The sequence below is a fragment of the Emys orbicularis genome, chromosome 24, assembly GCF_028017835.1.
Source record: "Emys orbicularis isolate rEmyOrb1 chromosome 24, rEmyOrb1.hap1, whole genome shotgun sequence".
Taxonomy (NCBI): domain Eukaryota; kingdom Metazoa; phylum Chordata; order Testudines; family Emydidae; genus Emys; species Emys orbicularis.
Window position 1 is genome coordinate 16568598 of NC_088706.1, and position 281524 is coordinate 16850121.

The 281524-nt window shown below is 43.1% G+C and overlaps 8 protein-coding genes across 10 annotated transcripts; 6 read left to right on the forward strand and 2 right to left on the reverse strand.

The window, feature by feature from the left end:
- Positions 1 to 12932: 12932 nt before the first annotated feature.
- On the forward strand, positions 12933 to 16818 carry SMIM7 (small integral membrane protein 7). Its single transcript, XM_065422421.1, has 5 exons — positions 12933 to 13015; positions 13131 to 13172; positions 13558 to 13610; positions 14421 to 14511; positions 15156 to 16818. The coding sequence occupies exons 1-5, from the start codon at positions 12990 to 12992 to the stop codon at positions 15169 to 15171; spliced, it is 228 nt and encodes a 75-aa protein (XP_065278493.1). The 5' UTR covers positions 12933 to 12989; the 3' UTR covers positions 15172 to 16818.
- A 5082-nt stretch (positions 16819 to 21900) lies between these two features.
- MED26 (mediator complex subunit 26) lies at positions 21901 to 73915 on the forward strand. Its single transcript, XM_065422404.1, has 3 exons — positions 21901 to 21975; positions 69907 to 69981; positions 71219 to 73915. The coding sequence occupies exons 1-3, from the start codon at positions 21901 to 21903 to the stop codon at positions 72908 to 72910; spliced, it is 1842 nt and encodes a 613-aa protein (XP_065278476.1). The 3' UTR covers positions 72911 to 73915.
- A 5418-nt stretch (positions 73916 to 79333) lies between these two features.
- SLC35E1 (solute carrier family 35 member E1) lies at positions 79334 to 84632 on the forward strand. Its single transcript, XM_065422406.1, has 6 exons — positions 79334 to 79718; positions 80565 to 80635; positions 81029 to 81166; positions 81914 to 82039; positions 82800 to 83045; positions 84230 to 84632. Exons 1-6 carry the CDS (start codon positions 79334 to 79336, stop codon positions 84461 to 84463), a joined length of 1200 nt encoding a protein of 399 aa, XP_065278478.1. The 3' UTR covers positions 84464 to 84632.
- Positions 84633 to 94415: 9783 nt separating this feature from the next.
- CHERP (calcium homeostasis endoplasmic reticulum protein) lies at positions 94416 to 113827 on the forward strand. Of its 3 annotated transcripts, none has more exons than XM_065422401.1 (18): positions 94416 to 94523; positions 94787 to 94960; positions 95755 to 95936; positions 96672 to 96809; positions 97602 to 97753; positions 98365 to 98476; positions 98643 to 98732; positions 99405 to 99639; positions 101347 to 101525; positions 102076 to 102472; positions 104018 to 104256; positions 105073 to 105206; positions 105472 to 105558; positions 105876 to 106025; positions 106654 to 106764; positions 107314 to 107408; positions 110751 to 110936; positions 112709 to 113827. In XM_065422401.1, exons 1-18 carry the CDS (start codon positions 94499 to 94501, stop codon positions 112744 to 112746), a joined length of 2724 nt encoding a protein of 907 aa, XP_065278473.1. In that variant the 5' UTR covers positions 94416 to 94498; the 3' UTR covers positions 112747 to 113827. The 3 variants fall into 3 exon arrangements, with proteins under 3 accessions (XP_065278473.1, XP_065278475.1, XP_065278474.1); XM_065422403.1 differs by having other exon boundaries at positions 113137 to 113827; XM_065422402.1 differs by lacking the exon at positions 112709 to 113827 and having other exon boundaries at positions 110751 to 110944.
- Positions 113828 to 114098: 271 nt separating this feature from the next.
- On the reverse strand, positions 114099 to 123606 carry C24H19orf44 (chromosome 24 C19orf44 homolog). The gene is made up of 9 exons (XM_065422367.1): positions 123600 to 123606; positions 123264 to 123460; positions 122210 to 122866; positions 121547 to 121910; positions 119477 to 119553; positions 118582 to 119074; positions 116866 to 116961; positions 116575 to 116741; positions 114099 to 114546 (listed from the first exon to the last, which is right to left on the reverse strand). The coding sequence occupies exons 1-9, from the start codon at positions 123604 to 123606 to the stop codon at positions 114469 to 114471; spliced, it is 2136 nt and encodes a 711-aa protein (XP_065278439.1). The 3' UTR covers positions 114099 to 114468.
- Positions 123607 to 123784: 178 nt separating this feature from the next.
- On the forward strand, positions 123785 to 138007 carry CALR3 (calreticulin 3). Its single transcript, XM_065422368.1, has 10 exons — positions 123785 to 123859; positions 123906 to 124122; positions 125991 to 126092; positions 129434 to 129637; positions 130425 to 130519; positions 133265 to 133474; positions 134472 to 134585; positions 134670 to 134813; positions 136528 to 136620; positions 137840 to 138007. Exons 1-10 carry the CDS (start codon positions 123785 to 123787, stop codon positions 138005 to 138007), a joined length of 1422 nt encoding a protein of 473 aa, XP_065278440.1.
- A 3646-nt stretch (positions 138008 to 141653) lies between these two features.
- EPS15L1 (epidermal growth factor receptor pathway substrate 15 like 1) lies at positions 141654 to 214741 on the forward strand. The gene is made up of 25 exons (XM_065422400.1): positions 141654 to 141699; positions 152199 to 152240; positions 152434 to 152523; positions 153905 to 153952; positions 155814 to 155909; positions 156293 to 156355; positions 157333 to 157458; positions 158850 to 158909; positions 159308 to 159544; positions 160183 to 160340; positions 162287 to 162443; positions 166524 to 166586; positions 170128 to 170213; positions 170994 to 171066; positions 171692 to 171853; positions 179441 to 179638; positions 180050 to 180214; positions 183168 to 183294; positions 183663 to 183713; positions 184143 to 184279; positions 186836 to 186896; positions 188713 to 188795; positions 192476 to 192608; positions 207852 to 208057; positions 214257 to 214741. Exons 1-25 carry the CDS (start codon positions 141670 to 141672, stop codon positions 214401 to 214403), a joined length of 2799 nt encoding a protein of 932 aa, XP_065278472.1. The 5' UTR covers positions 141654 to 141669; the 3' UTR covers positions 214404 to 214741.
- Positions 214742 to 229785: 15044 nt separating this feature from the next.
- KLF2 (KLF transcription factor 2) lies at positions 229786 to 232720 on the reverse strand. Its single transcript, XM_065422407.1, has 3 exons — positions 232598 to 232720; positions 231257 to 232175; positions 229786 to 230684 (listed from the first exon to the last, which is right to left on the reverse strand). The coding sequence occupies exons 1-3, from the start codon at positions 232670 to 232672 to the stop codon at positions 230509 to 230511; spliced, it is 1170 nt and encodes a 389-aa protein (XP_065278479.1). The 5' UTR covers positions 232673 to 232720; the 3' UTR covers positions 229786 to 230508.
- Between the last annotated feature and the right edge of the window lie 48804 nt (positions 232721 to 281524).

Consider the following 281524-nt stretch of genomic DNA (forward strand, 5'->3'; position numbering starts at 1 on the left):
CCCAGCTGCTCCGGTCCCCCCGTCCCCGGGCACAGACCCTGTGCACAGAACCCGCCCAGCTGCCCCTGTCCCCGGGCACAGACCCTGTGCACAGAACCCGCCCAGCTCCCCCCGTCCCCGCCACAGACCCTGTGCACAGAACCCGCCCAGCTGCTCCGGTCCCCCCGTCCCCGGCCACAGACCCTGTGCACAGAACCCGCCCAGCTCCCCCTGTCCCCGGGCACAGACCCTGTGCACAAAACCCGCCCAGCTCCCCCCGTCCCCGGCACAGACCCTGTGCACAGAACCCGCCCAGCTCCCCCCGTCCCCGGCACAGACCCTGTGCACAGAACCCGCCCAGCTCCCCCCGTCCCCGGGCACAGACCCTGTGCACGGAACCCGCCCAGCTCCCCCCGTCCCCGGGCACAGACCCTGTGCACAGAACCCGCCCAGCTCCCCCCGTCCCCAGCCACAGACCCTGTGCACAGAACCCGCCCAGCTGCTCCGGTCCCCCCGTCCCCGGGCACAGACCCTGTGCACAGAACCCGCCCAGCTGCCCCTGTCCCCGGGCACAGACCCTGTGCACAGAACCCGCCCAGCTCCCCCCGTCCCCGCCACAGACCCTGTGCACAGAACCCGCCCAGCTGCTCCGGTCCCCCCGTCCCCGGCCACAGACCCTGTGCACAGAACCCGCCCAGCTGCCCCTGTCCCCGGGCACAGACCCTGTGCACAAAACCCGCCCAGCTCCCCCTGTCCCCGGGCACAGACCCTGTGCACAGAACCCGCCCAGCTCCCCCTGTCCCCGGGCACAGACCCTGTGCACAGAACCCGCCCAGCTCCCCCCGTCCCCGGGCACAGACCCTGTGCACGGAACCCGCCCAGCTGCTCCGGTCCCCCCGTCCCCGGGCACAGACCCTGTGCACAGAACCCGCCCAGCTGCCCCTGTCCCCGGGCACAGACCCTGTGCACAGAACCCGCCCAGCTGCTCCGGTCCCCCCCGTCCCCGGGCACAGACCCTGTGCACAGAACCCGCCCAGCTGCCCCTGTCCCCGGGCACAGACCCTGTGCACAGAACCCGCCCAGCTCCCCCCGTCCCCGCCACAGACCCTGTGCACAGAACCCGCCCAGCTGCTCCGGTCCCCCCGTCCCCGGCCACAGACCCTGTGCACAGAACCCGCCCAGCTCCCCCTGTCCCCGGGCACAGACCCTGTGCACAAAACCCGCCCAGCTCCCCCCGTCCCCGGGCACAGACCCTGTGCACAGAACCCGCCCAGCTCCCCCCGTCCCCGGGCACAGACCCTGTGCACAGAACCCGCCCAGCTCCCCCCGTCCCCGGGCACAGACCCTGTGCACGGAACCCGCCCAGCTCCCCCCGTCCCCGGGCACAGACCCTGTGCATGGAACCCGCCCAGCTCCCCCCGTCCCCGGGCACAGACCCTGTGCACGGAACCCGCCCAGCTCCCCCCGTCCCCGGCCACAGACCCTGTGCACAGAACCCGCCCAGCTGCTCCGGTCCCCCCGTCCCCGGGCACAGACCCTGTGCACAGAACCCGCCCAGCTGCCCCTGTCCCCGGGCACAGACCCTGTGCACGGAACCCGCCCAGCTCCCCCCGTCCCCGGGCACAGACCCTGTGCACAGAACCCGCCCAGCTCCCCCTGTCCCCGGGCACAGACCCTGTGCACAGAACCCGCCCAGCTCCCCCCGTCCCCGGGCACAGACCCTGTGCACGGAACCCGCCCAGCTGCTCCGGTCCCCCCGTCCCCGGGCACAGACCCTGTGCACAGAACCCGCCCAGCTGCCCCTGTCCCCGGGCACAGACCCTGTGCACAGAACCCGCCCAGCTGCTCCGGTCCCCCCGTCCCCGGGCACAGACCCTGTGCACAGAACCCGCCCAGCTGCCCCTGTCCCCGGGCACAGACCCTGTGCACAGAACCCGCCCAGCTCCCCCCGTCCCCGCCACAGACCCTGTGCACAGAACCCGCCCAGCTGCTCCGGTCCCCCCGTCCCCGGCCACAGACCCTGTGCACAGAACCCGCCCAGCTCCCCCTGTCCCCGGGCACAGACCCTGTGCACAAAACCCGCCCAGCTCCCCCTGTCCCCGGGCACAGACCCTGTGCACAGAACCCGCCCAGCTCCCCCCGTCCCCGGGCACAGACCCTGTGCACAGAACCCGCCCAGCTCCCCCCGTCCCCGGGCACAGACCCTGTGCACGGAACCCGCCCAGCTCCCCCCGTCCCCGGGCACAGACCCTGTGCATGGAACCCGCCCAGCTCCCCCCGTCCCCGGGCACAGACCCTGTGCACGGAACCCGCCCAGCTCCCCCCGTCCCCGGCCACAGACCCTGTGCACAGAACCCGCCCAGCTGCTCCGGTCCCCCCGTCCCCGGGCACAGACCCTGTGCACAGAACCCGCCCAGCTGCCCCTGTCCCCGGGCACAGACCCTGTGCACGGAACCCGCCCAGCTCCCCCCGTCCCCGGGCACAGACCCTGTGCACAGAACCCGCCCAGCTCCCCCCGTCCCCAGCCACAGACCCTGTGCACAGAACCCGCCCAGCTGCTCCGGTCCCCCCGTCCCCGGGCACAGACCCTGTGCACAGAACCCGCCCAGCTGCCCCTGTCCCCGGGCACAGACCCTGTGCACAGAACCCGCCCAGCTCCCCCCGTCCCCGCCACAGACCCTGTGCACAGAACCCGCCCAGCTGCTCCGGTCCCCCCGTCCCCGGCCACAGACCCTGTGCACAGAACCCGCCCAGCTGCCCCTGTCCCCGGGCACAGACCCTGTGCACAAAACCCGCCCAGCTCCCCCTGTCCCCGGGCACAGACCCTGTGCACAGAACCCGCCCAGCTCCCCCTGTCCCCGGGCACAGACCCTGTGCACAGAACCCGCCCAGCTCCCCCCGTCCCCGGGCACAGACCCTGTGCACGGAACCCGCCCAGCTGCTCCGGTCCCCCCGTCCCCGGGCACAGACCCTGTGCACAGAACCCGCCCAGCTGCCCCTGTCCCCGGGCACAGACCCTGTGCACAGAACCCGCCCAGCTGCTCCGGTCCCCCCGTCCCCGGGCACAGACCCTGTGCACAGAACCCGCCCAGCTGCCCCTGTCCCCGGGCACAGACCCTGTGCACAGAACCCGCCCAGCTCCCCCCGTCCCCGCCACAGACCCTGTGCACAGAACCCGCCCAGCTGCTCCGGTCCCCCCGTCCCCGGCCACAGACCCTGTGCACAGAACCCGCCCAGCTCCCCCTGTCCCCGGGCACAGACCCTGTGCACAAAACCCGCCCAGCTCCCCCTGTCCCCGGGCACAGACCCTGTGCACAGAACCCGCCCAGCTCCCCCCGTCCCCGGGCACAGACCCTGTGCACAGAACCCGCCCAGCTCCCCCCGTCCCCGGGCACAGACCCTGTGCACGGAACCCGCCCAGCTCCCCCCGTCCCCGGGCACAGACCCTGTGCATGGAACCCGCCCAGCTCCCCCCGTCCCCGGGCACAGACCCTGTGCACGGAACCCGCCCAGCTCCCCCCGTCCCCGGCCACAGACCCTGTGCACAGAACCCGCCCAGCTGCTCCGGTCCCCCCGTCCCCGGGCACAGACCCTGTGCACAGAACCCGCCCAGCTGCCCCTGTCCCCGGGCACAGACCCTGTGCACAGAACCCGCCCAGCTCCCCCCGTCCCCGCCACAGACCCTGTGCACAGAACCCGCCCAGCTGCTCCGGTCCCCCCGTCCCCGGCCACAGACCCTGTGCACAGAACCCGCCCAGCTCCCCCTGTCCCCGGGCACAGACCCTGTGCACAAAACCCGCCCAGCTCCCCCTGTCCCCGGGCACAGACCCTGTGCACAGAACCCGCCCAGCTCCCCCTGTCCCCGGGCACAGACCCTGTGCACAGAACCCGCCCAGCTCCCCCCGTCCCCGGGCACAGACCCTGTGCACAAAACCCGCCCAGCTGCTCCGGTCCCCCCGTCTCCGGGCACAGACCCTGTGCACAAAACCCGCCCAGCTCCCCCCGTCCCCGGCCACAGACCCTGTGCACAGAACCCGCCCAACTCCCCCTGTCCCCGGGCACAGACCCTGTGCACAGAACCCGCCCAGCTCCCCCTGTCCCCGGGCACAGACCCTGTGCACAGAACCCGCCCAGCTCCCCCCGTCCCCGGGCACAGACCCTGTGCACAAAACCCGCCCAGCTGCTCCAGTCCCCCTGTCCCCGGCACAGACCCTGTGCACAGAACCCGCCCAGCTCCCCCCGTCCCCGGGCACAGACCCTGTGCACAGAACCCGCCCAGCTCCCCCCGTCCCCGGGCACAGACCCTGTGCACAGAACCCGCCCAGCTCCCCCCGTCCCCGGGCACAGACCCTGTGCACAGAACCCGCCCAGCTCCCCCCGTCCCCGGGCACAGACCCTGTGCACAGAACCCGCCCAGCTCCCCCTGTCCCCGGGCACAGACCCTGTGCACAGAACCCGCCCAGCTCCCCCCGTCCCCAGCCACAGACCCTGTGCACAGAACCCGCCCAGCTGCTCCGGTCCCCCCGTCCCCGGGCACAGACCCTGTGCACAGAACCCGCCCAGCTGCCCCTGTCCCCGGGCACAGACCCTGTGCACAGAACCCGCCCAGCTCCCCCCGTCCCCGGCCACAGACCCTGTGCACAGAACCCGCCCAGCTGCTCCGGTCCCCCCGTCCCCGGGCACAGACCCTGTGCACAGAACCCGCCCAGCTCCCCCCGTCCCCGGCCACAGACCCTGTGCACAGAACCCGCCCAGCTGCTCCGGTCCCCCCGTCCCCGGCCACAGACCCTGTGCACAGAACCCGCCCAGCTCCCCCTGTCCCCGGGCACAGACCCTGTGCACAAAACCCGCCCAGCTCCCCCTGTCCCCGGGCACAGACCCTGTGCACAGAACCCGCCCAGCTCCCCCTGTCCCCGGGCACAGACCCTGTGCACAGAACCCGCCCAGCTCCCCCCGTCCCCGGGCACAGACCCTGTGCACAAAACCCGCCCAGCTGCTCCGGTCCCCCCGTCTCCGGGCACAGACCCTGTGCACAAAACCCGCCCAGCTCCCCCCGTCCCCGGCCACAGACCCTGTGCACAGAACCCGCCCAACTCCCCCTGTCTCCGGGCACAGACCCTGTGCACAGAACCCGCCCAACTCCCCCTGTCCCCGGGCACAGACCCTGTGCACAGAACCCGCCCAGCTGCTCCGGTCCCCCCGTCCCCGGGCACAGACCCTGTGCACAGAACCCGCCCAGCTCCCCCTGTCCCCGGGCACAGACCCTGTGCACAAAACCCACCCAGCTCCTCCGGTCCCCCCCGTCCCTGGGCACAGACCCTGTGCACAGAACCCGCCCAGCTCCCCCCGTCCCCGGGCACAGACCCTGTGCACAGAACCCGCCCAGCTCCCCCCGTCCCCGGGCACAGACCCTGTGCACAGAACCCGCCCAACTCCCCCTGTCCCCGGCCACAGACCCTGTGCACAGAACCCGCCCAACTCCCCCTGTCCCCGGGCACAGACCCTGTGCACAGAACCCGCCCAGCTGCTCCGGTCCCCCCGTCCCTGGGCGCAGACCCTGTGCATAGAACCCGCCCAACTCCCCCTGTCCCCGGCCACAGACCCTGTGCACAGAACCCGCCCAACTCCCCCTGTCCCCGGCCACAGACCCTGTGCACAGAACCCGCCCAACTCCCCCCGTCCCCGGCCACAGACCCTGTGCACAGAACCCGCCCAGCTCCCCCCGTCCCCAGCCACAGACCCTGTGCACAGAACCCGCCCAGCTGCTCCGGTCCCCCCGTCCCCGGGCACAGACCCTGTGCACAGAACCCGCCCAACTCCCCCTGTCTCCGGGCACAGACCCTGTGCACAGAACCCGCCCAACTCCCCCTGTCCCCGGCCACAGACCCTGTGCACAGAACCCGCCCAGCTGCTCCGGTCCCCCCGTCCCCGGGCACAGACCCTGTGCACAGAACCCGCCCAGCTCCCCCTGTCCCCGGGCACAGACCCTGTGCACAAAACCCACCCAGCTCCTCCGGTCCCCCCCGTCCCTGGGCACAGACCCTGTGCACAGAACCCGCCCAGCTCCCCCCGTCCCCGGGCACAGACCCTGTGCACAGAACCCGCCCAGCTCCCCCCATCCCCGGGCACAGACCCTGTGCACAGAACCCGCCCAGCTCCCCCCGTCCCCGGGCACAGACCCTGTGCACAGAACCCGCCCAACTCCCCCTGTCCCCGGCCACAGACCCTGTGCACAGAACCCGCCCAACTCCTCCTGTCCCCGGGCACAGACCCTGTGCACAGAACCCGCCCAGCTGCTCCGGTCCCCCCATCCCTGGGCACAGACCCTGTGCACAGAACCCGCCCAACTCCCCCTGTCCCCGGCCACAGACCCTGTGCACAGAACCCGCCCAACTCCCCCTGTCCCCGGCCACAGACCCTGTGCACAGAACCCGCCCAACTCCCCCCGTCCCCGGGCACAAACCCTGGGCACAGAACCCGCCCAGCTCCCCCCGTCTCCGGGCACAGACCCTGTGCACAGAACCCGCCCAACTCCCCCTGTCCCCGGGCACAGACCCTGTGCACAGAACCCGCCCAGCTCCTCTGGTCCCCCCGTCTCCGGGCACAGACCCTGTGCACAAAACCCGCCCAACTCCCCCCGTCCCCGGGCACAAACCCTGTGCACAAAACCCGCCCAGCTCCCCCCGTCCCCGGGCACAGACCCTGTGCACAGAACCCGCCCAACTCCCCCTGTCCCCGGGCACAGACCCTGTGCACAGAACCCGCCCAGCTCCTCTGGTCCCCCCGTCTCCGGGCACAGACCCTGTGCACAGAACCCACCCAGCTCCCCCCGTCCCCGGGCACAGACCCTGTGCACAAAACCCGCCCAGTTTCCCCCGTCCCCGGGCACAGACCCTGTGCACAGAACCCGCCCAGCTCCTCTTGTCCTCCCAGCCCCAGGCACAGACCCTTCCCAGTGTACCCTCCCCCCCCCCACAGAACCGCCTCCCCCATCTCCAGGCACAGACCCTCTCGACCAGCTCCTCTTGTACCTCGGGCACAGACACACACACCCCGACTGCCTTCCCATCTACGGGCACAGATCCCCATTCTCAGGCACAGACACTCCCCCGGCCAGCTCCTCTCATCCCCTGGCACAGACACCCGTCCCCGGGCACAGAGCCCCCCCGGGCACAGAACCTGCCACCCAGCTCCTCTTGTCTCCCCGGACACACACCCTCCTCAGGGTAGACACACACACCAACCGCCTCCCCCATCTCCAGGCACAGACCCGCTCGACCAGCTCCATGTCCCCCAGGCACAGACTGCCCCCCAGGTATTGACATTCCCCCGACTGCCCTCCCATCTCTGGGCACAGACAACCCCATCCCTAGGCACAGACACCTCCCCGGCCAGCTCCTCTCGTACCTCTGGCACAGACCCCCATCCCTGTGCACAGAGCCCTGCCCTGTCTCTGGGCGCAGAACCTGCCGCCCAGCTCCTCTCTTCCCCCGGGCACAGACCCTCCCTAGGGTATACACACACATACACACCAACCGCCTCCCCCATCTCCGGGCACAGACCCTCTCGACCAGCTCCACGTCCCTCAGGCACAGACATCTCCATCCCTGGGCACAGACCCCCCTGGCCAACTCCTCTTGTACCCCAGGCACAGACCACCCCCAAGGTACAGTCTCAGACACTCCCCCCCCCCCCGACTGCCCTCCTGTCTCCAGGCACAGACCCCCCTTCCCCCCCTGCCCTCGGCTAGCGCCTCATCACCCCAGCACTGATCCCTCTCCTGGCCAAATTCTCCACCTCCAGGGATCAGACACTCCCCCCCGCCCCCCCGGCTGACTTCCCTGCCCCTGGGGCACAGAACCCTCCACCCTGCCTTCCGTTCACCTGTCCGGACAGCCCCACTCTTCTGCCCTCCCAACTGTGTGTCAGGAACCCATATAGACGAATCCCTGTCTCTGCGGGTGGAGACAGATGGTGCTCATTTAGCTGCTGGGTAACATCTCCCACCGCATCGAGCACTACCAATTACATAAGAACATAAAAACAGCCATACTGGGTAAGACCAAAGGTCCATCTAGCCCAGTATCCTGTCTTCCAACAGTGGCCAATGCCAGGTGCTTCAGAGGGAATGAACAGAACAGGTAATCATCAAGTGATCCATCCCCTGTCGCTCATTCCTAGCTTCTGGAAAACAGAGGCTAGGGACACCATCTCTGCCCATCCTGGTTAATAGCCATTGATGGACCAATCTATCCTCCATTAATTTATCTAGTTCTTTGTTGAACCCTGTTTTAGTCTTGGCCTTCACAACATCCTCTGGCAAAGAGTTCCACAGGTTGACTGTGCATTGTGTGACGAAATACTCCATCCCATCACACACTCCTGATCTCATCCCAAGGCTACTGTTCCCCTTCCCACTGGGCCCTGTCCACTGTATCCTAGGCCTCCTGCTCCCATCTGATCAGACACTCCCATCTCATCCTACCAGGCTCTTCCCCATTCTATTCCAGTGCTGCTACTCCCCATGCCAAACCATCCCTGATGCTGCCCCTAAGTGTGACCTATGCAAATGATGTTTCTGCTGCTGCTGAATTATGCAAAGTGGCAACCGTGGGTCTAGCTCCTTTCACTGCAGGATTTGCCTTTGAATGTGTATCACAAGCCTCAATGTGTGTCTAAAAGGGGAAGTGCTCTGCTGGTGTCTGCAACAGCAGAGTGAAGTCTGTATTGGGCTATTGGGAAAAGGTTTCTTAGGGACAGCAGATTCTGAAAGAACCACAAATAGGGAGGTCTAGCCCCACCTGTAATAACTGTGATAGGCCCTGCATCCAGCTACTTCCCTAAGAGTGGTGGGAAGAGGATTAAAAATAAGGGGGACTTTAGAAGACCATCCACCTCATCCCAAAATAAACAATTAAAAATGAATGGCTAAAATCAGTAAAGTACTGAAGCCAGGCTCCGTGGTTTCCCAGCCTAAGCTGTTGTGTATTATACATGTACTCAGTGTGAGAAGAGACCAGTGCTTGGCACAGAACCCACATTCCTGATCAACAAGCTGTTCTCTCATTAAAGCTCCTAGTTACATAATTCAGTAGGTTGCTGCACTTTCTCCTGACAGAAAGAGCCTTCCTCACACTTACTGACACACAAGGTCAAATGGAGGTATCCTAAGTAGGGTAAATCTACTGTCAACATTCATATTTAACATTTGAATATAGCACCCTATATGCATAGGGCACTGTATATTTAACATGTATATCTAAAACCTTAGGTATATATAGTCCTGCATATTTTAAACCTACTTATATAGCTCTCTTCCTGTGAAGGTGCTTAGGCACAAGCTTAATTTTAAATAGTCCTATTAATGTAATTTTGAGTAGTCCCATTAAACTTAATAGGACTATACATTTAAGCAGGTGGGTAAGTCTTTGCTGGATAGGGACTATGACATTTAGCTAAGGTTACAAGACAGAAATATTTTCATGTACTTATTCAACGTAAAAGAAAAAGCATCTTTCTCTTTGAGAACATCAGCATTTTACTGTAACATCAAGAATCATCAAAGGACACATAAACATAAGGAAGAAAATGAGCTTTAATTTAAAATAAGAGTCCAGAGTCGGGTCTATCTACATTTTGTATAGTATAAATGACTTGGTGAAAAAGTTTGTTTCTAAATCCTCCAGTTTCTAAGAGAATTAAAATGTTATCTGCTCTGTTGCTGAGGGGTTCTGTGATACTATTAACTATATTGTCTGTGTCTATAGCACTTTCCACCTGAGCAGATTACAGTGAATTAAGACTCTCAACCCCTGGCAAATAAATATTAACTAGGGCTGTCGATTAATCGCAGTTAACTCACATGATTAACTACAAAAATTAATTGCAATTAAACAATAGAATACTAATTGAAATGTATTAAATATTTTTGGATGTTTTTCTACATTTTCAAATATATTGATTTCAATTACAACACAGAATACAAAGTGTACAGTCCTCACTTTATATTATTATTTTTATTAGAAATATTTGCACTGTAAAAATTATAAACAAAAGAAGGAGTATTTTTCAGTTCACATACAAGTACTGTAGTGCAATCTCTTTATCATGAAAGTTGAACTTACAAATGTAGAATTATGTACAAAAAATAACTGCATTCAAAAATAAAACAATGTAAAACTTTAGAGCCTACAAGTCCACTCAGTCCTACTTCTTGTTCAGCTGATTGCTAAGACAAACAAGTTTGTTTACATTTATGTGAGATAATGCTGCCCGCTTCTTATTTACAATGTCACCAGAAAGTGAGAACCGGCGTTCCCATAGGACTTTTGTAGCCAGCATTGCCATGCCAGATATGCTAAACGTTTGTATGTCCCTTCATGCTTCGGCCACCATTCCAGAGGACATGCTTCCATGCTAATGATGCTTGTTAAAAAAATAATGCGTTAATTACATTTTGACTGAACTCCTTGGGGGAGAATTGTAAGTCTCCTGCTCTGTTTTACCCGCATTCTGGCATTTATTTCATGTTATAGTAGTCTCAGATGATGACCCAGCACGCTGTTAATTTTAAGAACACTGTCGCTGCAGATTTGACAAAACGCAAAGAAGGTACCAATGTGAGATTTCTAAAGATAGCTACAGCACTCGACCCAAGGTTTAAGAATCTGAAGTCCCTTCCAAAATCTGAGAGGCATGAGGTGTGGAGCATCCTTTCAGATGTCTTAAAAGAACAACACTCCAATGCAGATACTACAGAACCCGAACCACCGAAAAAGAAAATCAACCTTCTGCTGGTGGCATCTGACTGCCAGTGGGCCATGGAGCCGGACCCATGCTCAGAAGGGGCCCCGTCCTGCTCTGTTTGCACTGTGCCCTGAGATCCCGCAAGCCCACTGGCTCCCCCGCCCACCACTTGCTCCTCTCTGGCTACCCGCCAGCGGGCCAAGGGCTCCTCTCCACCTCCTGGCCCCACCCACTGGCTTCTCTCTGCCTCCTGGTGGGATCCCAGTGCACCGCTGGCTCCAGGCAGTCTCTGCTTCCCATCACCTGTGGGGCCCCACTTGTCTCCCTGGAGCTGATCCACCTGGGACTGGTGCAGAAGCCTGGCCAGTCTTGGCCAGTTGATGGGGACAGTGTGGGGGGGCTTGGCTGGGCCTCTCCAGGCAAGTGGGTCCTGAGGGAGCCCGCCTGGGGCAGGCCCTGGCCTGGCTAATCATGCCACTCCCAAGGGGCCAGAGCGATTCCCTGTCTCAGGACTAGCCCTGGCTGCACTGACGGTGCAGCCCAGCAGACATAGTCACCTCCCGGCAGGGAGGCAGGGTGTGGGAGAGTGGGTCTCTGGAGGGCCTGGGTGGGAGTAGTCGGCTGTGAGGGGGCAGAGAAGATCTCTGTGTGTTGGGGCACTAGTGAGTGGGGGTTCTGTGTGGGATACTGGGCAGTTGTGGGGTGCTGGGCAGGGGGCTCTGGGAAGAGGGGGTGGTGTGCAGGGCGCTGTGCATTTGTGGCAGGGTCTGGGGGGGACACTGGGCATAGCAGATCCGGGGGCGCTCTGGCCATAGAGAATGGGGGTGGTGGTGTTCTGGTATTGGGTGGGGAGGATGTGTGGTGCAGCATGGACCCACCTCCCAGGAGAAGGGGCACGCTGGCAGCACAAGGCTGGGCAGGCCATTGTGTGTCTGATAACTGCTGGTTTGTAAATAGTACCCTCGCACTGGGCTGGGCAGAGTGGGGCCGCCCCTGCCATGCCATGCCCCTGCCGGCCCGACCCCCACATGCCATGCTCCATTGCCCCCATGGGGGCCCACATATATGTTTGGTGCCGGGCCCACAAAAAGTTAATCTGGCCCTGCTCAGATGATGAAAATTAACATGCATTGGTCTGCACTGCTTTGGACTGTTATCAAGCAGAACCTGTCGTCAGCATGGACACATGGCCTCTGGAATGATGGATGAAGCATGAAGGGACATATGAATCTTTAGTGCATCTGGTATTTAATATCTTGCAACGCTGGCTGCAACCGTGCGAATGCTTGTTCTCACTTTCAGGTGACATTGTAGACAAGAAGCAGGCAGCATTATTTCCTGCAAATGTAAACAAACTTGTTTGTTTGAGCGATTAGCTGAACAAGAAGTAGGACTGAGTGGACTTGTAGGCTCTAAAGTTTTACATTGTTTTATTTTTGAATGCAGTTATTTTTTGTGCATAATTCTACACCTGTAAGTTCAACTTTAATGATAAAAAGATTATTACAGTACTTGTATTAAGTGAATTGAAAAATACTATTTCTTTTGTTTTTACAGTACAAATATTTGTAATAAAAATAAAGTGAACAGTGCTCACTTTATATTCTGTGTTGTAATTGAAATCAATATATTTGAAAATGTGGAAAACATCCAAAAAATTATATAAATGGTATTTTATTATTCAGTGTGATTAATTGTTTTAATTGCTTGACAGCCCTAATATTAACATTTGATAATCGATTAGGGGAAACTGAAATACAGAGGGGGAAGTGAGATACTAAAGGCATGTTCCTAGCAGAGCTAGGAATAGAACATGAGTCCTAATTCCCACTCCTGAGCTTTAACCATTAGGCCATGTTTCCCTCTGTAATTAACCCAAGTTATCCAACATGGGATAAAGATTTAATTCCTCACATTCAACACATGCATCTTCCTTCCTCTAATTCTATGCCCAGCCGGAGGGAAGGCAGTGGGACCAGGACTCCTGGGTTCTATCCCCAGGGACGGGAGGGGGGAGGGGGTAGGAGGACGCTGGGCTCTATGCCCAGCCCGAGGGAAGGCCGTGGCACCGACTCCCCCCTAGGGGTACCCTACCGGGAGTCCCCGCACGAGCAGACAGGCCCCGCCCCCTGTAACGCCCCCTGGCGGCCAAGCGAGGCGGTCGCGGCGCAGCCTGGACGCCGGGCGCGCGGAGCCGCAAAAGCAGTGAACTGCCGCCGGCACTTTCCGGTTCCGGTCCGGAAGCCGCCGCCGCCGCCGCCGCCATGATCGGGGACCTGCTGCTCTGCGGGTACCGGGCGGGACGAGGGGGAAGGCTCGGGCTCGGGGCCGGGGGGCAGCGGGCGGGAGTCCCCGGAGCAGGCCCGGCTCGCACGCGCTCTAACCCGCTCTCTGTCTCCCCTTAGGACGCTGCTGATGAACGCCGGCGCCGTGTTAAACTTCAGGCTGTGAGTGCGGGGGGAGGGGCGGGCCCCCGAAACCAGCCGCTGAACGGGGCGCCGCTGGGTCCTCATGGGTACCCGCGTCTCCCCCGCTCGCCGGGCCGCTGCTGCCCGCCCTCCGTCCGTCCCGGGTGCCCGTGGCTGTCCCTACTGCAGATGGGAAGTAATGTGCTCCCTGTCTTGTAGCTGACCCCCCCACCCCCCGGGTTTCCACCCTCCCAGTCACTCCTGGCAGACTGCTGTCCCCCAGGGCTCTGTGGTTTTGCACCACGTTCAAACTCCTGCTACATCAATTGTCTGGTCCCAAATCCTATGGCCTCCCGCCTAGGGTTGGTACTGATAATGCATGTCTGCTCAGAGCAATGTGGAAATAACTCCTGTGTCTCTGCAGGAAGAAGAAAGACACCCAGGGCTTCGGTGAAGAGTCTAGGGAGCCAACTACAGGTAATAAGCTCAATGAGTGAACACCTCATCTGTGACTCTTAGTGTGTGTAGTTTCCCTCAGCATGGGCACTACACAGATAGCTGTGAATGCAGCACTTTGTTCATATAGGTGGCTTCCCTCTGATTAATCAAATCTATATGGGAAACCTCTAAGACAAAAGTGCTTAACATGAACCCATTTCTGAGACACCCAAATACGAGTTCACTGATCCATCTATAGCTAGAGTAACTGGCTCACCAATCTCTGCTTACAACTTGACTGAACAACATTTACCTAGGGGCTTTGCAGGCACTGCTCTTCCTCTTAGAACTGTGACTTGGAGAAGGAGTCCTAAGAGTTAGAGTGTACATTCCCTCCTGCATTTTTGGACACTGGCATCTATGCTGCAGAAGAACTCGGAGCCTTTATGTGTTGATTTCCTCATTAATGTTTGTGCCTTTAAGTTGCCCCTATGCATTTATCCTCCATTATGATGAGTGATTGAGGTGGGAAGACCACATACTATAATATGTGGCCATGACAGCTGTCCTTTTCCTTTTTTTGCAATGAGACGTGACCTATCTGCTGGTTTCTTTTCCTTGTTTTCACTGTTCATTCTAGACCTATGTAGGTGTTCATGTTAGTGACAGACTGAACTAGGTGGTGGCCATCCCCTCCAAAATCTCCATTTCTCTTTTGTTTTGTCCTTTGTAACATTCAATTTTTATTTTAAACTAACAGCTGATGACATGCTTCAGTTAATATTGAAAATGTAAAGTGTAAATGTGTGTGTCTGTATTTGCTAAAGGGTTTTTCCTTTGATTTTCTAGGTGACAATATCAGGGAGTTCTTGTTGAGTCTCAGGTACTTTCGAATCTTCATTGCCTTGTGGAACATCTTCATGATGTTTTGCATGATTGTGTAAGTAGAACCAGATTGGATCTCATTGCTATAATTTTTTTCTGAAGTTAGGCATCTTGGTTTTGGTCCTAACTCCTCTTCTTCGGATCCCTATGTCTTCCTTTGTTTTGGGCTGCTGTTGAGCCTCATTTGTTTCAACTTTGATCTGCAAGGAGATGTTCACTGACCTTGTCACTTAATGATAATGGAACTCATAATGCATGATGAATTTAGTTTCTCTGTTCATCAATAAGAGATCCAAACTTGAATCTAGTGCTTCTTACCATGTGTTGCTTAAACATGTCAGTTATATTGGAAGACCGAGGCAAATGACGTTAGTAGTGTCTTGAATGTAAAAAAAACAAACTCTCACACAGAAAAGCCAATCCCTTGAGCTAGGCCAGCTTCATGGCCTTGCAGATGCCTTCATGCTGCCTCTCAAAACCCTGGATTTGAGCCTCATGCTCAGTCTCAATAGACAGGCTGGCAAAATATCTTTTAGCTTTTCATCTGTGTAGCTATATGGTCCAATGAATGGGAAAGCAGAATTTCTACCCAGATATGTATTAATGTCTCTTCTGGCTGTAGTGACATTTAATTGGATGACTAGTATACAATTATACCCAATTCTCAACTACTTTTGTATTTTCTATTATATCTGCTAGGTTATTTGGATCTTGAAAGTCATCCAGAAACCTGTTTGGAGAGCAGTCTTTATCTGGTAACTTGGAGGAGGCTTTCGGCTGGAAACATGACCTTTCCATAAAGTAAAAGACTGCAATGTTTTCAAAATACCAACAAAGAATTTTGGTCTGTTCTTTTATACAAGGTCCTAAATGTTAAAGGGATAGGACGCATTCATATGCTTGGGCAGATTGTAAAATGGTGTGATTATTACATAAATGAAAGTAGCTTCTTGTTAAATGGTGGGGAGCACTTTCACAGTTGTTAGACACACAAACTGACCCTCCTGGACCATAGTTACCAAAAGTGTGGGCTGACTCTTGGGACCTTTTTTCATATCTTTTTTTCAACAGACCCCAATAAATATTGGACTAACAGCAAACACGTTGACCCATGTGTACACCCTCCTCTAGCTTGCCTCTATGGGAGTGTCAGCTTTTAGACCTACCAACCTTGATGCTCAAAGCAAAATTGTTCAAGTTTTCTAGCATATATAAATAACTTCTAAATGATGTTGCCTGCCCAGCAACATGATACTTGGTGTACTGTAGAACTACAACAACATCTGATGGTCACAAGAATCTCTGCTTTCAGTCACTCCTTGCTCTTAGTCTGTTATAGCATAGTATAGGCTATTTGAGGAGCCACTGCTCTTTTGTCTGAGACCAATTTTGCCATTTGTAAGGCATTTTGATAAAGTTAAGCAAAACAATGTTATATTGCTGTAATTTTAATGATTGCCAGTTTTGTATCTGACTAGAGAGAGCTGCGTAGCACTCTAAATATCTAGATGTAAGGGGCTGCGCAATAAAGGAATAACTTATGGGGAGAGGAAAAGAATGTTGTTCACTATATCAAAGATAGTATTTGCCTGCAAACTGCTCTAGAGAATCTACCTATTGAGACAGGTAGATTTTGTGGCTATGGAGTTAGTAGAGTAGAGGCCACCAGAATTAAGCCTTTCCCAAGTTGGTTATAAATGTCCTTGAAGTTGAAATAACTGAGAATGAGTATACAGACACTGTTACTTATACAATTAAATTCCAATAAAGAAAGTCCAGCAGCTCAGGAACAAGCTCCAAAGAATCTGTGGGTTAAAAAAACACAAATTCATCATCAAAAGAAGTAACAGGTCTTGAGATCTTAAACTAACTTCCAAGTATTATGAGAATCTACACATCAGAACAGGCTGAAAAGAAAATTTTAAGAATAATTAATTCTTCAGTCTTTTTTTTCTTTCTCTTCAGGTTTTCCAAGTTTTTAAGTAAACATTTAATTTAGGCCTAAGGGAGTTACTGTATGTCAGCATATTTTAGTACTTGCATATTTTAGTACTTGCTATTAGTGCACTATCTTGTTAATAGCAGTTACAATATTCACGTTTCTTTCATGCAAAAGTGCTAAATGTAATTAAGGTTTTTATAGCTTCTGTAATTTAAATATCAATTAAATGATAAGCTGTTTCTATCAGTTGATATGTAATATGCCATATGCATGTTCTAGATTCATAGCACACATCTAAGATAGTTACCAAATTTATTGTAATCAGACTTCTTAAATCAGTGTTGGTGATTGTGTTTATGTAAATTGTTCATCTCCCAAACCAGTACTGGAGGTTTCAATAAAAATGGCTCAGATTATACATCCCTGTTGAGCTCTGGTGGGTAATATGTAAATGGATTTGAAGAGAGTAGTTTTATTTTTAGAGGGTTGAAGCTGCTTGGTACTCTGTTAGCTCCTAGTAGAGTCAACTAGCAAGAGTCAGTTTCATTGTAGAACTGCTGAGAAGGTCTAAGAGTTAATTGGTTTGTCCTGTAATTGTGACTCTTTTTTTCTCCAGCATTTATTTATTTTTATTTATGAATTGATATTGGCCTCCTTTGGTAAGTAGCTTTGGTGTCCTATATAACTAAAATAATTAAGGGATAAAGAAATAGCTGTTTATTATAAAAAGCCCAGCAGTGGAACCCTCGCAGTCCTAGTTCCTATTAACCAGTCAAATCAGGAAGCTTGCCTAAGAAAGCAAATTTTACACTGTGCCCAGAAACTCCCTAAACTTCATCTCTGGAATGATCAGGTCCCACAGGCATAGGCTCTCCTCTGTGAAGAGCCTGATACCAGCCATATAATTTAACTCCTAGAATGGAGAGGAATCCAGGGGGTTGTAACTTCAGAGAAGGAGAGAGAAGACTCTGATAAGTGGGTCCTAGTCTATAGACTGTAACTAATACCTTGCACTGTATAATAGGTAGTACATAGGTAATGTATTATGTGCTCCAGAAGGTGCTCAGTGAAGAGGAGCAGCTTTATTCCACTCTACCTGAAGTTTTTGTGCCTTTGTTGGGAGTAGCCCCAACCAGAATGAATTACAGCAATCTACCTAGATTGATAAATTGGGAAGGATTTCTGCTGAGAGGTCTGTACCACACAGGAATGCTTGCAGCCCCAGGCTAACTCTAAATGAACCAGACCCTATTTTAATGCTCTTTTGTAACTCTTTTCCAATTGTATATAGCCCCATGCCCTACTGCCTTTTTTTTTTTTTTTACTTATGTTTGTACTTAAACTTTTCCTAGAAAATATGGGAAAAGTAAAGTTTTTATACAGCGCTGGAGATGTTTGATAAAGCACTGCACATAAAAATAGAATTCCTGAAGAATTTTGTTTCAGGCCCTGAACCTGCAAACATTTATGCATGGGTTTAACAGCATGCACATTAGTCCCATTGAGTTCAATGGGACTTCTTATGAGTACAATGTTTTTAAGCAAATTGGGGCCTAAATTAAGATAAGGACAAGAGCAGATGACAACTACAGGAAAGGTTTGAGGGGTGGTGAGAGAAGGCGAGATCATGCTTTGTCATCTGGTTGAATAATTCAGGTATTTTGAGAGTAATTCTATGTCTGTTATAGTCCTGTCTGAAACCAAACCATGGGATGAAGATGTGGCTACTCCCAACATTGCTTTCGCCTACAAAACCAAGTCATAAAAAAATGCCTTTACAGAGGCTGTGGGCACCTTGACAATTAACTATTATAACATCATATTACTGCCAACTTTCTAACCTATGTTGCATTCTTGAGAATGGGTCTCTCTAATGCCTGTCTAAGGGCAGCTGGCCTTTGCCTTTACTAAGAGACACATTAAAATCTCCCTCCTGCTCTTCCCTAGCCATGATTGGCAAGGATCTTGAGATATTTCAGTTTGCAAAGAATAACCTGCAGGATGGGGTTATATTTGAAAGTTCAGTTGTCCCATGCACATCTGTTGAAAAGGGGAGAGATGCTGTCCTTTCCATGATATGCAGGGGATAGCATCCAATTAAAATCTACTGTTTTTAGAATCCATGACTCTTAAAGTATTTCCACACTAATTTTTATCTAACTCTTCCTCAGTGAATACTTAACCAGTGTATTGAAGAGGATGGTCCTACAGTTTATGAATAAGCCACTAGAGGTCCCCTTAATCATCAGAGTAGCGCTCATCTCTATTTTGTGTCCACCATTCTCTTGATTTTTATCAGTTATTCAGAGCAATGTTTTGTAGGTGTAACTAAAGTTCTTGTCAATTCCATGTAGAACAAGTTGCATTCTCTTCTCGAAGTAACACTTTTCAATATGTTCTAATTTAGGAGGTAGAAAATGTTCGAGCTATACGAACACTACAAATATGCCAAACTATATTATAGAGACAAGGTAGGTGAGGTAATATTTTTCATTAGACCAACTTCTGTTGGTGGAAGGTACAAGCTTTCAAGTTACACAGAGCTCTTCTATACTAACTATAATATGTATAATAAACCATATTATGGCTAAATGGATAATATGCAATGAAGCATTGATAGTAGTCACTTTAGCGGATGCTATAAGTGTAATAATGAAATGTTTACACACATTACCATTGCAGTTATACACTGTTGCACTGAAACTGATTAAAATTGTTTGCTTTGAACTACTTATTCTTACAGTGCACCCAAGAGTTTAGATCCTTGATTAGTGTGGCAGACCACTTAGTGACCACTTTGATTTTCAGAGTGTGAGATTTATGGCACAGCTTTACTTTTTGTGTGGAATGAAATTTTAGATTGTGAGTTTCTTAGGGCAGGGCCTGTTTTCTTATTTGTGCCTTATACAGAGCTGAGCACATAGTGCAAGTATGACTGTTAGATGTTTGGCTGCATGTATGTTTTCTCTGTGTGCTGTCCCAGCTCTGCGCAGATAGTTGGCACAGCAGACCTCAGTCAAACTGTCCAATGACCACAGGATCCGTTAAGGTACGAAGGCGCCCGGCCAGGTTTATTGTCGACGAAGCATGGTAATAGCACCTGGCAGACTCTATGAGGATACTAAGACATATGCCTGTGACAATGGACGCAGCTCAATAAATGGCGGGACTTTCCATTCCCCCCTAGGTTGGCCAAAGACACTCCCTCTGAGATACCTTTTTATACACTGTTACAAACAAGTTACATATTGCCCGATGTATCTGGGTGCCACCCATTGCCTTGTACCTGTTGGTTCAATCAAAACATCTCTATCCATCATGCTATCATCCTGACCTAATCTTTAACATGGGTCAGCATGTTCCTATTATCTTTGGAGGATATGTTGGTATTGGGGGGTTGTAGTACCACCCTTCTGGAATGTGTTTGCATGTATATTCTTGTACCTAACACTACTTAGGAATGTTTCTGCAATATCAGCCCTGTTGCCAAATTCTGTGAGCAGGGCCTAGTTCACAGCCTGACTTTGCTTTATGTTAGCAAAACTTTGACTACTACTTTAGCTCAGGCCTCACATGAGGCCTCTGATAGAAGGCCTTATGTCTCAGGCTCTCTTTCTACTACAATGACAAATCAGTTAATTATATCGTTAGAGAACAGTTCTTTCTTCATATTTTGTAAACTCAATCCTTTCCATGAGGCTTAAACTATGCAGCCTCTAGCAGTTGCTTCATTGATCATTTTAACCCCTACAATGAAAATCAGTGGAAATTCTCATTAAGTAAGAGGTATAAAAATCACCATTTGCCCAGTAGTATATGCTTATCTCTCAGCTGTGAGAGATCAAATGTGACCACACAAAAGGCAGCCAAAAAGCAAATTAATAGGGGCAAGGTGTGATAGTGATTATATGCCAAATATAATTCCTTCATGAACATTCCAGAACTATCTAGCATCTATAGATTTCCTTTTTCTAGTAGAGGCCACCAGAACATAAATGGACTCTTAGGAGGTTTTAAACAAGTGCATCTGCTGCTGAGAGAAGAAAATAGGTTTTCTCCTCCCATATCCAGAACTTTGGCTCTTTGGCAACATCACTATAGCTTGACTTGTTGGAGATGCCTAGCTTTTAGTTTTATGTATTTAGATTCAATCTATTGGTAGGGCTTAGTTTTGTCAGATGTTTAAAAAATGTTAAGTTAGGGAGATTTAATGTAGACAATGTCTCATATAAAATTGATGCAAAGAGAATAGGGACCTTTAGGAATGTAGCTGTGGGCACTAAAGCCCTTGAAAGTAACCTGATTCAAATTATTCTGGGTGTATGTTTTATCTTACTAACTGTAATGAGGTCCAATCTGTTTGAGAATTTTTGCACTGCTTCAGATTGCACTGACATGCAATGGAGACACTATGACCATCACCATTGCTCTCTTGAGGCTACTGCCAGCAGGAAGATTATGGAAATGTGTGTGTTTTTAGTAATGGCCATTTTCTTCAAATAGTGTTTATTATATAATCTGCTTTTCAGCTAGAAAGACTCACTGTTGTCACTCTCTTTACTGAGAGCATCTTGCATTAGCTGTCGGGATTTGCAGAGGCTATTTTTTCCCTAGTTATTCCCAGGACAAGTGCACATCTCTAAGCCAGAGCTGGAGATTGGCCTTCTGGGAATACTTTGTTTAATCTTGACCTGTCACATTACCCTTGCTGGGTTCAGCGTGGGTTTACTGTAGCCATACATCTTTGCCATTACCCCTTGACCTACAGCCCCCTATTATTCCAGCCCTATCCATCCCCTGCTGCTGCCCCTGAATCCCACGCTGCAGTGCCGCTGCCCAGCTCTGGGGCTGCCCCTCAGTCCTGGGCTGTGCCGCTGCTACTCCAGCCCAGGACGCTCCAGGGGAGCAATGCGGGGCCTGGAGCAGCTGCTAGGGCTAAGGGGAGGGCCTAGCTGAGTCCGTCGCTGTCGCTCCGGTGCAGCCCAGCAGACGCTGGAGTCGCCTCCCCCACTGGCTCCGTATTTCCCGCTCCCCCTGGCCGGTAACGTGGGGTGGAAGGGCGCAGGCTTTGCGTAGGCGCTATGTTCTGCCTCGCCTGCCTTTGGCGCATGCGTATTGCGAACAGGTCGCCTTGGCGTCTACCGAGCATGAGCACTCACTCAACGTGCCTGTGCGTGCGTTTGTACGTCACAGACGCGCCGTGCGTGACGGCGTCGGGTGTGTCCCATGGTCCCTTGCGCGGGGCTGGCTCTGCGAGTCCTGCCCACAGTTGAGTTCGGCCCTGAGCTGAGCAGACGGGTCCGGCCTAGTCCTGCCGCCTCGACCCTCCCCTCGCGGTCGCGTCTGGCTCCGAGCGCCGCTCCCCCCGCCGCGCGGGGAGCGAACATGCGGCTGCGGCTCCCTGAGGAGGCTGCCGCTGGCGAGTGAGGAGCCGCCGCCCCGGCCCGGCCCGGCCCCGCCGCCTGCCCGCCCCGGCCGCAGCCGCCCCGCTTCGCCCAGGCAATGACAGCGGCTCCGGCCCCGTCCCCGCAGCAGATCAGGGACCGGCTGCTGCAGGCCATCGACCCGCAGAGTAATGTGAGTACAGACCACGCCGCCCGCCTGGGGGGGGGGCTGCCCCCTGCCCCGGCCGAGCGCCCCACTCCCTCCCCCCCCGAGGGGGGGTTGCCCCCTGCCCCGGCCGAGCGCCCCACTCCCTCCCCCCGGGGGGGCCTGCCCCCTGCCCCGGCCGAGCGCCCCACTCCCTCCCCCCCGAGGGGGGGTTGCCCCCTGCCCCGGCCGAGCGCCCCACTCCCTCCCCCCCGAGGGGGGGTTGCCCCCTGCCCCGGCCGAGCGCCCCACTCCCTCCCCCCCGAGGGGGGGCTGCCCCCTGCCCCGGCCGAGCGCCCCACTCCCTCCCCCCCGAGGGGGGGTTGCCCCCTGCCCCGGCCGAGCGCCCCACTCCCTCCCCCCGGGGGGGCCTGCCCCCTGCCCCGGCCGAGCGCCCCACTCCCTCCCCCCCGAGGGGGGGTTGCCCCCTGCCCCGGCCGAGCGCCCCACTCCCTCCCCCCCGAGGGGGGGTTGCCCCCTGCCCCGGCCGAGCGCCCCACTCCCTCCCCCCCGAGGGGGGGTTGCCCCGGCCGAGCGCCCCACTCCCTCCCCCCCGAGGGGGGCCTGCCCCCTGTCCCGGCCGAGCGCCCCACTCCCTCCCCCCCGAGGGGGGCCTGCCCCCTGTCCCGGCCGAGCGCCCCACTCCCTCCCCCCCGAGGGGGGCCTGCCCCGGCCGAGCGCCCCACTCCCTCCCCCCCGGGGGGGGGCTGCCCCCTGCCCCGGCCGAGCGCCCCACTCCCTCCCCCCCTGGGGGGGGGCTGCCCCCCTGCCCCGGCCGAGCGCCCCACTCCCTCCCCCCCGGGGGGGGGCTGCCCCCTGCCCCGGCCGAGCGCCCCACTCCCTCCCCCCGGGGGGGGGCTGCCCCCTGCCCCGGCCGAGCGCCCCACTCCCTCCCCCCCGGGGGGGGCTGCCCCGGCCGAGCGCCCCACTCCCTCCCCCCCGAGGGGGGCCTGCCCCGGCCGAGCGCCCCACTCCCTCCCCCCCGGGGGGGGCCTGCCCCGGCCGAGCGCCCCACTCCCTCCCCCCCCGGGGGGGGGCTGCCCCCTGGGGTGCCTGTAGACCGTGCCGTCCGAGAACCGGTGACCCTTGTGGGTTTGTTGCGAGCTCCTGTTTTCTTGTCTCCCGGGAGGCGCCTGTCCCGTAGGGGTCCCTAGCTACCCCGGGGTCCCCTCGACCGGAAGCTCCTGCCGCGGGTGGTGCAAGGGGAGCCTGGTTTCTTGGCTCCCTTTTCGGGATGCTCCGGAGTCCGAGGTGTTTCGTCTCCCTGTGCGAGGGCCCGGGATTCCCGCGCCGCCAGGACCGGGGGTTTCCCCGAGGGCTGATCCCTTTGCCACAGGGCCCGGGCTTGCCCAGTGAGTGCCTGGCTGTGGGGTGAGGGGACCGGGGGCAGATGGTAACCGGCCATGTGGTGCGCTGCCGGACTGCGCTCCGTACTCGAGACCGAGGCTCTGGCGCGGCCTGCAGGGGGCTCTGGGCTGTCTGTAATGGGTTTTCCTATTCTGGCTCCTTTGGGAAAGCGGCGGGACACGGACCTTTCCGGCCAGGAGCGGCCAGGACACGACGGCCTCCGCGCGGAAGGAGGCGCCGGCAGAGCAACCAGTGTCCGTCCCGAGGCTGCTCTGAGCGCTCGATTGCACTCCCGAGGGGGCATCCCAACAGTTCTCCCTCCTGGGGGAGGGAGGGGGATTTAGCGTGACCAGAGGTCCCGATTTTATAGGGACAGTCCCGATTTTTGGGTCTTTTTCTTATATAGGCTCCTATTACCCCCCACCCCGTCTCGATTTTTCACATTTGCTGTCTGGTCACCCTAGGGGTATTCTCCAGCGGTTTCGGCACCCTTGCCCTGACTGGACTCTTTGGAGGTATCCCACCTTTTCCTTATCCCGTGTTCCACCCTCTTTCTTCCCCCACATCTACACATGGGGTGGGGGGGCGGAAACTCCCAGCAGATCCCTCTGCTCTCTACTGCACCATAGCACACCCTGGAAGGGGCTCCTTGTCATTTCTCCTATTACTTGACCCACAAGCTCCCATGCTTAGGGACTTCATTTGATACAAGTTAGTGTCTCAAATAAGATCCTGATCTGGAATTACAGGACAGTGGAGCCCTTGAAACTTTTGGGGTCATCTCTGGGGTTACGGCAGAAGCAGGCTGTGGGTTCCTGAATTCTTTACAGTTGGGGGTAAAACATGCTTGGCCTTTGCTTTGGCTTTATCCTTTTCTACAGGATAAGCTTATTAGCTAGTTTGAGGATGCAGCATAGGCACAGAGAAGCTGGTGTACATTTTACCTGTTACTGTAAATAATTAAACTTACAATTTGTACTTAATTTTCTGTTTCAAATTAGTGGTGTGTAGGGGCTGTAGGGCTAGTTTGGATCAGCAGCAGATCAGAGTCTGTAAGTTGCAAAGTAGAGTTCAGCTCATATAACATCTGAGGTTGGCTATGATGGAGCCTGTGTGCGCAAAGTCTAATGCTAAACAGCAATACATCATGCCAACCTCAGGGTGGGCAGGTCTCTTTTCCACTTGCCATAGGGTAGATTGAATTTGATATTTCAGTTCAGCCCAAACTACACATTACCCATCTCTTAGAGAAGCTCTCTTTTTATTAGGAGTAGATGTATGTATCACAGTAATAAAGTGGGATAATGAAGTGAAGGCACTCTGAGGATGCTGCAGAAAGTGATGCATGTAATCTGAAAACCAAAGAAAAATCACCCAATCACTTCATGTCTCAAGTAGTTTATTGTCCTGTACATCGGATCTTGGACTAAAAGATCCTCTAATAAAATAAATAATGTTACTTATTGAGACATTTTAAATTTTAAAGATAGAGCTGTCCAAGAATGCAGTACTTGACCCTAGTTGTCACCCAATGCAGTTATTACGGCATTATTTTAAATGAGGTCTGGATTACTGTGCTCTCTACAAACTCATGAGATCTGGATCTTTCAGTTTGACAGGCCATAGGAGTAGCACATACTATTTTAAAGTAATTTAGCTTCTTTAATCTTCTGTTCCTATGCAGCCTTTATAAGCTGTGGTAACAGTGTTAAAATGTACTGTACACTGACCCTCAGCAGTGCTGGAGATTGACAGTTAATGATTCCAAAATATGGAAGTTAAGTAGAATTGTAAAACTTCATGTAATTGATTTTACATAGTAAATTAATCTATAGGCATTTGTTAGAGTTTAAATAGAGAACATCTAGGCAAAGCATGCTGCAAGTGCTGTAGAGTATTGGGGGAGGAAGTGCCCCTAAATAGTAAATTTTCTTTTACCTCCATCTCAGTTATTGATGAAGAACTCTGAAGGGGTGTTTCAGAGAGAGCAGTTTTCAGGGGACTGGCGGGAGCGATGATGCCAGGCTATAATCTTATTGCCTGGCCGTTGAGAAAACAAACGAAAAAGCCATATGAAGTGAAATATGGTTCCTGACTGCTTGCTGGACAGCCTGCCAATCCATATATCAGAATTTTGGATTTGCTGACTGAGTCAGTATATTGGTCATGAGGTTAAACTGTACAGTTCTGACCTCAGTTTCTACGTAAAATTCTTCAAGCAGATGGAAGATGGATAGATTTCTTGTCCTGTATTTACTCATTAACTTGTTTCATACTGAATTTTTGGATGGCTGAAATGTGTGGACTTGCTTGTTTATAAGGAAACTGAGTCAAGAGGCTAATTCTTACTTTTGCCATCAGGTCAGATACATCAGTCAATCAATGTACGTAGAACTTTGAAGTATTAAACGGATCAAAACCTTGACCTTGTAGGAAGGCGATACCAACCTAAAATACAGCTTCTGTTTTTTAGAAAATCACATTTGATTGTCAGCAATGTGTTAAATTCAAGTCGTCCCTGGATTAGTCGCCTCAACTCTTTCCTGGCCTGAATAATACAATGTTAGTGCAACTTTCAAGGTTTTAACAGGTGCAAAAATAACCATTTAGTGGGGAAACTGTCAGTCAAAATAAAATATTTATGTACCAATGGCTTTCTTCTGGCAGTAGTGTTACTTGTTTCTAGCTCTGCTGAACCTTCTTTGTTCTAGAGCTCTGTCTAATGTTTTGGAATTCAGAATTATTTAACTTGTATTTGAGCAAGTGTCATCTAATTAGTTTCCCATTTAAAAGAATTCATTTGTCTTTTTAAACTGTAAACTTAGCACAGTTTGTCAGACCTGTTGAATTAGTGCTTTCTGTAACATAATATAACAATTTGCAATTGGAGGTAAATATTCTGTGAATTTTTTTTACCCTCCTATATTTTAGTCACAGGTATTTTTAGTAAAAGTCATGGACTGGTCATGGGCAGTAAACAAAAATTCATGGCCTGTGATCTGTTCATGGCTTCTACTATATACTCCTAACTAAAACTGGGGCTGGGGGTTGGCCCGGGGACCCCCGCTGGTGCTGGGGGATGGTTGGGTTGGCGGGGCTGGCAGGCTCCCTACCCGGCTCCGACCAGCATGTTCCTGCAGCTCCTAGGGGGAGAGGTGGCCAGGGGGGCTCCACGCGCTGCTCCCGCCACAAGCACCGCCTCCGCAGCTCCCATTGGCCGGGAACCGCAGGCAGTGTGCGGAGCCCATGGCCCCTCCATCTAGGAGCTGTAGGGACATGCTGGTGGGAGGCCCCCCCTCCCCCCCCCCCCCCGGTAAACGCCATGCCACCCCGCACTGCAACCCCTGGCTCTGAGACCCCTCCCACACACCTAAACTGCTGCTGGCCACTGCAGAACTCACAGAATCCATGACCTCCGTGACAGACATGCAGCCTTATGTATAAGTAACCAGACAGATATTTTCAGAGAGGATTAGATTAGCAGTTAACAGCATTGATGCTGAGCTTGTGACAGGTTAGTTACCCACATAATTTAATGTACATTAATAATAAGCTTCTTATTCTGCATATTTTGATAGACTTTTCCTGGCCAATAATATTGGAAGAATAAGCCCAGTGTTTAAAAGTGCCTATAGGAAGGGGGTGTCTTCCATCTTAGTCTTTTCAACCAAGAGCAAAGGTAGTGTACTCAAGAGATCAACTCAATAAACTGTTAATAGACCTTGGAGGTTCTAGACTCCAAAGCCTGTAAGACAGGCAACAAATGCTTCATGAATACTGTGCAGGTAGATATTTTAATTAAGCAGAAAACTTCAGTGGCCTGTAGCTGATGCGACTGCTAGCAGCAAATATATCTAGTGGCTGTTGATGGGCACTAGATGAGGAGGCTCTGAGTTACTACAAGGAATTCTTTCCCGGGTGTCTGGCTGGTGAGTCTTGCCCACACGCTCAGGGTCTAACTGATTGCCATATTTGGATTTGGGAAGGAATTTCCCCCCAGATCAGATTGGCAGAGACTTGGAGTTTTTCACCTTCTTTTGCAGCATGAGGCATGGGTCACTTGCAGGTTTAAACTAGTGTAAATAGTGGTGTCTCTGTAACTTCTCTTTAAATCATGATTTGAGGACTTCTGTAATAGACCCATAAGCTCTGTCTTAGTTACTGAAGTGGATGGATGAGGTTCTGTGGCATGCTGTAGTAGGTCAGACTACATGATCATGATGGTCCCTTTTGGCCTTAAAGTCTGAGGGTATGTCTACACTACAGGATTAATTCGAATTTATATAATTCGAATTTAGGAAACCGATTTTGTAAATTCGAATGTATTCGGCCACACTAGGCACCATTAATTCGGTGGTTTGCGTCCAAGCTACCATAGTAGCATCGATTTCCAGAGCGTTGCATTGTGGGTAGCTTTTACATAGCTATCCCATAGTTCCCGCAGTCTCCACCCCCCTTGGAATTCTGGGTTGAGACCCCAGTGCATGATGGGGCAAAAAACATTGTCGCAGGTAGTTCTGGGTACAGCCTCCCCCTCCCTCCCTGAAAGCAACGGCAGACAACCATTTCGCGCCTTTTTTCCTGAGTGAACTCTGCAGACTCCATTCTGCATCAAGCATGGATCCCGTTGTGCTCCAGAACGCAGTCTTGAACATTATAAACACCTCGCGCTTTCTCGTGGAGTTTATGCTTACACAGGACCAGAAACAAGAGGCGAGGAGGAGGAGGAGGCGGCGATTGCAGCGCAGCGACCAGCGTGATGAGGACATGGACACGGACACAGAATTCTCTGAGACCGCGGGCCCCGGTGCTTTGGAGATTATGATGTTAATGGGCCAGGTTATAGGCTTTGAACGCCGATTCTGGGCCCGGGAAACAAGCACAGACTGGTGGGACCGCATAGTGTTGCAGGTGTGGGACGATTCCCAGTGGCTGAGAAACTTTCGCATGCGTAAGGGCACTTTCATGGAACTTTGTGACTTGCTTTCCCCTGCCCTGAAGCGCCAGAATACCAAGATGAGAGCAGCCCTCACAGTTGAGAAGCGAGTGGCGATAGCCCTGTGGAAGCTTGCAACGCCAGACAGCTACCGGTCAGTCGGGAATCAATTTGGAGTGGGCAAATCTACTGTGGGGGCTGCTGTGATGCAAGTAGCCAAAGCAATCACGGAGGTGCTGCTACGAAAGGTAGTGACTCTGGGAAATGTGCAGGTCATAGTGGATGGCTTTGCTGCAATGGGATTCCCTAACTGTGGTGGGGCAATAGATGGAACCCATATTCCTATCTTGGCACCGGAGCACCAGGGTACCCAGTACATAAACCGCAAGGGGTACTTCTCAATGGTGCTGCAAGCACTTGTGGATCACAAGGGACGTTTCACCAACATCCATGTGGGCTGGCCGGGAAGGGTTCATGACGCTCGCGTCTTCAGGAACACCAATCTGTTTAAACGGCTGCAGCAAGGGACTTACTTTCCGGACCAGAAAATAACCGTGGGGGATGTTGAAATGCCAATTGTTATTCTTGGGGACCCAGCCTACCCCTTAATGCCATGGCTCATGAAGCCATACACAGGCAGCCTGGACAGGAGTCAGGAGTTGTTCAACTACAGGCTGAGCAAGTGCAGAATGGTGGTAGAATGTGCATTTGGCCGTTTAAAAGGTCGCTGGCGATCCTTATTGACTCGCTCAGACCTCAGCCAAACCAATATCCCCATTGTTATTACTGCTTGCTGTGTGCTTCACAATCTCTGTGAGAGCAAGGGGGAGACCTTTATGGCAGGGTGGGAGGCTGAGGCAAATCGCCTGGCTGCTGATTACTCGCAGCCAGACACCAGGGCGATTAGAAGAGCACACGATGAAGCGCTGCGCATTAGGGAAGCTTTGAAAACCAGTTTCATGACTGGCCAGGCTACAGTGTGAAATTTATGTTTGTTTATCCTTCCTGAAAACCCGCCCCCTTTATTGACTCATTCTCTGTAAGGAACCCACCCTCCCCCTTCCCCCAGCTTGCTTTCAAAGGAAATAAAGTCACCATTGTTTAAAAATCATTTATTCTTTATGAATTGATTATAAAAAGAGGGAGAGAACCTGAGTGGGGTTTGGGAGGAGGATCAGCGGGAAGGAAAAGCCCAGTAAAAAAAGGTTAAGAAAATGGCAGCCTTTTGCTTGGGCTGTCCACTGGGGTGGAATGGGAGGGTGTACGGAGCCTCCCCCCCCCCGTGTTCTTACACATCTGGGTGTGGAGGCTATGGAAAATGGTGAGGAGGTAGGGGGGTTATACAGGGGCTGTAGCGGCACAGAACCTGAGTGGGGTTTGGGAGGAGGATCTGCGGGAAGGAAAAGCCCAGTAAAAAAAGGTTAAAAAAATGGCAGCCTTTTGCTTGGGCTGTCCACTGGGGTGGAATGGGAGGGTGTACGGAGCCTCCCCCCCCGTGTTCTTACACGTCTGGGTGTGGAGGCTATGGAACATGGTGAGGAGGTAGGGGGGTTATACAGGGGCTGTAGCGGCACTCGGTTCTCCAGCAGCCGTTCCTGAAGCTCCACCAGACGCCGGAGCATGTCTGTTTGCTCACGCAGCAGCCCCAGCGTTGCTTCCCGACTCCTCTGATCTTCCTGCCGCCACCTCTCATCTCGAGCGTCTCTCCTCTCCTCACGTTGGTCCCTCCTGTCCTCACGTTGGTCCCTCATGTCCTCACGTTGGTCCCTCCTGTCCTCACGGTCACTGGCTTCTTTCCTATACTTGCAAACCGTCTCCTTCCACTCATTCAGATGAGCTCTTTCATTCCTGGTGGATTGCATGATTTCGGAAAACATCTCTTCTCTCGTTTTTTTTTTACGACGCCTTATCTGGGATAGCCTTCGGGAAGGAGGAGGGAGGCTTGAAACATTTGCACCTGCTGGAGGGAGTGAAAAAAGGAGAGAATTTTTTTAAAAGATACATTTTTCAGAACAATGCTTATACTCTTTCACGGTGTATACTATTCACATTACATAGCACATGTGATTTCTGTGCAAGGTCGCATTTTGCCTCTTAATATTGAGTGCCTGTGGCTTTGCTGCTAGAGATCACAGACGCAGGTCGGGGAAACAGAATTCACCTTGCATGCTGCCATGGTAAGCCACTGTCTTTAGGCTTCTGCGCCCTGCTTTCCCACATACCAAGCAAAGCCCGTTGTGCTGCAGTTTTCCTGTTAGCTTGTTTTCTGCTGCTGAAGGTTAACACCCCCCCCCCATCCAATTCTCTGGGATGAGTGCTTTATCCCTCCCCCCACCGCGTGGCTGGTATCAGGGAAGATCCCTGCAGGAACCAAACTAACACCCCCCCCCCACCCGCCATGAATTCTCTGGGATGAGTGCTTTATCCCTCCCCCCACCGCGTGGCTGGTATCAGGGAAGATCCCTGCAGGAACCAAACTAACACCACCACCCCACCCGCCATGAATTCTCTGGGATGAGTGCTTTATCCCTCCCCCCACCGCGTGGCTGGTATCAGGGAAGATCCCTGCAGGAACCAAACTAACACCCCCCCCCCACCCGCCATGAATTCTCTGGGATGAGTGCTTTATCCCTCCCCCCACCGCGTGGCTGGTATCAGGGAAGATCCCTGCAGGAACCAAACTAACACCACCACCCCACCCGCCATGAATTCTCTGGGATGAGTGCTTTATCCCTCCCCCCACCGCGTGGCTGGTATCAGGGAAGATCCCTGCAGGAACCAAACTAACACCCCCCCCCCACCCGCCATGAATTCTCTGGGATGAGTGCTTTATCCCTCCCCCCACCGCGTGGCTGGTATCAGGGAAGATCCCTGCAGGAACCAAACTAACACCACCACCCCACCCGCCATGAATTCTCTGGGATGAGTGCTTTATCCCTCCCCCCACCGCGTGGCTGGTATCAGGGAAGATCCCTGCAGGAACCAAACTAACACCCCCCCCCCCCACCCGCCATGAATTCTCTGGGATGAGTGCTTTATCCCTCCCCCCACCGCCTGGCTGGTATCAGGGAAGATCCCTGCTAGCAAAACGCGAAAAGCTCTGGGCCAATCCTCCCCCCCCCCTTGCACTTGGCTAAATGCAGGGAAGGATTTCTTTTCAGCCACAGGCAAACAGCCCAGTAGGAACGGCCACCTCAGTCCCCTTAATTAAATTCCCTTATTTCAACCAGGTTACCCTAAGCGATATCACTCTCCTGAGGATTACACAGCAAGATAAAGAACGGATGTTGCTTGAATGCCAGCAAACACCGGGACCATACGCTGCCAGGCTCTGTCAGGCAATGATACCAGATTACTTGCTACTAGCATGGCGTGGTCAAGTGTCCTACCATGGAGGACGGAATAAGGCTGCACTGCCCAGAAACCTTGTGGCAAGGCTTTTGGAGTACCTCCAGGAGAGCTTCATGGAGATGTCCCTGGAGGATTTCCGCTCCATCCCCAGACATGTTAACAGACTTTTCCAGTAGCTGTACTGGCTGCGAATGCATCCCAAGTGCTCAGGGCAAATTAATCATTAAAAATGCTTGCTTTTAAACCATGTTTTATATTTTAAAAGGTAAACTCACCTGAGGTCCCTTCCATGGGGTCATGGTCTTGGGTGCTGGCTTGGGAGGCTTGGGAGGGTACTTCAGTCAGGGTGAGAAACAGTTCCTGGCTGTTGGGGAGAACGGAGAGCTGGGTGCTCTCTGCCAGCTCGTCCTCCTCCTCCTCCTCCTCTTCCCCTTCCGCGGAATCATCAGGTGTCCCTGATGAGATTATCCCCAGCTCGGAATCCACAGTCAGAGGTGGGGTAGTGGTGGCGGCCCCCCCTAGAAATGCATTTAGCTCAGCGTAGAAGCGGCATGTCCGCGGCTCTGACCCGGAGCGACCGTTTGCCTCCTTTGCTTTTTGATAGGCTTGTCTGAGCTCCTTGACTTTCACGCGGCACTGATCTGTGTCCCTATTGTGGCCTCTCTCCATCATGCCCTTGGAAATTTTTTCATAAGTTTTGGCATTTCGTCTTTTCGAACGCAGTTCAGCTAGCACTGAATCCTCTCCCCATATAGAGATCAAATCCAGTACCTCCTGTACGGTCCATGCTGGTGCTCTTTTTCGATTATCAGCCTGCATGGTTACCTGTGCTGATGAGCTCTCTGTGGTCACCTGTGCTCTCCACGCTGTGCAAACAGGAAATGAAATTCAAATGTTCCCGGGGCTTTTCCTGTCCACCTGGCCAGTGCATGCGAGTTCAGATTGCTGGCCAGAGCGGTCACAATGGTGCACTGTGGGATAGCTCCTGGAGGCCAATAACATCGAATTGCGGCCACACTAACGCTAATTCGAATTGACAAATTCGATTTTGGCGCTACTCCGCTCGTCGGGGTGGAGTACAGAAATCGAATTAAAGGGTCCTTTAATTCGAATTAAATGGCTTCGTTGTGTGGACGGTTCCAGAGTTAATTCGAATTAAAGCCACTAAATCCGAATTAAAGGTGTAGTGTAGACCAGGCCTGAGTTTTGAAAACATTCTCCTCTCCTCCCCCCCCCCCCCCCCGGAAAAAACAACACCCCTGGATGTTGTCTCTGGTAGATCTGAGTCCTGGTGTATGTTATAAACAATTGCTTAGAGTCACATAGGGAAATTGCTTTGGAAGCTGTGAGCTGCAGCACTATCTCCACCATTGGAATCGATACTCATAATTTAAAAAAAAAACCTTGGTTGCTTTCTTTCAGAGCCCAGGCTATGGCCCTGTTAGAATAATTTGATACGAGGGTTTCATTAATCACATACTGAATAAGTTGTTCAGCAAGAAAGTCTGAGTAAGGCCAGGCTTATACTTAATTCTAACTGGCATAGCTATGCCAGGCAGTCTTATGTAAAAATTACACCCCTAACTCATGTAGCTATGATGGCAAAAGCCCTAGTTTAAATGCAGTTATGCTAGCAAAAAAGTCAGTTTGCCGATATAATGTTTTTGTTCAGGCAACTGGTATAAACTGCATCTCCACTAGGAGGGTTTGCTGGTATTGCTAAACCAGCAAACTCTTTCTAGTGTAGACAAGGCCTGAGTTGTCTTTGAGGTCCTTCTTTAAAACAAACAAAAAAACTTGTCCTAGGTGGATTGAGTGTGAATGGCCAAATAAGTGATCTCCCCCACATGGTCAGTTAATATCATGAACAAGTTGCTCATCTAGAATTAGCGTAGGAAACTTTCAACTCTTAAATCTTTGCTTTAACCACTAGATCACATTGACTCAGGAACAGAAGCTGTTAAATTTACATAGATGTTTACTCTTGTAAAACTGAAACCTTTTCTGCCAATCCCAGGGGAATACACTGATATTTAAAGTGCTACTAAGTGTGCAGAGTATTCCATAAATTCCCTTATTTTTCAAAGGATGTATATAAAAATTAATAGGTTGTGTAAACAACTTTGGTATAGACCCTTCAGGAGACATCCAATGTCTGTAAGTGATGCTGCTCAAGCACTGGTCCTCAACATTCATTTTCCTCAAATGTTTGTAGATTTTAACAGCCATGCAGTGTGAGACTCAGGGTATGTCTACACTACCCACCGGATCGGTGGGCAGCGATCGATCCGAGCGCTCTCCCGTCAACTCCTGTACTCCAGCGCCGCGAGAGGCGCAGGCGGAGTCGACAGGGGAGCGGCAGCAGTCGACTCACTGTGGTGAAGACACCCCGGTAAGTCGATCTAAGTACGTCGACTTCAGCTACGACCAGGCCTCAGACTCAGCGGGGGTAGGGTGTGGGGCTTTATCAATTCAGGTGATAACATGATGTAGGAATTCCTGTCCCTGGGAGAAGAATTGCATAGAAACAGTGGCCAAAGAGGAATGTCTGTCACTTTATTGTAACAGTTGTGTGAAGTGTTATGGAGAGGAGGTCTATCACATCCTGCATTGTATTTAAAGTAACAGTATTTTCCTTTTGCGCTCAGTACATTGAGAAGCCAGATAACACCCTGCCCTCCCGAGCCCCAAACATAAACTGTGTTTCACTAATGCTACTATTTTAAACTTTTCAGGAGTGGTGTTATCCCACTGCAGTAATGATGAGATTTATTAATCCTGTTTTACACACTCTATCAAATAAAATCGACAGGTATATCTACACTGGCAGAGTTACATCGCCGCTCAGAGAGCGCTGAAGGGAAACCACTGTTGTGTGTTCACACTATCAGCTGCCTGCGCAATAGCATGTTCACACTTGCGGCACTTGCAGTGGTATTCAGAGCAGTGCACTCTGGGCAGCTATCCCACAGAGCATCTCTTCCTCTTCTGCCGCTAAGAGTTGTGGGAAGGCGGAGGGAGTTGCAGGGCATCCAGGCATTCGCATCCCAGCAATCCCTGTGCTTTCATCTGCATTTGGCGCCATCTTTCAATGGTTTGTGTACTGCGCGTCCTGCCTCTTTGGTCTGCAGAAATGGATCCTGCACTGTTGACCAATATGCTGCTCGCTCTCACAAACACGTCAAGAGTGGCAGTGGAGTTATTCCGTAAACTACAAAGGCAAGAGGAGTTTGACATTGATCTCGCCACGCGTAGTAGCTATGACATGAGATTGCTTGTGGCATTCACGGAGGTGCTGACCACAGTGGAACGCCGCTTTTGGGCTCGGGAAACAAGCACTGAGTGATGGGATCACATCGTCATGCACATCTGGGATGACTAGCAGTGGTTGCAGAACTTTTGGATGAGGAAAGCCACATTCATGGGACTGTGTGATGAGCTCGCCCCAGACCTGCAGCACAAGGACATGAGAATGAGAGCTGTCCTGTCGTTGGAGAAGCACATGGCGATTGCACTGTGGAAGCTGGCTACTCCAGACTGCTACCGATCGGTCGCTAACCGGTTCGGAGTGGGAAAGTCGACCGCTGGACTTGTGTTGACGGAAGTGTGCAGGGCCATTAATCGCATCCTGCTCTGAAAGACTGTGACTCTGGGCAACGTGTGTGACATTGTGGATGGTTTTGCACAAATGGGCTTCCCTAACTGCGGAGGGGTGATAGATGGCACGCATATTCCAATTCTGGCACCAGACGACCTAGCCACTGAGTACATTAATTGGAAGGGATATTTCTCTATGCTTCTCCAGGCGCTTGAGAATCGCTGTGGGCGTTTCACAGACATTAACACAGGATGGTCCGGAAAGGTGCATGATGCACGCATCTTTCGGAACACTGGCCTGTTCAGGAAGCTGCAAGTGGACTTTCTTTCTGGACCAGAAGCTCACCATAGGGGAAGTCGAAATGCCCATTGTGATCCTGGGAGACCCTGCCTACCCCTTGATGCTGTGGCTTATGAAGCCATACATGAGGCACCTTGACAGCAGCAAGGAGCGGTTCAACAACAGGCCGAGCAAGTCCAGAATGACTGTTGTGTGCTTTTGGCCTTTTAAAGGCCCGCAGGCGTTGCTTGTATGGGAGACTGGACCTGGCCAATGACAATATTCCTATGCTTATAGCCACGTGCTGTATGCTCCATAATATTTGTGAAGGGAAGGGTGAAAGCTTCACTCAGGGCTGGACCGCTGAGGCTCAGTGCCTGGAGGTTGAGTTTGAACAGCCAGAGACCAGGGCTATTAGAGGGGCACAGCGCGGGGCCATAAAGATCAGGGATGCCTTGAGGCAGCAATTTGAAGCTGAAAGCCACTAATATATGTTGCTATGCTCGGGAGTGCAGTGCTTGTAATTTTTGTTTTGTTTTGACTAATGTATTTATTTATAGCTGTAGGAATAAAGGTGTATTTCATAGATCACTCATGTGACTGTTTTCCTCCAGTTTGTTAGAAACAGATTTGCAGATAACATAAATACACAAGTTTCCAGGTTCCCAAGAAGTCCTATCTTCAAGTGTTCATACAGAATGACAGCAGTTATTTGATAGTGTTTTCAAGAGAAGCAAAAAAGCTACAAACACTACATAGGTTTATATATCAAAGCATTAGCCAAATGAGCTTGTAATGCTAGGAGGTGATTGTGATTGGTGCAGATGATTGCCTGTTGCTTTGCAGGGCTCTGTTTGCTTTCAATTAATGGAATAAAGATTGCTTTCAAACCAAAACAATTCTTTTATTAAAAAAACAACAACTGGAGGGGAGAGACAAACAAAAAAAACACACCAGCACTGTGGAGGATGGGGAAGGGAGGAGGAGTTGGGGTCCCGGGACGGTTAAAAATTTGTGTATGTCCAGGTATTATATGCAACCTTGTCCTTTGGAGTACAGTGCAGCGGGTACTGTACTTCAGCAGGGCTAAACTGCAGAGGGACGGGTGTTGATTGCAGTGGGTACTGAGAGTCCTCAGGACTAGACTGTGATGGAGCAGGAGTGGAATGAAGTGGGTACAGACTGGAGCCAGGAGGTTGATAAAAGTGTGTTGGTGGTGTCTGGGGGGGGTGCATGGGAAAGAGTTTTGCGACAGCGGCTGCAGAGGAGGGCGGGCACGAAGCTGCTTGGTTTGCAGTGCTAGTAGCGCCTGGAGCGTGTCCACTTGGCGCTTCGTAACATTTAAGAGCCGCTCCGTGGATTCATTCTGGTGCCTCTTCTCGCTATCCCACCACTCCTTCAATTCTTGTTTTTCGGCAGCGGAGTGCATTATGACATCACACAGAAGTTCTTTGTGGTTGCTTTCTAATTCTGCGCAGCCGTTCAGACAGCGATAACAAAGAGGGAGGCTGGGCTCCCATGGTCATATCTGTGAAGCTAAAATGCAACATTTTACAGAAGCAATATTGTTTGCAACACAGAGACCACTGATTCAGTGATTTAAAACACAGCCCCTATTCCCATACCTGTCGCTAACTGGCTGACCCCAGGCAAGCACACACGAGCCACAAGACTCCCAAAATGGTGAGTAACCGCAGGGGAAATCAGTGTTCCAGGACTGTACTGTACACTGGGCACGTGGCTCTTGGGGAGAGCCAACACTGTAGGGGGGGCTTTATAATGTGCCCACATTTTCCCCAGGCTGTGTTCATTATAGAAGATATCTCGCTTCTGAGGGTGAGCAGGGAATCAAGGGAGGGTCTTTTCCAAGTCTGCGGCTTCCGCCCTGACCCTTATGCAGCTCGCCTTTGTGCAGCAATGGTGCGCCGCCCCCCCATCCCCCTCCCAGTGACGGCAGAGTGGCGTGGGAAAGTAGTTACCCTTAATGGGGCAAGAAACAAAGCAACTCTGCCAAAGAACCTGTGGCAGCGGATTGCCCACATCTCCATGAGTTTCATGGAGATCTGAGGCAGATTCCCGTGAAGTGAGGGAGTCAATCAACACCCTGTTCCTCCGCTCAGACTAGGCATGTGGTGGTACCTGCGTCATACAGACACAAGCCTGCTTTCTGCAACTCTCCTGCCCCCAACAACTCACTTCAGCGATTCCCCAAATCAAAGCCACTTACCAGGGGCCTCCTCTCCTGTTTGCGCTTTGCCAAGCTCCGACAGCTGTGACTGGCTAGCCTCCTCTGGGGTAGAGAAGAGCTCCTGGCTGCATGCATCTCTGCGTCTGGGTCCCCCTCCACATCCTCGTCCAAGATTTCCTCCTCCTGGCTCAGTCCACTCTCGACTGGCATGCGAGCCACTGAAGTATCCACAGTGGTCTTCACAGTGGACGTGGGGTCGCCACCAAGTATCGTGTCCAGCTCTTTGTAGAACTGGCAGCTTGTGGGCGCAGCACCTGAGCGGTGGTTTGCCTCCCGCGTCTTGTGATAGGCGTTCCGTATTTCCTTCACTTTGACCCTGCACTGCCGTGTGTCCCGGTCATGGCCCCTTTCTGTCCTGCATCATGAAATCTGTCTGTAGGTATCATAACTCCTACGGCTGAAGTGCAGCTGGGACTGGACAGCCTCCTCAACCCAAATGCTGATGAGGTCCAGCAGCTTGGCATTACTCCAAGCGGGGGATCGCCTGGTGTGTGGAGCAGGCATGGTCACCTGGAAAGATACGCTGAGACCACTGAACGCATCACCAAGCAAACAGGAAGGGGACTTTCAAAATTCCCAGGGAATTTAAGAGGTGGGGCTCACGGTTGGTCACCTGCAGGCAGGGCAGTAGAGTTCAAGCCGATGACCAGAGAGGTGAGAACAGGCATTGTGGGACACCTCCCGGAGACCAGTTGCAGCGCTGTAATCGACCAGGGTGTCTACACTGGCACCGCGGCGCTGTAGCCCTGGCGCAGAAATATGTATGCCTCTCGTCGCGGTGGTTCTTTTACAGTGTTGCAACTGTGCAGTTTCTGCGCACTAAGTGGCTTGGCAGTGTGTACACCTTGGGAGTTACACCGCATAAAGCTGCTTTACTGAGCAGGAACTTGCCAGTGTAGACAAGGCCTAACTTTTAAACTGCTATTTCCCCTTTGCTGGCCTCTTATGAGACCCCAGAAAAATGATGGATTCCCAGTACTAAAATGAGTAAATACATAACATTCCCTCCCTGAGTTTAAACACTAGAAATGAATTAGTAAAACAGGGAGTTTGACTTGGAGGATTAAGTGTTATTGCAGTTACCATCTCTCATTCGTTCAAATCTGATCTGGATTGATGGTGAGTAAACACCCGTAAGATACTTACTATGTGCAGTGACTTGGTTGTAAGTCAAGGTGCCATGGAGACCATATGATAGTTGGCATCTCTGGTTAGACTCCCAGAACGGACCCGAATTATTAGTAAAAGATTTAAGGCTACCTGTATTGGCCTGGGGAGTTCCCTCCAGTTAGTTTTTGAGTTGTGCAGCTAAGCTTCCATAGCTCTGGGTTATAGCATCTCACCAATATGAAATTCACTTAGGGTGACCAGATAGCAAATGTGAAAAATTGGGATGACGGTGGTAATGGATGCCTATATAGGAAAAAAACCCAAATATCAGGACTGTCCCTATAAAATTGGACATCTGGTCACCCTAAATTCACTCCTTTTACTTAAAAAAAAAAAAAAAAAAAAAAAAAAAAAAAAAATGTAGTAAAAGCATAATGGGAGAATGTTTTCCCCCTTAATTTTCTAAGCAATAGAAGGGAAAGAGGACAGTGCCCCTTGCTTCCCTTCTTAGTGACTTCTTTAGGTGCAGGAAAGTGTCTCAGGTGCGAATGAAGGTAAAACAGACATTACCTTTTCTTTGGCTTTATCCTTTTCTTCAAGGAACTAAGAAGTTTATTTAATTCAGGGATGCCGCCTGAGTATATAGAAGCTAGTGTGTATTTTACTTGTTATTGTAAAGAATTAAACTTACAATTTGTACTTTAGTTTTCTATTTCAAATAACTTGAAATTCTAAATCAGTGGCTCTTAACTTGGGGTGCAAGATGCCCATTCTGGAGGTGAGACATGCCAGATTTTTTTAGAAGGTAAATCATCGAAAACACAAATTAAGCACAGGCAGTAAGTACAACTACTTTGTTTCATCAAACCTATGTATTTATTAACATTATACATTTTTTTAACAATTACTGTAATATACAAGCAAAATATATCTAGGTTTAAGGGGTGTGAGAATGTATTTTGAGAACCAAAGGGGGGTGCAGGCTGCAGTAAAGGTTAAGAACCACTGTTTGAAATTATACTTTGAATGCAAAAGCAGCTGACAGGGTTTTACCTGTCACCTGCCTTGTCTCTCTCAGGTTTTACCTGTGTCTCTGCATGGTTATGGAGGGGCTGCAGAGTAACAGGAATAATAAGGTAGTCTTTTTAGCGTTTGAATTAGCACATCACAATCTGGGTTGCAGAGGAGGATTTGGTGCACTGATATATATGTTCCCCTGTAGTCGATCTCATCTGAAACAATTTAATTTTCAAAGCCACTGTAATAAATGGGGAGCATTGCATTTGATGCTTTAATATCTTTAATAGCTGGACTGAGCTAATTGGAGTTGCTATCTGTTAAGTCACCTGGGTCAAGTGAAAACGTTAGCATAGTGGGTTGACTGGCTTCTTGCCTGTGAAAAGGTGTAGTGGGTCAGCTGGATTCAGCCCCACAGTGTTCTTGTTTATCTCTGTTCAAAATAGCATGTTGAGTTTTGGCAGCTCTGTTGTCTTGCTTCCACTGTTTCCAAAAGGTGCCTGTAGTTGGCATAGTAATACTTGCATAGGTACCAGGTTGTAAGTGGTATGAGCTGCTACTATCCAGAAACCTCCTCCTTGATAGTTTTGAACATATTATGGCACATGTCAATACAGTAAATTTTCTGAGGCCATATTGGATGAAACTCAGGCGATACCATTGTGCCATTTTTCCAGTCTATCTTGTACATGTTTCATGTACATCTTGTATATGTTCTCTTGTTGCATGGTTCTTTGGTAGGAAAAATAGAACTCCCTCCATTTTCCCACTGAGGCCTTATGGTGTTCCATTGGTGCAGAGACCATGTAGCTTGTGGCACGACATAATCTCACAGGGCTGGGGTTAGTAGCCATCCTTCAATCAGGTTAGGATTGGGGCTGAGGCTGCTGAAGGAAGTCTGGGTGCTGTCAAAAAAGTGAGATGTATGTTGGAGGAGATCAAAGCAATGGTGTGGTTCAACTGCCCTTTCCTCGTCTGGGGAAAGAAGATGTTGAAGAGGTGGTGGTATCTCTTGCTCTTAGCTACCTCACACCCCCTTGGTGTTCAGTGGGGAGGGGAGGGGACTTATTCAAGGTATGTCTTCACTACTGAATTAGCTCAAATGTTCTATGCTTGTTTTTCTTGAGCGAGCCTAGCTTGAGTGAGAGTGCCCACACTGCTAAATAGCACCAAGATGCTGCGTCCACACTGGTGCTGCACTCACTTGTCTGGCACTAAAACTATTAATTCTTTCCCAGTTAATTGTGGGAGAACTTGTCCGTGTGATCTGGGCATATGAGAGGAATTTTGCAAAGGCATTGGAGGTTGTAAGTTCTTTGGGGCAGGGCCTGTCTCTTTTTGTAATGTTTGTACATTGCCTAGCACAGGGAGGTCCTGGTCTATTGCTAGAGCTTCTAGGCACTATAGCAATACAAATAATGAACTAGTGTCAGTCAAGTGGAGCTAGCTTGTATCCACGATGCAGAATGCTCATGTTAGCAGCTGGCAATTCTAGCTTTAGCCTCTGCTTGCTGATGGGCCAGCCAACTTAAATTAAAAGCACCACCACAGTTGAGCTGTGTGTGTGGGATTCAAATTAGGGCAAAACTTGAGTCATAATTGAGTTGACTTTGCAGTGAAAGCAAGATGTCCACTGATGCTTTCTGCAGTGCCTCATGGAGATTTGTTTTCCCTTTGTTTTTAAATGATTCCCTAATCTAAATTGCCCATCTCTCACCCATTGGGAAAGATGGTTAACAACAAAATTCAGCAATGAATAAATTATCAGCACTCTCCATAACAAGGACTCATGGTGAGAAATCAGCATCCTGGCTGCTCTTGAGGATCTCAAGACAAGGAAGGCATAGAGAAGGAAATTGCTATTAAAGTACCCTGAAACATTATACTCAGACTGTATCACTAAAGGGGTCACTAGAACAAAAACAGCTTGATGCAGACTGTCTGGAATAAAACCTTAAACTACTATATAAACAGAAAAAATAGTGAAGAGGAACCAGGGGAACTGGAAAGTAAAATGCTTAGTATCATTTGTATGAAAGTCATGATATAAGGAACTGAACACCCGTTATCAAGATCATTTATAGAAAGAGCCAATATGGAAAAAACAAGTGAAAAAACTGCAGTAACACAAACTCGGTAAACAATAAAGATTCACAGCCACCTTCAGGCCCTGCAGAGACTCATACAGTGCTCATAGTCTGGCATGGAGTGTGCCAGTGCATGCCTTCCTTCACCACCTCCAAGGGCTGTGATATGACCAGCAGCTTTTTCTTCTCCATCCAAGAGGTCTTCCCCAAGACATCTCCGCGCTGCCTGTCTTTTACCAGGACATCCTCAGGACCTGGATGCTATTTTCAGCAACGGGGTCTGTAGTGGTCATTGAGAGGAAGATATTGCTGAATCCCTGCTACACAAACCACACCTTCCTAAAACTAGCCAAATCTGCATTTAAATTATTTTTAAGATTGGCTAAATGTCATGATGATGGAGTCTTCAGTGAGTGAACTGTAGAGAGCAGGTTGCATGATTTTGCAAGGCTTATGCATCTTTGTGGATACTTCAAAGACTTACTGGCATATTTTGTAGAAAAATAGTGTGTGATCATGTGATTAAAGACTATTTTAATGTGAGGGGGCTGAGTTGAGGATGCATGGGCAACCTTAATCCTGGCATTTTCTAACTTAAGAATGCTTTACTTTGCAACCTTACTATTCTTTTAATGTATTTGTTATGTAATATCTATATATACTATCTATTTGTCAATGTTAACATCAATTCAGAAGCATTTTCTTTAGGGCATAGTTATTCAGGAATATCAGACTTGGAATTTGAAAATGATGGGGAGCTTAAGCATATTGTAGTAAGGTGATTTTTTTTGTGCAATAACTCACTTGCCTGTTACCCTTTCTTGTTGTGTCGTTTTTTTTCTTCCTCTTCCCCCCCCCCCATTTGCTTTTCATCTGCCTTTTTTGGGGGGTCTTTGTCATGACATGATGAGCTATTTGGGGTAGACACTGTCTTCTTACTCAGTCTGCATAGCATCTGGTGCAGTAGGGCTCTGGACCTCGATTAGCATCCGTAGGCACTACAATACAAATAATAAAACCCTTATTGAATAATGAAACATAATTGTACTTAAACTGAACCTGGTGTACTTACACCTTTATTGTACTAGAAAATTGCTCATTTGAGGTACAGTCTGTTTAATACCACAGTATTTCATCAGTTTCTGTGGCATGGTTGTGACAGGAGAGTAATGCATGCTTAAAACTGGAGGAGTTGCTTGACTGGTTTTAGTCTCAGATTATTCAATTTTAACATGTAGAAAAACAGCTGGTGATAGAATTTTCCACTGAAGAGCCAGTGGAGGCAAAACTTGATGCGTTTATATTTTGTTCTTTGAGGAAGGTAGTGGTTGAAGACCAGTTTGTTCCAGGTGGATCTTCTCACTGAGTTAGTATCGAAGGTCTAGTCCACAGCAGTGGCCTTTGTGAACTGAAACAAAAGTTTAGCAAAAAAAAGTTAAGCTATGAATTCTTTTGGGAAGTATGATTAACACCACATCTGACAATTAAATATCTGAACCCAGAAAACAGTTTAGGAGTGTAAGGTTTCAGCTCTGTGTGTTTCTGATCCAGCACACTTTTTTTTGCCACTTTCACCAAACAGGATTAAATAGTGTCACTTTGCATGTATCTTATACATTCTTATGAAATAACTGCAAAACAAAATACTATATTCCTTTAGAAACGCTATTCTTCCGGTAAGTTGTACATATGTCCTATCTAGCAGATTTCTATTCTTCTCTTTATATTCCATTTACAAGGGGTTTGTTCTAGGACTATAGTAGGGGTACAAATCTATTTGTATAGTTTCCAGCAATAAGTTCACTTCCATTTGGTGTATTTCGTTTGAGGTTTTGTAGTGTTGAAGGTGCTTGTGAGTAAAATCTCTTGCCTGTATATGTTGTGGCTAATGCTTTTGTGGAACTCCTTTAGCATATTATGAAATCCATCTAGAATTGAGACTTGCAGAACATTATGGTTCTATTGTAGGGCTAAGTCCTCCTGATCTCACTCTCAACATTGTTTATTTTTGTTTCATTTGCTGTAGGTAACACACAACATCGTGTTAATTTAACTACCTACAGTGAACAAACTCTACCTGCAGCTCCAGCTAACATAAATAATCTCCCTAGCTGAGCAGTTGCTTGACCAGAGAGATCTTGTACAAGGTGCATAGCAGAGAGGTGCCTGGCATTGTGGGAATATAAGATTCTGTGGGGTAATTCCAGGTCAAGTGGGAACATGTTTATGTAAAAATATATTGGATGTTAAGGGTTTTATCACATTTGGCTTTCTTTGTAGTCACTGTGCTAGATCTCCCAGTAATACACCTCTACCCCATATAACGCTGTCCTCAGGAGCCAAAAAATCTTACCGCGTTATAGGTGAAACCGTGTTATATCGAACTTGCTTTGATCCGCCGGAGCACGCAACCCCCCCCCCCCCCGAGCGCTGCTTTACCGCATTATATCCGAATTAATGTTATATCTGGTTGCGTTATATCAGGGTAGAGGTGTATTCATAACTTGTCCCAATACTCTTGCTTAGGGAAACTGCAGTTTTCCTCTCTTGTGAAGAGGATAGTGGAAAAGAAAACAGGGGTTTCTTGTTCTTTCAAATGAAATTGGGATGGGTAGAAAATTAATTTAAAAAAATACTTTCAGGTTGTATGGCTATCCCTGCATGGAGGATAATTCATGTAAATAGGCTATTCTCACGTTAATGCTAGTGGTAGACATTCAGGCTTTTAAATTCTGACAGACCTGGGATCTGTTCCAAGCTCTGCCACTGGTCTTAATGAGTGAATTTGGGCAAGTCACTTAACCTCCCTGTACCTCAGTTTCCCCATCTTGAAATGGGGATGATATTGACCTCCTTTGTAAAACACTTTGAGATCTACTGATGAAAAGTGCTATATAAGAGCCAGGTGGTGGTGTTAGTCTCCTGATATTTTATGACATCCGGGACTTTCCAAAGTGGCAATTGTCACTTCGTGTTTGGCATTAGATTACACTGAATAGGTATTCTGATTTGAGATAATTGATTTTTTTTTTTTTTTTAACCAGGTACACACCAAGCTCCAACTTTGAAAGGTGTATGTTTTTTATCTTACATAACGCAGATCAGTATATAGAGCTCCTTTATGGCACTCTGTCCTGTTGTAATTGCATTGGACGACAGCTTTGCTGTAGTGAAACTTGCTGGTAAATAAAGTAAACCAGTCTGGTGGCAGTACGCTGCTGAGGGGAAGGGTTGGGTTTACAACCCTCCAAGGAATGATATTTTTCTTGGTAAAGAGGTTGGGGGAAGAACTCATTTTGTTCTCAAGAACCTGTTAATGGCTATATTACTGAATGGCCTTGACAGTAGCTGGCTATCCATGGAATAATTGTGCTTACTTGTAGGGGAGGGAGAAATAACCCAAACCAGATGGAACAGTTTAAAATAATGAGGTACTGTTTTGAGAAAACACAGTATTTGAGTAGGTGGGATGCTGAGGAAGAAACAACCCATACTTAAGTGAGGATGAAAGTAACTTCTCGAAAAGGAAAAAAAGAAAGACTTTTAGCAAATCTGTAGCTAGAACACAAGCTATAGAGCGCACGCTCTCTTCTGTCAGGGATGGTCCAGATAATACTTAGCTCTGCCTTGAGTGCAGGATCTGGATTAGAAGACCTTTCCAAGCCCCTTCCAGTCCTATGATTCTCCCACTGTAATTCCATCCCCCACTCTGATTTGGCTCCTCAGCAGGCTCAAGCAGAGGGTCGGTGGGCGGAGAGATGGATTTACCTGCAGCATGGTCAGGAGGTGTTGAGGGAGCAGCTTGGTCTAGTGAAGGTTACCTGAGGTTAGGGGAGTGGAGCAAGTCAAAGCGGCTGAATACAATGGTCCATTTCCCTCTGCCTCCCAAATTATGCCCATAACTCTGAAGATCTTTCTAACTTTTAGTTGTTTTGGCAGATTTCAGGAAAAATGCTCTGATAAATGTTAAAAGAACATTGATATCTGGGAAGGAATATATTTGATATACCCATTAAGAGCAGTGGAATTCATTTTTTCTGCAACTCTGGTGTGTATCTTGACTCTGTAATTTTGTAGTTGTCCCCTATTGAATGTGACTTTGTCATTCGGTCAGTATCTGTCAAGAGAACCTGCTAGAGAAAGTGGCCAGATTCACCAACATGGGTATGGAGTAAGATAATGTGGACTTAAGGTTTGTTCTTGGCCTTGTTGTTCAATCTCCATTTCCTCACGAATGAGGTATAACTGAGTACCGTTAAGTGGCAAGCAAGGAGAAGCAGAGCCTTGGAGGCAAGGACAAGACTTTGAATTTTTCTTCTGAAGTTCTGTAGCCCACCACTTTTGCTTCGTTTCTGGAATTCGTAGTTAATCTATTTTAGGTACTTGTATATGGCTTCATCACCATTGTAGTGGAGTGTCTCATAATCTTTAATGTATTCATCCTCTCAAAACACCCGAGTGAGGCAGGACTATTATTCCCATTTTACAGATGAGGCACAGAAGCCAAGTGACTTGCCCAGGGTCACACAGGAAGTCTGGTGGATTAGGGAATTGAACTTGGGTCTCCCAAGTCCTTAGCTAGTGTTCTTACTACTGGACCATCCTTGAGAGAGACACTTTCCCACAAATGCTCCAGCAGTGACCCCCCTCTCTTACTCTAATGCACTAGCTTTAACAGAGGAACTTTCCATTCTCTTTCTTTGTCTGATGCTCGTTAGTGGAATGACATAGTCAGGTGACACAAGCCTACCACCAGCTGTATTGAGAGATCACCAACTTATTGCACAATAGGTCACTGAACTGCTATTAGATAGTAGTACCAGTAAACCAAACCAGGAACTTTGCCGTGAGAGTCAGTATCTTACTGCTGTTAAATCCCTTAACCATGCAATACCTAAGTACGGTCATTAGTATTTATACACTTTATTGATACCTGTTTTTAATGTTATGGGGCAGTTTGAAAATTGCCCTGCTACACACTGAGGCTTATGATACAGAATCCTATTGTTTGAGCATCATTGCCATTACTCAGTATCCTGTCTTAGGTGGCATGCTGAAGATCTGAGATAACTTCATACCATCTTAAAATTATTTTTGCTTACAGTTGACTATCGATTAGTCACGTTCAGTTCATTGCAGTGCCACAGAATACCAGTTGAGGGCATTTGCGCATGGTTTCCAGAGTGGTTTTTTTTAATGTCAAACTATTTATACTCGCATGCAAACATTTTGATTCTGTAGGAGAGTTAGACTTGTGTTGGAGCCATATATTACAAATCTGTATTGGAGGAGTCATTCAGTGCTTGGGCATGCTCTCTCACCAACAGAAGTTGGTCCAATAGAAGATATTACCTCACACACCTTATCTTTCATGTCTCACTTATAAACAAATACCTCTTCCCTCCCTCCAGACAAGAGGGTAGTTGTTTCTGAGGAGCAAGGGTAACCGGCCACAGCATGTTACTGCCTGATCACTCTTTGGGTACGTCTACACTACCCACCGGATCGTTGGGCAGCGTTCGATCCAGCGGGGGTCGATTTATCATGTCTAGTCTAGACGCGATAAATCAATCCCCGAGCGCTCTCCCGTCGACTCCTGTACTCCACCGCTGCGAGAGGTGCAGGCGGAGTCGACGGGGGAGCGGCAGCAGTCAGCTGACCACGGTGAGTAGGTCTAAGTTCGTCGGCTTCAGCTACGTTCTTCACGTAGCTGAAGTTGTGTAACTTAGATGGATCTCCCCTCTCCCCCCACCCCCTTTAGTGTAGGCCATGCCTTTGAGATGATAGGGCAGTGCTCTTCGCTATTTTTGAAGTGGGGGCCACTTTGGCAAAAAACCTTCAATGTGAGAGCTACATGGGATGGGGCCGAGGGTGTTCAGAGTGTGAGAGGTGGCCTAGGGTAGAGCAGAGGGTTTCAGGGTGCAGGAGGGGGCTCAAGGCTGGGGCAGAGGGTTGGGATGTGGGTGGGGTGGGGTGAGGGCTCTGGGTGAGGCCGGGAATGAGGAGTTTGAGGTGCAGGCAGGCTGCCCCTGGCTGGGACCAGAGGATTCCCCCCAGCCCTCTCCCTGTCCCCAGAAGCTAGTTCTGGGGAAGGGGCCGCTCTCCCCTGCTGGCAAGCAGCACGGTACTCTGGGGGAAGGGGTCCTTTCTCCCCCCTGCTGGCAGGCAGCACAGAGCTAGAGGAAGGAGCTTTCTCTCCCCCTGCCGGCAGGCAGCATGGAGCTCCGGGGCCAGGGGGAGACCCACAGCAGGCCTGCAAGCCCCAACTTGCTCCTCTCCCCAGTTCCTGCCCACCCCCTACCTTTCTCCTCTCCAGGTCTCTGATGTGTGGCCCTTTAGAGCTGCTGCGCGGCTATTTGTAGCCTGCTGTGTGGCCGTGCAGCTTAGAGGGAACTTAGGGAGTCGCACTTGGGGTTGGTGGGCACGGCCACTGGCTTGCGGGCCTTGCAATGAAGAACGCTGTGATAGGGTGTCAGCAGTAGTATATAGTAAACTTGTTTCCTGTTACTCTGATGCTGCTTTCATAGAGATTACAAGACTTCTGTGGTTCTTGTCATGTCCTCCTACTGCTTCCTGCCACATTTGTGATCATTGCCTGTGATCATTGCACTCTGCCAGGTCTCTGGAACAGCATTCATAGATTCTAGGACTGGAAGGGACCTTGAGAGGTCATTGAGTCCAGTCCCCTGCCCTCATGGCAGGACCAATACTGTCTAAACCATCCCTGATAGACATTTATCTAACCTACTCTTAAACACACTCAAACAGCTGGCATTGCAGGAGATGCCTCATATTTTGAGGTTATCTGCCCAGTCGTAGGTATTGGGGCCAGTAATGTAGCCCCACTTGATCATCAAGTCTTTTGAGACTTAACTATTCCTAGTCTTGCTCTTCTTAAGGAATTAATTTGAAAATAGAACATCCAAAAAGCAGACAGATCTAATGGATAACTAGCTCTGTCAGGATAACAGGCTCTTTCATTGTGTGGCTCTAGTGAGGGATGAACATGAGCAGTAGAGAAAAGGGACAGTCTGGAATAGCCAAGCGTGTACTTGGACAAGTAAGCTCTCTGTGTGACTGCTTGCACATTCTGTACCATTGGATATTGTGGACAGAAATAAGAACTCTACTACATCTAGATTAGGGATGTAAAATATTAAACGGTTAACCGATAAGTATTAGTCTTACTATTAATATATTGTAGTTAATGTTTAAAACAGATTTGTAAAATAATTTAGTGACTTAATACCTAATGTGCACATTAAAAACGCCATAGCAATACCCGGGGGGGTGTTGGAGCTTGCTATGCTCTTGCAGCTTGGGGCACTGCTGGATCAGCCTGTGCCCGGCAGAGAGGGTACGGCTGGGGGCAGCCTAGCATACCTCCCCCCTCCCCCCCTGCTCTGCTTCTCTTGCAGTTGGCTGCAGCAGTCGGTGTGCCCAAGAACCACTGGATCTGCTGGAACAGTTGGATCTTTCCTAGCAGCGATCTGCCGAACTAGCTGCACTAGGCAGCATCTAGTAACTGGGAGAGCGAGGGGTGGGATCAGCGCAAGGCGCGCAGTGCCCAGCCATGCATACGTAAACAATCTCCCAGCCCACTCTGCTTCACCTCAGAGGAGAGACAGCAAGGGTGTCTGTGGAGAAAGTAGATAAGGAAAAGTTATTTACTTATTCCCATAATACAAGAACTAGGGGTCACCAAATGAAATTAATAGGCAGCAGGTTTAAAACAAACAAAACGAAGTTCTTCTTCACACGGTGCACAGTCAACTTGTGGAACTCCTTACCTGAGGAGGTTGTGAAGGCTAGGACTATAACAGCGTTTAAAAGAGAACTGGATAAATTCATGGAGGTTAAGTCCATTAATGGCTATTAGCCAGGATGGGTAAGGAATGGTGTCCCTAGCCTCTGTTTGTCAGAGGGTGGAGATGGATGGCAGGAGAGAGATCACTTGATCATAGCCTGTTAGGCCCACTCCCTCTGGGGCACCTGGCATTGGCCACTGTCGGCAGACAGGATACTGGGCTAGATGGACCTTTGGTCTGACCCAGTACGGCCGTTCTTATGTTCTCATGTTCTCCCTCCTCCCCAAAGCCGGGGTAGATTGTGAACTTGTTACCGATTAAACGGTTAACCAATATAATTTTAACAGTTTAAACAAGTAATTTTTAAAGCGATATTTACATCCCTAATCTAGGTGACATTAGTGGAACTCTTTGATATGGAGGGACATAATTCTAGTAGTTGTAGCTCAAATGGGCAGCACTCAATAGAAATACAGTGAATTGCATAAAAAGGACTGAATTCGATTCTTGAGAGCCTTAGAGAACTGTAGGAGCCATCAGATCCTTAAATGCAAGCTTGCTTAATTTTAAATCTCTCCTAACTCCCTAGGGTTCATTAGGGTTAAGCAAGTGATTCTCTCTAGTTGGTGTTTCTAACTGTCATTCTCATACACAGCCTGGCTAACAGAGTGTGGCTTTGCTTTTGTAGTAGTAGAGGCAGAAAATGACTGAATTGTCAGTGATTTCTTTGCTGATCAGATGAAATGGAATGCTGTCACTTTGGGATATTTTGCTCTCCACAGAGAAAACAGTGCTTGTCAGCTATCAACTGTTGAAGCTGGAGAAGGGATTCAAACAGATTGCAATTACTCATGATAGTGATTCCCCTAATGAGACTTAACTATAGACTTCTGATAGACAGAATACCCACACAGGACAAGTAATTTCCTTTTACTGTAAACAGCACTGAGACCATAGCAAATCAAAAGGAATTAACTTCAGGTTTCTTGTATTTCTGTACGTCAGTTGGGCTTTTACTTTTAATAACATTTAATTTGGAACACATTTTCTTATATTGATGAAATTGAGTTGTTCATCCCTGTGAATTTAATAACTTACCCAAGAATAAATCTCATTTAGAGGTCTCAAAGATTGGACATGTGTTAATTTTTAGATAATGTTTGGATTACAGTGTTGATATATCAGAATTCTAGATGTCATGCGTATTCTTTTAAATACGTTTCCTTATTGTGAGATACTCCAAATATATTCAACAGAAGCATGTGAAATTTACCCTGTGCAATTGCTGCTGTTCAGTCAGCCTGAGTTCGTGGGTGGTTTAACTAGTACGTGGCTGGCATTTTACCCTACTGTACCCATCTGCCTGGTCCTGGCAGTGAAAATGGCAATTCATGTGCCAAAAACTCTGATCCATCCAACAGTTGTAAATTTGACACTCTCCATTTCGAGCTAGTCTTTCCTAGGATTTGGTCTCCCAGAAGGCGATTTGGATTAATTATATCAGGGGTGGGCAAACTTTTTGGCCTGAGGGCCACATCTGGGTATCGAAATTGTATGGTGGGCCATGAATGCTCACAAAATTGGGGGCTGGGGTGTAGGAGGGGGTGAGGGCTCAGGCTGGAGGTGCAGGCTCTGGGGTGGGGCCAGGGATGACGGGCTTGGGATGCAGGAGGGGGCTGTGGGCTGCAGGTGAAGCAGAAGGGTTCAGAGTATGGGAGGGGGCTCTGGGCTGAGGCAGAGGGTTGGGGTGTGGGAGGGGGTACGGGCTCTGGGCTGGAGGTGCGAGTTCCAGGGTGGAGCCAGAAATGAGGGGTTCAGGGTGCGGGAGGGAGCTCCGGGCTGGGACACAAGGTTGGGATGCGGGGAAGGGGGCTCTGGGCTGGAGCCGAGGGGTTTGGAGTCCAGGAGGGGGCTCTGGACTGGGGGTTGGGGTGTGTGGGGGGCAGTGACGGCTCCGGCTGGGGGTGTAGGCTCTGGGGTGTGGCTGGGAATGAGGGGTTTGGGGTGCAGGAGGCTGCTCCGGGCTGGGACCGAGGGGTTCGGCGCATGGGAGGGGGATCAGGGCTGGGTCAGGGTGTTGGGGTGCGGGAAGAGGTCAGGGTGCAGGCTCCAGGTGGCTCTGCACACCGCCCTGTCCGCAGGTGCCACCCCCGAAGCTCCCATTGGCCATGGTTCCCAGCCAGTGAGAGCTGCAGAGCCTGCACTTGGGGCAGGGGCAGTGTGCGGAGCCCCCTGGCTGCCCCTACGTGTAGGAGCTGGAGGGGGGACATTGCTGGTGCTTCTGGGAGCCGCGTGGGGCAAGCCTCTTTACCCAGCTGGAGCGCCAGAGCGGGGAAAGCCCCTGACCTCACTCCCCAGCTGGAGCTCGAGGGCTGTATTAAAAGGTCTGACGGGCTGGATGCAGCCCGTGGGCCATAGTTTGCCCACCCCTGAATTAGATGAACACAGTACTTGGAGTTACTACACTTGTAATGATATATAGCTGAACTGAGTTGAAAATATAAACTTAATAGAATGTGTAGCCATCTGTGTTCAGGTTTAATTGGTGAATATTGATGATATTTATACATATGGTGTCTAACACAAAGTGAGCACACTTCATAGGTTACGTACAAAATGGGAAATGACTACCTAGGAAGGAGTACTACGGAAAGGGATCTGGGGGTCAGAGTGGATGACAAGCTAAATATGAGTCAACAGTGTAACACTGTTGGGGGGGAAAAAAGTGAACATAATTCTGGGATGTATTAGCAGGAGTGTTGTAAACAAGACACGAGAAGTAATTCTTCCGCTCTACTCTGTGCTGATTAGGCCTCAACTGGAGTATTGTGTCCAGTTCTGGGCGCCACATTTCAGGAAAGATGTGGACAATTTGGAAAAAGTCCAGAGAAGAGCAACAAAAATGATTAAGGTCTAGAAAACATGACCTATGAGGGAAGATTGAAAAAATGGGTTTGTTTAGTCTGGAAAAGAGAAGACTGAGAGGGGACATAAGTTTTCAAGTACATAAAAGGCTGTTACAAGGAGGAGGGAGAAAAATTATTGTTCTTAACCTCTGAGGACAGGACAAGAAGCAATGGGCTTAAATTGCAGCAAGGGAGGTTAAGGTTGGACATTAGGAAGAACATCCTAACTGTCAGGGTGATTAAACACTGGAATAAATTGCTTAGGGCGGTTGTGGAATCTCCATCATTGGAGATTTTTAAGAGCAGGTTAGACAAACACCTATCAGGGCTGGTCTAGATAATACTTAATCCTGCATTGAGTGCAGGGGACTGGACTAGATAACCTCTTGAGGTGACTTCCAGTCCTATGATTCTATCACTAAAACTAGCGTAGTTTGCTGCACTATTAGGGCTTGTGTACGTACACACACACTCTACAGCTATACTGCTGCAGCTGTGCCACTTTAGCGCTTCAGTGAAGAACCTATCTATGCCAGCACTTAAGCAATGTTTACACAGCACTTTTGTCAGTCAGGTGTGTGTGTGTGTGGGGGGGGGGGGGGCAAAGTGCCGGTGCAGACAGCGCTTTGTCCTGTCAACAAAGGTACCACCCCTCATTGGGGGTGGTTTTATTTTTCGACTAGAGCTCTCTCCTGCCGACAAAGAGCAGATAGGCTGCATACCTCACAGGGGCGCAGCTGTGCCACTGTAAGATGTACAGTATAGCCTTAGTCTCTTGCCTTCATGATCATCATTTTTACAGCTGAATAGTCAATTTATAGCAAGAGGGTCAGTGTCCTGCTTACAATTTTGAAATAATTTCCTATCTCCATAATCCTTCTCAGCCCCCTTCAAAAAAGCTACTTTTGTCACCATCTAGTAGACTCTTTACTGCCTTAACTTTACATACCAGAATGGGTTTGAACTTTTTTCTCCTTCAGAGCTCTGTGCTAGGAACAAAATATTTTTATCAAGGTTTCTTAGTTTTCATTGTCTGCAGGCTTTTATAATACATACAGTCTGGCTTGGATAATTGCTTGTATCTCTATGATGAGATCTAATTTAGAACAAGAAATGCGGTACTGAGTAGACTTTTTCTGGTTGGGAATAGATAGAAATACACTGCCATGGCCAATCTTGTTTCTAGTGCTTGGTGATTAGAGGGGTATCTATTGAGAAGACATCTAATTTTGTGTAAATATTGGAAGAGTTAACCCTTCAATCATTTAATCTGTCATAGTCTCTAATTAAATGTCCAAAGCATTTTCAGTGATGATGCAGTCTTTTTTGCTTGAATCTGATCTAATTTATTATAAATAACTTAGTGCCTTTTCATGGTGTTCCTACTGTTTGGGAAGTATATTTTCTGTACTAATCTTGAAAGGTGCCTGTGATGGGGTGGACTAGGCCCAAAGGCCTGCTGCTGGAGGCCTCAGGGTCCTGCCATACCCATCCCAGGACAGGAAAAGTGGAGAGGTCCTCCAAGCAGGCTAGAGTGGCTGCAGAGGAAGCAGCCTATCAGAGAGGCCGCAGGGAGTAGCCAGTGAGGGCCCAGCAGGCTCCTATAAAAGGAGCTGCAGGGCCAGAGTGAGTGCAGTGTGCTAGCAGGGACCGGGGGAGTAACAGGTGTTCCTGGCTGGTTGCAAGGGTAAAGGCAGGTAGTTGCTGGCAGGGACCAGGAAAGCAAGGGAATAGCTTCTGTCTGGCTGCCAGGACTCACTTAGGACAGGCCCAGGGAAGGGACTGTACATGGAACTGTTAACCCTCTCTTGGAAGGTGGCTGATCTAGACTGACCCAGCTGGAGAGCCGGGTCAGAGGACTAAAGGGCAGGTGAAGAGCCTCCAGGGAGGAAGCCCTGGAAGTGCTTCTCCACCCCAGAGCAGGAACCTTCACATGTAAGTTGGTCAACTAGGGTATTGAGAGAGTCCCTGTTGGTCAGACTTTTGAAGACTGGAGCCTGGGGAGGGCTATAGGGACAGTGTAGGCGGCTCAGCCAGAGGACTGAGTCGCTGAAGACCTGCCGAGACATCTCTCAGCTAGAGGTGGGTGCTCGTGAAAGGTGGGTGCCACCCCGCTGAAAATAACTGAGAGATTGCAGGCACTATCAGCCAGAGAAAGAGTGCTCGCGAGAGGCAGGTGCCGACCCCATTACAGTGCCATATATGTCAACTCTGGAGAATGTTACCATGTCTCACTATAGAGCGGCAGAGCACAAACAGAATCTGTACAAACTTACTCCTCCATGTGATTTTAACATGTAGGGTTTAATTCTAGGGATAAATACAGTAGTTTCTGTGCCTATTCGTTCCTTCGACCCTCTGCTGACAGAACAAACAAAGGTATCATTTGTTGTTGTGGTCATGCACCGTGGACACCTGCACCACTAGGAACTCTGAGCTCCCCAATACGTTTCATGTAGTGCACCAAACTACTGTTGGATGGAAGGTCCCTGTCCTCTTATTAAACACTTAGCCGTGGAAGATACTACTAGTGGATAACTTTCAAACTTAATGTTTAAATTAACTCACAATTCAAAGGTAATAGGTAGGGCCCTACCAAATTCATGTCCGGGGAAAAATGCGTCACAGACCGTGAAATCTGGTCTTTTGTGTACGTTTACCCTATACTATACAGATTTCATGGGGAAAACCAGCATTTCTCAAATGGGAGGTCCTGACCCAAAAGAGGGTTGCAGGGGGTTGCAAGGTTATTGTAGGGGGGGTCATGGTATTGCCACCTTTACTTCTGTGCTGCCTTCAGAGCTATGTGGCTGGAGTGCAGTGGCTGCTGGCCAGGTGCCCAGCTCTGAAGGCAGCACCCTGCCAGTAGTAGCGCAGAAGTAAGGGTGGCAATACCATACCTTGCCATCCTTACTTCTGCGCTGCTGTTGGCGGTGTTCAGAGCTGGGCTCCTGGCCAGCAGCTGCTGCTCTGCAGCCACCCAACTCTGAAGGCAGCACCGCCACCAGCAGGGGCACAGAAGTAAGGGTGGCAATACTGAGACCCCCCCCTACAATAACCTTGCAACCCCCCCCCCCCAACACCCTTTTGGGTCAGGACCCCTACAATGACAACACCGTGAAATTTCAGATTTAAATATATGAAATAATGAAATTTATGATTTTTAAAATCCTATGACTGTGAAATTAACCAAAATGGACCCTAAATTTGGTAGGGCCCTAGTAATAAGCTGACTATTTAGTTTTACAACTTCCTGTCTGTTGGTATTGGAGTAGCTGATTCAGGCTTTTTAAGGGTATCTTTCTATACTGATGATTTGAACTCCACCACAAGATTGAGGCCCCCCCCTCCCCCCCGAAAAACAAACCAAAAAAACCCTGTAAGAAGTAAAACTTCATAAATTGAGTAGTGTAGTACATGATCATCTTACTGACATTCTATTCCTATGAATAGTTTCTTGTGCATACCCTATCTTTAGACAACTTCGTGATAGTGGGCGGAAAGGGGAATTGTTAATAGATCAGTGCCCTTGCAACTGATTTAAATGCCAAAATCATGTTGCCAACTTGCTAACTTACCTATTTGGTATGCGCTATAGGTGACATTCCAGTTTACTCTGCACGTTCATTGTATGCATTGTTAATCCTCCTAACCTGTTGTAAATGGTCTTGATACTTAATGCTTCATATTTCACAGTGCTACACAAATACTAAGTTACTATATTACTTTTCTCTTTAGTGAGTATATTAAAACGTATTGTATAGGAATGCTTTTTTTCTACTTAATACTTTTTTATTGCATTTTTCAGATTCTTGTATAAATGAAAATTAGCTCAGATTTTTCTCCTGTTGCACAACATCACGGGGTGGCATCTGATGTTGTCACACAGTAGAAACTCTAAAGCATCTATAAATGGGGGTGAATATTCTGTTCCCTTTGATCAAATGAGTTTGTGTGCAGAACACAATTTTAAAACCTCAAAATCAAGAAGGTAAATAGCATTGCTATCATTCTAATGACAAGTTTTAGTAATTGACCTCAAATCCAGTTATTCCTGCAAAGTTAGGCTGCTAATAATCCCTGACATTTATGTCTTCATCCCCATGGATCTGGGTGTTGTACACAACAATTCTATTACCGATCAATGGAATGCTGCCATCTTTCAGATAAAAACATGGCAGCTACAGTAGGAGGAAATGAAGAATGAGCAATTAGTGTAATCGCCACTGGTCATTTTTAGACAACATTAGCATAGGAAACCTGTCTAGACAGTGTTGTCCAGTGGATGGAACACCAGATTGGGAGTCAAGATACCTGGTTTCTATTCACACATCCATTGACTTGCTGTGGGACCTTGGACAAGTCACTTCCTCTGCCTCAGTTTCCCCATCTGTAAACATGGATGATGCTATTTACTTATCTCTGTAAAATTGTGTTGAGATCTAGGGATGGGAAAGTGCCATAAAAATGCTAGGTATTAGTACTGGGGCCAGGGATGGCATGGTATTTAGCAGTAGTAGTTTTTACCAGGTAAAATCATGATTTTTATCACCCTGGAAAAACTAGTTAGTCCCAGTTTAAGGCATTTTCTATTTTAAAAACTGCTTCATTAATTCACACCATATTACACTTAGTTTTAGTTATTCAAATTGTGGATATATAACAGTATATAGATTAATTTAGGATTGTACAAATATTAAGTACAACTGCAGTGGACATAATACTAATATATTTAATAATACTGACTATTGGAATGTCTGTATATGTTTTGGTTTGGTATTTTCTCGAGGAAGTTATACATGTCATGACTTGTTCAGTTTTCAATATTGTATAAACAAAATTCAAAAACATTTGATTATATGAAAACATGAGTAATGCAGAGTTATAGGCTTCAAGCATTAAGCAATCGGAAGCATGCAGAACTGCAGATGACCAGTCCAGGTCCGTTCGGCCATGCAACGTTCTGTAGCAGAAAACCAACTTTGAGTTAGTGGATAGACCAAACCTATTCCTCAGTTTTGAACGGATGTATCCAAGTTTGAAGACTTGTTCTATGCTTGGACACTGATGGAATTATTTTCCCCAGTTTCCTAGTTAAAACCAGATTTAAGCCAGTATTTACCCAGTACCCTGTCCTAAACTAGTTTTTCCAGGGAAATCACCAATCCTGATAGGGGCCAACAAGGAATTTATTATTTAGAGTGTATGTGTGGAAATAAACTGGGGTTCTACTCCTGAAAAGCCAATATGTTCTGAAGTGTAACTGTAAGCCTCCTTTTAGTACAGTCCTCTTCAAAGCACTCAGACTAAATTTTTTTGCTTGTTTGAGGAAGAGACTTGCAACACTAAATATTGAATGTTAATAATACTTACATCTCTTCATCCAATATCTTTATCCCCAAACAATTACATTAACCAGTTACAAATACATTCTGGCTTCTGGTTGCATTCACATTTTTTCTGTTAAAAGTAATAGATGGCTTTATTCATATCTCTGCAAGTCAAAGATTCTGTTTGTGCCATGGGAGGCAAAATGGTTTCAGTGCAATTTTGGAGCTCAGGTACTCCAGACCTAAACCAGCACTAGAATAAAGGAACCTGCCCTATTAGATTCCCTCTCTAAAAGTTCTTAAACAAAAGTTGAGACCAGCAGATTTTGCCACCAATTTAAAGTCCTTATTGCTGATTGGCCTTAACATAGTAATTTCTCTTACTAGAGTTCAGTAGAATGAGAGCCTCTTAATTGGCAACTTTGTGACTGTGATGTGCCAACTAGGCTTTGTCCCAGTTGTCTGAGGCTCATAAGAAAACATACAGGTGTATAGTTACTTTATTCCTTTAATCATATTCTAAAACTAAAATGCATCTTCTAGTTTTAATATTTTTTTTAATGACAGTGCTTAGCTTTGCCTGGACAGACTAGGCTTGTCCTCATGGCTTAGTCATGGAAAAACATCTCTGGCATCTGTCCCAATTAAGCATGTTTGCTCGTTGTTTGTGGGAACATGATTTCTGCTGTACTTAAATGACTGAAATTATATGTTTCTGTTACAATTGTTTCCCGTCTGTTGGGTGGGTAGGGGGAGAACGGTCAACTTAAGTGCATGCACTGTGTTAGTGCTTCCTGACATAGAATCATAGGACTGGAAGGGACCTTGAGAGGTCTTCTAGTTCAGTGGTTCTCAATCGGCTACGCAGAGGTCTTCCAGGGTGTATGTCAACTCATCTAGATATTTGCCTAGTTTTACAACAGGCTACATAAAAAGCACTAGTGAAGTCAGCACAAACTAAAATTTCATACAGTGAAATGTAAGTACATTAATATTCCAATCAATTTATTTTATAATTATATGGTAAAAACGAAAAAGTAAGCACTTTTCAGTAATATTGTGCTGTGACACTTTTTGTATTTTTATGTCTGATTGCGTAAACAAGTAGTTGTTAAGTGAGGTACGCTTCACTTAGGGTACGCAAGAAAAATGAGACTCCTGAAAGGGGAATAGAAGTCTGGAAAGGTTGAGAGCCACTGTTCTAGTTCAGTCCCCGTGCACTCAAGGCAGGACTAATTATTATTTACATGCAATGCTATGTACAATCAGATGTTTGTATTAGGGACTGTGTTTCTGTATTCTATTGGGCTGAGGTTGCCATTTTACTGCTCAAAAGAAATAACTGAATTTTCTTCAAATATTGCCTCCTGTTATTGCATTTTTGTGTTCATGCATCTTTTGTATATTTTGGTGTGTAATCATCAAATTAAAAAGGAAATTATTTTATCAACTTCTTGCATTTTAGAAATACATGATATCCAGTTACTTAAACTATTCTACCATAAAGATGTAGTTAATATCCAACTGTTGTACACAGTGGTAAGAAAAATGGTTCTGTTTCCCTTGTGATTCTCCTTCTGGAGAGAGAATATTTATACCCTGTTTTTTTTGTCAAAACTGACAGTGTTAAGGATTAGAAAAGTCTCTTCAGAGCAGTAATGTTCCAGAATGTATTTTATCTCTTGAGCCTGACCCCTGCAAGGACTCAACCTTCTGGACTGCAGCAGAAAGTGGGGAAAATCCTCAGGGCTTAAGTGGCCTCCCAGTCCCACACGGGGAGGTGCATTTCTTGGAACTTGTGTAGAGGAAGAGGGGCCATTATCTGAAGATGTGAGAGATGCTAGGCAGGGATACCAGGGGATAATCTATGTAAAAGAGAGAGAAAACAGTAAAAACGTGTAGTGAGTCAGTTGTCACTTGGGGAGGAGTGGATTTAAAAGAACCCAGGGAGTTTGGGCTGGTGTAATAAAACAAATAACCCCCCTAAAATGTATAGTGAAGGTTTAAGTTAAAATGATTTGGAATGATCAAGTTATGCATGTAGCAGGCAGCCTGTGTAACCAGATCTTGTTAATTTTATCCACTCTTCCTGCTTCTTATTGTTTTACATTTGCATCTAATCTATAATTAAATTGTAAACTCTGAGGGAGGGATTGTTTGTACAGCACCTAACACAATCCTGATTGTGGCCTTTGGGTGTTACCATAATTTAATAATATTCAATAGATTTTTGTGTGTGGAATAACTGCCATATTAAAGACCATCCTTAAATTAAAGATTCAGTTGGACTCTTACTTTATAAAAGTAGAATACTTTTAAAGCAACAAAAAGCCATTGAGAAACTGAGCTGCTTGAGGTTTTGTCCCACAGGGTTGAGTAACAGTCATATTCTAGTTTAAAGCTAGAATGGAAAGAGATGTTGCTTAATTTGGAAGAGATCCTAAGAAACCAATACTAAATCCAGAAGTGTGATTAATGAGGTTAATTGCCGGAGACTGATATTATGGAATAAATAGATAGGATTTGCATTCTGTCATAGTCCATGGATTGGTATTGAATGGGTTGTTGAAAGTGGCTCAACACAGATGTTCTCCTCTTCCAATAAACTTTTGTATGCATGATCCACATGGCTATCAAACTTCAAAGCACAGGATGAGGACAAGCAGTGCATGTTCTTTAGCTTTGCAGAAGAGGAGCTAACAGAACTGGCTATGTAAATGGGAGGAGTTTTGGCAGGGAGGGAAAGTGGCAGTCATAGACTGAGGCAAATAGGCAATAAAACCACTTGTAAGTTCTTGAGGCAGCTGAATTATGCAACTGTATACTCCTGCAGTTTCTACAGAGACCCAGATTGCTAAACTCCTCCCTTGCCAGTTCATTTTATTTTACTTTGTCTTATCTAGTATGTAGACAATAATAGAGCATTCTGAACAGCAGACTTATCTGGGCTGCTGTTTTTCAAACTAGAACAGTTTCTCATGGCATGTCAATGTATATGGCTGAAGTTAGCAAAACCTTTTCATCTAACAATCTGAGCAAGTTTTTAACTATGGGAGACTAATATGAACTCTTAGGCCAGCAGCACATGGTGGTAGCTGTGGAGTTTTGGTGTCTCTAGTAATAGCCCTGTGTTCAGGGGTTTAACAACTGTTTACATTTTATTAAGCCTTGGAATTTAGTTCCTGTTAAGACTGAGAATTAAATACTTCTTCCTAAACTGGGATTTCTGATGTCTACATTTTTAATTTCGTTTTTACAACTAATAGAAACATGATTCGCTTTAATGTAAATTTTGGCAAATGGGGAGACTTCAGAGTGAATTAATTGTGCATGTGGAATTTTGAAACAAATCTGAGTTCTCATAAGTGAAAGTTAGTACTCCACGTGCTCATTAGACATTACTTACAATGTTTATTTTCTGGGGAAATCTTATTGTATAAAATTTTGATATGCTATAAGGTTTATGCTTTGATATGTTACAGTCTGATATAGTCCTTTGAAACCAATGTTCTAATTGTGAAAAGTCATGCAGTGTTAATGTGCCATTGCCATCAAAGGATGGACTTCCTGCTGTAGAGATGATACTTCTAGGCAGGCTGCACATTCCGTACTATAGCTTAGAATTAGGTGAATATTGTTTTATTAAAGGTTCCATAAGATGGTGGTTGTCCTCAGTGAACTGTTGTTCCACAAGGTGTGGAAAGAAATTTTCTCATGGTTCTTAACAAAAACAAAATCTGTTGGACCTGGCCAAGGGTGCTTTCAGAAGAGACACGCTTTCAAGTAGGTCAAAGCAGAAGAAACACATCCTGCTGCCTTTAGTATATGGAAGGCATGCATAGAGCTGGGGGCAATGGTGCCTCATATCCAAGAGTGCTTTTTTACATATTTTGATGGGTTCTAGGAGGTTTTTGTAATAGGGTTTCTTTTATTCTCTCAGAACACTGGAGGTGAGAGTGTATGTGGAATCCCCGAAGTAGCCTGTGTTTATTTCTTTGGGATTTTTTTCTTTGGGTTTTTTTTCTAATTAAAAAGAGTTGCTACTGGATATTCCCTAAGTGCTCTTTTATGCCAGCTTCATGTACACACCTGCATTATCAGACTCCTTGTATTAACTTTTTAACAGGTGTATGGCCTCTCTCTCCATCAGTTTGACAGTCACTTAAAACTTGTAATGTTTGGGGATTACCAGTAATTGTAAAAACAGTCACTCAGATTGTTGGTCTGGAGGGCACATTGAGCATAATTACTCAATATGACTCATTTCAGATAAAACTTATTAGGAAGGAAGATACCCAGTTTTCCAAAGCCTAAAGATGCTTTGTGTATTTTGATGTCTAGAAATTCCCCAGAATTATTCTGTCAACAGGGACCTGGAATTGTGGATTTGGAATAGCTAGTGCACTAATCTTATTTTAGAAGAACCTTGACAAACCTGGTGCTGAAATAGTAGAGCAGGTGCCAATGCACCAAGTAGCCTTAAGGCTGCCTAAAAAATTGTGTGGGTGCTGAACTGCTGTATCTCGGGCACCAGGGCACTGAGAGCAATCCAGGTGCCAGAGCATCAAGAAACAGCAGCCCATTGAAGTGAAACACAGACACCAAAACTGTAGCTGGGACAGGCACTGGAACACTGAGGAAAATTGGGTGCCAAAGTGTCTGAAGCTGCAGACTCAAAATTTTGCACAGTTAGACCGGACCTGATTGGAAAGTAGGGCTAGATATGTACGAGATATCTGCTGAGGCATTGCTGGGACCTAACAAAGAGCTGGAGCAGTGATTAATGATGCTTAGGCTATGTCTACACGACAGAGTTAAGTCAACAATCATAAACCACTCTAATTATATTGCTTGTGCGTGTTTCCACAACGCTCCTTGTGTCGGCGGAGCATGTTCACAGTTGGTGCTCTAGCACTGACAGAGAGAGCAGTGCACCGTGGGTAGTTATCCCACTGTGCAACTTGCCACTTTCTACTGCTTGGAGTTCTGGAAATGGATTACAGTGCATCATGGGGGCAGGCTCACTGTCCCATGATGCAGTTTTCGCTGTTCCATCATTCCATGGGCTTCCAGCTACATTTTGTTCCATTTTTCAGCAGCCTCTGTAAACTGTTCGCCCGCCATCTCTGCCTGAAAGCATGCATCCTTCGCTACTCTCCAGTTTTGTGATGAGCGTTATGAACATACTGCAGGATCAGCCGTGTTTTTTCATGAGCTGTGAATCTGATAATGAGTCCGTGATACCTGTCCTGCTGTGTGCTGTGGAAAGAAACAATTCAGGACTGATGTTGGCATTGACAGAACAGCTGCACATGGTGGACTGTCAGTACTGGGCTCGGGAAACAAGCACTGAGTGGTGGGATCTCATCGTGATGCATGTATGTATGACAGGCAGTGGCAGCAGAACATTTGGATGCGCAAAGCCACCTTCCTGGAACTGTGTGCAGAGCAAGGACACCAAATGAGAGCTGCCATCATGGTGGAAAAGCAAGTGGCCATTGCTGTATGGCAGCTTGCAACTCCAGAATGCTACCGAAATCCGTTTGGAATTGGGAGTCCACAGTGGGGGTTGCGGTGATGCAAGTGTGCAGGACTATTAATTGCCTCCCGCTATGAAGGACTGTGACTCTGGGCAATGTGCAGGAAATAGTGAATGGCTTTGTTGCAATGGGATTCCCTAACTGCAACAGGGCAATGGCATGCATATCCCATCTTATGACAGAGTAGATCAACAGAAAGGGCTACTCCTTCGAGTGCTCGCTTATGTCCATTCCACATTAGGTGTGTGTGGTCACCACATGCACTGGTGCTGGAAGTTTTTTCCCCCAGCAGTATCCGTAGGGGACTGACTCTGGCACCTTCTGGAGTGGCGCCCGCATGGCGCGGTATAAGGGGCGCCGCCGGCTCGCCCCACCCTCAGTTCCTTCTTGCTGTCAGTGACGGTGCTGGAATGTCTGCTGCTTCGGCTAGCATTGATTCCTTCTCTGTTCTTGCGAACTTTGAAATCCTGTAAAATAGTTATACATAGTTAGTAGTTTTCTTAGTTACCCTTAGTAGTAGTTCTCAAATTCTCCATTAGTTCCGAATGGGACCCATTGGGGTGTCAGGGCGTGCCCTGGTTCCCAGGCTTTAAGCCCTGCGATCGCTGCAAATGGCCTGTGCCCCTCAGCGATCCACATACCAGCTGTTTAGGCGAAGGGCACATAAGTGACAAGTGCCATTTCTGTAAGTCCTTCAAACCTAGAATGAAGAAGGAGCATGATATCCGTCTAAGAGCGCTCCTAATGGAGTCAGCACTCACTCCGGAAGTGGATAGGATGAAGGGTCACCCGCAGAGGAAGGGTCAATTGCAGAGGATTTCCAATTGGATTACCTCATGCATAAGGTCCTGTTACGACCTGGCAGGGGTTCCGCTGCTGCCGATTGTCAGAGCGCAGGCATCTTCGGTGGTCTTCCTGGCACACATCCCTATCCAGGACATCTGTAGAGCTGCAATGTAGTCTTCTGTTCACATGTTTACCACTCATTATTCCATCACTCAACAGGCCAGAGACGACGTTGGGTTCGGCAGAGCTGTGTTGCAATCTACACATCCGTGAACTCCTACCCAAGTCCAGGGGTGCTGCTTTGGAGTCACCTAATATGGAATGGACGTGAACAAGCACTCAAAGAAGACAAGACAGTTACTTTTTCCATAACTGGTGTTCTTTGAGATGTGTTGCTCATGTCCATTCCACAACCCGCCCTCCTTTCCCCACTGTCGGAGTTTCCGGCAAGAAGGAACTGAGGCTGGGGGGAGCCAGCGGCGCCCCTTATACCATGCCATGTGGGCGCCATTCCAGAGGGGGCCAGAGCTGGTCCCCCTACGGATACTGCTGGGGGAAAAACTTCTGGCACCAGTGCATGTGGGGAACACACACACCTAATATGGAATGGACATGAGCAACATATTTCGAAGAACAGTTACGGAAAAGGTAACGCTCTTTTCTCTATGGTACTCCAGGCACTGGTGAATCTCTGGGGTCGTTTCACGGATATCAACGTGGGGTGGTCAGGGAAGGTACATGACGCATGCATCTTCAGGAACACGGACCTGTATAGAAAGCTGCAAGCGGGTACTTTCTTTCCAGACCAGAAGATTCCAATAGGGGGTGTGGAAATGCCCATAGTGATCCTGGGAGACTCAGCGTACCCCTTAATCCTGTGGCTCATGAAGTCTTATGCCAGAAATCTTCACAGCAGTAAGGAGTGCTCACGTACCAGCCAGGACTTGCCTATCCTTCCTTGGCCACATGGCTTAGTGTACATAGGTGACCGCCTTTGCTCGACTCCACCTTTACTGCCTCCAGATGTGCTCCAGATGGTTTACTTGCCAAAATGTCATCATATGGACCTCATGCTGATAGGTGGACAGTACCCTGGTGAGGACTTTCAGTGGTGGACAGACCCACATCATGTATGCAGAGAGGTTCCCTTCCTTCATCGTCTTCAGACAAGATGATAATCATCGATGCATCCCTCGTAGGCTGGGGAGTGCACATGGATGAGTACGTGGACGATTACATGTCACAGGGAACATGGTGGTCTTGAGAATCCAGGATGCACATCAAAACCCTGGAACTCTGAGCTGTAATGAAACCATGTCAATCTCTGGAATTAGTGCACCACTCACCAGAGCCTCCTGTCTGCAGCCTACCTTCCAGGGACACAGAATGCGCTCACTGATTCACTTAGCAGACATTTTGTGACTGACCAGAAATGGGCACTCCACAATTCAGTAGTTCAAGATATCTTCTCCTGACCACACACCTCTTTGCCTCCCATATAAACCTCAAATGCACTACACACCGCTCCGGGGAGGTCTCTGTCACCACTCTCAGGGTCCAACCAAATCAACTATTTCTTTCCTCCTCTACTGCTCCTCCTTGAGTACTCCACAAGATCCGATGAGAGAGAGTGATGGTCATGGCCCAGACAAATCTGGTTTCCCAGTCTCCTTCATATGTTAACCCGTCCACCAAATCTTATCCTTACCTTCTCCAACCTGCTGACATAGTTCAACAGTGAGATTAGACATCCCAATCCACAGGTGCTCTACCTCAGAGCATGGTACTTGGATGGGCATTAGCTTTAGAATGGGCCTGTCTTGCACAGCTGAAAAATATCCTCTCCAGCAGCAGGAAAGAATCCACTAAACACTGTTACCAGGCTAAGTGGAAATGCTTCACTTCCTGGGCCCAACAAAAGGGAGTTTTAATGGAATCAGTGGGGATCCCCCTTCTCCCGGACTACCTTCTATCTTGAAGGTGGTGGGTTTTGCCATTTCAAAGTCCACGAGTATTCCATTTCCTGCCCTCCTTCCCCTTTGCTATGGATCTGTCTGATTTGCAGTGGAGAAGGAACTGGAGATGTGGTCATCTGTCCTGTCCTTTGTCACCTTGAGCGGAAGCATGAGGTGAGCTAAGGCACATGCTCGGACCAACAGACACTACTTTCAAATTCTCCAACTCCGGGAGCATGGTGTGCATGCATAAACCCTCAATGGAATACAGAATAGGGACCACACATCTCAAAGAATCACCAGTTACATGTAAGTAACCTCTTGGTTTGTTTGTTACCCTGTATGAGTTCCAATGTGGGGTGGTAGGTGACATTTAGGGATGTGCGGTCAGAGGGGTTTTTATTTCTGTATTGAAGCAGGTTCTCTCCGGGCACTTGGGTGGCCTATTCCATGATGTGATCATCTTCTCTGGTGGAGTGTCCTTGTTTGGCGAAGGCGGTTTTAAGTGTGTTTAAGGTGTGTATCCCAGACTTTCTCCTCAGAGCATATTCTATGGTGTCTAAGTGAAGGCTCTATATAGCAGATTTCTTGGTGTGTTTGGGATGGTTACTGGATCTGTGAAGATAGGTGTGTCCATCTGTGGGTTTCTTGTGTATAGTTGTCTGTAAGGTTCCATTGTTGAAGTTGATCATGGTGTCCAGGAAGTTAATGCTAGTGTGCGAGTGTTCTCGAGTGAGTCTAATAGATGGGTAGTGGCTGTTGAAGTTGTGGTAGAAATCTGAGGAAGTTTTAGTCTGTCCAGAGGATGAAAATATCATTGACGTATCTCAAGTATATTATTGGTTTTGTGGTGCATTTGTTTGTGAACACTGTCACCTGAGCATTTCAATCTCACTTACGCTAAGTGTGTCCACAAATTGTTTTGTGTACAGATGCGATGTGTATGCATAAAGCTGCATATGCACAGATGAAGGTTGCACTGAGGCCCATTTGAAAACATGGCACCAAGTGTGTTAATGTGATATAAATTTGTGGAATAATTCCTTGCTACCCTATATGTAAGGTAGCATAGCTTTGGAATTATTGGTGCTGAGAATAGCAAGTGTTTGAGACTGAGTTTAGAGCTCATAAAGCAGAGATGTGTTACTCGCTGTGACAATTGGAGGACACCTAGTGGGCATACTGTTTCTTGCTTCTCTTTCTGGTTTTAAACTTTTACTATGGTTTATGTTGAGGTTTTTAGACTTTGTTCAGGATCTACCCCTCTGTGAAAATGAGTCACTGTTACGTAGATTTTTCTCAAAATATTGTTTGATGAAAATTCATTCAGGAAGCACACCGGAGAAGTTACTGTTTTACACAGGTATAACCACGTATATCTCTGGTATAACTAACACATTCAGTGACGTGATGCTTAGAAGTAACTCTGAAATTATGTTTTCACTGTTGCTGTTAGAAAAGTCTTTCCAAACCAGCGGTTCCCAAGCTCTTTCATAGTATAAATAACACTTTAATGCTCAGATTTTTTGGGTCTCAGCTTAATTCCCATTTAATTGCATAATATTCCTATGGCAGCAACATTAATTCCTTACAGGAAAAGTGATAGGAAAGTATATATTTATTTTTACTTGTGTTGAGTATTCTTCTTGGAAAGAGTTAAGCAGATTGACTACTCTTGCTCTTCATTTTACCTCTCCTCCCAGCTGTTATGGCTTTCTCAGCAAGGAGAGGCAGCACCATGTGACCAGACCGCTCTCCATATCAGCATGTGCTCAATGGGCTGTGGTTTGGGAGTTTCTTGTCTAGAGTGTAGGAAAAGTAACAGTACTTTGGACTTGGCTGGCTTTATCTGAAACATCTATCGTTGACAGGGCCAGCATTACAATTTATGGAATCCCGTGTTTCTGGAAGGGAGAGGAAATAAGGCAGAGTTCCCTTCATCTTCTGTTCAGTCAAGGATGCTGTTGGGGGCGTCCTAGCATCAAGCAGACTCCTCAGCACCCTTCTCTCCCCCCCCCCCCCCCCCAGCCCTATTGATGAAGAGGTAGATGGGGACCACCCCTGAGATGTACTGGTATAATGGGATGGAGGATCTAAAGTGGTTGCTTGCTCAGCTTGTGCTGGATAGACTCCACTGGAATCAACAGACTCCATGAACTACGGCTGATTCTGGATCAGGCCTGTATTTAAGATTGGCCCTGATCATTAATCCCACAATTCAGGTTAGACATGCGTTGCGGCTCCATGAAAACCATTTATATTGGTTCTGTTGTTGTTGTTCTCTGCACAAGACTCTGATTTCAAACTGGAACTCTTTGTCAGCTTCTAGTTTTTCTGTGTCGTAAACTGTAGGCAGAATGCCTGTGATGATAGCCTTTGATGGAGCAGATTCCTTTACATGGTAAGCCACCTATCTGAGCACAGACTGAACAATCCTCTGGGGCATCTCCTGCCTTTGTCTTGTTTTCTCTGTTTATGTTGTAAGTTTGTTGGAGCAGGGATTTTCTCTCTTCCTGTCTCTTACAGCACTAAACACACTGCATAACACTTCAGTAGTAGTAATGCTCAACTGCAGGTTAAGCCCCATGTTTTCATGAAACCCTTAAAGCTATGGCTTCGTGGGGGAGAAAAAGTATTGTAAAATTTTCATTTTCACTGAGTTTGGGATACAGGGACAGATATGAATGTCAGGGTTTAACCCCTATTGCATATGGTGGTACTGTATTTGTCGATCAAGAACATAGCTTTCACCAATCTGGCTTTACAGCAGACTTTTTTCAAGAATGCTATAAAATATTGGGCCAGTCCAGTATGTGAGCATTTGTTACGTGCCATCATGTGAGCAATTTGAGTGATTCTCAAAAGTACAGTACATTAATAGACTGAACAAGATTAAATATTTTAATTTAACATTTAATCTATGCCACCACTGTTGAATATACACAATATTATGTAACCCTAATAAGCTGTCTGTGGTTTGGATCCTGGGTTCTTTCCCATAGTACTATGCTGACAGTTGACCAGTGTGGTCATCCTAGCTAACAGACCCTAGATTTGAACTCTGGGCACTGATGTGCTTTGGGCACTGATGGGCATTCTCTGTCTTGTGCTCTGGAATTTGCTTTCCTTGTTGATCTGACAGAATTAGTCTGACACTTGGGACACAGCACAAGTCTGCTCATTCAGGATTTTACCTGGAGGAGTGGAAACTGGGTGGTTTTCTCTTTATACTTGCCAATCTCACCTTATTTTAACGTATAGTGAATGTACCTTGCGCTTAAACTGTTCACATCTTTATGAATGAAAATAGGTATGTACTATCATGGGTATTCACTTAAAATCAAGCACTGCAGCTGGCAATGTGCTCTGACAGTGTGTGTTGAATTTAGCTTTGTGTAAGAGCAAGATTGTAACAACTCCTTCAATTTCCAAGTAGGCTGTAGGAGTGTCCCTTTCCCTCTTATTGCAGACAGGCAGCTCCCTAAAGCCAGGAGATGTGGTGGCAATTTTGGGCTCAGTTCTTCTTGTAATTATACAACATAACATGTTTTAAATGTGGCATTATTTGAGAACTAAAATGTATATATGAAAATTTAAATGACTTTCTCTTCCTTGTTGCAGATCCATAACATGGTGGCAGTGCTGGAAGTGATCTCCAGCTTGGAGAAATACCCCATAACCAAAGAGGCACTTGAGGTATGTCTCCTTACATGTAAAATCCACACATGCTTATATATGAAAACAGATTGCTTCTGTACAATGTCTTTTGAATTCCCTTTAATGTATTCCAGCTCTTTCACAAAAACATAAATAAACCACAAAGATTACAAATTTAAGGCAAAGATATAGTAATTGGTCCCCCACTGCTTCCTCTGGCACCTCAGGTACATGATGGAATGAGTTGTCTTTCTGGAATCATATACCAGCAAAGGAGTAACTATATTGGTGTACGATGCAATCCAATTTCTGTTCACATAAGGGACCAGAACAGTCCCTACTTGCCACTGATTAATTCCTTGTCTGATTCAGCCAGCATCACTTCCGTGTCTTATGACTGGTCACTTTCTTATTCTCTTGCTCAAATTCTAATTCTCTTTAATAACCTACCATGAATAACATCACTTTATAGAGCCATAACATTAGTTTGAAATATGCCCAATTCCGTGCCAATCCCTGATTGGCTGTGAGGTTAGTTCCCCCTATGAGAATACTGTATAGCTAGAGAACACTGACGCATACACATTGGGTTTATTGTTCAATTCACTTTTCACTCTGAAGCATTCTTATGCCAAAGGCTGTGAGATTTGGTTATACAAAAGGGCTTACTGAGGGAACAACCAGATTACGACTTCCATGTTTAGGCACCCCGGGAACTTTATTTAAATTGGCCCCATAAATCCTTCCCCCAGCACTTGGGGAAAATTCCATCTGACTCTGGAGGGTGGAGTAGGATGTGACAATAAGCCAAGAGTGATGATCAGCTCTAAGGGTCTGTGATTTCTTGTCCCTCTTTCTACATGCCTGTGGTGGTGAACACACACCTTGTCTGTTTGGGGGTTGCGCACATCTTTCCCCAGAACTTGAGCATGCTCCTTGGTCACCTGCAAGAGGTTCATATTGAGTGAGGGACTCCTTCCCCACCACACTCCCCAGATGGCTCCCATGGCACTTCAGCCGGTGGAGAAAGAGAAGAGAGGAATAATCAAACTTCAGTAGGTTCCCTGAATGGTGGAGCATGGGGTCAGCTGAATCAATCCCTTCCAAAAGACTAATGGATTAATATTATTTAGCTCCTACATTCTTTGTGAATTTTTGGTGTGGTATTTGGCAGAACGGTATGCATTGACAAGTGAAAATGCATCTTATGATTTGACTTACGTTCTATGTTTTCAGAATTAATTTTTTGTAAAACAACTCTTCTCACTTTTTATAGGAAACAAGATTAGGGAAACTCATCAATGATGTAAGAAAGAAGACGTCCAACGAGGAACTTGCCAAACGTGCCAAGAAATTGCTACGGAATTGGCAAAAACTGATAGAACCTGTAACCCAGAATGAATCCGTTCCAAGAGGATTGCCGAATCCACCTGGATCAGCAAACGGTGGTGCACACAACTGTAAACCAGAAGTGCCACCTGCTGTAGTAACTGGATCAAAGCCCATCAATGAATTGAAAAGCAGGAATGATATCCAAAAGCTAAACTCCCCGAAAACAGAAAAACTGGGAAATCGGAAAAGGAAAGGCGAACATAGGGATGGGCATCAGGGCCCCCCTCCTTCTAAAGTTTCCAAAGGTAGTCATGAAGTATTACAAAACTCTTCTCCACCACCAACTAACGGGATTGCGGGGAGCCCTGAAAGTTTCCCCAGTCCTGTAGATGTAAACCTGCAAACAGGGCCTGAAAGCAGCAGGACAGAACATAGTGAAAACGACAAACACATTAAGATCCCAGTAAATGCTGTAAAACCTCACACCAGTTCTCCAGGACTTGTAAAACCTTCAAGCACTTCCTCATTATTAAAGACTGCAGTGCTTCAGCAGCATGATAAATTGGAAGAAACCACAGGCCAGCACCAACCTAAGAGTCCCCGCTGTTCCTCGTTTAATCCTGGGAATATTAGGCATGACACATTTGCTCAACAGCATATCACATACTCACCAAAGGGTTCAATACCTAGTCCATCTCAAAGGTCCCAGTTCTTAGATAGTGCACAGGTGCCATCACCACCACCCCCTTCCTTGATGCAACCATCAACACCTCCAATGCCAGCAAAAAGACTGGAGGTTTCTCAGCAATCAGGAACTGAGGTATCTCAACATTGGCAGGAGCAGGCATCTTCTGAAAGCCAGTACAGGCACACAGCAGGGACACTTCAGCACACATCTCCTAGCTGCAAAACTAACTTGCACCCTGGGGAATCTCTGACGTCACATGTTGGCTTTTCACCAGACACTTCAAAAATGGACAGTGATGATGCTGCTTCAGGTTCAGATAGTAAGAAGAAGAAAAGGTACAGACCCAGAGACCATACAGTCAATTTGGATGGGCAGGTTGTAGAAGGGGGTGTGAAACCTGTGAGATTAAAAGAAAGAAAGCTCACGTTTGATCCCATGACAGGACAGATAAAACCTTTAACACAAAAAGATTCTTTGCAGGCAGAAATCCCTGCAGTCGCTGAACAGCACAGGACAGAAACAGACAAACAGGAGCAAAAACCCAACCTGCAAAGTCCTTTTGAACAAACGAACTGGAAAGAGTTATCCAGAAATGAAATAATTCAATCGTATTTAAACCGACAAAGTAGCTTGCTGTCTTCATCAGGAGTACAAACCCCAGGAGCTCACTACTTCATGTCTGAATATTTAAAGCAGGAGGAAAGCACTAGAAGAGAAGCTAGAAAGACTCATGTTCTAGCTCCTAACAGCAAACCCACAGACTTGCCTGGGGTCACAAGAGAGGTCACAAGCGATGACCTCAACAGAATACGTGAACATCACTGGCCAGGCGTGAATGGCTGTTATGATACACAGGGTAACTGGTATAATTGGACGCAGTGCATATCTTTAGATCCACATGGGGATGATGGTAGATTGAACATCTTGCCTTATGTCTGCCTAGACTGAGTACAGTTTTGCTAAAATGCTCTCACATCGGCAGTTAGAAAAAATGGCAGACACTATGCCACTTAAACATGGAGAGAGCCTCCTGCCTGGACAAACAGGGCCAACGAGCAGAGGGTATGAAGGAGCTGGTTGTTTACAGCTCTTTCCTTTAAATTCTCCTTTTGTGAAATGCTGCTACCAGTTTACTAACAAAATTGCAAAGGAAGGCATACGAAGGTTGATAAATTGAGTTCAAAACTCTATAGCAAGCCAGCTATAAAAAAGTGTTAGTCCCCAAGAAGTGAAGATGATTTCCAGCACTTTGTGAATGCCGGAATCTTATTACAGGCAGGTACAGATAAAATTGTAGAAATTACCTTAACAAAATATGCATCTATTTATTTGATTTAATTTGAGTTTATTTGGCAGTGAGATGTCCGAGACAATGTGCAAAAAATCTAGTTTTGATTGCATCAGATCTCTGAACATGATTGTGTTCTTTTCAAGTTTATGTGGTGCAAAGATTGGGTTTTAAACAGCAGGTGTTGCACTGCAGGTTGGCGATCTGGCTTCAGCTCAACATTCCATAGGCATCCACATATTTTAGTCTGGTTTCAGTTAAAATCCAGTCTCTGAGAAATGCTGCAAAAACTAGGGGTTTTTTTAAACATTTTTTCTTCCACCACCAGCCAAATCATTTTTCTCCTTTTCCCTTCCTGCAAACTTCTAGAAAAATTCACCTTTTCTAGAATCCAAAAGTAATGAGGGTGCTACAAGTTTGTAACTGTTCTGTGAGGGGAAAAAGGAAGCCTGTTTATATGCTGGAAATATACTTGTTACCATTCCTTTAGATATTGTTTGCCTTATGGATATCCATCATAAACGCAATTTGCAAAAACAAAGAGCCTTAGTGAATGTACAGTAACTAGACTTCTGTGTTCTTGGGATGCAGAAGGGAGCAACTTTGCTATTTGGTCCTTTAAGTGGACACATTGTGATATAAATGTGGAAATAAAAAAATTTGCACAAAAAAGTTTGTGAATTATTTATAATTAAACTGGTTACTTTCAAAGTTTGGTCAGTTCAGAAAAGCCAAGTTGAAGCTAAGTACATATTGCCAGCAGTGTGATTAAACCTGCATCCTGTTAGTTCACTTTCTAAACCAGTTAAAGGTGGTTAGTCATACAAGATGTACTGTCTAGCTTTTCTTAGTCTTCCAAGTGTGCTGGCAATATTTACTAATATATACTGGATAATTTTAACTATGGTTAAATCCAGGGAGAATGTGCTTGGTTCGGAGAGAGTCCTCCAAGTTATTAGCAACAGAGGGTCCTGTGGCACCTTTAAGACTAACAGAAGTATTGGGAGCATAAGCTTTCGTGGGTAAGAACCTCACTTGCAAGGTCTTGCATCTGAAGAAGTGAGGTTCTTACCCACGAAAGCTTATGCTCCCAATACTTCTGTTAGTCTTAAAGGTGCCACAGGACCCTCTGTTGCTTTTTACAAATTCAGACTAACACGGCTACCCCTCTGATACTTGACTCCAAGTTATTGTTACTATACCTCACAAGTTGAGCTAATTGTTCAGCTTTCTCTTCAGTCCACTTTTGTATGTAGTAATAATAATTGTAAAATGTCTGTATTTCACCTCTGATCACAGCCTGATTCAGTAATGTTTTTATATTCAATTTAGGCAAAACACGTGCAGCTCCTGTTAATATATTAGCAATTGGAACAATTTACTTTTACAGTATCTGGTATTGGGCTTCTGTCCTGCTGTTGCTTTAAAAAAAAAAAAAGAATCAGGATTACTGCCACTGCAGTAACATTAGATACACTATTAGGACTGGATTCTGCTTCCACTGAGGTCCCTAGTAAAAGTCCCACTGATTTTAGTGAGAGCAGGATCAGGCTCTTAATTCTCAAACAAAATCTACTTTTTATAATGGATGTTACTCACGAGGTGAGCATTGGCTTGTTCCATGGAATACAATGAGAAAAGCTTTTAAAAATCTAACCTTTCCCATTCAGACTGAATGCTTCTGTGATTTGCCTGGCTTGTGACATATTGAAACCTGCTGTATATGGGTATTTCAAAATCTTTCCTCAGTGCCTAGTTGTTCCCTTTTCTCTAGGACTTCAGAATTAGAAAGGCTTCTCAGCTGGAAAAACCAGCCACCATAAAAATGTTTCCAAGTATATTTTCAGTTTACTTCCATTTTTACCCTTCTGCAGTGATAGACTACCCAAGCTGTTTGGAGCTGGGGAAGGTAGTATCACCTTGTGTCTTGGAAGGGTGGGATGGGTGGAAAAGATGATCCTGGAAAATGCTTGACATTTATTTATTTAGAAAATTTACACACTATAAAACACCCCCGCCCCCCAAACAAACAAAAATATTTCTGCACCTAAGGGAGTCTGTTCTCTTCCCCTTTCCCTGAAAGACCTTGGTCATTAACCTGTCCATCCTGGGGCCTCTGAATTTAGGGCTACTCTCAGGAGGGAATGGTTGGGCTCTGATCCACCTCATAATTTTTGGCCATGATTTTCTTTCCTGTTTACTCTTTCTTCTGAAATTCTGGCTGCACTACAGGGGTCTATAGAGGAATATCATACTCTAAACTGTCACTAGCATTTGCAAGCAACCTGCCACAGTGCCCAGATGCTGACTAACCACTGTGATGATCTTAATTTCATCCATTTTGTAGGGCAGGAGTCTAAGGTATCAGACCCAGCTCTTGCCCACAGCAGTACAAACTGACCAGACATTCCACTGATTACTGTGTGCTTTTAAATTTCTTTTGTGTGACTAGTTTTCACGGTTCTACACTAGGTGGTCAACCAAGTTGGAAGTAATCCAAGGTCAGAAATGAGTTCAAAGACATTTATATTTCAGCATGTTCTATTAGTGTAAACAGTGACGTTCTATCAGCTCCAGCAAATGTTGAAGATGTTTACAAGGTGGTCTTGTCAATTTTGTAAACCAGTTCAAATGAAGTTTACCTTGTACATGTTTACCTGTTGTGTATTTTCATATTTTTGCATGGACTGTTTCTTAGCTAGTTGCTTGTTCTCTAGGTGCTTTCCAAAATGCACTGTCCTTGTCCTAACACTTACAATCTAACAAGTGTAGAACAGACATCTCCTTCCACCGTGGCATGGAAAGGCTCCCATATGAGAATCTAGGTTCTGATATGGCCCCATTCCTGTGTGGGTGCCTATATATTAGGTGGGCTGAGATATTACTTAAATTCCTTTATTTTTGAAAGGATGCATAGAAGAAATAAGCAGTACAAACAATTTATATTTACCTATCCGGGAACCATTCAATGTGTCTCGCATTCTATGTTTAATTAGCCTTAGTTTACTATAAACACTTTGAGTGTTTGAGCAGCATCACGTAATCATTTCCCTTAAATGGTTGTAGATTTTTAACAAGCACAAAGAGGAGTTTTATCGGTATTGATGGTAACAGAGTAGGAACTCCCATCTCTAGGACGACGACTGTATGGAAACAGTGGCCTTAACAAGATGTCTGCTGCTTCATTGTAACAGTTACCTGACGGGTTAGAGAGGAGGTTCCCAGCAGGCTATTAGTATTTTCCTTTTGTGCTCAATGCACTTAGGGAAAAAGCCAGACATAACAATTACTCTTGCTAATGCTACTACCTCAAACTTTTCAGGAATGTCATTATCCCACCTGAGTAGGTGTTAATCTTGCCACTGACTACCACTGTCACTGCAAATCTAATTTAAAACAAAACAAAACTGTTTCTCCCTTCACTTATGAGGGGATCCCTTCATGAAAGTAATTATGCCTTGTCTCAAAGCAATTACATCTATAACCATCCCTATCTATAAGTTTAAGCACTATTGAAGCACTTATTAAAATTAATGTTCAAGAGTGGCTAGCATGGAGGACTGACAGTATCTTTATGCTGTTCTCGCTCCCTGGTCCAAATCTGGTGTGCATGGATTTTGAGTGAACACCCATGAGATGCTAACTATAAAATTAGTTGGTCTTATTCTAGCACACTTTTAAACAAGTGTCCCAGTTGGGATCTTTACTGACAGTATAGGTGGAAGGCCAATTATCTGAATTAGTAATAGTCTGTTACCTGTATTGTCCTACAGATGACCCCTCCAGTTCATGAATGAATTGTGTAAGCGAGGAAACTGCTTCCTATGCTGTTTTGTGGAGTTCATTTCCCAGGACTCTGGGTTGTAATGTCTTTCACTAGTACTAAATTCAGTACTCATTTAAATGTCGGGTAGAGGGATGGAGAGTTAGCTATTTTCCCCTGAATTTTAAAATTGGTGAGAGGGGAAGAGGGAGGTGGGTGTGTCTCACATTAAAAAACATGTTTGGAAATGTAGGAGTTTGACAAGAAATCACAAGATGTGAAATGAGGTCTGATTTTTTTCCGTTTGCAGGGAAGGAAACAGTGGTGTACACAGTGAGCTGCCCTCACCTCACTCTGTGAACAGCTGAAGCCTGAAGGAGAGGGATACCTCATTTGTTTACCACAGATTGCAAGTGGAAAAATTCTGTTACCAAGAAAATGATGTCCTGGGAGTGCTGGACTCAGGCCTTCAGTCCCATACAGCTTACACCTCAGATACAGAGGAGGTCCCAAGACTCCTGTCCACCTATTCCATGAGAAAAAAATTACAAAACTAAAAAAAAAAACTAGTCAGCTTTATTGTTCTGTACCCTTTTTACTTCACGTAAACAAGTTCTTGTGCTTTTACCTCAATGAAGTGCTTTCTTTGTAACTATACTAGCTTAAGGGAAAAAGTGCCTTTTATGCTCCCTGCCCCCCACACTATTGGTTTTATCTGCTAGTATCTAGGAGCTCTAGTCATATACTAGGTCCTGTACACAGAACAAAAACACAACTCCTTCCCTCTAAAGAGTTTAGAACCTAACATCTGGCTGGAAGCAGAGGGGCGTACAGAGAAACAATAGCACTGGTAGACTGCATCATAGACAGTAATCTCTACATCCCACAATGTGACCATTGCCAAGTGGCAAAATATACATGTGTACCTTGCTCCAAGGACAGGCATGCTCCGTTGCAGAGATAGGGCAGTTTAGAGTAAAGAGTGGGATTTGGTCAGATCTGCCTCTTGGATAAATGCTTTTCTGAGTCTTCCTGATCTTTATTAATGATATGCATTAGACAGTAGAGAGCACATCTCCAGTGTATGGTTATTAGCAGCTGTTTTTTAGGTCATTCACAAAAATAATGCAAAAAAGCTCTGTCACTATTATTAAATGGAGGCAAGCTGCCTCCTATGACCACCTATAGAACTGCACTGACCCTGACTAACCAATCCATCAAACACTTGCTAATGTAGACTGCTTCTGAGTTTAATATTCCTGTCACAATTCATGAGCAAGTTAGGTATGTGGAAGTTCTACCTAAGTTAATACTATGGAGAAGCTGGAATCTGTTAAGTCACGTCCCTCTTCTGAAATTGTACCACTATCCTCTCTAGCCCTTTATTATTTTACAGCTGGTGTGTGCTCATGATGACTTGACAGCTGGTTTAACGGGATCTTTCAGAACTACAGAGGAGTTTTTAAGTTGCAGTAGCCATGTTTGAATTGTTAGAGAAGAAAAGGGTGGTCAGAGAATAATTGTTGTAGTTGCTGCATGCCTGGATGGTTCTGCTGCTCTCGTGTGTCTACATGTGAGAGAGGCTGCTGGTCGAGAGGTGATGACTACCTCAGGAGCTGAAATCAAAGCCAGGTTTCTCTTCAGCTTAGCACCAACCACCAGTTTGTGTGGGTGCGCAGAGAGCCCTTAAACCAAATTATAAACCCTGTATATGATGGAAACCACTTCAAGCCAGGGGTGTGGCAGCCCCCGCCCGGCACCTCTGCCCATGTGCTTGAAGCGGAGTCCGGGTCCTAGGCTATGAGACAGCCAAGGAGGGGGAGATAATGGCTTTCATTGGACCCACTTCTGGGGGGGGGGGGGGGAGAAGCAGTCCCGCTTACAGAGGTGGGTCCAATAAAAGACATTACCGCCCTCCTCCTCGTCTCAAGCGGGACCTCACCCACGCCCGCCACAGAGTCCGTTACCTCGGTAGTGGCCTCCCGCCAACGACACCGCGCGTCCTCGTCAAGCCTCACGTCGCTCCACAACACTGGCCCGGCGAGGAGGGGTCGCTCTGCCCCGGGCACGGACCCCACCTTGCCTAGCGGGGGTAGAGGCGTGTGACCCCCGGGGTTCGGTCCCGCGAGGAGACGATGCTTTGCGCAAACGCGGACTCACGGGGCTCCTCACGGCCGGGACGGAGGCGGAGCCAGGCGAGCGGAAGTGACGCCATGTACAAGGCCCCCCCACTTCGAGCCTTATGGGACGACGGGGAGGGGCCACCCCAGGAAGTGACGCGCTGGCGGTGCTGACGTTGCGCCGCGGTCTGCAGGTAGCGATGGCGGCCGCACTGGCGGCTCCGAGCGGCGGCTCCGGCTCCGCGACGGCGGGCGCGGCTCGCGGACCGGCGCTGCGGGAGGGCGCCCGGGTGTCCGCGCTCTGCCTGGCCTGGTACGGGCTGAGCGCGGGCGGGAACGTGGTGAACAAGCTGCTGCTGGGCGGCTTCCCGCGGCCAGTCACCGTCTCGCTCTTCCACATCCTGGGGCTCTGTGGCCTCCTGCCGCCGCTGCTGCGCGCTTGGCGCGTCCCTCCGGCCGGGCCCGCGCAGCTACCGCCCCGCGCCTACCCCCGCTACATCCTGCCGCTCGCCTTCGGCAAGTACTTCGCCTCCGTGTCGGCGCACGTCTCGCTCTGGCGGGTGCCGGTGTCCTACGCGCACACAGGTGAGGGAGGTGCCCGGAGTTGGGGAGAGCTGAGCCCTTCCTTGCAGCCACCGCAGATCCTAGTTCAGCCGTCCCCAGGGAGCCCCCTGCCTTATTCCGTGTCTGACCCGGGCCGTGGCGCCTTTGATCGGGAGGGGTGCCATTTCTCTGACCTGTTCCTGGCTCAGCTCCTTGTGCTTCCCTTCCCTCGAAACAGTTACCTCTGCTCTGGTTCCTGTAGAGTCTTTCTCAGCCCAAGTAACGTTTGCCCCTTGTGGCCTATTATATTCCTGCCACTTCCCTTTTTGAGCTACCCATTCTGTTTGCTATTTTCCATAGAATCTTAATCTGGCTCTTTGTGTCAGCCTGAGCTAAGGACTCCACCCCTCAAAATGTATGATAAATGTAAGGCTCAACCACAGTCTAAATAAATGATGTTTTAAAGGAAAAGTATCAGAGGGTTAGCCGTGTTGGTCTGGATCTGTAAAAAGTGACAGAGTCCTGTGGCACTTTATAGACTAACAGAAGTATTGGAGCATAAGCTTTTGTGGGTGAATACCCACTTTGTCAGACACATGTGGGTATTCACCCATGAAAGCTTATGCTCCAATATTTCTGTTAGTCTATAAGGTGCCACAGGACTCTTTGAGTTTCTAACAATTTTGTGACACTTATTCCACTTGACAAAAGTTGATCTTAATCTTTGTTTTATTTTTGTAATTTGTTGTGACATTGATCAACTCTTCCTCAGTGCTAGGCTTTGGATATGTCATTTTCTAGACTTCTGTGCACTTTCCCCATTCATGTTTTTCCGTTGGGATTAGTTTGATTTTAGTACCCTTATTTAAACTTCCCTTCTGCTTTCAGTAAAGGCAACAATGCCAATATGGGTGGTTCTGCTGTCAAGAATTATAATGAAAGAAAAACAGACTACAAAGGTAAGGAAGTTACTGGTGATTCCTCATCTTCCTTTCCATTGCTAATCCATGCTGAATTTAATGACGGGGATTGAAAAATTCACTCACATGGGGCTAGTGGAAATCTTTCCCGAGTACTGTAAGATTGCAGAGAGTAAACATTCATTTTACACATATAAGCTTCTAGTCCTTACGATTGTAAAGAAATCCTTCCAAATATGAAGAGCAAGCTGATTCTTTGCTATCTATAGGCAGACTCCTCCCATGTATCTGGCACGGCTTAGTTTTCTCAAGCTGCAACAAGGTGAAAGCTGAACCCCAGGATCTTGTTGTCCCTCTAAAAATGTGCATGAACGTTGTTGACTTGAAAGTTCCTGGAAGATGCATGCTGCTGTCATCTGCTTCCTTTTCCAGGTGTATTTATCACTGATCCCTATAATCAGTGGTGTTCTGCTGGCTACAGTCACTGAACTCTCTTTTGATATGTGGGGACTCATCAGTGCTCTTGCTGCTACACTCTGTTTCTCGCTTCAGAACATCTTTTCTAAAAAGGTAATAGTTCTGTTATTCGTTCTGCTAGATGGGACTCTTAAATATGTGGCATCACCTTTCAGAGGGCAGAAATGTATTTCCCAATATAGAACTGGGTTTGTATTCTTATATGGTGCTTCGTGCATCTATTAGATGTCCAGCAATAGTTCACAAAGCCTTGGAAGTTAGCTGTTATGTTGAATGAAGGAAAGTTGGCCATGACCCAGAGTTTATCCTTGGCTTTGTTCCATGCCATGGAATCTTTAGCTTTCATCAGCAATCATTGAGAGGCTCTCATGTCTAATAACATATTTGAAGGATGGCACCTTTAACACAGAGTCAGCCCCTCTCTCCAGACTGAAGTGCCATTACTCCAAGTCCTGCAGTAGAACTATAATCTAAATTCAAAACATGTAAATCGAACTTGTGAACAAAAGTCAGACTTCTTAAGACCAAACAGAATATTTAGCACTTCTTAGTATGTGACTGATGCCATTATATAGAATAGAGACTTGGCTGTTGACCCTTCCAGCATTCAAGTCAACTAGGCAGTACATCATTGCCTTCAGGTAGGTTGCTAGTTATCTTTAATCACGTGGCATTAAGGGAGTTGTAGGTTCTGTGAAAGTGATGTGTTGTTGTTTGATCAAACACTACACCAATAAGTCAAATATTTGGAATTGTACTTGCTGAAACAAGTACATCCCCATCCTTCGAGTGAGGGTGGTCAGTACTTGGAGAAAGGGTGATTTCTGATGTCTTTATCAGGTGTTGAGAGATTCCAGAATACATCATCTTCGGCTGCTAAACATACTCGGGTGTCATGCTGTGTTCTTCATGATCCCAACATGGGTTTTGGTGGATCTTTCTTCCTTTTTAGTAGAAAATGACTTGGTAAGTTTTTGGCAAACTTCAAGGTAGGGCATTTGCTTGGACATTTCTCCTGCTTTTTAAACATTTACCCATATCTAAGATGAGGTATTGTTTGCCACCATGTGCCACTAAACAGTGGAGAAAAAGCAGGCTCTGAGGTTATGGTAAGGGCTCATTACAGGGTCATTAGGCAAAACAAGTAACTTGTCTGGTATTTGGCACTAGCACCTTGAGGCAAGAGCCCTGAAGAGCAGATTGTGATGAGCCTAAAACATAAGTTGTGAGGTTGTCTGTAAAAATGGACAAAACAGTTAATTTGAGAGGGGAGATAATGTGGGGTGTGCCTTTTTACTTAGCCCTCCCTACCAAAATGCCAATAACAAGTGACTTGTTTGAGGCCTGGTCCACACTAACCCCCCACTTCGAACTAAGGTACGCAAATTCAGCTACGTTAATAACGTAGCTGAATTCGAAGTACCTTAGTTCGAACTTACCGCGGGTCCAGACGCGGCAGGCAGGCTCCCCCCGTCGATGCCGCGTACTCCTCTCGCCGAGCTGGAGTACCGGCGTCGACGGCGAGCACTTCCGGGATCGATTTATCGTGTCTAGACAAGACGCGATAAATCGATCCCAGAAGATCGATTGCTTACTGCCGGACCAGGAAGTAAGTGTAGACCTGCCCTGAAAAGCTATTGTGAATTGCATCCTCTTCTCTTTATGAAGTTCTCTTTCTTCTCTGAAACTGAAGCTTAACATTTTTTTACTTTGTTTTTTTCCATAGAGTACAGTATCCCACTGGTCCTGGACTTTAATGCTGCTCATAATCAGTGGATTTTGTAACTTTGCCCAGAATGTCATTGCCTTCAGTATCCTTAACTTAATCAGCCCATTAAGTTACTCTGTTGCAAATGCCACAAAAAGGATCATGGTCATTACAGTTTCCCTTATAATGCTTCGAAATCCAGTCACCAGCACCAACGTTCTTGGGATGCTGACTGCAATCTTAGGAGTATTCTTGTATAACAAGGTAAATCTCTATTGTGAACCTATGCCAGTCAGTAGTGGCTGAAAGCTGTTACTATCTACTGACTGTAAAATAGCATTTATAAAATAAGTTGTCCATAAGCAGACCAAAACAGGTAATTGTGTAACAAAAAAACCCAAACAAACAAAAATCACAAATGGCCCAAGTTGTCAGGCTCCGGGAAGACCAGGAAATGAATGGGCCTTGGTTAATGAGCTCCCCTGAACCTTGGGTGGGATTGAGACACATTGACGTTGGAAGTAGGGAGCAGTGCATAAGGGGAAGCTTGCTTTGCTGCTGCCTTACCGTGACAGTTGTGGCATCAGTGGACTTATCTCCAGAGCTGTAAACATAGCATCTTTCACCACCACTTAAATTCATTCTTACAAATGTATACAGTGGTGCTCTTGCTCTTTTTCAGCTTCTACAAGCACACAAATACATGTGCCACTAACTTGTTTGTTTGGGAGTTCTGGTGAACATAACAAAAGATTTCTTGTGATCACTGTTCTAACCTAGATTGACTTTGTGTTTCACTAGTGGCTCAAGGCTTTTGAGCAAAATCAGGACTCTTGCTAATTAGGAATGCTGAAGGAGAAAGATTTGCATTAGGAGTAATTGTGGATTTAAAACATTAGTAAGCATAGCCTCTAAGGCCTGGTCCACACTAACCCCCCCACTTCGGACTAAGGTATGCAAATTCAGCTACGTTAATAACGTAGCTGAATTCGAAGTACCTTAGTCCGAACTTACCGCGGGTCCAGACGCTGCAGGCAGGCTCCCCCGTCGATGCCGCGTACTCCTCTCGCCGAGCTGGAGTACCGGCATCGACGGCGGGCACTTCCGGGATCGATTTATCGCGTCTAGACAAGACGCGATAAATCGATCCCAGAAGATCGATCGCTTACATCCGGACCAGGAAGTAAGTATAGACGTACCCTAAGGGAGTGGTTCTCAACCTGTTTACCATTGTGGGCCGCATATGTGAGCCGCATATATTATGTGGGCCGCATCCAATACTACCTGTATGGCGCTGAGGATGTCACATGGGCCGCAGCTCTGTGCTGATTGGGCCGCAGGTTTAGAACCACTGCAGTCTAATGTGACTAGTTTCCGTGTGGGATAGGTGTCTGATCTTTGTTTGCTGTTGTCTGAAAGAAGTAGTTAATTAATTCTTTGTTCCACAGACAAAATATGATGCGAATCAGGAAGCAAAGAAGCAGCTACTTCCAGTTACAACTGGAGACCTTGTGAATCTGGAACATCACCGGAACACTCCTGAAAAGTCTCAGAATGGACTCATGGCATTCGCACAACATGGAGATTATCAGTATGGCCGAGCCAATGTCTTAACAGATCACTTCCAGTATAACAGGCAAAACTATCCAACCACATACAACTTAAATCGATATGATGTATAGGATTCTGATAAGCAGTATAGACTGTAACACAAAGTTTTCCCCAGCATTATCAGAAACTTCTGGCATGCCCTTGAATGTAAAGCTGTAGATTGTATAGGTTCTTCAGAGGGGAAGATGCATGTGTATCAAAAGTGGTACAGACTTTCATCTTCAGCAAAGCAGGTCTCTAAACATGAAGCAATTAGACAGACACTGGAAAGGAGTGTACAGTAGAATTCTTGTACAGAGATTCTGGTGCAATGCAAGTGTAAAACTCCAGCGTAAATATTTGCTGTCATATTTGTTTTCAGAACCTGTCAACTGACTGCCATTTTGGCAGTAAAAATGTGGCCAGTATTTCCTTTCCATGCTAACAACTTGATCTTTAACTTGTGTTTTAATTTTATTTTAATGCTACATGACTCATTACTTTCACTTTCTTCAAGAGTTTCATAAATTGCATTTGGAAACTGTGTATGCTCCTAATTGGTGTTAGCAGGGCTTGTCAGTTGGAGGAGAGTTGATTTGTGTGTCTAAAAGCAGATGTGTAGATTTGAATTTCAGTTGCACAGGTTTAAAACTTCATGTTGATATTAAGTACCTGTGTGTCTCGAGCTTCAATTTACAATGATGATCAAACAGGGTTTCTAAGCTAGTACTGAGTTCTTGTTCCGTTCAATAATCTTGAAGTAAAACTGTTTAGGCATAGAGAACTGATTTGTCTCTTAAAATAATGTGACATTAGTTATCAATAGCAACTGTGATGGAGAGTTTTCACATTCTTTGATTGAAATAGTTACACAACTTCATCAGTAGTTACTCTTTATCTGACAATAGAAAACACCTTGCCAAATAAAAATAAGTATTTGGAACAAGGCTGTTCTCCTGTGACCTCTCTGCACTTGTTTTTGTAAAGCTAGCTTGTTGTCATGCTGAGTTGGGAGACACTTAAGGATTGTTTTTTCTTTCTCACTTTTTTAATTGGGAGAATTATCCTCCATCATATGTTTCATGAATGTGGATTTGGATGTATCACATCCCGTCTAATTGTCTAAGAAATCTATTTCTTGGCCCCCAATTATTTTGTTTCTCTTCCACTATAGTTCTAGTAGCACTAAGTATGTTCTGCCTGACTTGTATGTTCAGACGAGTTATGGAAGTTAACGCTTATACCCTTCTTTCTTCCTGTAGTGCCCCTGGCTTGAATAATGAATTATTATGAGAAATTGTTCTTGAGTCAAGAGTGGATATGTAAAATTGTGAAGAATGTGTATTGAATTTTCTGCTTTGCACTTTTTGCATAAATGAAAGTGCTTTAACAAAACTTCATGTTTTGTTAATGAGTTATGTCAGATACTGTGTGTGAGATAAAAGTGAAGTCATCTGAGCTTTGGAGTATAGAAAACTATTTTTGGCAAAGAAGATGATCTTCAGGTCTTGTCTCTTGCAGGAGGAGCCCATCATATAGTGGGCTGAGATTCTGGCAGGAGAAGTGCTTGGCGCATTCTTGCTGATTGATCATTGGACAAACACCAGTGACTGACTTTAGTAGTGGTGGGTATTATACAAAATACTCCCTCCCCATGTATTCTTTTCATGAAAGATGATTGCCTTTTAGAAGCAAGATCATTTTGTGGCTCCCTTCTTGATTAATTATTTACACACTTTTTTTTTCCTGTGAGTGCAAAGCTAAATCTATTCCCAGTCTGTTAGATGCTTGTAGAAATTCCCAGTGTAATAGCTTCGTTGATGTGTGTCAAAGGAGATAATGGTGCACCTGAATCTCTGCAGGCTGAGCCAAATTCAGTCATGGTGTATGAGCAGAACTCCACTGATGTCCGTGGAAGTGAGTGTGTTCATGCTAGTAGGAAATTTCGACTTGGATGTTTAGTCTGGAAAACTCATGGTTCAGAAATCATTCTGGAGACCCTTCCCACACAACTGTTAAACTAGAACTGCTTTCATAGACTCTGGGCTTCATTTCTTTACAACTGTTATTTCATATTAATGTGCAAAAGGGAAAAATACAGCCAGTGGAAAGACTGATGTATTTCTAAGGCACCCTTTTTAATATCTGAGTACCATTGCATAAATGCGGAAGGAAGGATGAACTTGTGGTTTAATACTCTGGACTGGAACTGCGGTTCTGTTCCTGGTTCTGCCGTAGACTTCCTATGTGAACTTGGACAAATCACTTAGCCTGAAATTTTCAGAGGCCGTTAAGGGAGTTAGATGCCCAATTCAATTACTTTCAATGGGAGCTGAGTGCCTAACTCCCATAAACCTGTCTGAAAATCTCAACCTTGATCTTGGTGCCTCAGTTCCCTATCTGTAAAATGGAGATAATTCTTCCATACCTCATAGGGGTGCTGTTCTGGGTTACTGCAGTGATGAAGGCCATAAAAAGGCGTAGAAATCCCTCTGATCTGTGCTTTTCTAGTGTGCTTACCACCGTAATATCTTGGTACCATTTGAATCATCCCCTCAAGGAAAAGGAACACAGCTCCCTTCTCCTTTTTTCCAAAGTAGATGTTTGCTTAATCATATTTAGGTGGCTTATTTCCTAGAGCAGTGGGTCTCAAACTTTTTTTTACTGGTGACCCCTTTCACACAGCAAGCCTCTGAGTGTGACCACCCCCCCCCCCAATAAATTAACACACTTTTTAAATATATTTAACACCATTATAAATGCTGGAGGCAAGCAGGCTTTGGGGGGGAGGTTGACAGCTCGCGACCCCCCATGTAATAACCTTGTGACCCCCTGAGAGGTCCTGACCCCCAGTTTGAGAACCCTTGTCCTAGAGATTGCAACCAGGTCTGTTTCACAACTTCTCCCTTAGAAGGCTTGTATTGCACCCTCCTAAACTAGCAGGACTTGGGCTCGATCTCATCTGTCAGGATTGTAATCACAAATGAGAGTCCCCTGCTGAGAATGCCTTGTCCTTGTTTCTCAAATTCTAATTTGAGCTCTGGCAGCCTCAGTGTCCCCCATAAACACAATTGCTGTAATGCGGTGCAGTGCAATGCAATAGGGGGTTCACTCTGAGAGCTAGGCCATAGTCCACTTAGGGCTCTGAAGATGACTTTGTAGGCTTTTCTCCTAGAGGTTACATGACCTGTGGTCATGCTTTGCTAGTTCAGGCTGTATAGTCAGTGGGGATTATTTTGTACAATAGAATCTGTAGGTGAATCATGCTACAGTAAATTATTTCCTTGAATACCTGAACCAAAGTTCCAAAGCAATTACTGTCTGCATTCAGGTAAAGGAAGTTTCTGATATTGTTGGAACTTGTATTGTAATCTTACTAGACATTGTGAGATTTTGTTTGGTGAGGTGAAACATTTGTCTAGTTTTCACATGGTTTGTAAATTAATGGCATATTTAACTGTACATAAGTCTATAGAAAATATGAAAACACAGGAATAAAAAGGGCATATCTAGACAATCATGTTTAATGACCCTGCTATTAAATCAGTGAAGAAAATACTTTTTACCCACCCCCCCCTTTTTTGGCTTGCTGTACAACTTGAGGGAGTGCCATAAATCAGTAAAAATATTAGCCAATTGGGGGACCAGATTAATTTTTTTCAATGTTTTATTGTGTGTAATATGACAGGTTTCAGAGTAGCAGCCGTGTTAGTCTGTATCCGCAAAAAGAACAGGAGTACTTGTGGCACCTTAGAGACTAACAAATTTATTAGAGCATATGGGAATAAATTTGTTAGTCTCAAAGGTGCCACAAGTACTCCTGTTCTTTTTGTGTGTAATATGTTGGTTTCAGATGTTTACATAGAATAAAAAAAAAGCTGGGGCTCTGTAATTAGTGTCTAAGATTCAGACATTAGCTACTGCAGCTTTTTTAAATTGTATATTACAGATAGACATTATATTGATGCAAATCTGAGGAATCCTATCCAAAAATACTGGGTACGCAAAGAACCCAGGCACTTCTTTCAGCTACCCCTTCATGTGGGTTTTTGCACTGAGTCTATCAAATAACTTGGTGCTGCTAGAAGATGTTGTGAAAACCTTTCCCTTATGGACCAAATGATGACTAGCCGTGTCCTTATTTCGGTCAATGAAACATTCAGGTGTCTTATGCAGTTATCTGAAATAGCTAAACACTGATGAATTAAATTCTGAGACAGTTCAATATATAGGAGTGCAAGGCTCTTGTGAAAATGACTTTAGTAACTTCAGGTCAACACTAAGAGTTTTCAGAGTAGCAGCCGTGTTAGTCTGTATCCGCAAAAAGAACAGGAGTACTTTTGGCACCTTAGAGACTAACAAATTTATTAGAGCATAAGCTTTCGTGGGCTACAGCCCACTTCTTCGGATGCATGCCCACGAAAGCTTATGCTCTAATAAATTTGTTAGTCTCTAAGGTGCCACAAGTACTCCTGTTCTTTTTACTAAGAGAGTTGCTGGTCAGAAAAGGTCCCATCTTTCAGTAATGTCCTAACCCACCTCTCTGTCTTCAGTGTAACAGTAAAAATTTCTGCTATAAAGCTGTTCGTATTGTCCTTTATTTATAAATAGAGCTGTTAATTTTCCAGGGCTTCCAGTTCTTAACCATGTTATAAGCTGAGAGGTTAACTTGGTGCTGGTAAGAGCAGTTTTTAAAGTAAATGATTGATTGTGATCTTACTTACATACAAATATTTATATGTAAATATTTAAGAGCAGCTGTATGGGTGGCACGTAAAAACCTTCCCCATTCTGTGTTTTTTCCCATGCTGATACTTTTTGGATGAATTTTTTGTGTTTAGTTTTTTTACCTATCACAGGATAAAATTTGATGCGTATGGAATCTGGCACTTAAAACAGTAGAGAAGAGTATGAATTGCTGTAAAATGTTTGTGGTTCTTATTTCTACTGCATTACTCTGTACTACTCAGTATGTAACTTAGTATGTCTGTTTTGTCTGCCTTAGCGGAGGATTCCCCTCTGCTACTCTGCACATTGCACATACCATCATTGGTGGTCCACATAGGTGAGAGGCTGATAAGGAGAAGGAGAAATTGCACTGGTGGCTTTTGAGTGTTGGGGAATCTGTGGGGATTTATCTGCTATCTAATTGGGTAGGTTAGATGGACTTTTGAGGCCTGCCCTGGAGATTCTTTCTTGAATACCCAGTGGTGGTGGTTGTAGCCCTCTGGGCACCTTGTGGTTACCAAGAAGGTTGACTAGTGTTGCAGCATGCTGGGGATATGGTAGACTGGACAGTGATTGTAAGGGCTTGGAACACTAGAATCTTGTAGAGAGTGGCAAGTGGAGGTGTGTGGTGTTCTTAGTCTTGATTGAAAAGTTTCTTGGTAGGTGAAGCCACAACTAAAATTCTTAATATGATCCTGCAGTGTTCTGTGGAACACTCAGGAGTGCAGAGTGATGGAGAAATGGTGACCAGACTCTTCCTATTGTTTGGTGTAAAGTCAGTTTCAGTGGAGGTGGGTTGGTCTTGTGATATAGTTGTGTTGGGGGAGTTCACCTTTTTTCTTTTGTGTGTCTATGAACTGGTATTTTGTGAAACTGGAAATATACTGCTGAAATGTAGGTTTTTTTTTTTAAAATGTGTATTAAACTGTGGGAGGTGTCTGCAACTGTATGTCCCAGATAAAGAGGTGGAAAAAAACTCTTGGATCAAGTCCTCATTAGGTCTTATAAAAACAAATGACCAGGTAGAGTTTTAGAAGTTGAGTTTTTCTTTCCTAATAGTTTAGGTCCCACATTTAGATTTTTATGGTCTTGTTCTGTAGTTCTCATATAAACTATATCCCAAAATGCTTTTGAGAATTACTTAGTGAAGCAGAGGGAGTGGAGAGAGAGAAATAAGAGTTGGTGACCAGGGAGAAAATCTGCTCAACTGAAGTGCGAAGCAAGATGGCAAGTCAGTGATGATAGTTTTTAAAAGGATTTTTCAAAACCCAACTCAAATATAAATGTTTATAATTTTTTAAACTTCAGTTTTGGAAGAGAATGAAATACTCACCTGCAGAGTTGGAAACTCGAGTACAAAAAGATTTTGTAAACATATGAGAATCATAAAATGAAACAGTGTAATTTTATTGTACAAGCCGAAATGCAAAAAGTGAAGTGTAAATGATGAAAAGCTATATTTTTAATTAAATAATTTAAAATAACACAAGGCTTCTTCTTAAATATGGCATGACAGTGTCCCTTTACAGAATCTGCATTTTCTTTCTCTGTAACAATTATGCATGTACTTAAGTTTAATTGGCTCTGTAGTAGGTTTCCTGCATGCCCGGGTTCTTGACATCCTGACATTGTGTAATAAAATTCCTGTGTAGTGTAAGTGCTGCTGGTGTGGACTGGTGTTAAGTCATAAAAGCACTCTGTGTTCAAATTATAGCATTTCTGTAAGAGTTGAGCCAAGGTCCAAATGCTGTGGTTACACTAACAATCCTAATATGTACGCAAATGAGGTGTTTGTTCCTTTATGAGGATGCTGAAATGGGGGAATAATCCAAAAAGATTTGCAAAAGTTTTTGGATAAGGAGGGGGAGAAGAAACAGACCGGCTCTTATTGCACAGATAAGTATTAAAACAGCTTGTTCTTAGAGGAGTAGGAATTTTTTCTGATCTGTGGAAAAGGCCTCAACTTGGAAAGACAAATTCATGACACTCTCTAAATGGTTAAACTTAGTATCTAAAATCTGAACCCTGTGGTAAAGTTCTTAAATACGTTCCAGTTACTTCATAAATGTGAACTTTTTAGTTGCGTATCCAATAGAATTGGTTCATTTATGTTAATATGGAAAAGTGTATTCCCCTCCTGTTCTCTGAACACTTCTCTTCTTGGAATGCAAACAGAATATTTCCAGGGAAGGAATATTTAATTGTGATATGTATCTCTCTTCCAAATCTAAAGTGAATTTATTTCAAGTTTTATTTTTTATGTACAGTAATTATGAATTTTTAGCTTATGAACTTTAAAGTTGAGAAAAAGTGGTGTAATTATACTTTTTAAATATTGAAAATGTAAATAAAGATGAATTCTGCAAAATCAGTTCCTGCCAACTAGAGTTATTTATGGTTAGAATTGTGGAGAAGCTGGCTAATTCTTGTCACCCTTGGGTTGTAACAAGATTAGCTAGTCTGCAGTTGGGCTATGGGACAATTTATTTAATGACTAGGGCCCTGCCAAATTCATGGCTGTGAAAAACACATCACAGACCGTGAAATCTGGTCTTTTGTGTACTTTTATTATACAGATTTCCCAGGAGAGACTAGCATTTCTCAAACTGGGGGTCCTGACCCAAAAGAGGGTTGTGTGTGGGGCATCTGCAAGATTACTGTAGGGGGATTGCCACCCTTACTTCTGTGCTGCCTTCAGCGCTGGGTGGCCACAAAGTGGCAGCTGCTGGCCAAGCGTCCAGCTCTGAAGGCAGTGCCCCACCACCAGCAGCGCAGAAGTAAAGGTGGCAGTACCATACCATGGCACTCTTACTTCTGCGCTCCTGCCTTCAGAGTTGGGTCTGGACTCCTACAGTTACAACACTGTGAATTTCAGATATTTAAAAATCTGAAATTTCATGACTGTGAAATTGATCAAAATGGACCATGAATTTGGTAGGGCCTTATTAATGACCAAAGGACTTAACCTATTAAACTTGTAACATGTTGCAGTAAGTGGCTTCTCTAACATATTACCTGTTTAACCAAGGGCATAGGTTTTTTCCTTGCATTCAAGAGTAAGAGTAACTACCTTCTAGTTACAGATCTTCCAGATGCTCAGATAGCATAATGAGGGTGGGTGGGTGTCGTGGCTAGTGTCAATATTTTTATCCCAATTAGGTCCTGTTAGTTTTTTGCAGTTTGGACTAAGAGCAGAAATATAAAATAAACTACAATGCCGGCAATATAAAACCCCCTCTTTTAGCATTTTGATAAGTTTGGTTCCAGTGACTTGTTCTACATTATCCCATGGTTTTCATCTAGATAGTTTAGTACAGCCTATCAGCTAGTAGACTCACCTTTCCAGTCTTCAACAGTCGTAGCTGACTTTTTCAATGCAGTGTAGGGGACTCTTACAAAGGCATAAAGCGCAGTTAGGTTCTTAACTCCCACTTGAAAATCTTCTCCTTAGACATCCTTCACTAAAATTAATGGAAGATGGGTCTTAAACCCCACTCTTCAGTACTTGCCACCCAAAGGAACACTAGAATTGTCCACTTGTGTGTTTTTTATCATATGCACAAGAACGGGAAGTTTCCTTTATTATTCAGCCTGCAAAAGCAAAATTATTTCTGCTTAGTTCCCTCTCCCAGAGATTTGTTTACTGTATACTCATACAGACTTTGTTTTTGCTCCATGGAAAAAGTAGTGAGATGAAAAAGCTGTCTCTCTAGGATTCCCTAGCTGATGCAGTGCTTCATGTGGTTTTCAGTCTTACAGGGATGAACAAGGAAACTTAGAGCGACCGCTTTTTGTCTCTACTTTTTCCATGGAGGAAAAAACAAAGTGAGTATACAGTGAAGATATATCTCTAAGTGAACTGGGACTAAAATAAAAATAATTCTGCTCTTGTAGGGACAAGTGGACAATACTAGTGTTCCTTAGGGCAGCAAGTATTGAAGAGTGGGAGGAAACCCTATAGTACAGTAAGTGCTTGCTGAATTAACCTTCACAGAGACTGTACCTGTACTGTACCTGGCCTTGATCCGGCCTCTGTTACAGCCTTTTGTGATCTGTCCCATGCAACTCTACTCCAGTAATCAAAATCCAGACCCCATTTAATCTGTCTTGATAGAAGAACCTACCTGCCCCATGTAGGCTGTTAGTGAAGCTGTTACAACTTCCCTTCAAGGAAACTGTGGTGAAGGAAGGATGGGGCAGGACCAGGAACAGATCAGTACAGGAGGCCTTGCGAAACAAATGCAGTGATGCAACTGATTATTTTTTTTAATTAAAAGATACCACTCTGTTTTGAGAATTTTCTGATTCAATAAATCCAGCCCTAATTACTGGGACTACTATATTCCTGTAACTGTTTCCATCAGATGCTTGCTGAGCACTTTATACAATCATTAGTGAATTAAGTCTCCCATTCTGCTTCTGCTGTCCATGACAGGTAAGGACTGTTATTCCCAATTTATAAAAATGGAAACTGAGGTGAGGTTGCACAACACCATGCAGTGAGCTCAGTGAAGAGTTAGGGCTGGTATAAACGCAGGTTGCATTGTAGTGTTATAAACATCTGTTCAGAAACAGATTATAATTAAAAGGGGACAAATCCATGGTGTGGACTATTATGCTGGCATATTCCCCTAAACTACTCTAGTTAAAAAAAGGGGGGCTAGAACAGCCCTTCAGCCTTGGCTCCAGAAATTCAGGAGTCCTCGCTCGCTCTTGTGCTTTTACAACGGAGGATGCCCGCTGAAGTGCAGATCTGATTGAATTGCCCTTCCTCAAAGAAGCGACTGCCCTGGTGCCGGTGCGCCTCTCCCGCCCCGCGTGGGATGCTCACGGTACAAATACGTAATGGGGTGGAAGGTTACAGCCGGGGCGTGTGCGCAGCGCACGGGACAGCGGTGCTGGCCTGAAGCGGTTTCCATAAGAGACAGGGTTGACAGCTCGATTCAAGGGCGCTCCGCAACCCCCCGTTCCAGCGGTACAGTCACGCACGGCGCCTGCCCGGCCCAGGGTGCGTCATACACGGGGTCCGGGGGAGAGTGAGGGCGCTAATCCCTGCCCTGGGGAGCCATGCTGCGGGGAGAGGAAGAGATGCGGCCCCTGACCCAGCGCTGCCCGCCCCCTCACCTCAGCCGCGGGCTCTCGCGGAGCAACGGACTCGCTCGCTGGAACGTGAGGCGACGAGTGGCGCGAAGAGGACTCCAAAGTGGGCAGGCGAAGCCGCTGCGAGTAACCCCTCCTCCCTCCCGCTTGTTTCTATGGTGACGGACCCGTAAAGCGCGGCTGCGTCAGTGCCGTAAAGGCTCTTCTTGCGGCACTTCCGGCCGACTGGGCCTAGGGCAGGCCTGGCCTACCCTAGTATTCGGTCTGGAGAAGGCGAGGAACCTCGTTCTCCCGCAACTATGGAGATGCCGCTGCCGCCCGATGGTGAGACTGGCCAGGGGGCTAGACTTGTCGCCACGGCCCCAGAGGCACTGGGGGTTCCTTCGCCGGGGGGCTGTGGCGGGGTTTGGGCCTGGTCAAGGGGATGGTAGGAGTAGGGGAGATCGGGGCTGTAACGCCCTTAGCACGGGGAACTGGGGAGGGTGTGCGGCCTCGCGGAGGCCCGGGGAATTGGGGTGGGGGGTGCATGGCCTAGGGAGGGATGGGGGCCTGAGTAGGGCTGTGACGTTTTCCCCCTCCCCCCCCAGACCAGGAGCTGCGGAATGTCATTGACAAGTTGGCGCAGTTTGTGGCGCGGAATGGGCCCGAGTTCGAGAAGATGACGATGGAGAAGCAGAAGGAGAATCCCAAGTTCTCGTTCCTTTTTGGGGGCGAGTTTTATGGCTACTACAAGTACAAACTGGCGCTGGAGCAGCAGCAATGTGAGTGTTGTTGCCGCCAAAGCCCTTGGCGGACAAGAACAAATGTATTTTAACCATCCGCTTTCAGAGAAGGGATTGTTAAAGACTTCATAGCTGGGACTAGACCCCAGCAGCCCTGATTCCCAGCCTCCTGATTCAACCACTCCCCTTGTATAGCTGGGAATAGAATCTAGGAGTCTTGACTCCTGCCCTCCACACTTCCAGTGAAGAATAGTGTATCTTAAGCTGCTTTGAAAGTAAGCTTTTGATTTTGGTGAAAAAAATTGTGAATTTTATATTTTATGTAGCTCAGCCCAGACTCTCTTGTCTAGTGTTTTGTCCTGACCCAGACAAAGCTTGGCTAGAATTTTTTTTTTCTAATCTTTTTTTGTGGTTGGTGCTCAAGCAGTTGATTTAGTCTTGTGCATGCAGTCACTCGTACTTTTTATATTGTAATTGTAGAAAAATTAAGCCAGTCATTATGGAAAAGCTGATCTGGCATATTTTAATGGTATTCTTAGAATGTGAATGAGAACTAGGCATTTGCAACAGATCCAACTTGGGATGTCCGTAGTCCCATTGTTAAATACATGTTAAAAATCATGTTGAACTAGAACATAATGGAGCTTCAGATTTTGGCTAAGTACCCAGGAGTGTGTGTCAGTTTAATTGATGGTTTTATATTATAAAATTATGTAAGAAAGAGGGTGAGTTTGGTTTCTGGAGTTAACAGGGTGCATAGATTGTTTAGGATATTGGCGTAAACAAACGGACCACTTCTTATGACTCTTACCGTGAATATATTTTTCTGGTAGTGCTGTGCAAACAGACTCAAGACATAGAGGCCACTGCACAGATCCAGCCATTGTCACAGCCCTCTCTTCCGCCAGCTGCAGCTATCCCAGCTCCTCAAGGTGCTCCCTCTGTAGAGGAACTTATCCAACAGAGCCAATGGAATCTCCAGCAGCAGGAGCAGCATCTCCTTGCTATGCGACAGGTAGGCTCAAGATCAAGTATTAGCTTTACATACATTGGACTGCCAGTGGCAGCAGTCCATTGTGTGCCCAAAAAGATTGGGATTGAAGGGAATCTTGAGCATCTTGCTTCTAGATAGTGGGTAATTTAGGGTAGCGCATGGGAGGAGACATGACCCGGCATCACTTTGCATATAGTATCTCCTGCAGAACAGAAATGATAACATGTTTAGAGCAGACACACATAACCTTTGTTCAACCAAGGACCACATTTATAACTTACTAGGAGAGTGAAGGCTACACTCATCTTGCATAAAATTGAACAGGTTGCAGCTGTGACTTGCAGAGGCTTTAAGCATGCAGCGATCCATTTTTTATCTGAACGGTGGTTTCTTAGATCAGGGTGAAACATTGCATGCCGGAAACAGTGGTTTTCATGGGCCACAGGTCAGTATTAAATATGTGTTGCATCACATTGTAGAGTTCTCTGGGTGTGGACCTGGATTATGTGCTGAGTTTTAGTTCTTTGAGGTCCTTGCTTGGTTTCTGCTAGATACTGACAGATACAGGATTTGTCATAGGGAAGCAGGTAGACAAGGGGTTAGTGACAGCCAGCTGAAACATAGCTGTGCCTGTGTCAGTAGGAGTAGAGAATCTTGGTCTCTGTAGAGGGCTTCCTATGACTAGAAGCACCTCAGACTTATTTGCAGAGTTTTGTATCAAAAGGATTTAGCCTATACTAAAACAGTCTTTTTTAGGAACAAGTTACATCAGCGGTAGCCCTTGCAGTTGAACAACAAATGCAGAAAGTCTTGGAGGAAACCCAGCTAGACATGAATGAATTTGATAACTTGCTGCAGCCGATAATTGACACATGTACAAAAGATGCAATCTCAGTAAGTAAATGTCTCAGCTCACCCATATGTTCTGTTCCTGCCTTTGCAGGTGATATACTTGTGTGTGTAACATGTGCAGTGACATGCAGTTTTAGGAGGGTGTGATTGCATGTAAATAGATCAGACAGGTGCTGTTCCAGCTGTGAATGTCATCCTCTCTGTTAATTGCGAGTGATTCCATATGTTTCCTGTCTGCTTATGAACAACTCATCAGAGTTTGTTGACTGCTGTTCAGTACATGAAGGCAGTTCACAGTCAGGAGCGAGTGGGACTCTGCTTGGGGTGTTGGTGCAAGAGATGGGGGCTGAACCACCCTACACAGGGAGACTAGATCAGTTCCCAATTCACAGTACCATTGGGGCAGCTCATTTATAACTCTGATGGTTTGGAAGTCTGATAAAGATCTCCACAGAGGGAAGAGAGAAGCCAAAAGCAACAAATCATTTGGTCTTAGTCAGTGAGCAAAAGCAAAATGGGATGGATAAAGCCCAAAAAGATGGGTGAGAGGAATTAAGTCTGCTGGACAAAATTCAGTGACCAACATCTTCTTAACCCAAAACAGCTGTTAAATGTCATTGCTAGTCTGAACATGGTTTGTGACCTCTAACTGTATTGTATACAGTTTTAGTTAGCTGCTTCTTTGCTTAGTTGTACAGTATACTCAATAACAGCTGTTACATGGGAATTCCCTTCCTTGTAGTTACTTGCAGACTAGTGATCTGTTGCTTTATGAAATCCATGCAATGTGAACAAGTCAGATTAATTTAAAATATTTTAAATTGGTTTTCAAAGGCTGGCAAAAACTGGATGTTTAGTAATGCAAAGTCTCCTCAACACTGTGAGCTGATGGCTGGACATCTGCGAAATCGCATAACGGCAGAAGGGGCACACTTCGAGCTTCGGTTACACTTAATCTATCTAATCAATGATGTATTGCATCACTGGTAAGGATTAAAATGCGTTCTTCAACTTGTTATTCTCATGAGTTTAATTCAGTGGTACTCAAACTTTTTTACTGGTGACCCCTTTCACATAGCAAGCCTCTGAGTGTGACCCGCCTTATAAATTAAAAACACGTTTTAATATATTTAACACCATTATAAATGCTGGAGGCAAAGTGGGGTTTGGGGTAGAGGCTATCAGCATGTAATAGCCTTGTGACCCCCTGAGGGGTCCCAACCCCCAGTTTGAGAACCCCTGGTTTAATTGATAGTCAGGGGTCTCCCTGCTAGAAAATTTGTACTTTGATTTGGCACAGGTTTTTTATATTTTTAATCTACATATTCTCATCATGTTTAGTGACTGTAGTATGATGTGTATAATTGGTGCAAGCAAAGTGGTGATAGAGTAAGAACTGAATTAACTTTGTCATTGTTGTACATTGTTTCCAGCTGACACTGTGTGATTAAAAAATATAAAGTATCCTATTCATTATATACAAATGAGTTACTAACCATATATGTCTGTATTTGGATGAGACACGTGGGTGGGTATTGCAGCTCATGTAACAATATAGTAAAAGGCTGATACTTTTTCCCCCCCTTCCCTTTCATAGCCAGCGGAAGCAAGCACGAGATCTTCTGGCCGCTTTACAGAAGGTGGTTGTCCCTATATATTGTACTAGCTTTTTAGCTGTGGAAGAGGATAAGCAACAGAAAATTGCCAGAGTGAGTACCTGTTTTAGGTTAGCTTGAGCCTTATGTTTCTATTTTCAATGCTGGAGAAGCCCTTGTGACTAGTTTATAAAGATGTAGCTTACTGTACCCTAATTTTATTCTGTCACTGCTGTCATGCGATTAACAGTATTTTTTTTTTCCCCCTGTGTTCATACAGCTCCTTCAGCTGTGGGAGAAAAATGGCTACTTTGATGAATCAATTATTCAGCAGTTACAGAGCCCGGCTCTTGGACTTGGCCAGTACCAGGTTAGCCATGAGAGAAAGTTGGCCCCTCTTTATAATTGCATAATAGATTGCGGACATATTTTAAGTGCTGAATGCAGTAACTCCTCTTTTATGAGATGTAAATAGTAGCTGTCTCTTTGTTATAAACTTATATTCTGCCAGAGTACAAAAATAATGTAATACATTGTTCTAAAGTTAAATACTGGGGGCCATTTAAAATATAGCATATAATTATACTGTTCTGATTAGGCCTAGTTTCTTCATCCCTTCACCCCATCAGCTTCCTCATCTCTGGCCCTGATTCTGCTCTCTTGGTGTGTCTGTTTGTCTTTACGCCCACCCTGGCTCTTTGCTTACTTCTTCCTCTTCTCATTTTCTTCTTTCTCTGGCTATTGTTAAAGTTTTTTATAGTACCGTATGCATCTGTGGTTAACCCTTTAAGTCACCCAAAATGAATGCTGCTAATTGCCAGCTTTTAAATAAGGTAAAGGGAAATACAGGAGGGATTTTCCATATAGCATCTAGTAAATCGTAATGAGGGTTTGTCCTCTGAGTAGCTTCAATCTCTGAATCCCTCTAGGAAGAGGTGGATACATTATCTGGGGAAGCTTGTATGAGCAGGGATGGTGTCTATTATGGCTGCACAGTAACTTCTTGAAAATGCTGATCTTAATTTGTGTCTCGTCCCGTCAGGCAACTTTGATCACAGAATATGCATCAGTAGTGCAGCCTGTGCAAGTGGCCTTCCAGCAGCAGATACAAAACTTGAAAACACAACATGAAGAGTTTGTCAATAGTTTAACACAGCAGCCACAGCAGCAGCAACAAATACAAATACCACCACTGGAGAGTGAGGTAAAATCGACACCCCCGGCTCCAGCTCCGACACCTGCTGCAGCACCGCCTGCTGCTCCAGTCAGTCAAGCAGGTATGGTTGCATTCTCAGGACTTGTGTGTTACAGGCTAATGACTGGCAGCTCTCCTGAGAGTTTACCACTTGTCTTGATAATAGGCTGCTACACCTCTACCCCGATATAACGCTGTCCTCAGGAGCCAAAAAAAAATCTTACCGCGTTATAAGTGAAACCGTGTTATATCGAACTTGCTTTGATCCACCAGAGTGCGCAGCCCCACCCCCCAGAGCGCTGCTTTACCACGTTATATCCGAATTCGTGTTATATCGGGTCGCGTTATATCGGGGTAGAGGTGTATTTGGACTGACTTGCCCATCACTTATAAGTTGTTTGGGCAAATACTGTCTGTTTTTGTTTTTACGGTGCTTAACATCACAGGGCTCATTCTGGTTGTGGCTTTTAGGCACTACTGCAATATAAAATTTGAATAACTTTTTTTTTTTAATTAGGCTGAATACCTTATTATTGACCTGAAGCGATTTTCTCCATCTTCTTTAGTCTTGTGGTATTATGTCATTCTATAACTAAAACCATTTCTATTCAGGAGTTTACAGTGTGGCTGTAAAAATGTTCATGGGGCTGTACTTGGTAGTATGTGATTCTTGTTTGTCTTTTGTCAAATGTGCAGCCTGATTCTTCTTAGAGGAGCTGGGCATTCCCAAATACCATTAAATGCATTGAAGTTGCAGGCGTTCAGCACCTTTGAAAATAAGGACACGTACATTAGGATGCTGAAGCGCCTACTTAAAGACCTAACTTTAGGAACACAGGTTTTACATTTTTAACCTCAGAATTTTGCCAAAGTAAAGCAATGCTAACATATTAAATAAGACCTTTTTAAAAGGATACAGTTAACTTGAATTGCATTTATTTGAATATTTTGACCAGTTTTGAGCAAAACCTAAGATCACTATAACTGAAAGATACTGGAGAAAACTGTTTTTAAAGCTTGTTTCCCCTGTGCATTTGACAGCACTATGTGTATAGAGAGAACTGTTTGTTTAAAAAACAACAACAACAGAGAAAGACGGAAAAAAAATTGGTAAGGGTCTCGGGGGTGGACATAGGGCCTGAAATTCCTTTATTAAAAAGGATTAGATTTGAAGTTGGTGTCACTTTAAAACTGTTTTGAGATACTGAAGTTGTTACACATGTGGTAAGTGCTTTCAACTGTATTGAAATTAAGAAACCAATAATTGGAGGTCCTGGGCCCAGGGGACAAATTTTTCTGTTAGGGTAATTCCAGAACACTGGCAAGTAGGTCAAGTTGAGATCAGACCGGTCATTGGAAAATTTTTATTAAATTCTTCTTGCTGTAGGGAATTGGGGACTAGGTGATTCTGGAGTTTTTTGCTTCCTGCTCCCTTATTTAGGATCCTAATTAGTAGGGATTGAGCAGGCTCTTGGTCTAGAACATGGTGGCTGTTTTGAGCAAGGGGAGGATTTAGGGGGACTGAAGGAGGAAAAAATAATAATCAAATTGTTTTATAACAGAGGAACTTCCAGTACTATATGAAGTATTAATTGTCTCTTCAGAAACTGGTATAAATTTAAATAGGAAACTGAATGATGTGGTTTAAGTTGAGGTCAGGAGACTCCCACAGAATTCTCATTGAACCCAGTGGAATTGAAATGGACTAGGTTTGTAGAGCAAACCAATGTTTGGAAGTAGTCACGTGCAACAAAGGGCGGTTCTTCCAAGAGTCTCCAATTTATTTCAGATGATGGCAAATCTCAACTTCCTCTGGCTGGTTCTGCAGAGTATGATGCAACAGGGGCTGGGGTGCAAGATCCTGCAGCTGCTGGACCGCGTGGCCCTGGGCCTCATGATCAGATTCCTCCAAATAAACCACCCTGGTTTGACCAGCCTCATCCTGTTGCACCTTGGGGTCAACAACAGGTATCAAACATGTAAATGTAGCTATGGTAAAGCACTGGGGAGTCCAATAATTGTCAGATTGTAAAAATCATCACACAAGTAGGAGCTTGGTGAAAAGCTGGAAATGTTAAAGTCCAGATTTTAAAATATCTGGAGTTTTCTTAGTCAAAAGAAAGCGAAATAGCAAATCATTAATCATATTTCACAGTTGTCCTTCTACTGCTTTTCCTTTATGAGCACGCTGGGGCTCCCTCTGGGGCACAAAGCTGTTTGGGCCATTACTCTTTTGTTGTGTTAAGGACAGAAATCCTGGTGTAGATATGCTGATCAATGACAAATCTTTTCTTACAGTTAATGACAGGATTGAGAAGAACAGTTTAGCTTTTCCTCCAAAATTCTCCTTTTCAGTTTGTCCTAACTTTTGCTTGCAAAGCAGACTCTGTACACAGATGTTTGTTCCCCCTCCTCTGTGCACATGTAGCACTCTAGGTAATAATTTAGAAATAGACTGTTTTTATTACATTCTTCATTTTTATAGCCTTATGACCAACCTCCTTACCCTCACCACCAGGGACCTCCACACTGTCCTCCATGGAATAACAACCATGAAGGAATGTGGAATGAACAGAGAGACTCAGGATGGAATAACCAGCGGGAGACTCCTTGGAATAACCAGCCAGATCCTTCTTGGAACAACCAATTTGAAGCACCATGGAACAACCAGCACGAGCAGCCTCCATGGGGAGGGGGCCAAAGGGAACCTCCATTTCGAATGCAGCGGCCACCTCACTTCAGAGGCCCGTTCCCTCCACATCAGCAACATTCCCAGTTCAATCAGCCCCCACATCCACATAATTTCAACCGCTTCCCACCTCGCTTCATGCAGGATGACTTCCCACCTCGCCATCCCTTTGAAAGGCCGCCTTATCCTCATCGTTTTGACTACCCCCAAGGGGACTTTCCTCAAGGTAAAGTGGGTACTGAGGATGCTGATTGCTGTTTTAAAATTAATTACATCCTTGTGATGAGAGCTCAACATCAAAGGAATGGGGTAGCCCTTCCTGGAAAGCTCGCACCCCTCACCACCTGCTGCTATACACCTTAGTTTTAGAGTTGTAGATTTCCAAAGCCAGAAGGAACAACAAGGAGTCCTTGTGGCACCTTAGAGACTAACAAATTTATTTGGGCATAAGCTTTCGTGGGCTAGAACCCACTTCATCAGATGCATGGAGTGGAAAATACAGGAGCAGGTATAAATACATGAAAAGATGTGAGTTGCCTTACCAAGTGTAAGATCAGTCTAACGACAATTCAGTTGACAGCAGGATAGACTTGCAAGGGTCCACTGTGATCATCTAGTCTGACCACCTACATAACTCAGGATTGCCTTGAATTAACTCTTGCTTCAAGTCAAATTGCTGTGATTGAACGAGAGCATATCTTTTAGAAAAACATTCATTGTTGATTTAAAAACTTCCAGTGATTGAGAATTCACCACAATGCTAAAATTTCTTTGAAATGTATTGGATGGAGCCAACATCATGTGTGAGTAGGGAGAGTAGCCCAAGCAATAGGAGAGAATAGAGAGCTAAACCCAGACAAGTTGCTCCATCTTCTGGATTTTAGCAGGGAACTGGAGAGACTTTTCTTATTAAATGTAAACAGGGGAGAGAGCCTGGATATGGTAGACACACATTTTTTTACTTCATGTTTAATAGTATTCTGCTTCTAATGAAAGTGAGAGACTACCAGCACTGGCTAGAGTTGGGTTAGTCATAGTGCAGGCTTCTCCCTCCTGCGTCTGTCTGTCTGCTCATTTTTGCCCTGCAGCATCCTCTTCTGTTCCAGGCTGGATCTCCCATGCAGCACTGTCAGCGTATTTCACAATGGCCCAGTTGTGTGCTGTATCAATCCTGGTACACACAGCCAGTATTTTTGCCCACTAGGGGTCATGCTGAGATCATTCATTGCCTTATTTTAACAGGAACATTTTCTCTCCTACCTTTCGGAATGCCCTTCTAACAAAGCACTTGCATGTCATGTCCTCCTGTGAAACCACTCCCATCTGTTTGTCTATGCATGTTGATAGAACTTGCAAGTCTACTGCTTTGGAGATGGACTGCAATTGTATTTTGAGTCTTTAGAAGTATATCACGTGGGTGCCTCCTTTGTTGAATGCAAGGTAAATTGGTTTTGAGAATAGAAACTTTAATTGTAGCACTTTCCAAACTCAAGGTACCACAAAGCAACAGGGGCTTAGTTTTTGAAATTTGCTATTGAAGATGTGGGTGGATGTTATGCTAGGGAGGGAGAGAGACTGTAGGTGCTTCATGAGCACAGACCTGTACCCAGTGCCTTCTCTTCCCTGTAGTGGTTAATGAGCTTTCCTTGTAGTAGGATTTTTTTTTCTCTTAGAATAAATGTATGTGGTTGGGGGCGTCTCAATTAGTTGTCCTCCTTCCTGTCTTCCCCCTCTCTAAAACCAAATAAGGCTTTCTTGTCCTTCTCTGCAGAAATTGGACCACCTCATCATCATCCTGGGCATAGATTGCCTCATCCTGGAATTGGTGAGCATCCTCCTTGGGGTGGGCCACAGCACCCTGATTTTGGGCCTCCTCCACATGGATTTAATGGGCAGCCTCCTCACATGCGGAGACAAGGCCCCCCTCACGTAAACCATGATGATCCCAGCCTGGTGCCAAATGTCCCCTACTTTGATCTTCCTGCTGGACTTATGGCTCCACTTGTGAAAGTAAGTTGCTGAAATGGAAGCTGAGCAGAAGGATTAAAAGATCAAACTCCCATGATCAATTTTAGGGATAGTTTAAAATTAATGAGTTATTTATTACTTCAAAGTAGTGTGCTTTCCACGTCGTACCCATCAATCAGGATTGGCACAGGGGACATTTTAGAAAAGCAGCTAGCTAGACTATGAAGACAGAAGACACTTCTCAAAATGTTAAGTCCCATCGATTTTAAATTTTACCCATAATTTTAAAATCAGTAGCACATAGTGATTTATAGTAGTGTGGAGAGAGTCCCAGTTGCTGGCCAGCCATGTTTGTTAGCTGGTCTTAAACTCTTTTCTGTGAAGACTTTTGTAATTCTGATCTAATACAAGTGAACAAAACACCAGAAAATAGACTGTAGGGAATATATTGGCTGCTGTGGGATGGGTTAAATTGGTATAATTTATGTAGTATTCTAGATGAATTAATAGGTCTATTCTGTGTCTAAATTCTGTTATTCCCAGTGCTCATCACTGTTTCCCAAGTCTTGTGCTAGAAGCTTGGATATCATGGGGCTGTATAGACTACAACTACATCTTATACACCTAGGAATCCCAGTTAACTTTCTGCCAAGTTTAATGCTGCAAATGTCACTAGAGTTTTGTTTTATACTAGATGACCCAGTGCTTGTTTGTGGTACCTGCCAAAGCCTTATTTTTAGACCATTTTAAACTCAGTAATGAAGTGCAAGGTCTCTAAGCAGTTAGACTTTCTAGGCATATTTATCTCTTTAGGTAGTCACCCCATGACTTGAAAGCCATCTGTTTTGTTTTTGGCAGCTTGAAGATCATGAATATAAGCCTTTGGATCCTAAAGATATACGTCTTCCACCTCCAATGCCCCCGAGTGAGAGATTGTTGGCTGCAGTTGAAGCATTTTATAGTCCACCATCTCATGACAGGCCTAGAAACAGGTAAGAATGCTAGCAATATGGTAAGGAAAATGCCCTGCCCTGAGAAGCTCTCAGGGCCTTTAACTTGGTTCTGCTAATGCTGAAATAAGTACTCGAAGTTACATTTTGAACTTCATCCACTCCAGTGTGATGTCTGGTCTCATACTGAGAGCACATGAGACCGCTTTCCCCAAGCCTCCTATTTTCTAAAAATCCTGAACTCATCTATTTGACAAAAGTGAGCTCTTCCCATATATAGACTCTGTGTGTGGTTGATATCTTGCAGTGAAGGCTGGGAGCAGAATGGGCTGTACGAGTTCTTCAGAGCTAAAATGAGAGCTAGACGGAGGAAAGGTCAGGAGAAGAGAAATAGGTAAGAGTTCCCTTGCAGTGCCTTCTGACATTTGCCATTCATTTAGACTGTGCTACTGCTGCCTTAAATAGACATATAGTGAAAATCTTGTTGACAATGTGCTGGGGCAATAATTATGTCTTAACTTTCTGGAGCTTGATTTATTTAACATATAGAAGACGGCATACTTGCCACCCTGGCAGGCTTTGGCTTCACTTGTTTGTCAGCAAAATTTCAGCATGTTTAAATTGTAGTTTAAAAGAAAATACATGTTTGCTTTTCATGCGGCTCACATGAATCTTACTCAGGTTTCTTGGTATTTTGTTATCCCTATGCAGTGGGCCATCTCGATCTCGCAGTAGGTCAAAAAGCAGAGGTCGCTCCTCGTCACGATCCAATTCAAGATCTTCAAAGTCATCTGGCTCCTATTCAAGATCCCGATCACGATCCTGCTCCCGATCACGATCCTATTCACGATCGCAGTCCAGGTAGGGTGAAGCAAGAGCTCATTAGGGATTATGGCTAGCTAAATCGCCTAAAATGCTGGAGGTGTGCCAATATGATCCTTCACAACAGCCCTTTGGTGGTAGGGCAGTAAATATTCCCAATATTACTGATGAGGAAAATGAGAGAGAGGTGAAATGAGTTGTCCAAGGCAATGCAATGAGTTAGTGGCAGAGGTGTGTGTTGAACTCAGAAGTTCCTGACTCCTGACCCTGTTACTTTAGACCATGCTCCCTTTGCATATTCAACAAATCTCTCGTAGGTTGAGAATGCATGGTTTTTTCTTCCAGAAAATGGAAGATTCTGAAACTTAGCTCTAGGTTTTTTGCTTTCTTCATGAAACCTTAATTAGTTTAAGGCACCAAAGGTCACAAGGTTTTGTTCAGGGAGATGAATATACAGAATGCACCACACTGGAAGCTGTGTACATGAAATGGTATATCAGCATTTCTGTCCATAAATTCTCCAGACCTTAGATACCTTTTTAAAAATACTATTTTATTAATGTCAGAGGTGAATTACACAAGCTAGGGAACCAATGAAAAGCTATATATTGCTATAATCCTGTGCAATAGAGAAAGGTAACTGACTTCACACACTCTTACTTTCCAGAAGCAGAAGCAGGTCCCACTCTTCCCGTAGTCGGTCACGGTCAAGATCAAGATCTAAATCTTATTCCCCGGGAAGGCGGCACCGGTCCCGATCTCGCAGTCCCACTCCTCCGTAAGACTTTCCATTCGATTGAGTTTGGTGATGTACTCTCTGAGCTTGCTGAGGTTGGCCTAGGACGTTTCTGATAGTTTCTGTATATTAAACACTTAATTGGGTAGAAAAGGGCAGGATTCTAAGCTGATCAAACCATAACTTGAACAAACTGCACAGTCATGTCATATATACATGGAGAGAGGATAAAATTACTTCGTAGTTCCTGGTGATGACTAAATCTTGTGTTTTAAAACATTGCATAAAAAACCCTTAGGTACATAACATGGAAAGGAAAAGGAGTTCTCTGGCCATGTTTGCACTTTACTCTTGGGAAAACCTTGATATCTGATATCCTTGATATCCGCTGTTGGGGTGGCAGAGATACATAGAATGTGCTGCAACAGGACTCCTTGTGTCTTGCCTTTCCAAAGGTTTGTCTGGCTAGTTATGTTGGTTATAGAAGTTTAAACAATACATATGCATAAAAAATAACTTATTTCACTGTGTTAAAACATATTGAATATGTTAAAATTCTAATGCTAAATTATAACTTGTATTTTCTCTTAGCTCTGCTGCTGGTTTGGGCTCTAACTCTGGGCCTCCTATACCTGATTCAAGACTTGGAGAAGAAAATAAAGGGCATCAAATGTTAGTGAAAATGGGTAAGATTTATTGTCTTTGATTGAAACAATCATCCTGGTTCCTCCCCCAGATAGAACCTTTCACAAAGCAGAGAGGGGGGAAAAAATCAGCCTTCTGACTTTAGGACACTGGGTGTTTTACACCTTACTCCAGAAGGTCCTTGCTCTCCAGGGTTTCACGTACTGTATGGGTGAGAGGCTATGATGTAATTTTTATGGTGATCCTTGGCTTGGACTCTTCTGCCTAAAGATAATTTAAGTCATGCTCCTAAAGAGTGTAGACTTCAGAGATAAAGCCATGTTGCATTCATAAATACGTGGGCCAAACTTGTTCTGATCCCCCTGTTAAAGTTGTGCACACATTCTGCTGTCTAGGATCAACTGTATTGGATAACTTCTCTAGATGACAAGCTTAATTGTCACATTAGAAAGGCAGCTACCACATTCAGACAACAGATAAATGTGAGATGACAGGAAACTAACACTGAACACCAAGACACGGGTCTACTAGATGTGTGTTCTGAGCAGACTGTTGTGTGGTGGCAAGACCTGGACCACTGACAGCAGGCGTCAGAGAAGGCTAAACACTTTCCACAGCCACTGTCTTTTTCCATATTCTAAATATCAAGTGTGAATCCAAAGTTCCTGACACTAAAGTACTTGAGAAAGCAAAATTGCCAAGTCTAATCACTAGTCTCAAACACAGACCTCTCGATTGGCTTAGTCACCTGCAACATGTGAAAAATGGATGCTCCAGGGCCCTATGCTGACCTAGGCTCAGGTTCAAGGTCATTTGCAAGAAGGACTTGAAAACTTTCAACATCAACACTGCAAGCTGGGAAGAAGCCGCTAGCAACAGGCCACACTTGGAGGGCTGTGCTGCATCAGGAAGTTGGAGGCTGAAGAGAAGTAGCTGAGAGAGAGGAAAGCAAAGAGAGCGAAGAGGAAAGACCAGCAGATCTGAAGTGCTAGTAGTCTACTGTCTTCATCTTCTGGCCCCATGTCTTAGGCCTGCATTGTTTGTGGAAAGACTTCAAGAATTAGACTTTTTAGCCACTCACAATGCTGCAGCATGATATACAGTAACTGAACTACTTTGGTGTTTACACCATTCTTTTGAGAGGGATGGCTGCCATATATATCTGTATAAAGCACCGAGGGCTAAATGCATTTCATACAGAATCATGTTGGGCCTCAAGAGGTCATCTAGTCCATCTCCACCATGCTGAGGTAGGACCAAGTATATCTAGACCTGTGGTTCCCAAACTTTAACAACCTGTGAACCCCTTTCACTAAAATGTCAAGTCTCGTGAACCCCCTCTTGAATATTTCCAGGGATTTTCTCCTGTACCTGAGTATAAATTATAAAAGCAGTGATCTTGGAAATATAAAATTTGTTTTTGTGACATGTTTATTACACTATGTATTATTCATTATTATTTATCATTACAGTATTTTTATTGCGTTATGAAAATGGCAACACTCTCTTCCAAGATCTCACTTTTGTAGCTTGTATCACTTTGAATAAGCCTGTTATAAGACAAGGCTCCTATGTTTCATCAAGGAGTATCAGATGTGAAACAGCATGAAGGTATTTAAGAAGCCAACTCAAGAGTTCCTCCTACACAAGCATTCAGGTCTTGAGCAGTCCAGGCAAACAACGCACATTACAACAAAGCTTAAATTAGTTCTTCATAATAATTTTAAAAATAATACTAGCTGCCTATTTAATTTTAAAAACAGCAAAAAATATCCACCTCCCTTTCCATTTCTTATAAGGAGTCTTGAAGGTTAAGTCTCCTCAGTGTCCCATGCTGCCCAGGGGCCCTAGGGACAGCTCTGTCCGCCGTTAGGGAATTTTTCCCCGAGAACCCCCTGTAACATTTCGTGAACCCCCAGGGGTTTGGGAAACACTGATCTAGACCAACCCTGACAGGTGTTTTGTTTAACCTATTCTTAAAAACCTCCAATGGTGGAGATTTCACAACTTCCCTTAGTTAACCTATTCCAGCACTTAACTATCCTTACAGTTCGAAAGTTTTTCCTAATATCTAACTTAAATCTCCCTTGCTGTAAATTGCTTCTTGTCCTACCTTCAGTGGCCATGGAGAACAATTGATCACTGTCCTCTTTATAACGGCCCTTTAATGTATTTCAAATGAAAACTGTTAATGCGTATGTGAATTGTGTGACGATAGGCCCATAGCACCCAAGGAACTCTGATAATAACTGGCACCCCCTGCAATCATGAGTGCCTGAGAAAAGGGATTGAGAGGTCATAATTTCCCCCTGCCTTTGCTAATAGTAAATGAAACCAGCCACTCATTTCATTGTCCACGTTATTTGTGGCCTTGGTTGCAAAAGGCTGAGACTGGTGCAGGTTGTTTTGGGGCTTCTGTTGTAAACTGTTGCATCTTACAGCCTTGTCAGAAGCAGTATTAACATCACTGTTTTATTGCATCTCTTTAAGTACTTATATGGCCCCTATTGTCATAATTGATAGAGGCACTCGTACTAACAAATTTATCCTCACTCACCCCTTGTAAGGTAGAGAAGTACTATTAATAATCCCCATTTTACAGATGGGGAAGTGAGGCAGAGAGAGTAAGTGACGTGCTGAGGATCACAGAGGAAGCCTGGCAGAGCACAAGATTGAACCTAGAACTCCTGAATCCCAGGCTAACACCCTAACTGTTGGGACTAATCTTCCTTCTAACATATTAGCATGCCAAATCTTGCCATCTTGCTCTTGTCTGCTTCACGTGTGACAACTTTTTAGCTGGAAATATAGACCTCTCCTCCTGATTTTCTACTTTCCTCCACCCCAAACTGTCCTGCAGCAGACAGTTGTTCATCAGTCACTCATACAGGTTCTAAATTGTTTTTATGCAGACCTTCATAACAGTGCCAGCTTAAGGCAATACAGGGCCATAGGCACCTTGTTATACACCTCCACCCCCAGTCCCGCTAACATGGTGAGTGGTAGTTGAAGGGGCCCTCATTCCCTTTCAGAGAAGCAGGGGGTATGCCATGGGCATGGCAGCAAGGGTACTCCCTACACTAGGTACTTACTCCAGTAGACAAAATATATCTGCTTGGTTGAGTGGGAAGGTGGAGCCCATTGCACTCCTCCTCCTTGCACACACAGTGTCCTCTGTCAGGTGGTGTTGGTTCCTCCCATTCTCCGCAGAGCCGCAGGTCCTGAAATTAATACTTGAGATGAATGGGACAGTTCACCCTTCTCAGAGCTATTGTATCAGGCTGTATCAAGCTTCTTGTACACTATTTCTTCATTTTTGTTTCTTGTACAATTCACACTACTGAATTTAATAACAAGATGCTCTCCCATGTCTTTTTTTATAGGATGGAGTGGATCTGGAGGACTGGGAGCCAAGGAACAAGGAATCCAAGACCCAATTAAAGGAGGGGATATCCGAGATAAATGGGATCAGTATAAAGGAGTAGGAGTTGCACTAGATGACCCATATGAAAACTACCGCAGAAATAAAAGTTATTCGTTTATTGCACGCATGAAGGCCAGAGATGACTGTAAGTGAATGTTGATGGACAATCTAAAAAGGTCCTGTGAACCCTTCGTAGTTAATGTAATAGCTACTTTAGCCCACTTGGCAAGGGTTTCCCTAGACTATAAAATCCAACGGAGGTTGCATAGGGAATCAAAAGATTAAGAACATAAATTAGTTTTATAATTTTTATTATTATTCATTTTTAAATTTCTGGGTAAGTAAATGCTGCTCTCTGAATAACCCCAATACTTTTTTCCTTGGTAAGAGCTGTTGTTGCACTAATTACTCCTGGGGGCATTCTGCACCAAAAAATTAAAAATTATGCACACAATATTTTAAAATTATGCACATTTTATTTGTCAAAATAACACTATATATAATCTCACCAGTTTCAATTATTTTGGTATTTATTTCAAAATGTGTCAGCAAGTATGTCTATAACAATACAGAGATGCACAAAAAAGGAGTAGAGAGTTAAAGAAACCTCTATAACAACCCAGTTCCTGTTTCTCTGCCTCCTTCCTCCCCTTCCCAGAGGCCAGCCGGGGGGGCAGATACCTGCCTCACCCCCCCCCCCCCCGAGCCCAGCCGTGGGGTCCCCTGGAGATACCTGCACCCCCTCCAGAACACACACACACACACACACACCCATCCCCCCCCCCCCCAGTGGGATCCACAGAGAGAAACAGCCTGATGCTTGGTCCCAGGCTTCCATGGAGTTTCCTGCGCGCTGCTGTTTCCTTCCCTCAGGGCATGCTGGGAACTGCGGCTGCAAGGAGCCCTCTAGCTCCTCCCCCTGGCACTGTCTTCTATGTGCAAGTTAGGCTCTCCAGGTCCAGTGGCCCCTAGTGGCAGCCAACAACACTGGAGCCCATTTATGTGGGGGAAAGGAAATTCTGCATGCATGTTAATTTCTGCAAAATTCTGCACTGCGCAGAATTCCCCCAGGAGTAACTACATACAGCTGCTATCTCTTCCAGAATACTTGGTTAAAACTGCAAAGGCTATTGCAGCAGGAAAGAACTATGCATTTGCTAAATTTAATCTGAGTTGAGCTTTATTTGCAATTTGGAAATTCATGTGCATTTTTAATTAACCTCTTGTTCCATTCCAAGTCAACCCCACTTAGCTCCCTCCTTTGCAAGCCATGTTTTGGCTGTGGTGTGGTTGCTAGGCAGTTTGCTTTTTAACCTTCAGGAAACTAGATTTCCTCCCTAAACTACTTGGGGAAGATGGCTAATGGCTAGTAGGGCAGGAGGAAAGGATGGATTTGTGGGTACTGGGAGGCAGTCTGGCATTCCTGCCTGGTTTTGTCTATCCAGCTGTAAGCTGCTCACCCTTGCTGTTGAGTTCTGCTCCTTTCCTAAGGACCAGGACCAGCAGTGGGTAGGCACAGCACAGGCCTAAAGTAGAGGCTCAGGAAAAGATGACACAGATCAAACTTAGTTATTTGCCAATGTGAGTGGCACTCTGTGGGATGGAGAGCCTCATTTTGAGAATGAGGGAGGGACAAGATTTGTAGGGGTTCTGAGTGACAAGTACCCTTGCTGAGTAAAGATTCACAATTAGCAATGGGGAAAACAGTAAAAGAGGGAGGAGCTTTGGGCAGGAAAAGTCACTTCTGGCCATAGCTCTAAGGCTGAGTGACAAAATCTCTGCCCAAAAAAAAAAAAAAAAAAAGTGGAGAGAGAACCCATTTTGTGAATGGAGCCCTCATCCTAAACTACATTACTCTTCAGACAGAACTGAGACTAACTGCAGAATGTGTAAGAACTTTTTTCCCTATTGTTTCAGTGAAGCGTGAAACCCAAGACCCTCCACCACCTGAATAAGACTCCCTGAAATCTGAAGAAAGATGTCTTGCATCTTCTACAAAAGATTAAACTTAATCTTGTATAAATCAGGATTAATGTCTGGAGGAAGTGTCATTAAATGAATTACATTTAAATCTATGATGGAAAATGGAAGGCTATGACATGTACTCCAACATTTGTTTAGTGCTTTAAAAAGGCCAGTCATTTCTGTTACATGTCTAGCGAGTTTAAAAATACCCATTTATTTTGCAAACTTTTAAAAATTAGTTACCCATTTTATACTAGAACTAAACCCCTGCCAAGCTATCCCTGATCCAGGATTGTGATCCACTCATTCCTGTGGAATACAGATGTTACTTGTTATGGTTTTATGTCTCTTGTTCCATAATGTATGTTTTTCTCTCAAAGGTTAATTCTATTTGAAGTGGAGGGGTGCTGCCTTGGGAGCAAGTCAGACTGATGCTGAGCAGTGTATCCTAATGTCTAAATGGGGAATGAAGCACCTAATTCCAATACAGGTGACCTATGAGCACTGTATGAGCTTATTAGAACCTACTACACAACTTAAAGCCCCCTACGCACCATCTGCTGCAGTCACAACTCTATTCAGAATGTAGAGTGTTAACTGTTTTAGCCACTCAAGTGCTCTAAGATGTTCAATGCTTTATAATGAAAGGCATTCTTTAAGCTTTTTATATTTTTGTATATACCCTTGAGTAAAAAGCTAAAACTAATTCAGTAGAGAAGACTTCATTTTCCCCACCCCACAGTTCTAAATATGAAACATTCTTGGAAACCACCCTGCCTACAAAATACCCTTTTTTGTAACTAAATTCTGTTTCCAGAGACCACCAGCTACAGATGTTAGACATCCTTACACTGCACCTCCACTGCAGAGGTCTGCCAGATGGCAGCCTCTTCCAGAGCCATTTTTACAGTAAAAACCATCTTCAAAACCATCGAGTCCCCTATAGTAAATAATCAACTTGTTCTAGATTTATTGTAGCTGTGAAACCGTAACTGTCTGTGAATCAGCAAAAGACATGTATGTTACCAACTTGTGAATTTTACTGTTTTGCCTTCAAATAAACACTTTTATAAAACTGCCTTTAGCTTGTTTTTCAAAGTAAGTGGGTTGCCCTTACCTAGATAAAGTAGCATCTCCTTATCTTGCCTGGAATTCATCTTTATTTTTGGAGTAGGTGTTCTGAAATTTTTTTTTATAACTTAAGGAGGACAAAATTATATCCATACACAGTTTAAAATAAAGCAGTGCACTAACTTAATATGGTTGATATTCTTTCCCTTTCAGACTCCTCGCTTGAACAATACCGGAGGTTTGCATTTTTTTTACCATATCATCACTGTTAAATATGCAAGTCAAGTTCTGATTTATAATGCAACAAACACTACATATAATCCTTTGTTTCTTTGCTTGCTAGGTTTAATGTGCTGTTTCTTACTTAGCACATTTAAGTCTAACTTACCCGTGAAGACATGTAGGTATTTAAAACTAAGACATTTGCTGTAGTGATAGGCTACTTTCCTGTTTCTGAACAGCATGTACATAAGGATAAAGTTTACAGATGGCATGAATTTGCACCACATACAAAATTAACTCAGTATCTGCCTTTTCTACAACAGTTGAAAATCTTATTTCAGTTTGAGACTTGCAACTGAAAATCCCACTTGTGAAAGTAAATATGGTTATTCATTATGGTACGGTCAAAGCAATTCCTGCTACTGCTCTTTCATTTTCTGAACTTCTTCTAATGCTTGCTCAATTGTCATAGGTGGGGATTTGTGATTCTTGATGTACTGCAAAGTAATAAAAGGTTGGTTAATACTTAAATGCTCGATCAAAGCTGAAAATAAGATAAGTTTGCCTCAACACTTGTGCCTTTCTATACCAGCAACAAAACTGTGGTCTCTATCCAAGCTGGTGGAGTGTGGCAGAGGAAGCCTCTTTCTTGTGTGTTTGGTGAGCGGAGGGAGCGGTGATAAAGAAGTTTGTATGTAAGTTCTTTGGAGTAGGAACTATTTATCTGTATAGCATCTAGTACATTAAAAGCTCAATTGGAACACTTATAAAGTGCTTGACTTTGCAACCACAGTTAGGAAGAGCTGAAATTGGGGGTGCCTGTGGAACCTTAATTCACCCCATTGTGCATATGCATTAAAACCTTTAATTACACACTTTTCTACAGCTTCCCCATTCCATTTCTTGAGCACTGTCCAGCCTGTGCTCTGTACTGAATGCAGCTGTTTGAGACCCTGTGCCTCATTTATTGCACAAGGTGGAAGGTGTGTAGCGAATGAGGAAGATAACTGCAAAAAAGAAAGGGTAGTCACATGGTTAAGGCAGTCAAATGGTGCCCTATCTTTCAGAGTTCTTGTGTGGTTTTGGGCAAGTCACTTAAACCACCTGTCTTGGTTTAACTGTGTTCCTTATCTAACTTGAGACAGCTGGGATATGATTTACAGGAATGCTGAGCACACTCAGCTACAAGTGATGTCAGTGGGAGATGTGCACTGAATGTAACGTGAAATACTCAAAAAAAAAAAATCAGGCTCTTGGTATTGTAAATTGGGCACCCAAAATTAGTGGACAGTTCACAATTTTGGTTTCCATTCCCGCTATGTAAAATGAAGATAAATATCACCTTGCCTCTCAGAGCTGTTTTGAAAAATTAATGTTTTAAAGCATTCAGCTACTAGGGTGGTGAGCACTGCAGAGAGGATCATAAGGAAGATTTATATTCAGGTATAGGGTTTGGATGGTGAGCAGTAAATAAAACCTGGGACCACACATTCAATGATTTAAAAAAAAAGAAAAAAAAAAAAACTAGCAAGTTCAGTGAGTACTGTCTATTCTGTGCACTAAATGAAGCAAGAGTCTCATGGAAAAAACATAATTAAAGAGTATAATGCTTATGCACAAATGGCCTGAACTGAGCAGTAGCCTTAATTCTGGCATTCATAACCTGAGTGCTTCACTTTGCAATCTTAACAGTCTTTTACCAGAACTTTTAGTTGCAATATGCATGTATAAGATGGCTTGCTGGGGTTCTGGCAAAAGGAGCCAGACACAGATAGTTCTCTGCAGGATCCAACGGGTCAAGGCTGCCTGCCAGTTAAGGATTAGTACCATGCCTTAAATTAGTGGGAGAAAATTGGTTCTTCCAAGATGTATGCTATGGATACTGTAGGACTTGATCTATGGTAAAGAGTTGAGTTTTGAGTTGCTAGATAACCAGATGCCACTTAAATGTGGTTAAGCTTTTGGTAAGCAATGTAACTATTCCTACAAATTCAAACTTTTTCTAATCTAGATAGTGTAACAGCTAAGTAAACTCTACTTGTTAATCTAATGGGGGAAAATGGTACAGGAAACAGCTATTTCTTTGTTACACACTGTTGCAGGGGAAAAGGGAGAATCTCTTCCATAAACATTATGCTCTTGTCTAGACCCAGTCTATAGAAGATATGAACTGTCTTCTGTTCTAGACGCGTTCTTAACCTTTTCTTTCTTTCTCCCCCCACCATGCTATTAAAAACTCCACAGCTCACCTGTCCAATAACTGTTTTTCTGCATATCCAGTAGATTAAAAGCCAGGGCTGGTGTTAGCAAGCAGGGCAATTTCCCAGAACCCCATGCCACAGGGGGCCTCATGAAGCTACTATGTTGCTTGGGCTTCAGCTTTCTGCCTTCAGCAACAGTAACTCTGCCAGCCCTGTTCTCTGGTTTATTTTGGCCAACCCCATGAAACCTGCTCACAGCCCCCAGCGGGCCTCAGACCCTCCCTCCCCATATTGAGAACTGCTGCTCTAGACAACACTCCTTACCTCCTTTGCTTCTGCCAGTGTGTGATATTGAAATGTCTCATTCTCCAATGACTCCACAAGCGATAAATGAAGATGGTGGATTGTCTCCACGAACTGCTGGGTCAGTATCAAGTGCTGTTTTAACATGTCATTCAGAGCAAACACTGCAGGACTATATGCTGTTAGGGCTACAAGCAGGAGGGAAGAGAACAAGTGCTTTGAGTGTTGTAATGTGAACTGCAAACAGTGAATCCTGAGCAAGTAAAGTACAAGGACAACAGAATGAATATTAGCTTCTTGCTTTTACAATACCTTCCAGGGCATCCATGGTGACAACATGACTGGCAATAGGTACTGGATCAATATAACTGCATCTTACAGCTGGGCCAAGGATTGTTGGGCCATCCTCTATGTATAGGACAGAATCTTAGCATTAATGTTTCTGATAAAGTATTTCAGAACTAGAAGTATGCAGCATTCTCCTTTTCAGAAGTATGTGTAGAATTTGTGCACAGCTTTAACCAGAGACCTGTACCAGTTAACATAGATGCTGAAGACCACTGGTCAGGTTATGCTGCTTATTTGAGATATCACCCCAGTATTTGCCGTGGTGTGGGAAATCACCATTTTATAGAAAGCTTCTAACCCTAGGAATAGCATAGGGAAGTGCTCAAGCACCTCAGTGCAGAATAGTTGTTTTCAGATGTACCTGCCTAGTTCTATCTTCTCATGCCTCCTGAAGAGCCCTAGCTACCCTCGACCATTCTCGGGCAGGTTCCTCCTTGACCCCAGCTAGACTACCTGTTCAAGTAGGCATCAGAAACATGTAGCAAGGGGAAACAAGTGGCAATTGAAGAACTTGTCCCACCATCGAGCTTTGCTACATGCCTTCCCATTCACCTGGCACAACACTTCCTAATGGCCATCCAAACCAACTAATTTTGTTAGGGGTAAAACTATAGTTGCCAATTGCAAAACTGGCCCAGAATCTTTCTTCAAGCAAGAGTAGGGGTTTATTGGGTTGATTCTTTAATTCCTTAAATGGCAAATATCTGTACTCTGAGGTAAGATCTTTCTGAATAGCTCCCTCCACAATGAAAGATATGAACGGGAGAGGAAAGCAATAGGTGATGACACCAATGCTAAACATGTAAAAAATAGTAAAAATTTACCAACACACTCTCCCCAGAAAGTCTAGTTTATGCATAACTTCAGAGCTAGACAGTGAATATTAGGAGAATCAGACCTAGAAGCCTTTAGTTCAGGGCCTAAATGGCAAAAGCCACTGGTGCATTTTACTTTTAAAGAAGAGGACAGTCATGGGTTGGAAACAGCTACCTGCAGAAGCAGTAACAAATCAGGAGCCTGGCTTTTCACTAGGAAATAAATGCAGCGTAAAGGGTTCTACATTGGTAGGGTCGCTTTAGCAACATGTTTGTTTCATACCTCAGTTGTTAAAAATCCCGTTTGAGAACATCATCTGGGTATTATTCCAATCCCCATTGTCTTACTAAGGCCTGTGTAGGTTCCAGTGCCCCTCAAGGAAGTCAGTCCCATCCCTCTGCTGCCCTTTAGCAACAGTTGGAGGTGACGAGCTGTACTATCTGGTAATGGTAGTATCTTTTATACAGATGGCTGAATGAATATTGTGACAGATTAAAAAGGATCTTTTTGATTAATTCAGGATATAGTACCTGAACTAAGAACTATAGCTAGGCAAATTCAAACTGGAAATAAGGCATACATTTTTAACAGTGAGAGTACATAACCATTGGAACAATTTACCAGAGGTTTTGGTAGATTCTCCATCACTGGCAATGTTTAAATCAAGATGGGATGTTTTTCTAAATGATCTGCTCTAGGAATTATTTTGGGGAAATTCTATGCCCTAAATTATACCACAGCTCAGACTATATGATCACAGTTGTCCCTTTTGGACTTGGAATCTATTAATAGAGTTTAGACAACTATTTAGGATTAGCACTTGAATCCTAGAAACCCCAAAACTTTAAATCACTGTGAACTTACTCTTTGACCAGTGATAGGTGAATGGAGAATCAGTTGTCTGCACAGCCATCTCTTTCACAGTTACTCTGCTTACTGTCTCATGCCATTTTTTCTTAGACTGAGGTGATGAGAGTGAGGGAGAAAAGTCTTTTCTGGAATACACAGAGCTGTTAGAATGCCCCACTGACATTTCAGACAAGGATCTTCTGTCTGTAGTCTCAGATACTGGTAAAGACAGAGATTTTTCAAAGTCTTCAGAATATTCTGAATTAACAGTGCTCTCCTCAGGTCCAGGAAACACTTGTCTAACGCTAAGATAGTCTGTAGAAATTCCACTTAAAAACTCAGAGATTTCAGCTTCAGTCATGATTTCCCCTTCCATATCATTGTCAGAAGCAGCATTAGTACTAGTTAAGACACTCACCATTTTAAGGGAGGTTTGGTCATTATTCACAGGAAACACATTTGGTTCTGAGTCCTTGTTTGATTTTTTAGCTATTTGAATGTCTGTCTCCTGTTAAAAAAATTCCATGAGTGGGGTCTCAGCAATACAAGTTGGAAAGTGTTTCAGTTATATTTGTACAATGTTGTACTACAGTACAGATCACTTATAAAATATTAGACTTATTGGTTGCTGCATCCTTTGACTAGACTTAAGTTTTCTTAATAGGAAATGAGTAACATTCCCTTGAAATATTACCAAGAAAGGTAAGCGTAACTAACAGATAATGTGTAATCTGCTAAAGGACATTTAAAACCTAGTGAATATAATCTCAGACAGTGTACATCTGGTCAATTTGCTTTCTATATAATAGGTCTACACAGATTATTAGAAGGTAAAATGGAAGCTGTTCCCTTCAAAACATCCATCTTCATTTAACACATGAATACAATAACATAAGGATTTACTACTTACCATTTGTTTTAATGCTTCTCTATCACCAGAAATATTTGGATCCAAATCATCAATGCTCAAAATATTTAATCTGAAGTCTGCAATTGAATGACAAATGGTCACCTGGTATCAGAGCAGGAAAGTTACCTTACATGTCCCTTTAAAGGAAGAAAGGCCATACATTCAATACTGTTTTCCTGATTTAAATATTCACTTATACAGACCAAGAAAGTGTTAAGTGGTGTTTACTTCAGACCCTCCATGCCCTACCTATTAAGGTCTTTTCTATACAATTTTCTTGAATTGGAGGATTTTTTTAAGAGAAAATTCAAGCACGGATTAAAGTTAAATCAACTGGACTCATAATGCATGCAGATTCTCTTGTTTAATGTCTAGTGATGGTATATAAAAGCTATTTTTAAAAGTTCCATAAGACTGGTCAGAATGGTACTGTGGTCTGATGTTTAGATCAGGGGACTAGATCTCAGAATTCCTAGGTTCTATTCTTAGCTCTACCTTGTAATTGTTGTAAGAGTATGGACAAGTCACAACCTCATTGTGTCTTATTTTCCTCCATTTAACCTGGAGATGATAATACCCTTTTGCTGCATGGGGCAATGAATTTGCAAGACATAACTTCTGCTTGTAAAGTGCCTGCATAGCCTCAAATGAAAGGCAATATAAATTTTACTGTATTACCATCAGTAATATATCACTGAAACAAAGTTCAAGGTAAGTCACTGTTATGACTCCAGTCCATAGTGATGGTGCAGCTTGAACCATAATCCTGATTTCTTAAATGCAATTGTCAGCAATTATTTGAGCTGAATCAGAGCTAAGCATGAAGCTGCAAATGTAGACATGGACAAACTGCGTTCAGCACTGTAAACTGTGCTTGTCTAGACTTGCATCTTTACCAGTCACTGACAATTGTGCTCAGTAACAGTTTAATTCTGCAGTGCAGATAAGGCTTAAGCTAGATTCCATTGGTTTCCACAGGCGCGTCTGTGAGCTATGATCTATTTTAACATGGTTATAACCAAGCTTTCCTCACTTGTTCATATCATTAAGCTAGAGGTCATGCACTTTATTTCTTCTATAGACACAGGTTGTTGCACGCACCAGGGACTTCTTGCAATCCTCCATTCCCCCCACAAGCTTCCCATATCTCTCTCTCATCCCCTTCTGTTTCAAGGACACTCTGCAATCCTATCTCTCTCATGCCAGGGATGCTGTGTGCTCTTTCCTACTATGCCAGAGGCTCTGTGTGTTCCCTCATTCCTGTCTCCCATTCTTTCCCCATCCAATGCCAGGGTCTCTGTGGGCCCCTTATTTTCCCCTTCTACCCAGGCCCCCTATTCCACTCTGTGTGCCTCCCACATCCCCCTCCCCATACCACTGTCCCCCATTTCCTCACCTGCCAAGGTCTCTGTGTGCATCCCCATTCATCCTGGTGCCAGGGTTCCTCATTCCCCCCACCCATGCCAGGGGCTCTGGGTGCAACCCCATTGTTCCCTATCATTCTTATTCCTTTTCTTTCTGTCAGAAGATAAGTCATCTAGGATGTCAATTTTTAAAAGAGAACTAGGAGACTGGGCAGAGCTGAGATGGGGAATATTGTTATGCTGGAAGATATCAATGGCTGCCATCAACTGGTTCTTCGATCTATAGACAATTTCAGAGGTGGTTGAAGCTGCTGAGTCTCCTAACCAGATGAAAGGGACAACATGTGTCCCCCATTTCCCAAAATCAATAGGATTTCTGCCCATTGGTGCCGAGAACATTCTCTGAAATTCTGAACTGATCAGATGCAGTATTCAAAAGGTATGTTACAGACAAAGAGAAATGCCATCAGATTGGCTGAAGGAAGCAAGGTCCTACACTCAATCAAAAATGAAGGGGGGAAAAGGTTTATGTTACATTAGAAAAACATTGCCCAGAGCAAATTTCAATCCCTTTGACAGGATCTAGAGTTCTGTAGGATAAGTTTGTTGAATATGATAACCTCTAATTTAGTTTTAGTGTCCATGGATTACATCAAGTCTGTTCAGAACATAAGCAGAAATGTAAAATGAACTTGGAAAAACTCACCATTGGAACTTTCACTGGTTGCATCTTCTGTATCTGCTGCTTTTGAAAACAACTCATCCAAAGACTTGATTTCACTCCTTTCAGACAAGGCCACCTGACTTTGTTTGATGTGGTTCGTTCTAGGTGAAACGGTCTCTGCAATGCTGTCTTTTATTGAAGTTGGTGATTGAAAAGACATACTAGTTAGTCTTGGCAAATTTCTACTTGGTGGAGAGGGAGTTTGTGGATTAATTCTATCAGAGGTTCTTTTCTGAGAACTTTTGCTAAGTAGCGAAGGAGCACTAAATAGATTTGTCGAAGCAGACGGTTTTTTGGGTGGAAAAGATGTTCTTGGTGGACTCTTCATCTTGGACTTCATGAATAACTTGGAAAAGAGATTTGTCATTACTTTACCTATTTTCAACCTTTACTAAAAGGTTTACTAAATTTTTACTTTCACTAAAAGTAAAAATACACTATATTGATAATAATGAATAATCAAGCATTCAGAATGCTACATAGAATAAGTATGTCAATTAATATTAGCTCATCTTATAAAAGTAGATTACAAATACTAGAAATTAAGTTGTTACAGTGTGTTAATTTTCTATAAAGTGATCTGCCATTTTAAAGTGTAATTTCATTAAATGTAAATAACAATGTTTAACCCAGTAAAGTTGTTACCTTTCCATCAGGTTTAGAAAAATTGGTGACATCCTTCTGGTTCTCATTTTCACTGGAAAACTCCAAAGAGCTCCCTAGTAATTGTCTCATTTCCTCTTCATCACTATCTAGACTAAGTTGTTTTCTAATTGGCACTTTGTTTTTTGTTGTCTGGCAGCTACTTTTCCCCTTGAAAGGGACTTTACTCAATGTTACATTTTCCTTGACTGTGTCATTTTTCTTCAGATACCTGGTACCTCTTGCACTCTCCTCCAGGCTGGATCTAGCTGATAAGTTATTTTCATCCGAAATCTTCAGGTCCAACTCAGTATCAGAAAAATCCATCTGTACCTTTCGGGTCATGATCTTGCTTTCTATCTGTGCTAGCTTTCTCAGAATGGCGCTTGACCTCACCTTTGAGGCTGTATCCAGAGTTTTTTTTGCAACATGCTTGTTCCCCTCCTGCATGGCACTAGTATTCTGGTTTAGCTGGTTTCTTTGTGCATGCTGCTTTTTCTTTAGGAATCTGATGTGGCTAAACTGAGTTTCCTGGAGGCTCTCCCTTTTAAGGTCTTTGTTTTTGTCAGTTTCTCCCATTTCTGTGTTGCCTATAGAAAGGTCACTGTAAGAGTCAGTAGGGGCACTAGTGAGTTTTTTATGGGGAGAATCCATGTGTCCCTGTGGAAGAATTACAAAAGGAAGATGATCCCTTGTTGATCAGGCACTACTGGACCATGGGAGATCTACGGCTGATTTCCTGCATGACCTTAGACAAGACATTTCATCTTTCTCTGCTCCCATTCTCCCTGGGTAAAATGGGGATACCAGTCTTTTCTTCCTCTACCCTGTGCCTGTCTTCTCTATTTCAACTGGAATCTTTCCACGGCAGGGACCGGTCTCTTACTATGTGGACCTACGACACTACCTAGAGCAACGGGTCTCTACAACTAATACGCACTAGCAAGACTGAAGTGACAGCGACCCAGCGCTCAGTCCCTCCCCTGCAAACCACACAGGCCACCCAGCGCCGGGGCCGATGCCACAGCAAAGCCCGTGACTGGAGCGCGGATCTCACCTGCCGTCCGCCCTCAGGAACCCGTCCAGCCCGAGAGCTGAGGTCGAGTCCTTTCCTTTCGTCGGGACCTTTCCTCGGGGCGGCGGGGAACGGGCTGCACCTAGAGAAGGTGGCCAGGCGGCACCGAGTCTCCCGGCTCCCCGGGCTGAGTCCCTGCCCTAGAGAGGACGGGGTGGTCTCCGCGCCCCTCAGCGGCCCTGCCAGGGGCACAGCGCCGGACTCGAGTCTTTCCCTTATTTCTTCGGCATCCCAGCAACACCAACCCACCGGTATACCGACCCCTGATTGGCCCTGAGCGGCCAGCCCGCCCACTGGCGCCTCTACCTTAGCAACGACCTTTCATCGCCTAACGAGAACCAATCACAAAGCCTTCTCTCCGGGGCTAAGGCGTGTGGGCCAGCACAGACTACAAGTCCCAGCACACATTACGTCCTGGAGTGGGCGGGCCGGACCGGCAGGAGGTGCCTGATAGTCCGCCCGCGCTCCTTCACGGCTCTAAACCAATCAGAGCCCTCTCCAGCATGAGGCGCGAGAATACGAACCAAACAGCCCCTGAGTTGACGGGAGGATTTGGACCAATTAGCGCCTGCATTGGCGTGAAGCGCGAGGGCAAGGACCAATCAACTGTGACTCCGTCGTGAGGTTCGAGGGCAGGCAGACAGGCGCCGGCAGATTAGCTGGCGACGGCGTTTGGTTCGGTTACAGTTGTTCCCGGACTGCGCGGGTGAATACTGCTTCCCTGCCGGCGGAAGCGGGATCGGTCTAGAAATGGGGCCCTTGGCCCTCGCCCTGCTTTTCTGGGCAGCGCTCAGCGCCGCCCGCGCCCTCGTGTATTTCCGGGAGCAGTTTATGGATGGAGGTGACGAGGAGGGAGGAGATCGGAGAGGGAATGGGGAGAGTCCTGTGAGGAGAGGGGAGCGTGACTAAGAGGTTGGGTTGATAGGTGGAGATGAACCTGTGTGGGGTAGGGTCAGTGGGAAAGTGCCCATTGATGCCCCTCCAGGTCACTGTGGTATGTGAGTCCTGAGGGGAAAGGGCGTTTCCGAGAGAGATTAAGGGTCGGGTTGCCAGTTTTCTAATCACACAAAACTGAACACCTCTGCCCTGCCTCACCCGTGAGGGCCCCTCCCCCAGTACATCCCCCCTCCCTCCCTTGCTCTCCCCAACCCTCACTCACTTTCACTGGGCTGGGCAGGAGGTTGGTGTGTGGGAGATGGTGAGGGCTTCAGTGTGGGGCCAGAAATGAGGGCTTCAGTGTGCGTGAGGGGGCTTCAGACTGGGGCAGAGAGTTGGGGTGCAGGAGAGGGTGAGGGATCTAGCTGAGGGGTGGGCTCTGGTGTGGGGCCAGGGATTAAGGGTTGGGGGGGCAGGAAGGGGCTCTGCTGGGGCCAAGGGATTTGGAGTGCGGGAGTGGGCTCAGGGCTGGGGGCTGAGGTTTGGGCTCCAGCCAGGCAGTGCTTACCTCAGGTGGCTCCTGGTCAGCAGTGCAGCGGGGCTAAGGCAGGCTCTCTGCCTGCCCTGGCTCCGTGCTGCCCCTGGAAGCGGATGGCATGTCTGACTCCTAGGCACGGGATGAGCGGGAGGCTCTGCATGGTGCGTGCTGCCCGTGCCCTCAAGTGCCACCCCTGCAGCTCCCATTGGCCGCGATTCCAAGCCAGTGGGAGGTGCGGAGCCAGCACTCGGGATGAGGGCAGTGCACAGAGCTTCCCTGATCGCCCCTGCAGCTAGGGGCCGCAGGAACATGCTGTCCACTTCCGGGAACTCTGTGGGGCCAGGGCAGGGAGGGAGCCTGCCTTTGCACTGCTGACTGGACTTTTAACGGCCCAGTCAGCAGTGCTGACAAGAGCTGCCAGGGTCCCCTTTCGACTGGGTGTTCCAGTCAAAAACTGGACACCTGTCAACCCTAATTAAAGGGGATATCCAGGGTGGGGAATTTCTAAGGCCATGAGAGTTGGGGGTGCAATTCCTGCTGGGTGAACAGAGAACCCCAGGTTGGGGAGATGTTTTTAGAAAGGAGTGATTCCTAGGGGACGTGGGAAGAGTCTGGGACTCTGGGAGAGGTCCTGGATAAATAGATAACTCAGTTCAGCCCTTCTCAGCACACGGAAGGGGTTATTGCACAGGATGTACTGGCTCCAGATTAGAGGCAGCAAACTTGTGTCGCACACCACCATATTAAGCAGCCTCCTGTCTTAAATACACCTCACGGTGTTCTGCGGTGTTCAGTTCAGATCCACTTCACTGGGAGACCAGATCTGTCACTTCTGGCCCTTTGAGAAGTTGCTGAAGACACTTTTACCCCTTGATAGTGGGGGCCTATCAGAATTTGCCCCCACTTTTTTTGCTTTAAAAATTTCACTCAATTCTTTATAAGTAGTTTCACCTTTCTTCCCCTGAAATAAATGCTTTTTTTAAAAAAAAAAAAAGTGAGTGTGAACAGTCCATTACTCTTCTGCCATGAGTGCAGGGGACTGGATTAGATGACCTCTTGAGGTCCCTTCCAGCCCTATAATTCTATGATTCATTTACTCTATAATAACAAAAGGTAATAATGAGTAAGGGAACAGATTTTATTTTCAAACTTCTGAGGAGTTTTTGTATATAACAGTATGTTTCAGAAAGATTTTTAAAATTTGAAAAAGTCCTTGTCTGTATCATTTTAATTCATTTAGTGGCCTAAATTTTTCTATTGGTATCAGATTACTAATATTTAATATTATTTAACAGTTAAATGGCAAGACAGATGGATGAATTCTCAATATAAATCCGATTATGGGAAATTTAGACTAACAGCTGGGAAGTTTTATGGAGATGCAGTCAGAGATAAAGGTTTGTGCATTTCATTTAAAATGTGTTATTAGGACTGCATACATTGTTAATAATTGACATGGTCTTCTTGAAATGTCCTCTTTTGGCTTCCATGACTCTGTCTTCTCCTGGTTCTCTTCCTACCTCTCTAATCTCTTTCTTCATTGTGTCCTTCAGATGATCCTCCTCATTCACCTTCCAACTTTATGCGGGGGTTCCACAGGGCCCTGCCCTTGGTCTCTTTCACTTCTCCCTTTACACCTTATCTTTTAGTAATCTTATCTGCAAACATAAATTCAACTACATCTGGTGACTCTCAGATCTACTTCTCTACTCCATCTTTATCTCCTGTACAGACTAAAATATCAATCTGTTTCTCTGATGTCTCCTTGTCGATGTCTAGATATCAGCTCAAGCTCAACATGGCTAAAGCAAAGCTCCTAATCTTTCATCCAAGCCATTCCTTCTACCTCCTTTCTTGACCACTGTGGATGGTGATAGCATCCTGTCTGTCGCTCACTCAGGCCCCTAACCTGGAGGTCATCTTCTGTATGGATCTCTCTGTAGGTCTTCACATCCAAGCTAAATCTTACTGTTTTTTTTCTGCATAATATAGCTAAAATACATCCACACAGCTAAAACTCTTGTCTAAGCTCTCATCTTGCGTCTTGATTACGGCAACTTCCTTAACAAATGCAGTGTTGCCCTGCTCATATCCATTCAGAAAGTTGCAATAAAGATAATGTTATTACCCCATTGTTTTGACCATGTCAACCATCTCTTCACGTCCCTCCACTGGCTCCCCATCTCAGTCACATCAAATATAAGTTGCTTGTTTTGACTTTCCAGGTCCTGCATATTCTGTATCCGCTCTACCTATCATCTCATTCACTATCAAGCTGTTGACTCTCACTTCTGATTGGCCCATGATGCCAGCCTCTATTGCCCACTTGTTAAATGTTTAAATAAGCACGTTTGTGTTTTCTCCCATGTGCCCCCTCACTCTTGGGAGGTGCTTGTATAAACATCTGCAAAGCCACCTCATTATCCACATTAAAAACCCTCCTCAAAACTCTCCTTTACTGTGATGCCTACAAAAAACTTGACAGTGATTAGGCTGCTGGTGTGCTGATACCACTGCCTATCATGCTGACCAATATTGTCTCGTTTCCTTGTATTCCTCTGTTTGTATCCATCTGTTGTCTCTCCTCTTATATTTAGATAGTAAGCTTTTGGGGGCATGGACCATTTTTTTTGCTCTGTGTTTGTACAGCACCTAGCACAATGGGGTCCTGGTCCATGACTAGCGTTCATAGTCCTCTGGTAATATAAATAAATAAAAATAATAAGTAATATAAACCCACATGCATTCTCAGCACATTTAGAGATTTCATAAATAAAACTGAGGAGTTTCATATAAGACATTATAAGGCTTACGTGAAATCCATAAAGTGCTTACATACTAGAATGACAGAAACATCTAAGATAGGTACCATAGAAGGAAAACATAAGAATGGCCATATTGGGTCAGAACAAGGGTCCGTCTAGCCCAATATCCTGTTTTCTGACAGTGGCCGGTGACACATGCTTCAGAGGGAATGAACAGGACAATTTACTGAATGATACATCCCCTGTCTGGCAGTCACAGGTTTAGGAACACCAAAAGTATGGGGTTGTATCCCTGACATCTTGGCTAATTGCCATTAATGTACCTATCCTCCATGAATTTATCTAATTCTTTTTTGAACCCAGTTATAGTTTTGGCCTTCACAACATCCACTGACAATGAGTTCCACAGGTTGACTGTGCATTGTGTGAAGCAGTACTTCCTTGTTTGTTGCCTATTAATTTAATAGGGTGATCCCTGGTTCTTGTGTTATGTGAAGGGGTAAATAACACTTCTTTATTCACTTTTTCCTTACCATTCGTGACTTTATAGACCTCTATCACATCTCTCCTTTGTCATCTCTTTTCTAAACTGAAGAGTCCCAGTCTTTTTAATCTCTCCTCATATGGAAGCTGTTCCATACCCCTAAGCATTTTTGTTGCTATTCTTGTACTTTTTCCAATTCTAATATATCTTTTTTGAGATTGGGTGACCAGAACTGCACACATAGTATTCAAGATGTGAGCATACCATGGATTTATATAGTGGTGTTACGATATTTTCTGTCTTATATCTATCTATCTCTTTTCTAATGGTTCCTAATATTCTGTTAGCTTTTTTGACGGCCGCTGCATGTTGAGCAGATGTCAGCAAACAATCCACAATGACTCCATGATCTCTCTTTCTTCAGTGGTAACAGCTAATTTAGACCCCATCATTTTGTATGTACTATATAGTTAGGATTATTTTTTCCCCATGTGCATTACTTTCCATTTATCAACATTGAATTTCATCTGCCATTTTGTGGCCCAGTCAACCAGTTTTGTGAGAATCCTCTGTAATTCTTCACAGTCAGCTTTGGATCTAACTCTCTTTAGCCATTTTGTATCATCTGCAAATTTTGCCACCTCACTGTTTGTCCCTTTCTCCAGATCACTTATGAATACATTGAACAGCACTGGTCCCAGTTCAGATCTTTGGGGGACCCAGCTATTTACCACTTTTCAATTTGAAACTGTTTTTCCTACCCTTTATTTTTTATATTTTAACCAGTACTGATCCACGAGAGAATCTTCCCTCTTATCTCATGACTACTTAGTTTGCTTAAGAGCCTTTGGTGAAGGAGGGACCTTGTCAAAGGCATTCTGAAAGTCCAAGTACACTATATCCACTGGATCACCTTTCTCCCCCTGTTTGTTGATCCCCTCAAAGATTTCCTCATGTTTATGGATCACTTATGATACAAATTAAAAACATGTTTTGCTGTTTGTTTTTTACACAAATTATTAATTCACATATATTAGGTGCTAACTGTTTTTTGTGATTTCATTTAAAACTGTGTCTGGTTAAGTCATTTTTTTTGCATGTGATGTTTTGTCAATGTTTAAAATTGGCTGATTTTAATATATCTAGCATTAGTTTGGTGAGGAAAATGATAAGGCTAAATTCTACTCTTGATTACACATTTGTAAAGCCAAAGTAAGTTTAGTGCCACAGAGTTACTTTGAATTTATAACAGTGTAAATGACAGGAGAATTTGTCCCCTACTTTCAATTTAAATGAAGAAAGCTGAACCATGAGTTTTTGCACCTATCCAGTTGATAGATTTTTTTGAATCAATATTAATTTATTTGCCTTTACAGAGATGTCCTGCATTCTTATTCTAATATAATTAAAATTAATGATTTTAATAATAGCAGATGAAAACAAAACATAAGTATTGTGTTACCATATGCAAATATTAATGTCTTTATAGGTCTACAAACTAGCGAAAATTCTAAATTTTATGCCATTTCATCACGATTTAAACCATTTAGCAATAAAGGAAAATCTCTGGTCATTCAGTACACAGTAAAACATGAGCAGAAGATAGATTGTGGTGGTGGATATATTAAGATCTTTTCCTCAAACTTGGATCAGAAAAATATGAGTGGAGATTCACAGTATTACATAATGTTTGGTGAGTTTAGTTACATGTGCATTGCTAAAATATTGTCACAATAGCTGCACAGTTCTTCAAAGACAGATCTAGAACTGGTACAGCAAAAGATTTAATACAAGACTTCCCTAATAAGATAAAAATCCTGTGACTGGTCAGCAATTCAGCATCTCTGTGGTTCAGATATTTTTAAGCACGAATTGTCAAAATACAAATTGAAATTAGAAATGATTTAACATTCATTTGTGTCCCTTAATCAGTTAAGAAATTGTTTAGAGTGTTTTTAGAATTAAGCCAAAGGTCCAGTAAGATTATTTCAGTCATAGGGCTTTTGATAATCCCAATGATGGTCCAAAATTTGCCCTCATATATTCACATGTAACTCCCATTAAGTCACTGGGAATTGGACATGTGTATCTCAAAGGAAACTTTAGTCCAAAGACTTATCAGTTGAATAGCCAGTCTGGCACACAGATAGTTCTATCAATATGTCATATGATATAGGCTATGGGTAACTGCAGTTGGCAGTGGATTTCTATATGATTTTTGCCTGTATTAGGACTGCAGGAGACTCAAGCCCTAAAACAATGTTTGGTTAGTAAAATTAGAATATAATTTTGAGGCAGGTCTAGAGATGGGAAGAGAAGCAATGCAAGCGAAAATGGGAATCCATCAAGTGGCATGTGGAATTGAGGGCTGTCTATTGGCAGTAAAAAAAAGGGGGGGGGGCGGGGGGAGAAAGACATGAGATAAGCAAACTGTATATGTATAAAGAAGTTAAGAATAGACAGTATGAAATGTTTTGTAGGACCAGATATTTGTGGATCTGAAACCAAGAAAGTCCATGTTATTTTAAATTACAAGAGTAAACCTCATCCAATGAAGAAACGAATCAGATGCAAGGTAAATGCTAGAATATAAAAGTTTTAAAGATTGTTAACTAATTTCAGGAATTTCATGTTAAAATTCACCTAATAGCTGCATTTAGATTAGTGAGAGTGCCTCTTTAAAGTTAATAATAATTTAAAGATGTCATATTAAACACATTATGGAGGCACTAGTTACAACTCAATAGTTAAGTTTGAGTTCCATTTTGCATTTAAAGCAGGGATTCAACCTTATTTTTTGTTTGAAAAATATGCTCCTTCAAGCTTACATCACTTATATCAGTGGTTTTCAACCAGGGGTGCATGTACCCCAGGGAGTACACAGAGGTCTTCCAGGGGGTACATCAGCTCATCTAGATCAATGTTTTGCAACCTGGGGGATTGCGACCCCCCCACCCCCAGGGGGGTCATAGGATGGGTTTAGGGGGGTTGCAAGTGCAGGGCTGGCATTGGGGGGTGGCAAGCAGGGCAATGCCACAGGCAGCCCTGCAAAGCTAAATTATATTCTTCGGCCCAAGCCCCAGTGGAGGCTGAAGCATGTATCTTAGCTTCGCAGGCCCCCTGTAGCTTTTAAGTGAAGTGAAACTTGGGGTATGCAGGACAAATCAGACTCCTGAAAGGGGTACAGTATGACTTATATGGAAAAAAAATCTAAAGTCTTTAAAAAAAAAATTAATCTAATTTGGGACTACAAACATTAAAATGATTTACTCTTGTTGTTCGGTTAACACATAGCATCACTACAGGGCAGACTTCAGGTTGCTTTAGAACAGGGGTGTGCAAACTTTTTGGCCTGAAGGCTGCATTGGGTTTCGTAAATTGTATGGAGGGCCGGTTAGGGGAGGGGGTCATGGCCCGGCCCCCACCTCGTGTTTGCCCCCCCCCCCGGACTCCAAACCCCCCTGTTCCCTGACAGTCCCCCCGGGACCCCTGCCCCATCCACACACCACCACCCCCGCTCCCTGTCCCCTGACCACCCCCGGACTCCCACCGCCCCATCCAACCCCTCCTCTCATTCCTGACGGCCCCCCCGGGACCCCTGCCCCATCCAACCACCCCTTCTCCCTGTCCCCTGACTGCCCTCGGAACCCCTGCCCCCTGCCGCTCCATCCAACCCCCCTCTCCTTCCTGACTGCCCCCCTCAGGACTCCTGCCCCCATTAAACTCCCTGTTCCCCCCCCCCCCCCCCCCGACCACCCTGACGCCTATCCACCCCCCCTGCTCCCTGCCCCCTTACCGCGCTGCCTGGAGCACTGGTGGCTGGTGGCACTACAGCCGCCGCCGCCACCACGCAGCACAGAGCACCAGGTCAGGCCTGGCTCTGCAGCTGTGCTGCCCCAGGAGCTCACAGCCCTGCCGCCCAGAGCATTGCCCCGGCGGCGGGGCGAGCTGAGGCTGCGGGGGAGGGGGAACAGCAGGGGAGGAGGAACAGCAGGGGAGGGGCCGGGGGCTAGCCTCCCGAGCCAGGAGCTTGGGGGCCGGGCAGGATGGTCCCGCAGGCCAAATGTGGGCCGCGGGCCGTAGTTTGCCCACCTCTGCTTTAGAACCTTATATTGTGCATTTCTTAGTTTAACATGTTTGAATTTCTAATTTAAATTCCTTAACTGAATTTCCTGGATTTGTAATGCTTTCTTTTGGTTAGGGCCGGCTCCAGGTTTTTTGACGCCCCAAGCGGCGAAGAGAAAGGGGGGGGGGGAAAAAGCCGTGATTAGCGGCACTTCGGCGGCTGCTCTACCGCGCCGCTTCATTCTTTGGCGGCCAGTCCTTCCCTCCGAGGGGGACTGAGGGACCCGCCGCCGAATTGCCACTGAAGACCCGGACGTGCCGCCCCTTTCCATTGGCCGCCCCAAGCACCTGCTTCCTGCGCTGGTGCCTGGAGCCAGCCCTGCTTTTGGTATAGTTACAACATCCCTGTAATGTTTTTTACCCATAAGTTACTGATATGTACTTTCAACCTTAACCCATCTTTGTTTTTGTCTGGGATATAAATTAGGAAGGTATTTTTGGATTGTGGTTGTTTTTTGTTTTATATACCCTTTCCATCACTATCCACCTTATGCTCTCTATATTATAACGCTTCCTATGGCCAAGCCGGGATAGACAGTGCTTACTCTGGACTCCATCAATCCTGCTCTGACTGCCACACAGAAGAGTAAGCCAATAACAGTTCAAAGCTTTCCCTCCTGCCCCTTCATGCCATTTTAGTTTAGAGTCAAGACAGAGACTTTCACAAAGGGGGAAAAAGTTCAGATGTTTCATATTTAAAATGTAGACTCAGTTACTTTTTTCTCTTGCTGCTTTTTCAAATGATCAGATATATTTCTGACTTTAACAAAGATTTTTAATTAAACTTTTTTATCTTGCATAATCCTGCAAACAAATCATAATGCCAAATTTATGACAACAGTCATTTCAAAGGCAAGATTTAAGATGCCATTCACAAAGTATTGTCTTTACTGCAGGTCTAAGCATGAGAAAATGGCTATAAAGGGAGAAAGCTCTTATTCAAACACATATATTCAAAAATAGCAGGGGAAACGTACAAGATTGCTGGCAAATTAGATTGCTTTTTGTATAAATATCTTTTCATGTTTAGCCAATATAAAAGTCCTTGGGAGTTTTTCTTGTTTGAGCCTGTTTATGATGGATTTTCTGCTGTAATGTGATTCTGATGCAATACTGATTCTAAAAGCTACATGTTTTAGTGGTACTTCTAAATGGCAGCAGAAAACATTTAACTTCCTTTCTTTAAAATTTATAGGTTGATGGATTCACTCATTTATATACACTAATTTTAAGACCAGATCAGACTTATGAAGTAAAAATTGATAATGAAATCATTGAATCAGGCAACTTAGAAGATGATTGGAATTTCTTGCCACCAAGGAAAATAAATGATCCTACAGCAAAGAAACCCAAGGATTGGGATGATGTACCCCAAATTGATGATCCAAATGATGTCAAGCCTGAGGTGGTTTCTTTTTCCTGAATATTCCTCTGTCCTGTATTTTTGAGGAAGTACATACATGTCAGAAATATCTGATTATTTCATTATAATTGAACCCAGATTTGTTACTACTGTTCATATAATCAGGTAGAGCTACTTCCAGTACACAGTGAAATTGAACCTGGAGAAACTTCTCTGGGCCAAGGTGTTCTCTGTGCATAGCAGCTGCATGTCATGGAAATATGATTATTTAACTCAGAAGTACTTTGCAAGGACCCTAAACTGGGAGATACCCAGCTCCACTGCTGCACATCTCTGTACCAAAGTTGGCCTGTTATCAAGGCTAACAGAAAGTGCCCCATCCATTCCTCAGATATATACACTATGTTAGTAACTGAAATTTTCTTGTCATTTTAAAAATTACATGACCAGATGATGAGGGTTGCTTATATGAGGAGAGGATCAGATTGACTTTAATGTGTTTTGGATTAGACCTACAGTGAGTTGCCTTACCATGTTAATTACAGCCCAAAACAATTAACCCTCTGTTAACCTGTTTATATGAGCAATCTTCAAAGGTTCAGATTGGGTAAACATGCATAATGAGGTTAGGATTTAATCAAAAGCCCCCTCCAGCAAGCCCAACGTCTAACAATTCAGGACACAAATGACCAGGACAAGAGATTGAACCCAACTCTCTGATTTGGCATTGCCTAACACTACACTAGACCACCCCAAGCTTTAACTGTAAATCAAGGTTCTAAATATAAATTTTAATATTTTATAGTTTTCCCTTTTTGTCCAGATTATGCAAAGAGCACCTTTATATCTACTGAATTGGCCAGTATGTGAGGGTTTCCTTTTCCTGAAAAGGAGATCATCTGTTTATTCTATTAAAATTATATGATAAAAAATCTTTCATAGCTGAATTGTTTGGGGAAACAATATGGCATCTTGCCTCATAGTAGGAATATAAAGCCCAGATAATTTTACTTCCTTTATCTTCTGGATATTTTTAAAGGATTGGGATGAACCTGAATACATTCTGGATACTAGCGCTGAAAAACCTGAAGATTGGGATAATGCAACAAACGGAGAATGGCAACCTCCTATGATCAAGAATCCACTATACAGAGTATAAATCATTCTATTTATGTATAACATGTTCAAGTTGACTATTCTTTTGGTGACAGTGTTCAGAACATGTGGTTTGTTACAGGGTGAATGGAAACCAAGGAAGATTGATAACCCAAATTATAAAGGAGTTTGGCCGTGTCCACAGATTGAAAACCCAAACTACTCACCAGACTTCAATATCTATAGCTATGAGAACATTAGCATAATTGGACTAGATCTTTGGCAGGTCAGTTGTTTTTAATTATTACAGAAACTGGAAATTAAAGAACTTCCTGTCCTTAACTATGCAACAATGCGTTCTGCCCTTGCATATACACATCATCTACTTAGTTGGGAGTTGGATCATGCCGATGTTTTTAACATACCCTCATTTCAATAGGTATTTTTAGCCATTTGTTTGAATCATAATTATCTCCAGATGTACTAACAAATGAGGGACATAATCAGTTCTACTCAATTTATAATTTTATAAATGCCGTTATGAAGTATGTGCATGTGTTTACACATTCACAAAGCAAAAGTTTTATTAAGTTTTGTATTAAAAATAATACAAATAAGTATACATAATAAAACAATACAATAAGTTTTGTATAAAAAATAAATAATTATTAAAAATAATTTAAAAATATAATAATTTATAACTTGGTTTTAGCCTGGGAGCAGAGTTGGTCACAAATGTCTTTTAAACCTGTATATTTTTTATAGGTAGTGGTAAAAGAAATCAGAATATTTGTTTAAAACAGTTCAATCTTTTATTCAAGAGCTTCATTCTTTTAAATATATCAGGGGTGGCCAAACTTATTGACCCGCTAAGCTGCATACGATAATCTTCAGAAATTCGAGAACCAGACATGTCTGCCGGGACTCAGGGATTCTGCCCTGCAGTGGGGTGGTGGGCCTAGGGGCTTCAGTCCTGTGGGGAGTGGGGTCTTGGGGCTTCTGCCCTGCTCCTGCTGAAGTCCTGAGCCCCAGCAGGCGTCTCCCACAGGTCTGAAGCCCTGAGACACCCCTCCCCATTGGGCAGAAGCCCCTAGCCCCACCACCCCACAGCAAGACAGGATCAGTCTGCACTGCTTTGGATCGTTATCAAGCAGAACCCATCATCAGCATGGAAGCATGTCCTCTGGAATGGTGGTTGAAGCATGAAGGGACATATGAGTCTTTAGCACATCTGGCACGTAAATATCTTGCAACACCAGCTACAACAGTGCCATGTGAATGCCTGTTCTCACTTTCAGGAGACATTGTAAACAAGAAGCAGGCAATATTATCTCCAGCAAATTATAACCACCCTTGTTTGTCTGAGTGATTGGCTGACCAAGAAGTAGGACTGAATGGACTTGTAGGCTCTAAAGTTTTACATTGTCTTATTTTTGAATGCAGGTTTTTTTGTACATAATTTAACATTTGTAAGTTCAACTTTCATGAACAAGAGATTGTACTACAGTACTTGTCTGAGGTGAATTGAAAAATACAATTTTTTTGTTTTTTACAGTGCAAATATTTGTAATCAAAATAAATATAAAGTTAGTACTGTACATTTTGTATTCTGTATTGTAATTGAAATTAATATATTTGAAAATGTAGTAAATATCCAAAAATATTTAAAATAAATGGTATTCTATTGTTTCACAGCGTGATTAGTTGCGATTAATAATTTTTTTTTAATCGCTTGACAGCCCTAACTAGAATTGTGGTCTAAACCAACAAATTTTGTTTAAACAACTGAAGACAAGGCCTTGGATTCTGGAGCATAGTTCTGCAACAAGGGTGAATTCCTTAGCAAATTCTGCAGCGACTTTGAGGAATACATGGGGCCCTGAGTACAGGAAAATATTCAGTAATATCATCCTGATTAAGTAACAACCAATAAAAAGGAATGAGATTAAAATTATGAACAGGGAACATAAATAAAATGTGATTTTTGTTTGCCATTGCAGGTGAGAGCTGGAACAATTTTTGATAACTTCTTGATCACAGATGATGAACAATATGCAGAAGACTTTGGAGACGACACCTGGGGTGAAACAAAGGTAATGGATGAGCTCTTCACCACCCCAGGGCACCCCGCCCATTCTGGCCCCGTTTTGCAGGTAAAAGGGCTGGAATAGTACAAAGGGGTCCTAAAATCTCTGTATCCAGTCAAGGCAAGGATTCCCCTGCTTCAGATACTGTGGAAGATAGCCATAAGTGGGGTTACCAGATAGCGAAAAAACGGGACAGGGGGTGGGGGGTAATAGGCACCTATATAAGAAAAAGTCCCAAAAAATGGGACCGTCCCTTTAAAAACGGGACATCTGGTCACCCTAGCCATAAGGTTGCCTTCCGTGGACCCCCTCAGAAGCCCTGGTGAAGTGAGTATGCTGGGGAAAGGGTCACAGAGCACATAGTGCTGCAAATAATCAAGACTGCACTGCGGCAATAAAGTAGCTCCAACAGGTTGTTGCTAGGAGCCTCTCTGGCCCTTGGAGCAGCCTAGGGTCAGGAGACCACAAAGGTTGCTTAAAGCCCCAAGGAACTTACTTTGATATTTTTTTCTAGAATAGTGCCAGGCACGTAATCTATGATTCAATAATTACAATAATAATAATTAGATTTTTCATGTACACTCCTGCAATCCCACTGACGTTTATAGGGTTGTACTGAGGTCAGACTTTAGCCCTAAGTTACTAATAATTTACGGTTTGTTCTTTCTGGAATAAATGTCCTGATTCTGCTGCCTCCTGTGGCCAGCGCAGCCTTACAACAGCCTCCCTATGGCTGCAAATGGGTTGCTCTGCAGCCCAGAAAAGCCATAATGCTGAACACTACAGCCACTCCTCCTCCTGTCCTCCACGCGTTTATTCCTACTTCCAGCATGGTGGGGACAGCATAGAGCATGTCAGCCCTATGCAACTTCTACCCTGGGGACAGTTTTCCCTCTGGCTGTTGAAGCCCCATTTGCTGCTGAGGGCTCTATAGGGGCCAGGGACAGAATCTGGCCCCCTGTATTCTTGTAGCAGATCTTCCATTTTAAGAAAACAACCAATAGTTCAACAAACATTTGCTGCTAAAGTATAATCTATGTGTGTAGTTTGGAAAGATGGTTCTGTAAGGAAGTTTAGATGCCCGTTAAAAATAAAGGCCCTTGCAATTCCTGTATTGGCAAACTCCCTCCGATTGACTTCAATGTAAATTCAGTAGACAGAGGGCTGGCAGAATTGGACCCAAAATGACATTTACTGTGAACTGACCTTTTCATTATTTCTTCAGGACCCTGAAGAGAAAATGAACATAAAACAGACTGAAGAAGAAAAGAAAAGGGAAAGGGCAAAAGAAGAAAAGCGTTTTAGGGAAAGGTTTAACAGGAAGGTAGAAAAGCAAAAAGAATCTGGAAAGACTAAATTGAACAGGATAACTGTGAAGAAGGAGGAGCTTTAATTCTTATTTAAAAAGACTTCAAAGAAATCTCTAAAGTTTGGCTTTTCTCTAATTTGTTGTATAGAGGTTCAGATGTATTCTTAATAACTAATTGAAAGTAATATTTAAAACTTCCTCTAATAAAACTTTGTTAGAACTATTCATTTTTATGGGATTTAAATATATATTTTTAGCACAGGAAGATAAAGAAAAATGTTTCCTGTAAATAGAACATGGAATTGAAATAATTCAATAAAAAAAACTTATTAAAATATATTAAATTACATATTTTGTATTTGAGTTAGGATTTGGTATATATTTCTAAAAGAAGGGCCATTATATTTCTCTTGATGCTGTTGGCATACAGTATGTTCCTCTGCAGTGAGAAGTCTTGTAACCAACCTCTTTGGCGCTAGACTGTTTTATACTTTCATCATTAATATTAATGTAAAATACATGAAAATTGTGTCGTGAAATTCTCCTTTCATCACAAAATTTGTATCCAGTGTTGTACCCATGTTGGTCCCAGGATATTAGTGAGTCAAGGGGGGTGAGGCAATATTTTTATTGGACCAACTTCTGTTGGTGAGAGAGACAAGCTTTTGAGTTTACACAGAGCTTGAAAGCTTGTCTATCTCACCAACAGAAGTTGGTCTAATCAAAAATATTACCTCACCTGCCTTGTCTCTTCATCACAAAAGCTTTTTCAAAAATTACTTTTTTCAAAGACAGCATTCCTGATCTGTGAAGTATATGTTGCTACATAACATTGTACAAAGTCTTAATGAAGAAAGAAGGCTTGAAGAACTTCCATAGTAATTATGCTTGTGTCATAGTTATAGGGCTAGCTGCTTCCCTGGCCCCTTTGTAGTATCTCTATGTGCACCTTCAGACATGCCAGGCCTCATGCCTTCTGGGAGTGGAATTTCACAATTCTTCTACTCCTAGACCAGGCCTTGGATTATAGAACCCTGTGTATGTACTGTTCTTCCCCTGCAGGTCCAACTTAGTTCAGCCTGCAGCTCTTCCCTTTCGGAGTCTGTGACCAGTGATATACAGTGATGAGACACCTTTGTTAAAGCAAAAAATTTATTTATTTTGTTGAAGGAACAAACCTTTTAGAGAGAAGAATTTTAAAATAGTAAAAAGTCTACATGCAAATCTACCTAACTTAAAGGCTTACTATTGCCTGAAGTAACCTAGGCAGGTCTAACTTCTTCAAAGTGGTTCCTTTGTCTCAGTTCTAGCTCTCCTGAAGAACCCTCTCCTGAAGAGTGGCCCTTTTAAGCCCTATTATAGGCTTTTTATTCTCCTGCATTTCTAGACTTTGACCCTTCTGGTAAAAACCAGTAATGTTAGGCTCAGCTGGCAATCAAGCCAGAGTCCTCGGAACCAGTGGTTCTGGCATTGTCCCTTAACAGTCCTCAAGTGTTTGCTGAGGAGTGACTAAGTAAAGGCAATGTTGCCTCATGTATAGAGCAGGATTCTCTTCTTGGCTCTGCTACTAGCCTGTGGGTAACTTTGGGCAAGCCATGTCACTGCTCTGTGCCTCAGTTTTCCCCATTTGTAAAACAGGGATAATGATATTGACCTTTATAAAGTACTTTGAAATCTACTGATGAAAAGTTCTAGATAGAGCTGAATATTATCTTGAGCTATTCTTTTCCTCTGTTTGTTTTTCTTGACAGACTCTTGTCAAGTTAAACTTATACTGTCCTACACCCCAATAACCAGGCCAACATAGCAGGATGGCTCTTGCTGTTTCTATGGGAAAATTGCTACATGTAGCCAAGTTATAAATCTTTGCAAAATCTTAATTTAAACTTACTTAGTAGAGACGTGTTAGAGTTTGGTAACTAAATTATCCAAACATTCCAGCACTGTTGAGCATGCTCCAGCTCTGGGTTGAGCAGGACTTCTGTAATTGCTGCTCCTGACTGTTATAGGCTGCTGTGATACAGGGACAGAGAGATTCTCTTCTGTGCACTCAGTGCTCCCCCTACTGGTGCCTAGGCAGCATGAAGGAGAAAGTTGCCTGGTTCTAATACAGAAGTGACAAGAGCAGTACTCGTCTGATGGGAGGGACAGGAAATAACAGAGGGTGGTAGATTTGGACAAGGAGCTTGAAGGGGGACTGGTGATAGGGTGACCAGACACCAAATGTAAAAAATCGGGACAGAGGGTGGGGGTAATAGGAGCCTATATAAGAAAAAGACCCAAAAATCGGGACTGTCCCTATAAAATCGGGACATCTGGTCACCCTAACTGGTGAGGCAATGAAACTGGGAACCAAGGGGGAAGGAATGCAGACAGATTGAACCTGGAGTCAGCAGAGAAGAGTGGGACTGGGAGTGAGAGTGGGTTGGGGGAAGACTGAGATCAGATGTGATGCCTAGTGTGGAAGATGAACTGGCTGAGCAAGAAGACTGAGGCAAGGAGACAGGGATTGAGAGCGGGGTGGGGGGGATGACTGTGATTTCGATGAGGAGAGCAGAGTAGGGGACTAGGTCTAGCTGGCCAAGGGACTATGATGAGGTGACTGAGGGATGGAGACAGGGACTGGCTAGGCAAGGAGACAGTCATGGGAATGAGGTGGCAGCACTCAGACAAGTTCCTGGGGAGGGGGTGAGGAAATAGATGCAATCTTAATGTTCTTTTAATGTGTGTGTGTGTGAGAGAGAGAGATAAAATAACCCAAGGATGTTTGGCTGTCTCTTTTGTGGGTTTTTTTTTTTTTTTTTGCCTCCAGTATGTTGCTGACACAATGACCAGAAAAACAGAAGTCTCTGCAGTGACCATTAACTTGTTTTACTATACTTTGAATATAGTGACAAGTGTCTTTAGACACAAGCCCTGGAGTCCCTCCCAGAGTCAGGAGTCTTAACACCCAGTCACCTGTTCTGTCCATTAGACTGCATTGCCTTTTAAAGGTTTAAGGTGTTTAAAAGTGACTGGAGAAGAAAGAGCTGATCGAGAGGAATCTCTAGTACATAAAATCCCTTGAATTAAAAAAAATCTCATCAGTTAATATATGAATAAACAGTTACTAACACCCCAGTTTTATGTGATTTGTAGAACCTGATTAAGCTAAAATTTAGAAGTGTAAGGAGGCTTAACCTACCCTAACATATTTTTGAAAAGTGCCTCCAGTGACACATTAACAAATTTAACATGAAATTCACACACAAAAGCTATCAGTGGAAATATATTTTAACAAACATGCCAATTTACTGTTAGCACAACCACCTGTTTATTTAGTTAAGTTAACTCTGTCCTAGTGTATTCCATGAAGTAAATATATTCTCTGGGAACTGAAGGTGGAGACTGGAAATCACGATTCCTGCCCGTTACTTAGCTCTGCAATTGACCTTGGGCAAGCCCGTTTCCCCAGTGGTCTGTACAAATGGGGATAATGATGGGATATTGTAAAATGTTTTGACACCCTCAGATAAAAGCAGCTACGGTCTCATTGTTACGGAGTTGCACAGCATTGTAGCGGGACCTCCTAGTCCTCTCACCTGCACATCGAGTCCGGCCTCAGGACTCGTCTCCCGGTGAAGCAGGAACAGGCCCGGCCACCTCCCTGCGGTGCCGGGCAGGGCCCGCTGATCCCTCCCCCCTCCCCTCGGCGGCGATTGCTCCGCCTTCCCCCCGCCCCGCCGGAGTCAGTCAGTGGGAGGAAGATGGCGGCGCTCATTCCCCACAGCCAGCAGGTAACCGGCCTGGCCTGGGCCAGAGGCCCCACTAATTGTGGTCGGGGGTTGGACCCCGCCGGGGGAAAACCCGGGCCAGGGGGACAGGCCTCTGGGTGGCGGCCTGGAACCGGCGCATTAAACCGGCTTATGGCGGGAGAGCAGAAACTGGGTGTGGGAAGCTGGGCCCCATCCGGCGCTGGCGGGTCAGTGCTCGGAGGGGGGCAAGCCCCTAGCTCCCCTCAGCAGCCGGGGCAGGGTTGAGCATTTGGGGAGGGAGCCGGTCGCTGGGTTGCCGGGGGGTCTTGGAGCCCCTTTCCCAGCAGCAGGCTCTGAGGTGGAATCACAGGGACGGAGGACGGACGCTTGCTTCCTCGTTGGGATGAAGATCGTTGATGTTCCCTTTTTTCCCACCCAAGCTGTAGGGCCTGGTATTGAACCACTGTAGTGGAAGGGGCAGCATAATCTTGTGGTGAAGGCCCTGGACTAGGCCTTAGGACAGTTTGATTCAGTTCTCAGCTCTGTTGTAGACTTCTGGTGTAATCTTACTTAAGTCAGTTCATTTCTCTATGGATTGGTTTCCCCATTTGTAAAATGGAGCTAATACTGCCTAGTGCACAGGGATGTTGTGAAAAGTTTTTTTTTAATCTTGGAGAGGTGCTTGCATACTGTTGTGATGGAAATGTGGGGGTCATAAATACAGTAGAACCTCTGAGTTATAAACTGACTGTCAACCACATGCTTCATTTGGAACTCGAAGTACACAATCAGGCAGCAGTGGAGACACACACACAAAAACCCCCAGTTCTGTGTTAAATGTAAACTACTAAAAAAAAAAGGGAAAGTAGCTTTTTTCTTCTGCATAGTAAAGCTTCAAAGCTATATTAAGTCAATGTTCAGTTGTAAACTTTTGAAAGAACAACCATAATGTTTTGTTCAGAGTTACCAGCAATCTCCATTCCTAAGATGTTCCATAACTGAGGTTCTACTTTATTGTAGTTGATGGAAGCTGATGACACACTGTTGAAAGGCTCATTTCTTCTCACTCCTTATTAGCAAAGAGTGAGTGAGGGGAGTGGGATACTCAGGATTCTGCAGTTGAGAGAAAGACCCTGAGCCCTTTTGAAAGGCAGGGTTGTGTTACAGGGTATAATTTAACAATTTGGACACATTTTATTTTTAACTCTTGTCATTATCATAGGAATGTATAGCCAGAAGGGACCTCTAGAAGTCATCAAGTACAACCCCCTGCGCTGTGGCAGGACCAACTAAACCTAGACAATCCCTGACACGTGTTTATCCAACCTGTTTTTAAAAAAACTTGCAATGATGGGAATTCCACAAACTCCCATGGAAGGCTATTCCAGAGCTTAACTCCCTTATTGGGAAAACCTTTCTAACTATAATCTAACTAAAATCTCCGTTGCTGCAAATGAAGCCCATTACTTTTGTCCCTACCTTTGGTGGACATAGGGAACAGTTGATCACCATCCTCTTTATAATAGCCCTGAACATATTTGAAACCCATCTGGTTTCCCTCCCCCTCTCCCCCTTCTTTTCTAAAGACTAACCATGCACAGTTTTTTGTTTTTTTAAAAACCTTTCCTCATAGGACAGGTTCTCAGCCTTTTATAATTGTTGCTTTCTCCTCTGTACTCGCTCAGTTTTGTTCATGTCTATTCTAAGGGTACGTCTATACTTACCTCCGGGTCTGGCGTAAGCAATCGATCTTCTGGGATCGATTTATCGTGTCTTGTCTAGATGTGATAAATCGATCCCGGATCGATCCCGGAAGTGCTCGCCGTCGACGCCGGTACTCCTGCTCCGCAAGAGGAGTACGCGGAGTCGACGGGGGAGCCTGCCTGCCGCGTGTGGACCTGCGGTAAGTTCGAACTAAGATGGTTCTACTTCAGCTATGTGAATAACGTAGCTGAAGTTGCGTATCTTAGTTCGAAGTGGGGGGTTAGTGTGGACCAGCCCTAAGGTGCAGTACCTAGAATTGGACACAGTACTCCACTGAGGCCCAATAGAGGGGACAGTTGTCTCTCAGGTCTTACATGACACTCCTGTAAATACATCCAAGAATACTTATCCCTTTTTTGAAACTGCATCACATGGTTGATTCATATTCTGTTTGTGATCCACTAAAACTCCAGATCCTGAACAAATCCTGACAAGAACAAATCATGTCAAATCAATCTGATAGCTTTCTTTGATAGGATAACGAGCCTTGTGGATAAGGGTGAAGCTGTGGATGTGGTATACCTAGACTTTAGTAAGGCATTTGTTACGGTCTCGCATGATATTCTTATCGATAAACTAGGCAAATACAATTTAGATGGGGCTACTATAAGGTGGGTGCATAACTGGCTGGATAACCGTACTCAGAGAGTTGTTATTAATGGTTCCCAATCCTGCTGGAAAGGCATAACGAGTGGGGTACCGCAGGGGTCTGTTTTGGGACCGGCTCTGTTCAATATCTTCATCAACGACTTAGATATTGGCATAGAAAGTACGCTTATTAAGTTTGCGGATGATACCAAACTGGGAGGGATTGCAACTGCTTTGGAGGACAGGGTCATAATTCAAAATGATCTGGACAAATTGGAGAAATGGTCTGAGTTAAACAGGATGAAGTTTAACAAAGACAAATGCAAAGTGCTCCACTTAGGAAGAAAAAATCAGTTTCACACATACAGAATGGGAAGAGACTGTCTAGGAAGGAGTACGGCAGAAAGGGATCTAGGGGTTATAGTGGACCACAAGCTAAATATGAGTCAACAGTGTGATGCTGTTGCAAAAAAAAGCAAACATGATTCTGGGATGTATTAACAGGTGTGTTGTGAGCAAGACACGAGAAGTCATTCTTCCGCTCTACTCTGCTCTGGTTAGGCCTCAGCTGGAGTATTGTGTCCAGTTCTGGGCACCGCATTTCAAAAAAGATGTGGAGAAATTGGAAAGGGTCCAGAGAAGAGCAACAAGAATGATTAAAGGTCTTGAGAACATGACCTATGAAGGAAGGCTGAAAGAATTGGGTTTGTTTAGTTTGGAAAAGAGAAGACTGAGAGGGGACATGATAGCAGTTTTCAGGTATTTAAAAGGGTGTCATAAGGAGGAGGGAGAAAACTTGTTCACCTTAGCCTCTAAGGATAGAACAAGAAGCAATGGGTTTAAACTGCAGCAAGGGAGGTCTAGGTTGGACATTAGGAAAAAGTTCCTAACTGTCAGGGTGGTTAAACACTGGAATAAATTGCCTAGGGAGGTTGTGGAATCTCCATCTCTGGAGATATTTAAGAGTAGGTTAGATAAATGTCTATCAGGGATGGTCTAGACAGTATTTGGTCCTGCCATGCGGGCAGGGGACTGGACTCGATGACCTCTCGAGGTCCCTTCCAGTCCTAGAATCTATGAAAAAATCCTCACCCATGCTCCTGGAGTTCTCAAAGATAACGGGTAACAGTTCCAATACTGTATCAGCTGGTTTCTTAAGTATCCTAGGATGAATTTCATCAGGCCCTGCTGACTTGAGTACATCACACTTATCTAAATATTCTTTAACCTGTTGTTTCCCTATTTTGGATTGCATTCCTTCCCCCTTATTGTTAATATTAATTGTGTTGAGTATCTGGTCACCATTAGCTTTTTTAATAAAGACAAAAGCTAAATAGACATTAAACACCTCAGCTTTCTTGTTGTCATCATTTTTAACTTATTAGTGCAAAATAGAGAACCTATGCTTTGATTCATCTTTCTCTTGTTCCTTATGTATTTAAAGAATCCTCTTCTGACTGCCTTTTATGTCCCTTGCTACATGTAACTCATTTTGTGCCTTAGCCTTTCTAATTTTGTTCCTACATGCTTGTGCTGTTCCTTTGTACTCTTCCTTAGTAATTTGTCCATGTTTCAACTTTATGTAGGATTCCTTTTTGATTGATCATTAAAGTGCTCCTGAGAGCCATATTGGCCACTCACTAGTCTTCCTATCTTTCCTTTGCCTCAGACTAGTTTGCAGTTATGCCTTTAATATTTTCTCCTTGAGAAACTGCCAGCCGTCCTGAATCCCTGCCCCGCCCGCCCCCCCCCCATGGACCTTACCTACCAGTTCTCTGAGTTTGTTAAAGTGGGAGGAGTTTTTTTAAGTTCCATGACCTTATTCCACTGCTCTCACTCCTTCCTTTCCTTAGAATCCTAAAGTCTATTTCATGATCACTTTCACCCAAATTGCCTTTCACCTTCAGATTTTCTCCATGTTGGTCAAAATCAAGTCTAAAAGGGCTGTCCCCTGGTTACTACCACCTCTTTCTGGAACAAAAATGTGTCCCCAATACATTCCAACAACTGTATTACTTTTCTAACAGATGTCTGGGTAAAGGCCCCCATTACTTCCCAGTCTTGTGCTTTGGATATTGGTTTGTTTTATAAATGCCTCATCCACCTCCTCTTGTTGATTTGATGGTCTGTAGTAGACCCCTACCATGACACTTGCCATTATATGCTTACCTAAAATCTTGAATAATGGCAGCAATACTTGGTGCTTACATAGTCCTTTACCTCTGCAAAGTGCGTTGCAGACATTATCTAACTGATTTCCTATGAGGGGATAAATCTACCCAATGTCTTTAAAGTGAAACCCTGTCTTCACCACTTGCAATAGATCAGTCATGTATTTAGAAAGACAACTGTCAATCTTCCAAGTGTATTTGAATATTTATAGGCAAATCTGATCTAGATTTCAAATGAGGAAGGCACTAGATATTACTAATGACATTACGCATTCCTGGTATTTGTCAGCAAGAAGGTTTACAGTTAAGTGGGGAGCTCCAGAACCCAAATAAGTAACTAATAAAATGTTTCCACTTTATAGTAGTTATATATTTATTAAGTCTCTTTTCCCCCAAGTCCCGAGCTCAGGGTTCTATCTTCTCTTGCAGTTTGTGGGACTTCACTTGGATACGTAGATCCATGCTGTCTTTGCAACATAAGACCCTCTGGCTTCACATACATTTTAGAAAATATTAAAAGCTTTCTATTTCACTTTTAAATTTCACCCCTGAAATGCATGTTCTCTTGTATAGAGCTTTAAAAGCTCAAGCAACTTGCTGAATTGGGTTTCTGATATAAAGTCAAGTAACTCCTTGCTCTCTTGAAGTCTTTGACAAGTTGTGTGTAATGATCATTGTGGGAGAAACAGATCTAGTTACCTGGATAAATCTGTTCAGAAGTCAGACTTTTGCAAAATAGTTATTGTTTTTACTCAACTTACTGTGCCATAGAAACTTAATGTTCCATGTACTGACCATGAGTAATAAATTTAAAAAAACCCACCATATTTTGCACTGCTTTTAAGAATGCCAGAGTGAAACTCCAGTGGACTTGTTTTCAAAAAGTAGGTATCAGCATGCTCAGAATAATTACTTTAGACACATTTTAGCGCTCTGAAGAAATAAGGTGGGTCTTTTTAAAAAGAAAAAGCTTTGTCACACTCTGAGGAGTTATGTTTCCACAGTGTTTGATATAACTTGTTATACAACACAATTTGCCAAGTGCCTCATTATGGGAGAGTGTTGCTTTCTAGCCCTTTTTTGGGCACAGATCAGAGCCTTGATTGGCCCCAAATACGTTTTTCACTGTTGCTAATTTGTATTCTTGCTAAGTTTCTAGCAAAGAAAGAATTCCAAAGTTGGCTGTGGTTGCAACGAGGCTGTAGTCACACATACCCCCGATGGATAAAACGGAATTTTTAAGTGAAAGATGGCAAGCATTCTGTCTTTTATTTATTAATTCTAAACAAAATATACAAAGGAAGCAAAGGACTGTCCTTGGGGATGCACTTTGCTTTCATGATTTTGCTTAAACTTTAGGGTAGAATTTTTTTAAATAATTACCCTAATTTTGTGATAGAATGCATTTCTGATCTGATAAACAGTATGGCTGACAAGCATCTAAAAGAAAACCCACAAGTGTATAAATATCATACTAGATGTTTTCATGATATATACGGATGTTTACAATTTAAATTTGTGATTAGACTCTGGCCTTTCATATCAAGCTACCATTTGTGATATCTTAGACTTCAGAGGGGAACATTTTTTCTTTCATAGAACTTGGTAGTTATAGTGCTTGCTACAGACTCATCTAATAAAGTTGGTAAAACAGTTACAGTGGATTGATAAAATGTACCCCATATGGCAAGTCTCAGATATTTACCATATTAGAAATCCTGCTTTTATATGGTTAGTTGCACATGTCTCCTTTGATGTTTGGGAGATTGTTGTTCCAAGTTCTTTTGGTATTATCTATTTTTATGCAATTTGTATGTGCTACTGAAAGACTAGGTCTTCTTGCTGTGGACAGGATGTTGTTCTTTCTTTCAACATTGATACATTTTCTAAATAATTAGTTAGCAGTGTTGTGTAGTTTCCTTGGGAAAGATTTTTTGCCTATACAGAACTGTCAGAGAGAGTGTGTAAAAACCCACCAAAATGGAATACAAAAGAATGGGGGGGGAAAAACAGATGTAATATAATTTAAGTATCTTTACATGGAGGCATCCAGAATAAGACTGGACATAAGTGATTGTAAACATTTAAATAATGACTCAAATGGGCTGTATTATTTTTGTTTATACAGAATGCAAAAATGTGAGGTGCTTGTAATATATCAGTAATGTTCCCAGTAAATGAAGGTTTGTTACATTGTACCTTCTGTTTTATACAGTCTAAGGTTCCAGTTCTGCAAATCAACATGTGCTTAATTTTAAGCATGTGAATAATTGCATTAATTTTAAATCAGCAGGACTTGTTTGTGTTTAAAGTTAAGCACTTCCATGAGTATTCATAGGATCAGGGCCTAAAAGCATGCATATAAAATCAAATCTCAATGCTATATCAAAACAGGAAGTGGTGGTGATACCCTTTGATAAATTTAATTATGTATATTTTACCTCACCAGTGCTCTGCCAGCTATTTCATCTCCCCTGGGATTTCTACTAGCTTGCCAAAGATAAAAATCAACATGACACAGACCATTTCCATCTTTCCCCAAATATGCACAGACACCCCCAAAAATGGTCAAAGTGAAGGATGAGCAATATTCAGTTGTGTACCAATCAGAACTCACAAAGGGAACCGTGTATTATTGGAAAGCCAGGATTCTTCCCTTCCTAGTGGCACATCAAGCACATGCTTCTAATTCTGTTAAGACACAAGACGTATGTGCACGTGCACACGCCCAGTCACGTAAATATTATAGGTGGAGCTTTCAGCTCCACCTATACTTCAGGTTGCCTGACATTTCCCCTTGTAAGACCCTGTTTTCAGTTGTCTATATCTTTGCCAATTTTTAACTATTTGGCTTAGTATTTCCCAAGTCAAGTATCTGTCTCAGCCTTCATATTTTAATAAAGTTTTAACAAAAACGGTCCAGCCATTTCTGAGGAAAATATTGGGGCGAGGGGGAGGAGATGTCATTTTGCCCATGATTATATTAAAAAAAACAAACCCCACAATCTTAACTGTTTTCTTGAGAAGCTGTAGTGCTAGTGTGCCTCTGTGTTTTAGAGCAGGAACTTGAAATTTTGGCAGGGGGTTGCCTTTGTGTCAGGGATGAACCTTTTGCTATTCTCATGGCGGGAAATAAAAACCCAAGTTTGGCCATCTTATAAGACTGGGGGGGGAAAATCTAAGTTTGCACATGCGCAGTAGAGATTGGCCTCTAGAGTCTCTGAAGATTCTGTCTGTACCGAGCATGCTCCAACCCAGGACTACATGGGCTGAGCAGGACTTTCCTGCCAATTGTTGCAGGTCACTATGTCACAGCACCAGAACCGAGAATATGGAGACTCTCTCATTCTCTCAATGTTCTGTCTGGGGAACAGGCACCCAGGCAGCATGGAGGAGGAAACGGTTTGATTAAAATACAGAGAGAATAAGCCAGACCTAGGGAGGAGGACAGATGTGGCAGAGGGAGCAGACTGGGACAAAGAGCCTGGCAAGGGGAAGATTTAGGATTGTAACCTAAGGGGAGGAAAACTGGGAGCTGACTGGGACTGTGAGGACAAGGAGCCTGGCACTGTGTGCCAGTGGAGAGGGAGACTGGCACTGTCTGGGCAATGAGCCTGGGGAGGGAAGACTCACTAGGACAGCCCAGAGGGGAAATGTGGACTAGCATGGAGACTGGGACAAGAAGCTGATGGGAGAGACAGTACAGGGACAGGGTGGAGAGGATGTGACAGAATGTGTTAGGCTTGGGGGAACAGGAACAGAAGGGTCAGTCCCCTCCACAATTTGGAATAAACCAAAGATTGTGAGTCTTACTGTTCCTCTGTGGTCATAAATTTTTGTGGAAACCCCTTTGCAAAAGGGGTCTCGTCCTCTACTAGTGACAGATCCATGAAGAGGGTGTCAACTTATTCATGCTATCACTTTCTCTGTTAGCTTAAATGGCAGAGGTCTGTGGTATGCATCTCAAGGTTTCAGCCCTACTGGTAATCTGTGAGGGTGCTAGTTATGATTCCACGTGATGGAATTTCTGGTTTTTCAGTTTGCTTTTTTTTAAACACCTACATAATTACAAACACATGCATATCCACAGGGGGGCTGAATTAAGATTGCAGAGGTAATTTAATTCTGGCTTTTCCTAACTTTTGAGTGTATGATATACTTTTAATGTAGTTTCTGTGTGATGTGTATGTACAACATACAAATAAAATAGGGATTGCATAATCAAGAAATATGCAGCTGTGAATTTAATCACTTTTGAACATGTCAGCATGCACTATTACATTTTGCTCTGGTGAAATGTTGGTGTTGTGGTGAAAACTTATCTACAAATGTCACTGGACAGGCTGTTTGGAGAAAGCAGATATAGTTTAAAGAGAAAAGGCACAACACACCATAGATCTGATTTGAATGATAGCTTTTTAAACATTGCATAATTTAAGTGTGTGGGAATTTCTCTACATAAATTGCTATTTTAAAATTTTGCATGCATTGAGTGTTTTCATTTTTTAATGGTTAATGTACCCAGGGGCTGGGGCTGTTTTGCTCCAGACGCAATTTTCCCTCAGTTTCTATATTGTGCTCTATTCATTGTAACCTCTACAAACTTCGGCCCAAATAAAATGTTCCATCTCTTGTGTGTGAGGCTGTGAAACAGGCATTTTTATTGTTTTGATCTATTCAGCCAGAAGTCTGGGAAACTAGACAATTATTCCCCAGTTATTTGACTGTAACGGGGTCACACTCACCTCTCGTGAGCACCCCTTGGCCGAGTGCACATGCCTGCACTCTCTCTATTTGTGGTGGTCTTCGGTGATTCAGCCCTCCAGCCAAGTCATACACAGTCTGTCTGAGAGAGAGAAAAGCAACACAAACCCCTTTCAGGGTACAAGTCCAGCAGCAGCCTCTCTCAGAGCCTTCTGTGATGTCTCTGTTTGTCCTTGCTCCGGAATAGAGCAGTGCCCCAGGACTTCTTCCCTGGAGGCAGTGTCTTCACCCTCTCAGGGCCTTTCTGGCCCCAGCTCTTCAGCTGGGCCACTACAGTTCCCCTTCTGGGGTGCCTCAAAGTCCAGGCTACTTGCCGGGGGGGGAGAGACACAACACCAGCCTCTACTCCAGGTCCCAGCTCAGGGATTCTATAGATAGCAGCCATTCACAATGTCCCTTTAAATAGACTGGGTTATTGCTATAATTCCCTGGGCTACTTTCCCATGGTTCCCACACATTCTTTATCCTTATCTCAGGGCCTTGGCCTTGTGGAATCCTAGCAGCCAACCTGGAGCACCATCCACTCTCCTCCAGCTCTAACAGGGAACTGAACTCACTCTGGTCCTGCAGCTCTTCTTATACTAACCTGGTTGGCCCTGATTGGCTACTTCCCACACAGCCGCTCTAGACCTCTCTACTGCCCTTTTCTGGGGCAGGGTGTGGCAGGCCCATAAGGCCTCGTCCACCCCATCACAATGGCTTTAAGTGTCGGGAAGGCTATGGAGGGGGAGAAGCTATACACAGTTTAATACTGTCTATTGCTTTTGAATAACAATGTTAATGTTAAAAAAAATCTAAACTCTCAAGTCACTGGTGTTACAGTTCTCATAGTAATGTTAATTTGGTTACATTGCATATATTTATCCTAAACTTATGTTTCTGTACCCCAATCCTGCAAAATGGGTCCATGCAGGAAGACTTCTGTAACTCAGGATCAGGGTTAAATATGAATATTAAACTTTATTGTTGAGAGCATTCTGTAAGCATGTATGTGTCCAATTAACAATACAGCCAGAACCCTAATTTTTAGATTCAGAACTTTAAGGTGTTAAATTTGTAACAATATCATAATATATGTTTTTGTATTTTAAATATGTAATATTAGTGATACAGAAATAATAATTTGAATTAATTTGTTTCATATCAGGATGTCCTTTTTTGGCATTCCCTGGAAGTGGAATATATTTGATCATGGTCCATTCTTGCTTTTCTCATTTTTTTTTATCCCACCCACCAACCCTTTTTGTCTTTTAGCTTTCCACTGGGAATCCATTGTATGAGACTTATTACAAACAGGTATGTTTTTAATAATTTTTTAAATTGTTTTCCCCCTTTCTAAGTCTAGTTTCTTGTAGTGTTCCCTCTGTTGTGTGGTAACTGTGTACTAATATTGCTCTATTATTGGGTGGTTAAGGGACAGGAGAATCTCCAATCTCTACTTTTGCTTTTGTAGCTGACGTACTTAAGTCAGTTAATTTTTGTTTTCCAGGTAGATCCAACATACACAGGGAGAGTTGGGGCTAGTGAAGCTGCACTGTTCCTTAAAAAATCAGGTCTTCCAGACATTATCCTTGGAAAAGTAAGTTAAGTATGTGTGCGTTTATATGGGGACACACATACATTATACAGTATTTTTTCTGTGCATTATGATCACAGCTGGTATTGAGTGAATGTGGATGTGGTTTGCTAGAGAGCGTGTGCAATACAGTGCACCTCTGATTTTTCTGAACTCCAGATTACCTGTAGATTGGTTGTTACTCCCTTGGTTGCACTGACTGAAGCTCTGCTCCTGTGGATATTTTAAGTTTATAACACACAAGAAAAAACAGTTCAGTAAAAGGAAGATGAGGAGATAGTTAATAATAAGGTCATATAAAGAATTTCTTGAAGAGGGAGCACCTTGTCAATGAGACTGTTCTATGCTCATGAGACAGCATCTTAAAAGGCACAAAGGTAAGAGTGGGAAGAGGAGACAAAGTGAGTAAGCAGTCAGACAAGATGACTGAGAAGAGTGTAGGTAGCAGTAAGGGGAACTGGGAACAGAGATATTGAGATATATGGATGAGGAAAAGGAAACTGAAAATGAAGGGAAGAGACAGGAATCCACCAATGGAGGGATCCAAAGAGGGGAAGATGTGGAGGAGGAAAATGTGGACAGACAGGGGCTGGGAGAGGTGTGATTCTGTGAGGCCAGACAAGAGATTGTTACAGTAATCAAGGTGGGAGATGGCCAGGGTTTGGATAAAAGTTTTAATGGTGGAGGCTTTGAAGAAAGTGTAGATTCTGAAGATCTGTAAAAGAGAAGTAACCAGTTAATCACATCATTTATTGGACTGCTGGAAGGTGCTTAGATACCGTGGTGATAAGGGTGATATAAGAACCTATTGAGAAAGAAAGAGACTAGCTGTGATGAGAAATAAGTTAAAGATTACATTGATTAGAGATTACACAATAAGGTGAGTAGATTTTAAATTACTAATTTTAAAACAAAATATTAGAAAATCTGTTCCTCCTTCACTTACCTGCTGGGTCATGAGTTCAAGATTATTGGGAGGGAGTGGGGGCTCCTCTCTACAACTACAGGCTAGGGAGTGCAGGAAAATGCTAGATTACTGTTCTGTGTATGTTGGTTGTGATGTGATCTCTAATGCAAGAGAAATTCAGATTGTAGGATGTAAGGGCCTGATCCAAAGGTCATTAAAGGTAATGGACAGACTCCCATTGACTTCAATGGAGTTTGCATCTGGTTTTGTGTGAAGAAGGATTTGATTTTAAAATAAAGAGCACTTTATTTTTTACATATACTTTAACAATTTGAGGTTTAAAATTTTTAAAGCAAATTTTGCAGTTCAAATTTTGAAATATAAAACAAACAATTCAAGTACTAATGTTTTCTATTTGAGCTTTCCAATATACATGTATTTTTGTAAGTAATTTTATAATTATTTTTATTTCCACAGATATGGGATTTGGCTGACCCAGAGGGTAAAGGGTACTTGGATAAACAGGTATATAAAATGTGCAGTGAACATGAACATAAATCTATCATATAACCCTGCACACTTTGGCCTTGATTCAGGAAAGCATCCCGATTCAGGATAGTACTTAAGTTCCATTGACGTTACGCATGTGCTTACATGCTTTACTGCCTTTTTCAGTGCTCTTCATACCCCAATATGTCCTATTCTAATCTGGAGATATTCCCATTAGTTAGTTGTTATATTTTTCTGTCATTTGAAAAAATAAATGCACATGTGTGACAGGCCACAGTCCTCTTCTACTGTCTTCTCATTCAGATGGCTCTAATACCTCCAGTTTGTAAACACCAACATGTAGTTTATTTGGGTTTATCTCAACAACCACCCATTTACAGTCTCATGCAGCAGCTCTGTTTACAGTGATCTACAAACATCATCCACACAGAGATCTCCCTTTACCCTGGCCCTGCCTATCTTCTCCCACCCTTTCTCTTTCTCTCATTTCCTCCTTACACTTCTTTCCTGTGCCTTTCTACTCTTCCAGTTAGTGAATAACTAACTCCTTAGCTCCCTGAGCTCAGACCAGGGCCGCCCAGAGGATTCAGGGGGCCTGGGGCAAAGCAATTTTGGGGGGCCCCTTACATAAAAAAAAGTTGCAATACTGTAGAATACTATATTCTCGTGGGGGCCCCTGTGGGGCCCAGGGCCTGGGGCAAATTGCTCCACTTGCCCTCCCCCTCCCCCCCCCGGGCAGCCCTGGCTCAGACTGATCTAGTAATTAGCCCCTGCTTCCCTCAATCAGGCCCTTCACTGGGAAAAACAAATTGGACTTACAGTGACTAGAGTGCTGGTTCAGCTGCTGATTCTCAGCACTGTGTCGCAACTTGTTAAAAATACTCTAGGTATTTGTGGTTAACAAAAATTATGAAAATAAACTAATCAAATACTGTAGCAAATATGGGCATTTGACAATATTTTGATATGCTTAAAGTCCAAGAAATTTAAAAAAAATTGAAGGTGAACTTCCAAATATTAAGAAAACATTTTAAAGATTATTTAATATCACAAATCACCAACAGACCATTTAAGCTTAAATTACAAATACATACATTAAAATATATTTAGAAAGCAATTTCTCTTTCGCTTACTTGCCAGATCTTGAGTTCAGGATTGTGTGTTTCCGTTGCAAAGGCAGAACAGGGAATGCAACTATGCTGGCAGCTCCTGTGGGTGTTTTTAATGGCATCAGTTTTTGGAAGAGAATTACAAAACCTGAACTCAGGATTTGGCAAATAAATGAATGAAGAACGACGTTTCAAATTTTGTTTTAAAATGTAATGGCTAAGTCTACCCATATATTGTTGTTAATGATTTGGGGTATTAAATAGCTTTTGCAGGTTGTGGGGTTTGGGTTTGTTAAAACTTAGTTCATTTTTAAGAAAAAGTGTTTGGCAACAATGGCTTAATTGTGGGAAAGCATTTTTTAGAATGTATACTATTGATTGGGTTTCTTTCCTTAAGCCAAAAAGGCTGTACACAAAGTTGTTGCAAAGTCTTTCTTTTCTTTTCTTTAAAAAACCAGCTGTAGAAATATATAAAGATAGAAATAAATGGAAGGGGTGGGAGTGTGAGAGCAATTAATTTAGCATCTCCCCAAATGATGTAGTTGGGGATTGGTCCTGCTTTGAGCAGGGGGTTGGACTAGATGACCTCCTGAGGTCCCTTCCAACCTTGATATTCTATGAAATGTGGTTTCATCATTTAAGCAATGGTATCTGCATAATATCATAAAAAACAATATACAGTTTATCCTGCTTAAAAACAGTGAGTTAGATTGCTTGTTTTTATTAACAGAATGCCCTGCATTTACTTGTTGTGTTTGAATTTGTAGGGTTTCTATGTTGCATTGCGACTCGTAGCATGTGCACAGAATGGCCATGATGTTAACTTGAGCAATCTAAACTTGACTATACCACCTCCTAAATTTGTAAGTGATATTTTAAGTTTAGAACTGAAGCTTAAAATGAAAAATGGGGAAATTTTCTACTTTACAAATTAGTCTCCTGATAGTTACAGGACATAGATTGTAAGCTCTTTGGGTCAGGGATTGTCTTTTTGTTCTGTGATTGTACAGCACCTAGCACAATGGGGTTCTGGTCAGTGACTAGGCCCTTAGGTGCTACAATAATACAAATAAATAATAATAATATGACATTTAAAGTTTTTTCTATTTGGATAAGATATGCAAGAGTTTGTTTTTCTTTTCAGTATAACAAATGAAATACTTCATATCAATAGCCATCTGTAAAACATTTAAATATTAAAGAGAAAGCTACATGTGCATAAACATATTTACTTTTTTCATTTTAGCATGACACTAGCAGTCCCTTATTGATCACACCTCCTTCAACAGAGGCTCACTGGGCCGTTAGGGTAAGTGTACAAGACAATACATTTGAATCCATTCTTTAAATGTAAATTCTGTTTCTGGCAGCTGTGTTTGATAGATTAATTTTACCAAGAGAACATACTTTCCACTTTGGAACACTTTCCTTTATTGAAGCAGACGTGAACGTTACATAGTACTGAATATGGATTTTTATATATTTCTATATTTAATATAAGTATTGTAACAAGCCTCTGTCAGCATTTGGTATAATATTTGTAAGAAGCATTGTCCAGGACATGAGGGTTGTGCTCTAAGGTTTTTATCTTCTGCCTAGCTGCCAGAGCAGAAGGCACTTAGAGTTAATGTTTGATCTAAAGAACAATGAAGCACTTCACCAATCCCATCCCCAAGTATTAGTTTGGAACTTGAACCCACAACCTTCTAAGATCATGATTTCTTTCGTGCTTGCTGTATGGTCTAATGAAAACAGTAATTTTTGTTACATATCCTGTATTTTATAACTTAATTTTCTAATTTTATGTTATAAATGTAAAATAAAATTTCTGCTTGTGAAAAGTTTAAATTATCAAATCATTTAAATAGAGGTTTCTAGTTTGTATATTATATTATAATGTAGGAAGCAAAATCTTTGGAAGTAACACTTCTTAGTAGTGTAAATGATCTCTGAAAGTTTCATAACTTAAAATCTGGGCACCAGTGTGTGAATCAAAATGCTTTGTCTTTCTAGAACACTAGAGAAATGCATATTGTAACCCCAGTCCTGTAATTTCCAGAAAGCTTGTTTTCATATTGAGAAAAATAAGGTCCTAAAGCCTGTTCCATGAGTTTTACATCTAAATACAGCACACTGTTTAGGATATAGCATACAGGTGTGCGCTGGGAAACTAGGAAATTAAAATGATAAATTACTGACCAGTCACTTAGTTTCTTGCAAGATTTAATTTTCGACACTCACACAGGCACACTTTTTTACTTATTCAGGCTATTTCTTACCAACTAGGTGGAAGAAAAAGCAAAGTTTGATGGTATTTTTGAAAGCCTTTTGCCAGTAAACGGTTTACTTTCAGGAGACAAAGTAAAACCAGTACTGATGAACTCAAAGCTACCTCTTGATATCCTAGGAAGGGTAAGTGTGCGGCAAATTTTCCTAACCATTCTTTAATGTAACTTCTCTTTCTGGTGAAATTAAATATGTAATGTAACTGATCATAACAGCATTACTTTAAATGGAAGCAATAGTTCAGATCTAGGCCAAGATTTTTAAAAAATGGCTGCCTAAAGTTACGCTCTCTAAATCATTATTTAGACACTTAAATAAGTAGTCCATTTAAAAGCAAAACAACAAAAAAACTTGGCCCTAGGCTGGATCAGCTTAATTTGTCTTGTATTCTTTTAAGAACAAGAACTTTAGTTTAAAAATTACTAAATTGAAAAACAAGTCAGTTTAAAAGGAAAATGAATGCCTCTTGGTTAGAAAAGCTGTCCTGACCTAAGCAATAATGCCTTTTAGGGCATTATATTCTACTAGCTTTTTTTTTCCTAACTAGGAGTTATTAAACTAACTTTAAATATAAACTCCAACAATCATGCATGTACTCTGGAACAGGTTGTTCTGTGAAAGCATCAGTAAACCAGGGGTTTTAAATAGTGTTGCATTGTACTTTTGTTACACATTCTGTATTGTTTTTGAGCAATAGCTTTGAACTTCTGGGGCTCCCCTCATAAATATGTAATACATGCAGTAAATATCCTTAAACAGTTTTTCTTTTCTTTTTTTTTTTAAACCATATTCTTGACTATATACACCCTTCTGTGTGTTCTGTGCCAGGGCCAAGTTTGGGTTCCAACTAGTTCAACATGAGCCCTCTCTCTCCTGAAATATGCTTTCATTCTGACCATGAAAGACCACTTCCTTCTTTGCCTTGATGTGAATGAGAAGTAATTGTTTAATCTTGTACTTGAACATTATGCTGCACTTGGTGTTAAAAGGCTTCAGAGTCTGTATTATTATTTCTGTTTTGGTGATGTCTAGGGTCTATATACATGAAACAGTCCTGCCCCAGATAGCTTACAGTTTAAATAGACAAGACAGATAAAGTGCGGGAAAGGAAACAGCCACAAGAAGATAAGAAGTTTTGCTTAAAGTCACACAGCAATCTATGCCAGAGCTAGGAAATAGAGCCCACGACTCCTGCGTCGCCATCCTGTCTCCTATCCACTGTACCACTCAGCCCCTCCATCATAATCCTATTAGTTATGATAACATTGGCTGCAGTATAAGTGCTAGAGCAGATGAGACTTTGTATCCCTTTACGTCTCTTGTCAGCCCTAAACATATGCTGCTGTGTATATTACCATAACTAATATGATCTTCAGAAAATGCACCTCAAATTTCTAGAGGGCATTAACATTCTTAATACAATTAATATGTTCTAACCTACTTATTAACTTATATTCTAACTAATAAAATTTGTTGTAACGTGTTCTTCAACTTTAATTTTTGCCTAAATACTGTAGGTCTGGGATCTCAGTGATATTGACAAAGATGGACACCTGGACAAGGATGAATTTGCTGTGGTAGGTTTTAAATTCTGAATTCATTAAAAGTTTGACAAAGCAATGTGTAGGTATTATTGCTTCCTTGAACTTAGTCTTGAGCATTGCAAACTCCTCCTTTCTGGCCGCTCATTATCCACACTGCGCCCTACTCCAGATCATTCAAATTACAGCCACTAAAATGGTCTTCCTTGAAACCCTCCTCTGGCCCTCTCTTGCCCAGAGTATCAAGTTTAAACATTTTGTCCTGCATTCAAAGTCGTGTACAGCTCTGCTCTGACCTATATCTCTGATCTTGTCTCTTATCATGTTTACCTCCTTCTCCCTAGTATTTTGGACACTTACCATTGGAAACTTTTTGTTGTGTGTTCCTCTCTTCATTGGTGTATTACAGATATTTTTAACTTTTGCCTTTGCAGGCAATGCATTTGGTATATAGAGCTCTTGAGAAGGAGCCAGTTCCCTCAGTATTACCCCCCCCACTTATACCACCTTCCAAAAGAAAGAAGACGCCAGTTTTTCCTGGTGCAGTTCCTGTTCTTCCTGCAAGTCCTCCACCTAAAGATAGCCTTCGTTCTACCCCATCCCATGGTAGTGTAAACAGCCTGAATAGCACAGGAAGTTTGTCACCCAAACACAGCATCAAGCAAACACAGGTACAAGTCTCATGTTAATTTTTATATCCTTTGCAATGAACTGTGCAAAATAGTGAAATGACTTTTTGCTGGATCACTTTTCTTCCCAAGGAAAGCACTTTTTTGAGAGAAAGTATTTTATGTTTTGAAAACAAATGATGTCACAGGATGTGGGGAGAGCTGAATGTTAAAGGGTGAATTCTCTTTTAGCACGAATCTTAGTGGCATGATCAGTAGCTTGGGCTCACAAGAGAGGGAGCTTGTCCCTGCATCAGCCCTAGCAGCAGTGTAGGGATGAATCTGCGCCCAGGACTCCAGTATGGATCTCCTGAGTTGCAGTGCAGAGCACTGTCAATAAGCACACCAGTCTGGGGTGTTAGTAAGTCTGTATATAAGTAGGAAGAATGTACCCAGTTTATGAACATTCTGTTTCTCAGTATTTGTGAGATGCTCACATACAGTATTAATCTTGATACATTACTGAAGGGAAGGAAAATGTCAGTGGACTGTTTATAGGCTTGATCCTACAATATGTTGTGCACCCCTCAATTTCTGTTGACGTTGAGGGTACTCAGCATTATGCACAGGTGAGCCCTCAGTGTATTAATAAAGGTTGTATTTGGTTTTGGCTAACATAACAAAACCTTTTTGTTTTTCAGCCATCTGTGAATTGGGTGGTTCCAATATCTGATAAGGTGCGATACGATGAAATTTTCTTAAAAACTGATATGGACATGGATGGCTATGTGAGCGGCCAAGAAGTGAAGGATATTTTTATACACTCAGGCCTGTCTCAGAATCTTCTAGCACATATATGGTAAGCCTTCATCATTAGTTGTTTTGATTTTGCTTTGGTTTGATTTTTTTTTTTTTTCTTTTCAGCTAGTTGACTCGAGGAAATAGCATTTTTCATCCAGAAATGTGATACTAGCAATTCCCTTGTTGACTGCCACTGCTATTCTTCTTCATAGCTGTAGGGCTTCTTTTACCATACTATCTCAACAACATTGCATACATTTATAAGTAAGGATAAATTCTCTCAAGGAGAACAACCAAATCAATTTTCTTCCCTTCCTCTCATATTCAGATTAAAGCTGTTTATTTGATGGGGTAACAAGCCTTATGGATGGGGGGAATCAGATGTGATATATCTTGACTTTAGTAAGGCTTTTGATACTATCTCACATAACCTTCTCATAAACAAACTAGAGAAATGTAGCTTGGATGAACCTACTATAAGGTGGGTGCACAAGTGGCTGGAAAACCATACTCAGAGTAGTTATCAATGGTTCACAATCAAGCTGGAAGGGCATATTGAGTAGGGTCCCAGAGGGATCTGTCCTGTGTCCAGTTCTATTCACTATCTTCATAAAGGATTTGGATAATGGCAAAGAGAGTACACTTGTTAAATTTGTGAACAATACCAAGCTGGGATGGGGTTCCAGATGCTTTGGAAGACAGGATTAGAATTAAAAATGATTTTAACAAACTGGATAAATGGTCTGAATTAAATAGGATGAATTCAGTAAGGAGAAATGGAAACTACTACACTTAGGAAGGAATAATCAACTGCACAAATACAAAATGGGAAATGACTGGCTGGGAAGGAGTACTGCAGAAAAAGATGTGGGGTTATAATGGGTCACAAACTAATATGAATCACCAATGAAATACTGGTGCAAAAAAAAGCAAAAGTCATTCTGAGATGTATTAGGAGTGTTATAAGCAAGACATGAGAAGTAATTCTTCCACGCTACTTAGCATTGATAAAGCTTCAACTGGAGTATTGTGTCCAGTTCTGAAAACCACACTTTGGGAAGGATGTGGACAGATTGGAGAAAGTCCAGAGGAGAGCAACAAAAATTATTAAAGGTTTAGAAAACATGATGTACAAGAAAAGATTGAAAAAATTGGGTTTGTTTAGTCTGGAAAAGAGAAGATTGAGGGAAGGACATAACAGTCTTCACGTATAAAAGGTTGTTATAAGAGGAGGGTGATAAATTGTTCTTAACCACTGAGGACAGGACAAGAAGCAATGAGCTTAAATTGCAGCAAAAGAGATTTAGGTTAGACATCAGGAAAAACTTCCTAACTGTAAGGGTATTTAAGCGCTTGAGCAAATTATCCAGGGAGTTATGAACTCTGTTATTGGAAGTTTTTAAGAACTGGTTAGACAAACACCCTGAGGGATAGCTCAGTGGTTTGAGCATTGGCCTGCTAAACCCAGGGTTGTGAGTTCAATCGTTGAGGCGGCCATTTAGGGATCTGGGGAAAAACAATCTGTCAGGGACAGTACTTGGTCCTGCTGTGAAGGCAGGGGACTGGACTAGATGACCTTTCAAGGTCCCTTCCAATTCTACATTTCAATGATACTATGATTCTACTTGGAAGGCATTGGAGAGATCTATGAAACTTTGAAAACATACCCCTCCTTATCATGTCTCTGTAATAGTGGCATAACTTGCAATCAGTACTCCTATTATATAGACTATTCCATGAATGGGGAACATTTTAGCACTCAACTGGCTAAAAAGTCAAAGGCATTTTTCCAAGAAAACGATGATGTTTCATTCAGCTAAGTTCATCTAATAAAACATTCATAGCTCAGCATGTAGAACTTTTCCAGTGAGGAAATGGGCTCTGATGAGGCCAAAACAACAATAAAATTATATGTATTTGTATCTCAGATTTCATTGTAATAATAATAGTTGTTTGGTTTATAACACATTTTGACTTACAATAAGAATAACCAATTTCTAACAGGGCATTGGCAGACACAAGACAGATGGGAAAGCTAAGCAAAGATCAGTTTGCACTAGCCATGTATTTCATTCAACAGAAGGTCAGTAAAGGGATTGATCCTCCGCAGGTGTTGTCCCCAGATATGATCCCTCCTGCAGAGAGGAATACTCCCATACAAGTAAGTAATTGGTTATTAATAAATATATTGCTCTACTGGACCAATATGTGATTTGAAAGTAACTAGCTTTGAGAGCTGTTAATTTTTTATTTATATTTTGTACCCATTGAATTGTTGAATCTTTAACTTACAAGAATGTTTGTCTATCTTCTGTTTATAACTGAGTTTCAGATTTCAAAAAATGCTTCATGAATTGGTTATAAATTGCAAAAAATCATATTAAATGAGTTGTCCGTTACCTTGGTAGCTTTCAAAAATATGAGGCCAGTTTCACAATTACCAGAGGGAATCCTACCTTGTGCCTGGAAAAATTCCAGTTTAAATTTTTTATTAAAAAATATATCTTTCATCACAAAAGTGGTGGTGATATTTTGTCTTATTTATCAATCATTCTCACGTTAAGGGAAAACTTTTCCAGCATGATGATGATAGGTTAGACTAGAACCCTGCCATACTTAGCAAGTTCAGGTGAGTGAATGGGAGTTGCTCTTAGTAAAGTATCTCTCTCCCTTTCTCTCTTAACCTTATTTCCAAGCTTACACTTTTCATTCACTGTTGTTGCCATTGATCCTTATACTATTAGATAGATAATGAGTAACATTTTCAAACGTGACTTAGGTGCTTAAGTGTAATTGAAACTTGAGACTTAAGCTCCTAAGTGCCCAAGTCACTTTTGGAAATAGGATGTAGGTCCCTAAATCACTTAGGTGCTTTTAAAATTTTTAGTGTTTGACTTCTGTGTCAGCTATATCTTCTACAAACATGATTAACTGTTATGAACTGGACAATGTTCTTATTTAAGTAATTTAATATTTTTGTTTACTTCAGAAAACATTTTAGGATTTCTGGCCTTTCTTTGATAAACTTTGAAGACTCTGATAAACCGGGTAACAAGAAGGAAGAAGGGGAGAGGGAGTGGGAGCAGGAGCAAAATGAAATACACAGTCAAGCAAGTAGACCAGGGCAAAGGTTTTTCTGTCAGGACAGAGAGGAAAGAGTATATCTTGTAGACATTGTGGAGGAAGAAGTGGCGTGATCTGGACACAGCCTAGATTTTGCAGACTCAGAGAAAGAGGAGAAGTTAAAGATGTCTACCAGGGTGCGAGCCTGAGCATAGGAATGATAGTGGTGTTGTCAAACAGTGAGAGAGAACGGAGGACTGGGGGAAGTGCTTTGGAGTGAAAACAAATTCAGTTTTGGCTACATAAAATTTAACAGTGAGACATGTTGTCATGTCATGTCATGAGGCAGGTGTCATGAGATAGAAGGACACTGAGAGATGGGATTGGAGGAAGGTGTGTCTGAAGTGGAGGTAGACTTATTTATTATTTGTGTTGCAGTAGCACCTTCAAGCGCCCGCCAGGGACCTTGGCCCGGTTTTGCTAGGCACTGTACACACATACAATATAAAGATAGTCCCTTCCCAAAAGAGCTTACAATCTTAGCATACAATGAGAGCCAATAGGTGGAAAAAATAAACAAGTGAGGGGGAGTGGAGTGACTGGTGAAAAGATGGTACAGTAGAACTTCAATTTTATGAACACTAATCATACCAGCACCAGTGATACAAACCATTTTTCCTGAGAGGGAGGAAAAAAATCCCACATAATGTAAATGAATGTCGATGAAGAACAAGTTGACAGCCCTTCACATCCCAATGCCTTCAGTGCACTGGAAATTGCTTTGCTATGGTTTGAAAGACAAAAAGATGGCAATGCACTGTATCATAGTGTACTTATGCACCATATCTACTGTAATTTTCAGATGTTAAATTTTATGAATTTTTCAATATTATGAACTCCTCAATCCACAGTTAGTTTGTAAAATAGGGATTGTACTGTAATTGAAATGGATGTATATGAAATCCATGTGAGTGGATGAGGTCACCCAGAAGTAGGGAATAAAGGGTGAGAAAGAGTGAGCTAAGGACAGAGCCTTGTGGCAATGTTCTCTGTGTAAGCTGTGCAGCCATGCTGCTCACGTCTCCTCTGTGCAGCTTCAGCAGGGATGTGGTGCGGCCCTTTAAGAACCCACTCTGCTCTTTCCCCCCGTCTTGATGACTGGGTGCATACAGCCCCACTTCTTCCCTGCAAGGGGAGTAGAAGCCCTTCAGGTCTTGGGGGCACACTCCAGGACTCCCATTACGGATGAGCTCAGGTGAGGGGGCCTGCCCAGGCTCTGCAGCACCAGCCCAGGTCAGTGGAGGTTCTGGAGCTGTGGTCTGACGTGGTCAAAGCGCACACACCCCCACCCACTTTGCCTGGCAGTTGGTTTCCAGGAATGTAGTCATTGCTGCTGCCAAAAGGCAGCAGAGGAGGGAGCTGCAGACTGGGCCCTTTTATGCGAGTGCCCGGGGGGAGGGGTGTCTGAAACCCCCAACCCAGGGGAGTTCCATCTGACACCACTGCCTGCCCATCCCACATGCCTGGCCAGGCTCCTAAGGCTGCTTCAGAGTGAATCCCAGGGACAGGAACTACTAGTGTGTGGTACTGGGGATGAGCCACCATGGAGTAGCTCCCCCCCAACCCCCCCCCCCCCCCGCACACCCTTCACTGCCCCAACACACCTTTACGTACATACATATACACACACACACAAACACAATTCCACCCACCCACCCCCCCAACCCCCGTACACACTACTCACTTTAAAAATAAAAAAAGTATAAGCTTGCCCGAGGCCAAAAATATAGTGCTTCATGGAGGTGGTAGCTTGTTCAGTTAAAAAAACAAAACAAAACGTAGAGTCAACATTGCTTCTGGGAGTCCTACAGAAAATGGGAAATGAGAGAAGGACCCCAAAAGAGATCCTCCTACTTCTCTGGATCTTTCTTGGTGTATGAGGAGAGGTCAGCATCGCAGACGCTATAGGACGACAAGATGTCAGGAAGATATGACTGACACACATCTCTAGAAAATCATTAATGAATGACTAGGCATCAAATAAACAGATAGTAGCTCACTTTTTTACATTATAGTACAGCTAAACAGAAGAGCTCTGAAATAGGGTATATTTTTCTGTCTGCATGCTCATCTTACATCATAATAGTTAAGATTTCTTTTTTAAATATTTATTTATTTATTAGAAAACCTTTCCCTTTTTTAACTGGTTTGAATGAGATAGACTTCCTAATGAGTTGACCTGAAATGTAGGAAGTGGCTGTGCTGAGTGAGAGAGAAAGGGGAAAAACTCAGCAAATTTAGAAAGGAGGAGTGAATACTGAATTTGAAGGTCTTGTAGAGCTAATAATCTAAAAGTGAATTATAGCTCTGAATGAAGTCTGAGATTAAGAATTTTGCACAGATGCCACAAAGGAAGAAGTCCTACAAGATTAACAGAAAACTCATAGAAACAGCTGGGATGAAGAAACCAGAAAAATGTTAAGTCTTGTCTTAAGAAATTAGAAGATCACTAAAGAAAATAAGGGAAATTGAGAAGTTGACATTAGAAGCGATATGAAATAGATGGACCTGGCAAGACAATGAAAATAACATAGGAATTGCCAAAGCAGATCAGATCAATGATTGAGTTAGTCTGGTGTCCTGTCTCTGACTGTGGCAGTACTAGATGCTTCCCTTGAAAGTATAAAATCCTCGTAATGGGGGAAATGACTTCCTAATTCCTGGTAATTAACGGTTTATTCCCTGAAGCATGAGGGTAACCCATATACCTTTTTAATATTAGTGTAATTAGCTGTATTAATAATACTCTACATTAGTCACATAAATGTCTAATTCTTTTCTAACTCCTACTATGCTTTTTACCTCAATAGCTTGTAGCAGTGAGTTCTACAGGTGGTCAAAGCATTCATTGTGTGTTTCCGGGATTGTAGGGGGAGAATTTCCTTTTATCTATTTCAAATGTATTTCACCCGTCATCTGTGGGCCTCCTTGACACTCACATTGCCCTCGTCCAATGCATACAATGCACTTGTCATATCACTTCTTATAATTTTGTCTGTAAATGAAATAGTCTTAATCTTTTCATTCTCTCCCCAAATGGAAATCTTTCCAGGCCTGTGACCATTTTTGTTGCCAATCTCTGAAGCTCTTCTATTTCTCCTATATCCTTTCTCTGTAGACTCTGTCAGGTTACTTGACCCCTGTAGGAACTGAGATCTCAGCGCTAACAGAAATGCGTCGTGTGAGTAATTGGAACACCCCAAAGAATGCAAATTTGTTTGTATAGTCCAGTTGTAACTTTGAGTTCTTTATTTCTGTGTCTTTCCCCATTTCTTCAGCACTAGTGTCCTATGACACCTAACAGTGTGGTGATGTCATTACAATGTGAACCTGCCACTTCTGGCTGTTTAGCCGGTGATATGAGCTCCTTCAACAATCTGAGATCCATTAATTTTTCAAGCACTTGTTTTGACAGGTAGCTCAAAGTTGGCATATTAAATTACTAGGTCCGTAACTTACATTAAATTGCTGCCAATAAATATACCCTGGTGCAAGATCCTTAAACTTCCCACTCATTCTTTAATTCATTGCTTCATATTTTTGATTTACTATGTTTATAGTTAAATGTGGCATAAAAAAAGGCACCTTATCTGATGAAAAAAATGGCACCTTATCTGAGTGTAGTTTATTAACTTTTTGTTCATGTTGATTAGTGGGCTGTATTTGTCTAAGGCCTTGTCTACACTGCCACTTACAGCGCTGAAACTTTCTTCGCCCAAGGGTGTGAAAAAACACCCCTGAGCGATGCAAGTTTCAGCGCAGTAAAGTGGCAGTGTAGATAATACTCCAGTGCTGGGAGCTATTCCCCTCTCAGAGGTGGTTTTATTACAGCGCTGGGAGAGCTCTCTGCCAGCACTGGAGCGCAACTACACAGCCACGTTAAAGCGCTGTCGCGCTGTGTAGACATACCCTAAGAGACTAACATGGCGGCTCATATTTTTAACTATATATTTGCAAGCAAGTTGGAAGGCATATTCTGTTTCTGGTGATTGTTTGTAATTATAAAATATGAGTAATGTTAGAGAACAGGGAGCTGTTGTCTAGTAAATCTAAGAATTAGTATCTAGGTTTTCCTTATGCTTACCTGACCCCAACTAAACATACAAGCCAAAGGATCCCTCATCTTCCCAAAGTAGGGTCTTAAGATGTTAAATCATGTAAGTTGGGAACTCAGGTCCCCTATTCCTTCATTCTGAGTTGCTAGTTTCTGCTAAAAAAACCGCATATTTTGTGCTTACCAAGAAAAAAAGCCCATTTTTCTCATCATAATAGTAAGAAGCCTTTTTTCAGTGTATTGTTTAAAAATATAGTTAAATACTGTAGATGTCCTGATTGTCAAACAGACAATGAAAGCTGAGAGGATTCGGTTTACAGTTCTCTCTCAAATACTGTCACTTTTCAGGGGAATAGAAATGCTGATTTTAATTACACTTAAGGCCAAATCTTGAGGTCCTTCCTCAGTGATCATTTAATGAGTATTTCCCTGCTTAAGAAGTGAGAGAGAACCTTTGAATCTGGCCCCTTAACTTCCAGTATACTCTGTGTTTGGTGATGAATGCCTGTCACTATAGCTTCTACAGGTTTCAGAGTGGTAACTGCAAAAATAACAGGAGTACTTGTGGCACCTTAGAGACTAACAAATTTATTAGAGCATAAGCTTTCGTGGGCTACAACCCACTTCTTCGGATGCATATAGAGTGAACCATATATAGAGGAGATATATATACACACACATACAGAGAGCATGAACAGGTGGGAGTTGTCTTACCAACTCTGAGAGGCCAATTAAGTAAGAGGAAAAAAAACGTTTGAAGTGATAATCAAGATGGTTCAGTACAGACAGTTTGATAAGAAGCAAGTGTGAAAATACTTACAAGGGGAGATAGATTCAATGTTTGTAATGGCTCAGCCATTCCCAATCCCTATTTAGCCCTGAGTTGATTGTGTCTAGTTTGCATATCAATTCCAGCTCAGCAGTCTCTCGTTGGAGTCTGTTTTTGAAGTTTTTCTGTTTTAAGATAGCCACCCGCAGGTCTGTCAAAGAATGGCCAGACAGGTTAAAGTGTTCTCCCACTGGTTTTTGAGTATTATGATTCCTGATGTCAGATTTGTGTCCATTAATTCTTTTGCGTAGAGACTGTCCGGTTTGGCCAATGTACATGGCAGAGGGGCATTGCTGGCACATGATGGCATATATCACATTGGTAGATGTGCAGGTGAACGAGCCACTGATGGTATAGCTGATGTGATTAGGCCCTATGATGGTGTCACTTGAATAGATATGTGGACAGAGTTGGCATCGGGCTTTGTTACAAGGATAGGTTCCTGGGTCAGTGTTTTTGTTCAGTGATTTTTTGTTGAGTGGTAACTGTGTTAGTCTGTATCAGCAAAAACAACCTTGTGCACCTTGTGGCACCTTAGAGACTAACAATTTTATTTGGGCATAAGCTTTTGTGGGCTAGAACCCACTTCATCAGATACATGGAGTGGAAAATACAGGAGCAGGTATAAATACATGAAAAGATGTGAGTTGCCTTACCAAGTATGAGGTCAGTCTAATTCAATTGACAGCAGGATACCAAAGGAGGAAAAATAACTTTTGAAGTGGTAATGAGAGTGGCCCATTTCAGACAGTTGACAAGAAGGTGTGAGTAACAGTAGGGGGAAATTTGTATTGGGGAAATCAGGTTTAGGTTTTGTAATGACCCAACCACTCCCAGTCTTTATTCAGGCCTAATGTGATGGTGTCCAGTTTGCAAAATAATTCCAGGTCTGCAGTGTCACGTTGGAGTCTGTTTTTGAAGGTTTTTTGTTGAAGAATTGCTACTTTTAGGTCTGTTATTGACTGACCAGGGAGATTGAAGTGTTCTCCTACTGGTTTTTGAATGTTATGATTCCTGATGTCAGATTTGTGTCCATTTATTCTTTTGTGTAGAGACTGTCCGGTTTGGCCAATGTACATGGCAGAGGGGCATTGCTGGCACATGATGGCATATATCACATTGGTAGATGTGCAGGTAAACGAGCCCCTGATGGTGTGGCTGATGTGGTTAGATCCTATGATGGTGTCCCTTGAATAGATATGTGGACAGAGTAGGCTCCGGGGTTTGTTGCAGGATTTGGTTCCTGGGTTGGTGTTTTTGTTGTTTGGTGTGTAGTTGCTGGTGAGTATTTGCTTCAGGTTGGGGGGGCGGGGGCTGTCTGTAAGCGAGGACTGTAGATCCTTGATGATGCGCTGGAGAGGTTTTAGTTGGGGACTGTAGGTGACGGCTAGTGGCATCTCCAGCGCATCTCAAGGATCTACAACCTATCCTGAAGGACGATCCCTCACTCTTACAGACCTTGGGGAACAGGCCAGTCCTCACTTACAGACACCCCCCCAACCTGAAGCAAATACTCACCAGCAACTACACACCACACAACAAAAACACCAACCTAGGAACCAAACCCTGCAACAAACTCCGGTGCCTACCCTGTCCACATATCTATTTAAGGGACACCATCATAGGAACTAATCACATCAGCCACACCATCAGGGGCTCGTTCACCTGCACATCTACCAATGTGATATATGCCATCATGTGCCAGCAATGCCCCTCTGCCATGTACATTGGCCAAGTGTAAAGTGAGGGGTGGATCCTGTGTCTTCAATCTTTGCCCAGAATACGTTCCTGTTCTTCATTTTGGCTTGCTTTATAATGGAATATTTTGATTTCTTACAGGATAGTTCAAGTTCTGTCGGATCAGGAGAATTTACAGGCGTGAAAGAACTCGATGATATTAGTCAAGAGATTGCACATCTGCAGAGGTAAATATAGTGTACTGTTAAAGTTAAGAATTCTGAACCTGTGAAATGGAGGATTCTCCTCACTAATGATGGCTCTTAACAAATTGCATAACAGTTTCTAACCGCTGTGCCCTCCAAAAAAGAGGAAACCTTTCTTAGTCTAGTTCATTAGGGAGCAGTACATTTATTGGTTCCATAGATTCTTGTTTTTTAAAAAAAGTGTGTGTGTATATATGGTACGATCAAAAATAGGATCCCATCACCTTTTATATAGTTGAACCCAATTGTTCACTATATTTTTTTATTTATAGCCAGAGTAGTTCATTCTGAAATGTCACTCTGAGGTAAGTAAAATAAATTTTGCACAAACTAAAACCTTCCTTTTCATTTAAATGGAACAGTTGAATCCCTGATTAGTAGAACAGTTTCAGTATTACTTCCCTTTGGTTACTGGTGATCATTCCTTCCATTGGTCCTATATTGTCTCTTGAATGCTACAGTTCAGGAGCCTTATCTGGCTGTCTTTGAAGTTAATAATAACTCCCACTGATTACACTGAGATCAGGAGCAGTGCCTAGAAGGTTACTTGGAGCCTAGTGCATGAAATGAGAAGACTGATTGTGTGGCAAATCAGTCTTTAAATATGAAAAAGCATATTTCTTAATTACTTCTTGAAAGTATGACACAAATGTAGGATTGCTTTTTCATCTGTGCATTGTTTACAAAAGAACATTTAATTGACTTTTTGTAAAATATTGTCTTATATTAATTGTATCAGTCATGTGAATGTTTTCCCTACAGAGAAAAGTATTCACTAGAGCAGGACATTAGAGAAAAGGAGGACTCAATTAGACAGAAAACCAATGAAGTTCAGGTAAAAACTCTGGATTATTATTAATGACATTTCTTTAAAATTCTACAGGAAGCACCATCCATGTTTTGAACAGTTTTTTTTTTTTTTTTTTTTCTCCCCCACATTCATCTGGGTATATTTATTCTGGCACTGGGGGAATAACTTGTAGCAATGATTTCATTTTTCTGTGCACTGTAGAAAATATTTTGTTTTGATGCTGGTTAGTGTAAAATGCAGATAGTATAGAATATAATAGAAAATGTTTCTCTTTGTTAATGCTTCATTAATACTGTTTAAACAACTTTGTGAAGGTATCCCATCTAAATTCTGAAATTCATGTTCTAAAAATCATTTATAATAGGCTTAGAATAGCTGAAATCCTTGTCTTCTGAGACTCTTCTCCCATCGCATGGACGTTGATTTCTTATAGTAGATTACTCATGAGTGCTGAAGTGCTGGCAGTTTTTTTTTTTTTTTTTAATCTGTTTACAAAAATCACTGAAACCTTTGAATGGGGGAAATTCTATAGGCAACACAGGCAGGTTGAATTTGGGGTTTGCCTACTTCAGTACGTCTCTTTAAGCTTAACCGCTTGTCACAAGACATCGGTTAAGTGTAGTCTATAATGTTGTGGAACTTTTTTCAGGAACTGCAAAATGATTTAGACAGAGAAACAAGTAACTTGCAAGAGCTGGAAGCTCAGAAACAAGATGCTCAAGACCGCCTAGATGAAATGGACCAGCAGAAAGCCAAACTGAAAGATATGCTAAATGATGTGAGGCAGAAATGCGAGGAAGAAACACAGATGGTGAGTGTGTGTTAATTCTGGAGGTGATCATGCATATTGCATCTTTTATTGGGGGGAAAAAACAGTTTATCAATATAGTAAATAACTCTTGTTTTGCCTGCTAATGTTGCTCTTAATCGCCTATACTATACAAATATACACAGGTGCAGAAAAGGGCTTTATTAATTTGAATAGCTTTTCTAACAGTCATGAATATTTATTGAGCACCATACAGAACGTGAAAAGCATGGTCCCTCTCCACTGGAGCTACCATCATTGGGCAGTGGTACAGGTAGTGGCAATGTTTATGAAAGATGATCACACCAGTGTTTCAGGAGAGAAATATGTTTTGAGGAGGGATACAGTAAAGAGAAGTTACTTTTTTGGTGCACGAAAGAGGTGTGTGGGGTTGAAGTTCCAACATAGGGGAGCAGCATGGAAGAAGGTACAAAAAGTTAAGAGGAGAGAGGAAAATGGTTCAAAGGGAGGGATTAGGAGAAAGGGTAGGGTGGAGCAAAGGGAGGGGGAGTTGAAGGGAATGAGAGATGCTAATTGAGTTCTTTGCATCAGTCTTCCCTGCAGAGGATGTAAGGGAGATTCCCACACCTGAACCATTCTTTTTAGGCGACCAATCTGAGGAACTGTCCCAGATTGAGGTGTCAGTAGAGGTGGCTTTGATTAAATTAAATTAATTTAATTAAATTGATAAATTAAACAGAAATAAGTTGCCAGGCCCAGATAGTATTCACTCAAGAGTTCTAAAGGAACTCAACCATGAAATTGCAGAATTACTAACTGTGGTATGTAACCTATTTGTTTAAATCAGCTTCTGGACCAGATGACTGGAGGTAGTTAATGTACCGTCTATTTTTTAAAAAGGCTTCAGAGGCAATCCTGGCAGTTACAGGCTGGTAAGCCTAACTTCAGTACCAAGCAAATTGGTTGTAACTATAGTAAAAAACAGTATTCTCAGACAGGTAGATGAATGGAATATGTTGGAGAAGAGTCATGCCTCATCAATCTATTGGAATTCTCAGAGGGCGTCTGTCACGCTGTCTTAAGTGGCTCACCACTGCGAGTGCCGAACTCAGGTCAGACTGTCAGAAAACAGGGCAGACACCTCAAACTGGTGGTATATTCTATTATTAGATTTCACGAAGCCAGTAACAAATGTGAACTCCTGATCACTATATTAGCCTTACCATGGAGACACAGACAGTCCTCTTAGGCTTTCCTGCCAATCTTGCCACCCAGACAAACTGGACATTGTGATGAAAGGTTATTAAAACCAAAAATCACCTCACATAACTAAAGGTTTATTAGCTAAGGAAAAAAGGATGAGAGTTATTGAGAGGTTAAGCAGGTTAAGTACATTAACAGGTGATTCCAAGTTTGTAAATCCAAAATGTTAACAGAGTTGTTGTAATCTGCTAGATTTCCAAAAGTTCCTCAGGCATACCAAATGTAATTCTGGGGATCTCTGTCCACTTGTTCAGTATTCCATCCCATTTTAATCCAAAGCAGTTCAGAGATACCTGATTATTCCCTGAATCCATTCTTATAGCGGTTTCCCCCAGAAAGCAATCTGGTAAGCAATCTCCATCATGGCATAGGCTTTTTCTTTGTTGACTAAATGCAGACTGAGTCTGTGGATTTCCCATTGTTGAACATAATGATCCATGCTTTGAAGTTAGCATGCTTCTTCATTTACAGTTCCAAGGTGCCTGTCCTGTTTGATGGGCAATCCAATTACAAAGATATGCACAGTGCATTTAGTTACAACAATCCAAACAATCTTTCATTAGTTTTCATGCAGTTTTCACATCAAGTAAATTCTCACTAACATACACTTTTTGATCTAGGGTTAATTAAATACGAGGTATGCTTAATGTAATGTGATAGTAAACTACAGGTAACAAGTATGTGAAGACAATAACATTAACATTTTTTTGATATCCACACACAAGTGAATTGGCCTGTGGTTTTGATTTGAGCTGATCTGTCAGTGTCACACTGTCAACAAGCATATGGATAAGGGTGATCCAGTGGATATAGTGTGCTTGGATTTTCAGAAAGCCTTTGACAAGGTCCCTCACTGCAGGCTCTTAAGCAAAGTAAGCAATCCTGGAATCAGAGGGAAGGCCCTCTCATGGTCACTAACTGGTTAAAAGATAGGAAGGAAACAAAGGGAGGGAAGGGATCTGTACTGGGACCGGTGCTGTTCAACATATTCATAAATGATCTGGAAAAAGGGGGTAAACAGTGAAATGGCAAAGTTTGCAGATGATACAAAATTACTCAAGATAGTTATGCCCAAAGATGACTGCAGAGAATGACAAAGGGATCTCACTAAACTGGGTGACTGGGCAAGAAAATGGCAGAGTAAATTCAACTTTGATAAATGCAAAGAAATGCACATTGGAAAACATAATCCCAACTATACATTTCAAATGATAGGTTGTAAATTAGCTGTTACCACTCAAGAAAGAGATCTTGGACTCATTGTGGATAGTTCCCTGAAAACATCCACTCAATGTCGAGCAACAGACTAAAGAGCTAACGGAATGTTAGGAACCATTACACAGGGGATAGATAATCAGGGAGAAAGTATCATAATGCCACTTAATAAATCCATGATATTCCCACACCTTGAAAACTGGGTGCAATTCTGGTCACCCCTTCTCAAAAAATATATATTAGAAATGGAAAAAGTACAGAGAAGGGAAACAAAAATGATTAGGGGTATGGAGAAGCTTCCAGCTTTTTAATCTCTCCTCATATGGGAATGTGCAGCTTGGAAAAGAGATGACTGAAGGGAGGATATGAGAGAGGTGTTTAAAATCATGAATGGTGTGGAGAAAGTGAATAAGGAAGTATTATTCACCCCTTCACATAATACAAGAACCAGGGGAAATTAATAGGCAGCAGGTTTAATACAAACATAAGGAAGTACTTCTTCACATAACACACAATCAACCTGTGGAACTCGTTGCCGGGGTGTTGTGAAAGCCAAAAGTATAACTGGGTTAAAAAAAAGAACTACATCAGTGCATGGAAACTAGGTCCCTCAATGGCTGTTAGCCAAGATGGTCAGGGACAAAACTCCATGTTCTGGGTGTCCCTAAAACTCTGACTGCCAGCAGGTGGGACTGAATGTCAGAGTATGGATCACTATAATAGCCCTGTTCTGTTCATTCTCTCTGAAGTATCTGGCACTAGCCACTGTTGGAAGACAGGTCCCCAGGGTCCCCATGGACAGTTAATTCATGGCAGGCTAGTGGGAGTAGCTTCACACCCCAGCTTGCTGAAAGCTAAATGTTTGTGTAGACAAGCCCTAAGACAAGAGGAAGCCATTGAAGAGACTGAAAGTGGTGAGTGATCTAGTCTGTGATCCGGAGAATGAATATTTTAGCAGAAGCATTTTGGATAGTCTGAAGGGTGAGTGGCTGAGACAAGGTGCTGGGGGGAAAATGCACATTGGAAAAAATAATCCCAACTATACATACAATATGATGGGGGCTAATTTAGCTACAACTAATCAGGAAAGAGATCTTGGAGTCATCATGGATCATTCTCTGAAGATGTCCACGCAGTGTGCAGCGGCAGTCAAAAAAGCAAACAGGATGTTAGGAATCATTCAAAAAGGGATAGAGAATAAGACAGAGAATATCTTATGGCCCTTATATAAATCTATGGTACACCCACATCTTGAATACTGCGTACAGATGTGGTCTCCTCATCTCAAAAAAGATATACTGGCATTAGAAAAGGTTCAGAGAAGGGTAACTAAAATGATTAGGGTTTTGGAAAGGGGAGATTAAAGAGGCTAGGACTTTTCAGCTTGGAAAAGAGGAGACTAAGGGGGGATATGATAGAGGTATATAAAATCATGAGTGGCGTGGAGAAAGTGAATAAGGAAAAGTTATTTACTTGTTCCCATAATATAAGAACTAGGGGCCACCAAATGAAATTAATGGGCAGCAGGTTTAAAACAAATAAAAGGAAGTTCTTCTTCACACAGCACACAGTCAACCTGTGGAACACCTTGCCTGAGGAGGTTGTGAAGACTAGGACTATAACAAGCTTTAAAAGAGAACTAGATAAATTCATGGAGGTTAAGTCCATTAATGGCTATTAGCCAGGATGGGTAAGGAATGGGTTCCCTAGTCTCTGTTTGTCAGAGGGTGGAGATGGATGGCAGGAGAGAGATCACTTGATCATTACCTGTTAGGTTCACTCCCTCTGGGGCACCTGGCATTGGTCACTGTCGGTAGACAGGATAATGGGCAGGATGGACCTTTGGTCTGACCCAATATGGCCGTTCTTATGGTCTTATGAGCCCAAGAGGAGGAGAAGTCAAGGCGGAGACCAAGATGTAGACAAATGAAGAATATCAGACTGTAGTAAGAAGTTGAGAAGATCAGTTTTTGCCATGTTGAGCTTGAGTTGTGGCAGTCCATCTGCAAGAGGAGATGTTAGAAAGGCACAGGTGATGGGTATAAATTGTGATAGAGAAGTGGATTGGGATGTCATCAATGGCATCAGTCTGTGGAAGTGGATAATCCAGGGGTGACCACCTTGTTCTGTGCACTGTAGGAATTGCTTTAAAAATTAGTTTTCTCTCTTCTTAAAACAGGCTGGCTGTTCCATTGAGGCAGTGTCATCATATGCCTATTCAATATATTTTTGGCTGATAACGTTGCATTGATTATTTTTTTGAAATATCTGAATAGAGTATCTGTCTATCTGAGGAGTCCAGCATACTCTATCTCCATATTCTGGGAGAAGAGACCCTTCCAAAAGAATATGAACTCTCATTAATGTATAAAGTTGAGGGTCTTTTAGGTGAACATGTGATATTTTAATGATACAGTGTTTAAAAACAAAACCCTAAAGGGTGTACTGATTCATGGTGCACACCTCCCTATCACATTCCCATCAGTTTATGTGGTAGTCACTTCTGATCTTTATTTCCATCTTAGTAGCTTATTTAACTCTTTGCCTAGTCATTTGTATTGTTCTTGGGTGCTGCTGTAAGGTGTTAGCGCGTATACATCTATTTTGTTGTTCTTTTACTTGTGATGGATAAATAAATGGAGAAGAAAAGAAATACAGCAAGATAAATAATGCTCTGGTGCTCTTGTTCAGTTAGGTAACTTTGTTTTACTGGTAGCTTAAAATTGCAGGAAGTATTAATTTGACTCAGTCGGTAGTTTCAAACATCAGAATTTGTGTTTCAGTTCTATATTAGTGCTTAAAGCCACAGGCTTTTAATGCACTGATGAAAATACAGATAAGTGAACTTCTTTAATAGCCTGACAAACAGGAAAAGGTTAATAAAAAGTGGGAAGTAGGATTAAGCAACAATATTCCTCTTGTCTTGTGGACTCTGTCAATATTTACAAGTTGCCCAACTAGATATTATTCATGTTAGAGGTGAAAATGCCAATTTTAGAGGAACCAGACTCAAAGCTGGGAAGTTTGGTTTTGAGTCTTTTTAAAGTTTCAATACAGAAAATGTTTAAGGTGCATTATTATAATGATCAACATTTTAAGTTTGCTTGTTCATTTCTAACATGATTTCAGTATAGTCAAGATGTTGTCTTTTTATAGAAACTCAGTTTGACCGGTTGTGACACTCTACACAACAGGGGAGCGCGCCCTGTAACCCCCATATTCCTCATTTATATAATTGTGATATTGCATATAAAAGACGCCATGTAAGATATCAGGGGAAAGGTTATGATCATGCTGTAAGTTGGGGAATCGGCCAGATATTAGTTCCCCAGAGACAATAGCAAGGAAAGTAACCAATGCCCGGGCAGGTGTCAAACAACCATCAACAGCCATTGTCCAGCAAAGGAGTTACAATTCAATGACTCGCCTGCATAAGGCCACACCAGGGGCATTGCTCAACCTTGCCTGGGGACTCAGCAATGCCCACCAGACATGCCTAGACTTTTTTGTTCTCCAAGCACATGGACTAAGGGTATAAAACAGAACACAGTGGCCCCATGCTTGGCCTTTTCTCCTCCCCCCTCCTATGCCACAAGCAACAAGGACACTCAGAAGACTAAAAACTCCAACAGAGGAGACTGGCCCCAGGTTTCAAGGGTGAAACCTGTGTACTATGAACTGCAATATCCAGTGAGGTGAGAAACTGCTTAATCTAGATGTTGCCCAATCTAATAAGGTTGAGAGTTTAGACTGCATGCTTATATTTTCTTTTCTTTTGGTAACTAACTCTGACTTATCACTTATAATCACTTAAAATCTATCTTTTGTAATCAATAAACTTGTTTTACTGTTTATCTTTACCAGTGAGTTTGCCTGAAGTGTTTGGTAAATCTGCTCAGGTTTATAAAGGCTGGTGTATATCCACTTTCCATTGATGAAGTGGGGAACCAATTAATAAACTTTCACTGCTCGTCTTGAGCAATGCAAGACTGTATATTCCTGAGGTACAAGGCTGGGAGCTAGGGAGATTTGGCTGGTGCCTTATTCTGTGTGATTCATGAGTGGCTCTGGGAACATTCATGCAATCTAGCTGGGTGTAGGACTCCACATGCAGTTGCGCTGAGTGATAACAGCGCTTGGAGGGGTTTGCTGCTTGTCACTAGCAAGGTATTGTGAGAGACAGCCCAGCATGGAGAGTTAAGGGGACACAGCAGTCCCACATTCCCAGGATGCACCCTGAGGATCCCGTCACACTGGTCATATGGGTACATAAGAAACAGGAAATTGGTATAACCCTTATAAATTTGGTTCTGCTGAAAGCTGACCACTTTAATAAATGTATTCAATGTATTTTTTTTAAAAAAAAAGTCACAGGCAAAGGAGGCACAGGCCGCATTCCTCCTCCTCCTCCCCCCTCCCTCCCAGGCTTGCGCGAATCAGCTGTTTGGCGGCACAAGCACTGGGAGGGAGGGGGGAGAAGCAGGTCGCAGCGGCGCGCTCACGGAGGAGGCAGAGGTGAGCTGGGGGCGGGGCCACCAATTTTTCCCTGTGGGTGCTCCAGCCCCAGAGCACCCACAGAGTCGGCGCCTATGCCCCGAGCGCGCCATGTCCCCACTCCTCCGCCTACCTCCCAGCCGCCACCAAACCGCTGTTTGGCAGCATTAGCACGCTGGGGGGGGAGGGGGAGAGAGGAGAAGGAGGCGGGGAAGATACAGGGCCGGGGCAGGGATTTGTGGAAGGAGATGGAATATTGGCAGGGAGGGGGTGGAGTTGGGGCAGGGACTTTGGGGAAGGGGCGGGGCCTAATGGAAGGGGTGGAGTGGGGGCGGGGCCAGGGGCAGAGAGGGTGTTGAGCACCCAGGGGAAAGAGGGGAAGTCTGCGCCTATGATTTAGACCCCATCATTTTATATGTATAGTTGGGATCCAATGTGCATTACTTTGCATTTATCAACATTTAATTTAATCTGCCATTTTGTTACCCAGTCACCCAGTTTTGAGAGATCCTTTTGTAGCTCTTTGCAGTCTGTCTGGGACTTAACTATCTTGAGTATCTTGAATATAATGAAATATTAATTATCACAATTAATAATAATGTTACTTTAATTTCAATTTGCACTCTAAAGTTGGCACTGCATGGCAATTTTTTTCAGATTTCATCATTGAAAATGGAGATTCAGTCTCAGGAATCAGATTTAAAATCACAGGAAGATGATCTGAATAGAGCAAAAGCAGAGCTGAATCGTCTCCAGCAAGAAGAGACTCAGCTAGAACAGAGTATCCGAGCAGGAAAAGTGCAACTTGAAACAATAATTAAATCTTTAAAATCAACACAGGAAGAAATTAATCAGGTATTCTCTGTAGTCTTATACACATCTTTCTCCCTCTTTTAAAGCCCAGTAGTTTAGGAAGGGATGAACTGCACCTACAAAGTGAATCCTGCAGAAAAAAAATAGACTGCTATAATTGCATAAGGGTTTGTGACTGCAGACTAGTAGTTTGATTGCCAGTTCATGTTAAAAAAATAATAATAATAATAAAAAAAAATAGGACAGTACTGTAACACTTTGACAATTGTTTTTAACCTCACGCAGAATTACTCCCATATCTCTAGAGCCCTGCAGTAACCAAATTCCAGAGTGAATGCAATGTTCAGATTTGTCAATGAGTACTAGTTTTCATTCTCAAAGAGTAGCTAGTTGTTTGCTCATATGAGTGTATGTCTAATCCTGCATGATACTGAAATATTTTTCATTATTTAGGCGAGAAGTAAACTTTCTCAACTTCAAGAGAGTCACCAGGAAATCAGTAAAAGTATTGAACAAAATAATGAAGCTCTGAATGGGATTCATGGTGGTAGTATGACGAATTTAGCAGACATAAGTGAAGGAATTGCACAGAAAGAAAGAGGCAATTTTGGAGCTATGGTAAAGACTGAATTAAAGTAACAAGTGGATTTATGGTTCAATGCAGTGTAAAATACATTTTACAATCATTAGATTTGTAACTTGCACCTAAACTCAAATTGTAAAAAGATTTTTATTTAGTTGACTGTGTGACCTTAAAAGGCACTGTAATCTCTGCAAGATGGCAGCCTCCATCCATAGGCTTAGAACATTTTAGTTCTCGTGACGATTAATTCTTATGTCTTATCTATGCTAGAAATAGTTTGCTGGTATAGCTGTACTGTCAAACTGTCCTACTGGAGATGCAACTTATTCCAGCAAAAAAGGTCTTTGTGTTGGTATAGCTTATAGCAGTTCTTCAAACTAAATAAGCTATACTGGCCAAAGGAAGTGTTGCCAGTATAACTGCATGAACGCAAGAGCTTTTCATGGCATAGCTATTGGTTATGGTTGTGATTTCCCTCTCTCCCCCCCCCCGCCCCCTCCCCCCCCATACTTCTATGTGACATAGTTATGCAGGTAAAAGTTTTAAATGTAGACACAAAGACCTTTTTTGCTGGAATAAGTTGCATCTCCAGTAGGACAGTTTGACAGTACAGCTATACCAGCAAACTATTTCTAGCATAGATAAGACATAAGAATTAATCGTCACGAGAACTAAAATGTTCTAAGCCAGGCTGTAATGTGTTGCCTGTCTGACTTTTGGGCTGAGCAAAATAGGGAAAAATTTCTTTTAAATTCCAGTCCAGCTGTTCTCTTGGAGTCCTTCAGTCATGTACGGTTTCTGCTTTTCTGCAGGATGTGAGTTGTACACTTACACATTTCAGCAATACAACCTAAACCATAAGAGTTTATCCAAAAAATAATATATGGACGTCTGTCTTCCTCTAAAATATCCCCAGCATCACTGTTCTCTCATCCAGTATATTTATTTTAGCTGTGTATTTTGCCTCCATATATTCCTTCAGGATCTTAAGAACTCTCTTAACTGATTTCCTTTAGGCAGCTATTCCTAATACTAATCCTTAGTAAATTACATAAACAACCAATGTTTATAATTTGTATGTTCATTTCTCCAACTGTAAGTCATCATGTTGTATCCATCCATATGCTGTTCATGTGTCCTCTCCAAGGAAAGCCATCTTGCAAACCCTTCTGTAAATAAGATGCTTACTGTAGGGTTAGCCTGATTGTACCATGAGCTCCCATTCATAATTTGGAGGCCTATCTAAGGAAAAAGTCAAGTCAAAGAGATGTGCGGATGGATTGGATCTTGTTTGAGCAAAGCTCATTGTTCTACATTTGCTATTATACCTGACCACAATTTATCCCAGCATAAGAGGAAGGTTGAAATTGTTTGCTCTTTTAAATAATTGTCATTTAAAATCTTTTGTAAAATTAAAAAGTTATGAACACTGTCTACAAAATACCCAGTTTGCAGGGAGTTTCAAGAAAATTTTATTTTTCCATATTTATTGGTTTTGTTTTTATTTTTTGTAGAAATCAGATTTTATTTTGCTATTTTAGACGTCTTGATTATATAAAAGTGAAAGTAGAATAGCTTTCTAGATAGTGTTTCTGTTTTTAGGTATCCAAAGCACTTTGACCTATTTCAAAATAAACATTTAAGTGAAATGTGATAGCATTAATAACATGCAAATACTTATAGAATACCACTATATTGTATATAGTATATTTAGTACACTGGCCTAATAAGCATTCAGAAAGTACTGTACCTTTCTGCCTTGCATTACTTTGTCTCTGCTCAAGCAACAAAGGGAAAACACTTGCGAAAGAAAGGGATTATCTCAGAACTGTGTTGTTCTCACAAACTTGTTGTTTTTTAATACTTTGCTGCTCAGTCTTTGTGCTTGAATGGTTATTGTCAAACTCAATTTCAATTGGAAGTCTCTGGAATGTCGCTTTTATTGGTAAAGACTGAGAACCACTTACTGGAAGAAAACTCTATGTTCATATAGAAAAGTTTGTAAAGCATTTGTTTCTTTTCTGTTTCTTAATCCTTCCTGCCTCCTCTGTATTTTGTTTCTTTTGCGGTTGAAAAATTTAATTTTAGACTTCTTCATTTGTGTCTTCTATACTGAGGAGAGATCCTTTAGCTTTGTAAACTCCAAGGCCTTGTCTGTTGTTGTTAGTAAACATTTATTATGGTCAAAAGGCATCAGTCAGGATTGGAGCTCCATTGTACTGAGTGCTGTACAAACATAAGCGACAATCCCTACTCCAGAGGGTTTACAGTCTAAAAGACACAAAATAGGCAAAGACTAGGGTATAAGGATATATCATACAAACAAATGCATATGATGAAGAATTGACACAACTTTGTCAGTTCATATGTTGTGGTTGTGGCTTGTTTTTTTTAGTTTAGCAAAATTGGCTTGAACTGTGCTAGCAATAACCATAGTTAACCTGAAAACTATGCTATGGATTACATCTGTGTAGGAGAGTTAGTTTCCAGCATAGCTAGGATAGCATGTTTTTAGAAGGAAATCCATCCCTGTTCTTGCTTGTCAAATGGACTGGGGTAGATCTATTCGAAACAGTTTTGTTATAATTGTTCCTGCTCCGCTATAGTCTAGACAGCAGTCAATAGCCAAAGATTTGTGGAAAGATATATTTATCTTGGAAATTAAGATGTTTTACATGGAGTTGGGGCTTTTGCAAAATCTAGATGGGTGGAATTTTAGAAAGTTTGTGAAGGCATTTCAGAAATTAATATGCAAAAATCAGAAATAACACGTTTTTGTGTGCTGTATGCAGTTATTGATGTTCTGTGTAGCCTCAAGCAATGTATTTGACATTTGCTTCAGTTTAAAGGGCACGTCTGGTTTCAATAAGGAGCTTCTTGAATTTAAAATAACATTGAACAGGAATAAGATGCATCAGTATTCTAACTGGATGATTAATCATTTTAATATTGATAATATCTTTGTAATATTTCTCTTCTTAATTCTAGGATGATCCCTTCAAGAATAAAGCTTTATTGTTTAGTAATAATACACAAGAATTGCATACAGACCCATTCCAGGCCGAAGATCCATTCAGATCTGATCCTTTTAAAGGAGCAGACCCTTTCAAAGGCAGTAAGTAACTGATGGCTAATATAAGAACCAGAAGACCATATTGTACTATAAATGTATTTTTACAAACTGTGCTAATCTTATTAACTGAGTGTATGTCTACAGTGCCCTGCAGTTTGGACTAAGGGGTGTGAAGAGCAATGCTCACTGAAGTGCTGCACTGTAACGTCCCTGTGTGGATGCTCGGGGTACAAACTTAAAGGTCCAGAGTTTACTCTTTTAAGTTTGCTCCCGTAGCATCTACACAGGGGAGTTACAGTGCAGCACTTTGGTGTGCCTGCTGTTCATACCCCATTAATCCAAACTATAGGGCAGTGGAGACCTTCTCTAAGTAGGTGACAAAACAAGATATTTTTCTTTTTTTTACCTAGATGATCCATTCCAGAATGATCCTTTTTCAGAACAACCACCTGTTTCAACAGGTAAAAGCTTTTTCTTTGAGACAGGTGGGATATAATTTGTAGCCAAATATAGATATGCCTAGTATAGAGCTGGCCTTCCAAAACTTCAGATTTTCAGTTTAAACTGGGGAGCCCAGAATATGTGTGTGCGTGTGAGTGAGCTCAGGAAGAAGTTTATTAAGGTATATACAATTTTATTAAATGTAGTTCATAACTGTAATATAAACTCCATAAAACATCCATTTATTTGGAATTTAAAATAATCATAATAGTTTTCTTCTTTTTTAGAGTAAAATATATCAATCATTTATTATTTGATAAATAAGTTTGAGATAAAGGCATATTTGTTCTGACTCCTTGCTAATGCATGATTGTTCCCTATAGCACATTGTCTAGTGTTTTACCTGTAAAGCAGTACATTTTGTTTACATCCCTTAACTCTTTTGCTAGACCCATTTGGAGGGGATCCATTTAAAGAAAGTGACCCATTTCGTAGTTCTGTCTCTGAGGATTTTTTTAAGAAACAGGTGAAGAATGATCCATTTACCTCAGATCCATTCACAAAAAAACCCACGCTGCCCTCAAAGGTAGGTAATTTTTAAATTTGTGTATGTTGCACTATAATAAACTTTTCTACTGTTATGCAGGTACCTTGCCTAAAAGGCAAAACAGGAGAAAGGTGTCTGGAGATTTTCTTTTTAAGTCTTATATAGGTGACATGTGACTAATTACATTCTTGAATAGTGGGTGTGAATTACCAAGTCCAGGAGCAGTTCTGCTCATTTCCATTGGAACTGATGACTTACAGCTGTTACAGCAGCTCATCATGAGCTCTTATACTAGAAATTAAATTAACCCCCTTTGCCTTGTCTCCATTTTATGGAAATTTTGTCCTGTACCACACTACCATCAATGTGAAATAGTATGCATTGCCAAACATCCATCATTCTGTAACTGACATACTTAGTGGCACAACATAAGTCATACAATACCAACTTTATATGAGTATTCTTGGTAGGTAATCATTTGGGTATTTGGCAAAGTTGTGTTGGTGTAACATAATTCATAATGGATTTGAATAAAGAGTAGTTCAGAGTCAAGATTTTGTACTTGTCTTATAGCTAAGGCTTCACCAAATTCATGGTCCGTTTTGGTCAATTTCACGGTCATGGGATTTTTAAAATCATAAATTTCATTATTTCAGATATTTAAATCTGAAAGAGTGTTGTAATTGTAGGGGTCCTGACCCAAAAGGGGTTAGTGGGGGCATCGCAAGGTTATTGTAGGGGGGTTGCGGTATTTCTACCCTTACTTCTGTGCTGCTACTGGCAGTGGTGCTGCCTTCAGAGCTGGAGAGCAGCAGGTGCTGGCCAGGAGCCCAGCTCTGAAGGCAGTGCCACTGACAGCAGCAGCGCAGAAGTAAGGATGGCATGGTACGGTATTGCTACCCTTACTTCTGTGCTGCTGCCTTCAGAGCTGGGCCCTCAGCCAGCAGCTGCCACTCTCTGGCCTCCCATTGCTACACTTACTTCTGCGCTGCTGCTGGCAGTGCTGCCTTCAGAACTGGGCGCCTGGTGAGCAGACGCCGCTTTCTGGCCACCCAGCTCTGAAGGCAGCGCAGAAGTAAGGGTGGCAATACCATGACCCCTCCCCTACAATAGCCTTGCAGTCCTCCCCCAATACACACACCCTGTTTTGGGTCAGGACCCACAGTTTGAGAAAATCTGGTCTCCCCTGTGAAATCTGTATATTATAGGGTAAAAGTACACAAAAGACCAGATTTCACAGTCCGTGACACGTTTTTCACAGCTGTGAATTTGGTAGGGCCCTACTTATAGCAGAGTAATGGTATCCTTATGGTGAAAATGTGTTTCAGAGAATTCCTTTCTATTTACAAGCATAGGGCAACATTTTCAAACTGCAGTGCCTAAAGATATGCAGCTAAATAAGTGGCCAGATTTTCAGAGCTGATGAGTACCTGTAGCTACTCTTTATTTAATGAGAAGTTGTGGGTACTCAGCAGCTCTGAAATTAAGCCAGGTCTATTTAAATGCCAACTTTTGGCGCTCAGGTCTGAACATTTTGACAACAGACTTCTGTACAAGTATGTTCTTGGGCTTTGCATCATAGACTAGTACCAGCTTTATTTACTGTGAGATCCCCTGCTCTGGAATGTGTTCTGCTCAGTGGGATACTTGCCTTTATTGTCAGCAACTCCACGTTGTATCATTGCTATCAAGACCTACATGCACTAATAATGTGTATTTATCCAACAAGAGTATTTCATAATATTTGGTCAAATTCAAAGTCCATTGACTATACTAGAATTACACTAGAGCAGAGGTTCTCAAACTGTGGTCCGCGAGCTCCATTCAGGTAGTCCGCGGATAGTTCCCTCTAAGGTGCATGCCTGGGCGGCTGCACATGAAAGAATGAAGGGCCACCCACCTAATTAGTGGAGCCGTGCAGGCGTGGCTCCACTAATTAGGTACCTGGAGAAGACGCACATGTAAGGTGAGGTGGTGGCCTGGGGGGAATAGGGGGTAGGTGGGAGGGGGCATTGGGGTGAGAAGAGGGGCTGGGGGTGAATTTGGGACATGCAGGGCTGCAGCAGCCAGAGAAAGAGGCGACTTTCCTCAGCTCCAGGGCTGTGACTGCCAGGGAGAGATGGCCCTCCTTCCCAGCCTCAGCTCTGTGGCTGCTGTGATGGGGGAGAGACCCCCCTCCTTCACAGCCCCAGATCGGGGGCTGCCGTGGTGGGGGAAAGAGGGCACATCCATCGCATTAGAAAGGTAAGACTACTGATATTAAAATATGAGTTGTGTGCTTTTATTTGTAGAACAAAAAAACCTTTTATTATTAAGGATTTTTTTATATAGCCCTTTTATCCAAAGCGCTTTACAATAGTTAGCTAATGGTACAAACAACATTTGGAAAGATCGTTAAGTGGTCCGCTGAGACATTCAGCAATTTTCAAGTGGTCCGTGGGGGGGGGGGGGAATTGAGAACCACTGTACTAGAGATTAATTTGGCCTAGAATAGCAGTTTTCATAATGTATTGAAGATTTTGGTATACACAGAAAGGTAAGTGCAGAATACATTAAAATTATTAACGTGCCATTTCTTCTTTCCTCCTCATTTAGCCTGACCCCTTTGAAAGTAGCGATCCTTTCACATCTTCAAGTATCTCTTCAAAAGGCCCAGGTAAGAGGGAAGTATTTTCTTCCTGTAAAATGCACAGGTAAATTCTGCTGCCTTTTTGAAACACAAGTATATCAGTTAAAATTTGGAGATTGCTAGAGCCAGTGCGTAAGCATAAGCAGACCAAGCAATTGCTTAGGGCCCTGAGCAGCTCAAGGGGGCCCCCTATTAATTATTAGTATGTGTTGTGGGGGGCCCCCAAAAATATTCCTGCTTAGAACCCCCAATGGGCTAGCACCAGCACTGGAAATCGTACAGAGTTCACCCTCAAGCCTCGGAATAGCAAAAGCAGACTGCAGTTCTATGGGATACATCATCACAGTGTACTTATTACAGACTATCGAGGGATCCTCCACACATGCGCTATGCATTGCTCCTAACCTTTCTTCTAAGCAAGCAGTGAAGAAACAGGAGATAAATTAATCCAACCTGAGGCAACATTAACTCTTTTGGGGAATTCCTCTTTAAGTGGGGAATTCCAAGGGCAGCCTATGGGCAGGGCAGTCCCTGGCAATGTGACTCCAGTGGAACCATGGAGATATACAGCTAGTGCAGAGGGTCTGGATGCAGACGGCTCTGTCCTTCTAGCAGCTCTCTCAACATCCATAGCTTCTGAGGACCAAACTACCTGGACCTCCTCAGGTAGGAAAACCACACACCTCACCCAGTGGCAGAATATGGAAAAATCCTCCATGAGGGGAGAATTTGCATGTGCTACCCCTTTTTCTCCCCTTCTCCTCTGGATGTGACAGTCTGGGTCTACCTTCATTAAGAACGTGTGTCATTTGAGCATGACTGATTCTCATGGGTAAAAATGACTTCAGGGTGACTTATAGAAGTTTTCAAGATCATGGAAGAGTTTGCTGAAGTTGATAAATTGTTCATATTGGTTATGGACTCAATTGAGGAACAGAATTTAAAAACTAGGATACTAGAAATAAACAGGAATTTAGAGATACTATTTTCTATCCTTTGGAAAAACAATGCTTGAGAAAGGAATGTTTGAGAGAGTTGGAATGTGGTCTGAGTAGTCTTGGGCTTGTCTACATGGGGAAACCCAGGAAAATTAATCCAAATTAATTAAAGGTGTGACTTTAAAGTGGATTATTTAAACCCCTGTGTGAACACCATCTTTCAGAATTAAAGGAGTCTGAATTTGATTTATCTTAACTAAACCAAATTAAGGCCACTTTAATTCTGAATGAGGGTGTTCACACAGAGGTTTAATGTCGTTTAAATTCAGCTTCAAATTCATACCTTCTGTTAATTCAGATTAATTTTCCTGGGTTCTCCATGTAAACAAGCCTTTAAGTAACAGACAAAGTCTGAATGAACAGCATTAAAAAGAAACTGTGGCCTACAAAAGAGAGCTTGAATGGAGTGAACAGATGGAAGTTCAACTAATTGAGCTTCTCTCCTTATATCTTTCCCTCTTGGTAACAGTTCATGTCTTGTTACTGCCAAATTTTTCACCCAAGGGGAAAAAAATTATCATTCTTTTAGTTCACTAAAGTCATGATTGCTGACTTGATAGTATTTTATAGCAAATGTTTTATGAAACCATGTTGTAGGTGTCAGCTCATATTTAAAGAGACTTTGTCATGATTTTGACTGCGTCATAAAGAGAAAAACATGACTTTCCTGTGAATTTATTAAATAATTTGTGCTATTGGCACTAGTATTACGAGGGCTTTTTAATGTTGGTCTCCTTTTTTAATTTGTCTGGTGATCTACTTTAGTGACAGTAGATTTTTCCTCTGTCTAGGTATTATATTAAACAAAATAAAAACCATATAGCTTTGTTCTATACTTGTTTCAGATCCTTTTGGAACGTTAGACCCGTTTGGAAGTGGTGCCTTCAGTAGCAATGAGGGTTTTGCAGATTTTAGCCAGATGTCAAAGGTAAATGTTACCAAAGGAAGCATCAGTCCTTCTCTATAAACATTTTTTCATTTTTATTTTTAATTTAATTCTTGATTTGTGTGAAGAAAAGAATAGCATTATATTGAAACAAGCAAAATCTTGCAGTCACATTTGGAAAAACCCTCTGAAAGGGACTAATGATATAATTATTTTGGACACAGTAGGCTTTTAGTAACTTGTTTGTCTGTCTCACCAAAATCTCTAGATTTTTTGGGGGGAGTGATAGAAGGGCGTGTCTGTGTTCTAGTGTAATTTAGGTGACCAAATGATTATTATTGAGTTACTCTGGTGCTTCCGTAGTTAAGGTTGCGTTGAGATTTACATGGAAAACAGGATTCAAATCCCTTCATTTGACTTTCTGTATTTGAATTTACTCTCCAAATTTTAACATAACATAACTCTGTTATTGATTTGGTCAAAAATTTGCTAACTTTTTTTCCAGAGGAAACATTTAAAAGTGAACATTTCTTGAAATTTCTCCAGAAAGTCCAACTTTTGGGGGGGGCTCCTGTACTAAAACAGACATCACAAATTAAAACTTCACAAAGTCCATGTAATTTTTTCCAAGATTCTTTTTGGAGAGTTAAAATGAATGTCAGTCACCCAACCTTTACTGTCAGCCTTACAATGACAAGTTGAATGTCTATGCACTTTAGAGAAAATATTGGGTAGGAATAGATTTTATTTTCTAAGGGATTTTCATAAATAGGGAAAGAAAAGAAAACATTTAAAGATACATTTTCAAGCGATTTTAAAATCAGAATGTCTTTGTGGCCAAAATAATAATTCCTCTGTGTCTTGTTTTGCTTATAAAGCTTTTTTCCTCCACTGGGTGGTAGCAGCCTCTACAAATAGCAGGATGTTTGGTTTTAAATAGCAGAACTCTCAGAAGGGTCTCCCTAGGAGCTTGAGCCTTCCAGTGCTTTACCTACAGAACTCCTTTTTTGTTGCAGAATCAAAATTTAACATACGTTTCAAAACATGATAAAACTGCAGTATAGCAATGAATAAATCAGTGTGGAATCACTTTTTATATATTTATTTTTAAATGGTTGGCAGGGTCCTTTACGGGGGTGGGCTCTGGGAGGGAGTTTGGTTGCGGGGTCTGGGCTGGGGTAGGGGGTTAGGGTGCAGGAGTGAGTATGGGGGGCAGGCTCTGGGAGGGATTTTGGAGGCAGGAGATTGGGGGGGCGGGAGAGGATGAGGGGTGCAGCACTTACCTTGGGCGGCTCCCGAAAGCAACATGCACACCCCTCTCGCAGCAGCTCCTAGGCAGAGGGTCAGAGAGGTCTCCACACACCGCTGCCCACAGGCACCGCCCCTGCAGCTCCCATTTGGCCGGAGCTTGGGGTGGGGGCAGCGCGCAGAGACACCTTCTTCTCTCCCCAACCCCCCCCCTCCCCAGCTCCCACGGGCCGCAGGGATATGCCGTCTGCCAGTGGTGGCAGCGGGGGCCCTGGGCCCTTTTACATTGCTTGGGGATGGCAGGCGGGGCCAGGGGAGAGGCCCGGCTCCGAACTTTGAGAGCCGGGCCCCGTGATCTCATATTGGTGGAGCACGGGCCCATACAACTCGCCACCCCTGCCCGCAACCCAGAGTCGGCTGGCACTGCTCAGCTGCTGGTGTCTGTTTGCTGTGTAGACAAACTTACAGAGGTCTTCTTCAGGTCTAGGAAAGGTGGAACAGATTGTTTAGCATAAGTAGTTAGCACATATTATAAGGGATCACTCAAGGTAGAATGGCCTGTTAACGCCTCTGCAGTCATAGGACAAAAAGAGGGGGTTAGTGGGTTACAGATAGTTGTAATAAGTCATAAATCCAGTGTCACTGTTTAGTCCATGATTTCTAGTGTCTAGCAGAGTAATGAATTTAAGCTCTCGGGGGGGGGGAGGGGGGAGTCGATTTAAGATACGCAAATTCAGCTACGCGAATAGCGTAGCTGAATTCGGCGTATCGGAGCCGACTTACCCCGCTGTGAGGACGGCGGCAAAATCGACCTCCGCGGCTCCCCGTCGACGCCGCTTACTCCTACCTCCGCTGGTGGAGTAAGCGCGTCGATTCGGGGATCGATTGTCGCGTCCCGACGAGACGCGATAATTCGATCCCCGAGAGATCGATTTCTACCCGCCGATTCAGGTGGGTAGTGTAGACCTAGCCTCAGGCTCTTCTTTTGAAACTGCAATGCAGGTTTCCTTTCAGGATGCGGACTGATAGGTCAGATATAGAGTGATCGTTTTGTGAAAAGTGTTCACCCACAGATGATAGGGTGTTCTTGTCTTTTATCATTTTCTTGTGAAGTTCATTCGAGAGCGTAGTGATTGTCTTGTTTCACCCCCATAGTAGTTGGGGCATTTAGTGCACTGGATGAGGTACACCACAAGTTGTGATAGGCATGTGTAGGGTCCATGGATCTTGAGAGGTGTGTTTGGGATGATCATTGTAGCAGTGGAAATATGTCTGCAGGTTTTGCATCTCTTGTTCTGGCAGGGTTGTATGCTACAGATCTTTTAGTGTGCGGTAGAAGGGTCCATGGGGTCAGTTAGTGCACTATAGATTTACACCCCAGCTTGCCATGTACTAACTCTATGTATAGACAAACCCTTAGGAACAAGTGTGTGTGTATGTGAACATAAAAGAAGTGTCAAGTATGAAAGGGGTAGCCGTGTTAGTCTGGATCTGTAAAAGCAGCAAAGAGTCCTGTGGCACCTTATAGACTAACAGATGTATAGGAGCATGAGCTTTTGTGGGTGAATACCCACTTCTTTGGATGCATGTCCGAAGAAGTGGGTATTCACCCACAAAAGCTCATGCTCCTATACGTCTGTTAGTCTATAAGGTGCCACAGGACTCTTTGCTGCATAAAAGAAGTGGTGTATAAAAGCTGTGATGTGACAGCTGTGAAATAGTCCTTTTTTATATATGAAATTTTCAATAGGTATGTACACATTGAGTACATTTTACTGCATCCAGTACACCTCTATCCCAATATAACGCGACCCGATATAACACGAATTCGGATATAACACGGTAAAGCAGTGCTCCGGGGGGGCAGGGCTGCGCACTCCGGTGGATCAAAGCAAGTTCAATATAATGCGGTAAGATTTTTTGGCTCCCGAGGACAGCGTTATATCAAGGTAGAGGTGTACTCCAAATACCAGATTAGTTACTGTTTCTGTACAGAAGGATATGATAAAAATAGGATTAAAATACAGTTTTATCTCCCATTCGTTCTCCTTATTATTCCCCAAGTGCCCTTTCTCTCTTGTCAGGATTTTTCTAGGGATAAAAATTGTAAAAAGTGCCTTAGGTGACTTAAGGTCTAAGTACCAATGAAAATTATTAGGAGTTAGGTGTTTTTGAAAATGGAACTCAGACTCCCTAGTCACTTAGAGGTTTTTAAGGTCAGGCTTGACAAAGCCATGGCTGGGATGATGTAGTTGGGGATTGGTCCTGCTTTGAGCAGGGGGTTGGACTAGATGATCTCCTGAGGTCCCTTCCAACCCTGATATTCTGTGATTCTAGGGTGCTTTTGTGAATTTTACTCCTTATCATTTTTCTGAGTTAATTCAAACAGGAGTTAATAATTTTCAGTTACTTTCTATAAAGTTAACAGGTCATCTTCACTATCTGCATATGTTTACCTTTCCTTTATCTCGTAGCCCACAGCTTCAGACCCTTTCACCTCCTCTTTTGGAGGGATGGGATTCTCAGATGACCCTTTTAAAAGTAAGCCAGACACTCCAGCTCTCCCACCGAAGAAAAATGTTCCTCCACGACCCAAGCCACCTAGTGGTAAGTACATTTTTTTCCTAGTAGCCAATTCCCCCAGTTTTCCCATCTTCTTTGTCAAGATAAAGAGGAATTTACAATTTTCTGTCTTGTTGACCTCGGTCAGCCCAAATTCTAAGAAGACCAGCAGCTGATTCAGACCTGCAGTACTTGGGACTAAATATCAGATTTTCAGTAAATGGCAAGATGTGTCTACACATTTTTGCATTAGTTCAGTTCAGAGGTGCTTCTGAGTGTATGGGTCAGTTTCTGTTTGAGAGATACCTAAATGCGAATGAATCTGCTGTATAGGTTGAGCTAAATATATAAACCTTGTTTTAGTATGTTGTTCCGCTTCAGGTCATTTGCTGTCCCAAGATTTCATTTTCTAAGCCGTTCAGATGCTGGTGAAATTGTTTACAAATGGGAGACTCTTCATAGCTGTTAGTTTCAAGTCCACTTTTATCAAGCTGTGGTATATTTCATTTGACTTAAACAGTGAATTTTTGGTTAGCTCACAGAAAAAAGCATAATCCTGACACAAACGTGCTTGCAGTTTGGTCTCTAAACTCTGGCACCAGATTTTCTGTAACATAAAAATGTATGGGTCAAGCATCCAGAATTTCTAGAAACACTTTTTTTTTACTATGGTAATGAGCATTTTACAAGATCAGGATAGATATTGTAACTGTCACAGTTCAGGACAACTGAACGTGTATTTCCCCTCAATAGTCCAGCAAGGCACCCACTCTCAGGGTGCTAGCTCCCCAGCCATTGCCTTTCTTCAGCGGAGACCTGCGTCTGCCTCCCTTCTGACCATGGTATTTCCAGGCTGCACTGTTCTCTGCCTTTACTGTGTTGTTCCCAGCAGAGACCAGCTGCCCAAACACACTAGTTTGCTTTCTCTTCAGAGATGGTTAAGAGTATGATTCCTCACAATTATAGATACCACACAGCTCTTTTTAAGCACGCTATATTATTCTTAAGGTAAAAGCACTACAGAGGAAACATATTAAAAACAATAAAAGGTCCTATCTGCATGCTAATAAGCTTACCAGAGATCACACTAATTCTAACATGGGCTCTGGCAAGACCAGTCCTTCAACACCTCACTTTGAAATTTATGGTTTCAAGTTCATCATTGCTTCAGCTCAGAGTAAGCACTTGGGTACGTCCAGACTACCCGCCGTATCGGCGGATAGCGATCGATTTATCGGGAATCGATATATCGCGTCTTGTTAAGACGCGATATATCAATCCCCGAATGTGCTCCCCGTCAACTCCGGAACTCCACTGGAGCGAGCGGCGGTAGCGGAGTCGACGGGGGAGCCACGGCCATCGATCCCGCGCCTTGAGGACGGGAGGTAAGTCGGAATAAGATATGTCGACTTCAGCTACGGTATTCCTTAAGGGGCCTTGGTAGGCCAAGTCCTTCTAATATTTCCATAAGGATTGGGGCCCTCCATGAGAGGTTCTATCCGTTTGCTGGATCAAGAAGGCAGCCCTGAGCCTGTTTAAGATAAGGCTGTTTATCCAAAAATCCTTTCTTTGTCTGTTGGTCCCTGGAGAATCCAGTTTAATTGGTATATGCATATATCTCTCCAGGGGCTGGCTTCAAACGGCTGATAACTGGAGGAATTATATTAGCATCCCCCTCTTCCTAGAGGAGTTGCATACAATTCCACAATAGCACATACACAATTACATTTTTAAATAATCAACCCAGAGATACTAAACCTAATTCAGTACAGTTTCACTTAATTCAGTAAATTTCATTTAGGATATTGCAGGAAATTGTCAGTCTGCCACAGTAACCCCCATACGTTTTAAGTGTGGGTCATCCAGTTCCCTTACATTACATTTTGGTCTTGTCTGACACTTTTGCTTTGCAGTTCTCACACCTATTCAATTTACAAAGCAGAATTGCTCATTTGGTTGGCACTGCAGGTTAGCTAATCTCTACCTCCCCACTTAAAAAGAGGCAGCACCCTTATGGATGTACTCCAGATGGTACTGTAGATTCTCATTTGTTGTAAACCATGCCTGTATCCCCAGACTGAATCAGTGTTTGGGAAATATTATTTAATTAAAGCAAAATCTTTGTGCAAACAGTGGAATAAATTTAATTCTTGCCACCTTTATGGAATCCTGCATTATAGCAGCCATTAAATCTTCTAACACTAGCTTTCAGCTGCCATTTTGGTTTTACTCCTCAGAAGGATCTGTTAGATACTTTAAAAAATTGGTTTCCAATTGATAAGGCATTTTGGAGCATTGCGGGTCTGAGTATTGATTAATACTGACCATAAAAAAGGATTGAGTGATTTTAGCAAGGTCCTTGAAGCAGTTAATCCCATAACTATCTACTTATAGGGTCTCTATCACCATAGTATCTAAGAGCCTTCCAAGAATTTAAAATAGAAATAATAATACATTACATATATAATAAAACAGACCACCAGAACACTGATGAGCAGTGAGAGAGACTATACTGTGCAGCAAGAGGTAATCTCTTTGCCATCTAGAATGCTGCGTGTGGTGAAGTGTTGTATTTTTTTTGTCCGTTTTCATAGGAAGTATGTTATTGATTAGAGAATATTGTATTTGATCTTTCTTTCTGGAAAAGGGTCTGAACAAAATAATTCAAAATTTAAAAGGGATCTGTAAAGTGGAATGAGGCCAACAGATAATACAGATGAGGCGTATTTAGTGTTTTTTTTAAGTGTGGCTGCTTTCCATGTCTTTCTTGCCTAAACTTGATTATTCCTAGTAAATACAGTGTAATTCTAACAACAAAGACAGGGAATGGCAGTCAAAGATATTACCTTGATTTGTATCCTCCTCCTCCTCCCCAGAGAAAGTTTTTATGCAGACTACCTTAGAAGGTGGTTGACTTGGAGTACTGCCTATTTTTCCTATATTTTCAGCTGTAATAGGCTACATTAATTTGAATTTATTTTGAATTTAGACAAGAGAACATTGCTTTTATTTAGCTTTTTGAAAGAGTAGCATCTTAAGTATCTGCATTTCTCCTGTTATGTGAAGACAGAAAATTTACCAGGAGCAATGCTCTTCTGTTAGACTATAGAGGAAATAAAGTTGTTCTTTTGGAAAGCAAATGAGCCTCACATACTAATGCACAGTTAAACTCCTCCCTTCCTTCCACACTAGCAATCAGTGGTTTCTTAAAACATGAGAAATTACATAGTAATGTTCTGTGATGCTTGCAAGAGATACAAATGAGTGTTATGATGGAAATCCTGTTCACAAAACAAGTAACAGAAGAGGAACTTCCGTTGTTTCTTACCTTGCTCGTTAGTCCGTTTAATTCAAAAACAAGTATGTGGTAAAGATCTTTCTAAGAGGTGAACAAATATCAGTTCAGATCAGACAAATCTAAAACTTGGTCTTATTACTGTCAGTTTATACTCTTCCTTTATCATGTAGTTGATAAGAAAAACACACAAACATTGTGTGAAAAGTACTTACGTGGTTTGTATGTACCTTATCCCTTCGTTATTCAGAAAAAATAAAGTACCAATAAAAGGTCTCTAGCTATCCTTAGCTAGAGGACACGAACACTATGATTTCTACTTGAACTGAACTGATTTGTGCAAAATTATTGGTCTTGTGCCAGATTCACCTCTGCAGGCACAGGGGTGATATGTATTGACTTGCCCCTGTCCCTGCAGGGGCAGCTGCACTAGGAAGGTGACTCATCCCAGCAGAGGCCAGCAGCAATGTCACCACTGCCTTCCCCACTGGTTTCTGTCTAAGGAGTGTTGGAGCCCATCTTGTGGAGGCTGGCCTAGAAAGGCAGTGAATCAGCACATTCATTATCTAACCTGGTCTGATATCCACTTTTGGATCTGTGCTGGCTGGCTCAGAATCACCTGACATGCCCCCTCAGACCGTATCTTGTTCTTGGTGAACTTTCTGCTATAACGAGTCCATAGCCTGTGTTCAACTTGTTATATTTAATCACGCCCCTTGTATTAATTTCCCATTATATCTCATTAAACATAAATTACTTTGAAACTGGAATGCTCTCTGTCACTGTGATATGTGAGTACTGTCACTAGACTCTCCTTGATCTTCTGTCTTTGGTAAGGGATTTCAAAGGGGTCTCCAGAAATGCACCTGTAAAAAGACATATTTATACATGTAAATGGATAATTAGATTCCAAGACCAGAAGGGACTATTGTGATCATCTAGTATGGTGTCCTGTATAACACAGGCCATATTTATTGTTACACAGTAAAAATGTATGCCTTATTTTGAGTCTGAATTTGTCTAGCTTCAACTTCCAGCCATTGGATCATGTTATACCTTTCTCTGCTAGATTAAAGAGCCCATTATTAAATATTTGTTCCCCATGTAGATACTTAGACTGTAATCAAGTCACCATTTAACCTTCTCTTTATTAAACTAAATAGATTGACCTCTTTGAGTCTTTTGCTATAAGGCATGTTTTCTATGCCTTTAATCATTCTCAAGGCTCTTTTCTGAACCCTCTCCAATTTATTAACATCCTTCTAGAAGTGTGGACACCAGAACTGGACACAGTATTCAGCAGCAGTGGCACCAGTGTCAAATATCCTCTCTCCTCCTCCTTGAGATTTCAGTTTATGCATCCCGGGATCATATTAGCTTTTTTGGTCACAGCGTCACACTGGGAGCTCATGTTCAGCTGATTATTCACCATGACCCCCAAATCTTTTTAAAATTCACTGCTTCCCACTGTACTGTACTGGCAGGTATTTCTGCTCATATATAGCCCATTGTTTGGGGTCACTGCTCTTGCATCTGAAAAGGGCAGGCAAACACCGCATACTGTGGTGTGCCCTATAGTGCAGGTCATGTACCTCCCCGAAATCCATATAATTTCATCCCTCCCCACTTTTTAAAAGAACCTCTTTAAATTGTTTCCCTGAAGTTGTTTCTTAGACTGTCCTTTATTAGCCTTATTTTTATCCTACACACATAAAAGGAGGACCTGTCCCTGAGCCTAGTTTAAGGGGCTATCAGAGTTAGTTTTTTGCCTGTTCAATGCAAATCAGGGTTGTGTTCATTGTTGACTAATACAGTAAATTACATTGATATTTTGGATGAAAGGTGCCATATGTGAGCAATTTGAATTGTATTGTAAATGCTTTTAGAAAATCCTTCTACTCTCTTGATATCATTTGTAGATTTACAAATACACTTAATTTTATCTTTTATTCTCCTGTTGTAAGTAGCTCTTTGATTAGTAACACTGAGTGCTACAAACTTTAAGGCATTGTGTATTTCTTATGCTAGTACTGGATCCTGTAGAACTTACCTGTAATTAAAAAAGGAGGAAATTAAAAGCTGATCCACTGAAACCTGTCAGTTAAAATGTGCTGTCTGCAGGTTCTCACAGATTAACAATTACATGTTTTCTGCAATGAACTGCAGATTGAAATCAGTCAGAGTTCACCGCTAACTAGTTTCTAGGTAAAAGTTGTTGATTGCAAAAAAGAGAGAAACAGATTTTTTTTAAAGTACAGGAAGTTCCTGTGTGGGTGTCAGTGATTGGGTTATAAGTAAAATTCAATACTCTAGTGCTTTGATCGTGGGACCTGCTGCATTCACCCCACCCTTACCCACTTCCTTTAAATGCAGCACCATGCATTCCACATTGTGGTTTTAACAGTACTTCTAACCAGTGATATTAGTGGAAGAACCTTCACCACTAACCAGTGTGTAACCTTCAACCTCTTCTACATTTTTATTGCTTGCTTATAGTGATTGTGACTTTTTTAACCTTGAAAGAATATAAAAATCATAACATTTTGAAATAAAAATGTAATCTATTTATAAATGTGCCTTCTACTTACAAATGGCTATTGATATAGCATGCAGTATAAATTAATGCCTGTAATATTAATTTTTAAAAATAATTTCTGATCTCTCTAGTTTTCTCTTTTGTAAATTTGGAATTTGAATTAAATGTCTTGTGTCTCAATAACTAATCTATTTTTATATGTACTAACTGTTGACATCTGCAGCGATAATATATTTGACATTAGTATGCCGCACTTCCATGTTTTATTGGAACGCTAACAAAGTAACAAATAGCTGGAAAATAATCACATAATAATATTTTAGAATTCAAGGGAGTAAGTGTTAAACTCAGTGTTAAATAGAAGTTGCTTGACTATCATTTGTTTAAAAATATAGATATTTAAATAAATATTAAGTGGGACTTCCCATTCTCTTGGACTAGTTGATGCTATATATTTTGTTTACTTTTATATATGCTTGGTAAAATTTAAAACTATAGACTCGCACCGTAGCCAGAGAAATTAGCCAAGATTTTAGATTTTTTTTCATTCTGTATCTGTGAGTCTTGTCTACTATGGAAACTGTATTTATAAACTGGTATCTCAAAGGTTAGTGGTTAGCACCTCTGCCTTTTGAGTGAAGGACTTTAATTCCGTTCCCACGTTGTTCTTATAATTGGTATTATTTCTGAGCTGTCAAAATATCACAAGAAATCCTGAGAAGACAAAAACTGTGAACCTCCCGCTGAGCTGGCTTCAACTAAGTATGACCTTGATCCTTCAAAGGGATCAACTTGTTGGAGCTCTGTTGGCTTCAACAGGATTCAGTGTCAGCATTAAGGTCTGCATAAGCGCTTCCCTTTTCAGGACCAGAGCTTACATGGACAATAAAATAAATAATTGACCTTTCCAAAGCAGATTTATTAAACATATTTGATTCTGAGTCTCTCTTACATTTCTTTCAATTTCAAAGCATTAAGACCCTATCCTACTACCAATAAAGGCAGTAAAGTCTCCCATTGATTTCAGTAGCAGCTAGATCAGGTCCTATGTGACCTTTTCCTCACCTCTTGAGTTGGCAGATGAATGCAGATGGTATCTGAACCTTGCAATGTGTAAAAAATGTGTCAAGAATCTTTTAAATACAATTTAAACCATATTTTTATCAGACTATTCTGCAAACTCCAAATTCAGTTGTGTACATTATTCCATCATCTGCAGGAAAGATACTTCCCTAACACTGAAGACAGGGGCTTTGCAATAGCTTCAACACATGTAAGTTAGTTGGAACGGGTTATGTCAACCACAGAAAAGAGCTCCCAAGAGCTGGAGGTGTGGGAAGATAGTCAGTCCCTAGGATCAGCTGTTTCCATTATTGTTCAGTTCATATGCTACATGGCTCTTATGGGCTGTTTAGGGGGCAGATGTACCAGTTTTAACATCCCAAGTGTGAATTTCTCTTGAGAGAAAATCTGAACACAGGAGCTATAGTGGACGAATGAATAGAGATGTATTGGTATGCATATACCTCTACCCTGATATAACGCTGTCCTCGGGAGCCATATATCAAACTTGCCTTGATCCGCCAGAGTGCGCAGCCCCGCCCCCCTGGAGCGCTGCTTTACCGCATTATATTCAAATTCGTGTTATATCGGGTCACATTATATCAGGGTAGAGGTGTATATACATATCAGGTTTATCTAGACCATTCTGACATTGGTTGCTCTCTTCTATATTTGCAGCTTCCTCCTCCTTTATGTTAATGATAAATATAGCTATTTTTCAAATGTCACTTCTCTAAATCTAAGGTATTTTATGGTTTGACTATTTGACGACATCTAAAACTTTTAGACCTGTAAAAATAGTTCAGGATTTAGTACTCTCACTGTACAAAAGGGGTAAGGACCTTAGGTCAGCACTGCCTTTTACATTGCACAAGAACACTTTTAGTAGTGTTTTTTCCTCTCCTATCTCTCTCAGTTGGATGGAAATTAGGACAAAATTTTGTTCAATTTCTTGGTAAAATATTGAAAACCAAGGTTGAATGCTATATGTCCTGTGGATACATTATCCTAATGTACTTAAAAATTAGCCATATTTTTAATAAAAATCTTAATTGCCTGAACGCTTAATACAAAAGGCTCATCTGAGCTCTTATCAGATTTTTATTATTTAGGCTAAATTCTTTGCTGAGTTGCATCCAATGCATGCTCTTTGAGCTCTGGTCAAGTGTAGGTAGTCTCTTGGTCTATCCAAGACCATGATCAAGTGTCTTGATGTTTTGGTCTTTTGGTCTGGAGATGAAAACCTTGCCTTTGTTTCTGGGACCTCGAAGTGAAAAAATTCACTCGGCACAGGATTTGGCCTATGTATTTCTTCAGATTACTTTTAAGAAGACCATACTTGTTTTCGATGTGAAACAATTAATTATTAATTATGTAGTATAGTTGAAATAAAGAATTTACACTGAGCAAATTGATTAACAAGACAAAAGCAAATACTAAAATTTTATGTTCCTCTTTACTTGCAGCAGTACTTTATTTACTTGTGTTTATTCAAACCACATGGATGGATGGCTTCCTTTGGGAGGCAGGAAGAATATAAAATGGCTTTATTTAATTAGGTCCTCAACCAAAAAAGGTATTGACCTTATTCCCACTCATAGCTAAGTACCTCTGGTTTTGGAGAGCTTTGGAACCTTCTGGATGCATGTTTGGAATAGCGTGGATGCCTGCTCATGGCTCTGTAAGTTGGTGCCTATGATTATAAAAAGGTGGTGCCCAGTCATCTCAATTCCTCCTCCTTTGCGGCTGTGAGCAGGAACCTCAGCTTTAGAGTTGGTGACTGACAGGAAGGCATATTTTTTTCATGATTTCCAGAAGACCTGACAGTTAGGTTACAATACAGGCATCCCTTGTTGTGTAGGATAAGTGACTCATGGGTGGAGCAGCTGGCCCACCCACAAACTAGAAATTCCATTCACGTTTTGATTCTGTTGTTTATGATGATCTCTTACACTGAAGATGATAGTTCAGTACTAATTGATGAAGCAAGTTGTTCAGAAGATAATTTACCTGTTCATTTTTCCCCATCATAACAAAATGTACAGCAGTAACAACTTACAGTCAAGGTTGCATAATGATTTCTGTTCTAACCTCCTCTTTTCAAAGGTTCATAACTTTTGGAAATTTTCACTTTTCCAGATAATTTTTTTCAAGTCTAATGTCTTTCAAAGGGGTGCCTGTTTTGTTTTGTTAAGTTTAAGTAAAAGTGGTTACAAAAATTTTGAGTACAAGGAGAGGGAGGGAAATGTATATATATTTTTTTCATTTTATGAACAGCTCTACAGCCAAAATAGTTGAGAGTCTGAAATATGTCAAGGAAATAGCCCTTGCTGAGGAGAAATGTCTGAGTGTTCTGAAAAAATTAGTTTTGGTTTTACTGAGTTATGATCACATACTGAAAATGTGTAGTGCATTTGTACTCCTTTTTCTATAAGCTTGTAAAGTGGCCAGCTAAGGAAAGGTGCATTCCACGTCTGTGGACTGGGTGGATAATTTAGCTGCTTAGAAACAAGTTAGGACAGACAACTGAGCAGTTGGTAAAGTGCTACGGAGGAGCCATGCTGTGATGCACTTTACAAACTCTATAGTCCCCAAGGCTTGCATGAATGGGGCTTCCTCTTGCATATCTGAGTTGCATGAGACAGGAATCCAGGTACTGTCACAAGTAGTGTCCAAATTATGGATTTTACACTCATTACTGCCAATTTTTCTACAAACTAGCAGAAATCTGAAATCCTGGATAGTGAACCTTCTACTCTTTATTATTTTTTCCACCCTAGAAAGTTCCACTCAAAAAGCTACTTCGGGTACATTTAAAGTTGCATATATAAGCGCTTAAATCAGGCTCTGCTAAATTTAATGTGATATGTGTAACCTTAATTCTCTACCCCGTGTGCGCGTGTGTATATGTATTATTATAATTATATGGTCACACGCTCTTTATCGTGTAATACAGTAAAATACATTTTTTATTGTTTTTGTATTTCTGAGAGAAATGTTAGGCTCAGACCCTAAATGGACAATCTAACAAAATCTAACAGAAAAGATCAAGGTCTTCACTTCTGCATAAATGTGTTGCTACTCCATGCCACTGCTTCATTGATAAGCCAAATTCTATAATAGCACACTACACCAGTGCTGCCTCAGTAAGATACCGAGAATAAATATTCACCCTGAACTCCAGTGCTGCCTCTAAACAACCACCCATGTCACTTGCCTTAAAGCTGGTCTTGGGGTATGAAATTAAGATAAGCGCTTAGTATGGGTGGAGTTCATTACTAGTTAACAGCATTTACTGTGGTAAACCATTTTGTTCATCATCTTTTTGCTGAAGTGAGTCCTCTGTGTGGTTTAGGTGCACCACTTGGGTAACTGCTGAAACTGCTGTGGTTTCAGAGTAGGACCTGTTTTGCTTTTTGTAAAGCTTTTTTCCCTGAAACTGTTAGCTAAAATACTAACATAATAAGAAAGAACTGCAAATGTTTATTTGCATTTTCCTACTTCCAAACCTGAAAAGGCATTTTATTATATGAATTTCATTGTAAAACTGCACATTTATTTAATCTCCAAGGAATTAAAGTTGAAACTGTCCTCTTTATTAAATCATCATTAACAACATATGTTTACCAATATTTCTGTTAACATTGTTTGGTTTGTTCTGTTAATTTTATTGGGAATTTGGGGTTTTTTTTTGTCTGTTTGTATTAGTATAAAAATTTGCACCATGCTTCTCGTACCAGCCTGGGTTCTTGTAATTGCACACATGTAAGGCCAAAGACATACTGTGCACCCCGTGTGTTCATTTACTTAAGTACCTAGTGCAACTGTCTATAAATCAATACAGAATTTAGCACATGCTGCATTACAAAGGGAAGCATTTGAGTGCCAATGATAAGATTATTAATTGGAGGGCAGTGGTAAGAAGGAAACGAGTACATTGAAAGACCTAATTCAATAAAGCAAACATTTGCCAGCTTTCAGAATCAGAGCATATTTGCCAGGTGGAGGGCCTTCACAAGAAGAGCCTTATCTGGAGAACATCGATCACCTGTAAGTGGTCACTGGGATTGATTTATCCAAGGTGAGCACTGCCTATAAAGGGTGTTGCAGGATAGAAGCAGGCCTTTTCCATCTTTGCCATGTGTTGCTTCAAAATAAATTACCAAATTAAAACTGTCTTGAGATCAGTTTGTTTAATACAAAAACTGAAGAAAACAGCATACTTAAAGTGAAATTGAAGACTTCTGAGTTAACAGTAACTCCATAGTATTCATAGTGACACTTCCTTTTGTAGCAGATTCATTCTTTTGTGATCTGAGCTAAATATGAAGCACAAGAAACCCCAATGCTCTTCACATGTGCTCTGAAACCACCATGGGGCTTCATGCAAAACATTAAAGCAGACCGTTTAGAAACAACAGTTTTAGTGAGCAAATAAGTTGCAAGACCTGGGACCACAATTCCAGTTATTGATTCCAAACAGTGATTTCAGCAACAGAAAATCTAACAGCTAAGAAAAGACCACTTAAAATGGAGCAAGCTCCCTCTTTACAAATCTGCCCAGTGAGGTTTGGTATTAGAAGCTGTAGGGCCAAATTCTCCTCTCGTGTATCCTTGCAGCTCTCTGACTTAAATGGAAATGCACAAGTGCAACTAAGGAGAATTTGGCTGATGATATCCAGTATTTGGGGTTAGAGAGCAAACTAAAACTAACACTTTTAAGGGGACTTGTTCAAGGACAGCCTGAATCTCAAAAACCTAAATATTCCAATTTTGTTTGTAGCCAAAATTAATTCTTTTAAAAAATAAAATTGTGTTTGCATGTAAGATCCTCTTGTCTGTAGATCCTGGACTGTTGAAGAACTCAACAAATGACAATTTTTATCTCATAACAGTAATATTCCAAATGCAGAGTTCTGTATTTTTTTAATGAATAGACTTGCATGGGTGTATGTGAGAGAGAGATCTCCCATCAGATGTGGCCAAGAGTGGGATGTGTTATGAATATAATGAGGTGGGGGTTAGGGGAGTGCAAAGACAGTCTGAAACTGGCAAAGGTCATGAAAGAAGGTCCATATTAGAAGTAAGGAAAGCAAATACTGCTGTTAATTCTTGTATATTTTGTGTAATTTCCTTACCTTGATGACAATCTGCTGATTCGATCAGCCTTGTTTTTAAAAATATATTGGCTGACCAGTATATCCAACATGAGGCTGAAACCTGAAGTTGACATTTATAAACAGCATCCAGTATCTGTTGTATTAACTAGAAGTGCAATATAGGGAATATAAAGAACTTGCCATGAGCACTCTTCCTCAAGGTCCAACTGGATAAGCAGAATCAGAGGAGGAACCTAGCAGAATTGCAAACAAATCAATTTTTTTCTGCCATACCTTGGCACTTATAAAGAATTGAAGGGCAGGAGGTCCATGTTCTTTTTCAGCCTCAGTCTGGACTCTCTGAACAGTGATTGTATCCAGGTTTTTTAAGTGCAGATGATGAGCTTCTTTGACCACCACTAAGTATTAGATATCACTTGTCAGTACAGGGATTTTGATTGTCTCAGAATGCCTAAAACAGCAATATCTTTCTATACCTTTATAAACAACTTCAGAATATTTAGGAGTCGCCAATAAGTATTTTTGTCAAGATGATAATTTTTCCACCCTATTTACTAGGAAATGCAGATGCAAAATATTAATAAAATTTCAATGGGCTATGAATTACTGGAACTAGTTTCTGATGCTATAACTTTCTGAAATTCAAATGGCATACCAAAAGAGTTCTCTTTATGTAGAATCATTGTAAAATGGTACTGTTGCTGTAGCAACTCTGTAGTTAAGGGTATAAAACCTATTACATCCTAACCTATGTTTTTTAGCATCTTATAAATTCCCTTTTGGATCAGATTTCTCATACTTATTCTAATACTAATTTGTTTGGAAAGTTTCAAGGAACTAGTATATGTCTAGGGGATGGGGGGGGGGGTTTGTTTTTTGCAACCTCTGCTGTTGCATGGAGGTTGCATAAAAGTGTTATAATCCTCTTTTTTGTTGCCTTCACATAACTAAAAAAACCTCACTTTTAAAAAGTTTGAACTTATTGTACAGCTAATGAGGGCAAGTGACTGTGACATGTTAGAAAATATTTGATTTTGATATAAGTAAACATTGGAATGTGTTAATTGTAAAGCTTTGACAATATATTTTTACATTTTTTTACATAGTCAACAGTAAAAAGAAAATAAGATTAATCTGAACCATACAATACAGTACTATATTGTTGTGGAATTAAATTTTTTAGCTGAGACAGCCCCTGTTGTTATCTGCATTAATTTTCTCCAAATGTTGTGTGCACTGAATAATAGTCATCAGCACCTCCTACTGAGTCACTGTCCATTCTGAGAGGGCATAAGACTCTCTCTCAGACTCACCTACGTATCATAAAGCATGTTTTTATATCCTCTAAAATACTTGGAGCTTGAACTCAATTCTTATTTTTATATAAGGGCATCCTGGAGTGAATGTATTACAGAACTCATATTAAGTTACAATTCAAAGGACTGGATGATTCCAAACAAATGATTTTAATAGTCAAAATAGACCTTATCTTGTGGGCCTGGTTACTACTTTGAATGGGCAAACCATCTGAGAATACCAGGTATTCTAGTCTTCTTTATCTTTCTTAGCAGTAGCTGATAGTAAATGTCTTTGTTCCCATCAGATTTCATAAACTAAGGAAAATTTGATCTATGTGGTACTTGGATAAAAGAGCTTTAAGAAAATAAGGAAGGTCTGGAATGCATAGTTTTATATGCACCAAGGGCATTAAAAAAGGGCTATACAAACACTTGGGGCTTGTCTACACTGCCCTGCAGTTCCGACTAAAGTGCTGCACTGTGTGGATGCTGCGGATGCGAACTAAAAGGTTCCTAGTTCATATTAATATAGTCCTCTAACGTAAACTCTGCATTAAACCCCTATGTGGACGCTCTCATTCATGTTAAATTCACACCTTTCGTTCATTCAGATTAACTTCAGAGTGTTGGCGAGCCCTAAGTATCCATGTGGACCCTCCTACCATGCACTAAAAGGTCCATCCTGGACTACTCCGAGAATTAATGCGCGCTTTTTTTCTTGTGTAGACAAGAACATAGTCTACTCCTGTTTCAAAGCAAGGTAAATCAGAACGCACAGAAACTGTGAACTTTTAGTGCACAGCAGCAGATTCCACATGAATACAGTGCACATCAGGCTAGTGCTGGGTAGATTTACACCCCAGCTTGCTGTGAACTAAGTTTTGTATTGATGAGCCCTAATTTGTACTGTTTTTTATCATTTGGAATCTCTTCCTGGAGTTCTCTTTACATTTCTCCATGCACTTTGTAATTGATTTGACTTTTATACCAAGGAGGGTCAAGTCAGATATTGTTTTCTAGGGGAGCTGAGTTAAGGTTTATTTATACATCTGTGAGGAGTGCTAGCTTAGGAGCCTATGTGAGTTTTTATTCTTATCTGGTTTATTATTTAGCTCAGGAAATTGCCCTTGCAAAAATGTTAATGCATATTTAATATCAAGGTTAGAATATGGAACCTTTATCCAGGCTTGACAGCACTTACACAAGTAATCCCATTTACTTCATTAAAGTCAGTGACAATGCTTATAAGAATAAGTGCTTAACAAGGGTAAGGGTTACACAGTAAAACACAATTAAACAATTCTTTGTTTCCTCACCAACTTATTTTCCTCATTGTGCATATACTGTACACTGCAAATGTGGATGGATGAACCAGTTCTGGAAAAGAAACACACACACACACACACACACACACACACACACACACACACACGTAATTGTTTATGAAAATCTGATTGTTTAACATAGTTGTTCAGTGTTTGGAAATGTAAAGCATTAAAGGCCAGATTTTTAAAGTTGTTAGGCATTAGGTCCCTAAATACCTTTAAAATCTGGCCCTAAGTGCTCATTCTTATTTAACGAAAGACCCAAAATCAAACTAAAATGTCTCTACCTTTAATCAAGTGAAGTTAAGTACAAGTCATAATTGACAAATATTTGTGATCAAATGCCTTTATATATTGGTCTTCTATCTTTTTACATTTTGTCAATAGTATTTTCATAAATCTAGATTAATTTATTGCCAGTGTTTATAAATAACATTTATGAAAATCTATGAAGAGAGAAACCACTGTTGAGACCTTTTGCAGGGATAATGGGTGCTGTGATATCAGGTTAAATTTTAGATTATTCCAAGAAGAAAGGATGATATTACAGTAAAAGTGCATGAAGGACAATCTCCTACTTAAGGGATTTGCATTTTCCATGGTAAGTAACCTCTCTTTTTCTCCTTGTTTTTTCTTCTCCTGAACTTTCCAGGTAAAAGTACTCCTGTAAACCAGCTCGGGTCTGCAGATTTTACCAAGCCCCATGATCCATTCCAGCCATTTGGGGCTGAGAGCAGTGACCCGTTTCAAACTAAAAAGGGGTTTGGGGACCCGTTTAGTGGAAAAGATCCATTTGCTCCCTCCTCTTCAAGTAAAACTTCTAAAGACTCTTCCTTGGGGTTTGCAGACTTCAGCTCTGTAAGTTAATTCATTGTCTCTGAGCAAACCACTTTCTACTCTGCTTGCCGCAAACTCTTAGTTTTTTTGTTTTAATTGCAAACCTACTGTCCACTGGCTTCTGTCTTAATACCTTCATGCTGTCCCCATTGTAGTTCTGTATTAATATTTCTGTATAAAAAGGCATTTTCTCTCAATAATAAAGGAGTTTTGAGTTTGATACTCAATTTTAAAAGGGTTTGTTTTCTTTTAAATTATTTTAGTACAGTGTGCCTTTACTCTCAAGATATTTGTAGCAGAATCTGTGTACTGTTTTTGTTGCATGGAGACTGTTTTGTAATTGATTTTTGGAAGCCAGGATGTAAAAATTCCTCAGAAATAATTGTTGAAAGACATTTATATAGCAGTTTCACCGTATCCTGAAAAGTAAATCCTTAAAACAAAGGATTCCATATAGTATTTGTAACTGTTTGTGGAAAAAGTTCTGACAATCCTGTCACAATGTTTTCTGTATGCACTGGAATATGAATCATAAAGAGACATATAGGAGAGAGAGTGAAAATTATTAGTTGAATTTTGTTTCAATTACTGATTATGTATTTCATGATAAATGCCAAGTAATGCACATTGGAAAGCATAATCCCAACTATACATATAAAATGATGGGGTCTAAATTAGCTGTTACCGCTCAAGAAGGAGAACTTGGAGTCGTGGATAGTTCTCTGAAAACATCCACTCAGTGTGCAGCGGCAGTCAAAAAAGCAAACAGAATGCAGGGAATAATTAAGAAAGGGATAGATAATAGAACAGAAAATATGTTGCCTCTATATAAATCCATGGTACGCCCACATCTCAAATACTGTGTGCAGATGTGGTTGCCCCATCTCAAAAAAGATGTATTGGGATTTGAAAAGGTTCAGAAAAGGGCAACAAAAATGATTAGGGGTATGGAACGGCTTCTGTATGAGGAGAGATTAATAAGACTTTTCAGCTTGGAAAAGAGACAGCTAAGGGGAGATATGATTGAGGTCTATAAAATCATGACTAGAGTAGAGAAAGTAGATAAGGAAGTGTTGTTTACTACTTCTCATAACACAAGAACTAGGGGTCAACAAATGAAATTAATAGGCAGCAGGTTTAAAACAAATAAAAGGAAGTATTTCTTCACACAGCACTCTGTCAACCTGTGGAACTCCTTGCCAGAGGATGTTGTGAAGGCCAAGACCATAACAGAGTTCAAAAAAGAACTAGATAAATTCATGGAGGATAGGTCTATCAATGGCTATTAGCCAGGATGGGCAGGAATGGTGTCCCTAGCCTCTGTTTGCCAGAAGCTGGGAATGAGTGACAGGGGATGGATCACTTGATGATTACCTGTTCTGTTCATTCCCTCTGGGGCACCTGGCACTGGCCACTGTCGGAAGACAGGATACTGGGCTAGATGGATGTTTGGTTTGACCAAGTAGGGCCATTCTTATGTAGAGAAGCCCTTGTTAGACAAAGCAAACGAAGGTCTGTTTTGTAGAACCAGTATATTAACATCCATATTGCACCCCATTAGAAAAGATCAAAAAGTCTTACAGCAAAGCCAAGTGCCTTTCCAGGAGTAAGTACCAGGTTTTCAAAAAGCCTGGCTTTGTTTCTAGTGTTGGCAGATACATTTACAATGATTTCAAATGTAGTATTAGAATGGCTGTTATAAATGCTACCGGTGGTGAATAGAAAATATGTTCCATACAAAGCCTCCAGCTTCTTTCTTCTTTCATGTGTTTAAGTTTTTTGTTCTGGGTTGCATTGCCACACAATAAAATCACCAACTCAGTCTATTCTTTTAAATCTGGTGGGCGTATTTCACTGTTAAGTAGGTGTTTGGTTTTTATTTAAAAAGTTTTATCTCAAGTGGTATTAATTTTAAACAGTTTTCCCCAGTATTTCAATTCACAGTAAAATGCGTATCATTCTCTGACCTGATATATGTTTAGCTGAGGTCCTCTGTGCATATTTTTTTAGTTGCCCTCAATTCTTTAGTTTATCTGAAAATATCAAAGCTCAAAATATTATTAAACTTTTACCATAATTAGCAAAAGTCTGTTGAAAGTTGGTACACAGTTAAATTCTGTGACAGTATACAAAATGGTGACATAATAAAAGTCAGACACAGAGCTTGCATTATCTGCAGTTTTTTTGAATGGTACTTAGTTTCTGTTTTTGGGAACAAGGATGTAATGTCTAAGCATAAAAATGGAATGACTGTTACCCAACAGTGATTATTGTATTGACAGAGTACAAATATTTCTTAGTTGGCAGGCTTGAGTAAGTTGTCAGTGATTTATACCAAATGATTAACCAGTGTCATTTATTCCATTTAAGTTTGTGTTTATGCCCCTGTGCCATCAGGGTTGTAAGAGATAGGATCAACCTTGGAAAGTAGAAAAAATAGGATCTGAAAAACCATTTATCATTTAGCTGGTCATAGCTTAGGTTAACTCTTGTAGCTGGACAGAATTTAGTCTGATGAAACAAATTTAAGCTTGCATTTGTAAATGCTCTCTATTGCCCTGAGAAATCTCTTCACTAAGTGCTCCTTTAAAAAGAGAGAGGTTTATTTGTTTCCCTGTTCTATTCAACATTATTTTCTTTCTGGTTGTGTACAACACAGGATCACGTTGTCACGCTTAGTAATGCTTCATCTCTTGCTTTGTGAAGTCATAAGTAAGCCAGATATCTCATAAACCAGGGAAAGGATTGTGCTTATCTGTTGGTTGGAGGATCCTGTTCTCAATTATGAAAATTCCAAACAATTCCATTTACATTATGTTTTCTGACATGAAGTGTGGAGCTGTAGGATCTGCAATTGCCTTGTTGATTAGCTGGAATTCTTCATGATTACAAGCAAAGAGAAGTTGAGGATTTCCTTTAGTTTTTTAATTGTTATTCTAGTGTTGTTGTTTGAATTACTGAGTTGTTCTTATCCATTGGATTTAATGAGTGTGATTCCATTGCATTCTTGACTTTTGGATTGACATAAAACGTGAGTCTTGGGAGCTGACAAAACATTTTGTTAGTTCGTTTTTCAGATATTTCTAGTTTATAACTTATAGAAAAATTTGCAAAATTCCAATCATCTTACAATCAACAGAAAAAGACAAGCCAGGTGAGGCTTCTTTTGGTGGAAGGGAAAACTTGTCCCTTCCACCAACAGAAGCTGGTCAAATGGACAATCTTTCCCTGCCACCAAAAGAAGTTTGTCCGATAAAAGATATTCCCTCACTTACTTTGTGTGTGTCATATCTTGGAACCAACACGGCTACAACACCACTGCAAACAATTGATAGAAAGCATGTTTTCATTTTCAAGGAACAGAGCATTCAGATCTAAGCTCAAAGATTGCTCTTTATTCAATGCATATAGAGTTTTGTCACATATTAGACATATTTTTCCTGCAGATGATTTGTCTTCCCTCCACTTATACTAGGCCATTAATGTACTTGTTCTAATATTTTGAAAAATATATCAATACTTTATTATTTGAGTGTTGTTTTCAGATACCTTGTACCAAATGAAAGTACTTGTGATAATGCATATTAAATCTTCATGTGAGAACGTTCTTTCAACATTAGCTTTTGTTGAAAACTGGACGGCAATAATAATGTTATACTGTTTTATTTTTAGCTCAGTAAAATGGATTTTTATGGGCAATCTGCACATAAAACAGTGATGATATTGAATTGTTAGGTTATACGTTCCACCACTGAACATTTTAAGGTTCATTTAGACAGACTTGAACTTTCAGAACCCATGTGACTTAAGTATTTAAGAAGTACAATCAAAATTTGAGTGAGCGACAGGGAATGGATCACTTGATGATTACCTGTTCTGTTCATTCTCCCTGGGGCACCTGGCATTGGCCACTGTCAGAAGACAGGATACTGGGCTAGATGGACCTTTGGTCTGACCCAGTATGGCCGTTCTTATGTTGTTTAAATTCTAAAAACAATAACTTCTTTTAATCTGGTGGTGATTATAAATTATACTTACATAATAAATAGAGATCTTTATATTGATACAAAAGTATGCTTTTGAAATGATATGTTTGATCATGCTAGCACTTTATGATAAGGTAAAAATGTCAATCAAGCATCAAGAGTTCCACACTTGTCAGAAATCCAGATTTGCTTTGTCTTGAATCCACTTCAGTCTTTTAGTAAGCTTTTCTAACCACACACCATGATTTCAGATATGTATGAAATAAACATGTTTGTTTTTAGAAAAGTCTTTAGAAATATGCATCTTATCCTAAGGAATGAACACCACTGGTAAACTTATTTTTTCAACATTTTGAAAAAGTATCTGAGACCAAAAGTGATTAGCTGAAGTTCATTATATCTCTAAAACTTTTATAGTAACAATAATTTCACCCTAACTCCGATCCCTAGGATTTTCTTTTGAATGTTAGGAAACTTTGGTGAAATTCTGGCCCCACGTAGTTTGACTTCATTGTGGCCAGGGTTTCACTCATTGTCTTGAAAATCATATATTTACAATTTAGTGAGCTTTTAAGCCTTACTTATCAACTATTCAGTGAAATAAATTATAGTAGGAATGGACTGCGTTTCTTGGTTTCAAAAGTCAAGTTGCTAAGATGCAATGCGCTTGTATTACTAGCTTTGCTTTCATGACATTAGTTTTTTAGCAGTAATAGCAGGAGGAACTGCCAAGAGCCAGGATAACATAAAGATAAAATACAGTGTAACTAAAAAGATCAGAGAATTGGACATAGATTACATTTCTTGCAGGTCCAAATTAATAATGTGAATCTTATACGTTTGTTTAAAAATAATATGAAGCATGGATATAGTGTGTAATGGAAAGGTAGATTCTTGGGAAAATGTACACGAGACATATAATAAATTAGATAAGTGCATATTTATTATTTATTATTTAAAGTTAAGCATATGCTTTCCTGAATTGAGGCCTATATGAATAAGACAAAGTTTGTAATGGATGCTGTAGCAAAATAAGCCAGTGCAACTATGTATTGTGCTGCATTCAAAGATATGTCTTGTCTTATGGACCAGGGAGGTGGTATTCACAGTTTATACAGATATGATTCAACCAAAGGTGAAATTTAGAATTCTATGCACTGCTTTTCCCTTCTAACAAATCAAAATATTACATTTTTCTGAACATTCAAATAAGTATCAGAGCAATTTTTAAACCGTGGAAATAATACAAAACTAAGTACTAGTTTTGCAAATACTTACAATGCGGCAAACACTTGTGTGCGTGTTTGCTGGACAGTGCGCCCTTAAAGAATAAACAGTAAAAACTAATCACTGATTTTATTTAAAAGTAAATTAAAATGTTATTTTGATAAGAAAATAATATTTCTCACATTTTATACAAAATCCAATGCAATCAGTTTTTAATGTCCACTTCTTTAATATGTGAAACTCTGTGTAATATTAGGGATGATTATTATTGGAATAATTTTGCACATTGCTTCCATGTACTGAAATTATTTGATAATATTAAAAAAAAGATATAAGATGAATATTAAAATGTATTTTATTTCTTTAGTGTTTGTTGCAAAATTCATTTGGATTCTGTTATATTGTTTGCTACTGTACTGCCTGAAAAACTCTGCATTTATTTTATAGACAATTGCAAAAGCAGAATTTTACTTTTGATCGGATGGTGAAACTTCCCACAAATCTGCAGTCTCCAGGTTCATTATTAACATGTATCACCATTTACAGAAAACACTTCACAGTGTAGTGGCATATCAGTAAATAGCTTCCAATTTTTGTGAGCTTGAGGCTAACATCATTATGCATCTTTAGTATCGATGTAGGCTGTTATACCCTCAAACTCTTCCAAGTAATTTTGCCCATTGATGTAGAGTTCCTCTCTATCCCCAGATCTTCTGGTCACTTTCTTGTATGCATTTGGGACTTGGATTCAGGCAGGATAACATCAACATGAAAAGTTTATGCCTTGGGTGGGAGGAGGAAGGTATTAAGTAAAAAGATCAGTGAATGGAGTGGGGAAACCAATGAGTTTATTTCTGGTTTCAACCTAAAAGTGATAGCCTTATACGTCTTGTTACTTGATGCACATTTCTTAATGATTTAGATCTACTGCATGTTGCATACTTATTCTGCTGTCTTATTGTATATTTCTTTTGTTTATTAACCAAGTTTCCATCTTTATTTTTTAGTTTGGAAATGAGGAGCAGCAGCTGGCCTGGGCAAAGCGAGAGAGTGAGAAAGCAGAGCAGGAGAGGCTGGCTCGATTGCGAAGACAAGAACAGGAAGACCTTGAATTGGCTATTGCACTTAGTAAGGCTGATATGCCAGACTCTTAAATACAAGTCTTTGGGCTCCACCCAATCCAAGTCAAACCCTTTAAAAAAAGGTTTTGTAAAATTCTTGTTTTATGTTGTGAAGTAATTGTAGTCACCTTTAAGTCAAAGCATAACAAGATTGGCTGGTTATATCAAACTGGGCTTTCCATGGCTTTTCAAGTACATAATGCACAGGAAACACACTGTAAAAATTGTATTATACTTCCTAGATAAAAGTTACTGCTTGTAAGAAATTTAATGTATGACCCTAAGGTACTGAAAGCAAAGTTTCTTTATAATGCAGACAGTGATTGCATACAATAAGCTGCAATTTGTGAATCTGGCTTTTATTACCTGAATTCCATTGTCATTGTTTTGAGGCTGCAGTATGAATAATAAAATTATAGAAAATGACACTTGTAAAAAAAAAAAAAAAAAGTATGTTTATAAAATTATCACTTAGCTTTCAGTTCTTTTTGTTACATTTATTTAATTACTCATAGTAGGCCAATGACCATCTAGCTCAAAGACTTGAGGGCAAATTCTTTCTTAGATGTTCCCCTTTCATCAGTGAGATATGGCTTATCTTATGAAAGAAACTCTGATTATTTATATATTAGATGCATAGTGACACAACTCATGTAGAGTCAATCATATTTTGAATTCAAAGCCTATGAGAATTAATAGCTTTTTCTTATTTAAACATGATTATTTGCATAAGAGTTTTTTAATATTTGTACATGGTGGTATTAAAAGGAGTGATCCTGATATAGTAAATTAGACAAATGATGACTCAGTTCTAAATCATGGGATAAAATACAAATTAAGTCCATGAACGAGCATTAAGACAGGAATGATCGTGTTTGAGGCTTTTTCTACATAATGTTGAATAATTTCACACTTTTTAAATTTTAATTTTGAACTGTAATTTTCCCTGCAACCGTATTTTCCCTTCATTTGCTCTAACATGCAGAATATAGGGCTGCTATTTGTATTATCCAATTGACTATGTTACAATCTCTACCTCGGAAGTGATTAAGTGTGCGGTTTTATTTTTAAATATTCTGGTTGATGATTAATCTCACTGCCCTTCATTTAAAGTTATACAACTGTTGTATAGACTAGAAAGTTTTTTACTTTAAACTAGCCCAAGTTCACACAGATTTCATTTGCCAGATAGGTAGAATAAATGGATATTCATGCAAAAGTTACAGCAATATTTGTAGAACAGATAGGCTTAAAAAACCAGCCTATCTACTGATAGCACTAATTAGGCCAGTATGTCCAGCTTTTTTATAGATTTCCAGAATTCAGGGGGGATGTTACATATATTTTATAGAGGTAATGCAATATGTATTTTACTTGTCACGGATATAAAATGAGTACTTATGGTATTTTTTGCTGTGAATTATTCATTTATAGAAACTGCCTTTTCTGGTAATATACAGGAATTCAGCACTTCATTTGTCCTTGCCTTGTGCTCTGGTTTTGTTTGTAAATGGAATGGGCATTTAGGGCCACATTTTCAAAATGTTTTGTGATACCTGTATTTGCATCCCCAATTCTGTACATGTGCATATTGGCTAGTTAACATTCTGAATGTCCAAAATGTGGCCCTCAGCTTGTAAAACATTCTCTGTTGGATAGCATTGTATTTCTTAATCTTCTGCAATGTATTTACATTTTTGTGTGTCCCTGTTTTGTTTTTATTTTTCCTTTCACAATGATGTTAGTGCCTGTTTTTCCAGTCAAACAATCCCTACATTCTAATTGCCTCATTCTGGATACTTTCCTTACACAGAGATAAGAATCCCAGTAGGGATTATTTTTTCTGATGACTAGTTTTCAGACCTAGAAATGTAATTAAACATTGGTTGTCTCAGGACAATGCTGCATTTGCATTGAAAATCGACTCTAAATTGAGAACATCCATTTTAAGGTCTTCAGACAGAACATATTTGACAAAACTGAAGCCCATCATCTCAGAAGACATTCTACAGAGTTGCTGATCCCTGAATGTGTGTATAACTCCTGTTTAATGTTATTACAAATGCTATGGGCTTTTAAATTTGTATCAGGAGGGGAGAAGAGACCCCTAAATATTAACAAAACATATATGTTTCTGTGTTGTCCTTTATTTAAGTAACAAGCTGCCATGAATACTGTAGGAAATAATCCCGTCATACTTACAGTACTTGATGACCTATGTGGTCCGTTCCAACCATAACTGTTTTTCTGTAAAGTATATTATGGAGAATTTATGGGCTTGTCTACATGGTAGTATAATGCACTCTGTGTGGGTGTGATTTCTAAATCACACTAATGTATTATGCATTAGTTGGTCCACGTTGACCCCTAGTGTGAATTAACACAGTACTGGGTCAAAAAGCACTGTGTTAATGAGCATTCACATAGTGCTATTTGAACCAGTGCTGCACTAGCCAGATCTACATGGACCAATTAGTGTGTAACATATTACGGAGGTGAGATTTCTAAAGCACATTAGAGCGCATTACCTAACTGTGTGGACAAGCCCTAAGTTATCAAGTCTAATTTCGAAAGTTTCAGAACACTCTCTTTTCCTTTGGTCCACGACACTGAGCTCATGAAAGCAAATTAGGTCTACTTGTAGCTAACATCAGTACAAAGTTTTTACCATTAAATGGGGGTGAATGTAGCATATATTTACATGGCAGGGCTATAGATGTCATCCTAACTATATAGACAGATCAAATCAGAAACAGCTGTATGAGACAGTATGTGCCTTTTCTCAATCCACCTTGTACTACAGTCACATTGCTTCAGAGAGATAGTTGCCCTTTGTTCTTTGAGCTGTTATTGCAGTTTTATTATTTTATTTAGTCTTCTCTTGTATTTTTTCTGTCTTGTGTACATATATATTTTGCATTTGTCTTGGTATCTTTTACACATCTAGCTCTTCGTTGAAAAAATAGGCTATTAGGATGCATGATGAAATTAAAAAAACTGTATCTGTGCATATAAAGCTTTTAGATTTTTTTTTTCTTTTCATTTTCAGTAACTGTTCCTACTTTGTAGGATATTTCATTCCTCATGCAGCTGAAAAATCTCGTGCTGTTTCAAAGCAACTGCAATATCCGAGTCCCCTTCCGAAGTGTAGTGTGAACACGGGTCATTCCTTTGATTTTACAGCCACATTAGGACACTGCTCTTCTCCCTTTACAGCTAATAGATTTGATTTTTATTGTGAATGCTGCTTTTATAGTAATTTCCTCTTTCATCTCTCCCCCAATGTATGGTGTCAATTGCACTCACCTGTGACTGCAGGGTCAAGCCACCTTCTCCAAGTTGGCAGTGCCGTTCCATAACCTATCCTTAGGAGGTGCACTCTCCTCCCCCGCAGCCCAGGGAGAAAAAGCATTACTTCTGGAATACACCAGGCCTGAGGAGTGAAAGTTACAAGATTGCATTCAAGCTTGAGTTTCTGTGTGGAAAAGTGTGGGGGCCGGGGAAGTGACATAATTTGTTTCTCTTCTGCTCAAATTAAACAGCATCTTTAAACCAATTTATAAAGGAATTCTACTTCTGGATCTCCGCACACAAATGGGGCATGTGGATGAGCTAAAGTGCCTGATTACTCAGAAAATTAATGTGCCATAGAAAGAATTTCAGCCACTTTATCAAATCTCTGAAATCTTCTAATATAATTGTGTTACTTCTGTGATATGCAGTTAGAATGATATTACCTCACCCACCTTGTTTCTCTTACTTCTATAATAGTTAATGTTTTGGGGACACAGTATGAGGTCAGAAAAGTTAATTTATCTAATATATATATTTAGTATTATATCCAAGTATAAACTTGGATTGTCCCTTCTGGGGTCTAGCCTTGTGTGACCAAATATTGAGAATGAGCCAGTAGCAAAAGGTCAAGCAAATTAACCAATCAGGAATCCAAGAAAATACGTAGTTAATCCATTTACAATTGCAAACATGCAATAACCCTAAACTGTTCTGAGATGGCTTTAATTTGGGAAGAGAACGGATAAATTTTAGAAAGCTGAAGTCTAGGAAACTTCCCTCTGATTTCTTTCTGTAATATCTAAGTTTCTCCTTGTAAAAAACAGTCGACTTCATTCTTCCCTACCCTTGGAAGCAACATTTTTTTATAGAAATTACTCCACTTTTTCTCCTAAAGCAAAAATTTATCTTAACACATTAATCTTTCTTTCTTCCACCAAACATTGAAATCTTAACCACAGATTCACTTCAGTTTGGGCAGATCAGTGCGCGCGCACACAAAAATAAGGTACATCTGTATGTAAATATACAATAAGTTATATAACAAAGACAGTGTGTATACGTTCACACAAACTATAGTGTATAATTATATGTGCTCTATAAAGTGCATATGCAGTAAATATATAGTATATTACTATATACTGTAAAAATGTGTATATATGTCTATATGCATATGTGCATTTTCTGTATAGAAATGGGAAATGAGACTTTTGTGGTTAGAATTTCAAAGTTCTGGCAAAAGAAAAAAACTTCTTCCAATCATTTTGTTCAATAATGCTGTTATTGGCACAACTAGCTGTGTGTTTTGCCAGATGTCAGAGACACCTGAGGGATTTGTCTCTCAAAGGTGAGTACAATCTGCCAAAGAAACGTTTGACAATGTGGTTTGGATATTATCACCTTTGTCGACTTGCACTTGCTGTCCATTTCCGGTCTGCTGGCATGTGTCTGTGTTGGGAGGCATCTCATTCCCTTTTCTCAGCATTAGACAAAACTTTGCCTCCTAGTTTTTTGTTGAATATTTTATTGTTGAATTAAAGAATCTTTCACATATCTTCATATTTGGATGTTAGGTAGAAATGTGGTAGAAGATGCCGTTTTCCTCAGTCTCTTGTCGGTCATTTTGGTTGCACAGTCACTCTTCTCTGGGTTCGAACTGTGTTTTGTTTGTTTCTCAGTTTCTACCTACATTTTTGCCTTAGGAGACGTGACTATGCATTGCATTTTTGTTGTTGATGAAAGAATTAAGATGATTCAGTTTTCTACAGGGAGAAATCATTAGACCACAGAATGTAAAACAATCACAAAGAAGGTGCTAGGTTCTATAGTAGCATGTGCGTATTTAGTATATACATCTGCATTTATGAAGTGCAGTCACTGCTGGGGTGACTCATGGCAACCATTGATTACCACACAGCAACACTACACTGCATTTCAGACAGAAATGGAAGAAGACTTTTATCCAATTGAAACTAGGCTTTTACAAAATATTCTTGTTGTAGCGTCTGCCAACCATTCTACCATAGGAACAGATAATATTAAGGGATGTACTGGTACTTCTGTACTTTTGTATGAGACTTCATATGATCAGCATAGTTTTTCTTATGAAACCTCTGGCCTAATTATTTTTAAGTGGGGTAAGTGATCAGTCTGTAATGTATTTTGTTTTATATAGTGTGTTCTTAAATGCAAGGAAATTCCAAGCTTTATCTGTTAAAGTATGGCACTTTTTTTTCTTTCTGGTCTATGTGAAATCCTATTGTTAGACACCTTGTCATCACTTCAGCTTTGCTAAAAGACATTATATTTTTCTAGGGTTCTTCTTGTAACCCTTTTGGGGTTTACCATTTTATTTTTGTAATACTTCTCCATATTTGTCCTGAAGATTCAGCACTTATGGAATTTTGGTCTGAGTGTTAGGAATCATCATTTCCGCCATGTATAAAGATCATTCCTATTTTCCATTTGTCTTTATTCCCGACTCTCAGAAAATGCATTTCTATTTAATTCCAATGTTCCAAAATAAGTTCTGTCAAACAGATGTTTTGTTTTGATCTGTGCTAATAGATTGTGTAATTATAAATGCATTGACCTGTCCCAGATGCAATTAAATTACCAAACAGTAATAGTTAAATCTTTATGGTCCAGCATTTACACCTTTTCTGCAGACCCCCCATTCACAATCAAATCCATTTACTTTTTCTTAGTAAGGAAATTTTGTCACAAATTCTGCTTTGAACATGATGGAAACGTTAAGGGTTTTTTAGGATGAACGAGTTAACTTTTAATAATTGTTGACATGTTTTATCAATTGTTGTTTTATGGTTCTTTTTACTTGAAAGATTTATAAATAAAAGGCTGAATTGTTATAAATGCCTCAGTCATTTAAAATAGAATTTTCATTTTTTTCAACTTCTGCTTTTCCCTTTAAAACTAAATAACTTTAAAAGGGAAACATAAATGGTTCCTTCTGCTGTTAGTATAATGACAGTGATATGTTCCTTAATGTCCCTCTTAATATGACTTTGTTTAGTCTGATGGAAGTTACAGGTTAAGAAGGTGAAAACATAAAGTGGAAACTGCAGCATTTACCAGAAATTCACTAGTCTATCCAAATATGTACATTACTGTAGTTATATTTATCCTTTAAATATCATATAACAAATTGGGAAAAGGTGTTTTAATTTTATCCTATGCCATGTGTTTATTGTTTAATATAAGAAGAGAAATGTTATTGTTTAATATAATAAATGAAAAATTACTTTCTTTTTTTTTTCTTTTTTTTGGAGTTCTGCGTCCCTGATTTCACAAACTATCTTGGGTCAGATTTGTGAATCTTGTTTAGAATTACATTTTTAGGTTGTATATTTTTTTCTGGGTGTTGGCCTGTCCACACTATTTCCCCTCTCTCCCCAAAACCACACTTGGTACATACCATCCAGTCACAAGATCTTATACCACACCTTCAACAAAAACTATGTAAACTATGTCCCATCATGTTAAAACCTTCCAGGGAATTAGAATAGGGAGGGGTTATGAGAGCATTGCAGGCAGCCCCTTACACTGAAGTGTGTTTGCCCACTGGCCTGAAGAGGATTAATCCCTTTGATTCTGACTCATTATTTCTGCCATATGCTTGTTTCATTTACTCTCTGTCTGTACATAGTGGTGTGTTAACAATAGAGTACCATTTCAGGTCCCATCTGTTGTTCTTGAAACTACTCCCCAGAAATATATTTAGCTTTCTAATTTTATTGAAGCCAAGATTTTGTCTTAGTTAAACCAGCTAAGGACATTGAAACTAACTTCCTATCCTCCCCACTATACATCCCCTCATCCTGTAATGCCCCCTCTTAATCTTACAGGCATGGGGCCCAGATCTCTCTCTTCCTTCCATTTAATTATTTGGACTATGAAGTACAGTGTAGTCAAGTACACTTTAAATCATATTATATGCCCCAAACTCCATTGCATCAGGGCATGAACAATCTAATAGGATGTGCTGTACCAGTGATCCCGTACAGAGACAGCTAGGTCTTTTGTTTCTTTACATAAAGGAGTGAGGAAGAGGGCTGTCAGGAAGTGAGGGGGAAAGATAAGTGGGACACTAAGTGTAAAAAAACCCCAAGCTACCTACCAGCTCCCAAACTTCAATAAAAAAATACACCACAATCTGATTGCCCACCCCCCAAACACAACCTAACACTATAGTGTATTGTGTGTGGAAGGTCCTATACTGATTTGCCACTAATCCTAACCCTAGTTGGTGTCCAGTAGTTTTAGTGGTTGCAAGCCCACTAACCCTTCTTCCTCCCAGCATATACCAAAGTGATAGTATAGCTGCAGTGCATGGATGATGGAGGAGTCTGTTAGAAGACAGTCACTGAGCATCCGGGCCAATAGACATTGTTCTGAGTCAATCACTTAAAAACAAAATGTTTGCAACCACTCCCTCTGTGCTAGTCACCATCTTCATGGCAAATGATATGGAAGATAAACAAATTAATGTTTGTTGAATAAGAAATTAAGGGCATTCATACTTTTGATGCAGCTTCAGTGTTTGTGGAAATAGTTTAGTGCAATCCAAAGACGCAGGAACAATTTTAAATTCTGACCACATCTGGCATTCGAGGACTGCAGAGGCTGTAGCCTTTCCTGATGATGTGCTCCCTCAATTTTGTCTGTCAGCTGCTCCTGACCACATATCAATATAAAGAGCCCATACACTGGAGCAGTAAACATCCCTTGTTTTAGGAATAATCCCTTGACCCTTAGAAATGGTTTCTGCACCCAGCTTCATCTTCATCTCTTCAGTGAATGAGACTCTCAGTGATTCTAGGAATGCTTTGACTTTTGTTTTGTTATAGGTACAATAGAACACCAGAGTTACGAACCACACACTTCATTTGGAACTGGAAGTACGAAATCAGGCAGCAGAGACAAAACAAAACAAAAAAAATACTGTACAGTACTGTGTTTAAATGTAAACTACTAAAAATAAAGGGAAAGATTAAAAAAAGATTTGACAAGGTAAGGAAACTTTCTGTGCTTGCTTCATTTAAATTAAGCTGATTAAATGCATTTTTCTTCTGCATAGTACAGTTTCAAAGCTGTATTAAGTCAATGTTCAGCTGTAAACTTTTGAAAGAACAACCATAACATTTTGCTCAGAATTACAAACATTTCAGAGTTAATACCAACCTCCATTCCCGAGGTATCCGTAACTCTGAGGCTCTTCTGCAGATCAATAAATTAAACACCATGATTTTCTGGTCTTCTAAAGCTACTCAGCAATGAGTATCCTATTTCCCTTGGTTTGAGGTGTGTGTGTATAAAAACATAGACTTATGAAAAATAACTTGTAATTTATACCAGCATCATGCATGGGTGCTAAAATAGTCTGTGGAAAACCTTCACGGTGCAACAATTTCTTTACATTTACCAAGAATGTCCCAGGGAGTACTCAGTCTGCTATTCCAGATGTTTCCTGATGATATAGTGATAGGTCAAACCCTCTAGGAACACTCTGAAGTGTAAGAACATAACTGCAAGAGTATACTATGAAGCCCACTTAAAGGGATACCACATCTAAGCATAAATCCGCCAGAAAGATAAATGTCTTCAGCAGCAATCTCTACACTTATTGGATTCATGGTCAGGCCAATTAATACCATGTTTTAATTTGCAAACAAATGATGGCTGAAGCAGGTAAATAAATAAAAACTAAGGTTTTTGTCCAGATATTGCTATTTTGTCACATACTTTTAAAATTTCCCATTAAGAAAAACCCTTTAGGATGTAGACAAATGAGTAAGTACTACAATAAGTGTCCTGAAGTGCTCAGTGGCAGTGGTTTCCATTGATTTCAGTTAACGGTCTGAGTGCTCAGACCCTCTGAAAATCAGGCTGCTGATGCAGGTATCCAAATAGGGACTTAGGTACCTAACTGGAGGCACCCAGCTTTTTACATTTTTTGCCTTATTCTATTAAATAAATAAGCCATGTAAAAGGTATATCCATTAAATATGCATTTAGTTGCATGTAAATATTAACCTCGATCCCCTGAAAGATGTCAATGATGGTCTATTCAAATACAGGGCCTCCCCACGAACTGCATTCTTGCTCGTGGCTCTTAGGCATTTGTACAGCAGCTGTCACATAAAACTTGATAGGTGGGGGGAATATGACGCATCTGTTTTTTGAGACTCCATGGAAAGTCCTAGCTGCCTTTTTCCAGTGGATGGGGGAGTGATCTTGTATTCCTGCATCTTTCATACTGGTGTCCCGCACAAAGCACAAGAACTATTTCCACCAATCAACAGGCATAACAGAACAGGGGAGGCAACTCAAATGTTTAGCAAGACTCTTCAGTCACTCTTGGGCCTTCTGGAGCAAATGCTGCTAAAGAAGCAATTGGGTAAGATGTCCATTGCCATTAATAAATTGCTAAATCTGTTAAATTACACTCGAAGTTCTTCTATTTGATGTGTATTGTGTGCTCTGAAAAACAAGCAACACTGTGGCTAGAAGTAGTGAGAGAGCATAGGGAGCTGCAGTCACTCTTACTAAGCCGAATATCCCATGCTGCACAGCCACTGGGGACACACCTTCAGCTGAAAGACTGCAAAGGGGAGTGAGTGGGAACTGGTCTGACAGGGACAGACAGGGCACAAAGAGATGCAGACAGAAGTTTTTCCAACAGCACTACAGATATAGTATTGTTTTTTTGGGGACACTGGCATCCCAGACCATGACAAAGAATAGCTATTGAAGGAAGATGCTCTAGGCAGCTATCTTGACTCTGAAGCAAGTAGGTCACCCAGTTGGGCTGCCATGAAAGCCTCACAGTGAAGCACCACTTTGCTTTTTCTGCACAATCCCTTTCCCTTACAATGCAGATCTTTAGAGGGAGGTGGGAAAGGAATGGCCTCACCAAAAAGCTGTTTGGCTGCTTTAATATTTTTATACTTTTTATGTTGTCTTAGATAAGTGCACTATTAAATTAATATCCAATCACTTTATTTTGGGCTGTCAGTAAGCAACCTCCAAAACCTCACAATGTGAGAAGATTCTGATTCAAGGAATGGTCACATCCTTAATTAAAACTGCAGAAAGTGTCTGTGCTACTAGCTTTCTGTGTAAAAGTCTCTTTTGGTCTAATATAATAGTAGGGATTTGGATGGGTAGCTACCAGAGTTGAAGGTGAAAGGCTCAAGTTGTGCAAGTTCCTGGGCACTTTTAATTTATAAAATAAGCAATAGGCACCAATAACAGATGGTAGATAAATAAACTTGCAGAATGCATAAAACCTCAATTGGCCCCGATGCCACAGCAGGTGGGGAGATGCTGTAAATTAACATACAGACTTCGTTCTGTAAAGCTGGGCACATGACTCATTTTGAGTCCACATAAAATATTGTTAGATCAAATAATTGTGGCTGAAACTCACACCATGAGAGATTAAATCAAACCTGTTTCCTGCACATCGAGTTTAGGATAAATCCCCGCCCCCTACCTCTCTGCACCTCAAACTGAGGATAGTGTGAGCAGACAAATCCATTTTCAGATGCTCTACACACCCTCAGCCAGCATGACTGCATACCACCCTGTAGAGTCTCTCAGGAGCCCTTTTATACCACCTTCCCAATTTTGTATAGCAGAGGGTGGAGAAAGCAAGAAGTATATCCACTTCATTGTGGTACTGTTCTATCTGGCCTAATGGGCGTAGGGGTGGCCAGATATGAGAACCCAGTCCCAGGTGCTCACTGGCCTAGTGAAGGCCAAGGCGTGTGTTTTCCTCCTGTTATTAAGGCTTATTGTCCAGCATAGATGAGAGGCATGGCTGCTCCTGCTCCCTTTCCTCCATGCCTCAGCTACTCCCCTGCCCTAGAATCTCTAGGAGGACCAGAGAATAGCAGATAAAGTGCAATGAGAGCATGCAGGGAACTGTCAATAGGCACACCACCCCTTGCTGTAATGAGTGAGGATGGGGACAGCCCATTTCATCAAGCGCATGCAGGGACAGGTGAGAAATATATGAGGAAGGGTTCTTGGTGCCATAGATGGGAAAAAGGGATGCATGGACATAGGGAGGAGGCACCTGGACAAGGTCAGTGTCACATATGGGGAAAGGGGCCACATGCAGCAATAAAGGTGTGACACAGGAGGGCTGTGAAGCGATTTCACTTCATTCCCTGGTTCCGGTCACCTGACCTGGATAAGGTTCCAATGGTTAGTGCCCTGTTACATGGGCGGGGTCAGTAGCTCTTAGTGTGTGGATTATTGTTACATATGCTGCAGCTTTGGGCAAGAGGTCGGAGAGTGCCACATGGGTAAAGGGCACACAGGGAATATCCTAAAGACAAAGAAAGAGAGGAGATGCCCTTAGGACCTATCCAGTGGACAGATGGAAGTAAACAAATGGGCCTGTCATGTCTGCTGAGGAAGAAAATGGGGGAAAGGTTTGCTGGGAATGGGCCTGCCAGCCTTCCCTAAAGACACCACAGGATGAGGAAGCAGGGCACTAGGGCGCCCTCCCACCCCCACAAGATGACAACTTTTGGTAGGGGGCACCAGTTCAGGGAATTGGTTGTTTGGGATCAGAAGATCATGGGAATTTGTGGAAACCCCACTCATTGCCAGATTGAGCCAGCAGAGTCTAGATCCATGGAAACACATTTTAAATGGTGTCCGTTTTATTTCTAACTGCTTCCTCCTTCTCAAGGCTTATGAAAGGGATGTGTTATTGGTGCACAAAATAGTTGTTGAAACCACAAAACTTAACAATCCTATTATTTTAAAAATTGACAAACTATTTTTGGCACTGCTTATGCCTAGAAACTGAATTTCAGCCTGGAACAAATTTGTACAACCCGCTTGTAAACTACTGAAAGTAACCAAGGGTTTATACACTCAGAAATACTAGTAGCGCCATCATTACATGGGGTTGGCTAAAGCCTGAATAGGTGCCCCAAAGTCCCGTGTTTGTTATAAGCTCTCCTTTGTTGTTAGAAACTTCCCCAGATTGCTGCAGGATAATCTGGAAGAGCTCCTTTCCATGCTTCTATTTTAGTCTTTAGACCCTTGATTTTAAATTGTTTTGCCTCTGTTTGGGATAATTGTTTTCACTTTAGTGCTAGAAGTATGGGAGGGCTACAATAACTGCTTCTCTGGATGGCAGGGAAGCTCTTGTTGCTGTTACAGCAGCAACAGACTTTGAGGCTAGGATAGTATTTGCTAAAGTCTGAGTTCCCATCATGTGGCTTTAACTGGCACTTCTGAGTTAACAGGTGAGAGAAGACTGTTTTCAATTGAGTGAAACATTGCAGGCTGAAACCGAGCTATTATAACAGTAACTACACTGGAAAATGTCTCATATTCAGAAATGTTAACAGCTAACTGACTTGGGACATTGTGCTGGATCTGTTTGTTTCTAAGCATGCTCTATCTAATCTACTGATCTATCTTGCATTTATAGTGCACTCATCATTGTGGTATCTTTTAAGTGTGTGTGTGAAAATTTTGTTTACAACGGACTCTACATTTCCTCTTAGCAAGTTTGACTAAGACCGATTTTTATTTATGTATTTATAATTATGATAAAATCGGTGATTGCAGATATTAGCATGCTGGAGGGGATGTGGGAGAGGAATTAACTCTCTCTGGCATGGTTAGTGGTAGGGGGTCTCCCCTGGCCAGGATTCTTGGAAATCAGTACTAGTCATAACCAAGAACATTACTTAAAGAAATAGGACGTGACCGTGCTGTTGTTGGGATGGTGTTTTAGCATAAAAGAGCTCCTTCCAACTGAAGAAAGAAGTGATGGCTCAAATGACTCATATGGCAAAGCACACAATTGCTGTGCTCTATTCTAGAAGACCCCTCTGGAGGTGCACCAATGGATCCACCAATTTAAAAACATTGCTATCTCGTAAGGATTGTCTGTTAGTCTTAACATAAAGTGGAAGGGAATATAAACAACACTGCTCTTTATTGAGGGAATATCTTGAGACACAGGGACCTGCAATCTCTCAGTAAAGACCACATAGAAACTGTCACAGATGGCAACCATCAGATAGTTCAAATCATAGTGGTCAGGGGGCTTTGTTAATGTTTAGTTGGCTCCTACTTTGCAGAGGCCTGTGTATGTATCAGGATGGCTTTGTATAGTCTAACATTTGTTTACATCAAAATGAAAGCTAAAAACATTGGGAACGGTTCATTTTTAAATAACGTATGGTGCATATTAGATGGTTTCTTCATGGACATATTGAACCCCTCCCCACATATGCCATGGAGCAGAGCTCTACAAGGTGTGTGGGTGGAACTGAAGTGGACTAGTGAGATGGGGAATCCACAGGGGCAAGAGAGAGCAGTGGCTCTGGCTGCTACTCCTCTCCATAAACTGTAGTAGTAGGCATAGCCATGCTGCACAGGCAACCTGGCCAGAGGGAGCTGAAGATATTGCTTCTCAGAGCTTACATGTGGTACAATAAGCCTTGTTCTCATTCTCTGTACAAGGGTGGGTTTCACCCAGTGAATGTTATTTGGAAGACTGTACCATGTGTAAGATGAGAGATAAAAGAAGGCACAAAAATTGTGAGTCGATGGAGACAAAGGGAGTATTTTAGGAACTAGTTATTATGTTGCAACATATACGAGAACACTCTAAAAAGGGAAATTCTTGAAGTATCCAGTTCAATATGGAAAGATTAGATTAAGCTTTGATTTTAAAATTCTGTTCAGGACATTATAAACACCAACAGACACTCTCAGATCTGAAATCTTGGCCTATGAGAAAAGAGGAAGAAATACCTAGAACTATTGCAACAACGGGTGTGATAATTTTAGAACATCCTTAAGTCATCCTCACTTTCTGGAATTATATTGAGCAATTGTTTCTGGCAAATAAGTTACTTTACCTCAAATTTCACTTTGAAAGAGCTGTAAAAGTGAAATGTGGAACTCATTCTTCCATGTCACTGATTAGAAGCCCAAAATACATCTGTTCCACATGAACAAATCCAGACTTTGCTTTCACAGAAGAATAGCTATATTTGCAATGACTTTAAATACATTCCTGTTGATTTCATTCATGTGCAGTATAACTTGTAAAGTCAGAAAAAAAATCCCAACTCTATTTCTTATACTAAAATATCCAAGTGTATACATTTTAGGAAAAACATTTTCCTAATACTATACTAATTAATAATTATTATAATTTTACTCCAATAGTGTGAAATCCTAGCTCTAAAAAGTAAAAATGAAGTATATCCACTATAAATTTTAGACTAAGTGCATAAATATAGAAATTGGGCCAGATTCTGATCTTTTTTTACAGCAATGTAGGTCGGGAGTAACTCCTTATGGTTTCAGTGGACTGAATTCACCTCTGCACTGTTACAATCACAATACTCAGTTTGTTTTAAATTAGTTTACAGTAATTGGGACTCTTGACTAGGTTATCTAGCTCCAATACAAAAATGTGTTTATTAACTCTTGTAATCTGTGCATCTTTATAATGCATTCAATTAACTTTTGTTCTAGGAGTGTATTAAAAAGAAACTTTAGCCAAACTCTGTGGGAGAATTGTGTTAAAAAGAAAAAAAAAGTTTAAACATTTAACTACTGTTCTGTAGGACTTTTGCACTAAGCTCTTGAGAGCAAGGGTAATTTATGTACAAAGATGCCTTAAAATAAGCCTCCATAATTACAAAAATGCAGTGTTTAAATTTATAGTAAAAACCCACATACTGCTGGCAAAACTGTGACTACATCTGGAAAACATTAAGGATGCTATTAAAATAGTCCAGCATAAACTAGAAATGAGACTGAAATTACAGTGTTGCTTACTTTTTACCTGAACAAACATTTTTAGGAAGTACATGCTGAATGTGAAACACTTTCCTATTTGATAGAACTTTGAATTTTATGTAGTTCAACTGTAATTGAGCATGAGTTTTACACCTAATTTTGTCCTGTTTTTAGAACGGTGACCTGATTTTTTTTAATGTCCTCCTATAATTTGTTGTTGTTTAAAACATTTCCAGGAGGCTGCTGATCCAGTTGTTGGGAAGGATAATGACTGGCTCTCAAATAAAGATTTAAAGTGTAATCACATCTCTTAAACATTTATTTTATTAAAAAGGGAGAATGTTTTAAAACATTGAAAATTTGCTACTTTTTTTTATAAAAACAGAAATAGGCAAAATGCCCATTTGTCTTATTTACATAATACATTACAACATTTCTCAATGTATAAAATTATTTACAATATATAAAAAAATCAATCAGTAAAATAGGTTATTTTTTTACAAGACATCAAGCCCTGTACTTCTAGTGTAGATCATGGCAGACAAGAATATTATTGCACCAATGAAACAAATAGTCTAACAATCAGAGTGTTTCTCTTAGCCATGCCTTCAACTGAAATCTAAAAATATCATCAGCGACAGTAACATTCATTTAATCCCATCTAGGGTTGACTTCAGGCAGTTTCCATACAAACATTGTCTTATAAAGCTTATGTATTGGGCAATTACAATCAGAGATACAGTATTTACAGCTTCTTCTATACAATCTGCATGGAGTCTTGTTGAGTTTACCCTTCACAGAAGCTCTATAAATAAACCATATTCTCTTGAGTGAAGCGGACAGTCACACTGATACAGTCCCTTTAAATTCTCTTCAGGAGATGACAGGCTAAACCTCCTTGAGTCAAATTCTTCCTTAACATCCATGGCTAGAGCTTTGTTGCCTCTCTAAGTAGTACCAGCTACAGATTTTTGAACGATTCTGCACCTGAGCAGTTAAATAATGTCTGATGTGCAGTACAGAGTTTTTATAGCTACATGTGCCTTTTCATGTGCAGAGCCAGGTGGTCTGACCTAGAGAAAGCCCTGTCACAGAGGTGGCACTGGAAGGGCCGGTGGCCAGTGTGCTTGCGATAGTGACGAGTCAGTTCATCAGAGCGAGCAAACTTCCAGCCGCAGCCTTCCCAGTTACAGTGATAAGGTTTCTCACCTGTTGGGAAAATCAGACAGACCATGACTCAGTGAATTCCTCCCACATAAAGGCAGCTCCCAAACACTAGAAGGGTTGTAAACTCTCTCACTATGTCTCAGCATATTCCTAACATTTATCTTAGCATAGCATTTTATATTGGTGCCCAGCACTATAGTATCAAAGTGCCTCCCAGGATAATTAAATTGCAGTAGCAACTCTTCTCCCTTCTCTGGGCAGAGGAAGCTCTCTGCTTGGAGTAGGGTTGTGGGTTTTTTTTTTGTTTTGTTTTTGTTTTGGGGGTGATTGGAGCGGAGGGCCATTGTTGCAAGTATCACTCCTGGTTATGTTGGAAAAACTTTAGCAAAAACACATGCAGACATCTCCCAGCCATGACAGGGTTATTAACCTCTCAGACTATAGCTGGGCATGCATGCATGTAGCTTACAGACTCTATAGGATTAATGAACTTCTCACACAATTCAGGTTACATTCTGCTCTTAGAACTAATTCTGTGGCAGGGGGTTTCTTAGCATCCATACATGGCAAACCCTGTGGTTGCCCCATATAGCCAAGCATTGCATTGTATTTACCTGTGTGTGTTCTAAGGTGTGCCTTCAAGTGGGAGCTCTTGGTATAGGTTTTCCCACAGCCTGCATAGGTGCATGTGTGTGTGGCTGTCCTCTTCCTGGGCCAGGATCGTCGCCCTCTTTTGGGCTTGGAATCCATCAGCTCCAAGGGAGAGGAAGGAGGAGTTAGCATGCCTCTTGGAGCTGAGGGTTGCAAGGGCAGGCTGTCCTCAAACAAGCCAAACTGAGAGGCACTCTGGTACTGGAAGTGGGTCTGGTGATGGTGGAAGCCTGTGGCAGGGTGATAGCTTTGTTGGAATGACATTGACGAGGGGCAGATCATCTGTGCTTGGCAGTCAGTCACCATGAGGTCATCAGGGCTCAGAGGGGGTGTCTCTGTGCCAGGGATCTGGGGTGAGCTGGCCATCCTGGGCTGCTCATAGGCCATCATGCAGGTTGCATTGCCTTCTTGCTTGATCTTAGGGCATGTCTGAGGGACGAGACCCATGACAGGCCCATAACTGTCCATGTCAGGTTCTGGTTTAATGTTGTCCACAAAGTGTGGGCTCCCAAAGCTGGATGTCACAAAGAATCGTCCCTGGATATGGTTAGGGAGGCAGAAGTTTGAGTCCATTTCAGATCTGATCATCTCTGACATGAGGCTGGAGTTGTAAGGAGGTGGATTGCTCTGTCCCAGGGAACTGTAGCATCCAGAAGATGGATTTGTCTGGTAGAAGCTGCTAGGCTCTGTCTGTGCTGAGGGATAGTCCCCACTAGGTGAGTTCTGGCTGAAGTTGTCATTGCCCATGGAAAGGATAAAATCCAAAACGTTGTTGAGATCTTCATCCTCTTTGCGAGGGGAGAGGCTGCCCAGTCCAGGCCTCAGTTCTGGCATGGTGCAGCTGTTGACAGGGGCCTTGTCCTCCTGGTCACATTTCCATCTCTGAGAAAGCAAAGCAGAAAATATTAGAGCTCAGGGGAGAGAATCCAGGAATCTCTGCTAATAGACAGGGTTAACCCATCTCCTCCAGGGCTAGCGTTTACTCCATCAATCAGTGTTACTCAAAATGCTGTAATGCCCCAGCACTGCATGGGGCATTCCCCCTGCACATACCCCCGACCCCAAGCGCTGCACACACACGCTGACACTTCACAGCATTTCCCACCCAAGCCGTTGTAGGAGTCAGGTCATTCATATCCAGCTGTCCCTTTTCAGGAGCAGTTGGTCGCGGCATCCCTCTGGAGCTCCCCGGCCAGAGGAGTTTGGGTCTGGGGGAAAGGGCGCCCTCCACTATCTCAGACTTGCCCTGCCTGGCACGTCACGGCGGGGGCCCCGGCCTGCCCGGGCGCGTCGCGGACACTCACTTCGTGGAAAGTTTTCTCCCTGCAGGGGCTGGCAAAGGTGGCGAACGAGGGCAGGGTCGTGTCGCTCAGCGCCATGGTGCGTCCCGGCTCGGCTGCTCCGGGGGGCGATGGCTGGAGGGGCTGCGAGCTGGCGGCTCCCGGGCCCTCCCTGCCTTATAGCCCCGGCCGCCAGAGCCCTCAAGCCAATTGCAGGGAGCGGAGGAAACGCGTCCCGGACGGGGCGGGCGGGAACGAGCCGGCGCAACCTAAATTTAGCCCCGCTATAAAAGGAGGCAGCGGCGGCTGCTGCAGCTGCAACTGCAGCTCCAGCCTGAGCGGGGCGGAGCGGCCGGGCCGGCTCCCGGCCCCGGCCCCTGGGTCCCCCCGCCTGGGTCCCCCCGCCTGGGCTGCCGCTGGAGTGCCAGTGAAACGGGATCCGAGTTCCCCTCCCCGCGCAGGGCCCGAGAGCACCAGTTCTCCAGCACCGGGGCCAGGAGGAGCCCCCCGGGGGGGGAGGCGCCTAGGGGGCAGGAGGGGTGTGTGTCAGGGCTTCCCGTGGGGCAGGAGTGGAGGGGGGGCGGGTTCAGGGTTTCCCGTGGGGCAGGAGCGGGGGGAGGGGGTCAGGGTTTCCCGTGGGGCAGGAGGGGGCGGTTCAGCGCTTCCTGTGGGGCAGGAGGGGGCGGTTCAGCGCTTCCCGTGGGGCAGAAGCGGGGGGATTAGGGTTTCCCGTGGGGCAGGAGCGGGGGGGGTTCAGGGTTTCCCGTGGGGCAGGAGGGGGCGGTTCAGCGCTTCCTGTGGGGCAGGAGCGGAGGCGGGGCGGGTTCAGGGTTTCCCGTGGGGCGGGAGGCGGGCCGCGGGGGGGATCAGGGCTTCCCGCGGGGCAGGAGCGCTGTGTCCAGCAGGGTCCTTTCTTTACCGCTAACCTTGACGCAAACGTGTCTAGTTTCTGACTTTCTTATTTCTCAGCCGGGCTGAGGGCCGGGACTAGGGACAAAGCTCTGCTTGGGTGTAAACCCGTCCCCAGCCAGGAGAGCCTCCCTCCGGGGGAAACGCTCAGACACTTCCCCAGGGCTGGGATTCCACCCCCCAGCTCGGCCCCATTCCATAACCCCCTGAGCTCCAAACTGCACCAGCTACGTGTCCATCCTCACCGGGGCAAAACAGGCTGGCTCCCAGCAGTGTATTGGCCTGTCTTGTTTGAAACAGGCATGCAGTTTGCTGAGCGCCCAAGCTGGACTTTGCCATAGGCCAATGCATGGCATTCTCACCGCCTTGTCTCCAGTTATCAATGCACACTGCTGTTTAATCTGCACCAAAGGAGGGTTAGGTTTAGGAAAAACTTTTTAACAATCAGGATAGTTAGGTACTGCAGTAGCTACCAAGGGAGTTGTGGAATCTTAATGGGAGGTTTTTGAGAACAGGTTGGAGAAAGATCTGTTTGGGATGGTCTAGGTCAGTGGCTCAAACTTTTTACTGGTGACCCCTTTCACATAGCAAGCCTCCCAGTGCGACCTCCCCTTATAAATTAAAAATACTTTTTAATATATTTAACACCGTTCTAAATGCTGGAGGCAAAGTGGGGTTTGGGGTGGAGGTTGACAGCTCGTGACCCCCCCCCATGTAATAACCTTGCAACCCCCTGAGGGGTCTCAACCCCCAGTTTGAGAACCCCTGGTCTAGGTATACTTGATCTTGCCTCAGCATGATGTAGGAGGGGCTGGACTAGATGACCTTTGGAGCTCCCATCCAGCCCTACATATCGCTAAGTGCTGCTCTTGGAGCTGGCCCTCAGCCTCCAAACCATAAGGTATGTGTCCCAGATCACATCTATGACTCCACTCATGCCCTAGTTTGACATGTGTTTGGAGGTATGCCTGACACAGCTGTGTAAGAGAAGAATCATACCATAGGGTTTCAGCTGGAATGTTGCCTTTGTGGGCTTTTGCTCTGAAATTGTCTAAAATTAACAATGTAATTGTTTGTTACTTATATTGCAATAATGTATAGAGGTCTCAGTCAGGATTGGGGACCACTGTACTTGGTGCTGTATGAATTTAGATGTACACGTGGTCCTGGCTCCAAAGAACTCACAATTTAGACCAGCGATTTGCAAATTGTAGGTGAAGATGGAGGGTGGGGAGGGAAACCCAATATATACACAATTGTTATATACAATTTTTAGGCATGTCTGCATCATGGGGTCTATAGTGGCATAGCTACAGCACCATTGCTATGCCAGCATAAACCCATAGTGTAGATTCAGCCTAGATCAATTGAAGTTTTGTTGTTGTTATTTGTTTGAGGGGGGAAGAGTTTCGGTTGCTGCAAGTAAACTACCTCCCTGAGTAATGGTAGCTAGGTTCACAAAACTATTCTCCAGTTGATGTAGCTGTATCTACACCGGGGGTTAGGTCACCATAGCTACATCGCTGAGGGGTGTGGATTTTTCACTTAAATTTTAAGTGTAGACCAGGCCTAAATGTATAAATATATATCCCCTCAACTCGGAGCTGAACAGTCATGTATTGGCAATTTATTGTAGACATCACAGGAGAGATGGGTCTTGAGAGGGGACATGAAGGGGTAGACGTCTCAGGGAGGGCACTGCATGGAAGGAGCAGAGATGTTTGTGTGAAGCTATTGAAGGGTCAATCAGAGCAACTGAGTAGAGTAGGTGAGATGGTTTAGTACAATACAGGGGTGCATAGAGAGAGGCAGAGCTGTGAAAGGCTTTGAACGTGAGGACATGAAACTTGATCTTGATATGGAGAAAAAGAAGGAGGCAGTGGATCGATTAAAAGAGGAGGGTGATGTGGTCAGAACCACACGTGAGAAAGGCCTAATTAACAAACTGGTAAAAAACATGGGAATTTGCTGGAGCATTACCTACACCAGGAATACCACCAGTTCTACCACCCATCCAGATGAACAAAAAGCAGTGGGGATTTATTTTGTGCATACTGTCTCTGCAAGGAAAAGAGATACAGACTTTCTTTACCTTACTGGAATCTCAGGTCTCCATCTGTTCTTCACTAGGCTGAACAAAGATTGCCAAAGCCTAGTGACATTATGAAATAAAATAATCCTAGTAACTTCTGTAGTTTGACAGGCATCACATACATTTTGGTCTTCACCTTGGCATCTTAATCTGATGCCAGTTTGGGGGAGCTACCTCCCAGTCACCTTTAACTAACACTCCTCAGAGTCATGCTGAGGGTCACTGCTGCTTGTCAATCATCCAAGAACAGGGATCCATATGGGCAATTCTCAAAGGAGAAGAATGGTGATTTACCCCAGTAACTTTGGTTCTCTGAGATGATGCCCACAGACAGATCCATGCTTCCTGCCCAACTCCCCCTTTTATACCCTGAGACCCCTGTAAGAGATGGGGAGCAAGATAGACTGGCCTCAGGATTCTGACTTTGGGTGCTGGGGGCTTTAATCTCAGAAGTGTGGGTCCATGTAGGCATCTGTCTCTGGGAAACACAATAACTGTGGTAATTAACTGATGTTTTGAAATAGCTACAAATTATAAAAAAAATTGGTTGAATAATTTATATCTTTACATTTGAATGTAAAAGTTTACAAAATGGCCAGGAGGAGCAGTCAATCTCCTGTGAATGGACTAGAATCAATGCACTTGAATGCATGGTAACAAAGTACACAAAGATGTATGACTCACTGCAATGTAATGTCACACTTGTGTAATCTTTAAATGCAAACTCTTTTCCTCTAATAAAATATTTGTAAGTGCACACTATGTATATAGGGTGATATGAGTCAGCCAAGAAAGTGTCCTCTGTTGAATTCTGAATGAATGCGTATGTTCCCTGGATAACACGCTGAGTGTCTGTGGCAGTTTATATTCTTGTGATTTCAGCAACTGCTACAAAAAATATTTTGTTTCTAGGGTAGACAACTGTAAGTGTAAGTTTAACGATAAAGTTCTAGTCAGATTCTGTTTTCCATTATGTGCTGGAAGCACATATGAATATGCAACTCCATAGTCACTCTGTGTCACCTAAAGTATATTGTGTTTTCTTCTTTGAATAAAAGAAACATTAAGTGGATGCTGAAGATGAAAGCCAAGTACATGAAATAATCAGCTCTCCGCCTCCAGTTTCTCTTTGTCCTAAGTAGAGCCATTAAGCTAAAAAAATTCAGTATATTAAACTCCATGAGTTGAATGTGAAGAGAGTTTACTTACGTTGTGAGTCACTAGTTACTGTGGCCCTTGTAACAATTTGCCACAATCTTCCTCTTGTTTCATTATCATTGTGTGGAAACTGCTTCGTGTCTCACCCTATGGAAGTCTTTTTAATAAATATCCAAAACCAGATGACACTGATTTAATTTACACCATTGTAATTTTGGAATAATGCCACTGAAGCCAGTGGAGTTACACTAATGTGTAAAAAGCAGGGTAGCTGAAATTAGAAGGAAATTATTGTAAAGTGTATTCTTTCATCTGCTGTGAATAGAATGCTAATGGGTGAGATTTGGGAGGCCTTCAGCTAGAATAGGACACAAGATACTCCAGGAAAACTGCATATTATATTGGCAAGGTTGATTTTCTATAACTTATTGCTGATCTCTGTTGTTGTTTTTTTTATATCAAAGGGGACCTGTCACCAACTTTTTAATAGATTGTAATCAAGACCCTAAACTTTATTGAATGGGTCAAACCTACTGCTGTATAAAGGGAATGCAGCAATACAGAAAGGCTGCAATTGGATCTGTTGGTGATTGCTCCTGGGTCAGCAGAAGGACATGCCTTCTCTATCGAACATTTTAAGTCAGCACAGAATTCAAACAAGAGCGCTCCTTTCTCACTGGACAGTTCATAGATGGTCTCAGCCTGATGTTCCATGGACTGACATTGGTGTGAGATCAGAATCAGGCCCATTACCTTTACATACCATTATTCTGCTCAAAACTACAGCACCAGCAATATATCTTGACTGTTCACATGTTGTGTAATCAGGAAAGACATGTATTAATGTAACTTTTCCTCAACTATATACCAAACAAACTAGCTACGGGAATAAAGGGAAACAAGAAGACTTTTTATCAATACATTAGAAGCAAGAAGAAGACCAAAGACAGGGTAGGCCCACTGCTTAGGGAAGAGGGAGAAACAGTAACAGGAAACTTGGAAATGGCAGAGATGCTTAATGACTTCTTTGTTTCAGTCTTCACCGAGAAGTCTGAAGGAATGCCTAACATAGTGAATGCTAATGGGAAGGGGGTAGGTTTAGCAGATAAAATAAAAAAAGAACAAGTTAAAAATCACTTAGAAAAGTTAGATGCCTGCAAGTCACCAGGGCCTGATGAAATGCATCCTAGAATACTCAAGGAGCAAATAGAGGAGGTATCTGAGCCTCTAGCTATTATCTTTGGAAAATCATGGGAGACGGGAGAGATTCCAGAAGACCGGAAAAGGGCAAATATAGTGCCCAACTATAAAAAGGGAAATAAAAACAACCCAGGAAACTACAGACTAGTTAGTTTAACTTCTGTGCCAGGGAAGATAATGGAGCAAGTAATTAAGGAAATAATCTGCAAACACTTGGAAGGTGGTAAGGTGATAGGGAACAGCCAGCATGGATTTGTAAAGAACAAATCATGTCAAACCAATCTGATAGCTTTCTTTGATAGGATAACGAGTCTTGTGAATAAGGGAGAAGCTGTGGATGTGGTATACCTAGACTTTAGTAAGGCATTTGATACGGTCTCGCATGATATTCTTATCGATAAACTAGGCAAATACAATTTAGATGGGGCTACTATAAGGTGGGTGCATAACTGGCTGGATAACCGTACTCAAAGAGTTGTTATTAATGGTTCCCAATCCTGCTGGAAAGGCATAACGAGTGGGGTTCCGCAGGGGTCTGTTTTGGGACCGGCTCTGTTCAATATCTTCATTAACGACTTAGATATTGGCATAGAAAGTACGCTTATTAAATTTGCGGATAATACCAAACTGGGAGGGATTGCAACTGCTTTGGAGGACAGGGTCATAATTCAAAATGATCTGGACAAATTGGAGAAATGGTCTGAGTTAAACAGGATGAAGTTTAACAAAGACAAATGCAAAGTGCTCCACTTAGGAAGAAAAAATCAGTTTCACACATACAGAATGGGAAGAGACTGTCTAGGAAGGAGTACGGCAGAAAGGGATCTAGGGGTTATAGTGGACCACAAGCTAAATATGAGTCAACAGTGTGATGCTGTTGCAAAAAAAGCAAACATGATTCTGGGATGTATTAACAGGTGTGTTGTGAGCAAGACACGAGAAGTCATTCTTCCGCTCTACTCTGCTCTGGTTAGGCCTCAGCTGGAGTATTGTGTCCAGTTCTGGGCACCGCATTTCAAGAAAGATGTGGAGAAATTGGAAAGGGTCCAGAGAAGAGCAACAAGAATGATTAAAGGTCTTGAGAACATGACCTATGAAGGAAGGCTGAAAGAATTGGGTTTGTTTAGTTTGGAAAAGAGAAGACTGACAGGGGACATGATAGCAGTTTTCAGGTATCTAAGGCTACGTCTTCACTACGGGGGGGGGTCGATTTAAGATACGCGAATAGCGTAGCTGAATTCGACGTATCGCAGCCGACTTACCCCGCTGTAAGGACGGTGGCAAAATCGACCTCCGCGGCTTCCCGTCGACGGCTCTTACTCCCACCTTCGCTGGTGGAGTAAGAGCGTTGATTCGGGGATCGATTGTCGCGTCCCAACGGGACGCGATAAATCGATCCCCGAGAGGTCGATTTCTACCCGCCGATTCAGGTGGGTAGTGTAGACCTAGCCTAAAAGGGTGTCATAAGGAGGAGGGAGAAAACTTGTTCACCTTAGCCTCTAAGGATAGAACAAGAAGCAATGGGTTTAAACTGCAGCAAGGGAGGTCTAGGTTGGACATTAGGAAAAAGTTCCTAACTGTCAGGGTGGTTAAACACTGGAATAAATTGCCTAGGGAGGTTGTGGAATCTCCATCTCTGGAGATATTTAAGAGTAGGTTAGATAAATGTCTATCAGGGATGGTCTAGACAGTATTTGGTCCTGCCATGCGGGCAGGGGACTGGACTCGATGACCTCTCGAGGTCCCTTCCAGTCCTAGAATCTATGAATCTATGAATTGTAGATTAATTAATTTGTATTCATATATATTTTTTTTAATTTAGCTTTGAATTACACACTTGAATTAGTGCCTGTGGAAGGTACAAGGCTAGCCATGCTAAGACTAAAGTATTTTATCTATCCAGGTAAAGCCCAGGTAATGACTATATAAACTTCCTTCCCAATGTGTCTTAAGCATGTCCCAGAGGGACAACTCTTGTCCTTGGGCCAAATTAATCCCCAGTGTAATTCCATTGATTTCAGTGGAGTAACATCAGATGAATTTGACCTTTCATTTGCATTCAGACCTTGCTAAAACAGCCAACAAGGCAGATGTTTTTTCTTTATGGTCTTATTGGGCATTGTATATGTTGATACATATTATGTAGGTATGTTGACATGGTGCTGAGAGGCTATTGTGAAAGGTGTTCAGATGCCACATTATGTGTGCAGTACAAATAGGTAGCTGTTGTTATTACGAGAAACTGTCATGCAAGGCAACTCAGTGTTTCCACTTCTGTCTGTCAAGTGCCATGTTTCTTACTTCACTGTAGTTTGCTTCCATGACAGTGCCATCTGTTGGTCTTCTCTTTTCCATCTTCCACTAAGTGGTATCCAGTCAAGGACTTATATAAGGGTACTTTTTTTGACATTTGTATAACATGCCCATACCACTTCAGCTTTCTTTCTCAAATCACTTTCCCTGCCATCTGTTGGCCAGTTCTTTTAACACATCAACATTAGTTACTTTATTCCACCAGTTGACACCAAGTATTCTCTCCAAGCATCTCTGATGGAGTGCATTAGGTTTCCTGTTGTTGGCTTATAACATTTGCCAAGTTTCAGAAGCATATACCAGTGTGGGTATCACTAGTAACATTGTGTAACTTTATCTTGGTTCTTGTGTGAATCTCCTGAGTTTTCCAAATATTTGCCAGTCTCAAAAAAACACTTGCCTTCCCAATTCTTGCTTTCACTACTTATGAAGCTGTCCATCCACACTGATTGTGCTTTCCAGATATAACATATGTACCCTCATTGCTGACTCCTCTTTCAATTATCATGACTTCAGTTTTCTTTTGGCTGATTCTTAATCCTACTTTGTCAGCCTCATGTTTGACATTGATAGTGGTCTTTTTCCTGGCATCATCATCTGTGTCCAATGTGATCTGAGAAGTCAAGATCTGGAAAATTTCCTCTACTTCACATAACTCCTGTATCTTCCTTTGATGTTACTCTTTGCATCACATAATATATCACAATGCAGAAAAGGAGTGATAACATGTAACTCTGCCACACTCCAGTGATGATATCAAGCCAATTGATATCTCCACTTTCTGTCCTTACACAGCATTTGAACCTTTATACAGCATCTTGACCAGTGACACTATCTTTCTAGGAAGGCCATTTTGTCACAAAATCTTTCATAGCGACTCTCTATGAATGCAGTCAAAAGCTTTGGTGAAATCTATGAAATTCAAGACTAATTTTCTCTGGTAGGCAGATCCTTTCTCAATCAATTGTAAAGATGTGATCTACACATGATCTTTTAGTCTAAAGCCTGCTTGCTCATTGTGCAATTTTTCATCTGCGACCAGTTTGATGCTGTTCAATGGTATACCGCAGAACACTTTTCCGACTACTAAAAGTAATGTTCCTCAACAGTGATCTCACATCAGTTGGTTGCCTTTCTTTGGTAGTTTTCAGATCACACTTTTCTTCCAATCCTCTGGGCAGAGTTCTTTCTCCCAAATGATATTGCAAAGTTTATGTATTTCATGTACTACCACATCCTCCCAACCTTGAAGCATTTCAGCAGTGAGTTTATTTTCATAAGGCACTTTGCCATTTTTTAGCTGCTTAATTGCGTTTTCTATTTCTGCTTCTGAAATTTTTAACAGTGAAATGTTTAATTCGTCACCTTCTTCAGATCAATTGGTTGGAATTGTTAGTTCTGGTTGGTTGAGAACTAAATTAACATCTACTATCATCTTTCCTTTTGTTCTGTTTCCACTGTTACAATCTTCCGCCTTTTCCTTTTGCGATACCACTGTGAATCTGGAACCATGTTGATAATTGTTTACACACCTGAAGCAGTTTCTTAGAGTCACATCTCACTGATGCTTCTTCAGCTTCTCTAGCTTTTTATTATCATGCCATTCTCTTTTATGGGTCTGACAACTTCTTTATTTACCTTTCTCTACAGACTCTGGTTGGTATCTAGGTAGCTAGCTGGATATTTAACATTTTTAAAATAAAAGGTGAAAAAACATGGGGGCCATGTTGTGCTAATTCATAGATTTTTTTTTTTAAGGCCAGAATGGACCATTGTGATCATCTAGCTCAGGGGTAGGCAACCTATGGCACGTGTGCCAAAGGTGGCACGCAAGCTGATTTTCAGTGGCACTCACACTGCCTGGGTCCTGGCCACCAGTCCGGGGGGCTCTGCATTTTAATTTAATTTTAAATGAAGCTTCTTAAACATTTTAAAAACCTTATTTACTTTACATACAACCAGGGCTTGCTCTAACTTTTTTTTGCTGCCCCAAGCAGCAAAAAAAAGCGCCGCCCCCCGAGCCTCCCCCCCGCCGAGCGCCGCGCCACCCCCCCGAGCGCCGCGCCCCACCCCCCCGCCGAGCGCCGCGCTGCCGGAGCCCGCCCCCCCCAGCGCCGCGCCCCGTGCCGCCCCCCCACCGAGCGCCGCGCCGCCAGAGCCCGCCGCGCCCCGCACCGCCCCCCCCACCGAGCGCCGCGCCGCCGGAGCCCGCCCCCACCCCCGCCGAGCGCCGCCGGAACCCCCCCCCAGCACCGCGCCCGCGCCGCCCCCCCCGCCAAGCGCCGTGCCGCCGGAGCCCGCCCCCCCCGCCAAGCGCCGCGCCGCCGGAGCCCGCCTCCACCCCCTGCCGAGCGCCGCCGGAACCCCCCCCCCCAGCACTGCGCCCGCGCCGCCCCCCCGCCAAGCGCCGGGCCGCCAGAGCCGGCCCCGAGCGCCGCGCCGCCGGAGCGCCCCCCCCCGCGGAATGCCGCGCCGCACTCCCCCTGCCGCCCCTTACCAGGTGCCGCCCCAAGCATGTGCTTGGGTGCCTGGTGCCGGCCCTGCATACAACAATAGTTTAGTTATATATTATAGACTTATAGGAAGAGACCTTCTAAAAACATTAAAATTATTACTGGCACCAGTGGCGTAGCCAGGTTCTAAGAGCAGGGGGAGCAAACATAAAAAAGGCGCCCCCCCCCCCCCGGCTCCTCCTCCGGCCGCTCCACGCCCCCCCCCCGCCCTCATGGGGTCCACACCGCGCTGGCCTCCCCTCTGCGCTGCTACGGTGCCAAGCACCGCCCTCGCCAGGCCCCCCAGGTGGAGGGTGAGGTGACACCCCCATGTGCCCTGGGCCGGTCTGGGTCGAGCCGCGGTGGGGTCCATGTCCCTTTAAGAGCGGGGCTGGGCTGAGCCGAGCCAGCGGGGGGTGGCTCCGCTCCCCGCTGCAGGCTGATGCCGGAACCTGGGCTGAGAGCCAGGCTCGTCTCCTGCACCAGCTCCGGGCGGGGCTTTGCTGCAGCTCCCCCAGTCCCCCTGGGTCGGGCCGCCCCACGGTAGGGGCGGGTTGCATGAGGCAGGGCAGGACCCGGTGGGGCCGAGGGCTGAACAGGCCCGGCAGGGCAGTGCGGGGGCTGCTGGAGGGGGAAGCTGGGGAAGGGGTGGCACGGCCTCAACCCCCTGTGGCTGCCTGCCCCGCGGTGGAGGCAGAGGGACGCAAGCCACAGCAGGACCCCAGCCTCCCAGGGGAGGGGATCTGGGGCCAGCCCGGGGAGGCAGGAGCAGCCCCGGGGGTGCTGGGCACGTGCAGGGCAGAGCCCCGGGACAGCCCGAGCCCCACGGCGGGCAGTGCTGCAGAGGAGGAGCCCAAGCCCTGCGGCGGGCGAGGGGAGCCCCAGGCAGGGGGAGCTGGGCCGCCCGCATCCACATCTCGCGGCTGCTCCATGCTGCTCCTGGTACCAGCCCCGCTGCTTTCCACTTCCTGTGCCCGGCGCCGCCCTGCCCCACCGCAGGGACCAGCCCCTGCCCCCTCCCCCCCTTGCGTGCAGGATTGTAGCGCCGGCCGGCAGGCCAAGCTTCAGAGCAGAGCGTGGGCCCCGCCCGCTGGCGCCATGGTAACCCCTAACTAAGGCACACCGCTTTTGGAAAATGTGCTGAGGGGAAGCGGCTGCTTCCCCTGCACCCCATTAGCTACGCTACTGACTGGCACGCAAAACCTTAAATTAGAGTGAATAAATTAAGACTCGGCACACCACTTCTGAAAGGTTGCCGACCCCATAAATCTTTGATTAATTGCTGTGTCATGTCCAATAGCTGCCACTGAACTGAGCATGTCTTTTAGAAAAATCTTCAATCTTGAGTAAAAGATTGACAGTGATGCAAAGTCCAACACAACCCTTCATAATCTGTTCCGATGGTTAATTACCCTCACTGTTAAAAATTTGCACCTTATTTCTAGTATGAATTTTTCTAGCTTCAGCTTCCAGCCAGTGGATCTTGTTATACATTTATCTGCTAGATTAAAGAGCCCTCTGTTATCAGATCTCTGTTCCCAGTATAGGTACTTATAGACTATGATCAAATCACTCCTTAAGCTTTTATTTGACAAATTAAATAGATTGAGCTCCATGAGTCATTCACTATAAATGACTTTAAAATCTTTAATCATTCTTGTAGGTTTTCTCTGAATCCTTTCCAATTTTTCAACATCTTTCTTGAAGTGTGGATACCGAAACTGGACACAGTATTCCAGTAGCAGTTGGACCAGTGCCAAATACAGAGGTAAAATAATCTCCTTACTGCTACTTGGTATTCCCCTGTTTTATACATCCAAGGAATGCATTAGCCCTTTTAGCCACAGCATCACATTGGGAGCTCATGTTCTGCTGATTATCCATCATGACCCCAAATCTTTTTCAGAGTCACTGATCCCCAGGATAGAGTCCCCTATCTTGTAAGTATGGCCTATATTCTTTGTTCCTAGATGCATGACCTTATATTTGGCCATATTGACAACATATTGACATAACACCTATTGTTTGCTTGTGCCAGTTTAACAAATGATCTGGATCCCTCTATATCAGTGACCTGTCCTCTTCATTAATTATCACTCTCCCAATCTCTGTGTCATCTGCAAACTTTATCAGTCATGATTTTATGTTTTATTCCAAGTCATATATAAAAATGTTATAAAGTGTAAAGCCATGAACTGATCCCTCTGGGATACCACGAGAAACATATGCCTGCTGAATTATGATTCCTTGTTTATAATTATATTTTGAGACCTATCAATTAGCCAGTTTTTAATTCAGCTATGTGCCATGTTGATTTTGGATCATTCTAATTTCTTAACCATATGTGGTACCAAGTCAAATGCCTTACAGAAGTCTGAGTAAATTACATCAACATGATTACCTTTATTGACCAAATCTGTAATTTAATAAAAAAAATCCAGTTTAATTTCACAAAATCTATTTTCCTTAAACCCATGTTGATTGGCATTAATCATATTACTCCCTTTAATTCTTTATTAACTGAGTCCTGTATCAGCTGTTCCATTGTTTTACCCAGGATTGATGGTCAGCTGACCTGGCTCATCCTGTTTACCTCTTTAAATACTGGAACAACACAAACTTTCTTCCACTCCTCTGGAACTCTTCCTCAATGTTCCAAGACTTACCGAAAATCAGCATTAATGGTCCAGAGAGTACCTCGGCCAGGTTGTTTAAAACTCTTGAATGAAAGTTATTCAGACTAGCTGATTTAAAAATGTCCAATTTTAGTAGCTGCTGTTTAACATCCTCTAGTTACTGTTGAAATTGAATATATTTTATCAGGGGCATCAGAATTGTATGGTATGAATACTTCATCTGGCTTTTTTCCCAAATACAGGACAGAAATATTTATTGAACACTTTTTCCTTTTCTGCAATATTAACAGTGCTACCTTTTCCATAATTTCTGATGGTGGTTTTTGTGCTGTCCACTGAGACTACTACTAACTAATTTCACAAAGGCTCACAAACGTCTGCCAGATAGTGACAGCTTTTGGTTATTACAGACCCAGCCAGGATGACTTCTATTGATCTAGAGGACAAATGGGACTAGGCTACATTTCCACAAATAGTTCTAACTGTAACAAAATTATTAAGTTGCCCAGAAATATGTATGAAAAATGTGATCTAACTGTTAAAGTGGTTTATGAATCTTACTAATCATGAGTAAATCAAATCCTTCATGATGGAAGTTTGCGTGAAGGAAAATTAGTTTGTATTTTAAATAATCTTCATTTGACATATTCAGAATTAACGTTTTCTACAGTAACTGATTTCTTATGATTTTGGTTTGGGAGAGTAAGCAGCTATGGATGCAATCTTTAATGTATTTCAGACCAGTCTGTTCATAAAGCTATTTAGGGAGCTTTCAGCCCAAAAATACTTATGCCAGTTTATTAGTTACCTGCTTTGCTTAGATATTTGCAGTTTGGTTCCTGTCATCATTTGCCAGCATATATTTTGAATTCACATGAGGGTGTGTAGCCTGCATTTCATGTTTAGCTGTCAATTAAGGATTAAGAACCCAATTCTGCCAGTTATTTCATTTTTTTAATCTTATAGAAAAATGGGTGGACCACAGCTTCAAAAATTCTGCAGAGTTTCTAAACTCAAATGCCACAAAATGGGAACCTGTGCTGTGAAACCACCGAAACGGTCAGAGGAACAGATCACAATTAGTGACTTCCAAACTTTGCCAAATGCTCCTTTTTGAAATCTGCAATTTGTTAAACATTCAAATGTACAGTGGGGTGATAGTAGAGTGGGGCAGAAAGTGCTTGTGTCATTAAATTCAAAAAGATAACTATTATTCTTTATAAAGATGTATATTACAGTAGCATCCATCAGGATCGGGGTTTTATTAGGCTGGGCACTGCTCAAAGGCAGATAGAGAGATAATCCCTGGCCTGGAAGTTGTATCTAAATTAATGTGATTTTAAAAGAGACATCCCACCCAAAGTGCTGCTATTTGTAAGCATGCCTGCTATCCAACTTGAGGGAGGGAATCAAATGGTCAGTGTGGCAAGTGAGGCTTGATGGTGGGTCACATTGCTAGATGGGGGGAATTGGATGCCTGACAAGCCACCAAGGAGGATGTGACTGGACATGTTTATATGGCACAATGACTCTCTCTGAACATTATGATTCCTAAGCTGAGCTCTGAGTTAAGCAATTCCATTACTCTGGAGAGATGTTAGAGACTCTGGGGAAAAAAACATCAGATCTACAAATGTCAGAATTATCGGAATCTTCACAGGAAATGAGCCCATTCAGTTCTGTTACATTAATGAGCAGATGCTGCCCAAACTTTTGTTTGCAGATTATGTTTATCTGAATTGTGAGAAAAGTTACAGAATGCCTGTGAGAAGACAATGTGAGAAGGAAAATGACTGTGTCTTTTGTGGCCATTTGGGGGCAATAAATAATACTGAACAGGTATAAAACCTAATGTTTATTTTCCCTGTCAGCCATGCAACCCAAAGAATAAGGTGTAAACTGTGGTGTATTGAGGACTGAAAGTGTAAATCAGACTAGTATAGCACTTAAACAACAATTAAAAACAAAACAAAACCATCTCTACAGCCCCAGTGTTTTCCTTAAGGGTTTCCCACCTAATTACAAACTAGACCCAAGCCTCCTTAGCTTGTGAGATTTGATACAGCCAAAGCCCTCATAGAAGCATTGCTGATTATTTTAGTAGATCATTTTGTCAGCATGAAGTTTAACATTTCAAACTTTGCGGGGTGGGAGGGGGGGAAAGAGGTGGGGAACCGAGCCACAACTGTAGTTAGGAGGTGAAAATGTTTCTTCACTAATGTCCAGAAGTCTTGATAGTTTCATATTTTTAGCTAAATAGATAGATACAAGTGTATTAACCAATTATACAGATTTCAGAGTAGCAGCCGTGTTAGTCTGTATCCGCAAAAAGAACAGGAGTACTTGTGGCACCTTAGAGACTAACAAATTTATTAGAGCATAAGCTTTCGTGGGCTACAACCCACTTCTTCGGTTGCATCTGAAGAAGTGGGTTGTAGCCCACAAAAGCTTATGCTCTAATAAATTTGTTAGTCTCTAAGGTGCCACAAGTACTCCTGTTCTTTTTGCAATTATACAGAGATGGAGTTCATAAGGGAAAAGCATATATGGAGTGATAAACATGTTTAGTTCTCATTTAGAAAATATCATCTTTGTACAGTACCTGTATTATTTATTAGTCATATGTCCTGCATATCTGGAGCTGAGTAATGGAAAATGTTGAAGAAAGTTTCACTAACTGTGACACTGTTAATTGACACAACCTGCTGCTGCTTGGAATGACTTTCTCCACTTGAATACATGGAAGTATGAATCAGAGTCTGGTGAATTAACCAGGGAGAGGAAGACAGGGATCTTTACGTTGTAGATTATACTTTACATACAGAGTAGCTGATCTCATTTGTCTTCCTGGAACCTGAAGTTCTGTTCAGACTTAGATAATTAAAGAATCCAAAACTGTACAGATTTCTCTAATACAAATAATTACAGTACTACATAAACTTTTGAAAGTGCAGTAGCATATTTAGGGACAGACTTCTTTCAGATCACTGATCTCCATTTTTGTGAGTGTCATTTTGTTCCAATTATTTGTGCCTCTATTTTAGAGCACTTGCATATATACATTCCTGGTTAAGTTTGGGATGAAAAATGCCACTTAGTAATTTGTAGAAAGTACTGTCCATTCAGGAACAGAACTCTCAACTTCCCTTCTTTACATATACCTGAAAATTTACTCCAGAGTGTCCAGGACAGATAATCACAAGAAGCATCAAACCTACTTCTGTTGATGAACTCTAGAAGGGCACTGAGTGCCAATCTTCAATACAATCCTTGTCAGCCAAGATTATGGATTTATGATACTATAGTATATCAAGGTACCATTGTAAATAAATACCAGTTCTCCTAGACAATGCTGTTGAAATCTCTTTAAATATTACATCCATTTTAAGTAATTAATTTGAAAGGGGCAGTCTGATATAATGCAACTTTTAAAATCACTTGGATAACTTTTTATATTTACCACCATGATGGGTGCCAAATAAATGCTTGTAATAATAAAAACTAATGTTATGAGTCTGGGATGGCTGTTTTTGCCAGTTATGGCATCATGTGGGTTACAAAGGATGTTTTCAGACCAGAGCTCACTGGAAGGCAGCAGTTTTGTACTGGCAACTTGTATCAAGGGTGCTTTCATTTGCTAAATACCCAGAATGAATTTGTCTTACATTGCAAGAGAAATCATCCCCTCCAATAAAGAAAAGGAGGATGGAATTGTACACAACATAAATGCATTGAAAAATGTATACAGTGCTCTGTTTGATAATGCACTAATGCTATGCAGCAAAACATGCATTTCAATTACAAATATAGTTGAATACCTACAAACTTAGTATTTTCTCCTGGTAGGTTCCTCAAAGTGAATGAGAAGACAAAAGCTCTGATTCAAGCCAAAGCAACAACTGCAATGTTAGCTGTGATGGTCTAGCACTCACAGGGTTTGTGTTCGCTTTCAGAGGGCTTGTGTGATTCAGGCTATTCTTCTCTTTTGTGAGTTTCAGATCACAGAAAAACAATACAGTCACTTTCCCATATAGGTTTTTTTATTTCTATGAAAACTTAGGGGTTTAAGAGTTCTACACACAGCCTTGTCCTATCCTTACACACAAAGGTTTTGAAACAAAAGCTAGGATGCAGCTTTCTGGCAACATGTAAACTATTAAATGCCTGATACTCTACATTCTTGGGCTTCAGTTCTCCATAGAATGTTTTCTGTCTCCATTTGCTTAAAAACCACCTGCTCTGTGTAGATGTCAAAGTGTCTCACTCACATGAAATCAGCATGAAGCAGCCAGCCAAGAGGCCGCGGCGTGTATGAGTGAGAGAGGGGATTCTCTGTAGCCTTTATATACCAGAGTTATTTTTAACCACAGCCTCCATGCTTATTACAGCGTTTCCTCTCTCAGACGCTCAGGAAGCCCACTTGGCTCTGTTTCCTGCTAACATGCGGCCCTGGCTCACAAAATCGCTGAGAACAACAGGCCTGAGACTGCTCGGCTCCATTAAAAATACTGGCAACTTTTCAAGCCCTGACAGAAAACCTTTGAAAGCTCTGGATTCCCTCCAGCTAACGTATGAGGCTCCTAGATCAGTGACAAATTAAACTGTAACAACACGAAATGCTCCTGTGTAAATAGCCCTTTTTCTGCATTTACCATTTTAACAGTTTAAAACATTATTTATAGCTATTTCACTGGATGGAAAAATATTTTGATATTTTACAAAGATGGGTTTCAGGGAAAAAATATTTCTTCTAGTTTTCTTGTGACATTCTTCTTAGAATGCAACAGCAACCTTTGCCTTCACTGAAAACCAGAACTGATGCCCATTGGGAGCTCTTCAGTGATGGGCCTGTGCCTTGTTCTGTGTTTGTATAGCACTGAGCAGAATGGTTTGAGCCACTCGGCACTACCATAGTCTAAATATTAAATAACAGTAATAATGACCATAACTGGGCTTAGAGATTCTGATGTCTCAAGTTAAGTCAGGGCAGAGATGGGGTGGTTGTATTTAATGGCTTCTTCAGCCCGTTAATTTTACACTCAGCAGTAATTCTTTTCATTTTTTTTTCTTGTTGACCTGTTTTTACTTGCAGCAAAAGGAGAATCATGTTTCCAAAAAATAAAAAAGTAAATTAAAGACTCAGAATAGGCATGACCTTAAAGAGTATGCAAATATTGCTTTGTCCTAATGAGACATTTGCCTGATATCATTATTAAATAGTAATGCCTCACTTTGTGTTGGCTGATAATAATTCTTTGGAATTTGTTGACAATCACCCAAAACATTTGATCTGAGGAATTTTTCATTTATTAAAAAATGTTTCTTGTAGCTCTTTGCCCCAGCATGTCACACGAGTGCTTCAGCCAGTACAGAATGTGGCTGCTCTCCCAGTGAGCAGGACAAACCAGCAAGAGCAAATTATACCTGTGTTCTCTACTCTGCACTGACTACCAGCTTATCTTGGTGTGAAATGTAAGGTTCTGGTTAAAACCTTAAATAGTACAGTTCCTGTTCCAGCGTCTCATAGCCCACACCACCTGGCCTCTCTGGCAGGAATATTTTAGATGCCATTCCCAAGGGTAGGACTTTCCTACTCTGGGAACAGGACATTTGCAGATGAAATTTGCTCCTATTCAAGACATGGCTGAGTCAGAACTTGGCCACTTAGCTTGGAAGTAAGCTGTATCTCTGTGTTAGAATGGCAACTAGCTGCAGGTTTTGGAATCTGTTGGTATTTCCCCATCACTGGTCTCTGTAGGGTAGTTGATTTGGTGTGGCAGGTATGCGAAAAGGAGACTATTGTTGAATGTATGATTCCTAATTTGAGGATTTTTTTTTTTTTTTTTTTACACTGAATCAAAATTATGTAAAAAGATGCCCAAATGCTATGGTGATGAGCATCTTTAAAATGTGTGTAATAACAATAATAATAGATCAAGAGGAAAGTACAAATGCTAGCACCATTTTCATTGCATCGGATGCATTTCTAGACTAGCCCATCATTTTGCTAGCTAGGGAAACCTTGTCTATAATATATTGATCATAGTGAATAAACTCCACTTATAATACGTTAGTCACTGGGTGCCCTCCTCCACCCTAAGCATTGGAGCGTGTGTCTCAAATCAATAGGTTCACAACAGCAATCTAATCTGCTTGCCCTTTCCTTTTTCCCCCATCTCTGTTGTGACCAGTTGTGCCTGCTGGTCTTGTGCGAGGCCTGTGGACTTCTCTCCCATTTTTCCCCCTCCACTAAACTGAGCCATGTAGAAGGAAGAAAGCACTCTTATTTTCAGGACAACCTGAGTAGCTGTTATTGGGATGCAACAGCAGCAGTTTTCCTGTCAAGTGGACAGAAATAATTAGTTCTGCTGCAAATTTTCCTTTCAGCTGAGGCATTGTGCCTGAAATCAGAGTTTTTGCCCAGACAGCCCAGTGCTGAGTTAATCAATATAATTAATTTGAATTAATAATGAAAATCATTACTGTATCAACTCCTTGCCAATAATTATGTGATATTAACTTACGGGGCCTGGCTGCCTGGAGCGGGACCTGGGATGAGTAATGATTAATATCTCTCAAATTACCCTAATTTTGAGGGACATCACTCATTTTAGTCCCAAAATTATCTATGGTCCTCACCGAGTTCATGTTCCTTCACTTTTATTGTTGAAAAGCTCTAGTGTAACTAAAGAATCATTAAATTGAAATTATAGGAATTAGTCACCCAAAAAAGACAAATCCCACATTTTGCTTTTCCAGCATGAATAACATTTGAGCCTTGGCAAGGTCAGAGATATGGCACCTTTCTCTTGATACTCAGAGCTAAAGGGGGAACAGAATTTGTAAATTAAGGGCTTAGTTTTTGACAAATGGCCTCTAATTTTGCAAGTGAAATTTTGCCATTAGTTGCAGACACAGATGGTAGCTGGCAGGCATAAAACAGAGAGCTGGGAATGTAATGTTAGCATCTGAGGGCCATGTTGAGGATTTGTTTTTAATTGTTATTTTTTGAATTACATTTATCACACAGAAGAACAGCAGTCCAAAAGCAACTTAGTTTTATACTATTTGGTGTTCACTGTAATGATAAAGTGACTCTCTACAGCTTGGCTTTCTGTGTCATGGCCCATCTTCTTCTGCTCTAGACAGGTGCTAGGTAACAGTAGCAAGGACAATTGGTTCACCTATAGTTAGTGTCTGCTGTTTGTACATAGTGGTTTATGTTAGAACTTGAGGGTAGTTTGTCACTTCAAGCATTTTGCTGATGGTTTCAGCAATTGCCTCCTAAACATTGGAGGCAAGGCTCCCTTAGAATTTCAAAGCTAAGTAATCCTCCTTCAAATATAACTGAAATTATATCTTGCAGCTTCTAAAATAGCTCACATCACTACCACCTCCAAAAACAACCCTGGGACTATGTGGCCTTGTGGTTATGGCTACAGGGTTGTGGTGGTGAAATAGAGATTCAAATCCAGTTGTAGGGAGATAAAAAGCTTCAAAGAAAGTGAAACTGTTTGTGCCTTGATTATGTGGAAATAAAAGACTTAATTTTACTTAAACTTGCAAAACAAAATTTGTATCTAAAAATAAATTGTGGCACGAGAAGGGTAAGAATCCTGTCATATCAGGAGATTCATTGTGGATAAAAGCATCAAATCACTATGAAACCAGAGCACATTCTAGTAACTATGTCACACAAGTTTGGAGCTTGTTACTCTGTAGTATGTTACATCAATGTGCTCAAAAAAAAAATCTACATTTTAAGACTCCAAATGCTCAGAATCTGGGGCAGGTGCCACAATCTGAGAGGAACAGCATGTTTTAACTTCTTGTATCTGATCTGGTGTGGACTTGGTTACTGCCCCTCCAGACTCACAGAGGTCAAGTGTCTGCACAGGCCCCCGCTGCCCCACCCCACAGAGGTTTGCATATATTGGTTCAAATTGGAGTCACCAGGGTCCAACAACCAAAGAAAGGACTTTTGGCTAAATAGCTTGAGTTTAAACTGACACAGGGTCTGCTTTCTGATGCAGCAACCTGACAGGCTCTTCTGTCGAAAGAGAGCCCCAATCCTTCCTGGGAAGGGTGGAAGGATGTTGGCCTACTGAGGCCCCATAAGACTGATGGGTGATTCTGTGCTTGAGCATGTGTATAAGAACTTTTATTCTTTTGTTATAGTTGCTCTATAATGCTTTCACCTTAAGAGTAAATGTGATTGCTTATAAAGAGCTGTGTGGAAACTTGGGTCTGCTGGTGTAGAAGAGCGGACTCACCCCTGCAACGCCTCCTGCTAGTCTCTTCTGGGAAGAATCTCGATTTCCAGTCCAGAGAGCCCTCTGCAGGCCGGTGATCCGCCTGTCCTCTGGCCCCCATTTCCCTCCCTGGACCCCAGTGCCCTTGTACCTGGGGTGTTGCCCCCTGGCAGTAACCCCACAGTCTTAGGGTCTCCCCTCCCTGGGGAACCCCCACCCACTATCCCCACCTCACCTCAGTATCAGGTTACCGCCAGTCATCATCTAGCCCCACACCTGGGGCAGACTGCAGTATCAGCCTACTCATCACTGGCAAGGAGGGTTTGGACCTGCTGCCTTGGCCTACCCCTGGGCTGCCCTCTGCAACCCCCAGTACCTGTTGGCCTTATGCTAGGCCACAGCCTGGGGCTTTTCAGGCTGGAGCTCCCCAGCTCCTCTGCCTTTCCCCAGACCTGCTCCACTCAGGTACCCTGCCTCTAACTCCCTGCAGCCAGGCCCTTCTCTCACTGAACTCAGAGAAAGACTACTGAGCTCCTGGCTCCCAGCCTTTTTATACAGGCCAGCTGTGGCCTGATTGGGGCATGGCCCAGCTGTGGCTGCTTTTCCAATCAGCCCAGCTTTTAGAGCTGCAGCCCTCTGCCAGTGCTGTTTTAAGCCCTTCCAGGCAGGGGGGGGGGGGAGAGAGAGCAACACCTCCACCCATGAGAAGTGACAGCTGGAGAGCCAGAAGCATAAAAGTGGGTGCCCTTGCTGGACCCTAGAGGGGGAAGACTGGGACAGTTGATCTGAACTGTGATGGGGGAAATGGGGAGCATACAGAGCCTCTTAATGGAGGGAAAGTGGTGTGCACAGTGCACCTGGCGTAGGAGGAGAATTGGGGACCCCGGGGTAGGGGAAGGTGAGAATGAGGGGGCACACAGAATCCATGGTGAGGGCTGGGGAATGAAGGAACCTGGTAGGAGCAGAGGGGAGAATGGGGCAGGGGTGGCACACTGAACCTCTGGCTGGGCAAAGATTGGGGGAGTTACAGGGAATTTGTGAAATAGAGGAGGATGGGTGCATGGCACATGGAGCGCTTTAGAGGGGAACAGAGGGAATTGGTGGGTGCAATCAACCTACCCTACACACATTGCAAAGTGTGCGCCCCTCTATTTGAATTATGATAGCACCTAGATGTGTCAGCTGAGATCTGGTGTGCTTGACAATGTAAAAACACATAGTTAGAAACATACAATAGGCATATCAGTCTGGTATATAGAGGCTCTATAATATACAGATTAGCTGATTTTTCAAATGCTGACAAACATGGCAGGTTAAATTGTTTCTTAAATCTCATCCGGGTTTAGTCCACTTTATGGACTAACACTGGCAGCATTTACAGTGAAGGAAGAACGGGCATTATCATTGTAGAAATCCAGCAACCATCCAATGTATGTCTACATTTCTACTGATAGAAATCAGCCAAATAAAATCAAATCATTCTCTTAGCAGATGGGTTTAGCCCTCACTACTATATTTATCTGATTTTTAGCATGGTTGATCATGGATCTCTGAGCAAGCATTGTTAGTGATCTGAGGTATAATAACATTTTAATTAAAAAGTTGTACAATAACAGACTCAAAATGTAAACTTAAAAACATTTAAAGCTCAAATTACACTGGGTTAAGAACTGGCATTGAATGTGTAATTTTTAACATTCCAGACTCCCTTCATTATAGTTCAAGAAGCCACAGAAATACACCATTACGAGCCAGGAATAGTTCTTCCTTTTATTTGGAAAAAGAATTACAGAGAGAGCTATTGGGAGCTGAAGTTTAGTTCCTAAAGCAGGCACAGGCTACAATATTTTTATATACAACTGCAACCACAAACTTGCACTCACTCATACATGCCGGACTAAATGGTGCCAGCTGTATAAATACTCAACACTAAGTTAAAACACAGATTCTTTTTTATTTCAGCTTTTCAAGGTTTATTGTGCTATTTCTACTTGCAATATCATTTTAAATCTATATTCCTTACCAAAAAAACCTGTAAACCTACAAATGCAGACTATATTCCTCTTCTGTGCTAGAAGGAAAAAGACGTTGGGGCTGTTCTGTCCACTGTTAATGGACATAATGTTTGCTGCTGTCTAGGTGTTTACTACTGCAAAGAAAATGTCTTTTTGCTTTTATCATCTTTTTTTTTTTTTTGCTACTCAATCTTCAAGTGTAGCATAATGTGCACCTGATTTTTTTCAGAAACATTTCCTGATATAATTAGCTGGTAGGCAAAAGAGCCAACTTTTGCGCTGAATTACGCCCATGAAACCCCATTAAAATCTATAGGGGAGTTTTGCTTGAGAAAGGAATCTCGACTGACACCTTTAATTGTGGTGTGCTTTAAGCTCTTCAGCTGAGCAGTACTATCCAAGTACAAAGTATTAGGCTTTATTATTCTGCACCATGAATAAAAAGGGCTTTGGTCCTTGCTTCGGGGATGATGAAATCTGGCTTTTGCCCACACTCTGAGAAAAAGCAGATTGTGTCTGCTGTCACTATTGTTAAATTAATAGTAATCAATTAAAAAGAAATGTCAAGAAGAAAAATCCTATTTCTCATCCACGTTATCAGAAAAAAATAGCAGTTTGTTTTACTGAATGTAATAAATGGCCCCCTTTCCCCCTTGTTGCTATAATAGGGAAGCTGAGCTCGCTTTGCATCTTTATTCAGTTTTAGACACAAATTTTCATTCCGAGGTTGAATCTGGGCTTCTGAGGGCTCTGGCCTGGGACAGGACACTTTTCATAGTTTTTTAGAAGTTGTTTTGACTATTTTCAGCTTGAGCATTAAACCACCATGGAAGTGCATGGATGCAAGATATTTCTGTTGACTGTACACCTGGAAAAACTGTCTTGATTTTAAAGTATTTTTGGCATGTAACTGAAAGTAAATAAGCAATTTTAGAACCTTAATAGGTTAGATATGCCAAATAACAAGCCTGGCAGATGGACTAAGAACTCATTATTAAGCTTCATATGGGAGTAATTTTTTGTGCAAAAGATCAAAAAAAAAAAGGGGGGGGAATGTAATCTAAAATGTAAGGAACTTGGACAGAATTACTATCTGCAAAGGGAAATATATAAGCATATGAAGTGTGTTAGAAGGGAAGGCAGCTGAAGCAGAGTATAGATATACGCTCAAGAGACACCTGAATTTGTTCCTGGAGAAGGAGGGAGTTCAGGTAGGGCTGCCACTGCTTTGAATTGTAACCGATCTTTGCACTGTCACATCTTTCAGTGCCCCAGGTGTGATGTCACTGTCCCATCCTATCATGGTGCTCTTGCAATGTAAGGACAGTGTAGAGGGACACAAATATGTTCAGGGATCAACTCCCAGGATGTGGGGTAATCAGTCCTGTGAAAATCAGAACTGACCAGATTTTCAGCTGACTGGGGGAGAAGGGGATCTTGGCGTTACAGTTCTGGTGGAAAGTGGCATTAAGATACGAGCTGTCCTGCTGTGTCTGTTCTTTCTCTTTATGATCCATCAGTAAACTATACATTAGATGTAACAGCATCAGTTTTGACTAATTAAAGTGACATCAAAGCGAATGCTTTGTTCACTTCCTGAGCAACTAGATAATCTTTGAAAACTCATAGTGATCGGGGGAAGTCCCAGGTGATTGGAAAAAGGCAAATATAGTGCCCATCTTTTAAAAAGGGAAGAAGGAGAATCCAGGGAACTACAGACTGGTCAGCCTCACCTCAGTCCCTGGAAAAATCATGGAGCAGATCCTCAAGGAAACCATTTTGAAGCACTTGGCGGAGAGGAAGGTGATCAGGAACAGTCAACATGGATTCACCAAGGACAAGTCATCCCTGACCAACCTGATTGCCTTCTATGATGAGATAACTGGCTCTGTGGCTATGGGGAAAGCGGTGGACGTGATATATCTTGACTTTAGCAAAGCTTTTGATACAGGCTCCCACAGTATTCTTGCCAGCAAGTTAAAAAAAGTATGGATTGGATGAATGGACTATAACATGGATAGAAAGCTGGCTAGATTGTCAGGCTTAAAGGGTAGTGATCAATGGCTGGATGTCTAGTTGGCAGCTGGTATGAAGTGGAGTGCCCCAGGGGTCGGTCCTGGGGCCTGTTTTGTTCAACATCTTTATTAATTATCTGGACGATGGGATAGATTGCACCCTCAGCAAGTTCGCGGATGACACTAAGCTTGGGGGAGAGGTAGATACGCTGGTGGGTAGAGATAGGGTCCAGAGTGACCTACACAAATTGGAGGATTGGGCCAAAAGAAATCTGATGAGGTTCAACAAGGACAAGTGCAGAGTCCTGCACTTAGGATGGAAGAATCCCATACACCATTACAGGCTGGGGACTGACTAGCTAAGCAGCAGTTCTGCAGAAAAGGACCTGGGGATTACAGTGGATGAGAAGCTGGATATGAGTCAGCAGTGTGCCCTTGAGGCCAAGAAGGCCAACGGCATATTGGGCTGCATTAGTAGGAGCATTGCCAGCAGATCGAGGGGAGTGATTATTCCCCTCTTTGGAACTGGTGAGGCCACATCTGGAGTATTGCGTCCAGTTTTGGGCCCCCACTACAGAAAGGATGTGGACAAATTGGAGAGTCCAGTGGAGGGCAATGAAAATGATCAGGGGGCTGGGGCACATGACTTATGAGGAGAGGCTGAGGGAGCTGGGGTTGTTTAGTCTGCAGAAGAGAAGAGTGAGGGGGGATTTGATAGCAGCCTTCAACTACCTGAAGGGGGATTCCAAAGAAGCTGGAGCTCAGCTGTTCTCAGTGGTGGCAGATGACAGAACAAGGAGCAATGGTCTCAAGTTGCAGTGGGGGAGGTCTAGGTTGGATATTAGGAAACACTATTTCCCTAGGAGGGTGGTGAAGCACTGGAATGGGTTACCTAGGGAGGTGGTGGAAACTCCATCCTTAGAGGTTTTTAAGGCTTGGCTTGACAAAGCCCTGGCTGGGGTGATTTAGTTGGTCTTGGTCCTGCTTTGAGCAGGGGGTTGGACTAGATGACCTCCTGAGGTCTCTTCCAACCCTAAAATCCCAGCTGGTCCTGGTGACTTATTACTATTTATCAATTTGTTCTAAAAACCTCCTCTATTGCCACCTCAATCTGGGACAATTCCTCAGATTTGTCACTTAAAAAGAATGGCTCGAGTGTGGGAATCTCCCTCACAGCCTCTGCAGTGAAGAGCGATGCAAAGAATTCATTTAGCTTCTCTGCAATGGCTTTGTCTTCCCTGAGCGCTCCTTTAGCATCTCCATCATCCAGTGGCCCCACTGATTGTTTGGCAGGCTTCCAGCTTCTGTACTTACAAATATTTTTGCTGTTAGTTTTTGAGTCTTACACTAGTAGCTCTTCAGATTCTTTTTTGGCCTGCCTACTTATATTTGAGTTGTCAGAGTTTATGCTCCTTTCTATTTTCCTCAATAGTATTTGACTTCCAGTTTTTAAAGGATGCCTTTTTGCGTCCAACGTCTTCTTTTACTCTGTGGTTTAGTCACAGTAGCTTTGTTTATTTGTTTGTTTTTTGTCTCTCTTACTATTCTTTTTATTTTGGGGTATACATTTAATATGATCTCAAAGCCTGAAACTAAATGCTCTTACAGTTTGTTGCTGTTTAACTATTTAATCTTTAATCAGTATTTTAATGCATCAAGTATGTTGTGCATGCCTCTGAAATGTCAATATTCTCAGTGTTTGCTCTATAAAGTATTGTTATTACCATCAGTAGCTTAACAGTAGATCAGTAAACCTCAATGGGCTGTGGAGAGCCACACACTCAGTAGTCAGGGACTCAAGTGGTTTTTGAAACTGAGGCCACCTGCAGAAAAACTTCAAGGGGTGTGTTTTTTAAATCTTATTTTTCTTTATAAGACTGCAGGTTGCTCCTGCTGCCCTTTTCCTGAGTTCTAAGACTGCACGTCTATGGTGCAGAAATGGCTTTCACAGTGGCTAGATTTATGCAGAAAGTTATAATTGTAATGGTGCCTAGACATTCTTTTCACAATCCAGATCTGAACAGCAATGTCCAAAGCAGCCTAATTCCACCTGAGAACTTCTGAATAGTTTGATGCATGATGACAGGTTAAGTAAGGCAAATTTTTTAGATTTTTCAGGGTATGTTTCTATCTCTAGATCTTTATATGGTTCCAATCGCCACAGTATCAGAGGAAACTGAGACAAGCTGCCTGTAGGTTGCTGTTGGCCCCACTGAGAGGTGTGGAATCTATCATTTAAGTTTCTATTTGGTTTTGTGTGTTTAGGAATGTGAGGTCCCTCCATGATGCACATTAAATTAGACACAAGATCTCATTCTCCACTCACACCAGTGTAACTCCACTGGTTTCAGTAGTTATGCCAGATTAACGCTGGTGTATATGAAAGGAGAAATAAGGCCCATGAAGGGGTGAGAGGGGATTTCTTTACACATACATATGCCACCACCTTAAGTAAAATCAAGATATGTACCTATATCTGGGTTTTCATTGCTTTGATGTCTGGGCTTTCAGAGAAAATTCCAGCTTGGCTGGCCACTTTATGGGCACCTATCATGCAACTTCTGCCAGTTAAATTAAAGGGTTCCTTCTTTAAGATTTTTAGGAGAAAAAGCCATGTCTGTATTCACATTTGGGGTGGACTGGATGCACAAATGGGTCTTTTCCATGTCTACTTTCTCGTATTCAATTAAAATAGCCTCATGGAAAGTGTGTCTGAAATACTGGAATGTTTAATATTAATAAAGCTCTAAATTTTCAGTTTCCTGATGGATACTGCTCAAAATATACAATTTTATTATATTTACCATCCATTTTAACATGTGCAGAGGCCACAATATGTTTCATTGTGATAATATGGAATAAAATATCTCTTGAAAATGCTGATAGTAACATTTAGGATTTCTAGCCTTTTCATCATCAGAGCATTTTACAAACATGAACTAAGTTTACATATTTTAAAAAATATTGTGGAAATGAAAAGTGATTACTGTAAGAGGCAAGCAGAAGACATGGATTAAAATGTCACCAAGAACTCACTGAAGTAATTTCAAGGATGGAGAGGTCAATGAGAAGGGAAGGCACCTGCCTACGATTGTGCTTTATGGAATTAATTGGCTTCAGAAATTCTGGATAAAGAAATGCATGTAGTTCCTAATCAGACTGTGCCTTGCATCACACCCCTTTAGAAAGAGAACAGTCAGCTGCTTGTAATGGTACCAAAGACAGAGAGAGGAAGTGGGTTTTCAGGTAGACAGGTAGCAAGTCACAATGGGTTTGGCTAAGGTGGCATGTGGTCTGGAAGCGCTTAACATCACAAAAGACCTTCTACAAATCTACAAGAAGCCATAGAATCATGGCATTCCATTAGTTAGAGATGGAAATGCCCAGCTATATCAGTGGTTTCAAGCACCGCACCGTGGGCTGGATCCAGCTGCTTAAAAGTATTTGTCTGGCCCCATCACAGAGTGTCTGCAAAGTGCAAACTTTCACTTTTTAAAATGTACGTTTCTAGAACTTATGGCTGTGAAGAAAACTTTCCAAACATAAACTTGGAGCAACTGATTCAAGTGCTGTCTTTACAAGTATGTAATCAACCTGACTTGACAACTCTATATGCTGCTGCATGCATCTCACAGTAGCATTATTAGGATGTTGATTCTTAAGACTAACGACGACACTATAAGAGATACATTTTAAAACAATTTATTTGCACGTTTGTGCTCCTCATTTCCACAATTACCTCAGCTGAGTGTACAAAATTGGTAACTCCAAACAGCAGAAGTAGTGGTGGTCCTAAAAGTGTCCTGGATTATTTTTCCCAGTGATTGATATTGAATGTAACAGTAAGGTTACTATGTAAAAGATTAGTTACAACATAAGGCCTATATTCTGCCCTCAATCTTTGTGCAAATCTCCTCTGGTCTTAGACAATGGGTGAACTGCGGTGGATGGAGAGGAGTACATGACCCTATGTAAATACAACCAATGCATCAAAACTAAAATTTAATTTGTCTCTTTTCTCAGATTGAGTTTGAAACCCCTTTAGTAAATCATCCAAGCCATCTCCCTGTATACTCAGGATTGTTCCCTACGCTGCATTTACTAGTGTTTTGTGCAGTCTAGTTTTTAAAGTCTCTAACAATGGAGCTTCCACAACTTTCTGTGGGTGATTATTCCATAGCCTAGAATATCTCACAGGCAGGAAGTTTATCCTGCTAGTCAGCTATGTTCCCTTTAAAATGTCATCTTGCCACTTCTCGTTACCACCAAGTACCACACTAAATAGTTCTTCTCGCTTCTTGGTGTTTACACCCTTCAAATATTTGTAGATTGTTATAATGGTCCTACCACATTAGCTAGCACTTAGCCAAGCTATATATATTTAATTCTTAATCTTGCATCATAAAATCAAGCCCTCCAGCCACTTGATCAGTTCTGTTGCTCTTCTCTGAATTCCTTCTGAGTGGTCAATATTTTTTCAGTTATGCAGTACCAGACTTGAATGTGCTATTCCACTAAAGATCTCCAGAGAAAAACGACCATCACTTTGCGCTATAACATGAAACTTTTGTGTATGACTCTCAAGACTGTATTACAAACTTATATCTAATTTGCTGTCCGCTACCACCCATAGGTCCCTTCCAGCACGACTGTGTACCAGGTTTTCCAATCCCACTGAATATCTATTGTTTTTATTATTATTATTTCTCCCAAATCTTTTACCTTAGTTGTTCCAAGATGAATGCAATCAGGAGTGCTGGAACTATTTGTATAGTGGGGTGCTGAGAGCCATTGAACCAAACTGTAAACCCTGTATATGATGGAAACCACTTTAAGTCAGGGGGTGCTGCACCCTAGTTCCAGCACCTAAGACTGCAATGTTTTTTTCTTTCATGTGTCTTAGCTCTCAAGATACGAATTAATTTTTTTCCCTGGGCTCAGCCTAATTGGATGTGCATCTCCTCACAATTTAGTATCATCTGAAATGTCATTAGCCAGTGGAAAACATCCAGAAAAAAGAGAACGTCAGGGTGTGGCTTGGGTTTTTTAGAGTGTGAGCTCTTTGGGGCTGTAATTGATTTGATGTTTGTACAATGCCTAATACAATATGGCCCAACTTGTTTGAGACCTTTAGGTGCTATTGGAATATAAATTGTAACTAATATTAATATTAATAATTATGCCCAACCATATGTATTTGCTTTCTGAATTGACATCTGCCATTGTGGATAGTAACTACACCAACAGGGACATTACACTGGTAGGTAGAGGTGCCAGCAACTTTTCTCACAAGGCCAAGCACATCACCTTAACCTCCTAGCTTTCCTCTTGGTTGCACAACATTTTGGATCTGTGCCAAGACACTAGTCCCCAGGGCTAGTCTCCTCCCCCTATTGACATTTTGAGAGCAGAGGGTTATAAATATATCTGTCTGTGAAAAAAAATTAAACTGATGTCAAATGTATTCATATGATTTATTTTCAGGTTTCAAATCATCATCTAAGTCAACACATCTGGCTGTTTGTGTTTCACAGCTTCTCTCTGTCCTTGCTCTCTTTGAGTACCTGCTGGTTTTACTGCAGCTGACAGTTTCAACTGCTTTCATAAGCTTCCCTTGTGGGGCTTCCACAACTCTGCTCTAAGCAGAGTACTACACAAAATTGATGTAGCACATGTGAAATGGATTAAAACCTGGCTAACTGGTAGATCTCAAAAAAGTAATTGTAAATGAAGAATCCTCACCTATTGGGAGTGTTTCTAGTGAGGTCCCAAGGATTCTGTTATTGGCTCAATGCTATTCAATAGCTTTATCAATGTTCTGGAAGAAAATATAAAAGAAGTGCTGCTAAAATTTGCAGGTGACAAAACATTGATGGAGTGGTAAATAATGTGAGCACTTGGGCCAGGGACCATCTTTTTGTTCAGTGTTTGTGCAGCACCTAGCACAACAGGGGACCAGGCCATGACTGGGCTCCTAAGTGATACAACAATGAAAACAATATTAAAAATAAAATAATTAATATACACAGGACAGTTATACAGCACAATCTGGTTCCCTTGGTAAACTAGGCTCCTTTGAACAACATATGCTGTAATACCACCAAATGCAATGTCACAAAAGATATGCTGCAACTTGACTATAAGTTATGGGCTAGATGCAGAAAAAATTGGGTGAAATTGTCTGGCAGTGTTATGTGGGTCAGACTAGGGGAACACAGTGGTCCCTTCTGGCCTTATCTATGTACTATTACTGCTACACCTAGCTCACCACCACTGCTGCAACCGATAGACGTGATGCTCTGATGCCAGCTGTGTAGATATTACATATTCTGAAATGTGTTGTTTAATAGCGCAATTCACACTCCAGCTACTCTTCATTCATATGACAATGAATAATAATACAGAGCCAAAGCAGCAGTCTTCCAGACAACACCACCACTTGGGTACAGAATAGAGCGGTTGTGTTTGTTATATTAGGCATGATAGGTCACATCATGCTTTACAATAAATTACAGTAAACAAGCTATGTAGATGAAGCCTTCACAGGTTTCATTACTGATAGGTTCTAACGTTAGAAGCCCGTATCATATGAATCTTGATTGAGGGAAAGATAAATGGGCTGTTTTTTTAGCATTTCACTACAAACATGGTGTTTGTGCCAACTGACACAATGATTAAATATGATCCTCTCTTCTCAGAAATGAGGAGCAGAAAAAACTGTAACCACACATAGCTCTCCGCCGCTGATACAAGATAAAAAGAGTCAAAACGTGTGTGGTTTGTTTCAGACCAAACTTGTGGCGCAGCGTTCTTGAATGATGTTGTCCAAAATAAAAATAATGTGCTTTGCCCCAAAATATTTTTATGGCAAATTGTTAAAAGAATAATTGGTTTGTCCTGCCACACCAGTGTGGTTAGTATTAGCTCTTTATAAGTTCAAGTAGAATCAGAAGGTGAAATATGTCCTAATGGCTCAGGATGGGAATGAATTCCCTTGCGTTGGCTCTTGCTTTGTAGTGTCTTGTTGCTCTGACAATGAATGCCATTTCTGTAGGCAGCAGAACTTTACTGCAATTCCATCTTTCAGTTCTGAAGCTTCCTAATGCCCCCCTCACCTTGGCCCACAGCGGCACCATATAAACTCTGCTCTTGGGTATTTCTGAGATGCAACTCTAGCAAGACCCAGAAACTGCTGCAAGTGTTCAGAGCTCCCTGTGCTCTGCTTTGTGCAGCATTGTCATGGGTGCAGCAGGAGCCCCACCACCAAGCCTAGCTCTAGCCACAATATAGGGCTGAATCGGTTAACATGTAAAATCAACAGCAGCTGGTTGTTTCTTTTTAAGAGTACCAGGAAAAATAACAAGCTGGCCTCCTCCCCTGTAAGGGGCAAAAGATCCTTCGCGCTCTTCACTTTCAACCACACACCGATGACAATAATAATAATTCTCTGCTCTTCTCTAATGCTCTCAAAGCAGCCTTACCAAATCCTTGGAGCCAAGTAAAGTTATCAGCCCCATTTTACAGATTGGGGAAACAGAGGCACAGAGCAGGGGAAGGACCTGCCCAAGATTCCTGAGTCCCTGCTTCTTGCTCTAATAATTAGCCATCACCAACCACAGCCAGTGACTGCATGTCCAAAGCTCATGTGTTTCACATAGGGTGACCAGATGTCCCAATTTTATAGGGACAGTCCTGATTTTTGGGTCTTTTTCTTATATAGGCTCCTATTACCCCCACCCCGTCCCGATTTTTCACATTTGTTGTCTGGTCACCCTAGTTTCACAGTAACTAATATGGCGGCCGGGGGTGGTGGTGGTGGTGGGGATGGACATCCTCAGGCTCCTGGAAGCTCTGAGGTGGGTCCAGATTGTTATATCTAACATAGACACCCTGCCCCCTTGCAAGCAAAGAACAACTGGGCCTCATACTGAGATCATCAATGCTGCCTACACAGAAAGTATTGATGAGCCACCTTAAAAAGTGCAGGATGTTACACTTACCCTAACCATCTAGCCTTTTATTTTTGGTAAAGGTATTGAGAAAGTGGTGGCATCCAAGTTCCAGCGGCATCTCTTCTGCATTCACCATACTTAGGTGTCAGACACTGCCCAGAGATGGTTTTGCTGGAGCTGATGAACCATCCCTTGTTGGCCTTGAGCCACACCTAAACCCCTCTGCAGTTTCTGCTAGAGCGCTCTGCAATCTTTGACACTATGATCATACAGCATTGGTGACTCTTGTGGGAATGAAGGGGCCAGCACTATGCTAGACCTGCTAATTCCTATTGTATCCTATTCTGTGCAGGTTCTGTGAGACAGAATCTAACCAGGCATGATGGGTACTTGCTCTGTGTCATCTGCACCACTATTCTTGCAAGCCCTGCAAGGCTCACTACTCTCCTGGTCTTCATGAGACAGCTCAGAAATATGGTGAGGGGCCAAGAGCTGAAATACCATCAAAAGGTGGGTGACACCCCTCAGTGCCTATAAGTCACGCCTGGCTACATCTTCTGTGGGGAGGTGCCAAGCTGAACCGACAAGGGTTTAGTAATAGGACTTAGGCTAGGTCTACACTACCCGCCTGAATCTGCGGGTAGAAATCGATCTCTTGGGGATCGACTTATCGCGTCTCGTCAGGACGCGACAATCGATCCCCAAATCGACGCGCTTACTCCACCAGCGGAGGTGGGAGTAAGCGTTGTCGACTGGGAGCCGCGGCAGTCGATTTTGCCGCCGTCCTCACAACAGGGTAAGTCGGATCTGATACGTCGAATTCAGCTACGCTATTCGCGTAGCTGAATTTGCGTATCTTAAATCGACCCCCCCTGTAGTGTAGATGTAGCCTTAGACTATTTAACTTCTTCATACTCAATTATTCCTCTTCTTCCCTGATTCTAGTTCCGTCTTTGTGATTAAATATTTTTAAACTGGGAAAGTCACAAGGAATTTCAGCCTGGAACCTCTTGTCTGGGCCACACAGCTTCTGGGAGAAAGAAGAAACACAAGTCTAGTGAGTTAGAGCAAGGAAGCCAGGATTCCTGGATCTGGTCCCTGCTCCGTCACTAACTCATTATGTGGCCTTGGCAAATCACTTCTCCTCCCTCCAATATCTACAGTTCCTTATCTGCTCAATGATAATACCACCACTAATCTTTCTCCCAGGTGTATAATTACCGAATGGCTGTTAAGTGCTTAGTGAGCCTCAGGAGAAAGGCACTATTGACAAGTGCTATCGTACAGTGATAATAATTATATTATCTCTAAATACTTCTGTAAGGGGAAAGAATTATAACCACAAAACAATAGATATTCTACAATGTTGCATAGGGATGGCATTTGTTAATATGCCAGCGCCGCCACACTCTGGCTTGTTGCTGTCTCTGACAAAGCGGGTTTATGTACAGCAGAAGTCCAGGTGAAAATATGTGGTGTTAGAGTCCTCTGCCAAAAAGGAAAGGGAGGAAATATTCCCAGCAACAGGTAGAAACACAATTTAGACATTTTCAGGAACTGCCCCACTTTCTCAGCAGGACTGTTTGTCCCAAGTGCTGTTGTGCAGCAGCAGATTTCCCCATTTGACCAATTGTGCTGCAAATACAGAGGCTTGGGACAAGCACAGACACATCATCTCTCCCATGGAACACTTTCTTTGCATCATTCTCCCTTCTGCCCTAACTCTTGGCTCAAGCTGGAAGTACAGCTGAGAATTTCTCTCTGAGCAGATACTATTCTTGCTGCGTTAGTTTCTTGGTGAGAGAAATAAAACTGGCATTGTCCCTCTTTGTGAATTGCTTGTTCACTTCTGGTTTTTGGGTTCGGCTCCACTCTCACTGACTGTCTTCTGGCTGGTTTGCTGTGGATGCCCCAGGACACCAGCAGGAAGCTCCAGATGTGTCTCAAGGAACTTTGCTTGTATCAAGGGGAGATAACTTAATCTAGTGGTCACTGAAAGAAAAAGAAATGCTTAGGACGGATTGTTCAGAGATTCTAAGACCAGAAAGGCCCACTCTGATCATCTAATCCAACATCCTGTCTAACATAGGAATATAGGACATAAGACTGGAAGGGAGTTCCTTGGTCATCGAGTCCAGTACTCTATATTATGAAGTTGCCTGTGATAGCAATCTTGTTCACAAATTTATCAAACTCCATTTTAAATCTAGTAAGGTTGTTTTCCCCCAGTATTCCTACTAGAATGCTGTTCTAGAACTTCATTGTTCTGGTGGTTGGAAGCCTTCTAATTTCCAGGTTAAATTTATTCATGGCCAGTTGATACCCATTTGTTCTTATGCCAACATTGTCCTTTAGTTTAAATAGCTGTTCTCCTTCCCTGATGTATTTATAGAGAACAATCATAGCCCCGCTGAGCCTTGTTTTACTAAGCTAAAAGAGTCAAACTCTTTTACTCTCCTCTTGTAAGATGGGCTCTCCATTCCTTTGATCATCCTAGTAGCCTTTATCTGCACCTGCTCCAGTTTGATTTCATTTTTCTTGGATGTGGGGTGACCAGAATTGTACAAAGTTTCCAGAGGAGGTCTTACTACTACCCTGTATGATGGCATGAATACTTCCCTATCTCTACATTAAATACTTTGCCTGATACATACTAGGCTTGCATTTGCCTTTTTTATGGCTTCATCATAGTGATGGCTCATAGTCATCCTATGATGGACTAAAACACAAAGATCTTAGTCCCTAAGAGTATGACCTTGCAGATTGTACTATTAAATTTCATCCCATTTCTATTGCTTACATCATCCTAATTCTTCCTGTATAATATTTTGATCCTCCTCTGTATTTACAATGCCTCCCAATTTGTGTCACCATCACATTTCATTAGCACACTCCAACTTTTTATGCCACTGTCATTAATTAAAATATTTAATAAGATCTATTACAAAAGCAGATTCTTGAGGAACTCACTAATAATTTCCCTCCAGCCTGATAGTTCTTTGGCACAACCCATCATTGCTCCACTTTAGCCAATGCCTTACCCACTTTACAATACCTGTGCTAATCCCTATCTTCTCTAGCTTAATTAATATTTTCCCATGTGGTACCATGACCCATCTAGCCCAGTATCCTGTTTTACGATAGTGGCTAGTGCCAGATGCTTCAGAGGGAATGAACAGACAGGACAATTTCAATTGCTTTATCCCCTGTTGTCCAGTCCCAGCTTCTGGCAGTTGAAGGTTTAGGGACATCCAAAGCATGGGGTTGACTGCCGCTGCAGCAAATGTTTTCAGGGCCCTATCCATTATAACGCCAAGAACTTTTTCTCGGGTGGTAATAGCTATTGTGTACACACACACACACACACTCTCTCTCTCTCTCCCTCTCCATAATTTCATATGTGTAGGTGGAACTATGTTTTCCAATGTGTATTACTTTGCACTTATCAACATTGAATTTCATCTGCCATTTTGTTGCCCAATCAGCCAGTTTTGTGAGATCCTTTTGTAACTCTCACAGTCAGCTTTGAACTTGCTATCTTGACTAATTTTGTACCATCTGCTAATTTTGCCACCTCACTGTTAACCCCCTTTTCAGATCATTTCTGACTATGTTGAACAACACTGGTCCCAATACAGAGCCTCGGGGGACCCTGCTATTTACATCGCTCTACAGTGAAAAACTGAGCATTTATTCCTATCCTTTCTTTCCTATCTTTTAACCAATTGAGCCATGAGAGGACCTCCTCTCTTAGGCCATGACTGCTTAGTTTTCTTGAAGTGCCTTTCATGTGGGACTTTTTCAAAGGCTTTCTGAAATTCTGAGTACAGCATAGTGACTGGATCACTCTTGTCCACATACTTGTTGACCCCCACCTCAAAGAATTCTAATAGATTTGGTGTGGCATGATTTCCCTTTGATAAACCTGTTTGACTCTTCTCCAAGATATTGTGTTCATCTATGTGTCCGATAAATTTGTCCTGTACTATAGTTTCAACCAACTTGCCTGGTAATAAAGTTAGGCTAACCTGCCAGTAATTGCCAGGATCGCTTCTGCATCCTGTTTAAAAAAAATCAGCATTACATTAGCTACCCTCCAGTCATCTGGTCCAGAGGCTGATTTAAGCAATAGGTTACATACCACAGTTAGTAGTTCTGCAATTTCACATTTGAGTTCCTTCAGAACTCCTGGGTGAATCCCATCTGGTCCTGGTAACTTATTACTGTTTAATGTATCAATGTGTTCCAAAACCTTCTCTGTTGACACCTCAAGCTGGGACAGTTCCTGAGATTTGCTACCTATAAAGAATAGCTCAGGTTTGGAATCACCCTCACATCCTCTTTAGTGAAGACTGATGCAAAGAATTCATTTAGCTGCTCCGCAAGAGCCGTGTTTTCCTTGGGTGCTCCTTTAGCAGCTCAGTTGTCCAGTGGCCTTACTGACTGTTTGGCAGGCTTCTTGAGTCTGCTGTACTTACAAATATTTTTGCTGTTAGTTTGTGTGTCCTTATCTAGTTGCTCTTCAAATTCTTTCTTGGCCTGCCTTACTATACTTTCACACATGACTTGCCAGAGTTTATGCTCCTTTCTATTGTCCTCACTTGGATTTGACTTCCAATTTTTAAAATGAGGCCTTTTGCCTCACACTGGCTCTTTTACGCTGCTGTTTAGTATGGTGGCATTTTTTTTTAAGTCTTCTTACTGTTTTTTTTAATTTGGGGGTATACATTTAATTTGAGCTTCTATTATGGTGTTTTTAAGTAGTTGCCAGGCAGTTTGCAGGCATTTCACCCTTGTGACTATTCCTTTTAATTTCTGTTTAACTAGTTTCTTAATTTTTATGTTGTTCTCTTTTACTCTTCATGGTCTCTTTTTATTTATATGGCTAAAGAACCTCTATTTGTTTTAATTTCCTTCGCAATGGCTAATTCTGGTTGACTTTTGGCAATTCTCCCTTGAGCCCTACACATTTTTACTTCCAAGATATAGCTTTCTTTGCTGATCAGTGCCTTCTTCCATTCCTCGTAGGCTCCCTGCTTATGCCTAATATCTGTTTTGAAGTGGTTATTCATCCAGTTAGATCTGGAGCCCTTCCCTACAAGTCTTTTCCTCCTTGCTTGGGATGCAAGCATTTAAATGCCTCAGCTCTTCAGTCCAGTTGACTTCACTAACTAGTTTCTTTAGTTTCTCAAAGTCTGCCCTTTTGAAATCTAAATTTGTTGCTCACCTGCCATGCCATAGAATTCTCCCCCCCAGAGCCGACCAGTATTCCTTCATCTACCTCATAACTTCAGGTTGAGCTAGCGCATATATTTTAGGACGTCAGGAGGATCAAAATGTTAATGTTTTTCCTATAATCTTAATTCAGCTTACACCAGTAGTTCTCAAACTTTTGCACTGGTGACCCCTTTCACATAGCAAGCCTCTGAGTGCAATACCCCCTTATAAATTAAAAATATATAAATATGCGTTTAACACTATTATAAATGCTGGAGGAAAAGCGGGGTTTGGGGTGGCAGCTGACAGCTCGCGACTCCCTATGTAATAACCTCATGACCCCCCTGAGAGGTCACAACCTCCTGAGAGGTCCCGACCCCCAGTTTGAGAACCCCTGGCTTATACTGAACAGCATCTAAGGTTGAGAGAGAGAGATTTACTTACACAGGCATGTTTAAGAAAAACAGGGTTTTGCTTCCTGAAAATACTCCATCTGTGAAATTTGGCCACCGTAACTCACTGCAAATAACTAGAGCCCTGCAAATCTGCAGATATCCATTTTATATCTGCATACCATATTTGTGGATCACAGATGGATGCAAATCCAAATTTTATATCTAGAGCCCTGCAAATCTGTGAATCGCTGCTTTATATCCATGGACCATATTTGCCGATCTCAGCGTGGATGCAGATAACCACAAATCTCAGATGTCTCTGACTTTTAGATGCTTGATACAATGCACTAAGTCAATTTGTTTGGATTTAATTTAGCTTGTAACATTTAAGGTGGAATCAGTCACCTTACACAGCTCACAGGATCTAGCAGTAGGACCCTGGCTATGCCCCCACCAATTCAGTACCACAACTTTTTGTGGCAGTGCTGGCTAGGCAGACACCTTGCCCTTCCGTCAGCATGGGATCTTGCACCTGCATTATGCTGGGTTAATATGGCATAATCTATGGGTAAAGCAAACCTGCAAAATTATGTGAATATCATCTCCCATGGTGTTTTTGCAGGGGGAGGACATGCTTAAAATCAAAACAAGACCTTCACCTGCCTGGTGGTAATCCTGCTATCCAGCTCTGCCGAACACAGCATCAGCAGTTCAAAACATATATTGTACATTTATGAAATAAAGTGACAGCCATTTATGAATAAACTGTAATAAAGATTATGGAAATTAAAAAAATCTAATGTTGATTGGTCTCATGGGACACAGTCCTGAGAAGCCATGCACACCAACACAATCCTTACATGAAAATTCAGGATCAGCTGCTACGATGTTAGATATGGTATAAAAATAGGCAAATAGCAGCCACGGGCCTAATCACCTGACTAAGGGTTTGTAGGACTATCATTTTATAGGAAAGTTTAAAAACAGCTTTCCAGCTATTACAATTTTTTCTATTATGCTCTTCAGGATCTATTTTTTTACCCAGACATGACTTTAATACCCCAGTGCTCTCAGCTAGTTACTTCAGAGGAGAAAGCATTTCACACTGAAAGAGAATCCATAGTCAGCATTTTGGGCCTGATCTTGCCTTCCATGTGACTTAACTTCATTATGCGATTAGAGTGCAAAATTGAAGATGTGTCACGTGCTGTATGAATGGACAAAACTGATTGATTAGTTAGGGTTTAGCCATTTAAGTGCTAGTATGAATTATTTTTCTTATTTAGTGGCTTAAGTTGCTATTGAGCCAATCAGCAAAGGAAGCCTTGGAAAATACACTTTAGCAAATGGGGAAAGTGAGGCTTGTAATATCAAGCAACAGTTTGGCTTTGTGCAGAACATTAACTGTAGTTTTGTTCACTCTTCATCTCAACTCTTTGCTGCCCCAGTTAAACACCATTTGCTTTGCTTTAAAGTGAGTTGTATTTGCACTGAACTTTTTAATTCACTAATTGCATGGCACAGAGACTGCTCCTTTGAATGTACAGATCACAGTAGTAACTCTCTTACTAGTTCAGTATCTGAGGCCATCACACATATAAAGTTCTATAATCTAGAAGGTTACTGAAGTTTTTGTATATGGAGCTTAATCCTGTACGTTTGACGTCAATGGGCATTTTGATAAGGAATGAATAAGGACTTCTATATTTGAATTAATGATTGCAGTTAGTTATTTGCTAAATGTCTCTTTAAAAGCTTCCTCTCAGTGTTAAGTATATCTAATCATACATGCATATCCACAAAAATGTCGTAAATATGTATGACTTGTGATGAAATATCAGCCTAAACAATGCATGATGAGAAAATAATCCACGCTACAACTACAGCAGCTAATAAAATAGCAAAGCACCACTGAATTTCCCACATTAACCTGTTCCCAATGTTCAAAAGACACTATGTGCTGTGTGCTTTATATATCAGCTCCCAAAATATCTGACTCCTGATAGGATGAGAAAAATACTGTCATGTTCTTGCACCAAGCCAATTACAAAGCTGTAGTTCCTGTGCTGTTAAAGATGTTTCCTGTTGATAGCGCAAAGGGACAACATAGCATTTAGTTGCTAATGTTATCTGGGACCTTTGTGACCTCTCAGAAACCTTAACAATTGTAAAGTGCACAACATTTAGAAGCACTTCTGTCTTGGTGCTTTTGCTTTAATAACTAACCACTTAGAAAATAAACACTCGTTCTGCAAATAGTCACATGCTATTGGTCAGAAATGAATCAGAAAGGGCCAGAATGTACAGGAACTCTGCTCAAATAATGAAAGGACCATCAAAGCAGCTCTCAAATCAGGCATAAACTTCACTGGCAAATCCCAGTACTACTTCAATTGAATAATGAAGAGAGATGAGGCACTGTGTAAAATAAAATGAATGCTCCATTGTGCTTGTATTTTGAGAAAAGTTAAGCAGAAGCAGCTGATTTACCTTTACACCATTAATGATTTTCTATACCTGTCATATCCCCTCTGATCATCTCTCTAAAGAGTATAGTCCTAATGTTTCCAACTCTCCTGTTATGAATTTCCAATATGCTAACCAATTTTGTTGTGTCACTTTGGCCAGCCTCCATTTGTGCTGGATCTTTGTGGCGATGGAGTTTTGTGTTCAGGACTGATCTTCCAATATTTTAGGCAATTGCTGCTGACACAATACCTGATTTTCTCTAGTGTGGCTTGATTATTTTTTATTATAGTTCAGTTGGAAGGTATGGGAAGATCTGGGAGAGCTTGAGGTGGTTTAAGAGAGTCGAGGGTAGGGGGAGGGATAGCTCAGTGGTTTGAGCATTGGCCTGCTAAACCCAGGGTTGTGAGTTCAATCCTTGAGGGGGCCACTTAGGGATCTGGGGCAAAATCAGTACTTGGTCCTGCTAGTGAAGGCAGGGGGCTGGACTCGATGACCTTTCAAGGTCCCTTCCAGCTCTGGGAGATGGGACAATGAAGCCAATACCTAAAGGACTGAGAGGAGAATCGGGGCTTTTACATTTTGCTTTATGAAAACATTTCTAAATATTAAAGTTAAATATTTCCTTTTGGAGTTTGCTCTGTGATGACAGTGGGTCCCCTAAGCCCCTCTCAAACCCCACCCTTAGTTTCTCCCTTTGCTCCCCCATCCTGTGTTTGGATGACTACAAAGTGTTATCTGGGGTTCTTTCAACCCAAAGCTCTTGTTAACTTTTACTCTATGCAAGGTGGTGTCAGGAAATAAATCAGGGGAGACATGGCTGGCCGGCCGGCCGACCGATAGATGGCTGGCACAAACAGGACAACACAAGAGTGCTTTAACTTAAAGCCAGGCGGTGAAAGTAACTTAAAGGACTTACCGGTATGCTGGAGTCCTGAGCAGGGGGCGAGGCCTCAACCAGAAGAGGCATGGCCTTAACCCGGGAAATGCGAGACCTTTAAATCATGGATGGAGCCCTAGGGGCTCCCGGCTGCCACCGCTACCCTGGGCTCAGGTGGAGATTTAAAGGGCCCGGGGCTCCCCGCAGTGGCCGGAGCCTCAGGCCCTTTAAATCACTGCCCAAGCCCCGCTGCCGGAGCCCCCGGGCTCTGGCAGTGATTTAAAGGGCCAAGGGCTCCTGGCTGCAGTGGAGCCTCGGGCCCTTTAAATCGCCGCCCGAGCCCCACTGCCAGAGCCCTGGGGGACTCCAGCGGTGATTTAAAGGGTCAGGGGCTCCCGGGCACCACAGCGGCGCCCCGGACCCTTTAAATCTCCGCTACAGCCCCGGGGTAGTGGCGGCAGCTGGGAGCCCCTGGGGCTCTGTCGGCGATTTAAAGGGCCCGGGGCTCCGCTGCGGTAGTGGTGGCTGGGAGCCCCGGGCCCTTTAAATCACCGCCGGAGCCCTGGGCCACCGCCGTTACCCTGGGGGCTCCGGCAGCGACGTAAAGGGCCCAGGGCTCCCCACAGCAGCCAGAGCCCCAGGCCCTTTAAATCACCACCTGAGCCACCTCCGCCACCCAGGGGCTCTGGTGGCAATTTAAAGGGCCCGGGAAAGCTCTTGCCGGTACGCCAGACCAGACCGGCTTACTTTCACCTCTGCTTAAAGTTAAACTTTACTTAGTCTCAAGCACTTACACATGTCCACAACAGGTTAGTAAAACATCCCCAACCCTCGATAATTACCGAAGCTGAATATGGCTCTCGAGTGGCACAGCCACAGCCCATCTGCCGGTGGGAAACACAAGATGCATCCAGAGGGAGAGTCCAGTCCTGAAGAGTCCCCCTACCTCACACTTTCCCCCCTTATTTATACATTAGTAATAGAATGACATGTTCCTTAAAGAAAACTTGTTAAGCAAGCAGTTGGTTTCAGGCACTTTACTGGTTTGCCAAAATCTCCCCGTACAAAAGGACTGGATGCAGATCAGGTCATTGTTGATCCTTAGTCACTTGTGGGGGCTGATGGGAACAGAAGGAGCTCCTTGGGATTGTTCCTTTTTGACAACTCTTTTTCATTATAAATTAGATGAGGAAGGTATGGGGGTTGGGGTAGTGTAGGCATACCCTATATTACAAATGGAAAACTTCAGGGACAAGAACTAAAGATACAGATCTTGCAACCAGTTCCATGTGGGCACACCCTCACACTCAGGCAGAGCCCCAGTGACTGCATTAGATTAATTAATGTGTGGAAGTATGTAACTACTCACATCTAAACGTGTGTGCACAGTCCCCTAGTGGGCAATGTAGTTATGTATCATTTTACATTGGCAAATTTATTCCTTTGCTCTTGCTGCCCTCTAGTACTTGTCTAGATGTACTACCACTGCCTGATACAAGAAAAGCAGGAGTGTCAGTGGTAAGGGGAATCGGTGAACGGTAAAGGTATAGAAAGTATAGTCATGCCAGAGTGGAGAGTAAGATACAAAATTTAGAAATCATGTTCAAAGACTGTTAATAGGTAAGAAATTTACTTTTGTTGAAGATTCTATTTAATGAACTCTACAAGACAATATTGAAACAGCCACAACCTTCCAAATCAGAAAACATACATACATTTAAAGGAAGAATGTGTCACTGATCCTCTTCCATTGACTTTAAACAGCCCAAACACAAGTCTGAGAAGCTGGGAACCTTAAGCAGAAAGGTTACAGAATTGCTGAGGGAGATAGCAAACCTTTTCCCTCAGAACATTTAGGAGACTTAAACAGGCAGTAGGGTAATTTGAAGTTAATATATTGGTGCAATTTTGAGGTGTCTGGTAGATATGTTGTCCTATTACTGTACATACACTACCTCCTGCACCAACTCTGATAGGACACATTAACTGCCTCAGAGCTACCCTGGTTTTCTAGTAAAGGGGAAGGAACTCCCCCTGCCCCATCGAACTGCTTCTTTCTGAAAATGGGACATGTTTTATCTTAAAGCATTTGAGACTGTTGTGCCTGGAATAGTTTTATATTGACTAGTGAGTTAAGCACAGAATTCTACTTGTCATAATTCTAGAGTCTTACGACGTTTCCATACTTTTTATAGAAATGTTTGAAAACCCAAACTAAGGTACAAGAAAAAGTGCATGTGTAGGTCTAGCCCTGAACACTGCCAGCTTGATAGCAACACGAGGCCTCTCTGTCAAATAGGCTGTTTGGCACTGTGTACTACTGACTTGAAGACATCCCTACAGTTTTCATAACTCACCCCAGACTTCAGGATTTTGGACTCTAAACTAAGACTCTAGAAACCAGGGTGAAGAATAAGATCAGCCATAGTATGCAATAATTTCTGTAAAACGGAAGTCTCAGGATTATTCAGACAGATGAGAAAGCCAAATAGATTCACAACATGGATTATGAGATGTGGCTCCAGCAGTATAAAAAAAGTGCAGAACTAGCTTTTAAAAATAATTTTAGTAAGTATTTCAAATCTTAAATCCTGATCTGTGGAATAGAAGGAGCTTACTACTGTAATACCATGCCATATTTGCATCCATGTTAAATGTTAAAGCTTGTAAATTGGCAAGAAGCAGGGCACATTCAAGAAAGGCCTATGATTATTCTATCTGGTGTAAAGCAATGACCTACTAAGTGCCCCAGGCTAGAGCTGAAATGTACACCAGAAAATAAGTAGAGTTAAATCATTGAATAAAACTAACTGCAGACTGGTGTGAGTGGTGAACAATCAGGAAGCCAGAAACTAACACATTACTCTCCTATAAATTCTACAGAACTCTCCAGCTCTAAACAGCCATCAAGCTGACCAGAAAGTCATCTGGCTTTAATCACCTCAACTACACACAGATCTACTCTTTTAAGCCCCAAAATGGCATTCACCATAGGTGGTCCAGCCCACCATGCTTGCTAGAGCAACATTTATGATTTTTTAACATTAAATAATTCAGGCCAATTAAAACAGATGACATGCGGACATGTGAGCATCTCATGTATGGTTCTGTACATGTGCCATTCACAGGTAGAACTGGCCACATGCAAGCTACCAGTAATTCTATCCCATTCAAGGACAGTGGATTAATGGACAGACACCAGATAAAACAAACTGTAGCCACAGGATGTAGGACTACTTTATTATGCCATTAGTAGGACCCTGCAGCCAAAGAATAAGCATCTTGAAAAGCAGAAAGACCCAGTTGCTAATCAAATAGGGTAATAGCCAGATCACAGTAGCCATTACAAACATTGGAAATGAATGTTTCACCATGCTCACTGTCCATGAAGTGGAGGCATCTGTGATGGGGTGGACTCCCCACACTAGCCTTGCAAGAGCTGAATTAGGGCAGGTGGGCCCAATCAGCTAATTAGGCTCCAATGAGGGGAGATTTAGGTTGGAGGCAGCTAATTAAGGACAGGCTCACCTGTGCAGGAACAGGCAGGGCCTGTATAAAGCCAGGTAGCTGGCGGCAGAGAGGGGGGGGGGCGGCTGCTGCTGGAAAAGGCTGCAGTCACTTCCTCAGTGTAGGGAGTTGAAGGCAGGCAAATGCAAAGGGGGGAAGCTGGATATGCAGGAAGAAGCCCAGGGAAACAACAGCAAGAGGTAGACGCCTGCCTACGGATTATGGTTGCGTGTTATAGGGTCTCTGGAATGGAACCCAGTGTAGAGGGTGGGGCTGGGTTCTTTTACCAGCCATGGGGGAGTGGCAAGGGCATTGGAGGTGCCAGCCAGCCACCAGGTCTGGAAAGACTGTGAAATCCCTGGAAGAGGAGGACTTTAATGACCTGGCTGGAAGGCCAAGCCACAGAAGAACCTGCAGACCCGGGAGTGAGTAGTGCAGCAGTGCGAGACAAGATGGGAGCATATAACACTTGTTGATAGGAATACTGTAGGTGGGTGGGAGGCGAGAACTGGGCTGGAGGAAAGAAAATATGGATGGCGAAGGTCTTCCCCTCTCCTCCCCCCCCAATGCAGACAAACTGACAGAAATAAGGAGGGTTCCTTCAGGAAACATGCATCAACAAGAGGAAAAGACTTTAAACACCAAAGATTTAGTTGTGTGAGGTGCTAAGAGAACTAAATCCATGCCAGCTGTGAAGGCGTTATTGTGATGAAGTGGGAGATTTTCTTGTTTTCGGTGGGGTTTCAATGGTTTGCATGCGGAGGGGGTGGGACTCAGTTTCCCTGGGTGTTACTGGTTTAATGAGGTGAGGGGAGAGGGAGTTTGTTGTTACAGAGGACCGGAGAGGGAACGTGGGACCCCAGCCAATGGCCTGGAGGATGGATACCCCAGCAACCGGACCTGGAGACCCAGCTCAGGAATCGCAGCCGGTTCTGGCCAGTGGGAGGACAATGGCCTGCAGAGTGAGGAGCCAGTGACCTAACCAGGGCCGGCTCTAGGCACCAGCAAAACAAGCTGGTGCTTGGGGTGGCACATTTTTAGGGGCGGCATAGCCAGCGCCAGAATGCCGCCCCTAAAAATGTGCCCCGGCCGCCCTAGCTCACCTCCGCTGCTGCTGCCGCCGCTACTTGCCCTCCCTCCCAGGCTCTCAAGCCTGGGAGGGAGGGGAAGCAGCGGTGCGTGAATCAGCTGTTTCGCGTGCCGCGGCCACTCGGAGTCTCCCCCTCCCTCCCAGGTTTGAGAGCCTGGGAGGGAGGGGGAGACCCCGAGCGGCCGCAGCACGGGCACCGCTTCTCCCCCTCCCTCCCAGGCTTGAGAGCCTGGGGGGAGGAGGCAGGGCTGGGGATTTGGGGAAGGGGTGGAGTTGAGGCGGGGCCGGGGTAATTAAAAAACGGGGGACGGCCAAAATTGTTTTTGCTTTGGGCGGCAAAAATCCTAGAGCCTGCCCTGGACCTAACCAGCCAGTTCCAGCCAGAGGACAGAAGAGAGGAGAGGAGGCCCCAGTTTACAACCCTGTTTCCCTGGAGAGAAGACAATGGACAGAGGTGGGGCTTGGGGCCGGGGATCTCAGATGCCCCGCTGGGAAGCAGGGGGGCTCTGGGCTGGAGTGGGGGAGCAGGCAGAGCCCACCTGGATGCAGAGAGACTGGGATGTGCTGGGCTGAGGGAGGCCAGGCCTGAGGCCTTGAGAGTTTCCTGTGCTGTGTTCAACTCTCAATAAATCCTCCTGTTTTATGCTGGCTGAGAGTCACTCTGTTCTAGAGAACAGGGTTGCATCAACCCCTTCGGGGGTGGAGGCCCCAGGGGTCCAGAGCAAGTGGACTCCCTGAGGGGGCCCACGGCAGAGACGTGCTAAGGCTCAGAGAGGTGCGGCTCCAGGAGGTGGAGGGGCCTGACCCCAAGAGAGAGTGGACCCCCAAGAAGGGCTGTCGCACTGAAAGGGGCACCCCCCACGGACTGCATGGGGCCAAGAGTGGGCACGATCTGTGAGTCCGTGACAGTTATATGCTTCTGACTGAAGAAGGTGCACATGCTCTTACCGGCAGTTGGGCATTCAGCAAGAAGGAAAGACTGTACTAGGAGATGAAAGCAATCCACAGATAGGTATTCTAGACCATAACCAAATGGGGAAGTTTCTGGGATAGGGGAACCCCTGTTGAGGCAGCTACAAGGGTACCCTGTCCCTGGCTACCAGCCATTGGGAGACTGAGGGTACCAGAATAAGGATGTTGAGATACTTGTATAGCTTGATCCCTTTCTCAATGGAAATAGGCAAGTATCGATGCTAGGATTTGGTAAATGCCCTCATGCTGAAGAAAGACCAAATGGTCAGCTATTAACTTGGAAATGTCTATCCTCTAAGGAGAAGTGCAGAGAGCACTAAGAACTGGAGGAATATGAACATGCAAAATATGTGTCCTAAAGTCTATTGAGCAGAGACAGTCACCCAAGAGGGACAGGAAATCTGGCCTGATTATTTCCACCTGGAACCTCCACTGTGTATATGCATGTTTGGAATTCTCACACATGAAGAGTAATCAACGGTAGAATGCACCTATATGTTCCTTTAAAAGGACAAATTGCTCTCTTGCAAAGCAGGGTCTAGAGTCCCACCACCTTTCAGTACCTCAGCTTTCTGTTCTTTTAAATGGGAACAAGACTTCCATACTTCATAGCTGAGCTGAAAAGGACAGGTCATTATTAATAAAGTTCTGAGAGCTACAAATCATTATGAAAGGACAAAATGTTGTATGGACCTCAAGCAAACAGGCACTCCTGCGAGCAGCTACTTGTCTAATACTCTAATACAATTGCTCACTCTCTATTTTCGGAAGTTCTACAATTTTTAGGTTATTTTTACTTCTGACATGAAGCTCCTGTCAAGTCAGGATTTCCTGTTACAGTAGAACCTCTTATGAACACCTTAGGAATGGAGGTTATTTGTAACTCTGTAATGTTTTGGTCAGAACATGATTTTTTCCAAAGTTTACAACTGAACATTGACTTAATACAGCTTTGAAATTTTACTATGCAGATGAAAAATGCTGCTTTTAATGATCTTAAATGAAACTAGCATAGTTTCCCCTTACCTGTCAAAAAAATTTAAACTTTCCCTAGCAGTTTACTTTTAACACAGTACTGTACTATATTTGTGGGTGGTGTTTGTTTTTTTTGGGGGGGGGGGGGGTCTCTGCTGCTGCCTGTGTACTTCCAGTTCCAAATGAGGCCTGCAGTTGACCAGTCAGTCTGAGGTTGTATTGTATTTCAGTTCTGGCTTCAGCCACTAGATGCTGCTGTTGGGAATCTGAGCTGCAGGCCTTGGGGAAGCAACAGCTGCTGGGGACACATGGAGCCATCTTAGGACAGAAGGTGAGGCAATTCTTACCTGCTCTTCTCTCCCTCTGCTTTGTGCTGTACTGGGGAAAGTTAGCAGTGAGAGGGTGGGGAAGAAGG

Bases quoted from the DNA above. Each gene is read 5' to 3' on its own strand.
- C24H19orf44 (XM_065422367.1), bottom strand. The intron at 119,554-121,546 runs GTGAGTTTTTCC...ATTCAATTGCAG, and splicing joins AACCAGTGAAAGTTCCAATG to ACTTCAGATTAAATATTTTG. The intron at 114,547-116,574 runs GTAAGGAGTGTT...ATTACTTTGCAG, and splicing joins CACTGGCAGAAGCAAAGGAG to TACATCAAGAATCACAAATC.
- KLF2 (XM_065422407.1), bottom strand. From the start codon at position 232,672: ATGGCGCTGAGCGACACGACCCTGCCCTCGTTCGCCACCTTTGCCAGC. The intron at 232,176-232,597 runs GTGAGTGTCCGC...TTGCTTTCTCAG, and splicing joins GGGAGAAAACTTTCCACGAA to AGATGGAAATGTGACCAGGA. The intron at 230,685-231,256 runs GTAAATACAATG...TTTTCCCAACAG, and splicing joins ACACCTTAGAACACACACAG to GTGAGAAACCTTATCACTGT.
- EPS15L1 (XM_065422400.1), top strand. From the start codon at position 141,670: ATGGCGGCGCTCATTCCCCACAGCCAGCAG. The intron at 160,341-162,286 runs GTAAGCCTTCAT...AATTTCTAACAG, and splicing joins AATCTTCTAGCACATATATG to GGCATTGGCAGACACAAGAC. The intron at 180,215-183,167 runs GTAAAGACTGAA...TCTTAATTCTAG, and splicing joins GAGGCAATTTTGGAGCTATG to GATGATCCCTTCAAGAATAA.
- CHERP (XM_065422401.1), top strand. From the start codon at position 94,499: ATGGAGATGCCGCTGCCGCCCGATG. The intron at 99,640-101,346 runs GTATGGTTGCAT...AATTTATTTCAG, and splicing joins TGCTCCAGTCAGTCAAGCAG to ATGATGGCAAATCTCAACTT. The intron at 105,559-105,875 runs GTAAGAGTTCCC...ATCCCTATGCAG, and splicing joins GGTCAGGAGAAGAGAAATAG to TGGGCCATCTCGATCTCGCA.
- SLC35E1 (XM_065422406.1), top strand. From the start codon at position 79,334: ATGGCGGCCGCACTGGCGGCTCCGAGCGGCGGCTCCGGCTCCGCGACG. The intron at 80,636-81,028 runs GTAAGGAAGTTA...TTCCTTTTCCAG, and splicing joins AAGAAAAACAGACTACAAAG to GTGTATTTATCACTGATCCC. The intron at 82,040-82,799 runs GTAAGTTTTTGG...TTTTTTCCATAG, and splicing joins TTTTAGTAGAAAATGACTTG to AGTACAGTATCCCACTGGTC.
- SMIM7 (XM_065422421.1), top strand. From the start codon at position 12,990: ATGATCGGGGACCTGCTGCTCTGCGG. The intron at 13,016-13,130 runs GTACCGGGCGGG...GTCTCCCCTTAG, and splicing joins GGGGACCTGCTGCTCTGCGG to GACGCTGCTGATGAACGCCG. The intron at 13,173-13,557 runs GTGAGTGCGGGG...GTGTCTCTGCAG, and splicing joins GCCGTGTTAAACTTCAGGCT to GAAGAAGAAAGACACCCAGG.
- MED26 (XM_065422404.1), top strand. From the start codon at position 21,901: ATGACAGCGGCTCCGGCCCCGTCCCCGCAGCAGATCAGGGACCGGCTG. The intron at 21,976-69,906 runs GTGAGTACAGAC...TCCTTGTTGCAG, and splicing joins CCATCGACCCGCAGAGTAAT to ATCCATAACATGGTGGCAGT. The intron at 69,982-71,218 runs GTATGTCTCCTT...CACTTTTTATAG, and splicing joins TAACCAAAGAGGCACTTGAG to GAAACAAGATTAGGGAAACT.
- CALR3 (XM_065422368.1), top strand. From the start codon at position 123,785: ATGAGGCGCGAGAATACGAACCAAACAGCCCCTGAGTTGACGGGAGGA. The intron at 129,638-130,424 runs GTGAGTTTAGTT...AATGTTTTGTAG, and splicing joins ACAGTATTACATAATGTTTG to GACCAGATATTTGTGGATCT. The intron at 130,520-133,264 runs GTAAATGCTAGA...TAAAATTTATAG, and splicing joins AGAAACGAATCAGATGCAAG to GTTGATGGATTCACTCATTT.